We start from the raw sequence: 288,358 nt of genomic DNA, 5'->3' as shown, positions 1-288,358 counted from the left end.
AAATCGACTAGTTTTAAAGTCTAAAATTATAAAAATATAATGAAAATTACGGTAATTCCTTAAAAAAAAAAAAAAAAAAAAAAAAAAAAAATATATATATATATATATATTATATATATATATATATATATATATATATATATATATTTTTTTTTTTTTTTGATGTAATTTTGTAATGTTTGCGTTTTAAAACTGAGAATCTTTGGATTAAATCATCTTTTCAATTTTGTGTGCAAAAAAAAAAACAGTTAAATGTTCATCATGGATCAGTTTAACGCAAATTTTTTCCAAGTGCTTCGTTTAGTGAATAATTATTTCATTTTGTACGACTTATTCAACGCTTCATATGAGGGTGGAATCTCACATCGAATCATACATTTTTGTACGGTAGAAGTTATAAAAGTACTCGTCATATCGTTTCTCATTACAATTTTATTTTCCATACTTCCTTGGGGACTTCAAGCGAAAATCGGTTTCGAACCTGCTACCGAATAACTAGTCAAAATTTGAACCGAAATCAAGACTCGAGAGAAATTAATTATATTATATGGTAATGGCAGGATCTTTGCGTTTTTTAGATACCGTACCCGGGATAGTCGCGATCGGTGAAGGATATACCATCACCAACGGTTCCGCGTACATTTCGAGGGATCATTTCATCGATTGGATTGTTTTTGCTGAAGATTTATCGAGATTGAGAATCAAAATTATTTACGCAGTCAATTCGTACACTTACGATACCCTCTGTTCCAATTCGTTTATTATTATCTCCGTCCGAGAAATGATTCGATGGTTTTTATCTGCCGATGATTTTCTCAACATCCCTTGCGAATTGTGTCGGAAATCCAACTGTCATCGGTTTTTGGCGATTACGGGATTACGCGCGCTCGTACGGTATAACGTCAGTCCCATTCCTCATTTCAGTACCGCCGTTTTGCGAAAAAGTAAAAATGAAACATGCGACATGACGAATCTCATGGAACGAATGAATATCGAATAAATTCTTTTTTTTTTCCAATATTGGCTCTCGAAAACATTTAAAAAAAAAATTTTTTTATTGTAATAATAAAAAAGTTTACATGATGATACAAATTTGATTATAGATGACAAAAACAAAACACATTTCAAAATTCTGGAAACAAATCGTCAAAATCAAAGTCATATTTTTTTCCAATTCAAAATCAGTCATTAAAAAATATGGTTCGTCGGTGGGTTCCCATCGTGACGACGATAACCAAAAAATGCATGGCCGCGATATATTCATTGGAACAGAAATGGATGGAGAATTCTTCGCCTTCTTCGTGAAAATCACAAGACGATGGAATGTTATTTATTTCCGCATGACGACGGACGGGTGAACGTCGAACGATATCGAGAATCGAACTCGGAAAACCATAAATATTCAAATTGATCAACGGAATGTTTAAACGTTTTAAAATCACTTCGATGCCCGACGAAGCCCGACACGCCACCATTATCCCGGCGGGTGGTGATAGGAACGGAAAAGCGTCGAAAATCTGCCACCATTTGGAGATGATATCTTCCACGTCTTCAAAGAGAACTGTTTTTTTGTTTTCTTGTTTGGAAGGTAATAGTGAGAGTCCTTCTATAGTGAAATTAGTCAAGTCTCCAGTATACTGTGTAAAAACAGATGTCAAGTCCACCAAATAATGTATGAAATCAAACAATAATCCATCACATCTCATAATGGAAAACTCACGGGGATAGAAATTGAGTTTTGAATCGTATACTCCATGAGCGTCGATAATTCCTACAACGTTAGTCAAAGCGTGCATCGTGTGACGGTAGAGCTGCAAGATACAGAGAGAGAATGACGCTCGCGAAAGCTTGACCAAGTCGCGAGTCAAGGAAGAAGGAAGAAAAAAAAAACAGGACGTGAAATAATGATAGTGAAACATGTGATTGCGAGCGCGCGAGCGCGTGACAGGATGAATGGAGGAAACAGGACGTGAGATAATGATAGTGAAACATGTGATTGCACGCGCGCGTGACAGGACGAATGAGGTGAGGTTGATTAGATAGGAAAAAAAAAACGAGGTCGAATCGGAGTATAAAAAGGGGAGCACGAAACATGATTTTTCATTCCAATCTCTCTCGCTCTCGAGTCTAGTTGTTGGTGCTCTCTCTCTCTCTCTCTGGTTGAGAAATGGAAGATTCGAGGATATTTGCATTGATCGATGGTAAAGGATTCCGTATTGGTGGAAAACTTTACTTTAGAGAGATAGCAATGACCAAAATTGACGATATCGAGTACGACTATGACCATTTCACATTGGATTTGACAACGGCGTTGAAGACCACTCGACTGCTGAGAAAGGACTGCGCCTCCATTTTTTATTTACAAAATTACAGGGATGGCTTGTCACTCTACCCGCCAAAAATAAAACCGGAAGAAAATGACCTCATGTTGCCAGAGTGGATTAATTACCGCTTAGCGTGCTTTCAGAGGAACGCCAAAGGAGTCAAGACTGTGTGGGGGTACAAAGGCCATAACAACGCCGTAAAAGACCTGTTGGATGCGATGGGATTTGAAAGTGTGAATATCGAAATGGTGGGGATGCCTCGAATCGACACTATCCACCAAATTTTTACAAAAAAATTAAGTGTGGAAAACGAACGAAAAAAATTGTGCATCAAAAAATGTGAGCTGCACAAGACTGTGTGTGGGTCGTACCGCTGTGCACTGGAGGATGTTTTAGCGTACCGCTTTTTTTTAAAATCTGTCATTTTGAAAAAAGGTAACTGTAATGGAGAAAGTGTGAATATCGAACAATGTGCGTCAAAGACTTGTAAGCTGCACAAGATTGTTTGTGTGTGTGGATCAAACTACTGCCTATCCCGCTTTCGGAGGAAAAAAGACTATGTGTGCGGTATAAAGGACAGAACTTTGCCGTCAAAAAAAAGACCTGTTGGATGTGCAAAATGGGATTTGATAAAAAGTGTGAATATCGAACAATGTGCGTCAAAGACTTGTAAGCTGCACAAGATTGTTTGTGTGTGTGGATCAAACTACTGCCTATCCCGCTTTCGGAGAAGAAAAGACTATGTGTGCGGTATAAAGGACAGAACTTTGCCGTCAAAACAAAGACCTGTTGGATGTGCAAAATGGGATTTGATAAAAAGTGTGAATATCGAACAATGTGCGTCAAAGACTTGTAAGGTGCACAAGATTGTTTGTGTGTGTGGATCAAACTACTGCCTATCCCGCTTTCGGAGAAGAAAAGACTATGTGTGCGGTATAAAGGACAGAACTTTGCCGTCAAAACAAAGACCTGTTGGATGTGCAAAATGGGATTTGATAAAAAGTGTGAATATCGAACAATGTGCGTCAAAGACTTGTAAGCTGCACAAGATTGTTTGTGTGGTTCATACCGTTGTGCACCTAGAACGTATTAGCATATCCCGCTTTCGGAGGAAAAAAAAACTTAAAAGACTATGTGTGCGGTATAAAGGACAGAACTTTGCCGTCAAAAAGAAGACCTGTTGGATGTGCAAAATGGGATTTGATAAAAAGTGTGAATATCGCACATCAAAGACTTGTAAGCTGCACAAGATTGTTTGTGTGTGTGTGGTTCATACCGTTGCCAGAGTGGATCAAACTACTACCTATCCCGCTTTCGGAGAAGAAAAGACTATGTGTGCGGTATAAAGGACAGAACTTTGCCGTCAAAACAAAGACCTGTTGGATGTGCAAAATGGGATTTGATAAAAAGTGTGAACATCGCACATCAAAGACTTGTAAGCTGCACAAGATTGTTTGTGTGTGTGTGGTTCATACCGTTGCCAGAGTGGATCAAGCTACTGCCTATCCCGCTTTCGGAGAAGAAAAGACTATGTGTGCGGTATAAAGGACAGAACTTTGCCGTCAAAACAAAGACCTGTTGGATGTGCAAAATGGGATTTGATAAAAAGTGTGAATATCGCACATCAAAGACTTGTAAGCTGCACAAGATTGTTTGTGTGTGTGTGGTTCATACCGTTGCCAGAGTGGATCAAACTACTGCCTATCCCGCTTTCGGAGAAGAAAAGACTATGTGTGCGGTATAAAGGACAGAACTTTGCCGTCAAAACAAAGACCTGTTGGATGTGCAAAATGGGATTTGATAAAAAGTGTGAATATCGAACAATGTGCGTCAAAGACTTGTAAGCTGCACAAGATTGTTTGTGTGGTTCATACCGTTGTGCACCTAGAACGTATTAGCATATCCGCTTTTTTTTAAAACTCTGTATTTTTAGAAAATTGAATTGTATTCATGATTGTGTAATCATAATATGTAAATATTTCATATACATATGTATATATTTTTTTTGTTTGCAAATATGTATTGTTAAAAAATAAATGCCAAAAAAAAAAAAACGAAACGAGGAGATTGAGAGAAACAATCTCTCAATCTCCTCGTTTTGTAAAAAAAAAAACCTAGCCATTATTGGACGTAGTAAAATTTATAATTGCGAAAAGATTTAATTTTTAATCAAAAATTTTCAATGATTTGTTTTTTTTTTATTCAATTTGTTGTAATAAGCAAATACATTGATGAACCACCACAAATTCATTTTGATTTTGTTGACGCCATAAAGGTAACGGGATATGTCATAAAGGTAACGTGATATGTCATAAAGGTCACGTGATATGTCATAAAGGTCACGTGATATGTATGATGTCATAAAGGTCACGTGATATGTATGACGTCATAAAGGTCACGTGATACACCACTTGGGGAGTTTGGAAATAAATTTTGAAATTCGTTCTTTGAAAATTGATCGTTCGAGCTAGCTTGGAAAAAACGATTTTGGGCTAGCTTGCAACTCCATAGTATCCCTGGCTTTTTCCCCTCGACATTTTCCCCTTTGCACGACACATGAAAAATACTTTGCGCAACGGTAATTTGTAGGAATATTTGCGTTATTTTCTAAAGAGGACGCGTATCGTTATGTTTTTTAACGTAAAAAACCAAAAAATAACGAAATATTTCATAAAAAGTTTGGATTTCGAATGAAAAAACGAGTTTGTAAATGAATTTTTTTGCAACGAGATCGCTTCGAATCTAGGTCACTCAAAAAAAAAATTATATTTGCATTGCGCATGCGCGAACGTTTTGGCAATTTGTCACTTTTTCGAGAGCGTCATTTGTGTTTGTGCGGCGAGGCCGTTCGCCACGTTTTTTTTCGCTCCCTCTCTCTTTTTTCGATTTTCTGAAATGTTCGACATTTTTACGAAATCTACCCGTTCTGAATGCAACCGTTTACGAAAAGGATGCTGCGTTTCGCCGACTTTTGTTTTTCAAACGGGTACGTTCTGAAGGACATACTGTAATCAATCGATTTGAAACGTAAAGGTTTACAAACGTAACGTAATGTATTGATTTTGAAAGGAAACCTTTTACGAACGTACCGTAATGTATTGATTTTGAAATGTAAAGTTTTACGAACGTACCGTAATGTATTGATTTTGAAAGGAAACCTTTTACGCGAGCGCATAAAAAAGGTTAAATTTCAAACTCGATACATTACAAAATATGGTTGAAACGTTAAATTTTCAAAAAAATAATAGGATAGATTTCAAAAAAAATAAGGATAAAAAAACAACTCTGAATTGCAAACTCAACTAAAAAGTTAACCTTGAGAAAAAAAAAAATGCATTGCGCATGCGCGATTGTTTTGGCAATTTCTCACTTTTTCGAAAGCGTCATTTGTGTTTGTGCGACGAGCCCGTTCGTCACGTTTTTTTCGCTCTCTCGCATTATTTGATTTTTTTTTTTTGAAATGCGTGACATTTTTACGAAATCTACCCGTTCTGAATGCGACCGTTTACAAAAAAAACTTCAGCTTTCCTTCGATTTTCGTTTTTCGGACCGGTACGTTTTGAACGACATAATGCAATATATTGATTTGAAATGTAAATTTTTACGAACGTACCGTAATGTATTGATTTTGAAAGGAAAACTTTTACTAACGTACCGTAATGTATTGATTTTGAAAGGAAACCTTTTACGCGAATGTATAAAAAAAGAATCGGTCAGAAGAAGATATTTTGCAAATAGTCGAATTTAAAAAAAATATGATCGTTTACTATGTGGTAAACATCGTTGAATTTCAAACTCGATAGATTTGCGAAATATGGTTGAAACGTTAAATTTCAAACTCGATACATTACAAAATGAAAAAACTTCTGCGTTCCTTCGCTTTTTATTTTTCAAACCGGTACACTTTGAACGACATGCCGCAATCTATCGATTTGAAATGTAAAGTTTTACGCACGTACCGTAATGTATTGATTTTGAAATGTAACGTTTTACAAACGTACCGTAATCCATTGATTTTGTAAAATGAAACCTTTTACGCGAGCGTATAAAAGGATCGGTCGAAAGAAGATCGTTTGCAAAATGTTTGAATTTTAAACTCGATAGATTGCAAAATGTGGTTGAAACGTTAAATTTCATATTCGATACATTACAAAATGTGGTTGAAACGTTAAATTTCAAAAATATGATAGATTGCAAAAATATAATCTATTGATTTCGAAAAGAAACCTTTTACGCCGAACGTATAAAAAAAAAAGGATCGGTCGAAATAAGATCGTTTGCAAAACGTTGAGAGTTTAACCAGAGAACATAACAATTCTTAAAAATTTACAACTCTCTCTTCTTAGTTCAAATATATATATATATATATATATATATATATATATATATATATATATATATATATATATATATATATTTTTTTTTTTTTTTTTTTTTTCAAATAATTATAAATTTCATTGACGATTAAATTTGGACTTGGATAAGGGGAAAAAAATAAATATTTTATATAATCGAAAGAGTATGAAGGATTTAAAACGTCAGCTCGGACGTAAGGGTTATTGTTTTCGTATAAAAAAATATAGTGACTTTTTATTGTCTTGTTATAAATGTCGCAAAGAAATCTCGGTGGGTAACATGTCGAAACACGTGCAAAAAGAACATTGCATCTTTGGCGAAAGGGTATCCTGTCTATGGTGTGGCAAAACGTTTTCGGTTCCGGGTTTAAAAAATAACGCGAATCACTCTTCGGAATGTTTGTTGCAAAGAATCGAAAAGAAAATAAACTCGCAAAAACGAAAACTCGAACCTTCTTTAAAAAAGAAGAAGGATTTGTCGTTTTGCGAGTCTTGTTACGATTCTCGAACGGGTGAAATTAAATTGACGTGTCGAGCCAAACAAATGAAGAACGAGGATGAGAAAAAAAGACCCGGTTACGAATCGTTTTACGAAATCGATGGTTTATTGAAAAGGTTTCGCGATTGGACGGTGACGAGTGGTAGTAGTAGTAGTAGTAGTGAACAACCCCGTGGTATTTTCAGCGAGGAATCGGGATTGGGTTCCGATTTGGAATTTGTGATGGATAAATATATTTGTCTAGATGATCCTACTTGGTACCACGTGATGATCAAAGCGACGCTTTTCGATACGTTTTCTTCGGAAATGATGAAAAACGAGCAGCGATTGATCGTCTTGCCTTGGAGTTGTTTATGCGACGGATTTAAAACAACGTCCAAAGTTTATCGCACGTGTGGTGGCGACGACGACGAGAAGAATTGGGAAAATATCCATCATCGCCACATGATAATCGTTTCGTTGAACGGTCCGCTAGCTTTCAAGCAAATGTACGATCGCGTGCAGTCTAAAACGAAACGCATCGCGAAAGGCGAAAAATTAAAATTGTGTAAACCGATCAAAACCGCGATACATTTGGCGAGGACTATCGCTTACGTTTCCGTGCCGAAATCTTCGTGCGATGGAACTTTGGAAAGAGATAAAACGCTTCGTGGCGGCGGAAATGATGATGTTGATGATGATGATCGAAAACATTACTATATCCAGCGACCCGGCATGTATCACGCCGCGTTATTTATGAGTTTGTGTTTTCCCGGGGGATTACAATCTTATTTGCTCCAATCCAACGGTAACAAGCGAATCGACGGGTGGCATTTGAGGAAGAAAATGAATTATTCGACCGGTAAGAGAGAATGGGTTGCACCGATATTGGAAGCGTGTGCTTCGATTCGATGTGTAGTTCCCTTGAGAAAGACGTTGGAACCCAACGGTTTCGTGAAAAGTTTCAAACGAAAAAATGGTACAAAATTATTATCGTCGTTGTATTTGTCGAACGATTATTCGATGCTCTTGAATGAAAACGTTTCGAACGAGACGTTATTATTATCGCCGCGGGAATGGATGGCGAGACAAATATCGCTCGGTAATTTTTTCTACGAGGCGTTGGACGGTAAAGTGTTTTATGAATTAAGTCAGAGTCAAAAACGATTCGCAGATTTGATGGAACAATTCAAATCGGACTACAGAGCGAAAACGAAACGCGAAATCGAAATGTTGAAACGCGAAAACGAGGCATTGAAAGAAGAATTGAGAAAGTACGAATTGAAAATGGTTCACGCGGAATGCGACATGAAACTGATACGAAAAGACGTGGAAATTGAAAAGGTTCGAGCGGAATGCCAACGTGAGTTGAAAGAAAATCAGAGAAAAATGAAACAAATGTATCGCAATTTCATGAATATGGTGACGAAATGGAACGACGAGTTGAGGGTTGGATTAGACAAAACGTCGCAAACTCTGAACGCGATCGTCGAATTTGTTTGCAAAAACATGGATTGGACGAAATCCTCTCAGCGGGACCACTTGAAAAAATTGGAGTAAGGAAAAAAAAAAAAAAAAAAAAAAAAAATATATATATATATATATATATATATATATATATATATATATATATATATATATATATATATATATATATATATTTTTTTTTTTATGACAAGAATAACGATACACAACCTCTTTATAAAAACTAAATTTCAAATCCTTTATTTTTTTCATTTTTGTGTATCGGTAACCATGTCTACATTGATTGCTGAAAAACATCTCGCAACAACAAAAGTAACGGAACATGTTTCAAACTTTCCGAAAAACATAAAAAAATGTCCTCATTTTATCGAAATGGCTCGCGAATGGAAAGCCATTTACGATATCGTCAATATTCAGTTTAATTTTGCCGTCATGAAATTGGAACGTTTTCTGGAAAGCTGGAATGACTCTGCGATCGACGATGATCTACGTAAAAAACAAATCTTTTCGATTCTCGAAGCTTATTTGGATCCGGTTTTTGAAACTGCCGAAAAATATCTGAATATTCTCGTGACTTTTAACCCCATGATTAAAAATGGATATTTTTTTCTCAAAGAAGCTCAAAATTTACACAAATTCGTCTATTGCTGTGATCCGCAATGTATCGTCACCACGGAAAAGGAAAAAATTAAAGACGACAACGACGTTTGCATTCGCTATAAATCGAGCAAAGATGAATTGAAAGCTCAAAAATACGAATGGCAATTATTGATGGAAAGAATGAAAGCGTTCCGAAAACGAGCGCACGAATGTACCGATATTTCTAACGGCATTTCTATAAACGATTTAAAGGAATGTGCATTTGGATATGGTTTTATGAATACGATTGGCGATTGATTAACACACATGAAAAAAAAAAAATATATATATATATATATATATATATATATATATATATATTTTCATGTGTGTATGTGTTTCGTATCTCTTTGTCGGAGTTGTATAAATTGAAAAACATTTTTTACACTTTGAATAATCTATTTTTCTAACAAAGACAACGAATTGTAACGAAGAATAATAATATGGTAGATACCGTCCGCCCCATGTCATCATCCTCGAGGGTCGATATAAATTTGAAATATGTCCTGGAACGTTTATTATTACAAGAATATCGTCATCGACATGATGATGACGATAATAATACTAATAATAATGAAAATAGAGTCGGAAAAAACGAATATGTTTCTCTCCATACGATTCATTTACGAATTTTGGAAAAAATTGCCCATATTTTAAACGGACCTCATTTTTGGAACGGATTGACAGAGTTTTTTATTTTGCAACAACAAAATAACGGTCAAAGTTTCATCAAAGTTCATCGGGAATGTCAATTGCGATTGTACGAGATTTATAAATTGAACGCGATACTTTTCACAAATGAGGAAAAGAGTATCATCGAATCGGCGCTGAGTAAAGATTACGTGCCGAAAATCGAATTGACGAAATGTGCGGGTATCATGAATAAAAAATATAAATTCGTCAATCGTTCGGCATTAGAAATTCTTTTCGCATCGGATCGCCAACAACAAAAACCGGCGAAACGAAAATATCGTCGTGGTCAGAATCAATTCGAAACCAAAAACGATGAAGAAGAAGCAACAACAACAACAACAGAAGAGCAAAAAGACGACAAAATAGAAGAAGGAAAAAAAACGGTCGTCGACTTTAGAAAATATATTGAAAATTTACGTTATCCTCTGACACCCGACGAATCGTGTGTACACGATCCCATGGCGTGTCAAGTATTTTACGTCAGATATTTACACGAGCAAATACGGGATCCGAATCGCGTTTATAAAATTATCGATCGAGCATTGACGGTAACGAACGAAAGCGATGACAATCGACGAAAAGTCTTGCGTCAAGAAGATCAAGATTGGTCTGAACATTATTTATTTAATATCAGTGCACATCTGGAGTTTATTAAAAAGAAATGGAACGAGAATAACGAACAACCACAACAAAAACAACGCAAGAGACAACACAAAGAAACGCAAAAAAAACCCAAAGATGGAAAAAAAATGAAACTCGACGAAGAAAAAAATGAACGAAAAGATGTCGTCGTCGAACCAGAAGAAGAAGAAGAAGAAAATGGCGATGAAAATGTTGATCTTGTTTCGGAAAAGGCCGTGGTAGCCTGATCGGTAAGGCATTGGACTCGGGGCCGGAGGGCCTCGGGTTCGATCCTTGCTGGTCGAAGACCCACCGTCGTCATTAAAGGGGACTGGGCGACGTTAAATATGCTCGTGGTCTCAATGTCCTCCAAGTGAAACGATACCTCTGGGGGTGCTAGTACCAGGTAGCTATTAGCTCTTGGACTAGTTCTAAATTCTCATTAACTGCTCGATCCGGTGATGGTGCTGCCATCTATCGGTATATAAAAACAATGGAGGCAAGGCACTTAGTATGCAGTCCTCGACATAAATGCAGCTGAAGTCAGTTGTGACTCTTGAATAGAATTGTTTCGGAACAACAACAACAACAACAACAAGAAAATGAAGAGGAAGAGATGAATGATAACGATTCTGATTATGAATCTGACACCTAAAAAATTTTCAACGTGGCAAAAAGTTTGACAACTCACAAAAAACACATCTTGAGAAAAAAAAAAAAAAAAAAAAAATATATATATATATATATATATATATATATATATATATGTATATATATATATATATATATATATATATATTTGTGAGTTGTCAAACTTTTTGACACGTTGAATTGTAAAAGCATACTACTAATATTTCAAACGACATACTGCGATCTATTGATTTCGAAATGAAACCTTTTTCCAAACAGCATAAGCAATATTTTTCAAATCACAATCTTGAAATTCGGAGAGGCTTACGTTGACGCTGCTGTCTAATGATTTACAAAAAAAAAAATCGGACGATTGTAACTCGGGAGGTGAAAAAATAAATAGAACGAATTTATAGATTTTGTTAGATCTAATAAATCACTCGTATCCTTGCTCAGTAAGCTAATATGATTACAACATACTGCGATCTATTGATTTCGAAATGAAACCTTTTTTTTTTTCAAACAGCATAAGCTTCTCCGAATTTCAAATCACAATCTTGAAATTCGGAGAGGCTTACGTTGATGCTGCTGTCTAACAAGAATCGGACGATTGTTGTAGCTCGGGAGGTGAGAAGTTTAACGAACTTAATATAGATTTTGTTAGATCTGATACACTATCCGATATTGAATCTTTTAATAAATCACTCGTATCAGATCTAACAAAACCTATAACGTATGCCTCTCCGAATTTCAAATCACAGTCTTGAAATTCGGAGAGGCATACGTTATAGGTTTTGTTAGATCTGATACACTATCCGATATTGAATCTTCTAATAAATCATTCGTGCTCGCTAATATGATTACAACATTGCTGTAACCGAAGAAGCATTACCAATATTTTTTTTTCAAAGTCACAATCTTGAAAAAAAATTCGGAGAGGCTTACGTTGACGCTTGCTGTCTCACAAGAATCGTACGATTGTTGTAGCTCGGGAGGTGAGAATTGTAACGAACTTGATATAGATTTTGTTAGATCTGATACACTATCCGATATTGAATCTTCTAATAAATTACTCGTATCCTTGGTCAGTAAGCTAATATGATTGCAACATTGCTGTAACCGAAGAAGCGTTACCTCTAGTTCCTTTGCTGGAGTTTTTTTTTTGAAACTGTTTGTTCACTTTTTCGTTCAATTTCTCATATACCCTTTTTTCTTCAGCGGTATTTATTATACTATAGAATCTCTCCTTGTTGAATTTGTCAAGAATGCATTAAATTGTCAAATTTATCGTAATGATTTATATTGGCATCGTACAACTGATGGAACATTCTTTCTCCACTGTGAGCATAAAAAAATTTAATACCCGTTAAAACACAAACTAATCTTTTTTAATCCATTCAGTCAATTTTTCGATATGTACAAATTCACCCGAGATAGTGGTATTTACTATATTATAGGATCTCTCCTTGTTGAATTATTCAAGAATGCATTAAATTGTCAAATTTATCCTAATGATTTATAATTCAAAATAAATCAAGCAAAATTTCGTCCCCGTTAAAAAACACAAACTAATCTTTTTTAATCCATTTAGTCAATGTGCAAATTCACCCAGTATTTTCTATACTATAGAATATCCCCCCCCCCTTGTCAAAAAATTTTTAATCCATTTAGTCAAATTTTTTTAGATATGAAAAAAAAAAAAAAGTATTCCTAAACAAATGTAACTGCGCATGCGTAAACAAGATTATCGCGCGAGATAGGTTGTTTTCTGATTATAAAAGCGCGGTATTTCGACGTTTTCATTCATTGTAACTCGTGTCTCTCGAGAGATTTGCAAAGAACAACAACAACAACACCAAAAAAAAATATATATAAAATGGATTTTATTGAACTCAACCCGACAGACGATGAACATGACCAATTTTTCGTGGAGCAACAAAATGATGAAAATGATGGACGACAATCTACCACCACCACCAACCCTACAGACGACCAATTTTTCGTGGAGCAACAAAATGATGAAAATGATGGACGACAATCTACTAGTACCGAAAAAAGGCAATTTATTGACGGGAAAAAAAATTACAAGAAACGAAAAGTGGAAAAAAAAGTTTGTACACCGAGTCGATCGGTATGCGTTTCCGAAACGGCACAAGAATCTAGAAGAATTTTATTTGCCGACGAATTGAAATCGGAGAAAAAAAATAGACCCATTTCGTTTTTTTCACACGTTCCGGCTATCGTGGCAGCTCATCCTCAAAAAGGATACTCTGTGAGTAACGGAATAGCTTTCCTGAGTCGCGATGGACCGTTCGAAATGAAATATTTAGTGTTTGACTTGGGAAGATTGCATTGTTCCGAAATGTTATTTGCCGCGAATGGTCCGACTTATAATTTATTAAAGAAATACGCGATGGAAAATGGTATACCCATGACTCAAATGTATATGGAAGGTATGATTGAAAAGAGAAATGAATACTATCGCGATAATGTATGTCCCAGTTGCTTTGATCCGGATTTCCATCGTTTCGAAATGATGTTGGCATCACGACTCTTGGTGGATGTTTGGAGAATGCCGATTGTTCATTGATTTTTTTTATTTGTCGTAGCCTCGATGCCACAATCGATAACAGAAACTTACATAACGTGTCGACGTCATCAATTGATAACGTTTATGGACGTCATCGCTGCTGCTGTGTATATAAAAGCTCGTTCTCTGGAGCAAAAAAGACTCATTCTATACCACCGTAAAAGGTTAGACATGGAAAAAAATTTGGATGTGTTTCCCGACGTATCTGTCGTGGACAATGTTTTGGACTTGAACGAATTGGATCTCGAGATGCTATGTAAAAAGACGCATCCATCTGAATTTATTCAACGGTTTCGCTCGCTATCGATTCCGTTCATTTTTTACATAGAAATGGATTCGCACAGAGTTCGATTTGCGAGGATAGACAAAAAGACTGCTCTGGTCGAAGAAAATTTCCAGCGGAGTTTATTCGAGGGATTGTCGTCCAACGAATTGCGTGCGTTGGAATGGTTCAAAGTAAACAGAAAATTAAAAAGACCGATTCTTTTCGATGACTGCTGCGAACAACAACAAAAAAAGACTACTACAAAAATCAAAAAACAAAACACGGATCGGCGGTTGAGTTTTTTGTACAGAAACATTTTTCTGGTGAAATATGGTTTTACGTTTGGATACAGGAGCGTGGCGGCTGAAGAACATCACGTGATCCAAACGAAAAATGTGCCGATATTCTATTACGAATTAAAAAGAACCTATTCGGTGCGAGAACGAAATTTCTCGGACGTGGATTTTGGTCATTTTAGGGGTTACGTGTTGCGTCCGGACAGAATTTTTGCGATAGCTCCGGAAACGACGTATGTGATCGTGACCCCTCAAAAATGTTTGTTTTCCTTTTTTAGAATTAAATCGTCGAGTTTATCCGATTTGAAACTGAAATTTAAAATTGCAAGGTTCAACGATGACAGAAAATGTTCCGTGAAAAGTCTTTATCATTGTGCCACATATTGTCCTCAGCAGCAGCAGCAACAACAACAACAACAAATGATATTCGTCGAATTTGTCGTACAACCACCACCAGAACAAGGAGAGCAAATCGAATCTTTGAGTGCTACCAATGACGTTCTTTCATCATCATCATCATCATCTTTCACCATGTATGATCAGATATCTCCTGTCACGAATGACGTTCCTTTAACATCAACATCGGTCACCATGTACGAACCGATATTTCCTGCTAACATCACGGAAGACGTTCCTTCAACATCATCTTCGATCTCCATGTACGAACCGATATCACCTGCTAATAATAATAATACTAATAATGCTACGGAATACGGATCAAGTCTAGAATTTCAACCCAAAACACCACTAATAGATTTGTCTATATTTTCGGAAGACTGGTTGAATGGTGATGACATCGATTTTAACAATCTTGATATTATTAATTTTTGAATGTACAAATTGAATGTTTTTATCTTTGTATTGTATGATATGTAAATAAATATGATTTGTTTTTAAAAAAAAAAAAAATATATGTGTTGTGTATCTTTTGTGTTTATCATTTTTTTGTTGGAAATGGAAACCTTGAAAAAAGATTTACATGTCAAACCTTGAACAAGATTATCTATAAAAAAAAATTAGAAACATTGAGGTATAATTTTGGGAAGAAAATGAAAGTTAAATATATCTAAATGATGATTAATTGTAAAAAATAATAGCTGTTTTATATTAACAAGATTATATGTTTTGCGAAAGTCAATTATTATAATTGGTATTCTTTTGAACGCAGTCCTAATTGGAAAATAATAGCTGTTTTCGCGCAATGGGTTACAAGTTTCGCGCAAGTCAATTAATATAATTGGTAGCTGTTTTATATCAACAAGATTACATGTTTTGCGCGAGTCAATTATTATAATTGGTATTCTGTTGAACGCTGTCTTAATTGGAAAATAATAGCTGTTTTCGCTATGGGTTACATGTTTTACACACGTCAATTATTATAATTGGTAGCTGTTATCAGGTTGTTCTCACTAAATCGTACATGACCCGTTTCTGAAAATAGTTTTTGATTTATTTTATATGTTTTTTTTTTTTTTTTTTTTTTTTTTTTTGCCTTTTTACAATCCAATATTGGCTTGAAATATAAGGAGAAAAAAAAATTATTTTTATATAAATTGAATGATCAAATAATTGCAAATCCAATATTTAATCATCAAATTTATATATATATATATAATTTTTTTCCTTATATTTCGAGCCAATATTGGTTTTTCAACTGCTTCATCATCGATACCCTAAAAAATCGATACCGTATAGTGTAAATCGATGAAAATTTAATTTTAACCATCATCCACACGAATCCATTATCGATTTTTTCTCTGGGGTCCCGTCGCTCTAAAAATTTTTTGAGCGACTGTACATATTAATTAAAGTATTCGATGGTTTTTAATATTAAAATATCAAAAACCAAAACTAGCGTTAAGTCAAACTTTCGATAAGTCGAAGTTTTCCGTCGGTCTTTTTACATTCGAGTTATCGCAAATCGAATTTTTATTTATTTTTTGATTATGCTATGAATTTCCTTTCGTAAGGAAAAAAAATCTGCACTTTTTCGAAATAGCTCTTGTGCACTAAACTTTTGTGCATTTCTATGCGTATTGTGCACTAATATACTACTAAAATCTACACTAAAGTTATTATAACATGAAATGTGCTAAAAATGGAAGGGGAAAAAGATAAATGACATTATTTTCGTGTCCGTAAAATATTGGTGCGAGAACCACGGACCCGTCGTAGAACCATGTATTAGGCACATTCTGATTTTAAATGTTTTTAAAATTTTGTTAATGGTTCATTTTCTTAAATTGCCATCATATTTTAAACTTTTCTATTGTTCTTCATTTGAAACCCCTAAATTTTACAAACACACTAAAATTAGGCATTTTGCTCATATTTTGTTGTTTTTTTCCCGAACACAAAACCTTTGCCCCCCCCCCCTCGGAAATTTTTAAATGTCGGACCTGTTTCCAAGTGTACATTTTTAATTAAATTCTATTCGTTGTAAAATATACACTAAATTACGAGCGAAAAGAATGGCAATTGTTAACGTAAATTCCTCTTATACCTCCCCCCCCCCTCTAATCCCCATCAGGGTCAAAAGGGGCGATGAATGACCCTCTCAAGTTTTGAGAAATGAATGTATTTACAGATTGCGGAGCGTGTTTTTTTTTTTTTCGGCGTAATTTATTGAGCAGAAAAAATTCGCATGTAAATGAGCATGTGAGGGCTGCCTGCCATATATCATCAATCTTAGAACTGTTGTATCCAAAAAGGAAACCTCAGGGAATTTTCAATAAAAAATTTGAAAATTATTTGCAAAGCTTTCAAAAAAAAAAAAAAAAAAAAGCGTTTGAAAAAATACATTAAGAATTACGCATTAATGTTAAAAAAAATCATATGTTTTCTTTATTTAGTTTAAATTTTTTATTACGCGTAATTTTTGATATGATATTAAAATAACAATAAGAAATGCTCTTCACCTTTGTAATACAATGTTTATTCAGCACTTTATCTCTTCATTCCTTCTTTTAAAATTAAAATTTTCTTCAAATGACGTACGCCCGATAATAAGTCGAGAAATCACGTATTCACAGATGCCAAAGCGCCAACGCTCGCAATCACGCCAAGTGGAAACAAAAACAGGGGTAGCCAGTGGCGCCCTCTTTGTTGCCATGAGTTTCAGCGATTGCCACGGCCTTTAAGTATTCAGTGGGGCCATGCTTGAAGAAAAACTTTCGGCGATCCGCTAGAGTGCAGTGCGGTTGGAGAGCACGCTAATTTTGACAGAGTTTACATTGGTTGATGCGGGATTTAGTAATAATTCGGTTATGCGTTAAAGTTGTTTTTCCGCATTTCATAAAAAAAATTATGAAAGCGTTTTAAAATATTTTAATGGATACATCAAAGTTGATTATTAAGAAAAAAAAACTAATCTTGTTTAATACCAGCGTGCAAAAGTGGGTTACGGATCAGGCAAAAAATACCTATTGCTTTTCAAAGTTCCCGAAGATGAGGTGAAACTTAAGAAATGGAACTCTTTAATTTCTTTTAAAAATTTCAATAGTATAGTCTGCACCTTAATCCGCACCCCTGCGTAGCTAAGGGTAAATTGCTTGAATCGCTGCTTTTTGAGATGACAGATAGCTTTTCTTATTGCAGATCTAGATATGCAGATTTAGCTTTGGTGTGCCCCCCCCCCCCCATCTATCGGTTACCATTTTCAGCTGTTGATTGGAGAACGTGATCATTAGCTGTCACGTGATTAACTAACCGGTCGAGCTCGTCGAACGCAACCTTAAATAGTTTTTAAACCCCTGTAAAAGTTTTGAATCTGCATCCCCCCCCCCACCTTGGCATCCCTGTTTTATCTTTAGCTTCAGTTACTTAAATTAATTACTGGAACAGTTACTTCCCGAGATGGCCAATGGATTTTGAAAATTGCAAATGGTTTCGCTATGAGTGCCCCCCCCCCCCCCGAGCAAACGCGCAACTCATCCCCATCTCAAAATTTTACGAAGCACCCCACCCCTCATAAGTGTTACCGCCCCCCCCCCCCCAAATGAGATTTTCATCTTTCTAAAGCACTCGATGTAATAATTTAAATGGTATAAACAGAGCCATACCACCCCCTCCACCGCTTTAGTTCAATGATAAGAATTAAATTGCTGAAATCTTTACTTTCCGAGATGGCCGACTGATTTTCTACACAACAGAAACAAATATGCTGGTATTTGCTCTATGGATGTTTCCCCAAGAGTGATGGCGCAAAGTTACCCCTCCCCCCATTTTATTGGCGTCCCCACCAGAAGTACTTTTTCCTGATAATGAGACTAAAATAATTTTGAAACATCTGCTACAAAAAATTGAATAGTGTAGGCTCCACCATGGGCCATCAACCCCCCCCCCCCCCCCCCGGGGTTACCTTTGCTTTAGCTATAATTATTAGGAAAAAATACTGAAAGATTTAATTAACAAAATGACCGCTGGTTGTTCTATGCAAAAACTTTAGTGAAGAAAGCTTGCCTCAAGGGGGGCGATAGCATCCACTCTCACAATTTTACAGAGCCCTCCATCACTCCCCCGAAAATGGTTTCCCTAAAATTGAGACTGAAATCCTTTTAAAATGCCTTCTTTTGAAATTTTCGCTAGTGTAGTAAATTTTCGCATCATGAGCAATCCCCCCACTTCCTCTTCCCCCGACGGCACCCCTGCTTTAGCTATTATTATTATTTGAATAAAGTATCGCAATATTTATTCACCGAGTAGAATGCAGAAACTTTAGCAACAGGTACCCACCCCCAACAATCATTCTCCCCCCCCCCCCCTGAAATTTTAGCAAACACCCCGCAAAATGCAAATCTCACAATGAGACAAAATCCTTTAAAAACAACTTCTAAATTTTTTTTTTAATCGTAAAATAAATTCTAAATTTACTTCTCTATTTGATATGAAATTTTCAAATTCAGACTGCATATTTTAGCAAATGATATTTTAATTCGCTGAAAAAAATTTAGAAGCAGTTTTAAAAAAGGAAATAAGATCTCCAAAAATCTTCTTTTGGCAAATTTTACTATCCAGTTTCTGTTTTCTTTCCATCGATAAAAGGTCACGCCATTTGCTGTAATGATATATCTGACGAAATAAAGTAAAATACGAAACCATTATTACTAATAGCGCTAAAGTTTCAATCGAATATTTTTAAAAAATTGCTTTAAAAGCTTATAGTGTACTATATTCATTAAGTTTATTAAGAAGTCATGTAATATTTGTGCAGCTTCGAAAAATAAACACCCCTGCCACATATTGGACTTGTTCGAGAATCTCTCTTTTACGTTGAAATAAGTTCGATCCGAAAAACGGGGCTTTAAGCAGTGAAATTAGCATGTAATCGCCCATTTAAAACGGGTCTGATTGAGAAACATAGTGTGCTCCCTGGGCGCAGCCCCGTCTGCATTTTCCGCAGATCAGACCTCACTTTTCGTCCGTCGATCGACACACTAATCTTTCCAGGCACACAGGTAAGGCTCTATTCACAGGAAGGCTTCATAGTGGAGCCGCTATATAAATAGATGCCTATTCATAGGAGAAGAGACGAAATAGCAAGATTGGGCGCCGGAAACATTGGGCGCACGCAATGTGCTCGGCGCCCTATGTTCCCGGCGGGAAGAGAGGAGCATTGACTAGTAAAACGAGTAGATCGAGCTTTTCCTTACTTTTCTGACGAGGAAAACGGTTTAAACACATTGGGAACGGAAAGCAGCTGACGCTGTAAATAGTAAAGAAACCAAAACGTACTCGTCTGCTGCTATCTTCTGCTTGGTGTTCCTATAGGGATCCTCCATATACTCTCAAGCATCTTTTAGACACATAGCGTACACCCTCAAGCATCAAAAATTTTCATATTATGTATATAATTGCATACACATGCTGTGCATAACTGATTACTGGGAATATACCCTCCGAAAATTTGATGGGAACACCACTGAAACGCTGCATTCGGCTATTATAAAAAAATTACTAATCTTATTGTTTTCAGAGATATTCTTGACTTTTTTTTTTCATTTTTTAAGCTTGGTTTGTTAGGAGTTTTGTTATTCATGCATTAATGATTTATAAACTGTAGAATTATCGATTTTCTTTTAATATTTTGATTTCTTTTACTGCTATATGCTTATACGTCCATTCAGAGACAGTTTCCCGAGTGGCTTAAGTAGCAAAATATTTTCGTGTCCCACATTGTCACACTCAGTTCGTGAGTAGGATGAGTGACAAAATTAGTTTTCTTAAGATGCCTTTTTCAGATTTATCTGGAAGATTAATTGTGGAACAGTAGTTTCTGTAAATATAATAACAGCTTAAGAGCTTTTTTTTTTTTCGCTCAATAAGCTAAAATACACGCATGACACCCCCCCCCCCTTGCTTAAAAGTTAACACACAGCGAACAACGGGCAATCTTAGCCTATTAGATTCTCTCGCTAGATAACGTCTTGGTTATTCTCAGTTCCCAATATCATGTGACTTGTGGACAGGCCAGGGTCTATAAATTCTCTCCCCCTCTGAAAAATTTCAGCCCCCCTTGCTGTAATTGTCTTCGGGTACGTAGGTTATTTGATGAAAGTAACAGATGCATTGTTACTAGATGGTGGTTTTATTTATAGTTTGGCACTCAAGACAGACGGGATGGATTGCCATTAGTTTATTTTTTCCCTAGTGAAGTGATTAAACTGTTTTTCCTTTAGTTATGAGAAGTAAACTCCCTATTACCACAAACGGCTTATTCACGGGGCGGATTATCCGTGACCTTTTACTTTAATTTTTTTTTTTTTTTTTTTTTTTTTTTTCCCGCGATGATTGACTGAACGTAGATAAATGCACACATCTTTACTGAACATGTGCGTTATAAATTTTAGACATTCCTACTTCTTTCTTCCCCTCCTTCCCAATGACATAGCATAACGTTTCATGGTCACCGAAAACCGACTAAGTTTAAAACTGGTTTTTAGATCTACACCACTTAGAGCTGTTTATAGATCTGCACTACTTACTGATTTTTAGATCTACACCATTTAGTGCTTTTTATGGATCTGCACTACTTACTGATTTTTATATCTACACTTCCTTACGTGTGTAAACAAGTCACCGGATCAGTCTTGAAATCCCCCTCCCCTCCGCCACGTTTTAAATCTAGCTTGATCTGTTGGAATTATAATGCTTGCACGATTTAATTGCGTATGTGTGAAATTCGTTTGCAATAGGGAGCTATCCGTTTCAAATTATCCATGCAATTTTTTTACATTATAATGTTATCGTTTTAGCTATTGTTCAAATATATGCAAGATTATTGATCCTTCCAAGATACTAAGCACTATACTTGCTTGCAACCAGGGAGGTTAAAGGGGAGGAGATAAATCTTTAGTATGTAGAAGTGGCAACGTTAGTTCACTTTTCCCAGAGGGCGCTGTATGTGCACCGCTCCCATCATTTGTAAACAAATCAATGTAAATGATGCTAAATCTGTCATTCTTTTAGAGGCTGCTATGAGAAAGAAATAAAATATTTTTCAACTGAAATTTGGTGTAAACCATCGACTAACATAACGAACTAAATATGATCTTCATCCCACGGAAATCGTTGCAGTATTTTTTATGAAAAATGTTTAATTTACTGCGCTTGCCAATTCGCCGAATTTGACAGATGAACTGTATGCATGCTACATTTTTTGCGTCGTATGATGTTATTTTATTAAGAACTAGTGGAACCCGCACGGCTTTGCCCGTAGTAGAAAAATTAAAAAGTCTTTTGGTTCGCCTGTATATTTACAAATAATGTATGGTGAATTTTCTCGCCAATTGGCTTGTACCCGCGTTACAGTTCCACGTTATGATAATTTCGTATTTTATCATAGTTTTTTTCTTAAAATTGGAATAGAAAAAGAACCACATCGAATTTTCGAAAAATCGCTTCGAGGTGCACATCCCCATGCTACAAACTAACTTTGTGCCAAATTTCATGAAAATCGGTCCAACGGTCTAGGCGCTATGCGCGTCACAGACATCCTACAGACATCCTACAGCAGGGTTGGCCGGATTGGACCCAATTGGGTTGGACCCAATGGGTTTTTTTGAAAAAACCCATTTAAAAAAACCCATTATTTAGCCCACTTTTGGGTTTTTTTAAATTTTCTGAGAACTTTTTTTTTTAAATAATTAATTTAAATACTTTTACAATTTAAACTTCTTTTTTATTTCTTCTTCACAATAGGCAATGGACATAAAAAATGAATTTTGAACTTTAATAGTATTTCTTAACTCTTAAGGGCATTAAAAAATGCTTCAATGATTTTAAATAAATATATTTAATTATTTTCCTTCAACTGGTCAATAACGAACTCAAATTATCTTGACTAAGTTCTGTCATGTCAGATTTTCTCAATATTTGTAGATTGTATACAGAGGATACTACTTTAGCTAAAAGGCTCTCATGTGAATTATTTTCTGCAAACCAACACGTCACAAAACTTGAATAAACAAGGTATATTTTTTAGAAATTAACAGGTTTTACAAATGGTCGGACAGAAAACGGAATAGGATGTACAGTATTTTCATTATCTTACGAAAAAGTTTAATATTTCTTACTCTGTACACAGAAATAGAAAACAGGCAACATAAAATTCAAAGAAATGTCTTGATTAAGATGGAATTCAGTAAAAAGGGATTTAAACTACTTGAGGTTCTACAGTAGTTTTGCATAACAAAATGAAATACAATAAAGTAAAATACAAAAAGAAAAAAAAAATGTCGAAATTAAAAACGAACAAATATACAATAGATTTTATCACTCAAGAAGTAACTTTGCCTTAACTGTTGGCAATCATGGAAACTAAAAAAATCTGAAACTTCACCATTCTTGAATTTTGTGTTCTTTTATACCTTTCTTCAGAAAACGCTGAATTTTCCAGCTTTTTTTATCAAGATAATTTTTGTGCTTTGTCCATATACTTATGTTACAATATGCTACGAGTACCCCACCTTTCCCCTAAAAAAAGACAAAAAAACCCACATTTCTTTTAAAAAAACCCAGCTTTAGTTGGTTTTTTTGGGTTTTATTTAAAAAAACACAAAAAACCCTGGGTCCATGGGCTTTTTTAAAAAAACCCGGGTTTTTGCCAACCCTGTCCTACAGACATCCAGACATCCTCCGGACAGAGAGACTTTCAGCTTTATTATTAGTAAAGAAGAAGATAAAGAATAATGTATGGTGAATTTTCTCGCCAATTGGCTTGTACCGACGTTAAAGTTCCACGTTATGATAATTTCGTATCTCGCCAATTGGCTTGTGCCCATGTTACGGTTCCACGTTACGATAATTTCGTAATTTATGATAGTTTTTTTTTCTTAAAATTGGAATAAAAAAAGAACCACATCGAATTTTCGAAAAATCGCTTCGAGGTGCACACCCCCATGCTACATACTAACTTTGTGCCAAATTTCATAAAAATCGGCCGAACGGTTTAGGCGCTATGCGCGTCACAGACATCCTACAGACATCCAGAGAGACATCCTACAGACATCCTCCGGACAGAGAGACTTTCTGCTTTATTATTAGTAAAGATAAGTTCTCAAAGTCATTTATAGCTTCAGCATGTTGTACAAATTAATGATATAAGTACTTAATTTTGTTATTTATTATGAATATATTATGTAGACTGTTAAAAAGATTGAACTATATTTTATTTTATGTGTTTATATATTTTTTAATTACCAGCTGTAATTTTTACATCGGAGATTGCAAAATAAACTTTATTTATTTTTTGCTCAAACCTAATAAAATGAAATTTTGTGTTTGAATGATTTTTTATATGTAAAAATGGAATAGGTAATGGTAAAAATAGGTCATCATATTCATTAGCTTCATTTCCCAATTTTCCTTCCTACGGCCTGTGGCCCACATACGTCCTGCGAACTTTTGCCGCGAAGAGAGCAGGAACCTTTTTCCCTTCCGCTTTCATCTGCCGGCGATGGCCCGTATATCCAGTGCGACAGCCAGGTATGAAGCATTTTGGGACCCCCATTTGTGAAAAGAAAGAAAAATTGTATGTAAAACATGAATCAACAAATTTAACGATCAAACATAATCAAGGGATTATTAGCAAAACTTAATCTCAAGAAAAAAGTTTTCAAAGCATAATTAAGGCAAACAAATTCTATAAAATATCAAAATAAGATACACCTGGAGCGTTTTTGGCATGTTGTTTTGAAACTTAGAACTCCTTACGACGAGGAGCTGGCGAAATTTTTACTTTTTTACTACATTATATGCAAACTTTTCAATGGAATCCAATTGGAATCTAACTAAAACACATGGGAGCGGTGCACCTACAGAGCCCTCTGGTGTCAGTGGAAAATCGTTGCCACTTTTAAACTAGCCGTCCCGTAAAACATTTCTCTCCTTCCTTCTACTCCGTGCTTGCAACTTAAGTTGACAATGACGTCACGACGCGTAAAGAAAAACCGAGTTAACAGACAAAACGTCATACTTACTAGATACACCTACCCTACCTACTTCGCGAAAAAAGATCGTCACCTGTCTATGATCTGCTATCGGCTGGCTCGTTTCATTCAAATGGATGAAATGCTCTGCGGGTTAATTTACTAAGAGTGTCAAACAAACTGGTAGCTAATATAGAATTAGCACCGAGGAGTGGCCGAAGCAATGGTTTGGTTCAACTCAAAGATTCAGTAAGTTACACCCATAGCCAGGGCTAAGGCATAAATACATGAAATACACCACCAGCTCAGTCACTCCAGCCGAGGACTGCAGTTTCGAGCTTATTAGCACTCATCAGCCCAGCTTCGGAAGTGACTGAGCTGGAGGAGGAAAACCTCTTCAGGAAGCCAAGAGTGCCAAACAAACTGTTAGCTAATATAGAATTAGCACTGACCAGACAAGTGACAAGTGACCCAGCTGTCACTTCCTAAGCTGGGCTGATGAGTGCTAATAAGCACAAAACTGCAGTCCTCGGCTGGAATGACTGAGCTGGCGGTGTATTTCATGTATTTAAAACTTTATCTTGTTTGACTTAAAATTAAATATATAATGTGCATAAATTCCACATTAAAACAATTTTTTTCTCTTTATTGAATTAGAACTTTTGAAGCAAACATGATTCATATTAGGGGCGGTTACTGTAGTTATTTAACAAAAACTAGACAATCTCTTGAAATAAATATTGTGAATTACGTCATACAGAAAATTGTATCAAAAATTCATATGTGATGAGGTTTTTTTATTTACAGTTGTCGCTTTTCATGTTTTTTAACAAGATGGATTGTCATTAGAGCTTTTTTTTTTTGTTCTCTATTGAACAAAATTAAATAACGTTTTGCAGTGGCATATTTTTTTTGACGCTAATCTCTAGTTTTGTAAAAGGTTTTCAGTTACTTTATTTTACTTACAAAGAATTACTTTAACCAAAAGGAAATGCTAGTCACAAAAAAAAAAGGCTTTTCTACTGTACTTACATATTTTTTCCCTTTTTCTTTGAATGTCTTTTGACAACTTGGGTTTTTTGTGTCACAAGAATAAGGGTAAAAAATTTAAAGACCGGATCCGTATCTGCGGAATTAGATACAATTATCTGTATCCGTAACCGCGGATCTATTTTTAACGATCCGGCACATCAAAACTAAGTGTCTTTTTAGAAGTGATTCCTTAAACCGTCACACCGTTTTTTTGAGTGAGTTCCAAATGCCTTTGTAAACGTGTCTTCTGACGGCATTTCTCCTGCATGAGTTTTTATATGTAGTTTTAAGTCACTAGGATAAGTAAATCCTCTTCCACGAGTCACAGGAAGGAGGCTTTTCTCCTGTATGAATTCTTAAATGCTTTTTTAAGCATCCTGTTTCTTTAAATGTTATTAGGCAATAGTTGCAGGTATATGGCGTTTCTTCCGACTGAGTTTTAAGATGTCGACGTAAACATGAAGTCCGGTTGCAGGCTTCAGGACAATGGTTGCAAGAAACTTTTTTCTCCTGTATGAGTTTTTAAATGCAGCTTTAAATCACCAGGATAACTAAATCCTCTTCCACAATAGTCACAAGAATAAGGCTTTTCTCCTGTATGAATTCTTAAATGTCTCTTTAAATTTCCTTTTTCTTTAAATGTCTTTTGACAACAATCGCAAGCATACGGCCTTTCTCCTGTGTGAGTTCTGATATGCCGGCGTAAACATGCCATCCGATCGAACGCTTTGGGACAATGGTAGCAAGAAAACGGATTTTCTCTAGTATGAGTCCTTAAATGTGCCCTCCAAGCCGAAGGGTCACTAAATGCTTTTTGACAATGGTCACAAGAATATGGCTTTTCTCCCGTGTGAGTTCTGACATGAATCTTTAAAGGTGTGATTTTGCTAAACTTCTTTTCACAGAACGGGCAAGAAAGCAACCCATCTTCGCTCTCCCCGTTTCCATGAGTGCTTAAATGTGACTTCAGAGCGGAACCGTAACTAAATGTTTTTTGACAAACGTCACATGAATATGGCTTTTCTCCAGTATGATTTCTTAAATGTCTCATCAAACTGCTGGAGTCACAAAATGCTTTTTGACAAAGGTCGCAAGAATGTGGTCTTTCCTCCGTGTGAGTTTTAATATGCTTGCTTAAATCTCCCATTTGAATGAATGCTTTTTGACAATAGTCGTAAGAGAATGGTTTCTATCCGGGGGGGGGGGGGATGAGTTCTTAAATGTGTCTGTAAATGATTGAATTCAGGTATGTCTTTTGACATACGTCGCAGGAATATGGCTTTTCTCCAGTATGAGTTCTTAAATGTACCTTCAGAGAGCCAAGTAGCTGAAAAACTTTTTGACAAAAGTTACAGGAATGGTGATTTTTTCTTGTGTGAGTTTTCAAATGTATCTTTAAAGGGTTTAAGCCACTAAATTTCTTTAGACAACGCTTGCAAAAATATGACTTTTCTTCTATATTGAATTTTATAGTGCTCTTTTAAAGATCTAAAGTGATTAAATGCCGCTTGACAGTAGCTACAAACATGTGGTTTTTCTCTCCCGTGAACGAGTTTTAAATGATTTTTTAAAAATACTAAACTTGACTAAATGTCTTTTGACAGTAGCTGCATGAATGTGGCGTTTCTCCTGTATGAATTCCTAGATGTCTCTTTAAGTAGCGGATCTCACTAAACGTCTTTTGACAAATGTCGCAAGAATAACACTTTTCTTCCATAGGTGTTCGATTCGTCTCGCACTCATCCAATGCGAAAATATCATATATAAGATTTTCCTCTTAGAAATAAGTTAACGATCAATTTCTGACACTTCGTCTTAGCACTTGCTTAAAATTCAGTTCATAGTTTGCAGTGTTGCTATACATCTTTCCATATTGTGATTACTAAAGTATTTAGAAAGTGGTAACAAGTGCTGAAATTGTTGTATTTTCATGGTCTTCTTTTATTGTGCAGCTTCATAATGTGTATTTAAAAATTGATGAGGTTTCATAGCCAGAAGTTTCACTAAAAAAAAAATTATTATTTCAGGGGAGGAAAAAACAAACAGTAATTGCAAAAATAAAAATTTCAGGCTTAGAAGGTGGATGCTATTAGGGAATTCAGAGAGAAGTGATAGCGGAAGTTAAAACAAAAAAGGTTGCTGTTTGGGGCAAACCTTTGCCACTTTCATGAATTACTCATTGGATTGGCCATTCTACTTATGAGCATTTCGCTCGTCTAATTGATGCTGTGTTCAACATTACATTGTCAAGCAGACAACGGTATCGCCAAGTGTCACGTTGTTTTGTTAACTTTCCTCATCACTTCTTGCTGAAAGCACTATAGTTTCACTGGCATCATGGCGTCTTGAAAGATTTTACCTCACCTAACTGCCGCAGAAAACCAGGACACAAGAAATTAGAAATGTTGAAACAATCTATGCGGTCCGCTCACGGAAAAGGAGAAATGCTTGAATAATAATAATAAAACAAAACTTCCTTTTTTTTAGAAAATGCTTCTTATTTCAATATATGAATGAAATTAAGAAATTATTTTTTATACATAAGCACATGGTTCTCAATGCGCTTTGGGTAATTAAGCAGCTCTCTTCTATTACTATACAGCGAAACTTCGACAAGTCGAGGTTGCAGGGAATGCGAAAGAAATTCGAGCGGTAGAAAATTTGGCTTATTGAATACGATAAAAAAACTACAGAATAAAAAAAATACCACCACTGAAACTCATTAATATTATAATATGAGTAAAAAATTCGATAGAAAAATGTATCAAAGATGTATTTGACATAATTAATGCATAGTATAATTCTATAAATTCAAGGATTTTTATTAGGCTGAAAATAAAATTTTTAATTGTACAGTAATACGTAACAATTTTTTCTGAGTAAAAAATTCCCCCTATTGTTAAAAGAAAAAAAAAAGACATTTTTAAAAAGATCTGTTTTCAAACTTCGCAAGGTCATGCAACCAGAGGTCGGACTGTTAATTTCAAAAATTTAGGACACAATTTTGGTAAAATTTTAGGACAACAAATATCAAATTTTGATAACTTGAATGTAATTTATAAGTTCGATTTTTGTAATGGATGATCAAACGTTTCAAATTCAATCTTGAAAACTGCAATAGAATGCAATTCATGTTTCATTCTTTAACACAGAGATATATTACGAAGTAGAAATATTTTATCTTATGATTTGAATCTTGGTTAATCTAAACAGGCAATTTAAAGGAAAATCTTCTAATGAATTTGACTTTGTAATAACAGCACGAAAACCTTTTATCACAGAAATAGACTTTTTTTGTCATCCATTACTTTAGAGTTCATGAATTTTAAAAACATACTGCTAATTTGTTCGTTCAATTTTATGTACAAAAAATGCAAATGGATCTTTTAATGAATTTGCAGTTCTATTTTATCTATCTAAATTGCCACCTTCATACTACTAAACAGATATAGCTTTGAAGAAATAACGTTCAGTAACTAAATACTGCTCAATCAGTCTATCATATGCAAACCAGAGAGTCAGAGCCGGACTTAGGCTGATTAGAGCAACAAAGTTCCTTTGGGCCCCGCAACCAAAAGAAGAAAAAAAAAACGTTTTTTCCTTTAGATTAACAAGAAAAAAAATAGTTCAAATTCATTATTTAATACATGTTTAATTTATGTGTGGGGAGCTGCTTTTAGTTCATTTAACAGGGTAACTGAGGTTCCTGAAGCATTTAGCTAATTTTAAATTCAATAAAAGCAAATTTAATTTCGCAAACTACTTGTGTCAAATAAATTTCCAGAAAAATAGTTAAACTGTCAGTCCAGTTGAACATCTGAAATCAATGGCCACCAGTACTTTATTGTGAAAGAACCCCTTTCCTTCAGCTACAGTATGATAGATGTTTTAAACATCTTCAAAGTAATTCTACAGAAATCAAATTGCCAATAGCTACTTGTGAAAACAGAGTAATAAATGCTGTCCCACAATCAGTTGTGGGTTAAAACCTTCGGTTTAAGCCTAAACCCTTACTCCCCCCCCCCCTTTTTTAGAAAAAAAAGTGCGTGTGGGATAGGAAAAGACCATTTTCATCTAGGTCTTGTCTGCAGCTACTGGTTGTCTTTTTTCTGGTTTTGAATTTTATTTAACTGAATAAAAAATTTCCAAAGAAATCAATTTCAATTGACATTCAAATATTAACACTTATTATTTATACTGCTGAGGGAGGGAAGATGAAGTGCAGTATCAGCTAATTTTTCCTTTTTTGCCCCACCCCCGTCCCCCTATTGTTAATAGGGAATTCAAAACGCATTTCTTCAAATACAGTCGATTCCGGTTAAAAGGACGGGACCGTTTTGGTTTTAATAACCGGCTGGTCCGATTGAGCGAACTGGACCTGTGTAGCTTGGCCGAACATGATGTGCACAAAACATTAAAATGCAATTTTGATTATTGTGCCACATGCATTGCTCACATGTATGGTAAGCATCCAAAGAAAAATTGCTGTTCACAAAAAATTTCAGTTAAAAATAAACTGAAATATTACATTGAAGTATCCTTTTAAACGCGTTCAATGTGTTCGAACCGATAGGGTTTTAGTTACGTATGTACTTGGTATGGTGAACGTACTAACAAGAAGAAACGATGTTTACAAAATTTTTTCAGTTATAAATAAATAAAAGAGGCAAAGAATCTTTTTACACCCGTTCAACAACGAGTTCTAGCCGAAGTGGTTTTAGCTCCATTCCTCCCAGTCAGTCAGTAAGTACGATTCAATTTAATACCAGAAGTAGCTAAAAATGTGGGAGTGAAAAAATAAGTGCTAAAAAATACTAATCAGCCATTAAAAATTTCAATAAAATAAAACTTACAAAATTTTGTTTTTGAATTAACATATTACATTGAATGAGCTAACTGAACTGGAGAAATTTGAAATTTCATTGAGTTGTTTTTTAGTCTGCTGGACAAGTGCCGCCATGCAGTGGGAGTTTCATTAACCATTTTTTCCCCTGTATAGCTGGGTTTAATTGAAAGGTTACAAGGAACCAATATTAATTTTTATTGCATTAACTATTAAATTCTTTGATCTACTTGAAACTCGCTTCAAGCAGGCAATTTCTAGATTTTTTTTTTCCAAATTTGTTCTTATGTTCCTTGGTTCGATTAAGCAAATTTTTGATCCCAAAAAGCGAATAATATTAGGCTCGTGGATTGAGATGTGCTCCAGTCCTTTAAGATTTGGTTCGAATAAGCGGCTGGTCCGATTAACCGGTGGTCCAATTAAGCGGATTCCACTGAATCTCGAAAACTCATTTTTGCAGATACTGCTTTATACCTTCCGACGGCAGTATTCCATACATTGAACGATGCAATAAATGAGAATTGTGTGGTGAGTACTCTTTTATTGCTTCATTTTCAGAATAAGACTTACAATATTTTCAGTAGAGTGTATTATTGCCATGAGTCTAAATAATATGATAGCAGTGAAATTTTTGGGAGACCAATGTAAGAGTTAAATTTTTTAGCTGAGCATTAATCTAACAAGTGTCTGAGTGACTCGAAAGTTCGTTAGTCCTGGGGCACCATAAACAGCCCTACTTGGAACATAAGTTGTTACATCATAATAAATCAGTTTTTTACTTTACAATGTTTAAAACTTCGAAGCAATAGGGTTTCAAAACATCCATCCCTTGTGAAAAGTCTCAACATATAGTCTAAAATTAAATTTCAAAAAAAGTTAGGGGCAGCTTCTAAACTCTTCTAACGTAGATCGTTAGGCGTTCTCCAAAGATTGCCTCAAATTGAGCATTAAAGATTTCAATTCAAAACATTTCAGTGGGAGAGATTCTTAAATAAACAGGTTCCTACTCCTCTAATATCTCCAAAGGTAGCCTCAATTTCCATTTTAAAAATTCTAACTTGGATATATTTCCAGAGGAGCAACCCCGAACCTTTCCCCCCTTTCCCTGCGATCACCACTGATAGCTTAAAATTCAGCCTTTTGAAAATTTCATGGGATAGGCCCCTTTTCATTCATTAAAATAGACCAGCGTTTCTTAATTACTTTGACAAGTGGAACCCTTCTGCGTGTCAACTTTATTCGTGGAAACCCGGTATTTTCCTCAATAGTATAGTTTTAGTGCAGCATTCTAGGAATGGTTTATTTGCAATAAAAGTTCTTTTTTTTTATAAGGTCTTTAAAACTTAACAGAAATTTTATTTAAACATCAGAAAACCAACACGTTTCAAACAAGTTATAATGTTTCAATTTTAATGATACGATTGGCACTTATTTTTATTATTGCCAGCAACATCCTTAATACCAGGCTTTATGCTTCTTGGATGAAAGTTGCACCATCATTTTTTTTTTTTTTTTTTGCTTACTAATACGTTGAGAACATATAAGTACCTTGTACGTCAAGGGATCAATACTTTGTCAACATGCACTATCGGGACAATTGCGAATGTTCATCTTTTGAATTGCGCCATTATTTCAATGAATGACATCAATTTAAGCTTCTGGTGCAAGGAAAGATCAAAAAAATATTTTTCTGGCGCAATTGGTTCGGGCTCTGAGGGGTAAAAAGAGCTAAAAATCACATAAAACATTAAATAACTTTTTTCGAATAAAAATATCAAAAATCGAAGCCTGAGGTGCACTTTCTGCAAGAATTGCATCTGTACACCAAATTTCATCTTTCTAGGCCTTACTGTTTTCCCGGGATGCACGCCACAAATATCTTATTTTACAATTGAAATAAATAAATAACTTTTTGTGCTGCAAAGTAACCATAACAAACAATGAAATAAATACAAATACTACAAGAAGTTGTTAACACTTGTTTCGCGGTTTCAAGGAACCCTTTTTTTAGCCTACTTTCCCAGTAAAAGTCAGAAAAAGAAGAAAAAAGCATGAAAGAAGGCTTAATGCATCTTAAAAATATCCCGAAAAACAAAAAAAAACTCAAAAATAAATAAAGTAATTAAATAAATATCGAAAAATTAAAAATTGGAAAGTAGGGTATTGAGATGGGGAAAAATGTCTGTCGGTCTGTCTGTCTGTCTGTCTGTCCCCCCTAATAACTTTTGAATGAATAGTCAGATTCGAACAAACTTTTTTTTTGTTCGAAAGACCTCGGCAAGGACACCTCATTCCCATATTTCACTTTTTGATTTGAACTATTTTTTGTTCAATTTTGAACAGTTCAAAAAAACTTAACATTAGCGCCTACGGGGAAATTCAAGGCAATTCCGAACTGTGAGGCGAATTTGCTTCAAACAAACTTTGTAGGAAAAAGCTTTTGATGAAAAACTTGTATATAAAATATCTTTTTGATTTGAACAATTTTCCGTTCAATTTTGAACTGTTCAAATCCCTTAACATTAGCGCCTACGGGGAAACTGAAAGTCAATGTAGATTCCGTACTTGAAGGCGGATTTACTTCAAACAAATTTTGTTAGAAATAGCTCTTGACGCCAAATTTCAGACTCCGACTCCGAGAATTTAGAGGCACCTGACTCCGACTCCGATTCCTGTGCCCGACAATTAATTGGACTCCGACTCCCCGACTTCAACTCTGACTTCGTAGCTTTGGCAAAAATTTATGGACAAATGACTAACTCCGATTCTTGGATATCCGACTCCTACTCCTTTATCTCAAAATGAGATTGACTCCGACTCCGCAGCTATGGTTTTAACTGTGAAATGCTTATTGTTGATATGACTTGTTTTTATTTTCACGCTAAAGTTTAAATTTAGGTATTCAGTTACTGGCGAATAAACTGAAAGTCATTTATGTTTCTACATAAGATATGCGCAGACGATTTTTTTTTTTTTTTTTTGACAAAGAAAATTATTTCTTTAAGTTGACATTTTATTGTTTTTTTTTTTTTTTTAGTAATTGCATTAATTAATTTTAAAAAATGTTTTTGGCAACAGGGCAAAAAGAAACGATTTTTTTTTTGATGTGATGTATTTATTTTAATGAGCTTATTAATTTTACTTATTAATTTTTCATTTTAAAAGCTATTAAAGATTTTTTTTAATCTAAAAAATTGTATTAGCTGCTTTGTTTAAAAGTTGCTGCTATTTTATTTGTTCGTTTTTTTTTTGTTTTTTTTTTTTGATGAGTGAGGAATATTTTATTCCTAGAAATCAGCTTAAAGTATTTTAAAAGTATGTTTGAAAAAATTTGCAATTTTAGCTATTTTTGAGAATATTGATCAGGTACTAGAAAGTAGTATGGGTATACGGGAAAGTAGGCTCGTCTAGTTCTAGACAGAACTTCTTGTTTCAATTCAGAAAAGTATGAGCTTTGGACCTAAACTTTGTTAATTTGCTATTTTTACTACCTAAGGTGTCTACGATTCACTCAGGTTGATTTTATCAGATGACTTCTCATCCAAAACTCACTTTTCCGCATTGAAAAAGGGTGTTTTGAAACCCTGAATCATATGTCTGCAACTACTTGCAATATTTGTGCATTAATAACGTTGTTTCCTACGGTTATTTAATTATCGTCTTTTACATTACATTTGTTACTTAATCTTGTACACGAAAAAGCTTGGTATCAGTGTTAATAAAAGTGAGGTCTAAAAGAGCCCCGAACATAATTTTTTAAGAGGAGGGAAATTCTTAATTTACCGAATGAAACTCTGAGTTTTACCGAATTGTCAGCAAAATTTGCTGTAAAATGAAATGAGGGGGGGGGGAGATCATGACTTTCCATCAGGGAGGTCCAGGGGCGGTATTTGAGCATTTCATTTGGGGGGTCGAGTTTCTTAAATATGAATTACCACACTATGGAACCAAAACAAATATTGGATAACAGCAAGTGATCATGATATGGGTTTAGAATTAATAAAAATAAGTGTTAAAAAAATCTTTAGATTTTTATGACAAAATTTGTCGTTTGCTTTAGAATATGTTATCATACCAAGTGTTTTGGTCCTACAGTTTTCATTTTTTAATAAAGTTTTGATACTTGATTTTTAAAATACAGAAGAACAGGAAATCTTGTTACTAATCCAGCAATGCCTTTCACATCTTGCTCTTCAAAATCACCCAGGTAACATTAAAAATTGTGATGATCTTCATTTTTCATCATTGAATAGTCTATTCTAGGCTTGTCTCTAAACAATTCTTCTTGCCGCATGCTATAAATTTTACTCATAATTAAAACAATTTATTTTTTGTTTTCAACATCCAATCCAGATAATATAGAGCCAACAATACAGGAAACTATTTATCATCAAATCGTGTGTTAATTTAAGCAGAAACTGAATCTATTATTTTATACACTATGTCAAATCAAGGTTTGACTTTACATCATCACACATGTGCACTTTGGTCACCTCTTCTAAAATTCTCTGAAGTTACAATTTTCTTGAAAAGATCCACGCTTGGTTGAAATATACATCCACGTGAAATTTATTAATAGTTTCAATTGTAGCTTGAACTGAAATTTGTACAGTCCAAAAATTAAGACTAGCTGATTGAAGATATTTTGATAAAGTAAAGCATTGTTCCAAAAACTCAACAAAACGAATAAAAATTCATATGAAGACAGGTTAAAGGACATTAGCTCCTTCATTATTGAAAGAGTTGTTTTCCAAAATCACTGCTTTGAAATTATCGAGAAGTGTTTTTATGGTTTAAAAGGACCATCTTGTGTTGTCTCTTGAAGACCCTCTTGTGTCACCCCGAGATTGCATTGTTAAAGAGCCCATAGAAAAGATATTTGTTGATGTGAGATTTTTTTTTTTAAAAATAGTATGTATTTTTAAGACGTATCTATAAAATTATGCTATGCATTGAGCAGTTGAAATGTATTTCTACCAGAAGTAAGTGATGAACACTCATTACACAGACACACTTCAAATATGAGCGTAACAATCAGTGGCGTAGCTAGACCCGACTTTCGGGGGGGGGGGTTACTTCTTATATATATATATATATATATATATATATATATATATATGTATGTATATATATATATATATGTATGTATATATATATATATATATATATATATATATATATATATATATATATATATATATATATATGTATAATCGCTTGGAATATTTTCCTTTTCTTCTTTTTTTTTCTTTCTCTTCTCTTCTTTTTCTCTTTTTTTTTTTTGAGACTAACTTTTCGGGGGGGGGGGGGGGGTTTGTCCCCGAACCCCCCCCCCCCTTAGCTACGCCCCTGGTAACAATGAATGTCAAATACCAAGGCATTTAGTGAAAATTATGCAGCCACACCGCTGCACGGGCGTCTTATAACCGTTGTTAAACAGAGCACACAAGAATGAAATATTTAGCCCATATTAGGTTTATGTCTTTAGTTAAAATTAACTGTGATTCATCATTTTTTTCTGTTCTGAAAAGGCTAGTAAAGGCTTGATGAATTTCTAATTATTTAAAAAACGGAAAACACTTGCTCATGTCTGAAAATATGTCGAGTTTCTTCAACCATTACGGAGAACCAGGAAGATTCTTTTTTTCATGAACATTGGTTTGCGGTTTACGTAAATTGAATTTGCTCGTTTTTTATCATTCCTCTCAAAAAATTTAGGGCTGCAACTGCCCCCTTTCGACCCCCTATTTGACGCCACTGGGGAGCCCTTCAGTAAGGTTTGTCAACAGCATTATACATTTTATATGCATCTTTAAATTGCCTACCCTGAAGGAAGAGGAAGCACGAATCATTTTGAAACAAAATGTAGGGGAAAGTAGGGTAAAACAGGGACCTTAAGGTTTGCAGTCTTCCAGAAACCACAGTTTTTAGCATAAAGAAACAAAATTTTGCAAAAGTATGCACTACTTATCTATTAATGCAACCACAGTTTCAAAACCATAAGTGTTTTTGTTTTTTAATTTTTATTCATTTTTTGTAAAAAAAAAAAAAAAAGTCATTTACCTGGTTTTGCCCCACTAGTGGGGTAAAACCGGGTAGACATGTTATTGCTGTGGAAAAATCAAAATTTTTAAAAATTTCCAAAAAATTCTAGTTTTATTTAGTGACATATATGTTAACTATTGTCATAACATACTAGAATAAGTATAAACGGACGCATATTGATGAGTTGACAGTAAATTTAATTGTCTTTACCTTTAATTTTTTGCTGTAATGTAAGGCCTATTGACACCAGTCGCAAGTAAAATAGTTATCTTCCTCTTCGGTCCCAGATCAGCTTTCATGGGCCCAACGACGACATTGGAAGCTTTGGATCCACCCCTTACCACCCTTGGAGTCCGAATATAGCTCACTGCAGTAAATGCAGGCAGTACTATCATCCTCTTCACTGGACTCATCGTTCAGTTGCTCCTTCGGTCTTTCTTTTTTTGGAAGCTTATTTTCTGTCTGTTCTATTTTGGCATCTTTATAATGTTGCCCTTTCTTTGATTTGTTTATCTTTCCTTCAGGTTTTTTTTTCTTCCGTACATCTTTGGTCTTCTTTCCATCATTTTTTTTCTTTTCTGCTAATGCTGCCTAAAGATGAAGCTTGTATGGGGAGCCCCTCGAAATGAGTTTTTTCTTTTATCTTGTCCTCCTTCGGTTGCGTCTTTCTCTCAATGTATGGGGATAGTACCCGATTTTGCCCCTCGGTTAGTACCCGGTTTTGCTCCGCGCGTACAGTTTTCATAAAAATGCTGTCATACGACTATACAGAACGCTACAGACAATTACTTAGAATGATAATGAAGGTAATTAAATGTTGTACAAGGAGAGCTACATACCTTTAGTGTTGCATAAACAGGAACGTAGTACAATCCGTCTACTTTGGTTCAAAAATTTTAAGCAAAAACCACTCAAACAGAATTTTTTTCACAGGAATGAAAGAAGCGAGTCTATTGCAATCAAATTTAATGGCTGCTGCTTTTTCATCATGATGGAAGGTAGTTCCTCTCTTGTCCACACCATTACAGCGCTTACAGGGGCTAGAAGGGAGTACCTGGTTTGCTCCCAACTTCCCGGTTTTACGCTACTTTCTCCTACTTAAATAAAATGCCTTTTGAAATTATTTATTTTAAGAGTAATCGTGTCACTGGTCACTGAGATGTGGCTATACTCTAATATATGTTGTTAAATGTTTCGTTAATAAACAATCTCACTGTTTCTTCAGAAGTGATTCCATAAAATGTCAAACTTATTGAATGGCTTTTTATTCTACGTGAGTTTTAAGAAGCCTTTATAAATGTGTCTTCCGACGGCATTTCTCCTGTATGAGTTTTTAGATGTAGCTTTAGGTTACTAGTATTAGTAAATGCTCTTCCACAAGAGTCACAAGAATGAGGCTTTTCTCCTGTATGAATTCTTAAGTGTCTCTTCAAATTTCCGGGTTCTTTAAATGTCTTTTGACAACAGTCACAAGCATACGGCCTTTCTCCTGTGTGAGTTCTAAGATGCCTGCGCAGACATGCCATTCGACTGAACGCTTTGGGACAATGGCTGCAAGAAAACGGATTTTCTCCATCAGTATGAATGCTTAAATGCTTTTTTAAGTATCCTCTTAGTTTAAATGTTTTTAGGCAATAGTCACAAGAATATGGCGTTTCTTCCCTGTGAGTCCTAAGATGCTTTTCTAAATAAGTCTTCAGACTAAACGATTTTTGACAATGATTGCAAGAAAACGGCCTTTCTTCTGTATGAGTTTTTACATGCAGTTTCAAGGTACCAGGGAGAGTAAATGCTTTTCCACAATAGTCACAAGAATGAGGCTTTTCTCCTGTATGAATACTTAAATGTCTTTTTAAGTTGTCTGTTTCTTTAAATGTCTTTAGGCAATAGTCACAAGAATATGGTGCTTCTTCCGTGTGAGTTCTAAGATGACGGCGCAAACATGCCATCCGATTGAACGCTTTGGGACAATGGTTGCAAGAAAACGGATTTTCTCCAGTATGAGTTCTTAAATGTGCCCTCCAAGCCGAAGGGTCACTAAATGCTTTTTGACAATGGTCACAAGAATATGGCTTTTCTCCCGTGTGAGTTCTGATATGAATCTTTAAATGTGCGATAAACTTAAACTTCTTTTCACAGAACTGGCAAGAAAGCAACCCATCTTCGCTCTCCCCGTTTCCATGAGTGCTTAAATGTTTCTTCAAAATACTAGGGTTACTAAATGCTTTTTGACAAAGGTCACATGAATACGGCTTTTCTCCTGTGTGAGTTTTGATATGCCTGCTTAAGTGTCCAATATGGAAAAACGTCTTTTCACACGACTCGCAAGAGAACGGCCCTTCTTCTCTCATCTTGTTTCCATGAGTTCCTAAATGCTTCTTTAAATGTCCAGATTCACGAAATGCTTTTTGACACACATCACAAGAATATGGCCTTTCTCCAGTATGAGTTCTCAAATGTTTCTTTAAACCGCTAATGTTCTTAAAAGTTTTTTGACAAAAGTTACAAGAATGTGGCTTTTCTCTTGTATGAGTTTTTAAACGTAGCTTCAAAGAGTCTAACCCGTTAAATGTCTTTTGACAATGTTTGCGAGAATATGGCTTTTCTCCTGTGTGAATTTTACAGTGTTCTTTTAAAGATCTAAAGCGATTAAATGCCGCTTGACAGTAGCTACAAACATGTGGTTTTTCTCCCGTATGAACTCTCAAATGTGGTATTAAGTCACTCATCCGAAGAAATTTCTTTTGACAATGCACACAAAAAAATCGTTTTTCTTCACATCCCTTTTCTCCTGTATGAATTTTTAAGTGCACTTTTAAACTACTAAGTCTTCCAAATGCGGATTGACAGTAGCTACAAACGTGCGGTTTGTTTCCAAAATGAACGAGTTTTAAGTGTCTTTTTAAATATTCAAACCGACTAAATATCTTTTGACAGTAGTTGCATGAATATGGCTTTTCTCCTGTATGAATGTTTAAATGTCTCTTTAAAAAGCAAACCTCACGAAATGTCTTCTGACAAATGTTGCATGAATATGGCTTTTCTCCTGTATGAATTTTCAGATGTCTCTTTAAATATCGAACCTCATGAAACGTCTTCTGACAAATGTTGCAAGAATAGTACTTTTCTTCTGTAGGAGTACTATTTGTTCCGTCCTCATCCATTTTGAAAATATCAAAGATAAGATTTTCCTCAAGGAAATAAGTTAAATATCAATTTCTAACACTTCGTCTCAGCACTTGCTTAAAATTCAGTTCTCAGTTTGCAGTATTTTTATACATCTTTCCATACTCTGATAAGTAAAATACTTAGAAAGTGGCGACAAATGCTAAAATTGTTGTACTTTCATGGTCTTCTCTTATTGTGCTGCTTCATAATGTATATTAAAAAATTGACAAGGTTTCATAGCCAGCAATTTCACTAAAAAAAACATAAAATTCATTATTAAAAAAAAAAAACAGTAATCGCAAAAATAGTGTGTCAGTCTTTATGGACAACTAGCGGTACCCGCACGACTTTGCCCGTAATAGAAAAATTAAAAGGTCTTTTGGTTCGCCTGTATATTTACAAATAATGTATGGTGAATTTTCTCGCCAGTTGGCTTGTACCCATGTTCCATGTTATGATAATTTCGTATCTCACCAATTGGCTTGCGCCCATGTTACGGTTCCACGTTATGATCATTTCGTAATTTACTCATCCATCTTATGATATTTTTGTTCTTAAAATTGGAATAGAAAAAGAATCACATCGAATTTTCAAAAAATCGCTTCAAGGTGCACACCCCCATGCTACAAACTAACTCTGTGCCAAATTTCATGAAAATTGCCTGAACGGTCTAGGCGCGTCACAGAGATTCAGACATCCTACAGACATCCTCCGGACAGAGAGACTTTCAGCTTTATTATTAGTAAAGATAAAGAAGGTGCAAGGCTTAGAAGAGGGATGCTATCAGTGAATTTAGAGAGAAGTGATAGCGGAAGTTTACAAAAAATGTTGCTGTTTGGAGCTAACCTTTGCCGTAGGCTCCAGACCTTCAATGCCCAGAATTGCTTTGCATAAGGATTGTATTTCCGATTGCACCCCTCCCCCATACACCAATTTAATTATCTAATTGCTATGCCTCTGAGAAGAATAATAAGATGGAATAAATTAAGCTAATTTTAAAGGATATGGTAAACACTATTTTTGTTATAATTCTTAATAATTCAAGAGCAAAAGATAAAGTGCCTTCCCCCCCCCCCCATATTCTGCTTATGATTTAAAACACTAGCGGGCACACTGAAATTTTCCATATTGCTGTACATTTGCTTTTAAATACTTAAGTGTGCTTGTGGACGAAATTTACATGCTTGTAGATAATGCGTGAACCATTGTATTGGACAAAATGCGCTGCCAGTTTAATCTTAGTCATTATGAGTCTTGTTGTAAATTAGTATTAAAAACAGGGTTGGGTTTTGGACAGGTGGTTTTTACCGTCCAAAAGTGTCGGAAACTATCTTTAGCTGTCCAAAAGTATGCTAAAGCTAAAGGGGTGGAATCTAATCAATTCGTAATTACTGCAATATTTGTAATGCATAAATATACAAATACAAATGTGACGACCAGCAACAGGCTCTGGGCCAAGTTAGACTGGTCCTAGTCAATTAACAATTCCCAGTGAAGATCAATGGCCCTCTTAAAACTATCCACTCCCTTGCTCATTACCACCTCTTCCGGTAAATTGTTCCAAGGTTCCACTACCCTGATAAAATAATAATTTTTCCTAATATCCATGTTAGCCTAAAATTTAAATAGTTTAAAATAATGACCCCTTGTCCTGTTTTCAGTGCTAAACTTTAGCCCCGTAACGTCTTTCATTTTAATAAATTTAAACAACTGAATCATGTCCCCTCGATCTCTTCTTTGCTCAAGACTATATTTTTAGCATTCTAAGCCTGGAATCGTAGCCTAAATGAGAAAGTCCATTAATTAGCCTTGTAGATCAGGGATGTGAGTGGTTGGAGAGCAAAAAGGAGGAAATCCAAAAAAAAAAAAAAAAAATTGAAAAGGGATGATATCCAAAATAATTTTGTGAAAATGATTATATCCAAAATCGTACCCAAAATAGAACCTGGAAGCCATGATATTCAAAAATTTAACGAAAAATTGCTAATTTACCAGTTTTAAAGGTAATATGTATGTAATTAAGTATAAGTAATAATTTTGTACAATTTGCTGCATTGTACCATTTCTTGCAAGAGTGTTTATTCCTAAATAAATCTAAATTTTGAAAAAGAGGCAACAATTTCTAACCCCTGAGTCCTTGAACAAAGGGTTGCGGGAGCCAGAGGTCAATCTTGGCTGCATCACACAATAGTATCAACTTTTCACATTTTTTAGAGAAAAATACATTTTTTCACTAAAAACATTTGAGTTTATAGTGTCAAACGAGTGAGAACATAAATTTTAAAATTAGGTCTGTTTGTAAAGTAAAAATTTACAACAGAGAGAAAAATCTAAAATTTTTTAAGTGGTAGAACATGCTTTTCACAGTAAGAATTGAAAATACATAAATATATATGTATATAAACGATTGGTTATTTTTTTCCTTGCATTGAAACCCAAAATTTGTTTTTAAAAATTTCCTAATACGATTTCGGAATTAAAAGAACAACTTGCAGCTGCCTCATTTAATCATGAAATCTCAAAACTTTTAACACATTAAAGCCTAAACCATTTGAGATTCACCATAAATACTTTTTACACTTTCTTAAATACACAAAAAAAAAAAAAAAAAAACCAACCATGCCAAGTTTCAATAAAATTCGAGAGTGGGTGCTAGCCACATTTTTTGATTTGACTTTTGCTCTTTTTCTAAAATAAATTTAAGAAATAAAAATATTATTGAAATGATAAATAAAATAAGCAGATATAAGGTAGCATATAGTAAAAAATCACTCAACATTAAAAGTAATTGAAATACTAGCAGGATGCAAAAAGATTGAAATCTCAAACGAGGCATGCAACTTTCGGTGCAGCACGTGTTTGACATCGTTCACATGATTCCAAAACATACGTTTTCGGCAGATATCTTGGAGGATGAAGATTTGAGGGAAAAAATAGAAAGAATAAGAAATCGGGGGGTCGAAAATATTTAAAAAAAAAACGTATTTTTTTCCGATTTTTGAGAAAAATAAGGCTTGAAAGAGGCAAAAAAAGGAGGAAAGGTTTTAAAAACCAACAGAAAAGGCCGGAATTCCGGCAAAAGCCGGAAAAATCTCATCCCTGAGGTATAGATATGAGGTTAAATTAATGAGTATTTGATAATATTTTTTTTTCAAAATGTTCATTTAAAAAATATTTTACTTAAAAAAATTGCTAATTACTCTAGAACATCAGAACTGCCTTTCATATCAGTTGGTAGAGTTATGAAAGGAAATTCACAACACTAGCAAAACTGTGGCGGTAATTCGGGGGGGGGGGGGGGTCAAGGGGAGGCAACTGCCACAGCACTTTTTCCATCATTTAAGATATCCTAAATGCTAAGATTTTCATTTCAAAACATTCTGGGTGAGATTACCCAAACATTAACATTACAAAATATTGTTTCAAATTTTAGTTTTAAGGCTTAAATTTTGAAAATTTTCGTGGAGAAAATCCTAGAGAGCACTTTCTCCTTCCTTTAAATTTAAAGATGACCTAAATTTAAGTTATCAAGACTCCAGTTTGAGGGGAAAAAAATCAGGAAGAGAATCCCCCTAGATAGCGTAAAACTGCGTTTTTTTTATTTTGAAAAAAAAAAAAAAAAAAATCCGGAGATCATTTTCTAAAGTCTTCAAAGACTGAATTCTCAGGATTTCATCAGTTCAAAAAAAAAAAAAAAAAATACTGAGAGAACCTCTGAACACTTTCGTTCCTCCTTAAGTCAACAAAAGAGAAGTCTGAAATAACTTTTTAAGACATTTAAAAAATGATTTAAACATTGTAAAATTGGTGGGAGAGAACCCTTTGCTCTAAGATTGCTAAAGATGGCTTTAATTTGCGTATTTGAGACATCAGTTTAAGATTTTTTCCTGGGAAGAGCCTTCCTTACCCTTACATTTAAAAAAAAACAGTACAAACTTCTTAGCCTACTTTCCAGGGTTCATGACTTTTTTATATTTTTTTTTTTAAATAAAAAAATTGGATTTTTTAAAATTTAAATGGGATTTTTTTTTATTTAAATAAGATTTTTTTTAATGTTCAAAAATTTGTACATATTAATTACTTAACATTTATAAACATAATATATTTCATACAATAGATGAATCCATTCAACTTACTTTTAAAATTAAGATAAGTTCTCTAATTATTAAATAATATTTTAAGATTTATAAAATACGTTATAATGTTCAGATAATATGTGATTTTGTTTGCTACTTTCCCAGTGAAAGTCAGAGAAAGAAGAAAAAAGCACGAAAAAAGCCTTAATGCATCTTGAAAATATTACAAAACACATAAAAAATTCAAAAATGAAAAAAATAATTAAATAAATATCGAAAAATTAAAAATTGGAAAGGAAGGTATTGAGATGGGAGAAAATGTCTGTCGGTCTATCTGTCTGTCAGTCCCCTCAAATAACTTTTGAGTGAACAGTCCCGATTCAAACAATTTTTTTTTTGTTCAAAACATCTCGGCGAGGACACCTTATTCGTATATTTCACTTTTTGATTTGAATTTTTTTTTGTTCAATTTTGAACAATTCAAAAAAACTTAACATTAGCGCCTATGGGAAGTTCAAGGCAATTCTGAACTGTGAGGCGAATTGGCTTCACACAAAATATGTAGGAAAAAGCTTTTGATGAAAAACTTGTATATAAAATATCTTTTGGATTTGAACAATTTTTCATTCAATTTTGAACAGTTCAAATCTTTTAACATTAGCATCTACAGGGAAACTGAAAGTCATGTAGATTCCGTACTTGAAGGCGGATTTACTTCAAAAATTTTGTTGGAAATAGATCTTGACGCCAAACTCCGAGAATTTAGGGACACCTGACTCCGACTCCTGTGCATGACAATTAGTCGGACTCCGACTCCCCAACTTTGACTCTGACTTCGTAGCTTTGACTAAAATTTATACACAGAGGAAAAATGACTGACTACGACTCTTGGATATTCGACTCCGACTCCTTTATCCCAAAATGAGATTGACTCCGACTCCTACTCTGCAGCTATGGTTTTGACTGTGAAATAATTATTGTTAATATGACTTGTTTTTATTTTCACTCTAAAGTTTTAATTTACGTATTCGGTTTTCGGCGGATAAATTCGAAGTCATTTATGTTTCTACATAAAGATGTAAAGATATGCGCGGACTTTTTTTTTTTGATAATGAAGATTGTTTCTTTAAGTTAACATATTATTGTTTTTATTTATTTTGGTAAGTGCATTAATTCATTTAAAGATTATTTTTGGCATCAGGGGAAAAAGAAACAATATTTTTTTTATACGATGTATTTATTTTAATAAGCTTATTAATTTTACTTAATTTTTGGTTTTGAAAGCGGTTAAAGAATTTTTTTTAATGGAAAAAGTGTATTAGCTGCTTTGTTTAAAAGGTGCTGGTATTTTATTTGTTTATTTATTTATTTATTTATTTTTTTAAGCATCTAATTTTTTAGATGAGTAAGGCATATTTTATTCCTAAAAATCAGCTTAAAATATTAAAAAATTATGTTTGAAACAATTTGCGACTTCAGCTATTTTTGAGAATATTGATCAGTTACTAGAAAGTAGTATGGGTATACAGGAAAGTAGGCTCGTTTAGTTATAGACGGAACTTCATGTTATTATTACTAGCGTTACCCACATGGCTTTGTCCGCAGTAGAAAATTAACTGGTCATTTGGTTCGCCTGTATATTTACAAATAATGGATGATGAATTTCTTGTCAATATGCGATGGAGTGATGTTTTAAGCGTGGTTCCTGAAAGATTAGTTTTAGGGTCTTTTTTGTTTATTATCTTTATGAATGACATCAATGATAATATTTCTGGAAGCATGAATTGTTTTGCTGATGATGTAAAAGTTATGAGGATCGTCGAAAGAACAAGTAAAACAGCTTGAAGAGGATTTAGATCATATTACTTAGTGGGCGGCTAAATGGGGTATGGCAGTTAACGTAGGGAAATGTCAAGTGCTACACTTAGGTCATGGAAATAAGCATACAAGTTATCGTTTACAGGGTTCAGTCATTAGTCAGGCAGAAAATGTTATGGATCTGGGTATCTTAATAAATCAGGACTTCTTTAGTTGACAGTGCAGCATTGCAAGTAACAAAGCCAACAAAATGCTTGGGTTTATCAATAGATCTATTTCTAACAAATTTAAGAAGATTTTTCTGCCTTTATATAGGAGTTTAGTAGACTTCATTTTGAGTATGCAAATCAGTTTTGGTCGCCTTATCTGTTGAAAGATATTTCTGTATTGGAAAGGGTTCAAAGAAGGGTAACTAGACTAGTAAGAGGACTTTCAGATTTTGATTATGATACCAGACTTAATAGGCTTAATATGTATAGCCTGGAGCAAAGGAGAGTCACAAAGGAGTTCAGTTATTTAAATTTATCAAAATGAAAGATGTTAATGGATTAAATTTTCTCATGGAAAGCAGGACGAGGGGTCATTGTTTTAAGCTATTTAAATCTCAGGCTAACTTGGAAATCAGGAAAAACTACTACTTTAGTAGGGTCGTGGGCACTTGGAACAGCTTACCAGAAGAGGCGGTAATGAGCAAGGGTTTGGATTAGAGGTGCGAAATCGATGGCAAAACATCGATGTTAGAAATCAAAACATCGATGGTATTGATACATCGACCAAAAAACATCGATGTTTTAAAGCATTGATCATCAATGCATAATGTACATTTTTGAATACTCTACACTAATCTAAGCAATACAAAAGAATACGTACCTGACGAATATATTGAAAATACTGAACGTCAAATCATGAATATAATTTAATAAGAATAATTTCGCAACATCTTGGTATCATAGTAGGACAAAAATTGATAACAAGACAAGCACCGATTAATACAAACTAGTTACAGTAATAAGGAAATATTTTCAAACTTAATGAAACTAAAAGTAAATCACATTCTGAGAAGATTTTCCGACCTGCAAGGCAGGGTGCATTTTTTCACTTATAAAGAGGGCAGGGTGTATCATATTTTTAAAAAATGCCATGGCGCCATGTCTTTTGAAAAATGCATAACAGGAACATAAGGTAAAAACATGAATGTTTTGAAAACATCGACATTGATGTTGCAATTCTAGTGTCTCAATCATGTATTAATGAGACGTTAATTTTTGAGGCCTCATGAAGAAAGAAAGATAATTGAGTGAAGCACCATTTAAATATGATTTTGAAAGGACTGTATAAAGAAAGTGTAATTTTTAATGAAAAAACATACACTAATAGGTACACGTTAATGTATATTTAGACTCTGCAGGGACTAACAATAAAAAACATATATTTGATAGAAACATATAAAAGAGAAACGCATAAACGGTGCTTCACTGTGTTTCATGATTTATTGTCACTACATAATTGTTATCCTTTGTGTTTCACACATATAACAAGAATAGAGTTTGTATGTGGAAAAAACTTACATTTTCTGAATTTCTGTCAAAATCTTTATAGCAGTTGGTACTTAACCAAGAACATCAGGTTTCAAACATTTTTGGGTGGAAGATCCATACGAGAACTTGAAGAAATGTTTGTCACCAACATTACAGGCATTCTCAATGTTGTCTCTTTACAGCTGAAATTTATTAAATAATTAATACCAAGATCACTGAATAAGATCTGCAAAGTAAATTTCATTCACACTGACTTTTAAACAAAATATCACATTTATAACTACAGTACGTGCCACTTAATGTGATCACTTTGGGACAAATACAATTTGATAACAGTAACCGACTGATAACAATAACCGAAAAGAATACAGCAGACACAAAATAATATTTTTTTTCCAATTAAGGTGCATTTATTTTGTGAACCACAAATTAAAATCACAATGACTCAACTGAATGCAGTTTAAAATTATTAAATTAACAGAATGGAAATATCTGAATTATTAAAAAAATAAAGCTAAATTATGCAATTTTTAATCACATAGTAATAGGTGAAGTAAAATATGACCGTTTTCCCTGGCATTCGTAAACCAGTTTCAAAGTAAATTCAGCTTTTCTATCTTTTCCAGCATGGTTTTGCTTGTTGTTTAAATTTTAATTTAACTTCACTTCATTTTTAATCTCGACACAATTCTTTAATAGTTTACAAAGTAATGGCAACAATGGAGGTCCTACATCAATGTCTGCAACATGTCCAGCGACTGAATTTTTTTAGGTACAAAAGAGTTTTCTTAGGGGGAGTCTGTGGTCCCTGGGGGCGAACTTTCTGTAGCTTCATTCCTAGAAAAATTTCGAACTGCTATTGAAAACCACAAAATGCTACACAGAAAGTTAGTCTCGTCAGGATTTGCCTATGTATTTCTGTTAATTGAGGAACAAAAATGAGGAAAAAATTGAAAGCTCATGAAAAAGTGATAACAATAAACGAAGACGCTGATTACAATATCAGACTTTAACGTGTGTTAACATACAAGTGTTCCGGGACTTTGTGATTCTGATAACATTAAGCGAATGATAACATTAACCGTGATCACACTAAGCGGCGTCTACTGTACTAGCATAGTCAAAATAGATAATTACCATTGACCAGGGAACCATTTTTAGATCTCCAAAACAGTATTCACAGTTAGAAACAAGGATTCTTTACCAAGTTCACAATCAGAAAAATTTGTAAGAGCGCATAGATCTTCGATGGCATGAGAAAGTTTTTGTATTTTAGAGGGGGTTCAAATTCTGGGTAAGGTGGCCCGATTCTCACCAACATTTCCCAAATTCCCTTCTTATGACACTTCACGAATTTCTCTAGTCCAATCTTAGTAATTGAAAACTTTAGTCTTACGCAACCTCAAACATCGGTCAAAACCTCAAACTATTTAACCAACACTTGTAGCCCAGTTCTGAAACTTAGGCGATGCCCACAAATGATGCCACGCATTGAGATAGGAACAAGGTTTGTGAAATTGAGAGTTTGTGACACGAGCAGACACATAGATGACCATGTGAACGCTAACTGCTTAAAATTTTCAAAGCTTACAGTTTTTTCAAAATTTACTTATTTTCCCAGTTTTTTAACTGTTATCCGCCTTGACTTTGTTGTGATTATATAGCAGTTATTTGTATTGCTGGGCGATGCATCACCGAAAACTGCCGTGCATCCTACATCGTTAAACTGGTTAAGAATTTTAGTTAGATGCATCGATACTGCTCCGATATCAGTTACGTCCAGGTCGTACGTTGCTGCCGTTTTAATCTCTACTTTTTTCATTATTATGTTTCTTAGCTGTGTGTCAATCAAATCTGGTTTAACAATGAAGGTGCAAAGAATTAGACCTTCATTTCTCTCAAAACATGTAAGATTTTTACGGAAGATATGTTGATTAACTAGTAAGTTTATCATATAGTCACTTGCCAGAAAAAAGACAAAATTTAGAAAGTAAAATAGCAACAAAAAATGCTGCCATGTATTTTGGTGTTACAAGAAGTAGAATTCCTAGCACAGATGTCACACGGGTCAGTAACTCGTAGTGTCACCGACCGCCCCCTCAAAAAAACTTCATAAAGATTTTACGTAAATGTGAAATTTATACAATTTTCAAAAACAACTCAGTTTTTTTTTTTGTAGCATCACAAAAAATTGGAAGACAAAATATAAACTGTGAATCCATTTTATGCAAAACCTATCCTAGATGATAAATGTAACCTCCCTCTCCCCCTGCATTTTAGGCCCTCTATTTTTATTAAATTTGTTAGAATAAATATAATTTAAAATATATTAGCGGAAATTTTCAGAATTAAAGTATTTAAATTTTTTATAAACTACGAAATCCTCTTTGAGTGTCACCAGATCTGGCTCGCCTCTCCCGCTACCGATTACAAGGAACCTTTTTTTGATGCAAGAATATGTGAGCTTCTGAATGGAACACATGACTTTGCATCCATTTACTTTTATTTTTGCAATGAAAAAACAGGTTCATTGTAATCTCAAAACTTTTCGTCTATATTTTTCACTAACTTGCGCTTTTAGCACCGCTTTATAATATAATATCACTTTATAATAATATAATGGGTTTCTTTCTGGTGCTGAAAAAAAACTTACATTCTGATGCTTTTCTACATCACAATGTAAGGTTGGTGATGCATCACGATCAGCAGCGGCTCTTGGGAGGGGCCAGAGGGGGCCTGGGCCCTCTCATTTTTTTCAGACAATAATTTATAATTTTTAATTTCTTACCCTTTTTTTGTGTATGTGCTTGAAATTAAAAAAATGGATTGTACAGTATTTTACTGCGTATCATCCGTGGATTATCTGTTAAAAAAGTAAGATTAATGAGGTGCGGTTTATACGCTGCCATGGATTATCTCTGTGTGTATGTTTTTCTCTCTACACCAAGGCATTGAACCTCAATATTTACTGAAGGATTCGCCGAGATCGTTACCAAAGAATCCGTTACCCAGCCTGAATGTTGTTTATTTTACATAGCTTGAATGTTATTAATATCTTTCGTGATTTACTAATTATATTAATTATTTTGTAGCTCGTCCCGTGTTTAAAAGCCTGTGTTAAAAGTCGGGGGGGGGGGGGGGCGTGCGAGGGCACCAATGATCTGGCTCCCTCATTTTTTTAAGGCACGAGCTGCTACTGATCACAATGTAGAAATTCCTACATCGCCCAGCCCTAGTAACTTGTTACATCCATGAAGCTGCCATATTTAATAATGGTGATATATTAGCAACCACGCTAATCTCATGGTAGTGGCTGTATACTTGCATATAACTTTATATTACTGCTGTTGGCTACAATATAAAACTCAGGAGGTCCTCTTTTTTGCAAAAAATTTTTAGGAAAAATTTGAGTTCTCAGACAGTTTTACATTTTATCTTTTGGATAAGTGGGAGGGAGGCAAGAAGTGTGACATTGTGCATTTTTAATGAGAATATTCCAGTGAAAAAGAGTGAAATGCCACATGGACGCCCATATGCAAAATTGTAAAGGGCTCAGATATTTTAACCATGGTTTAGCAGGATATTTTCACCATTGAAACCGATTTCTGGACAGATTAGCCATTAAAATTTGACATTTTTAATCACTTATTCATTAATGGCTGGAGAAGAAATGTTTTTACATTTTTGCAATGAAGAAAGAACTAAAAACAAGGAAGTTCTAATTTTAAAGGGGGGGGGGGGGCTCAAGCCCCCCCTATATGGGTGCCCTTGAAATGCCACAAGGGTGACATATGAAGCGTGACACTTTGTGAAAAAGGGGAGAGGCGGTTAAAAATATTGGGGGAAAAAAGTGACAGCACTTATGCACAGTTCCTTATCAGTTATAAATTTATTTATCCTTTTTAAAAACACTTAGTTTCCTAAAAATAATTGAGCATGAGCTAAAATGTTGTAACCTTGCAAGATTCTCGACCGCAAAAAACATTAAGTTCTCCACAAATATGAATGTAAAGTGAATAAATTAGATTTTGAACATTTCGTTACCTTTTTCTTCAAAACAGAAAGCACTTTAACACAAAAATTAATATATAAATACAAATACAAATGTGACGACCAGCAACAGGCTCTGGGCCCAGCTAGGCTGGTCCTAGTCAATTAATTAGTCCCCAATGAAGATCAATAGCCCTCTTAAAGCTATCCACTCCCTTGCTCATTACCGCCTCTTCCGGTAAGCTATTCCAAGTGCCCACGACCCTGCTAAAGTAGTAGTTTTTCCTGATTTCCAAGTTAGCCTGAGATTTAAATAGCTTAAAATAATGACCCCTTGTCCTGCTTTCCCCGCAAAAATTTAATCCATTTACATCTTTCATTTTGATAAATTTAAATAACTGAATCATGTCCCCTCTGACTCTCCTTTGCTCCAGGCTATACATGTTAAGCCTATTAAGTCTGGGATCATAATCTAAATCTGAGAGTCCCCTTACTAATTTAGTTACCCTTCTTTGAACCCTTTCCAATACGAAAATATCTTTCTTCAGATAAGGCGACCAAAACTGAACAGCATACTCCAAATGAGGTCTTACTAAACTCCTATATAAAGGCAGAAGAACCTTCTTAGATTTGTTTGAAATAGATCTCTTGATGAACTCAAGCATTTTGTTGGCTTTGTTACTAGCAATACTGCACTGTTGACTAAACTTGAAGTCCTGATTTATAAAGACACCCAGATCCATAACATTTTCTGCCTGATTTATGACTGAACCCTGTAAATGATATCTCATACGCTTATTTCCATGACCTAAGTGTAGCACTTGACATTTCCCTACATTAACTGCCATACCCCATTTATCTGCCCACTTAGTAATATGATCTAAATCCTCTTGCAGCTGTTTTACTTGTTCTTCATTTTCGACAATCCCCATAACTTTTACATCGTCAGCAAAACAATTCATGCTTCCAGAAATATTTTCATTGATGTCATTCATAAATATAATAAACAAAAGAGGCCCTAAAACTGATCCCTGAGGAACCCCACTTAAAACATCACTCCAATTAGAATGATTAATTCCTCTCACAACTACTCTTTGCTTCCTACCAGTAAGCCAATTTCTCACCCAAAGTAAAGTTTTTCCTCCTATTCCTATGTCAGCTAACTTGCTGAGAAGAGCAACATGCGGTACCTTGTCAAAAGCTTTTTTAAAATCAATATAAACAACATCCACACATTTTTTGTTATCTAAAGCTGAGGTAACCTTGTCGTAGAAATGCAATAAATTAGTAGTACAGGATTTACCTTTCCTGAAACCATACTGCAAACTAGTCAACAGACTATTAGTCTCTAAGAACATCATGATCTTAATTTTGATCAAAGTACGAGATGAAGAGTATGATACAAACCAAAGTATGATACAAACAAAAGAGACTTTGAAAAAATTATGTGAATTAAACTGTAAAATATCTTTCACACTAAAAATAGAAAGTTTCCCATCTCAGAAAATGCTTGAAGTATTAAAAATGTTAAATTATACTTATAGCTTTGTCTTAAAACAGACGTTATCATCCAAAAAGTTGTCAAGTCAGTTGGCTTACTATATAAAACAGTCTTAAAGAAGGTTTGACTCCTATTTTTGATGTGTCAATAATCAGCAATCTGAAAGTTGATTTCTTTTTCAGAAGCTTCATTAGGGTGCCCAGATGAGGGTCCAACCAGGGGATCGTCCAACTTTTAAAAACCTTTTCTTAATTCTAAAAATGTCCTGATTCTGAAAATGACATTAAATTTGAGTTTTTATCCTAGCATGTCTTGAACTTTTGTATAATTTTAGGGTAACATGTCATCAATGGCTGTGATTAAAAATAAGTTTTTTTTTTTTCAGTATTTATTTTTTTAGGCTCCTTAAAGAAGAAAAAATCATTAGGTCAGTTTCAGTTATATGTTTGTATTGACTGTCCCTTTTTAATACTAGTACTTGAAGTTTTATACTTTTTACTTCAAAATATGCTTACTTTTACTTTTTCGACTTGTTTCTTGAATGAAAAATAAAGAGTATATACTAAAAAATCGTTTGGCGCAGTATAGCCCTCAAGAGGGCTCTTGTGCATAAAAATCAAATAAACAAACCAACCAGTTTCAGATTTTTCTAATTTATTAAATTATTGACTAAATTATACGATCAAGCTATGAATTGTTTAGCATTGAATGCCTATTGTTCAAGTCAGCAACTGAATGCAATTTGATCCCAGTGAAAGACATTTAAAATGAAGTGGTCTACCTACTACCCGCGAACCTGTAAACTCGAAAGGAACCAGTGGCGCACCCACGGAGGGGGCTAAGGGGCTTAAGCCATTCCCATAGATCAGATGAAATTCAGAAATGGCCATAACCTCTTTGACCAGACCAAAGAGAAGGCCTAAAATTGTGTCTTTTGGCCATCAATTTTGGGAAGTTTGCAAAATATTTGGAAATTACTCTTCTTAAAATAGTACGGCTGCGGTGTGTTTTCTTAATTTGAGCAAAATTAAGTTGGCGTGCGTCTTTTATGATTTACAAATTTAAACTGATTTTGTGGTTCGATAGATAGAGAGAGGTACTGAGAACAGGAGCACAATTTTATTCTTCCCTGAAATTTTGTAAAGTTGGTATACAGTCGGATCTCGATAACTCGAAGCTTATGACACGAATTTTCCTTTATCTCGAAGTTTTTATTGGGTCCCAAATTCTTGAGACTGTTGGGTATACTTTTCATAACTCGAACTTCCAATAACTCGAACGTTTAAGTCGGTCCCTTGGGACTTCAAGTTATCGAGAGGTGACTGTAACTAAAAAAAAACTCTGTAATAAAACTTTACTGGAACGCAAATTTAAAAAACAAAATCTACATAAATCTGGGAATGGTTGAAAAAACTGAATTTTGCCTCTCTATTCACGTATCAGAGTTCCTTAAAAAATTCTAGCCCCTCCCTGGAAAAAATCCTGAGTGCGCAACTGAAAGGAACTAATTTTACACGCAATATGTAACAACAAAACAGTTGACATTTACTTACTTACAACAAATTGTATGCAATTCACTGCTCTATCACTCGTTTCTTGAATTTTAACAAGTATGATCATGCTATAAATTTGTTTTTCATTATTCCATTCCCGTCGTCATTTTTTTATTTTTTAGTACGTAAAAGGGAAAAACAAAGTCCGCCTGCTCCTCCCTGGCATGATTCATGCTGCCATCTAGTGTCTTGCTGTTCAACTAAATTTTAAAAAATATTACAATTTTCTTGGAATATACACTTAGGTTTTTACGTCAGGGGGGGGGGGGGGGACCAGGGCCGTTCGAAGCTGACGGTGTCAGGTGCGAATGTTTCCTGGCACGCCACTCCCTCATGCACACCAAAAAATTCGAGTTAGTTATAAATTTAATGTGCCATACATGAATATTTATTTAATATAAAATGTTTTTTTTAATCTTGTGCCTAATTAGGCACAAAATTTTAAAAAAAACAAAAAACAATTAAAAGTAAAATAATAACATAAACAATAATAGAAAAAAATTTAAACAATAAAAATAATTCAAGCTTAACAATAATAATTTTTAAAAAGTTTAAACAATAAAATAATTCAAGCTTAATAATAATAATAATAAAAAATAAAATAAAATGAACATAAAGAAAACTAACAAATGTACAACATTTTTGCAGAAACGTAATCAATGTCAATAATAATGAACTGACAGAAAAAGTTCTTAATAGAAATTTTCAAAAAAAAAAAAAAAAAATGAGTAAGTTAGAGGAAATTAAGGGAAAAAATTATTATGTGCTTAATTTCATAAAATATTAAATTTAGAAGATCCCCCTTTCCATACATTCTATGTTACAGAGATATCTTCCTTTGGTTTGATTGGCACTAGCAAACTGTTTGATTGTCTTCGTCGTAAATTCAATGTTGATCCTCGCAATTTTTCAATAGCTAAAATTGCGAGGGACGTTAATTTGTTTGGCGACATATAGATGAACGCTAATATGTTTTTGAGTACGACAAACCTTGGAAATTAACAACCATATTTGATACATGAAACTTTCCAATCCCTCCGCTCTAGGGCCGGATTAAGGATTTCGGGGCCCATAGGCATTAGAAGTGTTGGGGCCCCCTCACACATGTATTTTATACATAATCTCATATATTATTTCTCTAGCCTTTATTTCTGTAACCACGCAAAATATTCCTTATTCCTTTATCAAATTTCATAACTTACCCCTCATTTTAAAGCTTATAGTTTTAGGTTCTGACTACAAAATTTTAAGTATTACCAATAATGTTTATTAACAATTAATACAGTAACTAAAATGTGTTTATATTTACTTTTCATTTTAGAGCTAGAAAAAAAGATGTATACAGCATTACTCAGTAAAATATTTCTGAAGCATTTATACCATTATTATTAACTGTAGTGGATTTGAGGGGGGGGGGGTAGGACCGTTTCCCTCCCGAAGAGATGAAAATAACTTAACTACATTATAAAATTTTAACTTACTTCTTCAGAACATATAAGTAAAAACTAAAAAATGAAAAACACACACACATAAAACATATATTTCAATAAAGTCCCTTAGATTTTGTTATGACGGCAATATTTCTGTCAGAAGTCAGTGCAAAAAAATACATAAAGCTCACAAATTTCGAATTCAAAGGCACAAAATGTCACAATTTCTTCATTAATACTTCTTTGGTGGAAAAATTTGATTTTTCTGTTTTAACACCCTCTCGTTTTAATTACGATCTTTCAAAGTAATACAGAGCATTATTATAAAAAATTACGTACTTTAAAGTAGATTAATCGGCTTCAAGACTTCTTTTAAAACATTTTAAAGGAACCTCACAAAAACTGTTTAACAAAACATTATATGGGGGAGGTTACATTTTTGACCTTTTCATGATCCTCCCCAAAACTATTTCTACCCACGTCTGATAGCTAATTAAGTTAATTTCGGTAAAAAATTAATATCTTGTTACAAATAATATGCCTGCAGCAGAAATGAATAATATATAAAACGAATTCTTGCTTGTTTTTATAATTATTTTTTTTTAATCAGTACATAATTGTACGTGAAACAAATCTTTTGAAAGCTAAGATGAAGGTTTCAGTGCTGAGGTCAGATGCTACTTCCAGATGAACAGCTCTAGTAACTCCACAGGTGAAGAGCACAATGTAAGCTTTTTCCGGGCCCGATTTAGTTTTGATAAAAATAGGGCCGGCGAAATCAACAGCACAGGTCTCAAATGGGGTTGATTCAATTATCCTATCCTTCGGTAAAGGAGCAATTTCTTCTTTGCCAGGTCTAACTTTAAATCTTTTGCAAATAATGCAAGATTTCAGCACAGATTTAACATATTTCCTTCCTTTGATGATGTAATATGTTTCTCGAAGATGCGCCAAGGTTGTGGCTACTCCATAATGATAAACTTTTTCATAGGCCTGAAGAATTAGCAGTTTGGTGAATTGTTCCCCGCCCGGGAGTATCCAAGGATTTTTTTCCCTTAGAGGCAGATCAGATAAGCGAAGTCTTCCCGATAAATATAATAAATCTTCATCCAATTTAGGGTTTAAATTGTATAAAGGAGAATTTTTATTGATAGGTTCTTCCCGTTTTAGGTCTTCAATCTGAAGAGTGAACACAGTTTGTTGAGTTAACTTTAACCAATATTTTTCCGATTTTGTAATTTCTGCAGTAGTAAGCTCACCTGACAGCTTAGTCTTTTTCTTATTAATGTTATTAAGGAATCTGAAAATCCAAGCGGTGATGTTGTATACACGATTAAGTTTACTAAATTTTCCTAAATCCAGCAATGGTTCTGTAAGTAATTTAACATTGCAGGAAAGCTGAATAGAATTTAATTTGGACCTCTTTTCAATCAAATAATCATTATTGCTGGGAAGAATGTCATGCTTCGGCCACCTTTCTTTAGGCATTGATAACCAATCTGGACCTTCAAACCATAATGTATTATCTACAAGACTAGTTAAACTTTCCCCTCTGGTCAACAAATCTCCAGGATTGGCTTTCCCTGGAATAAAATTCCAAATTCTGAGGTTAGTCAAAGACTGTATTTCTTCTACCCTATTTGCCACAAATGGCTCCCAGTTTATCGGTGAACCCTTTATCCAATGTAGCGCGACAATGCAATCTGACCAAATATGGACATCTAAAACATGAGAACTAAAAACAGTTTTTAAATATTTGCACATCCTAGCAGCTATTATCGCACCCATAAGTTCGAGGCGAGGGATTGTCAAACGTTTTATAGGGGAAACCCTACATTTTGCCCAAACAAGACTGGTCCGAATTTCATTATCAATTTTGGCACATCGAAAATATGCAACAGCACCATAAGCCTTAGGACTTGCATCAGAAAAAATGTGAAGTTCTATGGTATCAAAATTTTCTAAACCCCCCGGAAAATATTTACGAGGTATCTCAAACTTGGGTAAATGATCAATTTCTGAACACCAACTTTCCCTTCGTATTTTAGATCATTAGGTAAGTTTTCGTTCCATCCTATACCTCGCTGCCAAGTTTCTTGCAACAAACTTTTCATCCTAACAGTAAATGGTAAAAGAATTCCAAGAGGATCAAATATCTTTAGAACAGTTTTCAAAACAACGCGTTTTGAAGGATTGATTTTACAATCCTCGCGAAAGTCTGGAACGTCAAAATGCAAGCTATCAGAATTGGTATTCCATAGTAAACCCAAGATCTTTAAGGTATCATTACGAAGTTCAGCTGTTTCACACATTCCCTTTTCTTCCCACAATTTTCGAAGTTTTACGGAATTAGTATTAAATTTCCGCAAATTCATTCCAGCTTCTTTAAAAATATCTGAAGCTGTCGATGATATGTAATACACTTCTTTATCAGATTTCGCACCAGATATCAAATCATCTACATAAATGGATGAATCCAAAATATTAACTACTTGGGGATGATTTTCATATTTTTTAATATGATGCTTGATCGTAGAAGCCAAAATAAAGGGGGAACAGCTTACCACAAAAGCCGCCCTCGAAAATCTCATAAATTTTAATTCACCCCTTTCGTTACTAAACCATATAAATTTCAGGTAATTCCTGTCCTCTTCCGCAATTCCAATTTGCAAAAAAGCTTTTTCTAAATCGGCGCAAAATGCAACATTATGTTTCCTAAAACTAAGTATTGTTACAAATCCTGTAAATAGTAATTATTGTAGGAACGTAACCTGTAAATAGTTTCCCGTAATGAATATACAACCCCTTTTTCATTCGGCTAAAGTATACGACCCCTATTTTCTTTCTTTTCGTTGATAACGGTCTACGCATTTCGCGAAGAGGTAAGAATGTTGTGGAAAATTCTTTTCGGTGTATAAAAGCCGTTAGCGATGGATAAACAGTTAGTTTGGATTGATATTTCGAGCTGAGGGCATTTTGCTCTGTTTATAGCGAGGCATTTCGCTGTGTTGTTTTCGTATTTGGAAGTAAATACGTGTGTAAACGTTGAGTTCACGGTGTTGTGTGATAATTGCTTAATTGCTGATGAATAATTTAGCAGTTGTTGACGATCTTTCCTGTACATAGTGTAAATAAATTTCCTGTGTTTTTATCAAGAACTGTGTTTTCATTTCAAGAAAGTGGAAGTCGCACCGAATCCGTTACAATTGGCGCCCAACGTGGGGCTTCTTCTGGACTTTCTTGGAGTAAGTGTGACTTTGGACATTTTTTCATAAAGACTGTTTGAATTTATAGACTTTGTTTTTATGGTGATTACTCGCGCAATGGATGACCAATTAAAACAACTTCTGGAAGCAATTAATGCTGCGAAAAGTGACTTGGCTGAAAGTTTGGCGGCTAATCAAGAGCAATTAAAAAATGATATGGCGGCTAATCAAGAACAATTAAAAAATGATATGGCGGCTAATCAAGAACAATTAAAAAGTGATTTGACTGCAAGTTTTACTGCAAATCAAGAACAATTAAAAAATGACATTGCGGCTAATCAAGAACAATTGAAAAGTGATTTAATGGTACTGAAAAATGATTTAGCTTCTAACCAAGAGGAAATTAAAAACGACCTTACTTCGGTAAAGACTGTGATGGAAAACAAATTTAATGAGATAGAGCATCGAGTTGATGCTTTTGATGAAAAATTTGAAACAGTAGAAAACCGTATCGCAACAGTTGAAAATCATGTGGATGAGAAAATTAAAAACATGGAAAGGAGATTGGCGATCGCGGAAAGCAGCTCTGTACAGTTTGGCGCTCCCACATCGGTTGCTCGACCGTCCATTAAACTTGCCACATTTGATGGGAAAACTTCGTGGCTGGTTTACAAAACTCAGTTCATGATAGTGGCGGAAGCGAACGGATGGGACTCTGCTACCAAGGCCTGCCATCTTGCAGCATCCCTGAGAGGTGACGCAGCGGACATTCTTCAGACCCTTCCGGACAGCCAGCGCCTGGATTTCGCCGCCCTCACATCTGCGTTGGAGCTTCGCTTCGGTGAGAAATGCCAGAAAGAGTTCAGCCGACTCCAGTTGAAGTCCCGTTTCCAGAAAACCGGGGAAACCCTGCAAGAGCTAGCGGCGGACGTCGAGAGACTGTCTCATCTTGCTTTTTGCGACTGTCCTGCGGATGTTCGGGACAACCTGGCACTCAACTACTTCATCGACGGAGTTCGGAATCCTGAGATCCAGAAGGCCCTCCGGATGGCGAATGTAAACGACTTGAAATCCGCTTTGATGTATGCGATGAGATACGAGGCCGCCCAAGAAGCAACCCGTGTGGATCGCCATCTAATCCGGACTCAGGAAGCTGATGAGTCTGATTCCAGGTCGTCCCACCTCGCTGAACTTGAGAGACAACTCGGTGACTTGACAAGACATTTGAGCAGCATAACAGCCCAAAAGAAACAAGAGCAGAAGCGCTGGAAATGCGGTAGTGAAGGACACCTGCGAAGGAGTTGTCCGGCTCGCCAAATTACGCGAGGGAAGGAAATCAACACCACTAAAGCTCTGCAGATTTCCTCTTCTAGTAGTGGCAGTGATGGACTTTTCATTTACGCACATGTAAATGGGAACCCCTGCAGACTGATTGTTGACACTGGAGCCAATGTGACAATCATTAGGACAGATGTGGCTCGTGAATTTGGATTGAAACTGCTGTGGACATCGCCACGCGTAAGTCTCCAGACTGTGACAGGTGACAAAATTGAGATTGACGGTAAAGTGGACTTGGAAATAGTGTTTGGGAATGCCACCTACCATCATACGGCATTCGTCGCTAATATCACGGACCCCTTCATTCTCGGATTGGACTTTTTGAAGAAATATGACTTCACTCTCGACTTCAAGACTAATGAGCTGCACTCGATGAGAGAAGACATAGCCGTTTTCCCTGCAGAAAGTGATGTCAAATCCGCTCATCAAATAATAGCCCAAACAGATTTGTCAATTCCCTCAAGGTCAGAATCATTAATACCCGGCTCCATTGAAGAAAGCAATAGTTTTCGATTTGGACTCATTGAATCCCCCAACTTAAGCAATAGCCTAAAAGGAGTTCTGGTAGCATCTACGCTTGTGGACCTTTCTAAGGATGTAATTCCTGTAAGAGTCGCCAACGTGAGTGAAAGGCCAAGGAATATTCGGAAAGGTGAAGTGTTAGCAACTTGTACTCCAGTAAACTGCATCATTAGAAGAATCAATTCCCCCGAGACTGTGTCTTCTGAGTCCTTGACATCGAGGTTAATTGGGAGTGCACCCTTATCGAAAGATCAAAGAACTGCTGCGGAACAATTGGTGGATGACTTTAAGAATCTGTTTTCATCTACATCGGAGGATGTTGGCCGTACGAATTTAACGCAGCATAGGATCTACACTGGAGAACACCCACCTATTAAACAGCATCCAAGACGACTACCGTTCGCCAAGAAGGAAGAGGTTGAGACCCTCCTGAAAGAGATGAAGGAGAATGATGTAATCGAACCCTCATCCAGTCCCTGGGCCTCTCCCATCGTCTTGGTCCGAAAGAAAGATGGCTCCACCAGATTTTGTGTCGATTACCGACGACTGAATGAAATCACCAAGAAAGACAGTTACCCTCTTCCACGGATAGACGATACCTTGGACACTCTTTCCGGACACAAGTGGTTTTCGACCCTGGACTTGAAGAGCGGCTACTGGCAGGTTGAAATACACCCTGACGACCGAGAGAAGACAGCGTTTACAACTGGACAAGGCTTGTGGCAGTTTAAAGTGATGCCCTTCGGCCTCTGCAATGCACCAGCTACGTTCGAGCGTCTTATGGAGACAGTGTTAAGAGGACTTTCCTACGAATCCTGTCTGGTCTATTTAGACGATATCATCATCGTGGGACGCAGTTTCGAAGAACATCTGGAAAATCTTAGGAAGGTGCTGCAAAAGCTTAAGGAAGCCAATCTGAAGTTAAGCCCGTCCAAATGTAATTTGTTCCGCCGGGAAGTGAACTACCTTGGTCATATCATCTCTTCTGAGGGTGTACAAACCGATCCGGAAAAGGTATCCGCGGTCAAGAGTTGGAGTCGTCCCGAAAACATCCATCAGCTGCGAAGTTTCCTGGGGCTCTGCACGTACTACAGGAAGTTTGTGAAGGGTTTTTCCAACATTGCACGACCTTTGCATAAGCTGACGGAGAGCAAGCAAAAGTTTGAATGGTCCAAAGAATGCGAAGATGCATTTCTACGACTGAAGGAGGCTTTAACATCAACGCCTATCCTCGCCTATCCTCAGCCTGAAAAATCCTTCATCCTGGACACTGATGCGAGCAACGAGGGAATTGGAGCTGTTTTATCCCAAGAAATTGACGGAAATGAACATGTCATCGCTTACTGGAGCAAATGCTTATCAAAGTCGGAGCGAAATTACTGCGTCACCAGAAAGGAGTTACTGGCCATAGTGAAAGCTGTAGAACACTTCCATCATTACCTCTACGGCCGAAAATTTCTGCTTCGGACAGATCATGCCTCGTTAACTTGGCTTCTGAACTTCAAGAATCCAGAAGGCCAGATAGCCAGATGGATACAGCGGCTCCAGGAATATGACATGGAGATCAAGCATCGAAAAGGGTTATCTCACGGGAATGCTGACGCTTTATCAAGGAGACCCTGTCCTGAGAACTGCCACTATTGTTCCCGAATCGAGAAACAGTATGGAACGACTAGCCCTACCGCCTATCAGGTGACAGTGACTCCAACATTATCAGAACCTGATCCATGGAGTGATGACCAAGTTCGAAAAGATCAACTTGAAGACCCCGACATAAAACCAATTTTAGAGTTCATGGAAAGTGACAGTCGACGCCCTAGCTGGCAGGACGTTTCCATCTTCAGTCCTGCAACAAAAAGATACTGGGCTTTATGGAACTCGCTCCATTTACGGAACGGCGTGCTACACCGAAAATGGGAATCTGACGACGGCAAAACATCTAGGTGGCAGTTACTACTTCCCCGATCAAGGATTTCAGATGTTCTGAAAGAAATACATAGTAGTGCGACTGGAGGACATTTTGGTGTCTTGAAAACCCTCAATAAAGTTCGGGAACGCTTCTTCTGGAGCAAGGCAAAGGATGACGTGGAGAAGTGGTGCCATTCTTGTGACGCCTGTGCTGCTCGTAAAGGACCGAAGAAAAGAAGCAGAGGGAAGCTACATCTGTACAACGTTGGAGCTCCTTTCGAACGAATTGGGATCGACATCCTGGGTCCTCTACCAAGAACTGCTGATGGGAACAAATACATTCTCGTTTCCATCGACTACTTCACCAAATGGCCGGAAGCATATCCCATTCCAGATCAAGAGGCTACTACCGTAGCAGAGACTCTAGTCCAACATTGGATCTCGAGATACGGAACACCTTTGCAGATTCATTCCGATCAAGGGAGGAATTTCATCTCTGCTGTGTTTAAGGGCCTATGTCAAATTTTCGGAATTGAGAAAACTAGGACAACACCACTACACCCACAATCGGACGGCATGGTGGAGAGATTTAACCGCACAATCCTGAATAATCTCTCGCTTATGGTATCCAGAAATCAACAGGATTGGGACAAGAAGCTACCTTTGTTCCTGCTGGCCTACCGCAGTGCTGTCCACGAGACAACTGGATTTACCCCATCTCAGATGCTCTTCGGACGAGAGCTTCGGCTACCTTGTGATCTCGTCTTCGGTCGTCCTCCGGATGCGCCTGCATCGCCTGAGGAGTACATCCAGGATCTCCAGGACCGATTGGAAGACGTTCATAACTTCGCACGAGAGCGAATCAACATCGCGGCGGAGAAGATGAAGACCAGATACGACACAAGGTCTACTGGACATGAATTCAACGAAGGCGACAAGGTTTGGTTATGGAATCCCATCCGACGGAAAGGTCTGTCACCCAAATTGCAGTCGCATTGGGATGGACCCTACAAAGTCCTTAACCGACTAAATGACGTCGTAGTGAGGATCCAAAAATCACCTAATGCAAAACCTAGGGTTGTACATTATGATCGGTTAGCCCCATACTATGGCCATAGTTCATGAGTATTACGTAAACAACCATGGTTGATAACATAAAAGTTGTAGATAATTTTTGCTTTTAATGTTTAGTAATATTTCTTGTTATTATTGTGTTTTCTGGATCTGTTAGTTATTAATTAATGTGTATATTTGTAAACTTGTGATAGAAGTTTGGCACCCTTTCTGGGGATTGTACTGCCCGGGACGTGCAGTCCTTAGGAAGGGGGCAATGTTACAAATCCTGTAAATAGTAATTATTGTAGGAACGTAACCTGTAAATAGTTTCCCGTAATGAATATACAACCCCTTTTTCATTCGGCTAAAGTATACGACCCCTATTTTCTTTCTTTTCGTTGATAACGGTCTACGCATTTCGCGAAGAGGTAAGAATGTTGTGGAAAATTCTTTTCGGTGTATAAAAGCCGTTAGCGATGGATAAACAGTTAGTTTGGATTGATATTTCGAGCTGAGGGCATTTTGCTCTGTTTATAGCGAGGCATTTCGCTGTGTTGTTTTCGTATTTGGAAGTAAATACGTGTGTAAACGTTGAGTTCACGGTGTTGTGTGATAATTGCTTAATTGCTGATGAATAATTTAGCAGTTGTTGACGATCTTTCCTGTACATAGTGTAAATAAATTTCCTGTGTTTTTATCAAGAACTGTGTTTTCATTTCAAGAAAGTGGAAGTCGCACCGAATCCGTTACAGTATTATATCAAGAACGTTTGGATTAAGATTAGGTCCGGGGAATAAACAATCATTCAAAGAATTTAAATGTTTCTCCTTTGAAGAAGCATCAAACACCATTCTAACTTTAGAGGTTACCTTATCCTCTCTTAGTATTGGTCTATGAGGCATAAAATAACTATTTTCGATTTTTGAATCAGAACGTGGTTCTATAACCCTATTACGTTTCTGTTCCAAAACAATAGCTTTATAACTTTCAAATAAATTAATGTCCTTTTCAAGTTTTCTACTTAAATCGTCAAAGCGATTTCTTGCAATTCTGAAATTATTCGCAACTTTAGACTTATCTTCCTTCCATAATAAAGAAGTTTCGTATCTGTTATTTACAAACTTTAAGTTAGATTCCAATTTATCAATTATTGCCTTTTCTACTTCTGAAACATTTTCCCTAGATTGCATAATCCCGAGTGATTCCAATTCCCACAAAAATCTTAAGCTTTCGATCTCATTATCAGGGCTTAGCTTGCTACTTACGACTGAGAAACTACAAACAGATTTTCTTTCCCCTTTCATTGACCCATCTTCTACAAAACCGCAAAGCGAGTACCCCAACAAACTATCACACAGAAAGAGTGATTTTGTTAACTTTTCAACCGGTCCATAACAGATTTGGTAAAAATAATCCGCACCAATTAATAACTCGATTTGAGAACCACCTACGTTATCACAACTCGAAAACTTGTATGACACTAGCTTAGTCATAACTTCTTTACTAAGTGGTGGGGAGTGAATACTAAGGTCGAAAAAATAGGCTTTTATCTCGAACGGAAAAAAAAGTTGCAAGCTTTTTAAATCAAGTTTAAGAAATCTCGATTCCATTCAAATTGTGAACCATTTTCTTTCGCATTTTAATTTCTTAAACTTATTTTATTTTGTGTTTCCATGGTTACGCATTTTAAATCCATCTTCCTGGATTTAATTTCTTAAAAGCATTTTAATATATGTCGTCAATGTTTGGAAGGGAAATCATGATGTTTTTTTTTTAATTTATTTTTTATGCCTGATTGTTGAATATACATCACTTGACACAATTTTTATTTTCAAGGTGGACCGGGCAACGCATCTAGTAGTAATATATACTTAAAAAATGATCTAAAACAGGGTGCTTATTCCAAGCTCGAAATTCACCTTGCGAGATTAGTTCTGATCGTCTCACTAGATGGCGCTTTAGGGAAAATCGCAGTCTCGCAGTATAAATCTCGCAAGTTCAAGCTCCAAAAGAAGGGGAAAAAGTGACTTTTCGCGCCTTTACTTGCGAGCGAAATCTCGACTGCCGCGAAGTAGGTGAGATTGTGCGATTTTTGTGATACAATTATGGGAGTTTGTTTTTCTGAAAGGTATTGGATCGAGGAAAACGAATTTGGATGATGCCAATTTTGGAAATGGTTCAGGAAGGGGGAGGGGGAGGGGTTAAAACGGCCCCGGGGGGGGGGGGCAAGTGGTTTTCTATTCAATTTGTGATACAATTGCGGGAATAAGTTTTCTGACTGGTATTTATTGGCAGGAGGATAACAAATAAGGAATTAGGATTTTGCCGGCGCCGAAAATGGTGAAGGGGGCAAGGGGGGTCGTAACTGTACAGGGGGAGTGGTTTTCCGTTCCATTTTCGTGCTGCAAAAACGGGAGTTAGTTTTCCGCTTGCCAATACATTTCAGAAAAACTAATTTGAATATTGCGAACACCGAACATGGTGCAGAGGGCGGGGGGGGGGGGGGGTGCAAATGGTTTTTAGTGGAATTTTTTTGATAAAATTACGGGAGTTGGTTTTTCTGAAAGGTATTGGCACGAGGAAAACGAATTAGGATATTGCCAACCCTGAAAATGGTGCAGGGAAAAGGGGGGGGTCATATAATTGCACTGAGGGGCAAGTGGTTTTCCGTTCAATTTTTGTGACACTAAAACGGGAGTTTTGCAAAAACATTTTGCAGGGAAGAAGGGGTAGGGGGGGGGCAAAGTGGTTTTCGGCGAAATTTTCGTAATAAAACTACGGGAGTTGGTTTTTCTAAAAGGAATGGTATTGGTACGAAGAAAACGAATTAGGATGGGGCCAACCCCAAAAATGGTGCAGGGGGTAGAGAGGGGGGGGGGGAGAGTTATAACTGCAAACATAAAATAGGTATATATGCAACATTTCTCGCTTTACAACAAATTTTCAATGCTTAAAAGACTTAAACCCACTTTCACAACATTATAATACACAAATATCCGAATTAAATTGCAGACACGTGTTTTGGAGACATTAAGAGCTCCTTTTTCAATGCAAAAGATGTCAGTTTATGAATAAAAATGCATTCTCGGCTAAGGTTGTTTATTTCCCTGGATTTCATTTTCTTTTAACCAAATCCATCACTTAGGAAATACGTTGGGCGGGGGGGGGGGGATCGGGGACTTCCATTTTCAAGAAATAATGCATTTGAAAAAATTAAGGAGCGATGAATTTTCTACTCCCCTTTATTGGTTTTTATTGGTTTTGACCGCTTGACGGCCTGCACAAATGCGTCTAGGGCAAATTATATAAAAAGCGTTCATAATTTTTATTTGTCTTTTGTACATTATCCCACTTAAAATTTAGTTGTTTCACAAAAGTACTATTTGTTTCTGAAAATTGTATGAATTTGAAGTTTACACAGAATATACAATCCCCCTTTTTTTGCGTTTAAGGGGGGGGGGGCGGTGACATTACAAATTACCGCCCCGTCTGTCACCCATGCTAGGTACACCACTGACGAATGTAATTTTTTTTCTGTCTTCTTTTGCTGTAAAATCCTCCTCCCCCTTTTTTCCCCTAAATTCTTTATTTGTTACCTACTGTCATTATTCAATTTCAATTGAATTTAATTTGTAAGAATTTTTTTTTTCTTTATTGAAATTTGATATTGATTAACTAATTACAAAAAAGTACAAAGCCTGGTAATTTCTGGGAAATTGTTTCCAAAATTTGATTTTCCATTTCGCCCCGATTGCTCCTTTTTTCATTTCTTCTTCAATTTAGAATCTTTCCTTTGGGTTGAACGTTTAAAGTTCTTTATCAGCTGAAGTGAAACGATGATTAAAAAATATTACTCCCTTTATGAATATTTTTCAATATACATTTACAGAAGCAGAGTATTTATTCATTTTAAACTGCTCTTATAACCAAGATTGCTGTTTTGACTTTTTAATCTTGAAGATAAAGATGAAATTATGTAATCATAGTTACAAGTTGCTTGTTTTGAAAAGGAAATCTAAAAAAGTACTGTTTTGAAGATATCTTAAGATTGGGTCTTGGAAAACAATACCTAGAAAAAATGGATAAATAAATAAGGAATAATGAAGAAATAAAACTTTTTATTTAAGCATATGCTTATTAAATTATAATTTTAAAGAAAAAGAGAAAAAAACTGGAATATGTCTTTGATACTGAGATTGTTGCTATAATTACAAGTTACAACTGAGCGGGGGGAAAGGTTGGTTTTTACGTTACCAATCCTAATATGGAAGATTGTATACTCTGTTATGACTGCTCTCATCCCCAAAAGCTCAATTAGCCCAACAAACCTTTTACATGTTGCAGGGGTGCCCCTCCCCCCAAATATCGCAAAGACTCCCCCCTACAAAAGCAAGAGCCCCCCCCCCAATAACAAATACCCCTCAAAACACCACCACCATCCCCTAAAAATTTCAATAGCGCAGTCAGCGCCATAACCTAGCCCCCCCCCCCCCTGCATTTTAGTGTTTTATATTCAATTTGAATTACCAGATTTTTTCATCAAGACTTTTGGATGCAGCTAAACCTTTCGCATTCGACACGAGACACGACAACAACATAATATACAATCCCCGATTACGGACTCTTAATATTTCTTCGTCTGCATTTATGACAGTTAGGATTTTTTTTTTTTTTTTTTTTGATATCATGATTTTTTCTTAAGTTATTATTATTATCATTATTTGGATTATAGTTTCTCGGGAAAAATATATTTCATACAAGACGTTCTTACTATTATAGATGATTTTATATTATAAATCAACAAAATGTACGGTTATTTTTTTTTCTCATACATGTATTGGCTTTTTTCCCCTCTTCAATTTTGTTTTAGACACTTTAATACTAAAATACTCGTATGCATAAAATATGACTTACTTTTAGCCCTCGGCTCATTTTTCCTTTGTGTACTATTTTGTAAAATTTTCGGTGAATTTATTTTTATGAATTCTGGATTTGCTTCTAGAAAATGTAAAATTATTTCGATGTGATTCTTTGCAACGTAAAACGTATTCTTTGAAGTATGAGCCATTAGCGTGCCAATCGTCAAAATTCGCGCCTTATCTTGCACGGATGGAGCAAAACAAAAAGTATCTGCGCCTAAAGACCATTGGTTGGAAGAAATCACGTGCCTCCTTCCCTCCCCCCGCGCCGCTAAAACCAGCGAAAAACTCTTCCTCCCCCATCGCGGCTGGAACTTGGACTCGTCGCCACATCGTGATAAGAATTTTTTTATCTCAGAATTCCACTTTGCGAGATTTCTCGTCACGTGATCGGCTCTGACGTATCGTTTCGAACTCGAAGGTAGAAAATGCTTGGAATGACCTCCCAGTTTAAAAGTGTCAAAAGTGATTGGGTACGTTAATTAAAAATCATGTACACAACAAATTCAATGAAGCGAAATTTCGATATTCGCGAGGAGGCTTGGAGCGCATCCAATCGCGGAGGTCGGGATCCGACTGTATTGGGTTTTACTGCTCCGCTTCTTAGCAAGCAGATAGGTCTGGGACATAGTAGAGGAAGATTCCTAAGCGCAGGAACGGAGTGTAGCGTAGCGTTCTTTTCTATTTATCCTATACGTGTAGTATAAACTTACTGGGAGTTTTGTACATTTTTGTCACTCTACCGTAACTCACTGAATATTTGGAATAAAAAGGATCTTTTATTGTATAAAATATTCCATTTTGCTAAAATAGAAACAGAGAAGCAATAAAAAAGTGATAAACACTTAATGTGCTAGAATGTTACCGTATTTCCCCCAGCTCTTATCAAGTAAAGGTCATACGATTATCAGAGTGGTAAACAGATGGCAGCATGCAAATCTCTTTTCTGTGTGTATGTGCTGCCATCTACAGAACATTTTGCCAATAAAATACCAAAACGGTTCCCATGGAGGTAATATCTACTCCCTTTGTCGCGTTTGAAGTAACTGTGAGAGAACGGTGGCCATGTTGGGTGGTGAAAAGGGGGAGGAGGGGGGGGGGGGAGATTCGTATTACTCGGGCTGAAAATTTCACCTGTTTTACTTTTCTCGCTCAAATTGATATGAAAGTATTTTTTGCCTACCTAAGAAATAAAAAAATAATGCACATTAAGCTTTAAATTTTCCAAACAATAAACTAATTGTATAATTAATGTCTTTGGTTAATTAAAATTAATTTAGTGAAAAATGAATGATCAACTGATTTTAAAATACTGTTTAAAAAAACACACACTGACTTTCCCCATTGATATAATACAGAATTACCCAAAGTTTTTGCAGCCCATGTCCAGATTATAAAATTAGAATACAGCACAATGAAAAACAGTAGCTAGAAATCAACAAAACCAAATAAAGGAATAACATAAATGAAAAAATATTTTTTAATAAATTTGCCAGAATAAGGATAAAACTGAAAAGAAACTAACAAAATTTAGATGGTTTTTTTAAAAAAAAGAAATCACACTTAAATAAATGCTAAATGGCATAAAAATTCTAAAGGAACTTCTGAAAACCTACCCTTTCAGTTCTTTGAATTATGATGATTCATTCTTTCTTTATTTATGTTTTAGAGATGCACGGAATACTTGATTGGTATTCGGTTGTACTGCATATCGGCAGACAAACAAAATATTTGGTTTGGCATAAAAAGGAAGTACTTCAATATTCAGCAACCGAATAATAAACGAATTTAAAACTGCAAAAATTCCCGAAAGAACATTTTTTTTTCATGCAGATGAATGAAAGTATCAGTATAATTGTACCATGTCACAATATACATCCATACATATGTCACATTCCGTACATCCATGTCGGTTCCCAAACGGTGGTTCGCGAGTTTTTGAAAGGGTTCGCGAAATAATATTGCAATGGCAGAATTTTAATTCAAGCGTTTTTTTGTTCATCATTTACATTTGTCTTTTTGCAAGGCATGGGTTTCATCGCGTATTATAGAATTGAAGCAATGCCGAAGTTCAATTTTTTGAACACAATGTATCCCGGTGAAGATGAAAACACACGAATGCTTTGATTTTCTTCGGAAAATTCGATCAAACTTGATAAAACATTGCATGAAGCATGTGAGAACGCCTGCTTGTCATTTAAGTCCGACAGAAAGGTGTGTATCGCTTCTTGTGCTGAAAATTCGTATAAGTGCTAGGGATGCATCCCCCTATAATAGGAAGGCCGCCTCCTTAAATATCGCGAAAACCTCCTCAAAAGCAAGAGCCTTCCAAAAAAGTGAAAAATACCCTTCAACCCCCCCCCCCCCCCCCAAATAATTTCAATGACACAGCCTGCGCCACCCCCTTAGGTGGGCACCTCTAAGTACAATCTCGCTGCCGTTTGTTGCAATATTTTTCTATAGTACCCAGACTACAATTTACTTCGAACTTTTATTGATGAGAAAGAGAAGGAATGGTTATCATCATTGAAAAAAAAATAAGAGACTAAGGCTCCGGGGCCAGATAATATTTATCCGAAAATTTTAGTTGAATGTGCAGAGGAATTAGCAGATGTACCGCAAACATTTTCAATGCTTCTTATAATTCGGGGACAGTGCCAGAGGACTGGAAGCTGGCTAACATTAACTAACCGCTCTTCAAGAAAGGGTCTAAAGGGAGTGGGAGAAATTATAGACCTGTGAGTCTAACTTCGGTGGTTTGCAAAATTTTTGAAACATTGATGAAAATTAAGATAGTAAATTTTCTAGAGACTAATATCTATTGACTAGTTTTCAGTACGGTTTTAGGAAAGGCAAATCTTGTGCAACTAATTTATTACATTTCTATGACAAAGTTACCATGGCTTTGGACAATAAGAAGCCTGTAGATGTCCGTGAAATTCACCGCCAGCTCAGTCATTTCCAGCCGAGGACTGCAATTTCGTGCTTATTAGCACTCATCAGCCCGGCATAGGAAAGTGACTGAGCTGGAGATGGAAAACCTCTTAAGGAAGCCAAGAGTGCGAAACAAACTGGTAGCCAATATAGAATTAGCAGACTAGACGAGTGATCAAAGCAATGGTTCGGTTCAACTCGTAGATTGAACGCAAGGCATGGTATATTCAGTAAATTACCTGGATAATTTCTATATTGGCTACCAGTTTGTTTCGCACTCTTGGCTTCCTTAAGAGGTTTTCGATCTCCAGTTCAGTCACTTTCCTATGCCGGGCTGATGAGTGCTAAATAAGCACGAAACTGCAGTCCTCGCTGGAAATGACTGAGCTGGCGGTATTTTTCACGTATTTCTGCTTTAGCCCTGGCTAAGGGGTGGTAATTTACTGAATATACCTGTAGATGTTGTTTACATTGATTTTCAAAAAGCTTTCGATAAGGTACCGCATGTTGCTCTACTGAGCAAATTAGCAGATATAGGAATAGGAGGGGAAACATTCATTTGGGTAAAAAATTGGCTGACCGGAAGGAAACAAAGAGTAGTTGTTAGGGGAAATTATTCTAATTGGAGTGAGGTCTTAAGCGGGGTTCCTCAAGGATCAGTGTTAGGGCCTGTTTTGTTCATTGTCTTTATGAACGATATTCACAAAAATATTTCTGGGAACATGAATGTTTTGCTGATGATGTCAAAGTTATGGGGACTGTAGAAAATGAAGAACATGCAAATCAGCTGCAAGAGGATCTAGATCATATTTACGGAGTGGGCTGATAAATGGGGTATGGCTGTTAATGTTGGGAAATGTCAAGTGCTACATTTAGGGCATGGAAATAAGTGTACAAGTTATTATTTACAAGGTTCAGCGATTAGTCAGGCAGACAAAGTTACTGATCTGGGGGTCCTAATAAGTCAGGATTTAAAGTTTAGCCAACAGTGCAGCATTGCTAGCAACAAAGCCTATTAGATGCTTGGGTTTATCAATAGATCTATTTCAAAATAAATCTAAAGAAGTTCTTCTGCCCTTATATAGAAGTTTGGTAAGACCCCATTTGGAGTATGCTGTTCAGTTTTGGTCTCTTTATCTTAAGAAAGACAATCTATTGGAAAGGGTTCAAAGGCGGGCTACAAGGCTAATAAGTGGACTTTTCCACTTAGATTATGATTCCAGGCTTAGAAGGCTAAAAGTGTACAGTCTTGAGCAAAGAAGAGACCGAGGGGATATGATTCAGCTGTTTAAATTTTATTAAAACGAAAGATGTTACGGGGCTAAAGTTTAGCACAGAAAACAGGACAAGGGGTCATTGCTTTAAGCTATTTAAATCTCAGGCTAACATGGATATTAGGAAAAATTATTATTTTAGCAGGGTAAGTGGAACCTTGGAACAGCTTACCGGAAGAGGTGGTAATGAGCAAAGGAGTAGACAGTTTTAAGAGTGCCATTGATCTTCACTGGGGATTGTAAATTGACCTAGGTCCAGTCTAGTTGGGCCCAGAGCCTGTTGCTGGTCGTCACTTATGTATTTGTATTTGTTAATATCCCAAAAATAATATTACAGGAAATATGAAAAAGATTTTTGCTTCAGAAAAATTTACTGGGTGAAGCTTGCCAGTGTGAGGTACGCAGTAGAACATTTTAAAGGAATCAAACCATGCAACTTGATTAGCGCTGTATGTAAAAAAGGATTCCGTGAAATACTTTCAGAAAGAGTTTTTTTAATAACAAGTGGGCATAAAAATATTTTTGTTGTGTAAAAAATACCTTTTATGTAATAATAAGAGCAAAAGATATAAATTTAAAAAAAAAAAAAAAAACTTCACATGTTATGCGCAGTTTTAGCATAAGAACAATTAAAATTTTTTCAGCCCTCAAACTTGAAATCGCAGTATGATTATTAGAAATCGCAGTTTCATGATTAACGTGCGTAGTATATCCGTACCAAACAGCTAGACTCGTAGTCCAGTTCAAAAAGTTCTGAATTTAAAGACTAATAATTGAATTCAATGGCTATCAATATAAATTCCAACTAATGCAAATATTACATACATTTACTGCATATTCTATATCATAATGATTACTCATATAAATTATGCAGGTAATGTATCACACCCATTTAAGTATAAAAGCTTGTAATATTTTTCAGATCTGTAACTTTCGCATCGATTCTGAACAGTCAAATATAAACCCCTCCTAAAATTGAGGTAAATATTCACCTTGATCTTTCCCCTTGTTAAAAAATAAAATAAAATAAATAAATTATGTTACTAATGAAAATGTGTAGTTAAACTGCCCTATTAATTTTAATTCCTGGGTATCTTTAAAAGTCGAAAAATTCCATGATCAAATTGGCACTTTTTCTAATATTCATCCATTTAAGTTTCATTGAAGTAATTAGAAACTTTTTCTTTTTTTCAAATTTCAAACATTTTTTTATTTTGTTCGTAAAGTCACAATGCATTTTCACACCATACTCTCTGTTTCCAATAGGTTTTGCGGAGAAAATCATCTTGGTTTCCTTCCTTTTCAATCGTGAAAGATCCCTTGAGGGCTATACTGCGCCAAAACGATTTTTTATCATATAATATTTATTTTTTATTTAAGAATTAAGTAAGGAAAAAAGAGAAGCAGAAGTACGCATATTTTGAAGTAAAAGGCATAAAACTTCAAGCATCGGTATTAAAATTAAAAAAAACAAAGGAAAAAAAACATGTAAACTTTAAAAACATTTGAACAAACTGTAGATTAAGAAAAAATGGATGAAACAACATCTTGAAAATATGGAAAGAACGAAATCACATAATGACGAGACAAACACTAAATTAAAAAGGAGAAACCAATGTCCTGGAGAAAGGAGTATAAGTTGCGATGGGGTGTGTCCCCAACAAGTCCTTCAAAGACGGATTAAAATCATTAAAATATTTAAAACGTATATGATTAAAATTTGAAACAGTTACTTAAAATATGTTGCACAGTCTGATTTACATTACACGTTATACCCGTTGGAGCTGGTTCGCGGCATAAAAGATATTTATGGGTGAATCTAGTATGGCCAATGCGAAGTAGAGACAATAAAATCTGTTTCCTCCTGTGGTAAGCTGCAATGATCCGAAACCTTTCGTCGAAGGCTGGATCGAGTGCAATTTATTTTGTGTTTCTGAATTCCAAGTCCACAGCTAATGCATGCTAAGAGAATCAGAAATGGCTTTTTTAACGTCAGCAAGAGACACTATCGTCTACCAGAACACTTGCAGCTCTGCAGCTCTAGCAGCTGAGTCAGCTGCCTCATTGTCTGTAATTCTCACGTGACCAGGAATCCAACAAAAAAGAATTTGAAAATTATTTTGCTTTAGACTTTTGTATTCACAACTCCAACAAACTATAGAGGACGCTGCAGCCACTGTCTAATGGCGGATGAAAAAGGTAAAACAAACCCACGCCTTAACGTATAAATTGCTTCTAAGCTTAGTAAATGACGAAATTTTTGTTCGTATGTATGATTTTTTTGTTCTTCATTCTTCTGAAAAGATTTTTCAAAGTCATTTGGTTATTCTGAATCATGTAGAAAGGGATGAGAAATCAAAAAGTATTACGAAAGTGTAAAATTAAAGCAAAACACAGAGTAAGTTGTTCTGAAGCAGCCATTCTCGCGAAGTTGAATTTGATATTCATAAATTTTTGGTTCACTTCGAGCAACGTTTTATCATTTTGTACTTCATTTTTTTTTTGTATATATTAGTACTTATTATGTCCAGTTTCGTGACATTTCTGGCATTCGATGACATTTTTGTTACATAGTGCCAATACGTGACCGTAAGACTGTCAAGAGCAACATTTAATACTTAATGACTATATGATTGAACATCAAAAGAAAGAAGATGATATTTTTTTGTTTTATTTAATTGGCGCAAATTGTTTTATTTCTGTAATTTTATTTCTTCGAATCAGTTTATTTTAATTCATATATTTCTATTTATCAACTAAATGATAAAATTCTGCCATGCTATATGCTGTGTAAATCATGTAAAAAATGCTCACGGATATGAAGTACAGTGAAACCTGTGTAAGTTGACCACTCGCGGTGCAGCACTTTGGCGGTCAACTTAGACAGGAGGTCAACTTATAAAGGGAGGTTTTTTTTTTTTTTTTTTTTTGTCATTTCTTGCACTATGTATTTATTTTTTGAGGAATTCACCCTTACTCTTTCTGTTCAACTCACTTTCAGTGTTTAACATTATTGAAAGTGAAACAATAATTAAAAATACTATTCAAATAATTTTGTTATTTTTTTCTTGTTTTTAACTATATTAGACACTAGGTTTAGAAATCCCATATATACCAGCTAATTTTCTCTGGTTTTCTCCATTTTCAATTAATTTTAATATTTCATACTTTTTATTAATCTCAAGTTCAACTAACTTTCTTTTTGAAGCCTTTTTATGTATAGCACAAAGAGTAACAAGCTCGACTCTCCCAGTTTATTAGGAAAAATTAAAATGTCCTATCTCTTAATCCCTTGGACCAGAAACATGTAACTTTACTCATTAGCAGGCCTAGACCTGTGTACCCGCAGTGCGAGGGGCCCGCGTCCTTAAAGGGGCTAACGAGCCTAGAAAATGAAGAAAAAAATAGAAAAAAAACTAGCACTAAGACTTATGCACTTTACAAATAGACACTGCTGGCCAGGAGAGAGGGGCCTACATATTTTGTAGGGGGACCCAAAATATATAGATCCAGGCCAGCTCTTTTTGCACAATTCCTGTGTTGCCACAGCATATTGCAACTGAAAGAAAAGATTTTGAACTTTACTACTGACACCTATTTTCATTGAACAGAGTACAAAAAGCTATATCAAGTAGAACAACAAATGAAAAACAAGTTTTGAGAATAAAGAGCAGCATAAGCTTTAAGCTGCTGTTTAGTTAGTAAAATGCTTGTCTGTTATCAAAGCATTAAAAACATACTTAGAAAGCTATCAAAAATAATAATAATAATAATAAATAAATAAATAATAAAATAAAATAATATGCTGAAGAAAGTTGAAAAAAATAAACCAAGTAGTCAACTTACAAAGGGTTTTTTACAATACTCCAAACCAAATTTGGCGTACATTAGTGGTCAAGATAGGCAGGTGGTCAAGATAGGCAGGTGGTCAAGATAGAGAGGTGGTCAAGTTACAGAAGTTTTCCTTCGCTATATGAGATAAGAAAAATTCCGTTCCCGACAAAAGTGGTCAACATATAGAGAGGTGGTCAACTTACAAGGGTGGTCAACTTTACAGGTTTTACTGTAGCAGTTCTGTTTTAAATCTTTTCATACATTTAATTCATTCGTCATAAAATAATTTAACTCTGATAAGTGAAATGTCGTCACGATACGTTATTCTTTCACACAATACTAAATTAATAACCATAAAGTTCCAAGCTTTTATTTTTTATTGTTGAAATTTTTAACGTTCTTTCTGGATTTTTCAATCCGTTCTGCGATAAATATTTCAAGAATATTTATTTGCATGCTGTCCATTTTATTTAGATGCTATGTAGTAATAAGGCTATTTAAATCAATTACTTAGAATTAGGTTAAGGAAAAAGCAGTAATTTTTCAGCATGCTCCAGTGTCTGCGTCTTTCCAAAATGCGGGCATCTGAGTAACGCGCGGTCGCCAACTGGCTACATTGTAAAGGAGAAACGCGTTTGGCGAAAAAAGTTATTGACGTACTGAAGCATGCGCAGTGCGAGAGCAGAATACGCACTTCATAGTTTTTCTTTCCGAAAGTGCGTGTAGTTGCTAATAAAACGTGACTATGGATGCGCAATGTTTCAATGAGAAAACTATTTCGAAACTAAAAGAAATTGATGAAGAGTTTGTGTTCGTGTCAGGAGGTCCAGAAATTTGTTTATGATCATCGATAAATTGTGAAAAAAAAAAAAAAAACCATTCTTGAAAAAATTTCAAAACATAACACAGAAGCAAGACTACAAATCCCACAAGGTGAGTTATATTATGAATATGTATTAATATTTGTATGCATTTCACAAAATAAATGTGCTATATTTTTTCTTTATTATTGCAGTCTTAAATTTCAGTGTTTAAAATCTCCACTTTCCTAACCAGGGTTTTTTGGCCAAAATGTTTTCAAAAATTTTACAAATTGTTGGAAAATGTAAAACTGAATTAATGCAAACTAATCTGCAAAAGCTTTAGAGATTAGTAAGATCAATAAATTTCCAAATTCATCACTATATTTAATGCAATTTAGGTTTGTTACGTAGTTTTTTCTTTCTCTTTTTCAAAATCAATGCAGCTTATTCTACTGAGTACTTAAGTGTACAAGGCTGACCAACTAAGTTCCTTTGAATTACATGGGCCAAGTACTTCTTACAATTCAATACCCCAAAAAGTATATGTCAAACAAAACGTAATTCAATACCAAACTTGCTTGATTTGTGATATTACTTATATGATGATCTTTGGAATTTTAAAGCTATGTGATGTTCATTTGACTTGTGCTCCATTTATCCATACTTCAAATTGCTCTCTGTACTTGAGAATGAATGATTTAAATTTTATTTTTTTTCACAAAAAAACTATTATCAGGAAATTAATTTTCAAGATTTATTCTTGATTATATATAATTATGTTTTAAATATCATAATAAATTATTGCTCTGATTAATTATTTATGCCAAAGCCTATTTAAGTATAGTTTTTCAAAAGTTAAAAGATTTTCAAAAAATATTTTTGCTATAGAAAGCTCTACTTATGGAGAAATTAAATTACAAGTTTTTGCTCTTATTATTTAATTAATAATCATGAAATTAGGTACAACTACGAATATTTAACATTAATTGACAATTAAAAAACAAAGTCTTTGGGAATCTCAGAAAATAAAGCTGTTCTTCTAACAAATAGTGTTTCAACCAAATAAACCCATTTTGAACCAAAAAAACCTAGTTTAAGCTAAAAACCCAGTTTTTTTTCCAACCCTGACACTAACCTTATTTTACTCACTCATTTAAAAAGAAAACGAAAAATAAACCCTTACAATGTTACAAATACACAAAGACAATCAAAACTTCAACTTATTATAATACATACAGTTATTTAAAATTAAAGATATGAGAGATTAAAAAAATGTAATCATTTCATAAATCTTGAAAAAAGTAATTTATCTTAGTCGGGCGTAGCGGTAAAGTTGAAAACAAATTTCGGAAGGGGACATGATTAGTTTTTAAACTTGCATTATTTATGTGTATCAATGATATACTATTTTAATTTCTGAAGCTTTTATGTAAGGTAAATGCAGGATTCTTTACTTAACATTTCGTGTATGTTACCATGACTCTCAGTTATCAATATCGAGTTGGATTGACAGAGTTTTTCCAAGATGGAGAAAACCCCTCTCAGTAAAAATACTTCTTTGCCGTAGTGGTAAAAATGACTAGTTTTATTTACAAGGAAGTAATTTAATTTTCACTTCAAAGCAGGGTTGACAGGTTTCTGCCAAAGCGGTAAAAACCACTGGTAGAAACCGGTTAAAACCGGCATGGCAAAAACCCCTTTCTGCCACATTTATGGCAGAAACTGGCAGAAACTCAAAAAATGACATAAATGCAATTCTTGCAATACAATAGAAAATGTATAAGAAAAATAATCAAATATTAACCCAAATACAATTTATTTACAACACTCACTATCACCATTCAAAATCAAATTTTACATTGTTTTCACACTGCAGCAGCCTGTAACAAAATAAAAGTTTTGACGCTGTTTCTAAACCTAAACAATTTCTCAATTTGTTGTGCACAAAGGAGAAATTTGAGAAGATTCTTTCAATCCCAGCAGAACTAGCTGGCATTATCCTCAAAGAACAAGCAAGATTCACAAAACTTTCATCTATAGCACATTTTAACAAACTGGACCACTATTTGGTAGCTGGAGTAGTTGTTACAACTTGATTGGAAAAATAGGTTTCGGGAAAAGGGGCCGATTTGTTTTGTAAAGCTATGGTATAAGGTATATAATCTGGGTTAATATTTGTGAGTAAAGTTCGGGCACTTTCTTCTTGATTACATGATAAATCTACTCCCAAATACTTTGGATGGAGCATATAGGCGAGTAAATGATTATCAGTAACTGCTTGATTAAGCTCTTTGAGAATAGCTTTATTCAGTTATATTAAGTGTAAAATGACAAGTTCCTGAATTTTAGAGTTTAATGAAATAAAACAAATCTGTATTTATTTAAATATTTGATATATTACACTTTATATTAAATGCAAACAAAATAATTATAAACAACAAACTGAAAAATTTGTTACTTACAGCATTACAAGGCTAAAACTTCTAACACATAGCAATTTCAACTATGATAAATTTTACTTTGCTTTCGAAATGTCAGTCTTGTTATTTAACATATTTTTAAACTAATTATTAAATAACTATTATATTAAGTTTTTGCAATGACGAAATGGAGTTATATTTTTTATTTTACTTACCTAATTGCCTGTTATTAAGTAATTGCTAAAGCTATTACAAACGTTTTGTAGTTTTTGCCAGTTTCTACCAGTTTCTGCCGGTTTTTACCGGTTATAACCAGTTTCTGCCACTGGCAGGGCAAAAACCAGTTTCTGCCGGCAAAAAGCCAACCCTGCTTCAAAGTGTTTTTTATAAAGTTTGTAGTATATTTCATTTTTCTATAATTGCTTTGAAACATAATTCCCAATATATTTAGTTTTATTTCAATAATCATTTTTAAAATTTAAATTATCAGAAAGAATGATTTATTATTAAGGAAATTTCTAATTAATTTCTGATCTTAGTCGCAATTGTAGTATGTACAAAATCATATTAGTTTTAGTATCCTTTTTGAAATCCTGCCAATTTTCCTAGTTGTCATTTTTTACCTGGTTTTTTCCAGTGTTTGCCACTATCTCGGCAAAATGCCAAACTCAACTTTGGAGAAAGAAATTATCAATGTATATAGAATCGTAAATAAACATCAATTCAGCTTACTCACCACATACTGTTTTGCTTTTGGAAAATTTTTTTGAGCAATCACGATTGCTAATTGATTTCATTTGACCATCCTTGATGTCCGGTTCCTTTTTCAACCCCACCGTCCTCTGCAGGCGCAGCTAATCCGGTCCTGAGCACTGCCCCCCCCCCCCCCCCGGGTAGCCGCTTCTCGTGGTCGGTGGCATCCATATCCTACACATACGCACGCTCATACACACATGCGCCTTTACACACATACATGCCAACGTGCATTCACGCAGGTCTACACACACACAAGCATACACATACACAACTAAACACACGTAACCGTCTCAGGCTTGGGGGGACAGGAGCCTTTTCTAGACACAATAACTCCAATCACTAGGGTCCTGTCGTAGCTCGTGAGTTGGAAAAACTTTATTTGAATTCAAAATTTCAGAATTCAAATAATTTTTTTTCCCCATTTGTCTTAAATTTAGCTCTTAATTATCCGACTGCTCGTGCGTGACGCAAAGGAGGGTAATGTGTTTATCAGTCTATATATGTATGTCTGTTCCTATGTGACGTTCTAGGGGCTAGATGCCTTGGTCAATTTTGGTAATTCCTACATCAAACGATTTGTCTTAACATTGGGAGTGTCACTAAGCACATGACAGTAATCAAAATTCACCATATCAGCAACCAGTTGCCATATTTTGTCATTTCCGGAACTACCTACATACTGTCGCAGGCTACCTGCGTGCGACAAATGCAGGTAGTTTTCGCTGCCTGAATTTTTTTGTTTACCAAGTCTACTAATTGGGATCTCAGTGGCCGAGTGATCTAAGCCATTGCTTCTCCCACTTCAGGCGGTGGGCTAAGACACCCTCACTCTGGATGTACTTTCCCCTCTTTCTGATGAAAATTCTTTCATGTGTTCTTTATTTGTATTCTGTACTGTAATAAAAAGTATATTATGTGTAATGAAGGCAAGACACTCAGATTGTATTCCTCATCAAAATAAACCCATGCAATAAGCACCAAAAGAAAGAAAGTCTACTAATTCGATTTTCATCTCTAAGATGTTGCATTTGTTTTTGTCGTGATTCAGGGGACTGAGTTTCAGGACAAATACTTACTCAACAGGCTTTTTTAGTTTTGCGAGAAAGATTTGATTGACGACATTTCCGATTTTGGGTCATCATGAGTTATACAGGCAGTTTATATAGCTGTGCTGTGGTTGACTTAAGTTAGCGTATTTTTGCCGAAAGACAAGCACATGCAGCTTTAAGCGTAGTTAAGTCCCTAGAGGGACTAATTATCAGTAGTTTAACCACCGCAATTTATTTAATAGACCTCACGATACAAACAAACTCTCTCAATGAAATGACAAGATTGCGAAATGTACCGTATCATAATAACTAAGTCAATGAAAATTAACTAAAAAGGGTCAAAAAATAAATAAATAAATAAATAAAAATAAATAAAAACAAAAAACCCGACTGTGTAAAAACCGAAAAAACTAGAAAGAAAAATGTATAAGGCCAGTAGTTTAGAATATTATTAAGTACTACTGAATAACTACACCATTTAAATAGTTTAATAACCGTACATAGATAAGACAAATCATAAATACAAAAGCAGAGTAGAAGGATCAAGAGTCTGGGCCCATTCCTTTCTGATTCAAGGAAGCCCGTAAAATTCGAATAAGCCCCGACTGTTGATCCTTCTATTCTGCTTTCAAATTTATGATTTGTCTCATTTGTGTACGGTTATAAAACTATTTCAACGGTGTAGTTATTCAGTAATACTTAATAACATTCGAAACTACTGGGCTTATACATTTTTCTTTTTAGTTTTTTCGGTTTTTATGCAGTCAGGTTTTTTGTTTTAATTTAATAATTTTTTATTGTTAATTTTATCTTAAGAAGATAAACCTAGCATATTATACGACTATGTATTTACATTTCACAAAATAGGTTTTTTTTTTGAATGACACATAGCAGGACCCTAAGCAGTTGCCTGCATTGCCTAGCCTGATGCCGCTCTTGATTAACAGCGTATTTTAGACGTTTTGAAAAAGAAAGTTCGCATCACCATATAAAAGAAAGTACAATAATTGGAAATAATTGTTTGCAGTCCAATGTTGACCGGAATTAGGATCATTGTCAACAGACGTGCGGCTATTTAAAACACTTTTACTTGCATGTACTAGGTCTCACAAGGCGGTTTATGAACTCATGCCCTTCAAGAGAGATACATTCTGTTTTTGATGCACTGTGAAGGACAATTTACAGCACCGGGAAGGAAGTTGCATCCAGGACGGGGAATCAATCTCACTGCCTGGGTATCCAAATTTTTAATTTTGCCTCTTGTTACTTTTGCTTCTCACTGTTTCAATTGGTGTTCTGGTATTTGCAGGGGCCCGACTGGGTTCCTTGAGGGTGTCAACCTTGACTCTCAAGGGTGTACTGGTTCGAAGGCGTAAAACAAAGTGGGAGCACACAAGTTTTGAGGTCGGGGAAACAAAAGGTGCACAGGTTTAAGGGCGCAAAAAAAAGGGGGGGGGGTGCACAGGTCAATAAACCACTTAGTTTTCTTTTTTTTTTCATTATAAAAATTGAAAAGACTAATGATGGTATGCTTTTAAAGATTAATTGTAGTTTAAGTTGCATTGCTCTTAAAAGTATTTGCAGCAATAAATTGGAGGAAGAATTATGAAAATATAGAATTTTAACATTTACCTAGGAATGTGTACCTCCAGTGTCAGCATTAATGTATTTTCTTAAACATTTTGCCGCATCGGCTGGTTTTGGAGACGTATAAATTAAACTGACTTTCAATATAATGTAACTTGGATTCGTGTGCAGGAAATAATTGAAACAGTTGTCAAAGTAGAATAATGACCCGAAAACAATGCTCCGAAACAGCCTATTGACCAGGGTACCCCTAGACAAACTCGAAGCAGAGTGTTGAACGCCAAAACTACAACTAGAAATAATCTACCACACCTGGATGACCCTAACATGTTTGATGATAGTCCGGCCCCTGAGATAGACGATTCAACAGAAGTGAACAGTACACCAGAAATGGACAATTCACCTGAGTGAATACTTTTTTCTTTTCAGATGACATTGTTACATGTAAGTCAAGGGGCATCTGAATCCAGAAATGATCTACAGCTCCCTCAGATGCACTATGCAAAGTAAAGACAGACAAGTATTCGAATTTTATCGCAGAACCCAAGTAAAAACAGCACCTGCATTATATCTTTTTGATCGCAAATGGACACAGCTCCGGCATGAACTAAATGCTGAACACCTTGTAAGAAACAATTTCAAATTACAGAAATCATTAAAGGATCAAGAAGTGTTTTCCTGGAAATTTAATTTTTTTAACTTCAATGTTCCAAAATAAACGCAGCGGCTTACCGCAAAGCAAATGTATACATACCTTGTCTTATTTCTTATCTTCTTTCAAAATAACGAATTGTTGATTGTAAAGAGCTTGTAGATAGTTAGGAGACCTGAAAACTGACAGAAAAGAAAGCTAGATAAATATCTAGGCAATCTACATTCCACCGGTCATCGGGATATCTCCCTTTATTTCGCATTCACAAAGCATTGTATACACTGGTCCACAGGACTTTATACTATAAAAACATAAGTATAAACGAAGACGACGAAAAAACAACATTCTGAAAGATCAACGACATAAGTATAAACATATAAACAGTTAAATGTTCCAGAAAACCCAACATAACGAAAGATAAGCATAAACATATAAACAGTTAAATATGCCAGAAAACCCAACATTCCGAAAGATAAGTATAAACATATAAACAGTTAAATGTTCCAGAAAACCCAAAAAAAACTCCATCAGATAGGATACCAGTCCCAGTCATCACCACACTGTCCTCCGTACATCGAGTATCCATCTAAAAGATCAGATTCATTTTTACAAATGAATGAGTAGATATTCTTGGTCATGTGGTTAGTGCATCAGAAATAAATCCCTAGAACATCTTTTGTTGGACTCGGGTTCGATTCCCGGGAATGACATATTTATATTTACCTCTTGTACTGACACTACTTGCCTAAGGCTAGGTGAGGTGAGGCTTTTACAGTGATAAGCTTGAGGTAGGTAAGCCTTTTACTGGCGATTTTGTTCGGTTAAATTTTTTCGGATCTTTTTTTTTTTTTGTCTCTTATGTATGTTTAATTATCACTATTATAACAATTAATTAATATTATTAGTTGTTTCATTACAAATATTTAATATTTACTTTTAATATGTTAATATATAAATCTTTCAAAATTTACTTTGTGACCCCCCGCCCTGTCAAATTTTTATCGATGATCCGCCACTGTATATATTAAATATACATGTTCAAATATACTATATTTGAACACCAAGAGATTTACTCTTACAAGTAAACCCCTGAATAATTACTTCATTACAAATAGGTAACTTTTATGCAGGTAGCGATTTCAATCTCCATTTAGAGATAGGCATTTTTTGGCATGATTCTCAAACAATTAATACGATTTTGCATGAGATTAAGATAAGAAAACTGCCCTTTAAAAGAAGCTGAAACCTTATCTTTGGTGTATACGTAAAAAATTTTATATAAATATACATAATTATATAAATAAAAATAGTATATGTAAGTTCTGTTGAATAAAGAAACAAAATATACCACGAATTTACTTCCAACTTCGTCGACAGAGTCAACATTTCTTGATTTCTTCACGTTTTCGTTCACGGGAAACGAATGCAATATTAAGAGTCGCGAATATTCTCACTTGGCAGAGTTACAGAGCAACCCCTTGAACGGGTTTTCCAGCTGCCGGGAAAAGCACTACAGGCGTAGCCCAAATGCTGTTTGGCGACCGCGCGTTACTCAGATGCCCGCATTTTGGAAAGACGCCCAGTGTCCAGCCGATGTTATTAAGTCCTTTTTTTTTCATCGAAATGAAAAACTAATATTTATTCAAATTCGCTCATAACAAGATAAAAAAAAATGTGTACTCACAGTATTTTAGCAGATATTTTTGATATTACGCTGTTGCAGATGCCGATTTCAAATGGTGAATCACGCTAAAAAAAAATAAATAAATAAATAAATAAATAAAAAAATAATTTGAACTTTGACATCTTGAATTCAAATTATGTTTTTCGCAATCACCATGGAGACTATACGCTAAGGAGATAAATCTCCGCTTCCGAATTGTGGCAACAAAATTTCACTTTTCTAGAGGGCGCTGCTGCCACATTTTAGACTATTTCTAAGAGAACGTAGGTGATTTTAGTGTAAATTTGAAAATTTAATTTCCGCCAGGAAAAATTGAAAACGGTGAAAATAAAAATTAAGCTTTGGCATATGAAAACTATGCATACTGAAGATTAATATATCATGCCTGAGAAAGCCGTTAAAAGCTTATATATTTAGAGAGAAATGTTTCTTTAATGCATCAACGGACCTGTGTCGTCTGCTACGCATTTGCATATCGTACGGCTTCGTCAGAGCACCTTTAAAAGAACCTTTCGCGTGATTTCTTTTTTTGTTGAGACACTAGAAAAAAAAACTACTGCTTATTTATTTGCAGGAATTAAAACATAATCGTCTTCTGGGGCTGTTATGAATTTTAAGAGGAAAACCGAGAAAAATAAGCAATGAGCAGCGATTAAAGTGGACAGTTGATTCCTCGCAAAACTAAGCATAACTCGCTGATATGTTTTACCCCCCTTTCATTTATGAATGACGTCGCCGAGATTTTAATCTATTAATTTATGTTTTGACTCTATTTATTTTCCGTTCAATCTTTTTTTTTCTTTTCGTTTTATTTTGATGAAATAAAGGCTGTGATATTAATATCACACATAAAAACCATGATAAAATCTAACAAAGTAAATGCATAATTTATACTTATTGAATAATAAGGATCGAGCTCCCCCCCCCCCCCCTCCTCCTGTTTTTAAGTATAGCTTTCTGCAGTTTTAAAATTGTTTGAAAAATAATAATCTGGCTACTAAAATAAAATTCATATTTCTAGTTTTCAATCCTCTAGTTTTGATTCAATTTCATTTCACGTCAGTTGCGAATCCGGGGGGGGGGGGAGGGGAGGAGATGCATTCTCCTTTAAGTGACTAAGGTTAACCTAATAAAGGGAGTTATGTTTTGAAATATTTTTTCTACACCTCCTAGTTCTCAAAATTGACACCTTTGACCAAGGGCTATCCCAGGGTAACATATGGAAGGGGGTCATGTCTTTCATTTACGCAATCAGGGGGCATTTTGATTGTCCCTCTTTCCCAGAAATTAGAAACAATTTAATTATGCATTTGTGTATGAATTTTGCTGTTATTCTCTATGATAGTCTCCCCCCCCCCCCTTGAAGTATTCTGTAAGACTGGCCTAAAGGAGGCATTTTTCTAAATTTCAATCTTCTAATTATGTTTGGTGGACGGGGTTCTGTGTAATACCAAACTTATGCGAAAGAAATATTTTTCTTGTGTGAAGTCGGTGAAAAAGGGAGAGGTGGACACAAGGGGCGGGGGGTGCTGCCATTGAAGTATTTACAGTGGGTTTCTGATCTCTTTTTTTGGGGGCGGGGGCTCTCGTTTTGGGATGGGGGATGATGCTCGGTAACATTTGAGGGAGATGCAGCATCACCATTAGGAGGAATGTGGATCCCGGTCTCTGTGAGCTCTAATTTTCATTCCAGGGTCCCCCATACCGAACACTATTTGTGGCTTAACCAGTTGGGTGGGACCCTGAAGACAGCTTTGATTTTCAGATCCAGACCCCCCAGAGCTATCATTTCGCTCGGAGGACTTGGTGACTACAAGCATATCCCCGTCTTAAAAATACACACACACACCATTGCCCAGGAGGAGGGACCTGCTCGAGGCCCCTGAACCATAGGATATTGATGCCGCCGTTCAAAAAGAGGGACGGCAGAGTTTTGATCTGTGCTGGATGCCACTTGCGTCTTAAAAAGGTAGAGAAAAGGCGAGAATGTCCGCTATGAAGAAAGTCGAATCACACAGGGCGAACCCGGATATTCAAATTTTGGACCTCCTGCAAAAAATTACCAAAGATTCTTACCACCCACTGGATTGGGCCGCGGGCCCTTCAGTGCTATGGGGCCCGCTGCAGGGACAAGAGCTATCTGTAGAAACAAGAAACCCTACGAGTAGGGTACTATTGCAACTCATGATTGCAAAAAACATGATTTGAATTCAAGATGTCAGAAGGCAAATTATAATTTTATTGTTATTCACTTAACTCGTGAACAGGGCCGATCCTAGGGTGTCGGCCACCCGTGTGCAAAGATCAAATGTGTCACCCGTCTAGAGCATCTTGCAATTTTTGACTATTTTTTAACATGCTTATCCATCTTCCTTCAAGTTTTTGTGTCGAGTTTAAAGGAAAATACCAGAAAAAGGATGAATTTATGAGAAGTAAGAAAAGTTAATTCTAACAAGGTACTCTTTTGGTATAGTCAAGTCTAGTGGTTGGAAGTAGTGCGCTACAAGTAGCGACGCTACTGTAGTAGCTACATTTTTTAGTAGTTTGTAGTGTAGCGCACTACTTTTGAAAAAAAGTAGTGTAGCGAGTAGTTCAAAAAAAAAAAAAAAAAGACTTAGTAGCAATTTCAAGAAACTACTTTTAAATAAGTTTCGAAAAAAAAAATTAGGTTTCAAACAAATCTGACTGATGCAAGTCTTAAGCGAGTAAAAGTTGCACCAATCAGATTCGTAACACTCTGAAAAATACGAGCTGACCTCAGACATATTATTTTGACGCTGTAAGTTTTTTCTGTTTGACGCCATTAGATTGTTTGGCATTGAAATGTTCCCATTTTCTCACTATTCGCCTTGAATAGAGCATTCATAGAAAGAAAAGAATAAGCGATAATTGCCAATTTAGTACAGCGTTTGTGCTTTCTGGCAGCAGAAAATGTCCCGTGGATGAACATTTTAAAATGTTTTAGGCCCTGACCGGTTAGCAATAAATATTACAGTCTTATAGAAATGTATGATAACGGATTTTTTCCCGTTTCATGCATATTTTGCCAGTCAAGCAAAAAGCTTTCGGTATCGAAGTCATCCCCATATACGGTCGAATATCAACTTATGCGAAGGTATAAAATAAAATAATACGGTACGTATAGTATGTAGCAATAATTAAGTGCAGCATTACAATAGTACTGTACAATAGATGCAGTAATTATTAGATGAAATTAGATAAAATGCAGTAATTATATTCGATGCATTTTTAGTTGTTCAAGCATTTCAAAGATCTTTAAATTTCTATAGTTGTCAGAAACATTCTATTTTTCCTTTCATTTTCAAACTTTAGATAAACAGTCCACTTATGTGAAATTATATTTCATCAACGTCATATTTAGAATGAAAAATATACGAAATATTCTCTCATGGGAGAAACTTGTTGTGACCACCTATCACTAAATGTAGCTATGGTCTTTCTCTTCTCGTGCTGTTTTCCTCATTCAGTATTGCAATCCACCTGCTTTGAATTCCTTTCTACTGTCTCTCTTGTCAAAGTCTGAAATGCGTACTTTTCAGAACTTATCTACTCGCCCCCTCTATTCTCCAGGTGTCATGCCTGGTCAAATCTCTACTCAGAGTCCGAAGTTCCTATGACAAACATTTCCAGATGTCTTCATTATTTTACTGAACATTTTTCAATTGCAAAGAAATATTTGATCCAGTCTGCGCAGCTCGAAGAGTCGTCATAATCAGAGTTGCACAAAAAAACTGTCGTAAAATCTAGAGTCACTTAACATTGAAATTATATGGCATAAGTTTGAAACTTTGAAAAAGTGATGTGAAATCCGGGTGTCGCGATAATGAGGTTTTACATTTGATACATTCAAAAATTATTACTAGCCGTAAAAAGGCATTTTAATCTGTCTTCGGTGACATGAGAGGAAGAACAAGAGGAGAGGAGGCTGTTTTCCCTCAAAAAAATTTAGAAGTAAGTTGACGCATGATAAAGGATTTTAATTAATCTTCGGTTGTGCTAGGTTGCAAGGAGAAAAGAGTGGGGAATATTCAAGCAAACTTGTGCACTTACTTTTTATTTTTCTAAAACAATGCTATGCTATTGGAAATTCGTGAATTACTTTGCTTGGACAAAACATTTAAAAATCAGCATACTTATTCGACTTCTAAAAAGTTATATCGTTAAGAATTCTTGAGGAATTTTGCTTAACTCATAGAGCTATGTGTGGCCGCCCCTTGCTCTCGGCCGGCCCGCGTGCAGTGCATGAGCTGCACATCTGCTAGGATTAACCCTGCTCGTCAATGTAAAACATAATTTAAATTCAAAATGTCAAAATTCAAATTACCGTATTACAGTAGCAGGCATGCTGGAAAAATAAAGTGTGGTTGTCAAACATGCAAGGAATTTCAGATTTTCTTGCATGCCGGATAATCCGTGGAGTCTTACAATACTTGCGATCTTTTAAGTGAGCAATATTATACAACCTTTGACCAGTGGCGCAGCCAGAAAATTTTTCTGGGAGGGGTTTTTAAAATCAAAAATTGTTGCTTTCTTTATCATTCATTTACAATGCGTAATCAAGGGCGCCCATATAGGAGGGTAGGGGGGGCTCAAGCCCCCCCTTAGAAATGAGAACTTCCTTGCTTTTAGTGCTTTTTTTCTTTGCAAAAATATAAAAATTTCTTTTCCAGCCATTAATGACTAATATGAGCCAATCATGAATAAGTTATAAAAAAATGTCAAATTTTAACATCTTTAATCTGTACTAAAATCAGTTTCCATGGGGAAAATATTCTGCTAAATCATGGGGAAAATTTTTGAGCCCTCCCTTAAAATTTTGCATATGGGTGCCCTTGTGCGTAATTATTCAATATCAAAGAATTTCCACAGATTAGTAATTATTCATTCTAAGTAACTTCTTAAAAACAATTAATAATTCGTATTGATGGTACTATGAAACGAAGAAAGTGGGAAAAGCACAGAATATTTATTATTAGTTTTACTTTAATCTTATATTCATTTTTTGCGTGTTTTTCGCGAGATCACTTAAAAGCTCCTCCTAAAATACATTCATGTATTTTTGAATGTCAAATGCTAGCTAATAACGGTTTCGATCTTTCGATGAGAATTGGTTAAGAGCCTCAGAAAATCGGTTGCGGTAGGCTTCCTCTCACTAGATGTCCCTAAAAAGGAGTTGTGCAGAGATGGAAGTAAGAGGGACCATGATACCCTGTAGAGCTTTATTGACACCATTTTAGCTATCTTATACCAAGGGGGACATGGGGTGCTTATCATGAAATACAATTTTTATAATTAAGAATTGAAAAGTAATTTCTGACTGCTTCCCGATTATTAAAAACAGTAAAATATTTTGTTGAAACCTATTCCGCTTGGAAAAGCTCAAATACTCTGCTTTTTCCCTTGATCTTAATGGAGGAAATGAATGTGCTTGTGTTCTGGGAGGGGTTTTAACCCCAAAACCCCTCCCGTGACTGCGCCACTGCCTTTGACAGGAACTTACGACTAATAACGTTAATTAATTGAAAGTGCTGTTAGTTTCTTATAGTTAATGTAATTATATTTTTCAACACATTAAAACACTGTCTCAGTTGCCATTTTTTCATATTGTCTCTCCCCCTTCCCCCCTACAGTAAATTGGTCATTTGCTTGCATGCTTCACCTCATAAGAACTTGTCGTAATGAATTTTTATGAAAAACAAATTTACTTGAAGAGCACCAGATATAATGATTTCTATTGAAGTGCTGAATACAGGAACAATGTGCTATAAGTTCACATTGAATATAACCATATGATGCCCTAATTTTGGCCCTTGGTGTGGTTAAAAGAGGAATTTGATAAAATTAGGGACCAATGGATACCGGTATAAACAGCAGGTTTATTATACATGTGTCTATTTTTATATGTATATTTTAATAAATAAATGGAACATAAGCATATACATAGTGTACCAGATTTACGTGTTAACTGATTTTTCTTTCGTTGAGATAAAAAGAAAATATAGAAAGAACATATTAAAGGTTTGCATATGAAATTTCAGTTTATTTAAAAAAATCCTAAGCAAAAGTTTGTGGCGATTCACTTAGGAGTTGGACAGAATTTTTATAACAGGGCAAGTTAAATTATTTTCTTTGATTTTACAATTAAAAAAAAAGAAAATAGTAGCATTTAGGTCAGATGTTTTATATGCTTTTTTAATTACTCACTCTGGGTCTCAATAAATATGGGTAAATTTTCCCTTTTAATTTGAGCTACTTTCAGCTTAATTTCTCATAGTGCAATCCGACACGAAGCAATAATCATGAACCATATTATAAAATGAAATGCAATCGGAATGCAACTAGAAACAGATGCAGTGAAAAAACTAAATTTCTTTTCATCATGAAGGTAAAAAAATGTTCCTAAGTCCTGAATACAATCGATAAAAGAACCATTAATCTTTGCATGAAGAAAGGTCTGAAATCAGATTTGTTTACACTGTAATATGGAAACCGGAAATGTTGCCATTAAAGCCGGAAACCCAATCTCTTTATAAATCGACGACAGCGCTCATGGTGAGAAAGTGAAATTTTTGAGCCGTTTTCAGGTGTTGCCATTCGTAGGAGATTTCTCTCCTTCTTATATCTCCATGATTATCTGTATCTGCCGCGTGATATTTTAAAAAAGTAAACATTAAACGATCAGTACGAAAGTGTTGTACTGGTTTGCTGATGAAAGAATTTATAAAACCAATCAAGTTTGTCAAATAACGCCAAAATTTATTTAAAATTATCCATATATGTATGAGTATTTCGCCTTTTATTTTAGTTTCTATAAGGTATGATTTTATCAGTGATCGCTGATCAGAATGTTGTAGTGTTATCTGCTATCTTAGCTGTGATCTACTGGGCTGCTGTCTACTGTTTTCTATGAAGTTTAAATTCGTCTCATTGAAGAAAATGTTTCCTTTCCGAAATTCAAACATTCACATAGGCCCTAAAACTCTGAAAGCAGTTCATTATTTACAGAAAGTCTTATACTGCAATCATGCTGAATATGTTGATGCCAGCTGTGCCAAGCCTGAATGGATTGCATATAGTCATGCGAAACAAGGAAACTTTTTACAGGCACCTCCAAAGCTTCAAAATCCATATGTTTCTGATCAGCCCTTACGTAGTTATTTGAGACATCATGTGCCAGAAGAGGTAACGAAAAAAGCACTTGTAACAAAATTAATTATGCACATACACAGGGATTTGCACAGAAATTTTGGTGCCCATCACAAATGATTTTTAAAGGGTTCCGTATATATTGTTTCCCCTACGTCTCTACATATATTTCACTCCTCCTTTTAAAAATCGTATGCCCCCTTCAGGCCTGGGGCCAACCCCCGGGGGAAAATTTTCCGCATCCGTCTCTATCCCACCCCACATCATGGAGTGAATAATATACTCAGGATTAGGTTCATATTGTAGACCTTACCCTTAGACCTAGTAGGGTAATTCTCCAGAAAACGTAACTTTTAAACACACATATTTTTCAATTTCGAAACCTTTCGTTTTTTTTTTTCATTCTTACATAAAAGTGGTACCTGCTGGAAGTAACTATAAACAATGGCCCAGTTAAGTTCCAATTATTTTACTCATAAACAAAAAAAAAAGAGAAACTTTTAATATTTAAAAATCAAAGCCAATTGAATATCAAAGTAGTAATTTTGTTAATTGTGCAAACAATCAGCTATTTTAATGATTAGTGAGAACACAATATTAAGTCCTCTTAATTTAAGTACGGCTTAATTAGTAGTTATGTTAAAAAATAGTATTTAGTAAATTCAGGACCGATCCTAGGGTGTCGGCCGCCCCTGTGCAAAGACCTAATGTGCCGCCCCTCAAGAATGATTTGCATATTTTGACTAATCTTTAATGTCTATAGAAATCGTTCTTTAAATTTCTATGCCAGGTTCGAATTTAAAAAGGGGGAGGGGGGACAGAAGAATGATCTTATAATAAAAAAATTTTGAAAAAAAATAGAACCGACTTCAAAATTGCTCTAAAAAGTGAAAAATAATTTTATTCTTTAAACACCATCGATAATGCTTTTAAACATAATTTTTGAAGTTGGCGCAAAAACAAAACGTAAAATCCAGTGTAACCATGCTTCGTTCATATTTTTTTTTTCAGAAAAGCATCCAAAGTTACGAACGAAACATTTATATCGCTATTCAAATATGCTGTCATCAATGCATAATGTATGTGATAGTGAAGAAACTGGTCCTGGTTAAATTTATGGTTGTATTTGAGTTATGGCAGCGAATGATTTTATCTATCGTTTTTGCGCCAACTTCAAAAATTATGTTTAAAAGCATTATCGATGGTGTTTAAAGAATAAAATTATTTTTCACTTTTTAGAGCAATTTTGAAGTCGGTTCTATTTTTTTTCAAAATTTTTTTATTTCATTCTTTTTAGTGTAAATGTACGTATTTCAGAAATAATAAGAAGTTACCATCACGAAACTTCACATTTTTTTCTTAAAAATGCTCCATACTATAAAAAAAACTATTGTCACGCGTTAAACTTTAAGCGATTGGCACTAAAAACTTATCTTTGTTCCTCTCTGGAAATCATGCGTAGTTAATTTAATTATAACCATTTAAGTATTACGTTTTTCCTAACTAATTTACATTCCACAGCATCTAAGTTGCTCATGATGCAATCCTGTATTTTCTTACTTAGCCTCGATCATCTGTTATCGGCATAGATGATAACGATAAAAATACTACAGAGTAGTTGAGTCAAACCTAATGGTAGCTTGTGAAGGCTAAACAGATCCTAATCACTGCATCACCTCGCTTCCAGGTTAGGTTTACCCCTACTATGCAGCAATAGCACTGAAGAAAGGAAGATTTTGATAATTCACATAGGGTTACTATAAATCAGCAGTATTACTAAAATAAAATTATTTACGCCAAAAATGAGACGACAGCGCCAGATTCCCCATTATCGAAATATCCCTTGAAGAAATTTGATGCTTGCTTCAGCGAAGCCTTCATTCAAAATTATCATTACAATTACTATTAATGTTACTGTTATATGGCACCAAACTTTTATAACAATGAGTTTCCTATTGTCACGTAGATGAAGATAGCGAAGACAATGTGAAAGTCAAATGAAGCGAATACTCGTTAGTCTCAACTAGAGATCTTTATTCAGAACCACAAATGAACGTTACATCTCCTTATATACAACTTGATAAATTGCTGGAACTTTCCAGACTTGGAAAGATACAGAAATTAATAGAAGATTCGAGAAAATACGGGAAACAGTAGAAACGAAATTTTAGTAAAATTAACTTTGTCCTAGGCCGGAGGGACTCGGGTTCGATCCTCGCTGGTCGAAGACCCACCGTCGTCATTAAAGGGGACTGGGCGACGTTAAATATGCTCGTGGTCTCAATGTCCTCCAAGTGAAACGATACCTCTGGGGGTGCTAGTACCAGGTAGCTATTAGCTCTTGGACTAGTTCTAAATTCTCATTAACTGTTCGATCCGGTGATGGTGCTGCCATCTATCGGTATATAAAATTAATAGAGGCAAGGCACTTAGTATGCAGTCCTCGACATAAATACAGTTGAAGTCAGTTGTGACTCTAGAATAGAATAGAATAGAACTTTGTCCTAGACGGGATTTGAACCCGGGTCGCTCGTGTGGGAGGCGAGAATTCTACCACTGAGCCACCGTTATCCACAGATGACAATTGCGAACTTCGCTACAAAATCATTTAATAGGGAAATTGCATAAAATTTACTGTTTTTTGCCCATAACTTTTTTTCTAAAGAACAAATATGGTCAAACAAAGTAATGGGACCTAAGTTGAGCCATCCCCTATACATTAAAAAAAGAATCATCAAAATCGGTTCACTAGGTGAGACGCTATGAGTGGACAAAAAAAAAAAAAAAAAAAAACATACATACGGTATGAATTGATAACTGCCTCCTTTTTGAAGTCGGTTAAAAAGGAAGAATTTTTTTATAATAAGAAACTCCTTATGTACAATTTATATCTTTGAAGAAAGTAATAGATACCAAAATTTACAAGTCGTAAACACGCATTTTATAGTCTTTCTTCGGTGACATCAGAGAAGGGACGGAGGAAAGTTAAGCATGGGGGGAGGTGTCAGGGGTTCAGGGGAGGAGGATTGCTCCAAGAAAATTATCGAAATTGGCGCATGAAAAATATTTTTAGTTAATCTTTAATTGTGTTTGGTTGCAAGGACAAAAGAGTCAAGTATATTCAAGGTGCATGGAGAAATTTTCGAAATTGACGTCAAATATCGCAATTTTAGGAACTTTTTCGAGACTTATGGTGAAAGTAATGTTGCAGTTCTTTCCTAAAATTCTTTCAAAATTGAAATCAAACTGAAGCCATTTTTTAAGACAGTTAGGAAGGATCGGCGTTCTTCCCGAAAAATCTCCGAAACTGAAATTTTAAACCCGCAATTTTAGGTGACCTTTGCTAACGTTGCAAGAGGGAGGGTGATTCAATCGTCTCCCGTCGAAAGGTTTCGAAATATAAGTTTAAAACGCAAATTTAGAAATCAGCATATTTATTCCACTTATTATGAGTTATCTTGTGAGAAATTCTTGAAGAATTTTACTTGATTATAAGAAATATATGATGTGACCTGCGGCCGCCCCTTGCTTTGGCCGCCCTTGTGCGGCGCACAGTCTGCACACCTGCTAGGATCGGCCCTGAGTAAATTTGAGGCTATACTGGCAATTTATAATTTTGATAGAATGCCTATCATTGTTGTATTTCCCCTCCATCAGTTATTTTCACCTCAGAAATAATGACAGTGATAAGGTCTGTCACGGAGGTGAGGATCTTTCCGTTAATTTAAGCCGAACTAATAGATATATTTTTCATGGAATTTTTTTTTGTTACTACAATCTGCACATGTTAAGCATATGAAAACATGTTCACTTCTTTTTTTACATAAATTTACATCCCTGAAATTCAAGTTCATAGAGGTGAGCAGTCAGAATAACCACACTAAAATTTTAAAGCAAAATCTATCTTCCTTGTTTTTCGGCAAAAATCTCACAACTTCAACTATGACTGAAAATAAACAAGGGGACTTCCTTGTATGATGGAAAATAAAATTTGATGTCATTACTGCCACGTGTTAATAAGGAATAGCATTTCCTGTTTAGGTATCAAAGGTGAGAGTTTTTCGTATGACATGAATACTTATCCTAAAAACACGAGCTAGAACACAATATTAAAAAATTAAATGTACTTCAACAATTAGTATTTGAGACACTTGTGAAAAGAATAATAAATAAATAAACATATACTTTTAATTAAATAAGTTATTAAGCAACATAAACAGTTACACAAGGTGTGTGACATGCCACGGAGGTGAGAATTCACATGTTGTGAAACAAAAATATACTAAAATAAAAATTATTTTTAAAAAAATTGTTGACAGGTTTAAATAGATATATTTTTGATGAAATTAAAAAGCATTGTTAAATGAATTGCTCCTTAAAAATTTTTCTGTGAAAGGCATATGACAGAAAAGTTACACTTTTTGAAGAATGACCCAATAGTGACTTTTTCTTATACCAAAAGAACTAAACTCCATTATCTTTCCCAATGTTTGAAATAATTAATTGACCATCCACTTCATAAACCCCCTTACTTTTTGACTCTCAATGGCATGCACACAAGTGTTTAGAAAACTCAATTTCATGTTCGCATAGAATACTGAAACCTTTTTTCTCTTATATTTGTAGGGAGGGGAACAGGCAGGTACAGATCCACCGGAAAGAAACTGGGGGGAGGGAAGGGAATGTCTCCCAAATCCCAAGTGTATCAAAAAAAACTTCAGAACAGAATAGAGCAAAATTCTTCCGATTTTTTTAACTTGAACTTAAAGAAAAGCACCAGGAAAAGCGAGGAGAAAATTGCAAAAGCAGGTCCAAAGAGGAACTGTAGGAATGTCCCCACCCCCTCACAAAAAATCCCAAGTATGCCTAAAACTCTTCAGAAAACAGGAGTACAAGGAAATTTTACCGTTTTTTAGAACGTGAACTAAGGCATCAAGAAAAGCAATTAGACAACAGCAGAAGCAGATCTACGGATTGGAACTAAGGGAATGCCCCCCCCCCCGCCCAATCCCGAAGTTATTCAGCTTCTGGTTTGGTTCTAAATCCTTGAACTGTCCATAGATGGTGCTGTCTGAGCCCAATCGAACTTCCACCTAAGATTAGGCTCTTGATTAAACGAAAGCCGTACCTCTCTGCCTTAAAATCATGTAGCATAATCTGTTATCAATTGAAAATTACATATTCCATTTCTTCAGGAACGATGTAAACACCACTGACTACAAAAAGATTTTTATGCTTTGAAAAATAAATATTTTGTTTTTGTGCATAAACTTTAGTGACATAAAAAATGTATTTTGTACTTTCTGATTTTCATTTCAATTATTTTTTTCAAAACTTCAGATACGCAGGATCTGGTTGTTGAATAGGCCATGGTTAGGGCCTCCACTCTTTAGACGATACCATAATTGCAGTCCATTTCCGTGACAAATAATCGTGCTGCCATCTAGTAATAGAACAACAAGTTAACTTCTAATTTATTATAGTTGACAAGAAATTCTGCGCGATCCCGCTGTAGAACCGAAGTATGAGGAACATTTATACTTTGCCCATCCCCAGTAAAATTATTGCCGCTAAACCCACCACCTTTTTTTCCCCCCTCCAGCAGATCATTTTTCATTCTTTTATTAAGAATCTTTCCAAGTGTTAAAAGCGCATGATCATTTTGTGTTTTCTGTTCGATATCATAACCAATCTCAACATGTGATGTTATACAAAAAAAAAAGAGGAAAGAAATCGAACACGTGTTTTAGAGATACAAAGCAGCCGTTTTTTTCATTGCAAGAAAGATGGGAACTTGAAGCTATTTTGCAAGGATAAAGGGGTTCCTCGTAACCCCGAAACACGTGTCCGAGAGTTTTAGTAGATTTATGTTTTCTTTTTTTTTACTTTGCTTAATTACTTTTCTTTTCAGAAAAATTTCAAACTTTGCTTCGTTATGATACTTGCATATCCAAAAGTAATGCTTTTTAGCAAAACTTATTTGTTTAATTTTATTTCAGGCATTTTTTCTTTTCAGTGTGTTATTATTTCTCTTACTTATTTTCGATACTGTGGCACTCCTTCATTCTCTTTGAGCTCACTAATAGTTTAGTGGAAAATAAATACTTAAAAGTACCAAGTTTTTTTTTCCAAGTATAAATTTTCAAAATCATGCTGACACTTGTTTTGGAGTCATAGGGAGCCCTTTTTTCAATGCAGAAAAGATGTTAGCTTGTTTATGTACAGGCAATCGACTGGGGCGAAGTTTTTAAATCTGCAAGCTCACATCTGTTTTAAAAGGAAAAACGAGTTCCTTGTAACTCCGAAACACGTGCCAACGAGTTTTTGCAATGTTTTGTCATTTTGTATTTATTTATTCATTTGTTTTCGTTTTTGCTTCAAGGCTAATTTTGAAACTTTTTATTTTTCATGACACATTACTAAAAGTTATACTTTTTAGCAAAATTTATTTGTTTAGTTACATTTCAGGTATTTTTCTTCTTTTCAATGCATTATTATTTCTATTATTTATTTTGATACTGAGACATTTTCATTCACTTTCAGCTCACTAATAGTTAAGTGGAAAATAAGGACTAAGTGTATATGTAAAAGTTTGTGTCTTTTTTTTTTTTCAAGAATAAATTTGCAAAAACTCGCTGACACGCGTTTCAAACTCACGGGGAATACTTTTTTTTATTATTTCATTGCAGAAAAGATGTGAGTTGAGACAATCGACTGATGTAGAGTTTTAAAATCCGCATGCTCTCATGGGGTTCCTTGTAACCCCGAAATACGTCCATACAAGCTTTTGCAAATTTATATCCTTTTATATTTATTTATTTATTCATTTTCGCTTTCAGGAAAAAATGTCAAACTTCTTATTTTTCATGATAAAATCATAACATTACTAAAAGTCATGCTTTTTAGTAAAACCGATTTATTCATTTATATTTCCACCGTCTTTTCCTAAAAAAAAGAGGGGGTGTTACTAATGTCAATTTTTGAGTAGTGTAGTAAGAAATGTTTGAATTATCAAGAAATAAATTCTTATTGTGTTATGGGTTTTTGTTGATCATTTACAACGTTTGATATTTTTCATTGCAGAGTCATTATTTTTTTTCTAGCTTATGAACAATCTAAAATATGATTATTTTCATTTAATGTATAAGGTGTTTTCTTCGCGGACAATTTATTTCTATAATTGTTAAATATAAAAATTAGTAAAAAGGCAAAAAAAAAAAGTGAAAATTTTGCATTCATTTTTATTTTCTATTTTTATCACTTTTCAATATCGTTAATCCCCCCACCCCCTCCCGCTGAACACAACACAATTTGGATCAAAAGCTTTATTTCATCTATTACACCAATTTCGGGTTAGAAAAATGATCTTTATAACTGTATTTTATGTCATATTTTTTAGTGATTTTTGGATAACTTGTACAGCTAGCAAATTGTATTGCTTTAAACAAAATTCCTCCTCCCTTCTTTGAAAAAAAAAAAAAAAGCCTCAATTTTTGTGTTCAAAAAACAAATATAGCAAAATTTCGGTCAATAATTTTTCGTTAATTTCGCAATCAACTGTAACAAAGTAGAAGTTAACTTGTTAACGTATCCCTAAATGGCAGCACTTAACATGCGGAAAAGGACTTTATTTATGGTCTCGTCTCTTTAGGGGCTCCCAAAGGGCTAAAAATGTTTTAGCTAATGGCTAAAACTGTAAGGCTTTACTACAGGGAAAAAACTACTCTGAAAAAGTATTTGCCCTAGAGCCTTTTGATATCTTAATCTGGCCCTGCAGATACATATTTATGATCATACTATCCACCTATAGTAGAAATTTGAAAGCATTCCTTTGAATAGTTTTCATTTTATTAAAATATTTGCATTGTGGTTAAACTTTTCCTACAAACTGTACATTAGAAATGATCACTTCTTGCAGGTTTGTGACTAGTTTGTCATTCTTTTCAGCATTTTGAAAGGCATTGTGCATATTTAAAGAACAAATATGTTTTCTCTAGGTTTCTAAAGAAATTGAAAGTGACTTAAAACCTTTTGGAGACAGGATAGTAAATGAAATTGATGCTCTTGGTTGGGAATGTGAATGTAATTTACCAGTTTTGCATCATCAGAATGCTTGGGGTCAAAGAGTAGATGAGTTAATCACCTGTAGTGCTTGGAAAAAACAACATGACATCAGCGCTGAAGAGGGACTTGTTGCAATCGGCTACGAACGGAAACTTCATCAATGGAGGTAATAATTACATTTTCATTCCAAAAGTAAAAATATTATATATTTCTATGTAAAAGTGAAGAATTCCGGGACTTATTTTTGAGATGAATTGTTGCGCACTCCAAACTTTTCAACTTTTCACAAAAGGTGCACTTTTATATTTTTTAGATAGGCAATACAGTAGAGTCTCCAAATTTCGAGTCTCAAAAGTCCGAGGTTCCGCTTAATTCGAGGTGCTTTGTTGATATTTTTAAGATATAATTTTTATAGACAAAAAATATTTTAATTCAAAAATCGAAATATTTTGCTATGCTTAGAACTTTCCAGACATTAAAAGGTTTATGTCAATAAGATGACATGAAAAATTCGTTGACTGCTTGAAGTGGATTAAAATATGGCTTGGAGAAAGTAGGTAGTAGGTTGATACAAAAAATAACTTGAAATTAAAACATTGTTTTGCCTCAATGAACGAACAAACACATCTTTTTCTTCAAACCTATAGCAGTTAAAAAAGGGAGTGCAAAACGTGACGTTGTACGAATTGTATAGTATACGAAATTTTCTCCTTCTATGAATAACATTTTTGTATTATGTGAGGTAATACATAAGCTCACAAATAGCCACAATGGTCACAGCGAAACTCAAATTTCATCATTTATTGGAGGATTATCAAAGGGTATTTTTTGGTTGCCCAAAAATCTACACACGAGTATGAGTAGATATCAAGAAAAAACTAATCAAAACTCGTTTAGGGTTAATTAAAACATTTATGTTGAAATTTGAGTGACAAATATTTTGAGGAGACAATTTCTTTTCATAGCCTCAGGAAATAAACGGTGCATGTTTTTATGTAGTTGAAAGAATTTTTCGGATAATCCGAGTTTTCAGTAATCCGAGGTGGCGCAATCCCCAATTACCTCGGATTTTCGAGACTCTACTGTATATGTATTTTTGTCAAATTGTAAAAGTTCATAAAACATTTTCATTTACTTTAGAGATATAAGATATTTAGGGTAAAATTTGTAAACTTAATACATTTTATAAATACATTTTTTTTTATTTTTAGTTTTCTTTGACTTTGGTTCATGAATCAATTGATTAAGTAATACTTCATTAAATTTATTAATTAAAATCATAACAAATATGCGAAAAATGATGAAGTATTGAAACATTTTAAAAATACTCATCAACTAATTTTTTTCAAATGAGTTTCAGTTAAACGTATAGAATAAAAGATCCATAGTTTAAAATTAACTTCCAAAAAAAAAAGTCTTAAATATCAGAAAAAATACATTTACCATTATTTTATCATCAGTCAATTCGTTCAGTCAAATAAGAGAAGGGGGGGTACAGATGTGATATACCCCCCCATTTGGCAACATCCGATTTTTTGTACAAAATTGAAATATTTTTCTCGCCAATGAGGCGATAATTTTGTAAGCATGGCATCCCTGGCGAAATGTGTACCTGTGTTTGGTAACCCGAAGGCAAGCTAGTTAGGTCTGTTCAAACTTGTTTACTTGGTTTTACGCAGGAGAGATACATGTTGTTTCGTGCAATTTACCTTACAGGAAAGCTTATTTTGTGTTAGTTTAAATTCAGTAGTTGTGTTTTGAAGTAAAAACATTAGAAAATGACAGTTTCTTCAAACTTGAACGTTAATCAAAAGTTAACTCCAACGTGGTGTGTATCTGTAACGTGCCATTGTCATACGATGTATTGTTTTAGACTGAGTGTGAGGATTTATATCGTAAAAAGGTAAGTTCTTCATTTTAGAATTAAAAAAAAAACCTCTCACTTCTGAAATTCTTTGGTTTTACAAATCCTTGAGGGGTTCTTGTAGTTTTTAACTTTATTTTTACTGTTTGTAAATTAATTTTTCAAAAATAGTACGGTTATTTTGTTCTAAAAGTTAATTCTTTTCGATGCCACGAATTATTTAGACTTTCTATTAACGTGCTTCCTTTAGGTACTGAATTCCTGAAAATAAGTTGACTCCAGCATTTTATAAAAATATGAAGGTGTTATTTTATGTAAAATATAATAGGTATTTTGAAAGCATGTCTGGATAGCAAGTAAATGTATGGTACTTTTGTACTGTTTATGTTTAGGATGTTTTGTTAAAACATTTCTACTTTTCATGCATCGAAATTTGAGTAACTAAGCACTTTTTTCGCTTAAATAGTCATTGATTTTGGGGGTGTTTTCCGCTTTAAACATCGCAATTTGAATCGCTTTGCTATTTTTTAGCTGAGTATGAGAAAAGTTTTTGTTCGATGAGATGCATGATGGAAAATAGCTTTTATTTCTATTGGTACATATTTCATTGGTGAGCTGTTAGAGTAATTTGTCAATTTAAGCATTTTAAATACTTTCTAGTAATTGTTCTTTGTGTACAAAAACTTTCTAGTTTCTGGTATTTTTGAAGCATATATTCGTGATGTTTTTTGTTGTGGTTTTATGTTGTTTTTATATATATTGTGTTCTGAAGTGCTTTGATCATATTTTTTATCTGATTTTTTCCTGTTGGCGCTAAAAAACATCGCTAAGAACGATGTATGACATATGTCGTCATACATCGTTTTCTTGGCGACGCTTTCTTGGCGCTAACAGGAAAAAGTCGCCAAGGGTGGGGTATATCACATCAATTCCGAAGGGGGGTTGTTCGCAGGGGTGACCACAGGGGGGGGGGATTATGGTGCAAGTTGCACCATCAAAATTTTTGGGGGCATTTTTTTCCCAGATTTTTTTTTTTTTTTTAGAACATGAAATTTTCGATTTTTGAAAGGGAAAAAGTATTTAAACTTATTCAACAAAAATACATGTATAAATAATACCTTTCTGATGTACTTATTCCAAAATTTACTAGCAGTGTCTCTTTTTCAATAAAGGGATCATCAAAGATCGGATGGAGTCATATCCATTGCAAATCAGGATCAGTCGATTTGATTTCTTTTTAATTTATTATACTAGGAGGCTCTACCCCTGCTCGCTGACGCTTACCATCCTTCAAAGATTGCTTCGCAATCCTATTTGATTCACAAAGATTTAAACCGTCAATTAAAAAGGAACCGATTAAAAACGCCTTATGAGCTCTCTTTGGAACAAAAAGCACCCCTTCTCAGGGTTTCAAAATAATTTGTACCAACTTGCAGAGTAATAAGGGCTTAGAGGCTCCTGAGCATTGCACAACTTCAGTTGTGTACGTTCGAAAAGTCGCTTTCATATTCATGGTCTCTAGTACTATATTTTGCTCTTTAGCTTGGGGCTTGAATTGAGTTGAGCCTAAGACTTTCCGTTAATATCAAAACCCTTACAATTTGCGAATAAGAAAGAATAAACAAACGAATCGAAAAGACATAGCTATGGCAACGTCAAATAAAACATCAATAATTTAAATAGAAATGAGATTTTTCAAAATTGATTAAAACTGTTCGTAACTTTTTTTTTTGGAGATAGAAGCTATGTTTTTCAACCAAAGGTTGAGTTAGATCTCCAGTAAAAAAGCCGCTCTTTCCAGTGGTGTCAAAAAGAAAACTGTGGGACAATTCCTTAAATTTTTACCGATAGAATTAATGAAGAAAGTAGTGCCTAAATTTTAGCTAAGCCTAAAAGTGTTCGAGCTAAAAACGCAAATAACTCCCGCTGTATTTAAGTTAGAGCACTGAAACAAACTGCGTGGAAGGCAGAAAATTCAAACCTTTCCATCGATATATAATATTAATATGTGCAATTAATGTTTCACCCCTTTAATAGGCAATAATAGGCAATTTACACAAAATTTGAGCTTAAAAAATTAATTACAAAAAAAAAAAAAAAAATTCTAATTTTAAAAAACAAAACCCCAGGTAGGTGCAAACCACCGGGACTCAAAGTAATTTTGTACAAAATTTCAAGGTTGTAGGCGCTGTGGGGTCTCCTGGACACAAGTCCGCCAGAGACTTCCTTCCAGAATTCCTTTGAAACCTTACATTTTTTTAATATAAAGAGAAAATGGGGGGGAATTTGCGCCATTGAGCTTGGGGGGGGATGGGCACCCCTGGTCGTAGAAGAAATTTTTTGAATGTAAGATTAGGTTTTTGTGCATGACCCCCCTTATGAAAGGGGTAATTATCACACTATAATGACAACATCCTACACTGATAAACATTTAATAATTGACAGCACAAGTCGAATACAGGAGCATAGAACATTAATGAATCTACACATCAATACTTCATCCACCACACATCACGACATTCCTTCTCCTTCCAACACTGGAGGTATTGCGCACAATCTGTCTACGCTCCTAGGAATTTTAAAAACATACACTGGTGTGCAAAAATCAAGGACGAGACGGTTTTTTCAATATAACTTTGTACAAAAGCTTTCCAAATCAACACATTTAATACCGTAAGATCCCCAATACGTAAGGACATGTGCAATGTAAGCAACACTTACTAAAAGAGAAATCAGAGGGATAAAAAGAAGCTTTATTGAAAAAGTAGCATGGAGCGCAATGCGACTGAAGGCCGAAACATCCCTGTGATGGGGTCCAGCAAGAAACATCCGGTCTTTAGTAGGGGATATGATCTCCCCCGACTGCTAGGCAGGTTTCACAGCGTCTGCCCATGCTGAGAATGAGGGTGTCAATGAGTTGTTGAGGCATTGCTGCCCATTCGTCTTGCAGCGCCAATCGAAGCTCCCGAATCGTTACTGGTGATAAGGTACGAGCTGCCAAGCGTCTGCCTAGAAAATCCCATACATGCTCGATGGGATTGAGATCCGGGAATCATGCCGGCTAATCTATACGTTCAATATCCTCACTCTCTAAGAGCTGTTCGGCAGCTACTGTGCGATGACATGGTGCATTGTCGTCCATAAAAAGGAACTACGGACCCATAGCGCCTCTAAAAAGACGCACATATGGAAGAAGAATCTCGTTACAATAACGGGTCCCGTTGACTGAACCTGCGTCGAAGATGTGAAGGTCTGTATGACTACCAAGCATGATGCCTCCAGAAACGAGAACACTGCGACCTCCATACCTGTCCCTTTCAATGATGTTCGAGGGATGATTGCGGCCTTCCCGCTCTCTCCAGATGAGTATGCGATGAGAATCGCTACTCAGACTGAATCTGCTCTCATCTGTTAAGAGTACTCGTCTCCATTCATTGTCTCTCCAATTCCGGTGTTCCCGGCACCACAGAGAACGCCTTTTCCGATGGGCAGGCGTTAGAGGTACATAATGAGCAAGAGAATGCTCAAGACTAATAACCTCCAAATGCAATAACCTAATTAAATGTATGACTAGAAATGCATGATTAAAAAATAGTTGAAGACAACTTAAAAATAAAAACCAAATTTATTTGGTAATTTAGTGAAGTTAGTTAAATAAAATTAAAAACATTTGAAACAACGCGAATTAGAGCTGAGCTATATCAATCTATTATCTATCTATTAAAGAAATAACCCCGCATCGTTGCTTAAAAGCAAACGGGCGCTCGAGTCAACTAGCCAGAGAGAAAACACCGAAGAAGTCAATTTTCTACTCGAAACATTTCCTTTTATCCTAAGTGAACTCATTTGCATGCGGACGCCAAATAACCTTCTGATACACGCCAGCATAGTACCTGGCCAATGAGCATCGGGCACGTGCCGATCTGTTACGATGCTTCGTCGATTACGTAAAGGTCGTGACGTCATAGATCGGCGACTGCACGTGCGAGATACGTCTTCAGGCATCCGCATTAGAAGGTATAAAAACATCGTTGAAAATTTCTCCCATACTAGGATTAGGCAAGTGACTGATATTATGGTGAGATAAGTGGTGAGATGAATTAGTTAAGACTTGTTAATTATTATATAAGGGGCGCTAGGCCAACAATGCCCCCCCCCTCACCATCTTATGAACATTATTTTCTTATACATTTAAAGATAATTCATTTCCTAACAAATATCAATACTAGCTCTAGTTTTACAAAAAGATTTTGAATATAAACATGATTAGTAGATTAGTTAAATACAACAACAAGCAACTTCTTTTATAACAAAATATCACTCATTCCGATTCCAGTCCGTTCAAACTGTTCCATTTACCAAGTCAGTAAAAAGTCCGAAAAAATCAGTCCAATGTCATATAAACACATTCAATCTGCAAAAATTGAAAAACCTTGGCGAGTATACAAATACTTGGTATGAACACATTTGAACAGTACAAATATAAACTGTAAAACCCAAAAAATATATATATAAATTTAACCCGTTCCCAATAGTTAAAATAGTTTACTTTTCCCACATTACTACATTTTCAAAAAATTAAATTACTAAAAATATCACAAAAGCAATTACATTACAAAAACATTTTCATTGAACTTTATTAGTTCAGATCGAGACAAAGGCTTAGTAAATACATCAGACATGTTATTTTTACTTCTAACAAATTCAACATCAAATATATCTTTATAAATTAAATCGCGTATAAAAAAAAGCTTTACATCAATATGTTTTGTCCTATAATTTTCGATCGGTGATCTCACAAAATCTATTGTAGCTTGATTATCAACTTTTAACACAGATTTAATTTTGTGCTCCTTATTAATTACCCCCTTATTAACACAGTCATCAATGATTCTATCAAACCAAAGAAGTTCTTTGCCGGCGTCTGTCATTGCAATAAACTCTGATTCCATCGTTGATAAACTAATGCACTTTTGTTTAAATCGATTTGTTAATGAAAACAATCTGACCTCCGAGTGAAGTTCTATCGTCTCTGTTAGATGCGAAATCTGCATCAGAATATGTTACAACTTGAATTTCATTGCATTGTAATTTAAGTTTGTAATTTCTAGTTTTAGAAACATAGCCTAGTAGTTTTAATAAACCATCCCAATGCTTTATACCGGGGTTATTTTGGAATTGGCTAAAAATGTTTGCAGCGTAACTAATGTCTGGTCATTAGTTACGCATCTTTGTTCTGTTTGCTAGAAACGAAAGACAACCTAACAAATTCCTGTACGGTATTTTTGACATATCTTTTACATCTTGATCGTTATTTGGACAATCTAGTTTAGTGTATATAATACCTTTACTTATCGGCAATGAGGAGATAGGGATATTGAATTTCTCAAAACGTTCATAAATTTCTTCAATATATCCTATTTGACTTAATGAAAAACAATTCAAATCCTCCTCAAATTCTACGCCTAATAATTTTTTAGTTTTACCTAAAATTTTTAGATCAAAGTATCTTTGTAACAAATCTAAAACAGTTTGTATATCATTTTGACTCTTTCCAAATAAAACAATGTCATCTACATACAAAAGTAAAATTACAGAAGATTTATAAATATAGACACAGTTACACCATTCAAATTTACAAAAACCTATTGAAATCAATTTTTCTTCAATTTCGTAAAATCACAATCGTCCACTTTGGTGGAGTCCATAAATTGCTTTATTTAGTTTACAATATAAATTTTCCATCCCCTTTTCTACAAAACCAGGTGGCTGTTTCATATATATAGGTTCTGAAATAGGTGCATAAAGGTAAGCATTTTTCACATAACATTGGATGTTTACCCAGTTTAATTTTACCACCAAAAGAGAAAAGAAAAATCTTATAATGCTGAAATTTACAACTGGCGAGTACGTAAGATCATAACTCTCATATTTCAATTGAGAACTCCCTAAAGCTACTAGGCGACTTTTGTATCTCAAAATTTCCCCATTTTCATTTCTTTTGACTGTAGAAACCCAGCGAGAACCAATTGGAGTAGAATCAGGCGGTAATTCGACAACATTCCACACTTTGCGATCTTGCATCACTTTTAATTCTTCCCGCATTGAACTTATCCAATTGTCTTTTTCCCGCGATTTAAGGGCTTGTTTGTAAGTGTTAGGAATAATGATTTGATGTCCTAGTCATGCTTGAGAAAATTCATTAATTACATTACTGTTTACAGAGTTATCAATCTCTCCTTCAGTAGTATTTTTACCTTTAAAGCAAAATATGTCTGGTTGATAAACAATATTATTTTTTCTGCAATATTTCTTTATATCATAAATTGATCTCAATCGTTTGTTGCTTCCTTTTTCAAAATAATAGATATCGTTACGAGACCCATCGTGTCTTGGTACGACTTTTCTTTCCCATTTTGTTAATTTTAAACATTTATCACTTTCATCATCTGATGATTCAGTTTCCCCCCGATCTGATTCTTCTGTTTCTGAATGAACTGGTGGTAGTTCGGGAATTTTTAATATTTCCTCATCAGGAATTTCATCTTCATCTGATTTTGGTACATTTAACCATTCTATGGTGCCCATCACGACTCCACTGCGTTTAGACTCAAATTCGTCTTTGAAAAAATTTCCCTCATTAAATCTGACATTTATGGTCTCTATAATTTTATCATTTTCTGGAATCCAGATTCGATACCCTTTTGTTCGAAATGCATACCAAATTAAAATTCCTTTTTGGGCTTTAGGATCAAGCTTTTGCCGACGTTGCTTCGGCACACCAACGTAGGCTACGCATCCAAATGGTTTCAAATGTCTGATTGAGGGTAATTTTCCCCCATATAGCTCAAAAGGAGTTAGTTTTTGATCTCTATGACACACGCGGTTCCAGGTGTACGTGAAATACAACATGGCTTCAGGCCAAAAGTTTTTACATATACCACTCTCTTCTAAAATTACCCTAGTACCATCTGCCACAGTTCTGTTAAATACTTCAGCCGCCCCGTTTTGCTCAGGGGTATAACTATTATTGAATTCATGTTTAATGCCTTCATTTTGACAAAATTTACTAAACATTGTATTTGAAAATTCCCCTCCATTGTCAGTTCTTATTGCTTTCAGCTTTGTTCCCAGAAATCTCTCTGCCCTTTTAATATGATTAATGAGAATTTCTGCTGCCTGATTTTTATTTTTCAATGGGTACAATGACGTTCTACGGGAATAATCGTCAACAACTGAAAGAAAGTATCGTTCACCTCTTCTACCTTCAATACTCGATGGCCCCCAAATGTCACTATAAATTAATTCTAAAGGTTTCTTTGATCTAATTTCGTCCATTGGTTTGAAAGATACGCGTCTGAACTTTCCTAATTTACAATCTTCACAATTTACTTTATCATTTTTAAAAACTGGTAGACCCCTAGTACATTTATGTTCAGCAGTTTTCTTTATATTATCGACATTTACATGATCAAATCTTTTGTGCCATAATTCTAAGCTTTCAGTACTACTAGCTTCATAATTAGCATTTTTATGTACATTTTCTGAAATTACCTTTGGGTTAACAAAATAAATGCCATTAGATAGTTTAGCTTTAAAAATTGTTTCACCATTATCTGATACAGTTACCAAACCTTTTCCCCCTTTAAAGCATGCTCCCGCTTGGTCAAATCTGGGACCAGACAGTAAATTTCTTCGCAAATGCGGCGAATACATTACATTTACCAAATTAATGGTCTTAGGACCGAACTTTAACTTTATCTCTCCAACCCCCGCAATTGGAAAAACATGATTTTGGACTGCTACGGCCATCTTTCGATCATTTACAGGTTCATATTTATGGAAAAAGTTCTTATTATTTGCTAAGTGATGGCTGGCCGCCGAATCAAATGCCCATGATGAAGGATTACAGTCTATCTCGTTAAAGTTCGCTTCCGAAATAAAAAATGTTTTGGAAGGGTACTCACACTTTTTTGGCGATGAGGAGCTGCCTCTTCTGGTATACTGGTTCCTGTTTCTTCCTCTTGACCTCCTCTGGCCATAACTTGACTTCTTGGAGCTTGTGGATGGACTTCCTTCGCGGTTCCTCTCTGGAAAACTACAATCTTTGCGGATGTGGCCTGTACGTCCGCAATTATAACACGATCTTTTTTCTTTTGGAGCAACGTAGTTGGCGCTAATATTATCCTCGTCCTTCAGCTTTAATCTGCTCTCTTCAGAAATTAAGTCCTGTACTATCGCATCAAAAGAAAAATCCTCGGGTTTCTTTCTCAAAATTGATTGGCAAATGCTGTCATATTCCGATGGAAGATATCTCAGAACTTGAAAATTTAAGTATGACTCCGAAAAATTCTTGTCGATTCCTTTTATTCTGTCATAAATTCGACGAATTCTTGATGCGAACAGATTTATGGATTCGCCTTGCTCAATTCGACAGTTAGTTAACTCAGTGAAAGTTCTCATATGCACACATCTGTTATCAGGATAAAAGTGTGCTTTTAGACATTCCCACGATTTTTCTGGCGACTCACAATGCTCTATTGTTCTTTTGAATTCGTTGTCTACAAACAAATATATTAAAGATAATGCCGCTCGTTCTCTGGCCAAAAACTCACGAACGTCTCTCTCAGTAAATCCTGAATCTTTAGAGACTACTGGCACTGTTTCCTTACCAGTTACAATGTCCCAGGCGTTTTTCTCCATCAGGACAAATTTCATGTCTGCTGCCCATGACACATAATTTGTGCCATTTAATTTCTCAATAGTTATCTGGGGATTCGCCATTATTTCGACAGAAAGTCGGAAGACAATATCAATGAGCACTAATAATCTAATATTTATCATCAGTATGCTCTTGCCCAGCTAGCACACGAACATTGGCCCAACGTTATCATATTACATCGGACCAGCGTCGGCATCTTACGTCGGAACATACCTTAAAACGGTACGTCGGAAAACGGTTATCCAACCGTTGGTTATTGGTTAGTTTCAAACGTTATTCTAATGTAAAATATAACTGTAAACTAACCATTTACAAACGTAATTTCGATGTAAAATACAACGTTCAACCAATGTCATTCCAATGTAAAATACAACAGTAAACTAACTATTTAGAAACGTAATTTCGATGTAAAAAGCAACGCTTAACCAACATTTTCTAATGTTGTTCCAATGTAAAACACAACAGTAAACTAACATTTTCCAAACGTAATTTCGATGTAAAAAAACAATGCTTAATCTACATTTTCTAACGTTATTCCACTATGAATTTCAACGCTAACCAACTATCTTCCAATGTTATCTACTTTAACTGTAGGATTTCATTAATAAAATAAGTATTACGAGGTGCTCTTAGAAGAGCGAGTGTAAAAAATAATTTTTCAGTCATATTAACATAAAATGATAAAGTGGCTGAATTTGACATACAATTTATCATTTCCCTATCATTTACAAACGTTTCAATAAAATATGAACAAAAATTTAAGATATTGATAATTCTTACCTTTTATTTTTCGGAATAATTGCTCGAAAATTATCTTCATAAGCATACATTAGTTTCTTTTTTTCTTTTTCAGGAAATATTAATTACCAGCAAGATTATTCTTAAGACAGAATATTGACTTTAAAATTCTGCCGTGAAAAATAACCCAGCTTGTTTGAAGGTTCAATTTTGCTTTGACCTGAAATAAGAATTAAAAAATAAATAAAACATACGCATACACATTCAGTTAGAAAATCTTCATAACAATTAAAATGACGTGGGTTAAACTTGAATATCATGAAAAGTACTTATTTTATTGTTTTGCCGAACTATTATACTCTCCCATTTCATTAAAAAGTTCATGTTCATTGATTTTTTTTTTTTTTCATTTTATTTTTAGGGAAGGAATTTTAATGTATTTTATCCGTCAAAGAGAAAAGTTCATTCAGAGACACAATTTTATTTCTATGGTAAATTGCACGTGTAATTTGTATGATTAGCAAACTATTTTTTATTATTGGACGTTTAAAATTACCGAAGTTGAACTAAGGAACAACACGAAATTCTGAAACAAATTCTAAGCATTCACGAAAATTCTCTAGAAAACTAGTTAAAGCATCTATCAAAAAAAAAAAAAAAAAAAAAAATCAGTTCGAATACGCAAAAATTTTAAGAATTTCAATTCATCGGAGACCCCCCCCTCCCAAATCGGGAGACCCCCCAAAAAGGGAAAATACCTCTAGAAACAGCCCCTTCCTAAAAACCCCTGCCAAAACAAATTTGTAGAAAAAATTCAAGCAGTTTAAAACGAAAAAATCTGGGCTTGCACAGCTGCAATGATTTGTCAAGCTTGAAAAACGAATAAAAGTAGAATGCATTTAATAATCACACACACACACACAAAAAAAAAAAGCTTTTATCTTAGTTTTAAATTTTTTGAAAGAAAAATAGTTGGAAAAATGAATTAATTTACTTTGGAAGACTTGAGTACATGCAAGGATTGAATACTCGCTGTGAGCAAGTACGACACGTGTGAATGTGTATGTGACCCTGGAATGAAAATGAAAATGGCTATGCCCCCCGGCGCACTCCTCTCTCACCCCTTTCAAATCCTGGGTCTCAACAAGACTGCAGAGGCAGGAGGGGGGGGGGGGGCTTATGGGACGCATTACGCACGCTTCGCAGAACGCGCAAATCAGCAACGAGCTTGCAATAAATGGGCGTAAATGTGAAACAGGTTTGAAGGTTAGAAATAAGTTGGGAATGCGTTTAGTCGGATATAGGTTAGTTTTAAACCATCCTCCGATGCTTCGAATGATCGGATGAGCGTATGAAAAAAACCAATATCTAACCAAAACATATTTCCAACCATTGCGATGCATTTTCAACCTTTCTCCGACGTAAATCCGATGGTTTGTGCTACCTGGGTGGCGAAAAAAATCTTCTATACGGCCCCCCCATCGAAAATTATCACCGACGTCAAAAACATCATTTCCATCTCAAGTCCTACTGAAAATATAGGCTATCGAAAACAGAGTCCAGGTTGCCCATAACCTTTTAATGAGCAAAAGAATGCTCAAGACTAATAACCTCCAAATGCAATAACCTAATTAAATGTATGACTAGAAATGCATGATTAAAAAATAGTTGAAGACAACTTAAAAATAAAAACCAAATTTATTTGGTAATTTAGTGAAGTTAGTTAAATAAAATTAAAAACATTTGAAACAACGCGAATTAGAGCTGAGCTATATCAATCTATTATCTATCTATTAAAGAAATAACCCCGCATCGTTGCTTAAAAGCAAACGGGCGCTCGAGTCAACTAGCCAGAGAGAAAACACCGAAGAAGTCAATTTTCTACTCGAAACATTTCCTTTTATCCTAAGTGAACTCATTTGCATGCGGACGCCAAATCACCATCTGATACACGCCAGCATAGCACCTGGCCAATGAGCATCGGGCACGTGCCGGTCTGTTACGATGCTTCATCGATTATGTAAAGGTCGTGACGTCATAGATCGGCGACTGCACGTGCGAGATACGTCTTCAGGCATCCGCATTAGAAGGTAGAAAAACATCGTTGAAAATTTCTCCCATACTAGGATTAGGCAAGTGACTGATATTATGGTGAGATAAGTGGTGAGATGAATTAGTTAAGACTTGTTAATTATTATATAAGGGGCGCTAGGCCAACAGTACACACCATATAGGGCGTCGTGCAAACAGACCACTACCATGCAGTCTTCTGGCCACGGTAAAACGCGATATCGGTCGTCCAGTCGCCTGTGTCGTGTGTCTAGTGATTTCTACCGCTGTCTGCCGCCTGTTTTTTCTGGCCCTCAAGACAATATACCGGTCATCTGCGGGTGTGGTTCCTTGTGGACGACCACTAATGAACCCCCGGATAGCTGTTCCTGTAGTTTGAAATTGTCTCCAAAGTCAAGAAACAATGCTGTGAGCAATTTCGAACTCTGAAGCCACACTTGTCACACTGCGGCCTTCCTCCAACTTCCCAATGATTCGACCTCGGGTAAAAGCATCCAGATGTCATCTAACAGATTGATTATTCGCCATTTCTCGCTGAGGCAGCAACTCGGTGTGATTTTAACTGCTATACGGCGTGCAATCTCTTTGCCAGAAATACTGATCTTACACCGACAACATGCTTTATACTACTCAGACACTCCCCCATTACGTCTGCCTGCATATCTGCGCATGTGCTACCGTACATCACCTTACTTAATCTCCTGATTGGTCTTTCTGTCCGCTCTGCCTCTTCGTTCAGCTGATATGCTAATTTTTCGACTTCGACCTTAATTTTTGCACACCAGTGTAGTTCACAAGAGTTCGAGTTCTTAATAAAATGTCTTAGAAAATACTACATGAATTGTTTTGCTAATGATGTAAAAGTTATGGGGATTGTAGAAAAAGAAGAACAAGTAAAACAGGTTCAAGAGAATTTAGATCATATTTCTAAGTGGGCTGATAAGTGGGGCATGGCAGTCAATGTAGGAAAATGTCAATTGTTACTCTTAGGTCATGGAAATAAGTGTACATGTTGTTATTTGCAGGGTTCGCGCAGAAAATGTTATTTCTTTAGGTATCTGAATAAATCAGGATTTCAAGTTTAGTTAACAGTGCTGCATTGCAAATAACAAAGCCAACAGAATGCTTCGGTTTGTCAATATATCTATTTCAAATATATATGTGAAAAGGTTCTTCTGCCTTTATATAGGAGTTGAGTAAGACCTCATTTGGAGTATGCTGTTCAGTTTTAATTACCTTATCTAAGGAAAGGTATTTCTGGATTGGAAAGGGTTCAAAAAAGGGTAACTAGACTAGTAAGGGGACTTCCAGATTTTGATTATGATACCAACTTAATAGGCTGAATATGTATAGTCTGGATCAAAGGAGAGTCAGAGGAGACATGATTCAGTTGTTTAAATTTATCAAAATGAAAGATGTTAATGGGTTAAATTTTTATTCAAAAAACAGAACGAGGGGTCATTGTTTTAAGCTATTCAAATCTAAGGCTAACCTGAAAATTAGGAAAAATTACTATAGTAGGATCGTGGGCACTTGGAACAGCTCAGCGGAAGAGTCGGTAATGAACAAGGGGTTGGATAGCTTTAAGAGGGCCATTGATCTTTATTGGGGACTAATAAACTGACTAGGACCAGTCCAGCTGGGCCCAGCACCTGTTGCCGATCATCACATTTGTATTTGTTAAATCTTCATTGATTGGCCTCATAATTTAAATTATGGGAATTTTATGTTTGTAACAAAAGTGTATTCAGTGCATCCTTTTTTTTTCAAATTTCATTTCATGTTTTGTAATTTCTGCCATTTTGACTCATTTTTCTTTTTCCATCATTAGAGTCATAAATTTGGTCCAAAATTTGTTCAGACCATGGATTTGTGTACCTCAATGCAACTTTTTTAACTATTTGATTTCGTTCTTTTATTTCATTTGGAAGCAAAACTTTCACAGAAATTCCTTAATTTGGAGATAAAGTCTTCACATCCTTTAAATTTGTATATTAATAGAAATGTAAGTTCAAAAGTAAACACCTACATTTTTCCTAGAAATAAACAAAATATATTTGTGATCCACCTCCAAGAAGACTGGAATCAGGTTGGATTGAAATTTAAAGAGATTGGGAGAAATGTTAAACTCAATTTGTTGAATTTTGACCACAAGCATTGATTATTCTGCGTCACTCAATGATCGCTTGTCTGAAATACTGAAAGATTATGAATGGTAACAATTAAAAATGTTGAACAAAAATAGTGTAATGAGTTTCAGTAAATGCTCAAATTTAGGTATCGAAAATTGATAGAGCTACTTTTACAACTGTTACAGCACTGCCAATGACATACTTTAATTACTATGTTGACCACTGTAGAGGGAGGGTGAGAGGTGTGAATATAATCTTTGCACTTGCACAAAAAAGAAAAAAAAAAAATCAGAGATTCTTTGTCATTTCTATTTTTAAATGAGGATATAATATTGGTATTATTTAACTTAAACCTTTTCAGAAACATAACATTTTATAAATTTGGAAGCAAAATTCTTAGTTTTTACTTTTCAAAATGTTCCAAGTTCCAAGAAAAGAAGTGATTCAAACTTACAAAATGCCAAAAATTAAGCTCGAAATCCAAAGCAAACATTGTTTTAATGAGCTCTTTTTGAGGGGGAAATCTGCAAAATGAGAAAAAACATAAAATATTTTTATAGACGACCATTAAGCAGCGCCTGATTGATTGCAGGGCACCTCTGAGAAGTTTATGGAAGCTCCGTCTCAGGGCCTCCCAAATTTTGTTTAGGGAAATTTTTCTAAAAATTCAACGCCCATTTAAGTAAAACTCACTGATGGTAAAGGTGTTGTTTTTAAAAGTGACCCTGTAAAATTCAGATCAATGTGAATCCCCTCCTCCTACCCGACATATTGAATTTTTGTGTATTGCTTACGTTTGCACTGGGGGTAATTCTCAACTATGATGGATGGTTAGTTGTTGAAACAGATTTAACATGTCATAAAACTAATTGTTATAGAAGTGCATTTTAATACATTTGGGAAAAATTTTGATTGAACTAGTTCTGTTGTTTGCAAGCTCTTTAAAAGCTGAATCTGGAATTTTTAAGCAGTTTTTCAGTAAATTTTCGGCTTTCTGAAAATGTGAAGGGGGAGCTCTAGCTTCCCGGGTCTTATAGGTAATCAAACTCTGCCATTAAGGTGCAACATCCTACCTTTAAGATGAATTACCTGTTTGTCAAAGTTCCTTAGTGGAAACTCTATACATTCAACATTTATCTGGACCTCAGACTCACACCAAGACCCAAACACAGACGTACAGAGCATTTTATAAAAGTAGAGGTACAATGTATGAACTGCAATCTTTTGATCATATTTTCTTTGTGCTTTTTTTTCTATATTTTCAAACAACTTTGAGGACATTTAATGCTTATTTCTGTACATAAAATATATATTTTTTCTATTGAAAATTTTTTTTTTGAAATTCACAATTTTGCCACTCCTGTTAAGCTACTTCTATTAATTAAGATTCTCTAATGTTCTTGTATGTGTTGAGATTCTATTGTTCCTCAAATTTTTGATAAAAGATAACAAAAACATTTTCAGCTTTCAAATTTTGAGCACTGGATTTTCATTCAGTACTTAAAAGTTTTTTTGGTTTCTTAGGCCTTGGACCTCTTATAGACGTGCCCTCTCCCCCCCCCCCCCCCCATTGCAAAGGTAGCGGTTTGGTAGATCCGGGTAGGCATACAAGATAAATAATTTCTCAATATCATTTGAATTTATGACAAAAAAAAAAAAAACCCCACATCAAATATAGACTTGCTATTAAGTTTCTTAATATTCTGTAACCTTTGACAAAAAAAAAAAAAAAAAACCTATGAAGTTTTATTCTTTAGCACAGCTCAAAAAAAAGTCCCAAAAAGTTTGCACTAAGGAATATATTTCTAGTTCGATGAACTAAAGAAAAGTTGAGGTTTTTTTGTATTGAGATACAAATAATTGGGCCTGTCATCTCATTTACTTGAGGGGGGGGGGAGGCAAAGGGAATACACTCAAATTTGTTATATACAAACAATAAAATACCTGCATTAGGGGCAAAGGGAATACATTCAAAAATGTTGTATAAGGGTCATTCTTCAAAAAGTAACTTTTCTGTCACATGCCTTTTCCAGAAATACTTTAAGGAACAATTCAATTAACAATGTTTTTTAATTTTGTCAAAAATATATCTATTTAAACCTGCTAACAATTTTTTAATAATAATATTTATTTTAATATATTTTTTGGTTCACAGTATGTGAATTCTCACCTATGTGGCATGTCACACACCTTGTGTGACTGTTTACGTTGCTTAATAACTTGTTTAATTAAAAGCATATATTTATTTATTTATTTATTATTCCTTTTATAAGTGTCTTAAATATTAATTGTTTAAGTATATTTAATTTTTTGATATTGTGTTTTAGTGTGTCTTTTTAGGATAAGTAGTCATGTCACACAAAAAATTCTCACCTTTGTTTCCTGAACACAAAATACCATTCCTCACTAACCGTGGCAGTAATGACATCAAATTTTATTTTCCATAATACAAGGGAGCCCCCTTGTTTATTTTCAGTCCTAAAGTAGTTCTTTGTCGAAAAACGAGAAAACAGATTTTGTTTTAAAAATTAAGTGTGGTTATTGTGACTTCTCACCTCCATGAACTTGAATTTCAGAGATGTAAATTAATGTAAAAAAAGAAGTGAACATGTTTTCATATGTTTAACATGTGCAGATTGTAGTGACGAAGAAAAAACATATTTCTCTGAAAAGTGTATCCATTAGGCCTATATTAATGGAAAATTCCTCACCTTTGTGAATCTCACCTCCTCGACAGACTATATGAATGTCATTATTTGTGGGGTGAAAATAAATGACGGAGGGTCAATACATCAATCTTATGCATTCTACCACAATTATAAATTGCCAGTATATTCTCAAATTTACTAAATACTATTTTTTAACACACATTTGAACTAAAGGGATAGCTACTAATTAAGCTGTACTTTAATTAAGAGAGCTTCAGGGACGTAGTCCCAGCCCCCCCCCCCCTTCCTGATAGGTCACTGTCCCCCCTGCACTTACATAAACAGGATTTTCCAAAAAAAAAAACTAAATAAATTAAATAAAAAATTATTTTGTCCTAAATATTCTCATTATTCGATAACTTTCTCACGTTCAGTTTAGTTCAGAACAATAGAACCTCTGGGAGTGGTAGGCGACAGAAGTCTTCAACCCGTGGTACGCGTTGCAGACCTGCCCAAAGGAGACATTATCTTAGTCCCCTGCCCCGCAAGAAAACCGCCAGCAGCTATCTGAAAAGGAGACATTATCTTAGCTCCACCCCTCAAGGAAATCGCCAGCAGCTCGTAAACAAACATTTATTGTCAACAAAAGATTGATGAGAGTCATCAATGATGAAAATGTTGGAGACAGGAAATTTGTAGGAATGTTTTTGCGGGAAGGTCATACAAAGAGGAAAGCGACACTTTAAATGTTTTTCTGAGTTTAATCAGAAACAGATCCCCTTCTCTTCTTTTTGTTGGACATTTGTGGGGTCAGCCGCCCATGTAATATAGCGCCGTCTCTTTAGAAGGTGCTTAAGGCTCCTAGAGTGGTGGATAGTGCAGAACTCTGTTAGGTCGCACATTCACTTTCTTTATTACTGCCATTGGTATGGGTCGGTTGCACGAATGTTTTCCTCCAAAGTTAAAGGGAAAAATCAGGAGCAAAACCATAAACACATAAGAAAAAATTAGCCAACACCCACTGGGCAAGTTGTATTGCAGTTTTTTTAATGTGTTTTTTTTCTTTTTTTTAAAGAATAGGAGAAATTTTATGCATTGTTTTCTCATTTATTTCAAATTTTCTTCAGAGGAAACTAGCATCGAATATCATTTCATTTTTTAACCAATCAATTCAATTTATTTCACTTATAATTTTTTTTTAACAATGATGGATTACTCATATCATTGTGTCCCAGAAGCTCGCAACTTTTAGCATTCATCAAATGCCTTTCTACAACCATGAAACTAATGTCTGGAAATTCGTTCTGAATATTTGTTAATTTTCATCGCAAGGTAACAGAGATTTTTTTTTCTTTCACTCTTTCTGAGCAAAAATGTACTGAAAAGAACTAGAATTTTTGCGAATGTTGTTGCGAATCTCTTGTGTTTTTATATATTATTTATAAAAAAGGGGGAAAAAAACATGTATCTGGAGGTAGTAAAAAAAGAGATGAATAAATAAAGGTTAATACTAAAGTAACAAAATTGATTTCAGTGATATCAAAGTTTAAAAAAAAATTTGAATGTGTTTGGTTTTTTTAATTTTAAGTTTGGAATGATTAATGCATGTGTAAAATAAAGATACATACATGTTTCACAATGAAATGATTTTAAATCATTATTTTAAAATACTAACTGAATTGTGTTCACGAGGTCAAAAGGAAAAGTTATTAATTAGTTTAACTGAAAATATATATTTTCTTGTATCTTCTAGTTCCATTTTTCGAATAAAATACTATATAATATTCGTGCATATGCTTCATTTAGCAAATTTTTTGATAGCTATTTACTGACTTCTTTGTATTCAAGAATTATTTAATAAGTATCTGTACATTCATAGTTAAAAAGCACAGTAGACTCCGAATGCAAAAATAATAGTTGTTGTTCTTATCCTCATATATATATAATAGCCAATGATCGAGTAACGCTCTTGACCTCATCAACAATGAAACTCGCGCCATGCCATAATAATTTGATAACATGTTTTGCAGGGAAACATGTTATCAACATGCAGGGAAAGGCTTTATTGTAACAAGGCTGAACTGGATCCAGTAACGTATCTGTTTTACTGGTAAGACTGTCATTTCAGGGGAATGAAGAAACGAAAAAGGGGTCAACAATGAACACTATCTACTGAAACTTAGCATTTATCCACTGGAGTTAGGGTTTAAAATGTCAACTATCAAAATGTCACCAAATAGGAAATTGCTTCGTTCAAATGTGGAATTAATTTTCATCCATCATATCTTAACGGGCGATTTTCTAGTTGTTATATAATTTCAAAATATCAATTTAAATCGTATCTAGATTTTTAATTTACAACTTTTCTTAGAGTTTTTACAAAAGATTTGTCTTCTTTTAAACCTTTAGATTATAACATCTGATGATTTTGAGCAAATTGTTTGCTTTTTGATGCCTCAAACTACCTATAAACCTCTTATATTTGTCACCGAAAGATGATTAGCTTTTTACAGTAATATCTAATTTTGGTGCTGCTGTATTATCACAAATAAGGCAAAGATTACCTATTAAAGGATCAAAATCGGATGACTACCGCCAAATGTAGAAATTTAAAATTTTTATATTTCCATATTGTTAGTAAAATAACTAGATTTAGAGCGTCAAATTTTGTTGTGTTAATTCATTACTGTTACTATCGGTCATTTCCCCTACAGTTGTTTAAATTGAAATTTTAAATTTAGAATGGAACATTTTGCACAGAAGTTGTTTTGAATCAGCATAATGAACAGAACTACGGATTTGATTTAGTTTATTTGTTTTCCTGAAGACTATACATAAAAACACTATGTATATACCAGGGGTCTGGCCAGAGGATATTTGGGTCCGTTAATGGACCCTTCACAAAAATCCGATCAACCAAAACGGACCTTTCACAAAATTCCTATCAAACAAAACGGACCCTTCACAAAATTCTGATAAACAAGATCGGATCTCTCAAATTGTTTATTGAAAGAGCAAATCTGAAAGCAAAATAACGCATATTTCTGTGTATAAACCGATAATTTTTGGAACCTTTTTTTAAGTCAAATTAGAGGGATCAGCTTATACAAAATCGGCCAATTTTGAAAAAAAAAAAAAATCGGGACTCTTGCGATGCTCCTGCAAGCGATAAATAATTGCTACTGCCAAATAAATATAATGGTTGTTTGTTTTATCACAGCTAATTAGCAGCGGTGTTGTTGTAAACTTTTCTGAAAAGGCATTGGTAAGCACTTTTCTTCCGCTCATGATTTAATAAACAATAATAATATACATCTGCGAAATGAACTTAGAACTGCAAAGGGATAGTAAGGGTGAGGAAAAAATATGATCGCTTCAGATAGGGTTACCAACTTCAAAATTATCACCACTTAGCGTCTGGAGTTGAACCTTTATAATAACTTGATTAGAAAATATTCTCATCATTTTGCCAGCTTGTCAATATTTACGTTTTTACGGTTCGGTGCGATGTTTAATTGTTATTTTGGGAGAAAATTATATGTGTTTTGATTTTTCGATGCTAACAAGGATGATTAACTTTAAATAAACTCTTTTAATTACCTTTTTTTTTCTTTAGAAGTCTACATTTTGAAAAATCTTTTAACATACGATATGATAATCATATTTTGTTCTTTTTTCAAGCTAACTACGCTTTATTAGGATTCAAATAAATGAAAAGTATCTTTATTTCTGTTAGAACTCTTATTTCAAGTTGTTAAAGCAAAATTCCATTTTTTGTTATGAGTCAAAAATTAAAATGCTGAATAGATGGTTTATTTTATTTATTTATTTATTTATTTATTTTTGGATCAACGGTGTCCACAGATATCAATGATATGTTTATCATGGGACTCTAAAATGCAATTTTAAAATAATTTTATCAAAAATATTTCTTTTACAAGCCGTTTTTATACTTTTGATGCCTTCACTTTGAGCATTGCGATCTCTTTGCATCCGCTGTAGGAATCCGATTTTTCGAATTTTTGATGATTATTACGCTTTGTTAAGAGGTAAACAATTGAAATATCTTTTTATTTTTGTTAAAATCACGGAATGTATAAGTTTTAAACGAAATTCTGTGCTTTTTAAGAGTGTCTTGGGTCAAAAAGTTGAATACTGAACCCTATTCTGAATTTTATTTTATTTATTTATATTTTTGTTACAATTATTTTAAATACTGCACAGAAATATTTCTAGTATAATTTAACGTAATGTACAATGGTAGATAAATATTGATACTTGAGAGAGCGATGCCCCCCCCCCCCCCGCCAAATATCAGAAAAAAACACTCCAGAATGATTTTTACTTTCTTCTATATCTAATACATAGAAGAAAGTATTGGATTCGTGCAAATTTTCAAATTTCGAATTTTGACGGATTCGAACGTTTTGAGGTGTGCTGAGTTCATTTCGACTATTTTTGGAAAATGTCTGTCTGTCTGTGTGTGTGTATGTGTGTGTCATGTCTGTGTGTGACCAGTTTTTTGTGGCCGCTCTACAGCAAAAACTACCGCATGAAATCGAACGAAATTTGGTACACATATGTGCCCCTGTGTGAACTTGTGCCCATTGGTTTTTGGCGCGAATTCCTCCAAGGGGGGTGGAGCAATGGGACGTTTTTTGAGTTACGCGTGCTTGCTATTCCTCAGGAAGTAACTGGCGGAATCAAACAAAATTTGGTCCATATGTTGCCATTAACAGGAACAGGTGCTGATTCAATTTTGGTGTCAATAACTCAAACGGGGGTTGTGCTATAGAACGTTTTTTGTCGTCAATTGTGACTGCTGTATCTCAAGAAATAATGAACAGAATGAAAGAAAAATTTATCGGCAAGTAGTCCTTAGTGGGTATAAGAGCTAATTTTATTTTGGTGTCAACAGCTAAAAAGGGGGGTAGCGCAATCGCCCGTTCTTTTTTTCCATTGTGAGTGTCCTATCTCAAGAAGTAATGCTACGTTGTGGTTGAAATTTGGAATATATGTGAATCCATATGTAAACAGGCTTTGGTTCAATTTTGACGCCAATCGCTCCAAGAGGTGTTGATTTTTTTTTTTTAAATAAAAATAGCTTTATTAATGCAACAATAAGAAAGATAAATCATAATAGATTGTCGTCTGCGTATTTCTCGTGATTTTAATTGAATGGAAATGATCGGAAATATTATCTCAATGATTTAAAATTTTTAACTGTTGCCATCTTATGTTTGTTAACAAATAAAATATTTGTAATTAATTCAAGCAAGGCTTTAAAAATAACTTTCAATTTTCGCTCTTTGCTTTGCTTTTGCAATAATTCAGACATTGGGATGGTAGTCAAGTTTTTGCATGTGTAATTTCGTTTTTGTTGGGAATATTGCTTCCTCGTCAAGCATGGGGAGGGATCAGAAAAAAAAAGAAGAAAAATATAGAAGAAAGTTTCGTGATGGCCACAACATACTAGTTTCGACATAGAAGAGGAAAACACTCAACTTTAAGTTTAATTGATGCAGTTTGTGCCATCTCTGAATTCTAAAATTTCGTTTTAACAAAAAAAAATTTTTTTTTTTTTTGACTTTTTCACAAAATTAACTTTTTTTTCACAAAATTATTTGATTTTTCACAAAAAACGGACCCTGTGAAAAATCCTGGACAGACCCCTGTATACAATGTGTTCGTAAGTGTATTTATTCATTTTCCTAAGTTCTAAAAGTAATACTTCCTCTTATCACCCTTAAATGACCCTGCATGCGAAACTCCTTAAACAGAAAATGTCCAAGAAAAATGTTTAATATCTTTGATAGCCTAAAAAATAGTATTTATGAACAAATTACCATTCAAATTTTCTTCAAAATTTTGACAAAAAAATTTTATTGTTTAACTTAATTCATCATAAATACCATAACTGATCCTTAGATATCTACACTGCTCAAAACAATTAATGGATATTGTAAGTCTTTGTACAAAAAAAAGGTATTAGCAAATATTTTTTGGCATAGAATCGAGGAAGGGGGTTACAAATGCAAGTTTTTCTTAATTTCAAACATCGCAGTATGCAAATTTTGAGTTTGATGTCAAAGACGACGTTTTATTGGCGGCGAATTTGATCTTGCTCTTAACTTATTGTAAGACAAAGCAGAAAAAAATTATCAACATTCAGTAAGCTCATTGTTTTGATGAGTGCGATGCCTCAACGAACTCATTAAACGGAATCAAAAGCTTCTAAAGTTAGGTTGGCAGGCTATAGGGGAGCCAAACACAAGCCAAGGCAGCAGAACCTATTGGAGTTTTGCAAAGTGTGATTTCTAGGATATGGTAACGTTTTTTAGAGACTGGTTATACTGGCCGAACATCAGGGCAAGGTCGCAGATGGTCAACAACGCTCAATGAAGACCGTTATTTAGCTTTAACGGCTCTGAGGCTCTGAAGTATGAATGCCACTCCCTTACAACGACACCTTCGCTCAAGTACTGGCTGCCCAATTTTTACCCAAACTGTCCGAAATCGCCTTCACGCTGTAAGTCTGTAAGCTCGTCGACCAATGGTATGTGTCACATTAGCTGCGAGGCATCTTCTCGCTACAGGGAGTGAATAACAGAGCATGTGAATTGGAGAAGAAATGAATGGAGCAATATTCTTTTCTCTGACAAGTCCCATTCTTGTCTTTATCCTGATAATGGCATATTTCCATCTGGAGGGAGCGTGGCACTAGAAACAATCCAGCGTTTGTGCCCGAAAGTGTCAGATTTGGTGGTGGTGATGTGATTGTGCATACTGGCATCTCCATTGATAGGCGCACCAATCTGCATGTCATTCCGAATTCAACTCTACCCGGTCGTCAAAGTAGGGATGAGATCCTCAGACCTATTGTACTCCCTTAACCTGCAGCAATTGGAGGTGACTTCATGTTAATGGACAATAATTGCACACCACATTGTTCTAACTTGATGAATGATTTTCTTTTGGAGGAAGAAATCATACAAATGGAATGGCCAGCGTGTTCTCCAGATATGAACAGAATAGAACATGTTTGGGACATTCTAGGCAACGAATTTCTGGACGCCTACCACCTCCACAAACTCTCCAAGAACTAGAAAGAGCTTGTCAGGAGGACTGGGACAGAATACCCTAGCCCCTAATAACAGCCTCATTGATTCCATGCCTCAGAGGTGTTTTACATTGCTGGCCATCGGGGGTTACCATACCCCCTACTAGAAGCGATTTTCTTTTAAGGAAACCCCAATTTTTATTCGCTTTTCTCATATGCACAAAGTGCATTTTTTCCCTTTTGGACCCAAAAGTTTTTAAAAAAATATTTTTTTCTGCCATACAAATGTAATTTTTGTCTCACATAGTTTACTATGTCTGTTGATAATGCATCAATCATCCAAAAAGTTTTCCAGGTTCAAGATCAACCAAAAACCTCAATATCCTTCAATTGTTTTGAGCAGTATTTTAGCAATACATCACAAGAAAATACTCATTAATGAACAATGACATTCATCTATGTATTTTAGTTGTTTGAACAGCTTTAGCAATGTTTTCCTAAGCTTTTATATGAAAAAATACTACGATTAAAAAAGATGAAGATTAGAAGTATCATTCCATTTCTTATCGTTGAATGAATTCTAAAAATTTAAATGAATTAAGAAACATTTCGAGCATCTCTTTAATGAGCCTTGGCGATATTTTCGTCCATAGAAGCATTAAATGCAGTCCAAAATCCAATTTGAAACAGTCAGGAGTGGGGAATTGTGGAGCATTTATTGAGTTAGACAGTTGATAATGTAGTTAAAATAAATATGAGCGGTTTTTTTTAAATTTTTTTTAAAAAGCAAATATATTGCAAAGCTTTAATTATCATACTTATATTGTATCATTACTTAATTAAGCTAATTATCATACTTATTAATTGTAGTTTTGATTCTAATAGTATTACTTTATACAATTAACAGTTAATGCTTCTGATTTAGCATGTTTCCATTTTTAAAGTTCGTGCAACCATGGACCAAACCCCCCATTAACAAAATCCTAGCTACGTGCCTGAGAGCTTAATATTAGATTCCCACTAATAATTAAAATAGCTCATTGTTTGCACAATTAGCAAAATTACTAATCTGATATTAAATTGGCCTCGATTTTTAAACATTAAAATTTTTGTATTTTTTTTTTTTTTAATTTCCGTGAACAACTCATATTTTATTTTATTTTTTATTTAGTAGTAAAATAATGGGAACTTAGCTAGGCCATTGTTTATGGTTACTTTTAGTATGTAACACATTCATGTAAGAATGAAAAGAAAAGAAAAAAGGTTTTGAAATTGAAAAGTATTCGCGTTTAAAAGTTATATTTTCTGGAGAATGTCCCATAAAAATAATAAAATACCTGCATTAGGGGCCAAGGGCACTCAAAAATGTCGTATATAAACAATAAAATACCTGCATTGAAACTTTTGCATTTGTACAATGCGTATATTGGGGGAGGGGGAATCCCCCTTCCACCCTCAAATGACCAATATGTGTAAAAATATTACTTGCAATACAGTCAAATCCCGACTGACGCGAGGGACGCGTTCCAAGAACACTCGCATAAGTCGAAATTTCGTGTTGAAGCGAAGGGTGTGTGTAAAAGCTTTTACAAATATACCCAATTATTTTAAACACTTGTAAACATCACCTAAAACTGTTTAAAATCATTTCTCAACTATACATTATTGTTCCTTACATAAAAAAAACTGAATTTTTCTTTGTATTTTTTTAAAAAAAAACCCATTTTATTCAACCCAAAATACTGCTACGATGCACAAAATCAGTGATCAATGGGAAAAAATAAACCAGTATGGTGTACGTACTGTATGTAGTAAGAAAAACAAATGCACTATAGTTTTAATGTAAATTAGATTAAGTAATGATATTTGTAACTTAATCAAGTGAAGATGATGATGATGATTTATGCTGCGTGATCAAACCGTTATTCTTATATAATTTTTAAATGGACAATACAATTGCCTCACTATTTTTTTATAACGTTTCCATTTATGGTAACACCCCTCTTTCCGGTTTCTTCAATTCACAAGACAAGAGCAGTTTCCATTTTCATAATTTTTGCATTTTCCTTAGATACTACTCAGTGAACTTTTAAGGATTTTCTTTTCTTGACTTTCAATTGTACATATGGAAGATTCACTCATACCCAAGTGTAGTGCTACCTTCAACGCATTTTATAGTTGTTCATGCACATAACCTTTAGGTTTTCTTTATAATTGTCAAAACCTTTCTCTTTTTCTTTCATCTAGATTAGATCATCTTATTAGATGAAACGGTGCTCTTAGGTGTCATTATATTTCATTAACATTCACATTTAGAATGAAATAAATGAATGGAAATTGTGGAGTATTTGTATAAGCGATGTTCAGACTAGTACGATGTTGGAACTTCCGCTCTCAGTAATGCTAAAGGGATGAAGGCCCATTCAGGAAAAAAATTTTTGTAGAAAATAACAAAGTCAATACTTACACACCATAATTCCCTTCCGAAAATTTCCGTGTTGCGGGCGAGGAATTCGCGTTAGATCTAAAATTCTTTACTTGGGAAAAAATCGCGTTATAGCCATTCCGCGTAAGTCGGATTGCATTGTAGCGGGAATCGACTGTATTGGTTATTTGTACTATCTTTATTCAATTACACTTTCATTAAACTAATACTGTTGGAAATACAGCTGAAACAAAGCAGTTTGAGTCCCTTCTTTGCACCCCCTTAACTTCCAGACTCAATGCTCAAACTCTTGGGACATTTTGTTAAGTCATCTCCTCATGATACTGAACAACTTGGTATAGGTGCCAATTCTTTTCCTTTTTTGACTGTTGGGTTTTGGCCCTTTTACAGTCTAGTTTGACTGGACTTTATTTTTATCATCCACATATTTATAACTTTTGTGCTGGATGGTAATAACATTCTAACATATTTTACCTTACTTTAAAAATCCAAGAAGGTTCTTCTGCCTCTGCATAGAAGTTTGTTGGGAGCATGCTGTTCAGTTTTGGTCTCCTTATCTTAAAAAAGATATTCCTTTATTGTAAAGATTTCAAAGAAAGGCTACTAGGCTTGTAAGGGGACTTTCGTTTTTAGATTGTCATACCAGACTTCAAAAGCTTAATATGTATAGCCTGGAGCAAAGAAGAGTCAGAGGGGACATTATTCAGTTGTTTAAATTTATCAAAATGAATGATGTTAATGAATTAAATTTTTGCATAGAAAGCAGGACAAGGAGTCATTGTTTCAAGCTATTCAAATCTCAGGCTAACCGGGAAATTAAGAAAAATTACTATAGTAGGGTTGTGGGCACTTGGAACGGCTTAGCAGAAGAGGTGGTAATGAACAAGGGGGTGGATAGCTTTAAGAGGGCCATTGATCTTCATTGGGGACTAATAAACTGACTAGGACCAGCCTAGCTGAGCCGAGAGCCTGTTGCTGGTCGTCACATTTGTATTTACTTGCATTTGTATTTAACATTTACAGAGACATGATCCCCTTCATGAATGTAAGAACACTCGTCGATATTGAAATCGAAAATCCAGGTTTGATACTGTTTTTGGTTTTTAATAAGTGATACTTGAAGTGAATGTACAAACTGGTCACTGTTTAGGTGAAGTATTACATATTTTTTTAATTAATCTTACCCCACATCAACAGAAAAGTATAAGTCAATTTCAAAACTTTAGCAGCTTAGAACTAAACAATATTTCGATTATTTTATTTATTATAGTTACAAATTATTGCGCTTAAAGATATTTAGTATTTTAGTTATTTGTTATATAAAAACAATTTATTAGACCAAAATATTGTATTGTTTAGTTATTGATTAAGTTAAAAAAAATCAGCACTTCATAATCACAATATTAGATTCTAATATTGCTTGAATTAAAAAAAAAAAAAAAGTCATTAGGTCTAAATTGAGCAAGGGGGTACATAGCTTTAAGTGGGTCATTGATTTTCATGGGGGATTCATAAATTGACTAGGACCAGTCTAGCTGAACAAAGAGCCTGTTGCTGGTCCTCACATTTGTATTTGTATAAGACATATACTTTGTGTAAGACATGTACTTTGGTTAAAATGTTACATATTTTGAACAAAGGTGTACAACCATAAATAGTACAAAATTGCCCAATAATATTACAAGTAGCTCATTATAAGTAAGAATGGTAATGATTATAAATATTTTTTCCTAATTTACTGTGATATTAAATGCACCTAATCAGGAAACTGAGAAATTTCTACATGCAAAATTCTTATTTTACTGACAAAGTTATGATGGCTGTTACTGCAGATTTTCCATAGAACGCAGTTTTATTCTAAAAAAATACTATCAATTCATTTTTTAGACCACACAAATAAAAAAAAATTAGGATTCATTGTTTCTAAACTTTGTACAAGAGATGTAGCAAAACTTCTTTTGTGATAGTGTTTCAATTTTCCTGGGCTTCAGTAGTTCGTAGGATCAAGTCATATGGCCATGTACATGTAAAACCCTTAAATTGCATAATTAGAAATAAAAAAATTTTGATTAAAAATAAAATGATGTAAATCGCGTTTTATCATCCAGAAGGAATCAGACGATATCAGGCCAGTGACCGCAGTTCATCTTATCGTAGAGAACTAGTAGTGCACACAAGGGAGGGGTCCAGGAGGTCCAGGCCCCTCCCTTGCACCTTCCCTCTCGGCGATTGATTACAATTCTATGTATTTTGTACGTTGAAGAATTTCAAACAAAGGTAACAATAATTTCAGTTCTAATATGTGAAAATTTAAAATTCTCATGTTAAAAGATTTTCAAAAATATACTAATGCACTTTTCCTATAATGAATTGCCCATAAGAAACAGAATGGTGATTATAAATGAATGCCATATTTTTAGTTTTGTAGTTACAGATTAAAATGAGATTCTATGAACTTCTATAACCATATGGTGCTTCTATAACGATGAATATGCTTTACTGTTTCCATTTTTGAATTATGAGAGAAGTAAATGTTCTTTTGCTTTATGTTAATATCAATACTTTTTCATTAAATAATGCTAATTATTTATTCAATAGTTTATTTTTTACTGTTTTTTGTTCTCGGGAATCCGTAAAATCAAGTCAATATGTTTGACGCCATATTGAGGTGTGATATGAGAGTGAGACTTTCAACCTTAAACCCTACCATTGCAAAATTTCTATGTGCACCGCTGCATACATTTGACCATTTTGACCAATGAGTAGGGTATTTAAGGCTAGAGCAGTTACAGAATCTGATTGACTCAAAGCTCTTGAGCGGAGATAAGCAGAATAGATTCACCACCAATGTTTTGCATATGTTTACCTTCACCTCATTTTGTACTCAAAAAATGGCAACAAGGCATCAAATAATATGGGAAAAGTGATGGTTTTTCAACTACAGTCAAATCTCAATAACTCAAAATTCCAAGAGACTGGCAAAAAAAGTTTGAGTTATTAATAGTTCGAATTATGGGAAGTTTTCGCAACAGTCTTAAGATTTTGGGACCCAATAAAAACTTTGAGATAAAGGAATATTCAAATTATAAGCTTCAAGTTATTCAGATACGACAGTATTCTTTTGGGGGGAGGGGAATGTAAAACATTATAAATAAAATTCTGCTAGTGATAGACAAGACTTATACTTTTCTTTGTGGTTATCAGCACATCTAAAGATGACTGGACGCCTCTCCACTGATAAAGTAAAAAAAAATAGTTTTTTGTAATATGGGAGTTATTAATTGAAAAGAAAAAAACTATGAGATTGTAACTGGTTTGCAATGGATGAGTCTCAAGCAAAAGTGAGTTCCAAGGTTTATTTCTCTACAAATAACAAAAAAGATATTTCTAAATGTACTGAGTATCTAAATTGCAAAGGAAGAAGCAAACAAAAAGATAATCATCTATTTTTTGTTATGCCAAAAGGGAAAGACCACAAAAAATTCCATGTTAACCTTTATTGCTATTATTACTGCTTTTTTTCATATTTTGTTTCTTTGAAAATTTTTAATTGATTTTAATGAATTTTTTATTTGTTTATTTATTTTGCAAAGGTAGATTTCAAAAAATATGAAGTTTTAAAAAATATCGTTTTGTTTTAGTGTAGTGTCTTGGAACTAAATTTTTTCTCTTTGTATTTAGATCAAATTTTTCAAGAAGTAATTTTATGTTCATTTATCAATTAATTTATGTTTTACTGGTGAAAGTTCTTATTATTGCTTTTTTTGTTTTTAAATTTTTTTTTCAGTCGCTTACATCAAGCTTGTAAACTATACTTGTATTCTCCATCTGCTGGCTTGTACACTTGTCCTCTTGCAATGACTGATGGAGCTGCTAAAACAATTGAAGTAATGTTATAAAAATCCATTTAAAAAAGGTTTTGTTTTAAATAAATGCATGTGCAGTCGACGTTTGTTCTGGTGACCCCTGTTGTCCAAACAAAAATGATCACTATAACGTTAATGTAAAATATATTGCATGTTATTTCGTTATATTTTGATACAGGCTTAACGTTTTTTACAAATTGTCCTTCATTTTAAAATATAATCAGGAAACTAATAATAAATGATTGCAATTTTTTAACAATGCTACTTTGTACCTAAACTGTATGTAACTTTAAAATAATATATTTAACCATAAAATACATTGAAAATACCTGACATAAATCAGTTATTTCTTAAATTAGAAATCACGTTATGGTTCCGCTTTATTTCAGATATTTTTAAAAATATTAGTTTTACCTCTTATTTAAATTTGCAATATATTTCCACATTGTTGAATTAAAAGAGCAGGAAAAAATCACAATATTTATCATCCATATTCAGATAACTCCTTTCAGTGAACATACTTTTTCACATTGAACAGTTAACTATTAATTTTCAAATCGATTGTTTTGAGAATTACAGTAAAAAGACTCAATTTTGTTTGTTATAGTGGAATGAATGGTTCAGTTTGGATGTTCTAACAAATACCAAAATAACAATGCTTTAATGAACAGAAAGCGAGATTTCATACATTGGTCACTTTAATGGAAAGATTGCAGCAATAGAAGGTTATTTTAAAGAGTTTTTACTGTGTATAAGTAATTTGATAGAAAAAGACGAAAGGTTGAATCCAGAGCTCATCAGCCATGGAGGATTCAATAAGTATGGTCAAAAGACCAAAAAATTGAACTACAAGGTAAAAAGAGAGTGTTCAAGCTCCAGTGTATGCAATAGAGTAACATTGGGCTAAACGTACCACATGTTAAACTATAAACAAATAAACAGGAACTTAAACTTAAAATTAAAAGCAGGGGGTTTTGCCTCGACTAATTAGGAAAAACGAGTTCTGATACTTAGCCTTGCACTGGACAGTACCTGCCAATAACTTAAATTGTCTTACCTTAAGATCCGTTGAGATCTCATCGGATCAACCAGTGGAGTTCCTAGCATGGGTGACACCCGGGACGATAAGTTGTTGTGCAACCCTTCCCGCCCTAGCAAAAAAAAAAAAAAAACCCTAGAAGAATATGTTTTAATTTATTGAAGAAATTTTTTGAAATTGAAGTTTGAAAAATGCGATTGTTGGCCACATTTGATGAGGTTAAGGGCCTAGTAATTTTTCGAAATTGAAGCTCCAAAATTGCAAGTTTTGATCTTCAGTGTTGTTAGGTGGTGAGGTGTTCTGGGACTCTTCGTCCCAAAGTATTTACAAAATTGAAACCCAGAAAATAAAATTTGGGACTCGCTGTGATGGTTTTGGAGGGGGGGGGGCAGCATTCTTACGTTCAGAGGAGAGGCAGAATAAATTTGCGAACTAATAACCTGCAACCCCTAAAGGTTTTTTAATTTAAACATTTCTCTTAAAAATAAGTAAGATTTTCCCCTATTTTTTTTTTTTAAATCTTGGTAAAATAACTTTGCTTTCCCCAAGACATGTTCTTTTCTTCGTTTTAGCAAGAAAGAATACATTTGAAAAAAGATCTAGTACTTGGCATTCCAGGGTAGACACGGACCCTGTGCCTCCCCCTCCCTCCCTGGTTGCACATCTGAAGAAGAGTATAATTTAAGACTCTCTTTTGTGACGTTAGGGAGAGGAGTTGTTCGGTAGCCTACTTCTGGATATTTTTCAAAACTGAAATTTTAGAAACGTTATTGTAAACTATCTTTTGAAATGTTAAGGCCAGGAAAGGGGGCTCATGGCTGTTTCTTTAAAAAGTTTCACAAATGTAATTTCAGACGATCTACATTGATACTTTGCAAAGAGAGATTAAGGGGATCTCCCTTAGATTTTTTTTTTGTAATTAGAATCTTAAAAACATAATTGTAGGATCTCGATTTTAGGGAATGAGATTGGATCTGGAACTAAGTTTCAAAAACACAATTTTCAGGAATGCCCATTCCCCCAAGAGCAAGGGTGCACCCCTCATAAATACCACAAAGCCCCCCCCCCCCCAAAAAAAAGAGAAAAATACCCCCTTAAAACCCTCAAAGTGTCAATGTCTCAATCTGCGCCACGACACTCTTCTCGCTATGTGGTCACCCCTGCAACTTTAAGCAATCTTTGGTGATGGTAGGGAGGGGAGAGGTTCAGTCCTCCTCCTGGACATTTAAAAAAAATAAAGTCATAAATAAAACGCAATTATTGACCAGCTTTAGCAATAGAAGAAGGGATGGAATTTGGAAACTCTCTCTTAAAAATTTTTCAAAATGGAAGTCCTAAAAAGAATTTTAGACAATCCTTCCTGATGTTAGGAGAATAAAGGGTTCCCTTCCTCGCAGTTTCTCGATACTGAAGGTTAAAACAGTTGCAGATGATCATCGATAATATTAGGGGAAGGGGTTGTGTCAGGGTCTTCCCTCAGAAATGTTTCAGAATTGAAGACCACACACACACACAAAACATTTGTAATTAATGTGTGTAACCAGGACGTCGTCGCTAAAAAGATGAATGGGCGTATCTCAAAAAAATTGAAAAAAGGGTTATGACCACCACAGTCTTTTATAATATGACCAACGGGCATATCTCTACAATAAATAGTAAAAAAGTTACAGTCCATCACACTAGTGGCGGTTCTCAAGCAATGCAGTAAGCTGAAAATCTTTACATCAGTTTTCTACAAAATGCTTAGAAGTGAGATTTGCCCATTGGTCTTTTGAGTGACGATGTGTAGTAGAGGGTAACTAATTCAAATCAATCCCCTTTGAAAAATTTCTGGTTGAGAATGGGCAATTCATAATCGGAAGTATGCTAACTTTTCTCTATGAAAATTTTAAAAAGTATTAGTCCATATTTGCATGTATATCTTCATGATATTTTGTATATTTAATCCATGCATAATTATCCGGGCAATAATCTGTTATGCAAAGTGAAATACAGCAAAAACAAAGAATGAAAAGTGCTTACCAATTATTTTCAGTTTACCAACGCACACCGAAATGGAGTGGATTAGTCACAAAGTATTGTTTTCAAACTGATTTTACACCAGTCACTGATTTACCCCCTCGCAACTGTTGCAATCATAAGAAGCTCCATTACCATAAGGGCCTTGAAGGGGGCTCAAAAATGCACATGACAATGTTTCATATAGTATTGTGATAGGCAAAGGGGCCTCTAAAAATGCAATGTGACTGGCCCCCCAAACTTGTAAGTCGGCCAGTGTCTTTATTGTAAAACATATTTGTTACTTTTCCTATTCTTTTTCTCATCTTAAACGAAAGAAAAGCTTTTTATGCCACCTATGAATACATAAATATATTTATAAGTATGCCTGACAATTTTGAATGTTTAAAAGGGTTATAAAAATAACAAAAAATAATTTCAGTACAGTAGAATTTCTAAAATCCAAGGTAATTGGGGCTCATGCCACCTTGGATTACTAAAAACTTAGATTATCCAGAAAATTCTTGGCGACTAATATTTTACATACCTTTTTACTTCTTTGTTGAAAAGTATGTATTATTGACAATTTGTCCTTCAAATTTCAACCTAAGTTTCCATTTTAACTACCCCTAAACGAATTTTAATTAATAAACTTTAAAATTAAAAGTTTATTTTTGTTGTGTTTAAGTGCCTTTTTGTGTACACACTTTTAGGCACCCGAAAAATGCATTTTGACTGTCCCTGAATTCATTTTGATAAGTTTAATTGTGACATTTGCATAAAGGTGCACTCCGTATAACATAAAAAGCTGGTCGTAGGTTGTTGAAATTTTTCGAGATATCTTTTCATCTATCTTTTGTAGTCAATGAATATTTTGTTATACTTGGCGAGTGTTATTAGCACAGCCAAAACCGTTTTGTCACTTTATTGTATATAGTTAAGGACGTTTTACATTTGACCCATATTTGGATTTTCTGATTTAAACGCAAATCATTTTAACTATTAAAATATTACCTTAAAATATGAGTAAAGCACCTCAAATTAAGCGGAAGCTCGGACTTTTGAGACTCAGATTTTCGCGACTCTACTGTAGTTAGAAAATCTGATGACATTTGAAGGTCACTGTATTCTGTCTGAATGGAGAAGAAATTTAACAAAAAAATTGCCAGAAATTGAATTTCGGAGTAGTTGTTTGAAGAACCTACTTTTAAAAATACAATAAATAATGTTTCATGTACTAAATATAATTAAAATATTTGTTGAAAATTTTCAGAATTGAAGTACTGATATTTTTTATAAACTCTTAAATCCACTTGGGTGTAAAACCTCTGAAAGATGTCACCCTGCACAAGTTCCCCCCTCGTCAATCCAAGTGATAGTAATGGATTTAATGTAAATTGAAATATAAGGGGGAAATTCAGAAAGAAAATATGTTTTTTCATGCACTCTTAAGTCCATTTGGATGCCACCCCATGTAAGGGTTTCACTCTGCAAAATGCCCCCCCCCCCCCCTCACTGCAGTGATGCTACTGGGTTTGATAGATTAAACGTAAGTTAAAATGTGGGGAAAATTTCAGAAAGGAATTATTCATGTTTTCCACAAACTCTTAAATACATTTTGAGTGTCAACCCCAAGTGACATTTGAGGCAGACAACTCCCTCCTTCCTCTCCCATAGTGACTCTAGTCAGTTTTATGTTCTGAATTCTGTATTCGTTTTACAACCGCTTTTCCTACGAATTGATTTTAACACCATTTCCTGGTATAAGAACAAATATTTGAAAGTGCATCTATTGTTTCAGCTGAAAACCTTTCACACAAATCAGTGAGAACAAAGTTTAGTATAGGTGCATAAATAGATCCCTGGTGGAATTTGCATCTTAATTAGCACAATAAATTTACCTTCTTTCTTTATTTCGTCAAAAAGGCAATTTTAGACGATATTTAGCGACGTTCGGAGGAGGTGTTTGGAGGCTTCCCCCCGGCTTTTCTCAAAGTTTAAGTCCCAAAGATGCAATTGTAGACACAAATACAAATACAAATGTGACAACCAGCAACAGGCTCTTGGCCCAGCTAGGCTTATCCTAGTCAATTTATTAGTCCTCAATGAAGATCAATGAAGATCCCTCTTAAAGCTACCCACCCCCTTGCTTGTTATCACCTCTTCTGGTAAGCTGTTTCAAGTGCCCAAAACCCTACTAAAACAGTAGTTTTTCCTTATTTCCAGGTTAGCCTGAGATTTGAATAGCTTAAAACAATGACTCCTTGTCCTGCTTTTCTGTGCGAAAATTTAACCCAGTAACATCTTTCATTTTAATAAATTTAAACAGCTGAAATATGTCCTCTCTGACTCTTCTTGGCTCCAGGCTATACATATTAAGCCATTTAAGTCTGGTATCATAATATAAATCTGAAAGTCTCTTTACTAGTTTAATAGCCATTCTTTGAACCTTTTCCAGTAAAGAAATATCTTTCCCGAGATAAAGAGACCAAAACTGAACAGATTTACCAAATCTTTATGTATAAAGGGCTATTTCTGTCCGGATGTTCAGGGTAAACTTCAAAACTACTGGATGGATTTTAACCATTGTTTCACAATAGATAGCTACATTATCAGGGAACAACTTAAGCTATAATTTATTGCTAAAAGCTTAGTTTAAAAACGTCGTGATGGAAAACAGTAAATGTCATGTAATTTCCACATCAAATGGTTAAAGATTAAACCCATTGTTTTGAAACTTTGTTGCCAAACAACAGCAACATTAAAAGTAATCATAATGTAAATTTTTAATCAAGGCCTCTCTGGAGCAAGCCATGATATTTATTGCTTTCTTAGGAGTTGCATCCTTATCTTTATACATAAAGGGCTACTTCTGTCCGGACATCCGGGGTAAACTTCAAAACTATTGGACGGATTTTAACCATTGTTTCACCATAGATAGCTACATTATCAGGGAACAATTTAGGCTATAATTTATTGCTAAAAGCTTTGTTTGAAAACGTCGTGATGGAAAACAGTAAATGTTATTTAATTTCCACATCAAATGATTAAAGATTGAACCCATTGTTTCGAAACTCCGTTGCCTAACAACAGCAACATTAAAAGTAATCATAATGTAAATTTTTAGTCAAGGCCTCTCTGGAGCAAGCATGATATTTATTGCTTTCTTAGGAGTTGCATCCTTATCTTTATAAAAAAAGGGCTACTTCTGGCCGGATGTCCGGGGTTAACTTCAAAACTACTGGACGGATTTTAATCATTGTTTCACCATAGATAGCTACATTATCAGGGAAAAACTTAGGCTATAATTTATTGTTAAAAGCTTAGTTTGAAAACGTCATGATGGAAAACAGTAAATGTCATGTAATTTCCACATCAATGATTAAAGATTAAATCCATTGTTTCGAAACTTCATTGCCTAACTTTGCAACATTAAAAGTAATCATAATGTAAATTTTTAATCGAGGCCTTCTGGAGCAAGCATGATATTTATTGCTTTCTTAGGAGTTGCATCCTTATCTTTATACATAAAGGGCTACTTCTGTCCGGATGTCCGGGGTAAACTTCAAAACTACTGGACGGATTTTAACCATTGTTTCACCATAGAGAGCTACATTATCAGGGAAACACTTAGGCTATAATTTATTAATTAAAGACTTAGTTTTAAAAAGTTATGTTGGGAAAACAGTAAATTTCATGAAATTTCCCCATGTTATGATTAAACATAGAGTAAAGAAATTTGCATAGAGAGTTAGTCTATGGTAAAAAGGAGATGAAATTGAAACCGGAATTCTGGGATACAGCGGTGCAATGATTGGCGGGGTTATGATAACGTGGTTGCTTTGCGAGTATAGTTTTCACCAATCTCGCAAAGAGACCGTATAAAGTAGCTGGCTGATTGGTTTGCATTTTAATTTATGTTTTAATGCAATTTCAAAAACGTGCTTCATAAACTTGCAACAATATCTTAGTTTAAATTAACAAACAATTGAGATTCATTAATCAAATGTTTTGAATCAAGAAGAGTCTTAAAATACTTAACAAGAAGTTGAGGATCTTGGGATACAGCGGTGCAATTTCCAGCTCCAATTTTTTAGTATAGTAGGGCCTCTCTATGTAATTTCTTTACTCGATGTGATTAAATATAAAACCCATTGTTACAAAAATTCGTTGCCTAACAACAGCAATATTAAAAGTAATCATAATGAAAATTTTGAATCAAGGCTTCTCCAGAGCAAACATGAGTTTAAAGTTATTTAAACATTTGGAAACTCTGCTTTTCGCACCCTGAGGGAAACATACTAGAGAGTTTTTTTTCTTTGTGTGTGTGTGTGTGTATTATTTAATTGAATGAAGCAAGCGCACGGTTTTTTTAGTGATCTTTGTTTTTGTTAGTTCATATTTTGGAAATTCTTCAAATTTTTATATGCTTAAATTCGTGCTTTCGTTTCTAAATGAATATTCATTGGTTCTTTATACTTATTGCTATTTTACTTTTATGAGTAAGGAAGAAACTTGATTTTTAATCACGTCAAAGCGGTGTGTTTTGAGTTCTTTCAGTTAAAACAGAAAACGAAAGAAAGTAGCGATTGTTTCTTACAATTATTACTGACCCAGGCAACGCTGGGTATTTTTGCTAGTTTATATATAAAGGCAGAAGACCCTTCTTAGATTTGTTTGAAATAGATGCATTGATAGATGCACCCAAGGCATTCCGTTGACTTTATTACTTGCATTGCTGCACTGTAGACTTAACTTGTAATGAGTTATCTTTATGACATGGATATTGTTCAATCAATGTTAATGGCTCTTAAGATTTCAAGGTAACAGTGTATAACAAACATTTACTCATGACTAACATAATTTTGAAACTTATATGAGGGTGCACCCAGGGCCCAATTAACATCTGAAGTTAGGTGAAGCTAAGTCTCATTTTAAGAATCTTCATTTAATTAAGCCCCCATCTTTTGTTTTCAGTATGTATTTTCTTAAAATTTTATGCAAATTGAAACAAAACTCACTAATGCTATATGTATTATTTCCAAAAACGGCCAAGCAGACTTCCAAATAAATCCCCCCCCCCTGATGTATTGAACTTTTGTACACTACTTATTTTTGCCCCCATTCACAGCAGATAAGTTGGTTTTTCAGATTTATCACTTCATAAAATTTATCAAGTGTTATAAAAGTATATTGTAGCACAATGGGGCAATTTCCACGGATGAAAATAGCTTACTACCTTAGTTTATGAATTGTGTCCTCACTTTTTAAAATTCTTCCAAAACTTTTATTCAACAAGTTCCAGGATTTGAATACATTAACAAATACATTCAAAAGCAGAAACTGAGAATTTTAAATCATATTTGGGCCCCTGTTAATTCTAAGGGGAAGCTCAAGCTTCCCGAGCCTTTTGGGTAATCAGGCCCTAGGTGCACCTACTTTCGTACCACTCTGTACAGCTTGTACAGGTGAAAATTGTATCTGCATATGCCGTGAAATACCATCGACTTTTATTAGGCCGAAAATCTTTCTCAAAACTTTTCTCTCAAACATCGCTAGCCAATCTTCATGTGATTATGTTATAACTCTGATTTTATAAAATGAGTTTTGTTTTTGTTTTAACAAATTTTTATTGTAAAAACTCCTCAGTCCATTAAGACAATGATTATCAGCTCAGGGCAGGGGGACAACCCCACACTGTAAAACAACTCATGTTACAAAATGTAATAAATGTTTACTTTGCTATAAACTTGTAATTATTATTTCCCTAAAGACACTCACAAATCTCTCATTGGCATAATTAGTACTTTCTCTTTGAATGTTGTTTCAATTGTTATTGTTAATTTTTCTTCTTATTTGCCAACATGAGTTAGTTGTTTTATAATTTAATGTAATTGTTTTTTTTTTTATAAATATGATCGCTGAATAAATCTATAATGTGATTTTTAAACATTTTTCTTTGGTACGCTATCAAGTATTCTGCATTTAGTTCAACATGTAGTACTTGCTGAGCTTGATACAGTGTCAAAGTAATTTTTAACCAATTGTTACTTTGTTCTAAAGTTTGACTGCATTAATTATTTCCAGTGATGGGTAATGCTTGCTAATTTTTTACACCACCTCCGGTGCGTTACAACTCCACTATTCTTGGTTGTAGGTAATTGACACTAAACAGCGTTTTCGGAATTCATTTGAAAATCTTACTAGTAGGGATCCAGCGAAATTTTGGACCTCTGGACAATGGATGACAGAAAAAAGAGGGGGATCTGATGTTGGTAAAGATCTTTTTCATTCCCAAGTTTTGTGTATTTAATAAAGCTTTGAAAAATTATAAATATTTAAAATCACTTTTTTGCATGTTTTATTTCATAATGTCTAGAAATCATTCTCACAAAATGGTGCAAATCATGTGTGACACTATTGAACTTTGTTTATCAATTTTAATAACTTCCGCTAACTGATGATTTTTTTTAATACCGATTCTCCATTTATTTTTGTATAATAAAGAATTAATGTTTTGTACAAGAGAAAATTATGGAGTGATTTTAAATATTTTGACCCCATGCTTTGTAATTGTTTTTGTGATGTTTTATTCCAGGATGGACAAATAATCATTTAAAGAAATTGCCCTGATCCTGAAGAAAAGTTACAATTATGAACAAGCATAAAATGAAATAATGATTTCACGTCTTATTCTGTCTGCATTTTTGAAACAAAAAACCTTTTTTCCAATCATTAATATATAAATAATTGAGTGGGCATTCAATAATTCAAATTATCTGTCAGGAAAAAAACAACTTCACCTTGTATTTTGACTGGATGACAAAGTGGCTAACTAAGCACTCAAGTTAAACTACTTAGACTTCTTCAAAATATTACCAGATTATATGTAGTTATTTTTTTTCTTTTCAAGTGACTAACAGAGGGGATAACATGAATCATAGAAATGTTCGCGGACATAAATGAAAAAAAAAAAAAAATTCTCGTCTAGAGGAATTTTTTCAAGGTGTATTTGCTATAATTATTTTACATGAAATATATAATTTACTTGAAATTTTGTATAGTTGTTGCATTTCAGCATGATTTGAAATCTCATTTGAAGTCTTAATGACTGGGGCACCTAATATTCACATTTGTGTTCCAAAACAAAGATAACAGAGAATTAAAAAATGATAAATTGGTGGTAACAATTAAAATTGGTAAAAATAATCCAAAAATATCAGACATGTTTTGCACTATTTTCATGAGCATTCACCACTCTCATGAAAATAGTACAAATGTGTCTGTGATAGAAATGCAGCAGTATATTCAAACTGTAGCAATGCCTACCTTGTCTCTGGCCAAAATTGCTTTCTTAGCATTTCAGGTACATTTGAGTTAAATATAGAGATGGGCAATGTTGTTCTTTTCAATGATCCATTTATCAGAGGATTGTTCAATTTTTTACCTGTTCATTGGTCTCGTTCATTTGAAAAAGTTGCAAGTGATAACTCAGCAAAAGTTACTCCCATAAATTGTTCATTCTATGTTTCGTTCTATCATTAATATTCTTGATTTTCTTCTTTACATGTATCTTAAAGACAGTCAGCGAAAATTAGCTAAGACTAAGAAAGTATGCCGATTAAAATTTAATCAAAAATTATTTTATTTCCGTTTAGATGTATAAAGCATTCATAGTTCATTTTTTAGATATTTCTATGTGACTAAATGGTAAGATATCTATTTTCCATTCCAGAAGTCATAGTTTGATTCCTGCTTGGTACAAATTTAAGTAAATACATTTTATTTCATAAAAAGAAAAATAAATAAATATAACTGATGTAACAGCAGAAAATTAGTAAAATTTATCTTTGAAAAAAAAAAAAAAAAAAACTACTGGATACCATCCTCAAAAAATGTTTCAATGCTTCAAAAATAGAAAAACAAATAAAAACAAAATATGAGCTTATGCAAAATAGTGCAATAATTTTAAATTGAAATATCCTAGCAAGATCCAAATATCCTCCAAGAAATTAGTCTAGAGTAAACAAAGGCCAAGATAAGAGTGAAAAGAAACAAAAAAAAACTTGTAGTTATATAGAAAAATTTTATTTGTTAAGAATATACCACAAGTTCTAAAAGTAGTGTGGGGAGATCAGTTCCACCTAATCTCTTTTCAGGCTTGGATCTGTGTATCCACAGACGCCGTAGTGGGGGGGGGGAGGTTCTTAAGGGACCCAATGGTCCAAGAAATTGAAAAAAAAATTGAAAAATCTAGCACGAAGACTTAGTAATGTTGCAAATATACACTGCTGGTCTCTCCCTACAGATTCTGTTGCAGGGAAGCCCAAAATGTATAGATCCTGGCCTGTATCTGCGGATGGAAAATACACTCATGTTTGTGAAAATTGCAACAACAGGAGGGACTTGTTGGAAAGGAATAAAATTTATTGCACATACTACTCATAGTACTACAAATAAACGATCAAAATTACAGATCAATGAAATGAAAGTAACAGCCATTAATTAATATCAAATGTAACTACCCTGCGCAGGTGTGAGAGCCTGTGCACGTTTTGGCATTGAATCATAGAAGTGCTAAATGTCACAATTGGAAGTAGTATCCCATATGGCTTCAATCTAAAGTTAAAGTTCATCAGTACCCACTGCCGGACGAGACATATGGGCGAGTCTCCGACCAACGCAATCTGAAACATACTCAGTGGGCGTCACATCCAAAGAATGGGCCAGCCAAGGAAGTGGCGTAACCTGTGGTGCACCTAAGAACACTCGTACGTTACGTGGGACATGTGAACGTGCATTTTCCTGCTGGAAAACTGTACCAGGAATTCTCTGAAGAAAGGGTAGTACCTCCGGTGCCACAGCGTCCCTGAAGTAGAGCTCGCTATTGAGGTTACCCGTAACTCACAGTAGATGGGATTGCTCTTGATATTCATTAGCGCTCCAGCCCATGACGCCTGCCCTTATGCCGGTATAACGTCAGATTACACACACTGGGAGGTGACATTTTCATGTGTAACGTCTGACACATACACGTCCATCGTTATAGTGCAGATTAAATCTAGACTCATTCGTGAAGACGATCTGTTGCTAGTCCGCACGCCATTGGGCTTGCTGGTGGGCATGTTGAAGCCGAAAGCAATGATAGTTGAGGGTGAAGGGAATCCTCCATGGGATAATCCTTGCATGCAAGACCTGGCACAGCAGACGTCTACGAACTGTGAATGCAGCAAATGTGACACCTGTAACCATACTCCAACGTTATGCTAGCTTACTAGAGAACACTATACAATCCATCACAGCTGAGCGGGTGACGTGTCGATAATCCCGTGGTGTCGTAAGCTCACCCTCATGCATGCAGATCATGCGGCCCCATTTGAATTCCATTGCTCATTCGTATGACGCACTGCGATTTGGACGAGGGATATTGAGTGCTAGAGAAACACGTACCCACCTTAATTCCAAGACCGTGGTGGGAGCTCTCCACTTACCACTGGTGACTTTTAGTATGTTCCTTTTCGGGGAGACCTTTTTGTATGTGTGTGCCAATTTTCAAATCGTTTTTTTTCATCCTCATTTTTTGGCCTTTGTTTGCTTTACTATTGTGGGTGAAAAAAGAATAAAAAGAATATCTGCACATTTTTTTTCTTTCTTCATTTCTCCCCTCCCCCCCTCCTCCACCTCCTGCATTCAGTTTCAAGAACTCAAATCACCGTAATGACTCGTACTACTTCACATTGAAAAGAAGAAAGAATTATGTAAAAATAATCTTTGAGAAGTCTTCAGAAATAGAAAAGAGGAGAAAAATGGTCAGTTTTTAAAAAGTTAACAAACTTTGAAAATCACGATCTCTTGACCTATTATAGAAACAATAAAAATAATTAAAGCTTCCAAAAAGAATTTTATGCTCTCTATTAATTGACGCCTTCCCTCACAAGTAAATAGTTTTTTGGATGTAAGATGAAAACTGAAAAAATGAACCTGAAATCTAAGATGGCAGTGCTAGTCCTTCCCCCCCCCCTACCACTAGAGAATTATAGTATGTTCATCATGAACCCTTCTTGTATGTGTGTACCGATTTTCAGAACTGCATCCTTTTTTTTTTTTCAAATTGTTTATCAACTAGATTAAATAAATTGAGAGAGAGAAAGAACTATAAAGTAAATTTCATTGTTCAAAAGAACGGTCGTTCATTTTTTAGAAGATCCTTTTGCACCATTCATTTTAAGGAGTCAATCATTTAGATCTGTTTGTTCATGAGCGACACACCCCCAGATAAATGCAACAAATCATTTGCTGTTTCTATTTTCTATTCCACATTGTTTCAAAGTTCATAAAGTCTCAATGGCTTTGATTTATAAGATTCTAGTAATAGTTTTTAAAGCTGTTGATTGATCTGGCCTCATCATTATTTTCCTGCTTAATTTCAAGTTATATCAATTAACTGAATTATTTTTGAGTGTTTGATGCATTCTTTCAAGTATTTTATTTATATCATTTTCCCTTCTAATTTTTTTCTTAAATTACAAAAAGTCTGACATAGTTATCCTACTAGCTGGAGGCACTGAAACAGTTGCGATTGCTGATGCTGATTTTTATCGTCTGTATGGTTATAAGTGGTTTACTTCTGCAACTGACTCGAATATGGCTCTTACTTTGGCTCAAGTGAAAGAAAGCGATGAGGTAAAAGAGATTTTTAGTCATGAAAGTTTTGATGTCATAACATTTTTTTTATCACTATTTATTTCGTTACCATTATTTATTTCATAAATGCAAAATTTCTAATTGAAATTATACAGTATAGCGGAAATAGCCAACTTGATCCTTCTTTGAAGCCTATTTATAATTCATTGTTTGTCTTCCGCCTATTTTAAATTTTCATTTAGTTAAAATTTTTACATCTTACATTTTTAAAATTCATCTAATTGTATGAATTTTGATTTTATATTTAAGTAATCAATTTAATATATATGATAGAATCCATGTCAATTCAACAAGCGGTGTAACATGATGGTCTTGGATTTTTTTTGGAATTTAATATATGTTAAAATTCATAAAAAGTTATGAAATACTTTTTTTTTGTTTCACCCAAAAAAGTTCCTGTGCCAAGATACAGGTAGCCAAAGATGGCGGTCCTGTCATGATTTCTCACTTGGGATTTTTGTCAAAATTTTTAAAGTTCATTATCTCAAGAACAGTAGAACATATTTTGTTGCGGTTTGTTTTATTTAAAAGGATATTTCTTCTTGTTTAAAAACATATGCAATGTTTTGAAATATGTGCTTTAGTTTTTTTTTCAATAGTCTTTTGAAAAAAAAAAATGTTTAAAATAATTTTTTTAATTTTTCTCAAAAATGCAAATTTTAAAATTTTTAATTTTTTTTCAGTTTATTAGTACCACTGAGAACTCCGTTCCCTGAAACGGAGAGCTTCCACTTTTTCGTTTAAGAGATTTAGAGAGGCGTTTGAAAAAATGAGGGGTTTTAAGGAACTCGGAACTCTTTATGTAATGGCAGACCTGCAAATTCCAGAAAAAATTTCGCAACAAGTGGCCAGAAAACACTTTTAACTCAGTCATATAGCGGATCTTGCCTTTTGAGTTGCCATTTTATCCTGGATATTGAATTTAGTGAGAACAAGATAGCATTGTGCTTAACGATTCTTTTGGGACTACGCTGGAGGCCCCTTTCTTGTTTTCATAAAAAGTAAAACTTCTGGATAAAGTGAAGACTCAAAATGAAAATTTTGCTATGTAACTTAATTAAAAGTGTTATCTGGCCACTAGTTGCAATTTTTTTTTTTTTTGAATTTTCAGGTCTGCCAATACGTAAAGAGTTCCTTTAAAACCCTCATTTTTTCAAATGCCTCTCTAAAATCTGTGACACAAAAAAGTGGAAGCTCTTCTTTTCAGGGAACATAGTTCTCAGTGGTACTAATAAACGGTAAAAAAATTAAAAATTTTAAAATTGGCATTTTTGAGAAAAATCCAAAATTTTTTTTTAACTTTAAAAAAAAAAATATTGTGTAAAAAAAAACTAAAGCACACATTTCAAAATGTTGCATATGTTTTTAAACAAGAAGAAATCATCTTTTAAATAAAGCAAACTGCAACAAAATATGTTCTACCATTCCTGAGAAAATGGACTTTAAAACTTTTGATAAAAATCACAAGTGAGAAATCATGACAGGACCGCCATGTTTGGTGGCTTGTATCTCGGCATAGGAATTTTTTTGGGCAAAAAAAAAAAAGTATTTCATAATTTTTTATGAATTTTAACATATGTTAAATTCAAAAAAATCCAAGATCATCATATTACACCCCTTGTTGAACTGACATGGATTCTACCATATATATATTTTTTTACTGTCAAAATCTGTTTGATCTGTGTTTTACACAGTAATGTTCCCATCAATTTATCTGAGGGTATACTCCCAGTAATCTATTACGCACAATATGTGTATGCGATCATATACATAATATCTCATAATATGAAAATTTTTGAAGCTTGAGGGTATATGCTATATGTCTAAAAAATGTTTGAGGGTATATGGCATATATGGAGGAGCCCCTATGGTGACACCTCTGACGTTGCTGCATAAAAAGGATGGTTCTCCTGTGCTATAATTCATTTTTTTTTTTTTTCAAATTTAATATCACTGTAGAGCATTTTACTTTAACTAAATCCTGCTATTGACCTATATCTTTTAAAACTTTTTTTCAATCATGCAAAGCAAGAACAAAATTTGTGTCCTCACTAGATAGTGATCTTTCATTTATACTCTCTTTGCAAAAAATTTCATTTGTGCATATGTACTCTTCTTTAACCTACATTTTAAAAAGGTTACAGACAGAAAGTGAAAATAATTTTATTCTTTGATCACCATCTCTGAAGTTGGCGCAGAAACAAAAAGTAAAATCATGTGCATCCATACTTTGTTTTCATTTTCAGAAAAACCATCCAAAGTTAGAAACGAACCATTTATACCATTACTCAAATATGTTGTCAATCAATGTACAATGTATGCCAGTAGAAGCAACTGGACCCGTTTAAATTTATGTAGTTGAATTATGGCTATGAATGATTTTATCTATTGTTTTTTGGGCCAACTTCAAAATATACACTCCTGTTTGTGAAAATTGCAACACCACCTAGGACTTACGCGAGTGTGCTGAAAATTGCAGGAAATGTAAAGTAGGGCATGAGATGCAAATGATTAGAATTGCAGACCGGTAGCACATGCGTATGCTGAGCAGCGCCCTTTGAACGGCAGATCGAACCGAATATAATTAGACGGCTGTAGCGAGGCGTGTATGATTATTGGTGTTTATAATGCTAGAGTAAACGTTAACTGAATCTTTACTATGCTTCTTCACCGAAAAAAAGCGAAATTTGAGCAAATTTCGGAGTTTGAATGGGGCAGAATCGTCAGCCTTCGTGAAGCTGGATTGTCTTATCGTGCAGTAGTCGCTTGTGTGCAGCATAACAGCAGCACAATCATGCGTGTTTGAAAGCAGTGGACGGACGAGGGTCGGACAGCTCGGAAATCCGGGAGTGGACTCCGAAATGTGTAGGGCTGAAGGAAGCATTTCAGACCTCCGAAATATTTAGCAGAGTAGCAGTCGAAATAAACACATGATGAACAAAGTCCCGAAGAAAAATATCTTTTTATTCTAGCATGTTGAATAAGCTAATACTTAGACAATGTATTTGACTTACATTGAATCCAGTTCAACAGGAGCATAAAAAATATAGCATTATACTGAGACGAACAACATCTCGTCAAAAATGGCTAAGAACTTATTTTGAATTACTTTAGGAAAAAATGCATCTTCACGAAATAACATTCAATATAATTACGCCATTTTTGTTTGAACTGGATAGGACGACACAAACGTGCAAGCATCACACACAACAAAAATAAGGAAGAGAGAGCGAGCTCTCAAACCTGCAGCATTAAATACCGTGAAAACACATGGTGGAACAACCAACATTCAAAATTTAATCGCTTATGCAAAATAACAAGCACTGTTGCCACTCACGAAAACTTTAGAAAACATTTCTCGATTATCACATGCAGGAACTAACCAAAACCCAATCCAGTTCAAATGAGTGAATCGCCCGAATGACGTCACTACCGATTCAATGTTGTTTACATCGGAGCAATTTGTCCGAACACTATCTGCATGGGACAAAAACGTATTTTAGAAGAAATAACAGTTGGTTATTTCTTTTTTTTTAAATTTTATTTATCTAAATGAAATTGGACTAAAATGTTAACAAAATGTGACGTCAGCTCGCGATGACAGACACCTGGTGCGTATGGCGCTGATGGGCCGCACAGCTTCTTCTAGACAATTGGCAGCACAGTGGTCAACATCTACTGGTGTTTCATTGTGTGCTTCATCAATTCAGAGATGTCTGCTGCAGCGTGGGCTGCACTCAAGGATTCCTTTATACTGGATTCCTCTCACACAAAACCATCACCGCCTGCGGCTACAATGGGCCAATTTGCATTGTAGCTGGTGTGTTGATTGGCAGCAGATTGTCTTTTCTGACGAATCCCACTTCAATTTGTGCCACCATGATGGCCAAATTCGTGTCAGGCACTTTGCCGGTGACTGGCACATTCCAGAGTGCATTATCGATCGCCACAGTGGACCAACACCTGGAGTTATGATCTGGGGTGCCATAGCATATCATGGACGATCACAATTGCTACGAATTGTGGGCAATTTAAACGGCACCCGATACATAAACGAAGTTTTACAGCCCCAAGCTATTCCTTTCCTGCAAGGATTGCCAGGGGCTGTTTTCAAGCAGGACAATGCCCCTCCACATGTCGCTAGGACTGTCAAATCCTACCTTGATTTGCAGCAGGTACAGCTTCTTCCTTGGCCTGCATATTCCCCTGATATGTCACCGAGTGAACATGTATGGGATTTCGTTGGACGGTGTCTTGCTCGTGATCCTCGTCCTGGTGTCAACAGGCGAACTTTGGTTGCGCATACAAACAATATGGAATATTCTTCCGCAGGCAGATATTCAAACTTTGTTTCACTCCTTGCCGAGCCGTGTAGCAGCTCTTATTGCGGTGCGTGGTGGCCACCCAAAATACTAATTTCTTTTTTTTTTTATTGTTTGTTTGGTTTGAAAATGTAATCATTTATTTCTACCATTACCACTCAACTGTGTATAAAATTTCATTCAACTACAATGCTTCCTTCATGGTGTTGCAATTTTCACAAACAATAGTGTATGTTAGGAAGAATTATCGTTGTTGTTCAGAAAATAAAATTATTTTTCATTTTTAGAGTAATTTTGACCTGCAGTTTTGAAGTCGACTCTACTTTTTTTCAAAAATTATAATTTTTGAATTAAATAATTATTTATTTCATCCTTTTAAGTGTAAATGTGTTTCAGAAATAGTACCAGGTTACTATCATGAAATTTCACCTCATTTTTTCATAAAAATGCCCCATACTAAAAAATGAAAAAGAAAACCTATATACCGCCTGAAACTTTAAGCGATTGGCACCAAAAATTTATCTTTGTTCCTCTCTGGGATGTATTTGCGTGCTGACTTAATTAGAACCATTTAAATGTTAATATTTTCCCAAACTAATTTATATTTCACAACATACTAGTTACTCTTGATGCAATCCTACGTCTTCTTACTTAGCCCTGATATCTATTACTGGCATAGGGGATAATAAGGATAATAAATTTCATGCTTGATTCAGAGAAGCCTTCATTCAAAATTCTCATTATTATATACTGTTGTATGACTACAAAATTTTGCAACAATGATTTTTATATTTAATCATATAATACGAAAATTACATGAAATTTACGGTTTTTGCCCATAAACTTTTTTTTAAAGAACAAATATGGTCAATAAAAAGTATGGGACCTAAGCAAGAGGACCCAGTAAAGCGCTGAGTGGAAAGAAAAAAGAAAACCATACATTCAGTATAAACTGATTGAAGTTGGTTAAAATTAAAATTAACCACAATTCACATTGCTGTTCTGGAAAATGAAAAGTATGCTTTTTTTCCCCCTTATGTAATATTTTTAAAACTATGTAATATACACAGACTCTTAAAGACGAAACTAATTTTCAAAAACATTTCCTAAGCTGTGGAAAGTATTTTATGTGTGTACATTTGTAGTAACATATAATACATGTAAAACAATGCAAAATATCTAGTAAATATCTAGAATAAGTTTTAACCAATATATAAAAATATTTTTCTTCATATACTGGAGGGTGAGAAATGTCAACTATTTGCATTTGACTACATTGTAACAATGTTCACAATATCGTTAATAAAGAAAATTCCTTTGCAATACTATTTCTTTTCCAAACACAAATTGAAAAATGCAGATGATTGTTAACAGATAACATATGGGTGGAACCACTTTCGAAAGCACTTCTTCACTAAATTCGTAGAGAAAGAGGGGAGAAGGGAGCCATTGAGGATGTAAAAAATTTTACACCCCATCAGCACAAACAAGGAGGAATTGGTGAAAGGCGGGACTAAGGCAAAAAGTAAAGGTTTTTTGAAAATATTTTCAACAGCTGGAAACCCGTTATTTTCTTTAGAAATGGTGGCATTTTTTCAAACAAAGTCTCAAAAGAGAGCTGAAAATATTTTGCATGTTGGGACGCTTTTAAAATTTTGATCATTGTTTGCAGATTTTCTATAGAGCAAAATGTCCAACAGTACCACAATTTCGACAAAATTGAGTTTTTCTCGAATTAAAAAAAAAAAAAAGGGAAATGGATTTTTCAAAAAATTAAAAAGTACACGACACAGACATAGGCTTGAAAAATACTCAGAAAAAAATTGACCCAAAAACTTCAGCTTTCAGACTCAGTGAAGAGCACCTTTAAGTCTATGGGAATATAGCTCGTTTTTGAAGAGCAAACCCAGCTTAAAACAAGCAAAATTTTTGTAATTCATAAAATTGCTGTTGATTTCCACCTCAATCTTTGGGAGAATTCCATTAACACTTTGAATTTGACCGAAAGTTAGAGATAAAACATAAATCCCGAGAACAATTGATGACCACCCTTTGTTTGAAATTAGTGGAGTAGAGGAGCATTTAAAACTTATATATTTGTTGAAGTGAATGTTATCAGTTCCGAGATATACTTCCGAAGATATTGAAGCTCAAAGTCAAGCTAATGCAGATGAAAAAATAATGAAAGCGACCACGATAATGACAAATGTAAAGAATTTTGAGTTTAACAGCCCTCAACATACCCAATGGCTTGTAAAGTGCAGAAAACTTTAAACTGTGTTTTGAAGCTATAGATGCAATAATGATATTTTTCATGTCACACGTTGTTTGAAAACAATAACATGAGATAGTAAGACAGTTTAAAGCAAATAACCAACTTCTTTGACTCTGTACTGAAAAAAAAAAAAAAGAGCAAGCATGTATGCCTTTTTATGGTTTTTTTCACTAATCCGTTCTTTTACAAGCACTCGGTTATAACGATCAAATATCGGGGTTCCCTCACGCTCGTTATAAGCAAGTTCGACTGTATAAATTTTTTTTTGTGTACAGAAATGAACAATAAACTCAAATTTATTTTGAAGGGATTCCAAAGAATGGGCTAGTTTTCTGTCTGGGATTCGTAATTTCTCTCATGCTTTTTTTTTTTTTTTTTTGTCTGCTTATGCTTGCATTACATTTGAGGTAACCAGCTTTTTACACAAAAGTTGAGAAAATTTTTCAACAACACAATTATATTTTTTACTGATTTTATGATTGCTTGCAACTAACCGAGTATGGGTTCAGTATTAATTTGTAAATTCCAATCTATTTGTTTGTTACACCTGCTCTGCATTATCCTATATTAAATGTTGTGTCAAAAGTATTGTGTATGGTGTTATAAAAGAATGAAAAAAATAACAATTTAAAATTTTATTTTAAGAAGGTAAAGGCTGTTTAAATGCAATTTATTTTATTGCAGAATGAAAAAGGCTTAACAATGTTCTATTTAGAAACTAAAAATTCAGAAGGAAATTTAAACAATTTACAGTTAGTGAGATTGAAGAATAAACTAGGAACACGGCAAGTGCCTACAGCTGAACTGCTTTTGGATGGTTCAATTGCTTACAAGGTAATTTTGTATTTTAGGTGAATGTACTTTAAGTCAGAAAAATTATTAGTGTGTTGTGGGTGAAAGTGATCATACATCAAATAAATGAATGTAGCTAGGAAATAAATACTTGTATGAGGGTAAATGTTTTATTTTTAAGTTTATCAATTAGGAACTACATTCATTGTTCAAAATTTTATTGCTTGACTTGACTTGATTCTCTTAACGCCTAGTGGCGCTTGAGGCCACTAGCATGACATTCCATCCCGACTGCTTTGATGCCACCTCCCTGGCACTCCTCCAGCTTGGCCAACCAAAGGCATTTCTTTCTTGAAAATTTTATGGCTTACAATATTTTATGTAGAGAAAAAAATCATTTTATGTAACATTTGAAACATTTTAAAATCTGAACACCTCTTTCAATTTATCTGGGAAATTTTATTAATTTTGAACTGATTGATGGTGCTGGATGCTTCTTAGATATCTCAAGAACATTTATGCATCAGCAGCTAGCTTAGGGTAGTTCAAAAAAACTTTTGAGCTAGAGTCTAGGGCACATCATTTTTTTTTTTTTTGACTTACTAATAGTATTATGCTGTAAAAGTTTTAGCTTCTTGCTCAAATTTTAAAAGGGTGCACAATGACCCCTTAATTTAACATTATCCGTAGTATAGAAAATGCCATAAGTTTAGAAACTTTTAATTTTCCAAGCTGTTTTTTTTGCAAATAATTATTTTATTGCAGTGTATATGCATATTACTAGTGTATATTATAATATGTAGCATTGTTTTTTCAGTTCAATGTGTTTTTTTAACCCCCCCTCCTCATTGGTATGAAGTTTTGGGTAGGGGTTCGAGCACCTTCTTTCAGTTGAAATAGGAAGCTAAAATTCTTCCAGTATATTACTATCCACAAATCTAAAAATATTATGGGGTGGCCCGTTATCTAGGAGAAACTTTTTTTTTCAGGTGTTTTTGAACCACTTTAAGCTAGCTGTATGTATTCTATAAAACATTTTAGAGCATTTTTAGTAAGATAGGGTGAGTGGTCATAAGATTAGGCTTAATATATATCGTTCATCAACAGTCACTTAATTTTAACTCATAAGACAGATATTTGTTAAATATTAATTTCACTATTCGGGTGAATATCAGGAAAAGTACCAATTTGATCATGGAAATTTTCGATTTTTAAGCATACTCGGAAATTAAAGTGAATTCGGCAATTTAACAACGCATTAGTAACAGATTTTTATTTTAATTAGGGACAAGGTCAAAGTGAACATTTAACCCCATTTTAGGGGGGGTTAAATGTTCACTGCTGCTTATTTTCCCGGCGACCATTTATGACAAAGCAGTAGGTTTCCAGGAGACAAATTGGGATTTTCTAGTCATATCCCTGCAATTTTAGTAATTAGTATAGACTTGGTTTTTTTTGACATATGCTTTTGGAGGACTGAACTACATTTTTTCTTTCATGTTTCTTTCATGCAAGTTAATAAGAGCTAAAAGTAAACATTTGCTAACTTAATGAAACTAGGTTTGTTTCGCAAAAAAGTTTTTCAATGTATTTTTAAATTGTTATTTTTTAAAATGAGGTTTACCTAGGGTTGCCAACTGCTCCTCAAAAACGGGAAACTCTGCGGCTTTGCAAAGAAATTATCTTGCTCCCCATTTTCCCGCTGAGTGTTTTCAAGTGATTGCTCAAATACCCCTTCCCTCCCTTCTGCCTCAATCTTGTCCCATAGATGCCTCGATCCATAGGAGGCCCATGTCCTCCTATGTGTCCCCTCTCAGGAAGTTTGTTTTGCTGGTGGGGATAGAAAAAGGCTTTACTGTGACGGTGCAAGCTTTGGCATTTACGAATTTTGAAATTCGATTGCTTCCGCTTGAACACTCTTTCATTTTTGTCTGCTATGCAATCATCCTTATATATTATTTCTGTAGCCTGTTTTTTGTTTCTACGTGAGATCTTCCTCAATTCTTGATCGATTTCTTTGATTTATACCTTATTTTAAAGCTTATCGTGCAGGCTACTGATGAAAAATAGACCCATAATCTAAAAAAAAATTTTTTCTGTCAAAAAAACCTGTTTTAAAGAATCAGAATGAAGTTTTCGGTTAAATTTATAAATTTAACTTGCACTGTGACCGATAGAGTTGAATAGTTCGATCGACAGAGCTTTCGACTGGTAACCAGCAGAATAAATGTTCGGGCCCATGTCCGGACAATCTGCATCAAAAACTTAGAAAAAATATCGCGCATTACATGAACACTTAATAACAATGAATAACAAATATGAGGGAATAGAGTAGATGAGATGGAAACGCTCCTTGCTGTTATGAAACTTGATGCAACATGGAGCTAAATTGATTCCTAATTGTAAGGCTTTTTTTTTTTAAAGCTTGTTTTTAAAGAAAATTAAAGCATAATGAAAGCGAAAATATAAGTATCAGGTTTAAGATTTCGGTCTACAATGGAATTGTTTTTGTTCAGAAAAAAAATAATAAATTGTGTATTGAAATATAGATTCTTCTACTGAGTTTTTGACTTTTTGTACAAATAAAAAAATTACTACCTCAATTTGAAGGGTAAAATATAAATTTTTTCTTCTTTTTGTAAAAAAACAAATAGCCTATCACATTTCATACATTCAAAAAGCTACGCTTAAAAAAGACCTTAGTTCAAATTATTTTGTATTTTAACCGTGCTGTTACATGATGAACACGTGCTGCCATCTAAGCCATAACGGCTCAAACAGCCTGCAATAACAAATTGTAAAAATTTTCAAAAACAAAAACACTTCTCTTCAATATCTTATCTTATATATTATTTCTGTGGATTATTTTTCTGTCAGTATGCGAGATCTTGCTTATCTCTTGAAGAAATTCCCCCCTCATTTTAAAACTTATCAGGCCGGCTAATGACGAAAAATAGACTTATGGTCTAAAAATCAAGTTTTCGGAAACGCCCTTTGCTGTTGCAAAACTGTAGTTCTTATGCAATTTTTTTTAAAAGTAAAGATCTAATACAATTTTCCAATTTTTTGTGTCGCTTCGGCAAGAAAAAAGTTAAAATTAACCTGTGTTTTTTTTTTTTTTTTTAATAAAGCTTAAAAGCACTAAACTTAGTTGTTCAGTTAAATTGATAAGTTTTTTTTATAAAATAAATGCAGTGGGAATGCTACTTGGTGTTTCGACTCCTTTATGCAGGCTACAGTTATCATTCAGATAAGTTGACTGTGAATCAAAGGGTTTTCTTCCTTTTTTTTAAAAACTTTGACCCCGTCCAGACCACTAAGCATAATGTAAGCATAAAAAAAGCATTAGATTTAAATCAAGGGAATCCTTTTTGTGCAGAAAAACATTTTCATTGTATGCTGAAATGTGGATTTTTCTAATAGCGGTGTTCAACCTTTAGTACAAATGAAAAAATACTACGCCATATTGAAACTACTAGTTTCACCCAGTAAACCTTTAATTATTTATTCGAATACGATATAAAACATTAAAATTACTATCAACTTCATTAGTAAGAAATCATTTTCTACTTCTCTGCTTTTGGCTGAAAAAAAAAAAAAATTTTGTCTACTTTCGAAAAATTACACTTAAAAAACGGACTCAGTTCAACAGGTTTTGGTTTTGAATTTTAAGTGCTCGATTAAAAGAAAAACATGTGTGGGCATTTAAGCCGTAACGGTTAAAGCAGCCTGTTATGGGAAATAGTTCAATATTCAAAAATAAAAACACTTATTTTCAATCAAATTTATTACTTCTCTAGAATGTTTGTTTCAATCGCTACGTGAGATCTTCCTCATTCTTTAATCGAATTCCATGTTTTATGAATAATTTTAAATCATATGCTGGCTATTGACAAAACGTAGATGCATGATCGTATTTCTTTTTCAGCAAAAAGCTTTTTTGCTGCTTTTTATTATGCATTCCTTCAATAAATAGCATTCGAAAAGGAAGGTGCAATTGCTAGTTTTGTTGGAGTGTCATGCTGTTAATCAGAATGGCGCCATTTCGAATCTGTGCCAATAAATATCTCTTTAATGTTTCTTTTTTTTTTCCGTCAGATGCTCACTTGGGCAGGACTGTATTTGCCACAACCTGTTTCACATGCAAAATTACTGCTTTTTCACTAGTCACTCAGCCACACTTTTAATGATATTTATGTTTGCATTGAAAATACATACAACCAAAAGGTGAGCAATGATCAAATTATCACAGCTTTGTATTTAACGAGGTTTTGTTACAGATGTATTCAAATTACATGCATTCTTTTGCACTTACTTTTTTTGGTTCTTCTTCATAATGTTCTTTCTTTGAAATTTTTAAAGAACGAAATGCCTTATGAAACAATTCGAAGCACAGTGTGAAGTTCCGCATGGGTCGACTAGTACCACTCAAACCTTAATAACTTCTCGTAACCCTTCTTACATTTTATTTTCATGCCAGGCTCATTTCCCGGCCGACCGTTTTCAAGCAATTGCGGAAATTCCTATCACTTCCCTTCTTCTGCAAACTTCCCATCCTTGTTTTGCTGAAGTACATGTTCTTTCTTGGTTAGAAAGAAGAAATAAACTTCTTTCTGTCGTTGGTGAGAGTAAAATAGGAATGGAGGGGGGGGGGGATTCTTCATACATGTTGAAATCGCATTGCATCTGCTTCCAAAACGTTCTCTCATTTTTGTCTACTCTGCAACTGTGCAGCTCAGATATTAACCCTTTTTTATTGACTATTATTTTCAACCCTTTTTTGATTTTTAGCTGAAGACTGCCACCCCCATTCAAAAATGTTATCCTGTTCCATCTGAATTGATTTAAGCCAACAGAATTTGTCAAATTTACTCCTAATGCTTACCAGGGGTACCAAAGTTATGGCTCTGGAAGATTTTAACACAATTAAATTTATTTTAATTATATTTTATCATGACAAACATGCAAATATGGGAAATTAAAGTTGCTTATGCCCAAAGATTGAGTTAGTGTTTGAAGCTGTTTTATTAATTTAAAAATAATTATTTTTATACTAGTACTTCAAATGATTATTAAAGTTCAAAAACAATTTTGGGTAAGTGGTTTTAGTTATTTTTCCTGATTTTTATTAAAAAATGTCGAACTGCTCCACAAAAATTTAAATTGCTCCTCAAAATCACCACAGATGCTCCTCAAATTGTTCCTCCAAGTTAGCAGCCCTGGATATACCTATCACATGCAGGACACACTTTTGGACTTCTCAATTCTAACAAAATACCCTCCAAATCTTTTGTTGCAATTTTTTTCAAACAAGCACTTGCTTTTCTGCTTAGTTATTTTTTGTATTAGTTTAAAAAAACACAACAAATAGTTGACCTCCCCCCCCCCAAAATAAACATTTTATTCTGCACATGACATCACTATATTTTATTTAAAAAACAATGTTTAAAAAATGTAATTTAAAAGGTTTTCACATAGAAATTGGGTGTGTAATTTCTATGTGAACATGCATGTGTGATTTCTTAGATGAAAAAATATGTGTTTTAATATGCTGTCCTGCACAGGACAAAATCTCTACTTTTCCATGGAATGGCTCTTTTTATGAAGATGCAAATTTTAGAGATGAATTCAAATTTTTGTTTTTCTATTTTTAACCCATTTGGGATGGCAGTCCGCAGAAGATAGCGCTCCCTCAGGACGGCAGCTGTTACACCCGGACTGTGCGCACGGGCCGGGGCAATTTCTCCCGCTGAGTCTAATACGCAATTTCAGAAAGTATGCATACATAATAATAGATAAAATGTATACTTTAAGCAGAAATTAAACCATTTTTTAATATATGACAAAATATATCACAATTTCTATCATAACAAAAAATTGGATGGAAGTAATTGATATTTAACAATAAAAATGCAAAATATATTGCTTTTTACAATAGTTAAAAGTACCAAAATTAAACAATATATTTTCTACAAAACAGGAAAAATATTTGCGCTTAATATTGTGAAATACTTGAAGAACATTGTAAAAATTAATATTTTAAAGCCGCATGAAAAATTTCAAAGCACAGATAAATGCGCATTGAGCATTTTACACTCATTCGTAGTGTTACATCTTTTATTCTACTTTGAGCAAATTACACATCTTCGTCTAAGTTCTTTGCCTTCTTTTTCAATCGTACGATTTTCGAAACTAACTACTGTATGAAGAACTCCAAAAAAAAAATAATTTATAGTTGTTTCAATGTGACCCAAAAGATCCATAAATGGATTAGTCATGAATTAAGATATTTCCTCCTCGGAAAGATAACGTGTTCATCATGACTACTAAATGAACATAAGAGTAAAACCCCTTGCTAGAATGTCTCCCCTCCAACCCCATTATAAATGGAACCAAAACTAGAAAGAACCACTTCAAAGTGAGTATAAGTTTCCCTTCTCACTTGCGAGCACATGTTTATATTTTCTTTCACAAAATCCAATAAATCACAGACACTTGACAGACCCCATTTTGACGTCAGACAGAGAAATACTAATGCCGGAGCGCAATCATTTGAATGGAACATGGATAAGTAACGCCATCTAATAGTAAACATTTCGTTCCGAATACAAAATGCAGAATAGCGTCGTTAGGCTGGCTGCGTAATACTTACCGTAACACACGGATGCATTTTTCGTCTCTGAAGAACCACCTAGTGCTGACGCAAAGACGCGTCGTTCATCCCGAATGGGTTAAGGAAAAAATATTTTCTTTGTTTTTTTAAATGTAAGATTATATATATTTTTTATAATTATTTATTCATTTTTTCCCAGATGTCGGAAAGAGGAGATGGAATTGCTGCTATTTCTAACATGTTAACTATAACTCGCTTGTACAATGCTATCAGCTCTGTTGCAGCCATGAGAAGGTTGGAAAACCTATTTTGTACTTTAAATGTTTGCAAAAGTTTGAGTCAGTTTTTGTTCTCATATGATATTAATCAGTTGTCTTGCTATTATAGTTAAGTCTCACAAACTCAGCTCTTGATAACTCATACTAATTCAGAAAAATCTACCAAAAAACTCTAAAAAATACCTGTTGCCAGCACATTCCCCCAAACCTGGCATTCTCACAAACTGAGCCCCTTTTCAGTGTACATTAAGCTTAGTTTTTGAGACTCGATGGTATACAGTAATGCCTCCGAATAGAGGACGGAACTGGAAGTTTTGTCCGTTTTTAAGAAGTGTCTGCAATTAGGAATACTTCGAAATTTTTGCTTTCTGAATTTTTACAATTAATTTCACTAAAAACTACATTTTAAAGTACTATCATCATCACGCTCAAAGACTTATCATAGCTGCAATCATATTTTTTACTGAATTTGATTTTTAAAACGTAACTAATCATTTGTTTTGCATAAAATAGAGATACTGCACATAAAGTCGGAACTATGCGTAATTTAACCTTTCTTCAAATAGGTTCTTTAGTTATCGCTAATACAATTTAACCCAATAAAAATGCCTGTTCCACATATTTTATTCTCCCCTAGAACATCTATTAGGCAGGTTATTTCATGTTGTAACTTAGCTTATCTTTTCTGGTTCAGGAAAGAAAACAAATCCCAAGTATTTATCTTGAGTCTATGTTTCTTACAAATTAAATGCTGCTTTTTCTAGTAATCCTTTTCAAACCAATGGTGGGTGGTATAAAAAGAAAAGCATTATCAGCTCATGAAACGTTAGGCATATAAATAACTGGCAATGTCTTATGTTATACATACAAATACATACGTAGTAAATTATACATATGCATATTTTCTTCCCCATTTTACATATCTACGGTTGTTATGAATAACGGCTAATACGAATAAATTCATGGATTTTTGACATTTCATGTTAACCCAGTTTAATTGTATTTGCACCTTCAACATCTACTCACTCTTGTTGAAAGACCCTATATAAGAATATAATGTTATACTTCTGCATTTTATGCATATGTTGAGTGCATCAGCTAAAAAGTTAATTAGTATTAATATTGTGCACTGAAATGTATTTTAATTTTCGAATATGATATTAGTCACTACCAATATAATTTTTTTTTCTTGCAATTAATAAAGATGGATTGCAGAATGATTAAATGGAATATCTTCTGCATTTAAAATGACATTTTTTTTTACATTTTAGTAGCTTTCATTGTGTGTAAAATGAAAAAATGATACTGTCATAAAAACAATAATTTTGTTCTAGAGTTCTGATGCTTGCAAGAGATTATAGTCATCATAGAAAAGCATTTGGAAAGCCTTTATATAAATTTCCTCTGCATGTTCAAATTTTATCTAGAATGGAAGTGAAAGTTCGAGGTTGTTTGCTACTCATGATGAAAGTACATATATTTTTATTTAAATTTTTATCATATACAGTGCACTCTCGATGAACTGTGGGTAGATTTTCTGCAGTGTTTCATGCTTTCAAAAAAACATTTTTTTTTTTTTTTTTGAGTGGCGATGGTTTAATACAAGTAGAAAAATGCACCCATTTCAGTTGAACTTTTGCAAAATCTGTTTTTGACATTCCTATTTCTTTTTTCCCTCATTTACAATGACATCAAATTTTCCAAGATCACCAAAATGTTTTCTGCTTGGGGCTGGGATAGTTTAAAACTGTGCCAATTAAATAAGTGAAGTGTCATAAATGGAATCACCAATCCAATGAGTAATTAATACAAGTGCAAATGTTGGAACCAGACTGCAGCCTATTTACTTATGCTATCACTGCTCCTGAATGCACTACACTTGAAAACTGACTTTTACACCAACACTCCTTAAATGCATAAACAAGTGACCAGACCAACTTTGTTCAAAAAACCTTTTCTCCCGTACTAGTTTTTCACTTAACCTAACTTGATCTGCTTGCACAATTTGCTTGTGTATTGTGCTATCCATTTACAATGAATTATTCTTTGGTAGCTTTCGTATGTGTTTCTTAAATACCATAAATCCCAAAAATACTCCTTCCCCCTATTTTCAAAACAAAACTGATCAATTTCAGAAGAGGTCAAGATTTTTTTGAAAAATTTGCCAAAAAAAGTTGTTTTTAGTAGTATTGATTTAAGAGTACAGAAACGAAACACACAGAAAAGTAAACAATAGTTAGCAGCAGTGTTAAACAAGAATCATAAATGAATTAATTAAAAACCTGGCATAATTTTCTATCAGAAGTAAATTGCATGGGGCACTATATTTTATCAAAGGAAGAATTATGCACTTTTTAGTTGGCAGAAACCATATAATATATCGCTTGAAAACCATGTACTAAATGTAATAAGGTTACAATAAAAGAAGCAAAACCTTAGTCTTCTTCCAGAATAGAAGGAAAATTTACAATCATGACAGCAAATTCTTTATAAAAAAACTTGGAATTTCAAAAACTCCACTTTACAAAACTGACAATTGTAAAAGACAGGAAATTATACATTTCTAATCTTAAAATTATTCAATTACTTTATTTCTCCTTTAAAAATTATTATTTCTAAATTTTGCACTACTTTTTAAATCATGTTTTCAAAATGAGGTCGAGTTGAATGTACAGTGAAACTTCAATAAGTCAAAGTTGCAGAGAATGAGAAAAAAAAATTGAGTTAACGAAAATTCTGCTTATTGAGTACGAAAAGGAAACATAGAACAAAATAAAATACCACCACTGAAACTTATTAAATTCATAATATGAGCAAAAAAAGTGATAGAATAATGTATCAAAGATAATATTGTCGCCTCAAAGCAACAGTAGGATATTTTACCGCTATTCCTGAAATTAGAGGCCTTACTGTTGTTCTAAGGCGGCAATATATACTTGATGTAATTAAAATTGTACATTATTAATGTATGCTATAATTCTATAAATTCAAGGCTTTGTATAGGTTGAAAAACAAATTTATAATTTTATATAGGATATAACAACTTTTGCTTACCAAAAAGGTAGTTAAATAAAGAAATCTTTTAAGAAACATGGTTTTGAGCAAAAATTTGTTCATTCATTTTATAGTCCTAGGATACTTTCAAAGCATCAAGAGGCAGTCGAGAACATTCGGACAGGATTCGGTAAAGATGCGCAGTACATCTGCTGCTTTTCTTGCATCGCTAATGGGAAGTCTTTTTTTCTTTTTTATTGCTTAAAGTTATTGAAAACTTGGAGGTAAACTTCAATGCACTTTCCTTCTTTTCTACACCACAATCGAATCAGTTCAACTTTTTCTTGGAAGCTTAAAATTTTAATTTTTTTCTTTGCTTACATTAAAGTTATATCCCAAATGTTCAGAAATCAATGAAATGGCACCACAAAAATTCGCTTTCTATTGCTACAAAAGAAAAAAGTCAGTCTTGGAAAGAAACCAGCAGCTTCGTAGATCACTGCAAAATCCTAAAATAGCTCTTCCATTCAGTAACCCCCTGTCATCTTCTCCTCCCTTTAAGCAAAAGTGGAATTTTTCCATAATCTCAAATATACGCACAACTCCTGGTAATTTTTTCCATCTCATTTTTGGCTGCACTAAATCAGAGCTTAGGTTTCCCCAATGTGCAAATTTCTTTCCTACTGAAGCAAATGAAGAAGCATTAAAATGAAAGGAGGAAAAAAACCTTACCAAATTCTATGCAAATTATTGATTTCAGAGATTTATTAGATCCACATTGTCTAGACACTTTTTTATGCAACGCAATGCAATGGTGCCGATTTCTTTCTTTTTTTTAAAAAATACTTTTTGAAGATTTAAAAAAAAACCACGATTTTGACTTAAAGAGTTTATTTTAGCGAAAAAATTTTGACAACAGCCATGAAATAAAATTCGACGAATCGAATATTTTGACTCAACGAAATTCGGCTTATCGAAAATAAATAACATTAATTCTCCATTAAGTTTGATGGGAATAAAGATTCACTTTGGCTTATCAAAATTTTCGGCTCAACGAATTTCGACTTGCCAAAATTTCACCGTAGTTCATTTTCACAAGTTAGAACAAAATTGTCTGTTTTTAAATGAATAAAAATTAACACAATCATAATAATTTCTTTTGCAATACATATAAACAAAAAGAAAAAGCACCCTTGCATCAATTTCTATTTGCACATTTTTTGGGAGATTTTTTAAATTTAAATCATATTGTTTGCTTTTCATTTCTTATTTTTAGAAAAGAAAACTTGCACATGGAGGTCAAAACAAAAACAAAAAATGCTTGCCAAGCAGAGCGGAAAATATTCGCCTTTTTTTCTTTTTGAGAAACTGGTAAATGGAGAGGATCAGAAAAATGTCAAGTGGGGTGAAGGTTGGGGTATAATCAATGGAGGGATTCCTTCCAGAATTTTACGGAATACTGATATTGTTAACATTGTACACTGATATTGTTATTATATACACTTATCTTTTTTTACTGGTTTTGTGGATTACTGTACATGCATTTAATTAACTAGTCAAAAAATAAAGTTCAATGTAAATTGACTAATATTTATACTCTTTGAGTTGAAATAGTAAATCTGTCTTCCACATATTGACTGCTTATCTCAGCAATTAAATACATTGCTTGTCAAGGAAGAATACCAAATTGTGTCTACAACTTTTGAGAGGAATCATGTCTTTGTATCATTCATGAATTCATTTTAGTTACACAAATGGCATTTTCATTTTATGTTGTTCTTTTATGATATTGGAGATAGTGTGGTTATTTATTTATTTTGAACATTTAAATATCCAAAATAATGTTTTCGTCATGAGATCTCTAAAATTTTCCCATGTACAGCCCTCATGTACCTCAAAACCGCTAGGAGCTTGTAACGGAAAGTAACTAGAATTATAAGTGAATTCCAGGAAAAAGGGAACATGACCCTTGAATTTTAAAAATTAATATTCTGTCAGTTGCCATATACCATTTTCTTCAGAAACAACTGAATTTCTTGAATCATAACTTGTTTTAACCAAATAGTTTGATGACTTGCAGTAAATATAGGGCAAAATCAATTTTTCTCTTTGTGCTTTTACAGAGCAAAAAATCTCTTTTTTGTTACATACTGTAATTTCAATAAACTTGTTATCAGAATTAGATTGGTAAATTCAAAGATCAACTTTCAAAAAAGATGGAGTAATATCCATTCTTATTTTGACACTCAAAGTACACACTATTTGAACACTGTAACAAGTTATGTTATTGAATATAGTGAGTACTTCAACAAATCGAAGGAGATTTCACTTCAAAGTCTACAGGCTGACAGTTATAAATAATGTTAAAGATGAAGTTACAGCTGAATCAAAAACACCAAATTGTGAAAATATGCCAAAGAATTCATGACTTTGGACATGTTTTGTTAGTTGAATGGAAGCGAGAGAACAAAGAGCAGGACATGGTACTTTATATAGAAGATGAAAGAATATAAATATCTTGTTTGAGAATGCATAATTATGTGAGAATGATCTTTGTGTTTCCTGAGAAAGAAGATAAATGTTTTATGGACTCTTGATAAAATTATTGAGCATTTAAGGAATTCATAATTGTAACAGATGGCTCAGGCATTAGATATCATTGTTTCAGACTGCTGTATTAGCTTAATAAATGTGTATTAGTTGAAATTTGCCAAGCTTAATTGTTTTGGACTTCTTGTAATTCCGTTACTGTCCCTCCATTACCCTTGAGAAATATATAATTTATATGCTTCAAACAATTATTTTTTAAAACTAGAAGTGAAATTGCAATGATTGAACATTCCTGTATGTGCTCTTATTTTTATAGAATTTTCCTCTTTATAGTTTAGCTGAACTTTTGGGGAGAACATGATAGCGTGAAAAGCATGTCCCAAAAATGTCCTTCCATTATTGTTTTTTAAATTTGAATCAAAAAAGTTATTAACAAAAAGTTCCTAGCTAAGGCTTGTTTAGCAACTTACTATGATGTGTATAAAAAATCTATGCATCAGTTTTTGAAAAAATATGTCTTTTCTTATGCTCACAGATATAAATACATCATTTTTTTTGTATGAACTGTCCTTTCTTTACTGCTGGAATCCACCAATGTTTTTAAGTTAAAATATTAAATATTATTATTAATTCCTGGTAAGTTGAATCAATGAAAAAATCCTTTAGTTTTCTCTTTATTTAATTTATTGATTTTGAAAATATTTTGCTTTTCTAAAATTGTGCTATAACACTGTTTCAATGATATTTATTGTATTTTAAACTTCATAAGATAAAATTATATTCTCCTACTTCTTCACAGTTCCTTTCTTACCCTGTTTCAAGGTTCAAGAACCTTGGAACAGGGTAAGAAAGGAATTATATTACTTCCTTTTATTATGAGCAATCAGGAATTGCGTATTGTCTTCGCTTGACTATTGAAAGATGTCCACTGCCATCAGGATCCTTTGATCTTTGCCCACCCCCCACCCCCGGGTCCTCAGAGCGCCACTATCTCCTGGTGCTGCTCCTCTGGCCCTGGGCCTCCACCAGCAGTACTGTTCACCAGAATCCACTCCTCCTGGGCAGGAGCGGACTGGATCCCTCAAGAGGGTGCCAACCTTGGCCTCCAAAAGACGCAAAAAAAAAGTTAAAAAAAAACGTTAAAAAAAAAAAGGAAAAGAAAAGAAAGAAAGAAGGAAAGAAAAAGGGAAAAAAAGGATGATATACACTGGTTTACAGGTTTGAAGAAAAGGAAAAAAAAGCGATGTGAAGTCGCACAGGTTTGTTAGCGCAAGAAAAAAAAATAATAAGGAAGTTGCACCAAAAAGAAAAAAAAATTAATAAAAAACGGTGTTCAGACTTGAGGGCGCATCGGCCCATGGACCAACGGACCAGTCCGTCCCCACTCCTGGGGGGTGGCATACATTTCCTACATACACACACAGGATCCTACAGGGTGATTCTTTTGTTACGTGTGTTACTTTTACACAATGTTTTTCAACTTTAATGCCTTTTATAACAAACTTACTGGCCACTTATCATAGTTTTCTCAGCTAGTTGTTAAATATTCATGTGTTTTTAGCCTGTAAAAAAAAGTTGAAGATTCATATTAGTTTTTTGTTGTAAAAAAATTTTCTGAAATTTCGTTACGCGTGTTTCCCTTCATAAAGCTAGGTATTTGAAACTTTGTACATATACGTTTAATTCTGTGAATTATAAATGAGTAAAATCAAAATTCGTTTTTTACAGAGAGATACATTATCAAAGGTGTGTTTAGGGATTTTTAAAAAAAAAAATTAAGCAGTAAATATTTTTTTTAATTTAGTGATGTTGGTGCGTTAGGTGTGTTAACAGAACGTTACCCTTTGTGAATATTACAACTGAATAGTCACAAATACTGCACAAAAACATTTAATTACTTGAAATTTACTGAAGAAAACCAATTTATTTTAACAATTTAAGCAGATCATGGTTTGGGAAGACAATTTTACCGGACTTTTCCACTGTGATGTGTGTGACTTTCTGACGCTGTTTCTTTGCAAACAACAACAAAAATTTCAATGAAGTTTTTAAAATATCTTTTATTTTCTTTTAGTATGATAACAAGGAATATCAAGGGTTATATTTTAATGGCAATATTTTTATTGTGGATAATTCTAAATTTCCTAATCAGATTTTAACTCAGAAAATGAAAGAAATAGAATGAACTGAAGCCTTGAGAGTGAAATGAACCACATTTTTTACATGTTTATGTGTTACATGGGTTAATATTATTTGTAAATATATTTTTTTGAAGCTCTTATGTTTCCAGTTCAAAATGAATACACTCTGTACAAATGTGCCTGAAGAGTTACAAGTGTGGCCGCATGTGAATTTTTTTTTCATTCAAAAGTCATTTTAGTACAAAAATATGATTTATTTAAGTCAATTTCAAATCACGTGAACTAAAAATCCCCAAGATTGTTGACTAGGGGCGCCCAGGAGGGGAGGGGTTACAGTACGCAATGCACCATTGAGTATTTTAGAGGAATTCGTTTTATGGGGTTTTTTATGCCATTTGGGGGTTGGGGGCAGAGAGTTGCTCTGTAGGATTCCAGGGGGATGGGCCATCTTCTCTGGAGGGATGGTAACCTTTATGGTAAGTTATGTGGCTTGGATTTCTCCTATCCATTTAACATCAATCACCTACTTGTATCTCAGTAACAGCTTTTGTTTTATTTGATCAATCATCAAAAATTTCTATCAAATCTGGTGCAGATCATTTGCATCTGCATGTCATAATTTTGCCCTTCATAGCTGACACAACATTCATTCTTTTGATACCTGGGGGTACATTTTAAGTTTTTGCATAGTTTATCTTCAAGTCACTATCAACTTGATTGAATAAAAATACTTTGGTTGAATGTGTAGGATCTTTTATTATATTAAGGAAATCAGTTGATGACTGAACTTTTATGTTTATCAATTTACTGATACTTTTCAGCCTAAAACAAAGATTTTACCCTTTCTTTCACTCTGTTACTAACCTCTTTGCCATGCATGTCGCATGTGGATAACAAATATTTAATTAAAATTTTTCTTTGAAGTATGGAAATAATTTTACCTTTGGTTCTATTCTCTTTCTTAAAGTACAACGCTTTTTAAGCTCATATTCATACTTTAATAATTATTAGATTTTTTCACTAAGGCGTAGTTTTAAAGTCAGCACAAAATATTCTTAGATGAATCATTTAAAATAACCTCACCTTAACTCTCAATTGTAAAGATCCAACATTTGAAGAAAATCATACAAAAACGTTACGTTTATTACCTCCTTTATGAAGCGCTTATAAAAATTTTCTACCAAATGTAGAATGATGACACTTCAGGTATCTGACTAACATATCAAGTTAATTTATAATATGAGATATTTTTCTTTTAGCCTGCTAATTTAAGTTAGGAGAAAAACTTTACTACTTTACGCGTTACGTGTGTTACCGAAAATAATGGTCTGAGTATTTTCCAGGGTTGAAATTTTATTAAAAGTCTTAAATTTAAGTTTTTAACTCATAGTTATAGTAGAACATTTGTTTTAATGTTATTTCATAGTTTTTTCAAGAAAAAATTAATAATTAAGAAAAGTATAGCTTTTGAATTTATCTTTATAACTATGCATTTTTTTGGTGTTGTCTGTGCACTACCAAATATGGCCAAATATGGCCAAAATCTGACATAAAAAATGTTTTTATCATAAAATTGATGCTGAAATTGAAATCAGTAGATATTTTTTAATCTAAAAAAGAGATTTGTTTTCAACTATGAAAAATATTTCAGTGTGTCAGGACACTTTTCGTGGAGTCCCCCTACATCAGATGCCTACACACACACACACACATGCCTACATACACTCACACAAGCCTACACACACTCACGGCTCACAGAAGCCTACACACACGCACACACACATGATTGCAAAAAGCATAATTTTAATTCAAGGTGCCAAAAATTTAAATTTTCTTTTTATAAAATTGGTTTAAAATAGATTAAAAGACCTTGATCTTCGACTGAAGCCTGGATGTCTGCGTCTACTTGCCTTTTTTTTAAATTTTTTGAATGAGTTTATCTTATTTTTTCTCTGTATGTTTAAAGTACTCGACGAGAAACCACTCTTTTTGCTGTAGATATTGCAAATGTCTGTCTTAACAGCTACTTCATATATTAAAAATGCTCTTTAAAAGACTTATGTTTGATCTTTTACACTTGTTTCCTAGACTGCTGTTTTACTTGGTAAAGTAGAGTCAGATGTAGCCACTGCAGATGAAGTCCTTTTGCTGCGACTGTTGCTACCAGTTTTGAAATTATACACAGCTAAACAGGTAAACCAAAAATTTTAATCTGTTTAGTAGAACATTTAGTTAAAACTTTCATTCAAGTTTTTGAAGTCCATAAGTGCTCCCTGAATGTTCAATGCTTCTTGCTTTCCCTAAGCTATGTTTTATGTGTTACTCATTTACATGTCTTTGTGAAAAAAAAAAAAAAGATTTCTTTACACATTTTACAGGCAGTTTCAGTTGTGTCAGAGGGTATAGAAGCTTTTGGAGGACAAGGATACATGGAGGACACAGGACTCCCAGTTTTACTACGTGACTGCCAAGTAATTATCTTTATTCAATAATTTATATTTAGTTTTGTTGTTAGCTAAGACTATCTAGATCTGAACTTTTATAAAAATGAGAATTCATGAGTATTTCCTTTTCCAAGTTCCTGTTAAATATTGCAAATGTGTACTGTTCGAATCTGATTATAAATTTTTGAGTACTATCCTTCAAGCTGTTGAGTTGTATGCAGTGGAGGTAAGACATAGCAGTAATTTAAAAGCATTAGTTTTATTTATAATTCCAAAATGTTAAAATCAAGTTTAAAAATCTCAATAACATGCAACATGTTGTGAATTGTCATCTTGCCATTTGACTTCAAGCTCTACCTTTTACAAGAAGAGAAATGATAATGCTGCTGTGAAATGTGCGTGACACACATGTATGCAGCATCACACTGACAAATCAGCAAGAAAATGTCATTGCAGATGCAGATTCACTCCTTCATTTGCATGGGAAAATATCCAAAATACCAAATTCAAAACTTCCCAATAGAGAGCAGGACAATCCAGCTCCTTTTTGAAGAAACTGCATTCAAAAAAATTTTCAATGCCGAATTTAGCTCCAACCGTTAAATTGAATCACTATTGGCAAGTAAAAGGTTGAGAGGGAGTGGAAGAAAGAAAAACACATCTATAACAACGTTGAAAAAATTGGAACAGTGATTTTCAAAACCCAGATTTTGCTGAAATTGAAGTCTCTCTGGTCTACTGCATATTTCCTTACTGATTTTCTTCCTTTCTCTGACTTATCCTACAGCTATGTTACCCCCACCTATCTATTTCATCCAAAGTGATTAATTAGTACAATAAAAACTAGATTATCTGGAAAATGCGGGAAATGCTGAATTTTGAAAAAGTGTGAGCTTGAAAGATTTAAGTTGACTTATCAAATATTGTGAGTGCAAAACATACTCATACAGGAGTACAAAAACTATACATTCTTCGGTATTCTTTATTTTTATTTTTTGAGAAAGTCCTCAAAGATGAAAAATTGTGTTTTCTCTCCTTTTTTCTCTCTCTTTTCAATTTCAAAGTTTATTGTTTATTTCTTTTGCTGAAATTTGAAATTTCTGTGAATTACCAAGGAAAACTGCCCATCTTCGTTGATGATCTATACACAAGGTGTTCCGTTTTAACCTGCAAGACCTCTATTTTTGCAACCCTTAGTCCTAGATTGCATACTTTCAATTGCAAAAATATTCAAAATCAGATGCAGAGTTAAGATATTGAAAATTTGAAGTGGAAATAAAAATGAGTAAACAAATACAAAATTTAACTTTTTCTACGTTCCCCAGGTCCCCTAACTTATATTTAGGGAAATAATCACAATTGAAAAACAATTCCAACTCAAAAAGTTTGAAGTGAGTATGACCAATATTCAGCAAGATATGAAACGCAACATTTTGTGACTTACACCACTTTACACTCATCGTCAATAACACCTTTTGGGGAAAAATATAGCAGTTAACAATTGTTTAAAATTATATGTGTGCAGAGTGGTTTTTCAAATTTTTCGAAGTTTTGCAGTGTGTTTTTGTGAATCACGGTATAACATTTGTATGAATTTTTGAATAGCAATGAAAAATATAAATACCTTTTTTTTTCTTTGACAACCTGTCATTCTTCTGAAAGGGCAATAAGTTCCAATCTTATCTTTTGTATATTCCCTTAAAACTTTGAACTGAAATATCTTCTTAAGTTTTGGTCACACAAATGTCAAGTTTTTTGTGTAATTAATAGTTTTCAATGGAGATTATTTCTCTAAATATTAGTTTGGGGACCGGGGGCCCATATAAAAGTTAAAGTTTGTATTTTTTGACTCATTTTAATTTTTGCTTCAAACTTTCAATATCTTAACTCCGCATCTGATTTTGAACATTTTTGCAATTGGAAGTATGCATCTTAGACTAACGGTTGCGAAAACAGAGGTTTTGCAGGTTAAAACGGAACATCCTGTATATCATCTATATATATATATAGCTTATAAAAAAGTCTGAGGTTTAAATAAAATATGTTACAATAACAGAAAAAACCAAAAGGAAGACAAAAAATTAATTAATAAATGGAGCCAGTACTCATCAGCAGTGAAAACTCCATCTATGGTTGAAAAACCAAAATTATTTTAAAATAAACTAAGAGAGGAATGTATAAGTTCTGAATATTTACAGAGCATCACAGCACTAGGCTACATGCACCACCTACTACAATACAAACAAATAAACAGTAGCTTATACCTAAAATTAAGCTGGGGTTTTTGTCTATGCTATTAGAGGCCAGATGGCTACAATAATGGTACTCCACTAGACCCAATACCAGCGCATGCAAAAAATAAACAGTATCTTACCTAATTTTCGGAGTAGACGAATCAAATCCAGACCCACATAAAAAAATGTCATTCCAGTTGTCAAAAAATAACATAAATGCCAAAGAAAGAAAAAAATCAATTAATCCATTCCAAAAGCAAGTCCGAGTGAATACCAGTCATCCAAAAAGTGCTCCAAGTGTTTCATCCATAAGTGTGACCCACATGCGTGGTTCCTTTCCGTTATATCATAGTCTTGAGCATGAGCCGGTTAAAGTGAAGCGTAGTATTGATTAAAGGCGATATTTGAAAAATATTTGTGATTAGATTAGTAGGAAAATTATTATCAATAAGCTTATTTTTAAGCAAAACAATTTCTTGGTTTAATTCAGGGATTCTGTTACAGGTTCTTTTTATTCTTAATGCTTGTGAAACAATTATATCAGTAAAAACTTTTATACTTAGGCATGAAGAAAAATCTTGCAGGCAGTTAACTTTAAACCGCAATTCTTGTCTTTTATCATAAATCCTGGTATCACATGAGTAGCCAATTGTAATATTCGGATCTAAAAAAATAAAGGAACTTGAATTAAAACTAATTTTTTTTTTAGTGTTAAGGGGTCGTGATGCATTTTTTTGCTGAGTTCAGAAAAATTAACAAAATTAATACATACAACTTCTTTTTATGAAACAAGATCTCAGCTTTGAAAAAAATTCTTCGCTGCTTATAAGCTTCTTAAACTGCCTAGTCCTGATTCCATTTGTCTACCATACTTGTATGCTACTTCAAAGTATCACAAAAAACCTGTCAGTTTCAGATTCATCTGTTCTGCCACCAATACAACAGAAAAAAAACTCTATCTAACTTGAATCCATGCTTAAAAAAATTTTACTGCAGCTTGAACTTTTACGGGAAAAATGGTTTCGGATAGTTCATAACAGTACTGAAGAAACCAATCCTTTTAACGTGCTACACATCTACAATTTGGAAACCTTTGATTTTGAAAATTTATTTGCCAATATACCACTTAATGAATTTTTTTCAGTTATTACTGCCCTCTTCAATACAGTTAATGCTTCCATAAATTTGGATGACTATTTATTTTTATTCAACTTCTAATGTTCTGTATCTTCAATATTTTTTTTTTTTAATGGGAATTCTTGTATTCTACAAATTAATGGTATTGCTATACTTATGCTAGTTTTAGCTCTACGTTAGCAAATTTGTTTTTATTACATTATGAAAGAACATTTTCTATTGAAAATCCTACTTCTGCACCTCTATGCTGTGGATACATTGATGATCTGTTATGTATTACTTTTGTTAATTTTTCTGAACCCAACAAAAATATGTATCACAACTTCTTAACACTCAAAAAGCTAGTTTTAATCTACGTTCCTTTAATTTTTTGGATCAGAATACTACAATTGGCTACTCATGTGATACCACGATTTATGATAGGAGATGAAATTTTCGGTGTAAAGCCTGCAAGATTTTTCTTCATGCCTAAGTAAAAAGGATTTTACTTAGGCATGAAGAAAAAAATATTGTTTCACAAGGACTTAGAATTAAAAGAATCTGTTACACAATCCCTGCATTCAACCTAGAAATTTCTTTGCTTAGAAATGAGCTTATTGATAATAATTTTCCTATTAATCTAATCACAAATATTTTTTCAAACATGGCCTTTAATCAACACTACGCTTCACTGTAACCGTCTTAATGCTCAAGACTATAATATAACCGTGAGAAACCACGCATGTGGGTCGCACTTATGGATGGAACACTTGGAGCATTTTTCGGATGACTGGTATTCACCAGGACTTGCTTTTGGAATAGATTAACTGATTTTTTTCTTTCTTTGGCATTTATGTTATTTTTTGAGAACTGGAATGGACATTTTTTTATGGGGGCATGGATTTGATTCGTCAACTCAGAAAATTAGGTAAGATACTGTTTATTTTTTTGCATGCGCTGGTATTGGGTCAAGTGGAGTACCAGTATTGGGACAGTGGAGTACCATTATTGTAGCCATCTAACAGTATAGACGAAACCCCCAGCTTAATTTTAAGTATAAGCTACCATTTATTTGTTTGTATTGTAGTAGGTGGTGCATGTAGCCCAGCGCTATGATGCTCTGTAAATATTTAGAACTTATACATTCCTCTCTTGTTTATTTTGACATATTTTTGGTTTTAGATAGAATTTCCACTGCTGATGAGTACTGGCTCCATTTATTAATTAATTTTTAGACCTTCTTTTCATTTTTTTGTGCTAGCGTAAGGTATTGTATTTAAACCCTTTTATAAGCTATACACGTGGCTTAACTGTTGGCTGCTTTTGTGCATGTTTAAACTTCGGATTTGATATTTTTGTTACTTTGCATGCATTTATATTATATATATATATATATATAATATATATATATATATATATATATATATATATATATACACACACACAGGGTGTTCCGTTTTAACCTGCAAGACCTTTATTTTTGCAACTGTTAATCCTAAATGTAAACTTCAACTTGCTAAAATGTTCAAAATCAGATGCAGAGTTAAGATATTGAATGTTGAAGCAAAAATAAAAATCAGTCAAAAAATGCAAAACTTTTTACATGGGCCTCAGGTCCCCTAACTTATGTTTAGGGAAATAATCTCCATTAAAAAATAATTCCAACCCAAAAATTTTGAAATTAGTACGACCAATATTCACCGAGATATGAAACGCAGCATTTTGTGACTTACACCACTTTACACTCACCGTCAATAATACCTTTTGGGGGAAAATATAGCATTTTTCCAATTTAAAGCTAATTTCCTTCACAATTTTTCCTCATGCCTAAGTAAAAAGGTTTTTTTTTGGTATTGTCTCCCCAGCTACTAGAATTAAAAGAATTGGCAATACTATCCCTGCTTTCAACCAAGAAATTACTTTTCTTAAAAAACAAACTTTTTTTCCAGTTAATCTTGTCAAAAATATTTTTTCAAATATCTTCTTTAGTGAACATTATGCTTCTCTGTAACTGTTTAACTGTTCAAGACTATGATATAAATGCAAGAAACCACGCACATGGATTGCTTTTATGGATGCAACACTTGATCTGTTCTAATGCTGGAGCATGACTTTTTTTTGGACTTGATCTTTGGCTTTTGATTTTTTCATTGATGTCTGTGATTTTTTATTACGACCAGAATGAAATTTTTTTTATGTGGGACATAAATCTGTTTTGTCTACTCAGAATTCAAATTAAAATCTTTCATTCATTTTGCATGTGCTGGATTGGTCTGGTGGAGTGTTATTATTGATAGCCTCTTGGCTTCTAATAACAGAGAAGAAACTCCAGCTTTACTTTTAGTTATATAAGCTTACGTTTATTGATTTGCATTGCAGCAGTGGTGCATTTCCCCAGTGTTTTTCTGTATACGATTTCTTCACTAGTCTGTAGTTTAAAATTTTTTTTGTTTTTCAACCATAAGATAGAGTTTCCATGAATTTGATTATACATGGTTAAGGATTTGACACCTTTATTTTATTTTATGCGGATGAGTTTTGATTTTACGCGGATGAGGCATTTGCAAATAGACAAAATTTTCCAATCTTTCAAAATTTAAACTTCTAAGACTGCAGATGAAACATAATAAACTGCTTTTTGAAGTGATGATAAGCAAGCTTGGGCCGTTTGAGGACATTCTTTGCGATGGGTTCCAGAGCTCTTTCCGGAAGTAAAGTTCTTAAACTCACACAATTCAGATCTCACTGGAATACAAGCTCTTAGAAGTGACAAAGGAGAATGAAAGCAACGAGGATACTGATATTGATGACTCACAATCAAAAGCTTTCTCACTAAAAATTTTGAGTCATTCCTTGACAATGACAACTGATTTTTCTGATTTGTTAGCGAAGGTAGATCCCATCATAGAAATGACACGAGTAATCATGAAAGCGTTAATACCCCACGAAGAACTACAGAGAAAAATAATTAATGACTACCAAAAGAATGTCACTACCATCTCCTTTTCATAAGCACTAAGTTAACTCATGTTTTCTTTCTGCACATTGTGCATATGTATCAGAATAAGTACACATTAAACTCATTATATGTGTTTATCTATCACTAGAATGAAGTATCTTTTTCATCGTGGATGGTTCATTATTCGGAACTTGTTTTCCTAATTAGTTGAGGCGAAACCCCCTGCTTTTATTTTTAGGTTTAAGCTCTTGTTTATTGTTTATAGTTTAACATGTGGTGCGTATTGCCCAATGTTACTCTATATTGTATATACTGGAGCTTAGACACTCTCTTTGAGCTCATAGTTAAATTTTTTGGTCTTTTGACCATATTTATTTAATTCTCCATGGCTGATGAGCTCTGGATTCGTACTTTGTCTTTTCCTGTTAAATAGCTACTTGCAATTTTCCTTTTTCTCATCATTATTTTTTATTAATTGTTTAATATTTGGTATTTGGCTTGCATATTTTTTATATTTTCTTGGCTTTTTAGTTTTGCTGCGTTGCGCATCTATGGGCTTTTGGTGTGGTCTTTTCAATATTTTTCATTTTTATTATAATTATTATATATATATATATATATAATATATATACAGTCAAACTCTGTTAATACTTCCTTGGTTAATACAAAATCACAGTTAAAACAAACATTTTGTTAATTAATTAAGTTTGGTTTACTATTGAACTACATTAAAAATTTAATGGATATTGCGTAGAACAAAAAGAAAGTTTCGGTTAAGACGAATAAAACTTTTGACCTCTCCACGGAAAAATTTCCCGATTGGGAGTACTTTTTTTTCTGATACTTTGTGTCATTGCAGAAAGCTCACCATGCATTCCTAATCCTTTGAGTAACGTCCTACCCATTTTTAGTTATCAAGTGGTGACAGCTATTCTACCTTTTGTACCCCGGTGGCACTGAAAATTTAAACTGACAAATGACTGCAATCAATGCAGCCCCCTAGGTATTACTTTCACATTTTTCAAGCTTGTTAGCTCTCAAGGGCATGGGAGGTGCTCTGTACAGCATTAGGCTGGGCTACTGTTAGAGCCAAGGTATTTCTCCCACTATTGCTATTCTGAGAATGAAACAGTTGAAATTCAACAGGGAAACTCATGCTGTTGCTGTTTACCTTTGAACAGGTAGGTAGGTCTACTTAGGAATAAAAGTATCTTTTCGTTTGGGTACTGCCACTTGTCCCTTTCCCCCACTTCATTATCACTTTTCTTCAAATAGGTTCTTCAGTTTATCACTAATACCATTTAACACAATAAAAATGCTTGTTCCACATATTTTAATCTCCCCTAGAACATCAATAAGGCAGGTTATTTCATGTTGTAACTTAGCTTACCTTTTCTGGTTCATGAAAGCAAAAAATCCCTAGTATTTATCCTGAAAGTCTATGTTTCTTATATAATTAAATGCTGCTTTTTCTGGTAATCGTTTTCAAACCAATGATGGGTGACATAAAAAGAAAAGCACTATCAGCTCGTCATAGGCAGATTTACAGGGGTGCGCCACACCCCTAACACTTTCGATGGATTTTGGAAACAAAATGCATATATATATATATATATATATATATATATATATATATATATATATATATATATATATATATATATATATATATATATTTCATCAAAAAAACTTAGTTTGGAAAACAACATATTTTCACAGCTGCAATGCAACTTAATTTACTTAAAAGCAACTCTCCATCACTCCCCTCAATATTATGCAGTTGGTTGTGTAATACATGTGTGTCCCCACATCGTCAGTGGGAGTAAAAGTGATGCAGCCAGGAGAAAGACTCAGCCCCCCCCCCCCCTCCCGAAACGTTCGACCAATTCCAGTTTGACAACCAATTGTCGTGCCAAAAGGATGCATGACCCTTTGACAAGAGCAAAAAGAGCCTTAAGAGGCGTTTTTAGGACTTTAATTTCAGGAAATTACTGAGGCTATGCCCCGATTTCCAAGCTCTGTCCCTGGTGGGGGACCCCTAAAGGGCCGTTTTCGAGACTTCAATTTCAAACACTTTTTGATAGGAAAACTTCCTTTCTCTCCCTCATCTAACTTAGCTAAATATGACTTTCAAATGTTTTTATCAAGGAGAACTCCCGCATATCCTACACCTCCCCTAAAAAAATCCCAAAGATGGCTTGAAATTGAATTTTTAGAGCCTCCATGCTGAAAAATTTCTTGGGAGCCCCATGGAACCCTCTCTCTTCCTCAAATTATGTCACCAAATATAGCCTAAAAGCCTTTTTAAGGCCTTCAATTTTGAACAATGCCCCCTCCCTCCTCCATTAACGTCTCTACATATATCCTGAAATTGTGTATTTGAAAACTTAATGTCAAAGAGTTTTTAAAATCATCCTCCAAGCCCTAACTCTTTTCCTAAAGGCATCAAAATTAGCCTGAGGACTTTTTCCCTCTTCCCACAATCCTAGGTACACTACGGGCAAGAGAAGTATGACTGTACATCAAAGAAAAAAAAGTCAAATTATTTATTATTCTGCTCTGTTCTATAGAATAACTGTATACTCTTCAATTGAGTATTTAATGACATATCATTAGAATTATTTTACTGCATAACAACAACAACCATAGTTAATAAATCCCCCCCCCCCCCAAAAAAAAAACAACTTACTATTGCACTAATAAGGTCAATGTGCCAAATTAGGGCACGTAAACCAATGAAGCCAACCCTCCATTTTTCTATATAGCATAGCAACAGTTCACTAGATCGGGATTTAATTGTCATCAGAAAGCATAACTGATGATAAAGTGTTATAAGTAAGTAGTTTGTTATCAACAAGCTAAAGTAGCAACAGTTATAACAAAAGTCTTGTCGAAATTGCCTGATATATTTTACAGAAAATTTTGTTTGTCTGTGGCTCACTGTAGTTTACTTAGTATAAAAAAGTTATTTGCTCTAGAAAGTATAATTTATGTAGTTTACGAATTCAAAAAACAAATTGTCGCTGTGTATCACTATTTTTTCCCTGTGGTTTGATAGTCCTAGCAAAATAGACTGCTGTCCAATGATCGGCATTATTATGACTCCAGTGTCCTTATTAAGAATCTTAAGTACCATGAGGCAGATATGATCCTGTCTTGCATATTCTGCACATTCATATGTGCGCGAACTGTGACCAAAAAACAGAAAATAACGACTCATCAGTGCCTCGAATGTGACGATTAAACTTTCTACTTTCCATTGTAGTAAATATGGAGCTTTTTGATAATGATATTGAGCTTGTCAAATGTAGTTTATGTAGTATGTTTTTGTATTAACAATAAAGATTTTTTTCAATTTTTTTTTTGTTTAAAAGTACTTTTTATCATTTTATCAGAGTCAGTCTTATTAAGGACCTGTGTTTCGACTTTGGCCAATTAGACATTTTTTGTTAAACTACCAACAAACATAATTTAAACTTATAGTTTTGTGTGGAATGATTTTTTTTCCTAATTCTGTCCTGAGTCATTTGATGAATTCACAAACATTGGAGCCAACGGAATCATAAAATAGTGAAATATCAGGTCCTACCTTAGGTTGGCCTTATTTGGCACACTTACTTTTTCAAAAACCATATAAACCAATTTCAAGTTCTTGCACATCATTCCAGTAAACAGTGCTATAAAATCTGCTCTGAAATCAAGTAAAACCAGCATTTTTAAGGTAAAATTTCAAAATGTTCCAAAAGAGGATCCCCGGACCTCCTATTTGGCCTGGGGACCGCCCCCAAAGACACCCAGTATTGTTGCACAGCCTAAATCCGCCTATGCAGCTCGTGAAACGTTAAACATATAAATGATTGGCAGTGTATTATGTTTTTTAAAAAATACACACATAATAAATTGTACATATGAAGGGCTACGGGGAAGAAAGATCAAAGTCCATTTTTCTAAAAAAACTCTGGTTAACCAATGGGAACACGTAGATTATTACAGACAGTATTCAGGAAAAATATTATTCTGGCAAGAATCATCATAGTGAGTGAGTTTTAACAGTGAAGAATGAGGCTAACTTGGAAACGATTCGAGATTTCAATTTCACAAACGTAATGAGGAAAATTTGAGCATGGTGCACTATGATCGTTCTTCCTCGTGGCCCTTCATATACATTTTTTCTTCCCCATTTAACATAGTCACGGTTGTTATGAATAATGGCTAATACAAACAAATTCGTAGATTTTTGACTTTTCATATTAACCGAGTTCAACTGTATATATACACTGCTCGACATTGAAAATGCAACATCAAGAAGGAGTGTTCAGAAATTTATGCAAATTTTAGAGTAGACGTACATCGATGAGTTATGTAAATGATGTGAAATGCGCAGCTCTCCGACGCACGTGAAATAAGATGTAAGGAAAGGAACTTGCAGAATGGGCAATATTCGTATAGTTATTTCTGACTGGAGAATTATCGAAGAAATTTTGTTTTTGTCTTGGAAGATACGTGTAACACGAAAGAATGCCAGGCCGACGTCAACGAAGGCACTTCCAGCAGATAGATGATTTTAATAGGGGTATAGTGATCTGACTGAGAAGGGGAGGTTGGTCCTTACATCAAATCGTAGCTGATACCCACATGGATGCGAGTACAGTGCATCGGCTGTGCCGAAGATGGTTGGAACAACGAAATGTGGCAAGATTAAGGGGGTTCATGGGCAGCCAGAGTGATGTCAGAACGTGTGGATCGACACATCCACCAAGCTGTAGCAGACCCGCAAGTCACTTGTTCCTCGGTTCTGCAGCAGGTGCAAGATACCCTGAATGTTCCCGTGTCAAACAGAACTATTTCCCATCGTTTGGTCGCACGTAGTCTGCAATCACAGCGTCCGCTAAGAAGACTGCCGTTGACTCCACAACATAGACAGCAACGTTTAGTATGGTGCCGGACTAGAGCGACATGGATGACAGAATGGCAAAATGTCATGTTCTCAGATGAATCCTGCTTCTGTTTATACAGTGATAGTCACCGAATACGTGTGTGGCGTCGACGTGGAGACAGATCTAGTCCGGCAGTAACTGTGGAACGTCCCACCGCACGACAACATGGCATAATGGTTTGAGGCGCAATTGCGTACAATTCCATATCACCTCTAGTTCGTATTCAGGGCACTATGACGGCCCAACAATACTTGGATAATGTACTGCGGCCGGTGGCAATCCCTTACCTTCAAGGGCTACCTAATGCAATTTTTCAGCAGGATAACGCCCGACCACACAGTGCTCGCATCTGCCAACATGCTCTCCAAACCACACAAATGCTTCCCTGGCCACCATACTCTCCTGACCTGTCACCAATCGAACATGTATGGGATGTGATTGGACGCCGTTTGCAGACTCTGTCACTGCCTCGTTCAGAAGACGAACTGTGGCAAATGGTTGAAAGAGAATGGAGAGCCATCCCTCTGGACACCATCCGCACCCTTATTGACTCTATGCCTAGACGTGTTTCTTCATTTATCGCTGTCCGCGGTGGTCCTACATCCTACTGAGCCGACGCCGTTCTCGCTCTGTATTCTGCCTATCATTTTGAAATTACGATCATTTATTATTCCTTGCTGTCCCTGTCTTTTCTCCGAATTTCATCACTTTCTGACCACTCCTTCTTGGTGTTGCATTTTCAATGTCAAGCAGTGTGTATATCTATCTATCTATCTATCTATATATATATATATATATATATATATATATATATATATATATTAGGGTGGTCCTTATTTATATGGGGAGAAAAAAATTTCGGAATTCAACAAGTGACGCCCCCTAGTTTTGTGACACTATAATAAAAAGTAACGTGTGCAAAATTTGAACTTGATCCGTCAATAATAACACGTGCCCCTAGGCCGTTGAACTTTAACACTTTTGATCATTTTCCCACAAATCTTCGAAATTTTTTTTCACACTCAGTACATCGTTTCTCCTATGTTTGCAAAATGTTTTTACAGTGAGGTAGCACTAAAATTAATCTTTATAATTAATTTATATCATCTAAAGATTTTACGTTGAATAAGAATGAAATAAGGCTTTAGAAACTTTCCTTAATCGTACGCCTTTCTCAACGTATCTCGATAGTGTGTATTTTTTCCCGATAGTCTGAAACGGTCTGTGAAATAAATTGTTTTTGTGACTCATGTTCGGTAAATTAGTTGCAAAATTCTTTGATTAATTGTGCTCCTCTTTCAGTTGTATCATTCACAATTTTCAATATTTTAACGATCTTTCTTCCCTTTAAAGAGTTTTCTTCATTTTGCCGTAAATCAGAATCAAATAGAAAAAAATCTTCTAGTATTTGTAACTTATCAAACAGTTTTATTGACTCGTAATCGATTCTATGAAGAGGAAGATCTTTACCAAGAAAGTATTCCAAATCATCTACAGTTATCTGAAATTTGTTAAACAGTCATCAGACACGTCTTCCATATCACAAGCATTTTTTGGACTAGTGTGTTCCTATCTTCAAAGTTAATTCCTTCATCCAATATGGATAAAGTTGCTAGTTTATCCCCTGAAACCATAAGTGATTTATAAATTTTCCAATCACTGCTTCTGCTGCATGTTTGTCATCATTTTGTACGCTGCTAGTTTTTCAGACATATTATTCAAAGTAGCCTTGATTGGGTTGCTGCGAAAAACCATATCTTCATACAGCATTTAATTGTAAAACAGCTTTGTAGAACAGCATTGAAGGGCTTTGCTTTCTTTTCATGTAAGGTCAATTTAAATTGTTTCCTAAATATAAAAATTTTTGAACAAAAATTCCTTTTGCCACCCATGCGGCTCAGGGATAAGCTCCAGGTTGCCGAAAACATATCCCTGTAGGAGGAAATTTACCAGGAAATATTATTACAAGTTATGAGAGTTATCTGTAATCTTTCTCAATTTTGCTTTTTACGAACAATAAATAATATGTCATCAACTTCGTCTTTTAGAATTTAAGTAGTATGTGTACTTGATTGAAATGTCATAAGTTCTGAATGATGGAGATCTTTCCACAAAATTTTGAAGCGCTTAAATAATCGAATATCTGATCTGGAACTAAGAAAGGCAAGAACTTCTTTAAGGACACACTCTGCAGTACGATTTCAAGTGCATGATGATGGAAATCCTAATGTAATATATCACCGTTCAGTATTTGCTATAAAAAATTGTATGCACAATTCATTAGTATTGCAAGTCGTTGTATCAAACACTACAGCTAGAACAGTTAGTAATAAAAAGCTATCATATAAGATATCATAAGCAACTGAAAAAACATCTAAGGAATTCCGTGTAGCTGTTCAATATTAGGACCTGAAGCTATCACGGTAATCCTGTCGGCGATCTTGTTCCAGTTACATTTGGATGTAGCTTTGTAGCCTAGTGAATAACTACAAAATCTAAATTTGAATTCATGAAATTTAATTTTACGTCTCGAAGATTTTCTCTTGCTCTCTTAAGGAATGTAGCATTGATCACTAGGTCATTTGGATTCAAATTTACTGCATCTATGTAGGCTGTAAATAAAGGAACAACATCTTTATCCCTAATATGGCATTTGTCTAACAGTGATGAAAGGCGAGCAGATATCAATAGTTGTCAAGCTTTTTTGCATTGAGGTAGACCAGCTATAGAAAACAAAAGTTCAACAGTTTAAGATAGATATCCATTTCGATTTCTAAATCTTGTGAATTGCAAGAATTTGATGATAATAAAGGACTATGTACTGAAGTAGAAGAAAATTAATTTAAAGTATAGATTTCTACATTGTTCTGATCTGGATATTTTTTTAAAATTTGTATTTTAGCTATGGAAAATACAGTATATTTTTATGTTAGGAGTAATCAAGGATTTTTTGAAATTTATATTTTAAAAATTAAAAATTGTATAAGCATTTATGTATGTTTATAACTAAAGAACAGCGAATCAAAATATAATTGCAATTACTTACATTTATAGCATTGAAACCTTGAAATTCTATTTGCCACACCTATTACATACACAGGGAATTTTGTAAATCAACACCCTCAAAGCCTGGAGGAGGCAATTTGTTGCTGTCAAAGATCATTCATTAATGGCCTAGGCCATTCATTAATGGCCTATAGAATCCCTTGTGTCCATCTTGGTGGGAAGAAAAGTTCCCCTGCTGCTTGGTTCGAACAAGCGCAGAAGAGCGGTATGCTCGACCCAAGGCCATTGGTGTACATGTACCCTCTGTAACATGTTAAACATTACAGAATGAAGGTGAGAGAATGGTCGGTCTGGAAGTAGCAGCATCTATTGAGGTTCAAAATTACTTTAAATAGAAAACGTTAGAATTATTTTTACGTAAAAATGAGAAAATCCGCAATTTTTCCTTCGAAACTCAAAAAAGGGGGCCCCAGGGGCACGTGTTAATATTCATGGATTGACTTAAAATTTTGCAGGGATCATTTATTTGTATAATGGAACAAATTAAGGGGGCGTCGTGTAAAATAACTGCAACTTCAAAAATAAGGACCACCCTAATATATATATATATATATATATATATATTAGGGTGTACCCAAAAAAACCAACTTTCAAAAGTTGAACGTAACATCTCACCCTCTAAAAAGTTTCCTATGGTGGACATTAAACCACTTGTAAAATTTCATAACTCTACAAAAATATTTAGAGGTCCCCCAAGAGCCTAGAATTTTGCCAAAATGTTCCAAATTTAGTAAAATTTCACTAAAGCAAGGTTTTACGTCCAAAAGCGCCCCCTACATTATTTCAAAATGTTTGAGCTCTAGTTTATTGTTTTTAGCTTAGCAAGTGGTGCGTTTGCCCATTGTTACTCTATATTACATGTACTGGAGCTTAAACATTCTCTTCTAGTTCATAGTTAAAATTTTGGTCTTTTGACCATAATTAATGAATCCTCCACGGCTGATGAGCTCTGGATTCACTCTTATCTATTCCTACTTAATAGCTGTTTGCATTTTTCCTTTTTATCATCATTTGTTATTTATAATTTGTTTAATATTTGTAATTCTGTTTGCTTAATTTTATATATATATATATATATATATATATATATATATATATATTAGGATGGTTCTTATTTATATGTGAAAAAAAAATCGAAATTCCAGCAGCAAGGCCCCCTAGTTTTGTGACCTTATGCTAAAAAGTAACTTGCACAAAATTTGAACTCATTCGATCAATAACAACACATTTCCCAAGCACATTGAAGTTTAACTTTTCTGAGATTTTTTCCACAAATCTTCAAGTTTTTACTTCATACCCTATTCATCTTTTATCGTAGGTTTAAAAAAGTTTTACAGTGAGGTAGCAATAAAATTAAACTTTTTAATTACTTTATGTCAATTAAAGATTTTACATCGAATAGGAATGGAATAATGCTTTAAAAATTTAATCTTAATGGTACGTTTTTCTCAGTATATCGCGATCGTGTTTAGGATATTTTCCCCAATATTGTTGGACTGACTGTAAAATGAGTTATTTTTATGTTTGGTAAACTGGTTGTTAACTTTGTCGATTAATTTGACTTCTTTTTCAGCCGTATCATTCACAACTTTCAGCAATTTAGCTATATTTCTTCTTTTCAAATAGCTTCCTTTATTTTGCCCTGAATTATAATCAAGTTGAAAAAAATCTTTTGGTATTTGTAATCGATCAAACAATTTTATTGACTTGTAATTGATTCTAATAGAGGAAGATCTTTACTAAGAAAGTATTAAAAATAATTTTCTGTTATCAGAAATTTTTTGATTCAGTCATGGGACTCATCTTTCTCATCAGCAAGTATTTTTTGGATTTGTCTCTTCCAAAAACTGCTTAAGTCTTTCACAGCCGGCATCAATATGAGAAGAGAATGTTTTTGGTATTATTGGCTGTGGCCTAAAGGAAAAAGAAGAAAAACCATATATTTCATTGAGCTCTGCAGCTGACATCATGGGTGGTTCGAAGTTACTAATGGGCTGCTCCATTCATTCCACTGGTGGGTGTCAGTTCTTTATTAGACGGCGTTCCCAAATTGCTGGTGCATCTTGGTTCCTCAGTGGATTGCATCCTTCTGTTGGATGGCGGTCTCCTCTGATTGGTGCACTCACTGATGGAAAATGAGAATGGCTTCAAATTTGAAATGGGAGCGGACATCAGTCTGTTTTAAGCTGTCGTGACGAGCAGATCTAGGTGTGGGGTGCCATGTTTTTGGCAAATTGAAGTTCTCTTCTTTTCTATTGAAATTTAACGGAATAATCTGTTGCTTAGACATCAGTATGAGACTCACGCCTAATGATGTGCATCCCCTTTTGCCTTGCTGCAGCTACTGTAAATATGGTAACTTAAATGCTATTTTTTTTAAAGTGGATTCTAAATATGTTTAATACTTTTTTCTTGAAATTATGGTGTTTTAACAGAAAATTGTTTTTACCTGAGTGCTATATGAAAAATATAAATATTGGGGGGAAAAACAGAAAGTTTCTTAATGTACTACATTTCATTGCAGGTTCTACCTATTTGGGAAGGAACAACAAACATTTTGTCACTTGACGTTCTAAGAAGTTTCTCAAAATCAAATTTTGAAACATTGTATGCACTTCATAGGAGTATTGCGTCTTGTATTGAAAATGCTCAAAATAGGGATTTGTGTATTTCATGTGCAAATGTCAACAAGAGTATCAAGTATATTTTAGATTTTGTACAAACATTTCCAGAACAGTTGAACGTTGCTTGTAGAGATCTGTCCTACAGCATAGCTAAAACTTATATAGGTAAGTTTTAAATAGCTCTCTTTTCAACTCCCAATAAAGTTTTTTTTGTGCATTTTTGTTATCTTCTGTTAATTTAATGCATAAATTAATAGCATAGTTGATTGCACTCTTGTTATTTTTTTTTAATAAAAAACTTAGTTTTCAGCAGAATGTCAGGGTTTGGCACTTATTGGGATACTAGATTTTTTTTCATATAGAGCACAGTGAGAAGCAAAGGGATGTAAGTGGACATTTTCAAGTTTTGAGTAAAACGTGTTTAAAGATAACATCCTAGGTTGGCTTTCATTGAATTTTTTTTCCAAATCATGCTGTATAGCAGCAACTACCAGGGCTACTAGTACCATCTCTTGCCTCAAGACAGAGGAGAGGTTCACCTACCATGTGTACTAGTTATCTCCAAATTTTTAATTTTGCCACTTACATCCCTTTGCTTCTCACTGCCTTATATGTTCAGTTTGCTAATCGTATAAGCTATTTAATGATAAATTAATGCTTACATAAAATTACTTAATTCTAAGTAAAAAGTGAAGGATTTATCATTGGAGAAAGCATATTTTTTGATACAATCTGGATTTAGTAAACATCTGAGTTATAGTTAAAACTTTTGTTGACAAAATTTTTTACTACTTTAAAACTTGGAGTTGACTGAAAACAATGAGGGCATTCCACTCTTTGTGACAATGATTTCCAAGTGTGGGAGTGTGTGCAAAATAAATAAATAACAACAATACTTATAATAATGTAACGGATTCGGTGCGACTTCCACTTTCTTGAAATGAAGACACAGTTCTTGATAAAAACACAGGAAATTTATTTACACTATGTACAGGAAAGATCGTCAACAACTGCTAAATTATTCATCAGCAATTAAGCAATTATCACACAACACCGCAAACTCAACGTTTACACACGTATTTACTTCCAAATACGAAAACAACACAGCGAAATGCCTCGCTATAAACAGAGCAAAATGCCCTCAGCTCGAAATATCAATCCAAACTAACTGTTTATCGATCGCTAACGGCTTAAATACACCGAAAAGAATTTTCTCAAATATTCCACACGCTTCTCGAAATGCGTTGACCGTTATCAATGAAAAGAAAGAAAATAGGGGTCGTATACTTTAGCCGAATGAAAAAGGGGTTGTATATTCATTACGGGAAACTATTTACAGGTTACGTTCCTACAATATTTACTATTTACAGGATTTGTAACATTGCCCCCTTCCTAAGGACTGCACGTCCCGGGCAGTACAATCCCCAGAAAGGGTGCCAAACTTCTATCACAAGTTTACAAATATACACATTAATTAATAACTAACAGATACAGAAAACACAATAATAACAAGAAATATTACTAAACATTAAAAGCAAAAATTATCTACAACTTTTATGTTATCAACCATGGTTGTTTACGTAATACTCATGAACTATGGCCATAGTATGGGGCTAACCGATCATAATGTACAACCCTAGGTTTTGCATTAGGTGATTTTTGGATCCTCACTACGACGTCATTTAGTCGGTTAACGACTTTGTAGGGTCCATCCCAATGCGACTGCAATTTGGGTGAAAGACCTTTCCGTCGGATGGGATTCCATAACCAAACCTTGTCGCCTTCGTTGAATTCATGTCCAGTAGACCTTGTGTCGTATCGGGTCTTCATCTTCTCCGCCGCGATGTTGATTCGCTCTCGTGCGAAGTTATGAACGTCTTCCAACCGGGCCTGGAGATCCTGGATGTACTCCTCAGGCGATGAAGGCGCATCCGGAGGACGACCGAAGACGAGATCACAAGGTAGCCGAAGCTCTCGTCCGAAGAGCATCTGAGATGGGGCATATCCGGTAGTCTCGTGGACAGCACTGCGGTAGGCCAGCAGGAACAAAGGTAGCTTCTTGTCCCAATCCTGTTGATTTCTGGATACCATAAGTGAGAGATTGTTCAGGATTGTGCGGTTAAATCTCTCCACCATGCCGTCCGATTGTGGGTGTAGTGGTGTTGTCCTAGTTTTCTCAATTCCGAGAATTTGACATAGGCCCTTAAACACAGCAGAGATGAAATTCCTCCCTTGATCGGAATGAATCTGCAAAGGTGTTCCGTATCTCGAGATCCAATGTTGGACTAGAGTCTCTGCTACGGTGGTAGCCTCTTGATCTGGAATGGGATATGCTTCCGGCCATTTGGTGAAGTAGTCGATGGAAACAAGAATGTATTTGTTCCCATCAGCAGTTCTTGGTAGAGGACCCAGGATGTCGATCCCAATTCGTTCGAAAGGAGCTCCAACGTTGTACAGATGTAACTTCCCTCTGCTTCTCTTCTTCGGTCCTTTACGAGCAGCACAGGCGTCACAAGAATGGCACCACTTCTCCACGTCATCCTTCGCCTTGCTCCAGAATAAGCGCTCCCGAACTTTATTAAGGGTTTTCAAGACACCAAAATGTCCTCCAGTCGCACTACTATGTATTTCTTTCAGAACATCTGAAATCCTTGATCGGGGAAGTAGTAACTGCCACCTAGACGTTTTGCCGTCATCAGATTCCCATTTTCGGTACAGTACGCCGTTCCGTAAATGGAGTGAATTCCATAAAGCCCAGTATCTTTTTGTTGCAGGACTAAAGATGGAAACGTCCTGCCAGCTAGGTCGCCGACTGTCACTTTCCATGAACTCTAAAATTGGTTTTATGTCGGGGTCTTCAAGTTGATCTTTTCGAACTTGGTCATCACTCCATGGATCAGGTTCTGATAATGTTGGAGTCACTGTCACCTGATAGGCGGTAGGGCTAGTCGTTCCATACTGTTTCTCGATTCGGGAACAATAGTGGCAGTTCTCAGGACAGGGTCTCCTTGATAAAGCGTCAGCATTCCCGTGAGATAACCCTTTTCGATGCTTGATCTCCATGTCATATTCCTGGAGCCGCTGTATCCATCTGGCTATCTGGCCTTCTGGATTCTTGAAGTTCAAAAGCCAAGTTAACGAGGCATGATCTGTCCGAAGCAGAAATTTTCGGCCGTAGAGGTAATGATGGAAGTGTTCTACAGCTTTCACTATGGCCAGTAACTCCTTTCTGGTGACGCAGTAATTTCGCTCCGACTTTGATAAGCATTTGCTCCAGTAAGCGATGACATGTTCATTTCCGTCAATTTCTTGGGATAAAACAGCTCCAATTCCCTCGTTGCTCGCATCAGTGTCCAGGATGAAGGATTTTTCAGGCTGAGGATAGGCGAGGATAGGCGTTGATGTTAAAGCCTCCTTCAGTCGTAGAAATGCATCTTCGCATTCTTTGGACCATTCAAACTTTTGCTTGCTCTCCGTCAGCTTATGCAAAGGTCGTGCAATGTTGGAAAAACCCTTCACAAACTTCCTGTAGTACGTGCAGAGCCCCAGGAAACTTCGCAACTGATGGATGTTTTCGGGACGACTCCAACTCCTGACCGCAGATACCTTCTCTGGATCGGTTTGCACACCTTCAGAAGAGATGATGTGACCAAGGTAGTTCACTTCCCGGCGGAACAAATTACATTTGGACGGGCTTAACTTCAGATTGGCTTCCTTAAGCTTTTGCAGCACCTTCCTAAGATTTGCCAGATGTTCTTCGAAGCTGCGTCCCACGATGATGATATCGTCTAAGTAGACCAGACAGGATTCGTAAGAGAGTCCTCTTAACACTGTCTCCATAAGACGCTCGAACGTAGCTGGTGCATTGCAGAGGCCGAAGGGCATCACTTTAAACTGCCATAAGCCTTGTCCAGTTGTAAACGCTGTCTTCTCTCGATCCTCAGGGTGTATCTCAACCTGCCAGTAGCCGCTCTTCAAGTCCAGGGTCGAAAACCACTTGTGTCCGGAAAGAGTGTCCAAGGTATCGTCTATCCGTGGAAGAGGGTAACTGTCTTTCTTGGTGATTTCATTCAGTCGTCGGTAATCGACACAAAATCTGGTGGAGCCATCTTTCTTTCGGACCAAGACGATGGGAGAGGCCCAGGGACTGGATGAGGGTTCGATTACATCATTCTCCTTCATCTCTTTCAGGAGGGTCTCAACCTCTTCCTTCTTGGCGAACGGTAGTCGTCTTGGATGCTGTTTAATAGGTGGGTGTTCTCCAGTGTAGATCCTATGCTGCGTTAAATTCGTACGGCCAACATCCTCCGATGTAGATGAAAACAGATTCTTAAAGTCATCCACCAATTGTTCCGCAGCAGTTCTTTGATCTTTCGATAAGGGTGCACTCCCAATTAACTTCGATGTCAAGGACTCAGAAGACACAGTCTCGGGGGAATTGATTCTTCTAATGATGCAGTTTACTGGAGTACAAGTTGCTAACACTTCACCTTTCCGAATATTCCTTGGCCTTTCACTCACGTTGGCGACTCTTACAGGAATTACATCCTTAGAAAGGTCCACAAGCGTAGATGCTACCAGCAGTCCTTTTAGGCTATTGCTTAAGTTGGGGGATTCAATGAGTCCAAATCGAAAACTATTGCTTTCTTCAATGGAGCCGGGTATTAATGATTCTGACCTTGAGGGAATTGACAAATCTGTTTGGGCTATTATTTGATGAGCGGATTTGACATCACTTTCTGCAGGGAAAACGGCTATGTCTTCTCTCATCGAGTGCAGCTCATTAGTCTTGAAGTCGAGAGTGAAGTCATATTTCTTCAAAAAGTCCAATCCGAGAATGAAGGGGTCCGTGATATTAGCAACGAATGCCGTATGATGGTAGGTGGCATTCCCAAACACTATTTCCAAGTCCACTTTACCGTCAATCTCAATTTTGTCACCTGTCACAGTCTGGAGACTTACGCGTGGCGATGTCCACAGCAGTTTCAATCCAAATTCACGAGCCACATCTGTCCTAATGATTGTCACATTGGCTCCAGTGTCAACAATCAGTCTGCAGGGGTTCCCATTTACATGTGCGTAAATGAAAAGTCCATCACTGCCACTACTAGAAGAGGAAATCTGCAGAGCTTTAGTGGTGTTGATTTCCTTCCCTCGCGTAATTTGGCGAGCCGGACAACTCCTTCGCAGGTGTCCTTCACTACCGCATTTCCAGCACTTCTGCTCTTGTTTCTTTTGGGCTGTTATGCTGCTCAAATGTCTTGTCAAGTCACCGAGTTGTCTCTCAAGTTCAGCGAGGTGGGACGACCTGGAATCAGACTCATCAGCTTCCTGAGTCCGGATTAGATGGCGATCCACACGGGTTGCTTCTTGGGCGGCCTCGTATCTCATCGCATACATCAAAGCGGATTTCAAGTCGTTTACATTCGCCATCCGGAGGGCCTTCTGGATCTCAGGATTCCGAACTCCGTCGATGAAGTAGTTGAGTGCCAGGTTGTCCCGAACATCCGCAGGACAGTCGCAAAAAGCAAGATGAGACAGTCTCTCGACGTCCGCCGCTAGCTCTTGCAGGGTTTCCCCGGTTTTCTGGAAACGGGACTTCAACTGGAGTCGGCTGAACTCTTTCTGGCATTTCTCACCGAAGCGAAGCTCCAACGCAGATGTGAGGGCGGCGAAATCCAGGCGCTGGCTGTCCGGAAGGGTCTGAAGAATGTCCGCTGCGTCACCTCTCAGGGATGCTGCAAGATGGCAGGCCTTGGTAGCAGAGTCCCATCCGTTCGCTTCCGCCACTATCATGAACTGAGTTTTGTAAACCTGCCACGAAGTTTTCCCATCAAATGTGGCAAGTTTAATGGGCGGTCGAGCAACCAATGTGGGAGCGCCAAACTGTACAGAGCTGCTTTCCGCGGTCGCCAATCTCCTTTCCACGTCCTTAAAGATCTCTTCTTTAAGTAGATGAAATCTTCTATCTTCTTCTTCAAATTTATTTTCTACAGCATTGAATCGGCTTTCAACGGTATCAAATTTTTCTTCAATAGCATCAACTCGATGCTCTATGTCATTAAATTTATTTTCCATCACAGTCTTTACCGAAATAAGGTCGTTTTTAATTTCTTCTTGGTTAGACGTTAAGTCCTTTTTCAGCACCGTTAAATCGCTTTTTAACTGGTCTTGATTTGCCAACATACTTGCAGTCAGATCACTTTTTAATTGGTCTTGATTAGCCGCCAAACTTTCGGTCAAGTCACTTTTCACAGCATTAATTGCTTCCAGAAGTTGTTTTAATTGGTCATCCATTGCGCGAGTAATCACCATAAAAACAAAGTCTATAAATTCAAACAGTCTTTATGAAAAAAATGTCCAAAGTCACACTTACTCCAAGAAAGTCCAGAAGAAGCCCCACATTGGGCGCCAAATTGTAAGGGATTCGGTGTGACTTCCACTTTCTTGAAATGAAGACACAGTTCTTGATAAAAACACAGGAAATTTATTTACACTATGTACAGGAAAGATCGTCAACAACTGCTAAATTATTCATCAGCAATTAAGCAATTATCACACAACACCGCAAACTCAACGTTTACACACGTATTTACTTCCAAATACGAAAACAACACAGCGAAATGCCTCGCTATAAACAGAGCAAAATGCCCTCAGCTCGAAATATCAATCCAAACTAACTGTTTATCGATCGCTAACGGCTTAAATACACCGAAAAGAATTTTCTCAAATATTCCACACGCTTCTCGAAATGCGTTGACCGTTATCAATGAAAAGAAAGAAAATAGGGGTCGTATACTTTAGCCGAATGAAAAAGGGGTTGTATATTCATTACGGGAAACTATTTACAGGTTACGTTCCTACAATATTTACTATTTACAGGATTTGTAACAATAATAACTACAGCAAAACTATCTCTTCAGAAGTTTCAGGTATGCTTAGACAGGGTTCGCCGATATATATCATAATATATATCACAATATATATCCGATATTTATTTTGAAAATATCATGATATATATCATGATAAATCATGATATTTTGATATTTTCAATATTTATTATTTCAACTATGGTTTTTTTAATATAAAAATTATATTAATCATAGTAATATTGTTAATTTATTATTAAAAATAACCAAAAAGTTATGTACTATATTTTTATGATGTGTTAATACATCATTAATATATAACTAAGCATTATAATATTCCTTTTTAATTTACATTCAATTTAAAAGTGAATCATTTAATATTAAACGTTGGTAAAAAAAATAAAACAAAATGTCCCATGAATGTGCACCGACTAATGCACAGTTGATAAGTCTAGTTTCATCATTTTCTGTATTTATTTATGATATATATCTATCATAAATAATATATGATTAAATATAAATAATATTTCATAGATATAAATAATATATGCTGATATATATCTATCATAAATCATAAATAATATATTATGATATATATCTTTTTCGTGCTTGTTTTATCACTGTGAATTGTTTTCTTATCAATATTTATTTGGCTTATTAGTTTAGTTGCTTGTGCACATCTATGGGTTTTCGGTTTGGCCTTTTTTTTTTTTTTTCATTTTTATTCTTTATATATACATAACTATCATTAATATTTAATAAACTGGAATTTCTGTAACAGTGTTTTATGTGTGAAATTAATAACTATATTTTTGAAATTGCATATTCCAATGAAAGTATTAAAATTTGCCGTGTTTTTCTTTGTTAATTAGGAGCTCTTTTGATTGAAAACGCAAATACTACCAACTCACCTACAGATATAATTTCAGCAAAGAGGTAAAACTTTTTGAAAAATCAAAATTCTATGTCCTTTTTTCGAAAAGGCCTTCGACTATGACAGGAATAGAAATGCTAGAAGGTTAAAAGCATTTATCACTTTAAAAAAGCTCTAGTACTTTTTTTGACGTAAGATTTCTTTCCTTCTATCTGTAAACAATGAATATATTTATTACACGATGCAATGTACAAGTAATAATTTGCCCACTTCCACTCTTGTTTTTCTGCCATTTTTATTTATCACTGGTAGCTTTCTGTGTGCAGGGCTTTAGTACAGTAAAACCCCTCCTAACGGACACCCCTCAAAGGCGGACACCCCTCTTATGCGGACAATTTTTAATTCTCCTGTTCCAATGCAAATAACATTATTAAACCCCTATCCTGCGGACACCTCTCTATTGCAGACAAAAAAAATTGTCCCGTTAGTGTCCACATTAGAGGGATTTTACTGTATAAGGCTTTTATTGGTTTAAAACAAATAGGGTATAACAGAAGCAGAACACAGATTTTTTTACAGGTCAAAATATACTGCCTTTTTCTACATGACCCAGAAATAAAATCAAGCAATTCATGCATGTTTTATCCGTAGTTATTCAAATGAAGTTTAAAATTTATAACATGCTCTAGTCAGAAAACTAAACAATTTATGCATATTTCATTTTTAGTTATTTAAATGGGATTTTAAAGTAATATTTTAAGTTTTTCAATGTTACTAGGAAAATGGTATTTAAATCTCAGCCAGTTTAGCATTAAGACCCTAAATTCTGCTTTGGGTGCACAATGCAAAAAAGGATCTAAATTGCAAAAGGGAAACAAGTTGTTATGCATTTTTTTCCACTGCATTTGTTTATATATTATTATAAAATCAATAAGTAAATAAATAAAAATAGAATCACATAAAGACTGATAAGAATTACTACATGAGATCAATGGAGTTTGAGTTGCTTCGCTGTGTCTCAAAAAATCCGTGCAGATTGTAATGAGCATTGATGTAGTAAGACCACATCAAAAACATGTTACATTGGGTTTCTAATGACTTATAAATATACTTTTGTTCTCTCATGTAAATACAATTGTTAATTAGTTTTTCATTTCAGATGCTTCTACTAGCTGATGTGTATTTAAATTCTTTTAAGATGTCACAGCTTGATTTTGCCACTTAGATTAAAAATCAAAATGAGAAACATAAAAACATCTACAAAAGCATACAAACTCAATTGTCATAAACCTAATGCTATTTTGCTAAAGCTTGTTTTCTAATGTTAGCTTTTTTGCTAAAGAACTTTTTTCCGTAGGCAAAAAGGCCCAAAACAAAATTTAAGATAAGGTTTCTTTGAAAAACTAATTTCAAACAGTAAATTTAACTGATTTTTGATCTGAATGCTTGCAAAAGGATTCAAGTTTTGTTTTACATCATTTATCTTTCTGTCATGCATAGGTATTGATATTTCAAAAATGGAGTTGAAAAGGATATTGCTTAATAGGAATATTGAACCCAATGTTGCTTTATATTTCTTATTAGAAATTCCCAGCTTGCTTTCCATTTTGTTATCTAAAATAGAAAAACTACCAGTTTGTTGAATCACGAAATGTTGTAGAATTTCAGTATTAAGTCAGAGTACAATCTCCTTTGAACTAGGCATTTTATTACTAAATAGGAAATATTAATATAAATTTGTTAGGCAGCTAATCCTTGAAGAAACTGCTTGAAATTGAAGTGCCAATTAGAGATATATGCAGAGCTGCCAACTTTTAAAAAATCGGAAGTAGTAGCAGCAATTTGCGCACTCACGGGGGGTGGGGTAAGACGACAAATTCAATAACAAATGTAACAGAGGCAATAAATAATTTTAAAAATTACACTACCGGTCTGCCACTGGCAACTATCTTGCAATCAGTTGTAAAAAGCAGCGACAGTGAAAACACGACTAAAATACATAAAAACTCTTCTATTTTTCCCTTACAACAAAAAAGTTGAAAATTCTCTTACAAATTCAACTCTTACTTTCCAGGGGAAAAAAAGAAAAGAAAAAACAGGAACACACACATTTTACCGCTTTTATTTTTTAAAAATAAGTGCTTTAAAAACATGAAAAAGGAAAGATAATAAACAGGTTCACAATCAAAAATTTTTGATTTTCTCATTTTTGAACAAAGTTTTGTTTTTCGACCGTGATTTTTGTAAAAAGTTTGTTTCTGCTGCTACTATTGTTATTAAGTACTGTTTGCATTCTGAATGAATGTCAGTAAACTTTTGCTTTAGCGTTATTAGATTCATTTTTGAAAACGAGAGCGATTTTAACGCAATTAGAAATAATCACAAATGCTGCATTTCTTTTTATGGTGTTAGTCTAATGTTTTTAATTTACAGTAACACTGCAAGAAATCATACCAGAAAGTGTTTCTTTAAAAAGGATTTGACCCAAGTCTGGAAAAAAATTTTTAAATTTTGGGCACAATTTCGTAGCGTTGTAGTTCAAAGTTGTAAGTTTATAGGAAATACTATTTTTTTGTAGCAGTTCAGAGCTCTGAATATATGACAGATAGTTACAAAATGTATTTTTTGGAAATCTTGAAAGTGTATAAAAAAAGAATATGGGGTCATTTCATATCAAATCGATCAAAAGAGTAAGATTTTCAAGCTGACCCCTTCCGATTTTTCTAAAAAATTTTAGAGATAGTGTTTGGTAATAAAAGTAAAAACCCAAATTTTTAGATTTTTAATAAATATTGTATAATTGGGAATCATTACAAAAAATCGCATTTTGGTAAACGGAGTAGTTTTTGAACACACATAACTTTTGTTCTAATTGCACTACATGCAAAAACTTGATACCATTTTAAAGCTTTTAAAACACGCTTTAAGATGACATATTACATGATACAAAAATGCAATCTTAAATTTTGAAGGTCGTTCAAAATTATCTTCGACCTTGAATATTTCTGAGAGTTATTATTTTAAAAATCTGAAAAAAATATACATTATACACATTATTTGTTCTTTATTTGTGCCAAGTATCATGTTGGGACAATTAGGGGATCAGCTATAATTTAATATTTCATGCAATGGATATTTGACGTTAAATTGAAAAATAATGACATAGCAACGTTTGGCAGACGATAAATTAGAAATGTATGACAATTTAAAAATTATAATTGCTCCTTTTTAAATATCGTCTGTAGATTGACTTACAGATGCTATTTTCCCTGCCTGCGAAGGGGGGGGGGGGGGGCGGGTTTGAATCCCGGCTCGGGCATGGATGTACTTTCTCTCTCCTGTCCTTGTCCTTCCTTTGTGTGAATGTGTTGTTATGCTGTGAATGGTTGCCTACCCTATCAACGAGTCCCTATGGCATGTGTGTATTGTGGAAGTCGGACTTTACACCAAATTACGGTACTGTTGGAAAAGTGAAGCAGCGCACCCCAAAGTGCCAGCCTTGCTGGCACAGGACAACAACAACAAGGTTCTCATACTGATGAGTGGAATCCACTTTTTAGGTGATTCAACTCTTCGAGACATTGCCAAGCGTTCTCTCTATACAAGAGTAAATTTGTTAAGTCAACTCGGAACAGTTTTAACAGCGTTGTGGGTAGTGATGTGCCGGATTGTTAAATAAGTTGATCCACGGATACGGATACGGATCCAAATCATTAGTGTCAAGATCCGCGGATACGGATCTCAAAAATTTTTTTACCCAATTCAACTATCCAAGTGTAAAATTTGTTACGGAAGGTATTCCCGTCAGAATAATGGCAGTTTTTTCAAAAAATGTCAACTGCGGAAAAAATATAATCAAGACTATGATTTACTCTCTAAAGAAATCTCCGTTAAAATTGAGGGAGAGTTGAAAGTAATGGGCCAGGGCTGCATTAATGCTTAGATGGAATGTGAAAAATTATTTCTAGCTTACTCGGTAGATGTTGGATACAGGAGCAAGAGTGTAAAGCTGCTACTGGACAGGCTAGAAATAATTTTTCGCATTTTATTTCAGCATAAATGCAGCGCTGACCCATTCCACCAAACTTACTCCAGCCGACAAAATATAGAGCAAGGAACACCTTTACAAACAGTAAATAGAGAATTTAGTCTCACTTTTTTTGAAGGATGCCGAGAGAAACAAAAATGAAGAATAATAGAAACCCCAAATCAATAACAAAAACTAATATTAAATTAAAAATTAAAAAAACATGCCCCAGAGAGCCGACCTCATATTAAGATGAATTTCGTGAGTTAGAACACACATTTGTTAACAAATATGAACTGACAGTAGGTAAAAATGTTAAACATAACTGAGCTTTTTCTCCTCATCGTCCGACTATGAAATCGCCACCATCACGCGTATAAATGCTTAGGATTACATTTAAAAAATTTTTAACAAGATTATAGCTCCTACTGTACATAAGTTGGAAGTTTCAAATAAATGTCAAACGCAGAAAACTTCGTTTTTCAATTAGGGCCAACATTTTTAATGTACGGGTAAATTTTTACTACCATAATTGTGAAAAACATCAATTCGGTTTTTAATTAATATCTCCGGTAATCATCTGTTTAGGAGCTACAATGCCACAAAAAGACAACCTGATACACACTTTTAAAACTTATTTCCCCTTCCTTTTTGCAACAGAAAGGGGGGGGGTACAAATTGGCTTCTGAAATGATACCTTATAATTTAAATAGGGAACAAAACCTAATTTAGACGGAGTTTAAGAGTCTTTAATTCAAATATTTAAAATTTTTAAGAATGATCCGTTTAAGATCCGTCAAAAAAGTAACGGATACGTATCTTTATTTTCCCTTGGATATCCGGAACATCATTAGTTGTGGGGTATTTTTAGAAGCAAAATTGAATCTACGAAGTTGCCTCATGTGAAGACAATGCCAATGTCAAGTTTGACTGCATGGATAACTTGTATAATAATTTTATGTAATGTACTCATTGTACATTACATAAATTGAATGATTTGAAAATAATTGAATAAATTGAATAAATTGAATGATGTACATTACATTAAATGAATTTTTCATTTTTCTAATGTTGTATTATCAGCATGATTATGACACATTTGGGCACACATATTTGACTTTCAATTGATGGCAATTGATTTTTGGCCACTCGGAGTAACATTAAAGTTTAAATTATGCATGATCCCAGTGTTGTCCCAACATGAAACTTGGCACAAATAAAGAAAATAATAGTGTATACAAAAAAAAATTTCAGATTTTTAAAATTATAATTTTTAAAAATATTCAAGATCAAAGGTCAATTCAAATGACCTTAAAAATTGTATTTTTGTATCATGTAATATATCATTTCAAAGCTCTTAATGTAAACTTTCAAAATATATAAAGTTCAAGTTTCTAACTTTATTTGTTTCCGAGTTATGGTCAGGCAAGTATGAGCCGGTGGAGCCCTTTAAAATTTTGACCCCTTATATCTAAAAAAACTACAACAGCTGGAGGGTCTTTTTTTTTATATACCACTTAGTAATTAGGTATGAACCTGCAAAATATTGTTATAATCTGTGAGCACTCACTTTTTAGGTGTGTGAGTTGACATTGAATGACCCATATGCTGAACTTTATTTTAAAAAAATATTTTGTTTCAGGTGGTGTGAATTGCAAGATTTATGTCTTCTGAGCAATCATCACAATTTTTTGAGTTATACTGAAGGTGTGCATGGCGATACTGAACTGGTGATGGAAGGTTACATTCCATAACTGATGAACATGTTTGTATAAAACATTTTTATTACAAAATATGCAGACATAAAACTCACTATAAAATTCAATGTTGAAAGCTTTTATGTACATTTGAATTCAGGCACTTGAGGTATAAAAATTTAGAAAAGAAATTATAATATTTAAGCATTATATTTGATAGGAAAACACAGATGACTTCAATCCTTCATCAGCTACTATAGAGGTGATATTTGACTTTCAAAGTAAACTTAACAGTTGAAAGAGTTCTCCTGAAAAGATAATTATAATACATCACTAACTACTAGTAATCCATAGTTCAATTGTCAAAAACTCAACTGAGAAATGTGTAATATGCTCTAACCTTCAACACTTATTGTAACATGTTTATGTTAGAATATTAAAAAATAAGATGTGTATGTTCAAAGTCCTTGAATTTTTGACTGAAAATGCTCTTTTAAAATTAGGTCCATTTTTAGGGTCAAACAAGCTATCTCAACTTGAAGCTGCAATAAAAACGAGTTGATGTGTGCATCACATGATTCCCTTCTACTCCAATTTAATGATAATACTGCCTTGGAGTACGCAAAGAAACAATTTAAATATTTTCACCCCAAGTTTTGTTGCGAACCAAAGCAAAAAAATGCTTTATATAGATAATTTTTCAATATTAGCAATTTTACTGAAATTCAGTGGTTAACTTTCATATATCACAAATAGGGGCCAAATTGAAACCAGATTTAAAAAAAAAAAACTGGCAAATTTGTCACTACGTTGGCGACAGAACTTGGCAATTTTTTTCGTGAATACAATAACAATGCTTTCTTTACTATGTAAAAGGAAGTAAAAAGGCTAATCAACCTGCAAAAGATGCTAAATTCGTTTCAGCTACCAGTTTGTTGGTAATCTTGGTTTCATTGAAAGAACATTTGCCTCCAGCTCAATTATTGACTATTCCAAACTGATGAGTTCATGTCAAGGTCAACACTGCAATCTCTGGATGTCATAACCAGGCTATTGGAATTTTGCATGTAGTTCTGCCTTAGCCCTGGCTAAGGGCAGTAACTTTCTGCTTACTAATAATGTTTTTCTCATGAGTTAGTTTCTGAAGAAAGAGAACAATTTTTTAGTTCTGTTCGACAATTTTACATAAAAGTATGATTATTTGATGCTGAAAGTCCCACTGAATAATGAGGTTTTAATTCAGGATGGAATATGCAATATTTAGAAGATTAAAAAAACTTTTAATTATTATTATTATTATTAGTATTTCATTTTTACATTTTTCCTTGATAAATTTTCAATATCTCTTAAAGATGAAAGTAGCAGCTCTAAAGTTGAAGCACGTCAGACTGCCTTCACAAATCTCCTATTTGCTCCAACTCCCAGAAGATATTCCGGAAGAATAGATGCAAAGTAGGTTCTAATAGGTGAAGAAAGAATCAATTGGGGAAGTATCAATTTTTATAATTTGCAGATGTAATGTAAGAATATGTCAAGCTAAGCAGCATAGAGCTGAATTTCGATTGATGCTATCTAGTGAAAGTCTTAAGAACTCACTTTTGATAAATGTAATTTTCCAAGTCATTGTTTTGTTTAAACATTTGATGATAAATTTTTGAAGAAAAGCCAAACCGGCAACTTCTTCAATAAAAAAAATGACAATTTGTATCTAAAGAATGAATATTAAATTGCATTTAAATTTGTCTCAATCTTTCTTTTTTCCCCCCTTTCTCCTGAGTAGAATATCTTGTTTCCCCCCCCCCCTTTGAATAGTGGTAAGTATGGAAAATATATAAAAGGAAATGTTCTACTGTGATGGGAAGGGTGGTATAAACCAGGTAGGATGATCACGAGTGTAAAGTGGTACAGTTCACAAATCGCTGCATTTCCTGAGTGTTGGTCGTACTAATGTCAAAAATTTTGTGTTCGATAGATCTAGGGGGCGACAAAAGAAAAAAATTTGGATGAGGACTGATCACTAAAGATAATCAAAAATTAATAAAAACTAAGATCAATAATACTCCAAATGTTGATCTTTTTCAAAAAAGTCCCCTTGACGATATTTTTGTTTGATTGATCTAGGACCATATAAAAAATTTTTGTATGAAGACTGATCATTAATAAAATAAACTGAGTAATAATCTTCTAAATGTTGGTCTTTTTGAAAATAGTCCCCTTTTCATGCAATACACTTGTTGCATACTTTTTTAGGTTGTCAAAGACATTCTAGAAACCATTTTAAGGCATCTCTTTCAAAATCACCTCCAAAGCTTCAACCACTGCTTCTGAAGGTGAGAAATGCTGCCTTCGGAGGTCTTTCAGGTCCGGATCTGCAGACCCGGCAGTGTGTGTGTGTGGGGAGTCATCTTTAAGGCACCCAATGTCTGAAGAAATTGAGAAAAAAAACCTAGCACTGAGATTAATAAACATTGCAAATATACACTGCTAGCCTCTGGGGAGGGGCCCTTCAAATTTTGTTGCAGGGGAGCCCAATATTTATGTATCCGGGCCTGAGGTCTTTTTTTTTTAATTTGGAAGCAAAGAAATCACAGGAATTAAATCTACTACCTTAGAGGAAGGCATACAACAAACAAACCTACATACGCAAATGTTTTTCATAGCGAATGGCAGTTTTTCTATGAACAAAGTTTGAGTGGAACAAAATAAAACGTTTATGGGTGATTTCCAAAATGATTGACAGTTTGGTGTACTAGTTTTATCCGTTCATTTTTTTATGTTTATAAAATTAAATTTTTGGCATTTAACTGTAAAGGGTAGAAGAAATAACTTGGGACACACATGATACATTACATTATAATTTTAATTTTAATGAAACAATTATAACAACTTCAAAACAAATATGAAAATACATTATTTCGTCAATATATTTACAAATTTTCAAAGTGGCCATCTTTAGGTACATTAACAAGGTTCGAAAACATCTTCCAAAATGAGTTCGTGATATGTTTCTTGATTACTTTTATCCCTTGATCAACAAAAACAAGTGTTGTTTTCCCAGTAGGACATATCCCACCCCAAAGCAGTACAGATTGGGGTCGTTGGTGCTGTTCAATAATGCAAGAAGGTCTTGAAGACAAGGGTGTGTGCTAAACCTCATAAAACTTAGGCATACCTAAAGAAATCCTTATGCAAGGAAAGGGACAAAATATTAGTAAGTGAGTAGCGGCAAAGAGCTGAAAATTTTGTGAATCGTTTTAAGCTCTGTATTAAGGCTAAAGGTAGCTACTTTGAAAGTTTGTAAATACATTAAATTAAATAATGTATTCACACTTATTTTGAAGTTTGGTCGTAGTATTTTCATTGGGTATTAAAATTATAATGCATCGTGTGTGTATAAGTTATTTTTTGTCACCTTGTAAGATCATATGGGGGAATGTGGAGCAAAGTGAAATAGTTAAGATGACTGAGCTTTTTCAAAATGAACAAATTGAAAATTTGTTCTGAAAGTTACAGTACATAAACAAAGAACTTTTTACTTTGAAATGAAACTGGATTTGAAGTAGTACTTTTTATTTTTGGCAGTAAATTTTCGCTTTAAAAAAAGTGGAAAATTTTCCCTTTTATTTTTTATGGGGCAAAGTGAAAAATGAAATATTTTTGTAGTGAAATATCTTCTATTCAATCATTAAAAAAACATACTTTTGATCAAATGAATCAGTGAATAATAGTTTAAATGAATAAATGAAAAAATACTTAAAAAACATAAACAGATAATTAAATAAACAAATTAATGTATGAGGACAAATAAATGAAAGAGTAAAAGAATGAATAAATAAGAAAATAAGTGAATGAATGAATAAATATAAGTGAATTACTAAATTAAGGTATGTTAATAAAGAATATGTAAGGGATCAAATAAATGCTTGAATGATTAAACAAAATTAACTACTTCACTTTGGCCCATATTTACTGGTCTAATTGTACAAATATGCTTAATACAGGAATCATAGTCCTCCTATATTTCCTTTATTTTCACAATTTGTCAGATATTTTCCTATATAGCCTATACTTTCTAACCTATCCAACAAACTCCTACATTTTTTCATTGGATGTTAAATGCTACCCAAAAATGCAAAAACCTTTGAACCATTTTTTTTTTCTTTTCTGCACTGTGCACTCTTACATCATTAAATGTTGGCATATGTACTAAACTTCTATTTTTTTTTTTTTTTTTTTTACTTTTATGAAATATACAAAGGATAGATGATTTTACTTGCAACTTTTAACTTGTTTTCAATTTATAAATTGATACTAATTTCTTTTAATGAATTTTTGTGTAATTTTAATAGTATAACATTTAAACTTTAAGAGTACTGCTGTAATGATTTTGAAAGCTTTTAATTTTGTCTCATATAATCTTACACGTAGTTTAAATACTCTGTTTTTTGGCTACATGTGACAAATTTAGAATATGAGATCATACTCATTTTCTGATTGCTGATTTCACTAAAGATGTAAAATTTCCAGAAATTTTGTGCTAGTGGGAAAAAAGAAAAATCTGGGAAAAATTTAAAAATTGATTTTTTACACATTAAAGTGCATATAACAGCTATGTTTTCTCAGAAAACATAAAAAAGTGTTCAATATTTAAGGATATATGCAATCCATGTTATTTTTTCTTTTTAACAATAAAATTGTGCATTTATATACATGTGTATACACAGACACACGTTAACTGTAAGTTATGAATGTTGATTTGAAAATGCCATTACAGTGAGCACCAGGTAATTGAATCAGCCGCTTTAATGAATTAATTAATCAAAAACAGAGTAAAATCCAGTTTTAACTTTTAAAATTTGCTAAATATTTGAATCTAACACGCCTTTTAAATGAATCGAGCATTTGTGATTGACCATTTCCCACAAACATGTGATGCATTAGCACACTTTTTTTTTGTCTTTGTTTTAGGAAAAAGGTTTCTTCTTTTTTTTCCCTTCGTTTTAGGAAAAAGTTTTTTTTTCAAATCTGTAAGTAGTGAAACAAGGGGGAGGCAGTGTTTCACACATTTAGTGACAATTTTCTCAGGAAAAGCCTAACAAAACCGGTGATATGGAGAGAGACATGCAGTCTACGGGACTACTGTGCTCTCGGCTTTTTCATCGTTAGTGTTAGCATTGAAGCAATGCTGAAGACTACAGATAGATTTATGACATTGAAAAAAGAATGCCTAAATTATTACTTATTTTTAGCAATCAATAAGAGATGCATTTTTCGAAGAGCATAAGTAAAATAGGAATTTTGTATTGGCTTTTTTATACTGTTTTATGATAAAATTCTTTAAATACTCAGCGAATGAATATTTTGAGAGAAAAGTACACTTCTGACGATATCTCATTTGACTAAAAATTGAATCACGTTATCTTAAATTTTTAAAAGAATTCCACGTAAAAAAAAAACTTTTGCTTCATTGAATCAAATTTTTTTAATGCAAACATGATTCATACAAGCGGCGGTCACTGTAATAGGATTCTGATAATTTTCAAAATATGCTCCAACCGCTTATTTTCTTGTTTGACTAATTCCTTAGGGTACGAAAATTTATTTGCTTTCACATTTGTTACTCTTTGCATTGCTATAAATTCATGTATTGTAAAATAGTATTGATAATAAAGCTTTTTTCTTTTTTAATTTTTGTATGTGTGTTCCAAACATACAAGATCCTGTATTTTTTCGAAACTCCTATAAATATTTCAACCAAACTTATATATATATATATATATTTTCTCTTTTAAACTCCTATATAATTTTCCCCACTTACTATGAGCCCTGTTAATATTAACTAAACAAATACTGCACTTGGAAAGTCTCAATTGATATTTCAAATGTTAATTGGAAGAACTTTTTCACTTAATAATACCAAAAATAATTTTCGACTTACAACAAAATATTACAATATGAGTATCAATTTTTGAACATTGCTTGAATTATCATATTCTATGATCTTCAGAGGTAATTTTTTTCTTGACTGGAATAGACTTCATGTGTTACTACATAGTTAAAATATTACTAGATAGGTGGCACTAAAAGCAAAGTAAATATTTCACCATTTCACTTTGCCCCACATTCCCCTTCTATGCTTCAGCTGCTGATTTTTTAAGGGGAAAACTAGATTTTAATGCAGCATTTGGTTTGTTTGTCGTATATAACTTTTGTTTTTTTCTTACACCAAAACGAAACTACATGCATTTAGATAGTGTTGAGACCATGTTACTAATGTCCTGACAAATAAGCTTTTAGAATTCATTCTTCATATTTCTACGCATCTATAATAATTTTCCTGCAACTTGATTTTTTAATTTAATTATTTAAAAAAAATGATCAGTCTCTATTGATCAATCACGTGTTTTATCATTACATATGTTTCGCATCAAACATTTACTATCCTAACTCTGCCCCTTATTTTGACCGTTTTTGCAATCAGAAGTATATACTTTGACTAATGGTTGCAAAAATAGAGATAATGCATGGTTAAACACAAACATGCTGTACATTAACAACACAATGGGAGAAATAAGTATGTGGCCGGACATATGATTTGTATGGCATACAAAAACTAAACCAAGGTCCCATCTTTATAACTATAACTTGTCTCACAATCATCAACAACAACAAAAGAAAAAAAATACTACCTTTGTCTGTTGTCAATCACAAAAGAATAAGTGCCAGGAATAGGAAGTATTACTTTGTCATCACTCTTTTGCTTAGAATGATAGTAAATTGTACTTTCTCCATTGCAATCTCCATTATTCATAGATATAGTTACTGGGATTACCTATAAGTATGAATATTACATTTAAAACCATAATAATGCTAAATTTATTTGCATAAAAATTTTACTTTGCATTATTAAATTTTAAAAAAGAAAAAAACATACCTCAGGGTTAAAAGAAAGAGACCATAGAAGTTCTGTTTGTGATTTTTCACATAATATATTCATAACATGCTCAGCTCCCTGATCCACTTGAAATTCACCACTTAAACCATTTTTAGACTGTTCTATAATGTCTGCTGAGATGCTACTCATTGGAAGATCACATCTAAAAAGTACATAATAAAATTTATAGATAACACTTAATTTTTTCCCCACATGATGAAAATTTAGCTTAAGGGGATTAGATAAATTGGTTTGTTAACAAAAACAAAGAGATTTCTTATACAATTTTACTTTTCAAAAAGCAATTTTATCATAAAAATCTTTCACAAATTTGGTTCTGCCTGTAAAACCAAAATACATTTTTTTTTCTCAAGCAAGCTCAGAAATACAAGTTTGAAAAGTACAAAAGCACAAAAATTTAAGTTTGGAGTCTATTAACACAATACAGTAATAATTGTTTTATGCACTAGCGACCTGAAATATTCAAATTTATCAAAATAACTGTGGGCAATTCCTTTTCTGATCTTATTAATTTGATAAAGAAAATAATTTTATAAAACGATTCCTGTTTTTGTGACATTTCAAAAAATCAAGCATAAGACAATCCGGATCTTTATCATATCTTTAAAACAAAAATTTATTTATTCATAACAATTCACAAGGAGCACTTGAAATCAAAAAACATTTCAAGAAGATGTTGGAAAATAACCCATTTTAAAATATAGGGGGAACAAACATTACAGATGCAAAAAAAAAAACAGGGAAATATATTTTAGAAGACAACATTCGCAATAAAAAACAGCACCGAGATACAAAAATGTAGTAACAGTTAAAATGCCTAAAAGTTAGCTCTGATGACTGAGATTCCTCCATTAAATACAAGATTCAAACATAACTTACATGTTTTTCTTTTGATTATATCCTTTTACTTCAACACTCTTTTCAAGAACTAGATCAGATGGTTGATAAATAAGCTTATCTTCATCTAATTCATCCGCCCTTTCTTTTATATCTTGCAAAGAACTTTTATTTATTGTTCTGGAATTAGAGTTAACACAATGTGTAAAGTAATGATAGTAATAAGTATACAAAGATTTATTGAACTAAATGATGTACTTAATTGTTATTCTTAAGAAATAAAAATTGATCACAACTGCTTGTGCATACACTTCTCTTTCAAATGTCATTAATATATTTAGTATTACATTCTTAAAGCTAAGGATATGAAATTTATTCCACAAATATTTATGTCAGCAAAAGCTGTATTGATTTTTTTTTCAACTAACTAATGCATTATTAAAAATTTTAGCTCATAGTACTTTTTAAAATCAAAACTGCGCATAACCCAGAAATTCATACCTTATACAGTCAACTCTCAATAACTCAAAAGTCCGTAGACACTGGCTAAAACGTTCGAGTTATTGGTAGTTTGAGCTATGGGAAGTTTCCACAACAGTCTCAAGAGTTTGGGTCAGGATGAAAACTTCGAGATAAAGAAATATTTGAATTATAAGCTTTGAGTTATCGAGATTCGACTGTATATTACTTCTCTAGCCTGTTTTTCTGTCGCTAGGTGAGAACTTCCTTAATTCTTAATCAAATTCCATGATTTACCCCTCATTTTAAAGCTTATTATGCTGGCTAATGACAAAAAATAAACCCACTGTCTAAACATTGCTTTTTCTGGCAAAAAAAATCTGTTTAAAAGCACTGGACTGCATTGCTCAGTTAAATTAATAAGCTTATCTAATGTGGTGACCGTCAGATCTGAATAGCTCAGTCAGTAGGGCATTCGGCACTTAACCAGCTGGACGAGCATTCGGGTCCAGCCCGGACGATCTGCAGGTACCGAAAAACTAGACAAATATCATGCATTACATGTACTCTTAACATACAATAAAAAACACACGGGAGGTATTAAAATAAATGAGACGGGAACGCTCCTTCCTGTTGTGAAACCTTGAAGTAACCTGTAGTTCTTATGCAGTTAAATTGACTCTTGATCAAAAGGTTTCTTTTATTTTTATTTATTTTTTTTTTTTACTTTGGCTCCGTGCAGAAAACTAAGCACAATGTAAGCATAAATGGAAGTATCAGGTTTAAAATGTAACATTTTTTGGCAGAAAAAATATTTTTCTTTGTATGCTGAAAAACAGATTCTTTTAATGACAGTTTTGGAACTTTTGAAAAATAAAACATTTCTACCATAAATTGAAATTATGCTTTTCATTCAGTTAACCTATATATATTTATTAAAATATGAAGGAAAGCATAAAAAATACCATCAACTTCTTGAGTAAGATATAATTTTTTTTTTCTTCTGCTTTCAGCAAAAAATAAATAGCCAGTCACATTTTGGCTACATTAGAAAAACTACGCTTTAAAAAGTTTCTTTGTTCAACAGTATTTATATTTTACTATTTCGTTACTTTTCCACTTCTTATTGTGTGCTGCCCCATTGTATACCTTTTCAAAAATTAAAACACTTCTCTTCAATATCTTATCTTATATATTGTTGCTGTAGCCTTTTTTTCTGTCAATATGCAAGATTTTCCTTATTTCTTGATCAAATTGCATGATTTATAACTCGTTTTGAAGTTCATCGTGGTGGCTAATGACGAAAAATAGACCCACGAACTAAAAATTAATTTTACTGTTAAAAACGTTTTTTTGTTTTTTATTCCACATAAGTTCAATGAATAGCATTCGAAAGTTTAGGCACATTTGCTAGGTAGAATGGAGTGTTGTCGTCTAAACGGGAAGGTGACAAGTTTGTATCTGAAGAGATAGTGTCAAGACTAATCACCACCAATTCATGTTGGGGTGTACACTGTACATGTGTACCTACCAAGTTTCGTTCAATTCTATGTTTTACATTGCGAGTTAGAATGAACGTAAAAAATATTGATCAAATACATACAAATACAAACAGTCAGACAGATGTTTTCTAAAAGTGGCCAGAAAAAAGTTCAACACACCTTAAAACATGTTAATCTGTCAAAAAACAAAAATTTTCACGTAACTAGTAGTTTTTTTTTTACATTGAAGAACATAATCAAATGATGGTAATTTTTCATCTTCATTGTATTTGACTCAGATTGTTAACTTTTTTTTCCTAAACAATAAAGCGGCAGGGGGGCTCTTTGAAGTAAAAGTAAAGCACTAATGTTTCTGTGACCTAAAAAGTTTGGGAACTGCTGTACTAAGATGCTCTCTATACATTATTTATGTTTGCATGCTTGTCATAAATTACAAAAGGATGTAAAGCAGCCAATCTATTAACCCAATGATAACTTGGTGTTTGATTTTTCTTGACAAAAATGAAATTTTCAGAAGAACTCCAAGTTATTAAAATTTGTTGGTTTGAAGGTAGTTTTTTTTTCCATAGTTATAAAATCATATATATACACTGGCGGACAATTGCTAAGGACAGATGGCAATAGCAGCGTTAGCAACCACAAAATGAAAGGCAAGGAAATTTGGAAATTAGCATACGTTCGGGACACAGTAAGACGTGTTGTGAGTATGCAAATTTTAGACTCACAACATTGCTGGTGACATGATAGCGCTGATAAGCGATTGAAAGGATTGGGCGTGTGATGATCATTGTTGTTCAAAAGCAAAGTTTGAGAGGGAAAGAATTAATTGATGAACTTGCTTTTTTGGTATGTCTTCCCGACATCCCTTAGATGATTTTATAGATGGCTGTGTGGTTGGCAACATCGAAGAAGGGCAGAAAAATTTAGATGCTGCCAGGGAGTTCGACCTCAGCCACAGGGTTGTTTCTAGAGCTTGGAAATCATTTCAAACAAATGCAATGTGTAGCAAATGTCAAGAGGGAGGTCCTGTACACAATATGACGTCAGCAGAAGATAGGTACTAAGTGCTAGCAATGAAAAGGAACCAACACAACACAGCTACTGAGGTAGCAAAGCAGTTTCCTGCTGCTACTAGCAAGCAAATATCCCAAAAAACTGTAGCCAGACGTTTGACTGCAGTAAGACTATACGCCCATCAGCATGTTTTGTACATCCCATTGTCTACAAGTCAGTGTTTTGCTCTTTTGTAATGATGTCTTCAGCATTGCATTTGGAGAGAAATCGACTTGGCTTGTGTACTATTCTCAGATGAAAGCAGGTTCAGGCGGTTGTCTAATTGTGGACGACAACTAACCTGGCATGAAAGTGGTACAGCATGCATGCTGGCAAACATAAAAGAAAAGGACTAGTATCCTACAAGTTGTGTCATGATATGGGTAGGATTAAGATCGATGGCCATACATTGCTCGTGTACTTCCAAACACTACTATGACGGCTAGTGATACATTAATGTTGTTCAACTGTCTCTTGTTCACGTGTTCTGTGGTTCTGTGGGCGATAAATTCGTTTTTATGGATGGCAACGTAACGTCATTAACAATTGCCATCTAGGAGTGTCTAGCTTACTCAAAATATTCAACTCATCAGATGACCAGCACGTTCAATAGATCTGAATCATATCGAAAATGTTTAGGATGCTGTGAGGAGAAGTCTTGCTGGTCCACAACGCCCTCCAATAAGCAAGGACATCCTTATCCGCAACTGACAGAAGAATGGGATAAATTACCCCAAGAGCTGCTGTATAATGTTGTGTAAAGCATCACATGACGTGTGGAAGCTTGCATCGCTCTCCATGGTAGCCATATCCCATATTGACATCTTACACCGGAATGCCTGGGGGCGATAATTACATTTATTCACTTTTACGTATTCAGCCCAAAATGACCGTTTCGTCCTTTAAACACTTTTCAACTCCTTCTGGATTTCAGAGTGCAGTAAATTATCATCATTGCAATGTTCTAGATCTCTGGCATTATTTTATTTCACTTAGCATCGAATTACACTTACTTTTTTACGCGCTACATAGCCCATTGGGATCTATCCTTAGCAATTGTCCACCAGTGTATATTTAAACAAACAACTTTTTTACTTAAGAAACAATAAAGTTATGATCATAGCTCAATAGTGATTTAAGTATGCAAATGTTCTCACTGAGAGGACATATGCATAAAATGTATATATGTTATGTTAGGAAGGGGGTGTGGTGGATTCCTGGAATGCTAATAAAAGATGAATTTTGAAAAAAATCTTACTAAACATTAAAACATAATGTCAATAAGAATAGTCTGTTAAATACAGAACTGAAAACTCAATCATCAAATGATATAGATTCAAAATTACATATTTCAGATAAAGCATGTCAGAAAGCTAAATTGTTTGAATTTAATATTAAGTTCACATTTAATATTATTATATTTTCCTGATTTTTGGAAGATTTGTTGATTATTTGCAGATATTTGAAAGATTTTTTTTTTCTGTCAGTGAGTTTAGATATAGACTGCACCGTTTCTATACTTTTTTTTATTTAAAAAACAAACTCAATAACACAAAATAAGAAAAATTGATTTTCTCCATGTAAAAACATACCCATTTTGTGTTGTTGCCGCATCCTGTGTTAATACATATTGCAAATCAGGAGCACTTGCAAATATTGGAGTTCTTTTTTGAGGGTTGATGATTTCCCTTACAGGTAATGACACAATGCTTTCAGCAATGCTCAATTGCTCATCTAAAAGATTAAATAAATCATTTTTAAATCCAAATTAAAGAAACCGAGTGGTTTTAAAGTTTCTATAATAAATAGATTTAAGAGTATAAAAAGTATTTAAAAAAATACATATCCAATAATTAACGAAATAAAAAAAAATTTTACTTTGTGTTATAGTTTAATCTAGGGATGCACTGGATAGTGATTTAGCCAGATATTGGTTATCTGGTGTCTCTTTTCCTGCCGGATTTGGATATCCTGACCTGATATTCCTGGATATCTGGCTGTATATTTGGTTTGAGTTATATTTTTGTTTATTTTTTCATATAATATTAATATTGCTTTGAATATTAATATATTCAAAAGAATACATCAAATGTGTTTCATGCAATATTTATTTAAAATTACTGTATTAAATACATTTAAAGATAATTTTAAAAATCTGGACATTTATTGGGTACTTTAATGATTCTACATTCATTTATACAGAATTTTTTTGGCAAAGGTAAAGTTTTACACAAAATATTTCTTCATATACCCATGGCTTACATGTATATTAGTATTTTTAACTTAAATTTTTGATTTTACGGACCATTGAAACAAATTTTTAAGTGTGTAATACTTGCAAAATATATATTCATTACTAATTGCTTATTTATGCTTATAGCCTTTAATTATGATTTATTTGCCTAAACGTTTAGCAAACATGATAATGTGAGAAAGAAGAAAAAAATTCCAGCTTGTCTAGTTTTAAGAGGAGTTGTTTTCATTAATAAGTGGCTAATTTGAACGTTATGAAAAGAATAAAGGAAAATTTTATTGAACTCTGGGGCAGAAAAAAAGTCATTAAAATTCATCTGTAAAGTTTTTCTTCTTGCCTCAGTAAAAAAGTTTTTATTGGTATCATTGTTTCACAAGCCATCAGAATCAAAAGAATTTGCTTTCTACAGAAAAGAATTTCAAAACACTATTGCAGCATTCAACCAAGAAATAAATCTACTTAAAAATAAACTACTTGAAAACAATTTCCCAAATAATCTCATAAATAATATTTTCTCTAGCATAGCCTTTAATCAACACTTAGCTTCACTGTAACTGTCTAACTGTTCACTAGTATGAATTTCCTGGAGGAAACCATGTGATTGGACTTCAGTTGATGATGTTTTTTGCAGTTTGTTTTTCGGTCGACCTGGAATGTTTTTGACCTTACTTTAATGGATGATCCTTTTATTTATTTTTTATTCATTTGATTGGTTTTGTTTCAATTTTATTTTTGTCGAAAATTTAATTGAGGAATACGAATTTGAATTTGCATCTGGACACATAGGTAAGACAAAAGAAGTTGCCCAATCCCATTCAAATCAGTGAAATATTCAATAGTTAAAGTTCAAATTAACTTCAAAGGCAGTCATTGTATTGCACTATTATGACTTTTATTTCAATGCTGAAAAAACTATCGCTTGAAATCTTTCTTTCTCTCTGTGAGGACTCTCCTCTTCTCTATTCAGCGGCGCTAGTGTCGCGCCTTCTCTATGTACTTTAACTTCTATCTTGTGCTTCCGGAACACAGAGCAGCGCCATGTTTAATACTGTAAATACGTGTATATTCGAATAAAGTAAATTAAGTGTTTCTATCATATTTGTGCTATCCAGTAACATTGCCTCTTCAATTATATGACGGTCACCACAGTTAGTTGGCGACGATGGAAGAAAATAAGGATGAAATGACCAAATAAAGGTAAAAGTTACAATTCGGCGAAATCGAAAACAGCCGTCAATTCGTTTCAACATTGAAGATTCTCCAGGTACTCTTATTTGTTTTTTCTTTTCAAACTGTGACTTATTTTCAAAATATGGATGCTGAACAGTTCAATACATTCATGGCTGCATTTACCCAGCAGCAACAGGCAATGTTAGCACAAATCGAAAAGCACTTGTCGAAAGAACATTCGAATGAAACTTCAATAAATTTAGTCAATGTATCTCCGTTTGAGAATTTTGATTCCAAACGCGAAAAATTTTCATGCTATTTAGAACGTTTTGATAATTACTGCACTATGAAAGGCGTTACTGACAATGAAAAAATTTCTCAACTTTTATGCGTGTCCATAGGTTCGACACACTACAACAACTTAGCAGCTTTCCTTGGACCGGAAAAGCCTGTCAAGCAGCTAGAATACGAGAATTTAGTCAAAGCATTTAAACAAATGTTGATACCAAAAAGAAATGTTGTTGTTTCGCAGCATTATTTTCTAAATATTTACCAAGAAGATCGTCAATCGATTGCAGAATTTATCGCCGCTTTACAGCGCGATGTAGCCGACTGTGAATTCTCAGTAAAATGTGAATGTGAAAAATCTGTCCAGATTGCAGATGTGTTCCTACGTGCACAATTCATTCGTGGCCTACGTGACGATTGGTTGCGTGAACAAATACTACAGTCGGATAAAACAACCTTCGATGATATTCTGTCAAAAGCAATTGCTCTCGAAGCTTCAAAAATCGAAAGTAAAGAACTTACACAAAAAAATTCTTCACGTCAAACGCCATTTGATACTAATAAAATTTCCAGTTCTTCTACACGTCCACGTCAAAAAAATCGTTCCAGTTCTTTATCTAATTATCGAAGGCAAAAACCGGATTATAAAGCTCTAGGCATAGAAAATCTTTGCATAAGATGTGGCAGGAATAACCATAAAGTGAAAGAATGTAAAATCAATAAACAGAAATTGAAATGCGGATCCTGTAAAAAAATAGGACACGTCAGCAAAGTCTGTATTACAACTCTACTAAAGATGCCACGCCAGCCAGGTAATTCCAGTTCCATGAATTCTCTTCACACTGTTACGCCTGAAGCATACAATCAAGAAATGACATACGGGATTAATTCTATAGACTGCTCTTCTACACAATTTAAAGTCATTGATTTATTCGAAGTTTCTCAGGATACTGACAAGTACATAGTTCCTGTTCATCTCAACGGGAAGTTACAAAATTTTGAAGTCGATTCCGGAGCCAAATTTTCACTATTGTCAGAGACTGATTTCAATCGCCTAAATTTAAATTTACCCTTAGAAAATTCTAATATTGCATTTCGCACATATTCTGGGGATATCATTCAATCTAAAGGAAAAGTACATGTTAATGTTGCATTCCGAGGCAAGAAAATTTTTGGAGAACTTCACATCGTTCCAGCAGGATGTGCGGCTCTTCTTGGTCGTCAGTGGATTCGAGGATTAGGAATTGATCTTCAACAAATAGACGCAGATACATCAAATACTTCAGTTCAAAGATCACCTGTTCACCAGGTTAATCCTATCAATGCACTCATGGATAAATTTTCACCACTTTTCGAAGAACGAGTCGGATGTGTTCCCAATTTCAAAGTTTCACTTCAACTTCGAGACGGCGTAAAACCCGTTTTTACAAGGGAACGCGACGTTCCTTATGCTCTCCGGGAACGTGTCAACAAGGAGTTGGACTCTCTGGAAGCAGACGGAGTAATATCCTTAGTTCCTGCAAGTGACTGGGGGTCGCCATTGGTAGTAATTCCCAAACCAAATGGTGGTGTCCGGTTATGTGTGGATTACAAATGTGGTGTAAATGAACGTCTAATTCAATCAAATCACCCAGTAAGAAGAATAGACGATGTATTTCATAGCCTCCGTAATTCCAGATATTTTTGTAAATTAGACCTTTTCAAAGCTTACCTTCATCTAAATGTTGACGAGGACAGCAGCATGATCCAAACCATTTCAACACATCGTGGTACCTATCGCATGCATAGGCTTAGTTTCGGAATCAAGACGGCTCCATCCGAATTCAATCGCATTCTTTCTCAAATTCTTAAAGGTCTACCGAAAACAGAATCATATTTCGACGATATCATTGTACACGGAGAAACACTAGAAGAATGTACGAAGAATTTAGAATTTTGTTTACAAAGATTGTATGATTATGACCTACACTTAAATAAACAAAAATGTTCTTTTTTTCAAGAGAAAATCGAATATCTCGGACATGTCATTGAATACAACAAGATAAGCAAATCTCCAGAGAAGGTCCGTGCTGTTCAAGAAATGCCAAGGCCATCAAATGCCGATGAAATCAGACGATTTTTGGGACTTGTAACTTATTATTCCCGTTTCATTCCAGACTTTTCAACTATTTCATATCCACTTCGATGTCTACTTAGGAAAAATGCACCTTGGTTTTGGAGCGCCAGTTGCGAATCAGCATTTATAAAACTGAAATGTGAACTTTGCTGTGATCGGGTACTAATTCCATTTGATCCCAGTTTACCAGTTAATCTGACTACTGATGCAAGCCCTACTGGAATTGCTGCAGTACTGAGTCACTCTACAGAAGGCGTAGAACGACCTATTGCCTATGCTTCTCGTGCACTCACCAGTTCTGAACAAAATTACAGCCAGTTAGATCGAGAGGCCTTAGCTATCATTTTCGGTGTGACGCAGTTCTTCAACTACGTATTTGGCAAACCTTTCAAGCTGGTTACCGACAATGAAGCACTTACAAGAATTTTTCACCCGCACAAGGCTCTTCCTCGGATGACTTCAGCAAGATTGCTTCGATATGCTTCCTACTTATCAAGTTTTGATTACTCTGTACAATTCAAAAAGGGATCTGAAAATCAAAATGTTGATTGCTTGTCCAGGGCACCAGTTCAAAAGCCCGAAATGTCAGTTGATGAATTCATAGGCGAAGAAGCAAATCAAGTATACGCCGAAAATATATTCCAGATTTCAAGTCAACAAATAACATCGCTGACCATCCAGACTGAAACAGGACAAGATACAGAACTGAAGGAAATAATAAAGAAGCTAAACAACACTTGCGAAGATTCAGAATTTACATTGTTTGATGGCATTCTTTTCCGAGGGGACAGAGTCGTAATTCCAAAAGGTTTACGTTCTACAATACTAGAGGAACTTCACGAAACTCATTTGGGAATAACGAAAATGAAGCAACTCGCAAGAAAATATGTTTATTGGCCAGGAATTGACTCCGACATAGAAAAATTAGTCAAAGGGTGCAAAGGATGTGCACTAACAAAGTCAAATCCACCAAAGGTGTCTATCCATCCATGGGAACTTCCAGCAAATAATTGGGACAGAATTCACATCGACTATGCTGGCCCGTTTGAAAATTACTACTTCTTGGTGTGTGTCGATGCCAAGTCTAAATGGGCAGAAGTTGAAGTTATCAGAGATGCCCCAACAAGTTCTAAAACTATCCATCTACTTGAAAAAATTTTCTCTTCTTATGGATATCCATATGTTATTGTATCCGATAATGCTCAAATTTTTCAAAGTGACGAATTTCACACCTACAGTTCCAATCATGGAATTTTCCAAAAGTTTATAACTCCAGGACACCCTGCAACAAATGGTCTTGCAGAAAGAAATGTACAAACCTTAAAGAGGAAATTAAAAGCTTCATTCCTCGAACAAATTTCAATACCATTCAAGGTTCAAAACATATTGTTTCGCTATAGAGCAACCCCTCTAGCTTGTGGCAAGTCTCCAGCTGAATTATATCTAAACAGAGAATTTCGTATTCGCTTGAACTCTATCTTCCCATATCATCCAACAACATCAAAAATTTCCAGTGGTCCTGTGAGATCTTTTAAAGTGGAGGAGAGAGTCCAGGTTCGAGTCTTCATAAACAACCGAAACGTCTGGCAGTTTGGAAAAGTAATAAAAAAGTTTGGTTCACGCCATTATTTGATTAGGCTAGACTCAGGACGACAACTAAAGCGACATATTAACCAACTGCATTCGACCGGTGTGCCAATGCACCTTGAGGAGGACCCTTCTCGAGAGTGCCGTTCTAATGTTTCCAGTGATTCAAGACAACGAACTGTGGTTTTTGATGTTCCACGGATTCCAGAGAAAGCTCCTGCAATCTCCTGTGACAACCAGAATGTTCCCGAGGCATCCCAGAATACCAGCCAACCTGATGTGCCACTGCCTCGCCGTTCTCAAAGGAGTATAAGACTTCCTTCATACCTAAGGGACTATCAATTGTCTTAAGGGGGTTTCTTAATTAAGTGGGGGAGACTGTGAGGACTCTCCTCTTCTCTATTCAGCGGCGCTAGTGTCGCGCCTTCTCTATGTACTTTAACTTCTATCTTGTGCTTCCGGAACACAGAGCAGCGCCATGTTTAATACTGTAAATACGTGTATATTCGAATAAAGTAAATTAAGTGTTTCTATCATATTTGTGCTATCCAGTAACATTGCCTCTTCAATTATATGACGGTCACCACACTCTCCATGCAAATAATTTTTTATAATGACCTGATTGAAACTGCTATTAATTCTTTTATGCAAATCCTTTTTTGTGGAAAATTTTATTATTTATGTACTGTTGTATCACAAAGTTTTAAATCTGCAAAAAATATATAATTTTACAATGTCTTTTCTTGTTAATGCTGCCATAAAAGCCTTGCAAAATCCACTCTAGTTAATAAGTCACTTCATCGAGTGACTTTGAGTGGGATGAAACAATAAAACTGCACTATATCAAAGCCACCCCTGAGTTGAAATGTGTACAAAGTTAAAATATAAGTTGCATACTAACCAGAATTAAAACTACTGCTGCATACTGGATTAAAGAACACGTCCTGAATCCTAGCTTCATCTTCACTATCATCTTCGATCTGAGGTACATCACTACCTCTCCGTGCATCATTTTTCATTTCTAAGTACAGCTTATAGCATTCATTACATACTCTAACTTGTTTACTATTTAAAAAATACATATACTTAGAATTCAAATGAGTTGTGCATCTAATGAACAAAGCAAAACATAAAATGCAAGTACCTGCTTGATGCAGAAAACAGCCAATTATTTGAACAGGAATAACAAAAAATTCTTCCACAATGCCGACAGTGATGCTGAAAAGGGAATAAGTTGAAACCATATATCAACACCAGCGTTCAAAATAATTTTATCGGCAATAGTTGCATAGGTTAAGTTCAATACATTTTTAAAGTAATAGTTATATCTACATTCTGACACGCTATATTTTTTTTTTCTGTGAATCCAGGCTAGTTGTTGTTTTGTGCCAGCTAGGCTGGAAATTTGGGGTGTGCTGCTTCACTTTTCCAGCTCTACCGTAATTTGATGTGAAGTTCGACTTTCAGAGTACACACATGCAATAAGGACCCGTTTATAGGATAGGCAATCATTCACAGCATAACAACACACTCACACAAGGAAGGACAGGAGAAGGAGAGGTATGTTCATGCCTGAGCAGGGATTTGAACCGAGACCTCCCCATCGCAGTCAGACTTCTGAAGGATTCAAATAATGTCATGTAGGTGATTTTTTTAAGTTTGAAACTTTTGCACATCACATATAAAAAATTCCCTTTCATATATCACCAATAAAGTTATAGTTTACATTGCATATAAGTGCATAAAATTAGAAATCAATTCAAATAAAAAACAAAGTGTTTTCCTTGACAAACCAATAATGAAAGAGTTGACATAGAAACCAATAATGAAAGAGTTGACATAGGAAAGCATCAGAAAAATTACTGAATAAAAATAAATAAATAATACTGTTTTGGAAAATTGGATTATGCTCAGAATTTTAAAGAAATACTGTAGACAAAAACTACAAACAAACAGTTTTGGCCCAACATATGAAAAACTCTTTACTTTTCTCCTTCTTTACTACTACTATTCATAATTTTTAAATGTATATTTAAAATAGAACAGCCTAAGTATTATACTTTTAATTTGCTAAAACCAAAATGATTTCTTTGATGTGCAGGAAGATAACTGGTGAGAATTAATATCACAATTAATAAAGTAACACATTGAGTTTTAATAATGAATATGTTCACAATCACTAGAAAAATGATGCAACAATCTTGCTACACTGGGGTGTTTTTCAATCATTAGAAGTTATTTTCATAGATATCCATGTCATTTATGATTTTTACAGACCCATCTTGCATCTGGGGTTGTAATGAAACAGAAGCTAGAGATGGCTGAGTCTCTAGCATTTATCATTCTCAAAAAATTGATAAAATTTGATCATTTCATACATAGATTGGATATTGAATATGCATTGGATACAGTAGAGTCTCAAAAACTAGGCCTAAAGTGAACTAACTGAAAAGAGGACAAGTTTGAAAATAGTTATTGAGAATGTGTGCGCATCAGGTTTTTCTGCAGTGGCCCCCACATAAGGGGAGCTAGAGGCACCACAGCAATGTAACCTGAGCTGAACAAAATAATGGTTAAAAGTATCTCTGTACACCTATTTCTAGGCTTAGTAAAACTGTAAGGGGCCCTAAGAATGAATGTGTGGCCCATGTTTTCTTCCCTGCCAGAGCATTGCCGGGTTTTCAATTACCGCCGGGTTTTTTTTTTACCAGCGGGGTTACCGCTGAGCCTCAAGACTCTACTGTATATCTTAGTTTCAACTACTTTTAGATAATTTTAGCTAAAAACCAATTTTCAATAGTAAAAACATTGATTGTGTGCTTCATGTATAATATTACAGGGTGGCGACAGATCAGGGAAAAGTCAGGGAACTTTATTAATCAGGGAAATATCAGGGAATTTTGAAAAAATAACAAAAAATCAGAGAAAATTGATTTTATGAAGAAAAAAAAAATTTTGCTTTACAAAAATAAGTAGTCTAATTCCCTACGCATTTTCCGCCAATTATCTGTTCAAAAAAAGTGAAATTAATGAGGTGCGATTATACACTGCCGCATATTTGTGCGACTTTTTTCCTCAACGTCAAAGTATTGAATCTTACTTATTAACCACAGGATGAACTTCCTAAGATTGCTTCTGTGTCTGTTAGGTTGTTTATTTTAACTAGCTTGAAATTTCCTTTTACACTTTCAATGCTACGTAAAATAAACAACCATACAGGCAAAGAGGAAGCCTTCATTAATGCCTTAGCTCCTTTGCCTTTATTCCATTTTCTCGAAGTAATTAGCGTACTGTAATCACGATTTCAGGAAGAAATCTTTGGTTTTTGAATTAATACTATAAAAGCTTAAATGTTATTACTTCTTCGCGTTTTTAATTTAATTGCTAAAATTGAACTTTCAGTTAAAAAAACTTTGTTTTTTGCCGTTATACTATTTGTTGATATAATGCCATTATACTATTTGTTGCAGATTATAAAGGTTTTCTTTTCTTCAGACTTAAGTGATTCATTAATTTTATAACCAAGTTGTATTCTTTTTTATATTTTGAAATTAACTAGTTGCTTTTTTTTCTTTGCATTTCAAAGTTGTTTGTTACAAAAGCAATCTAAGATTTTTTTTGTTACATACTGAAATCATTTGAAATAGAGTTAACTTGTGTACTTAAGTAAATATCTTTATTTTTTTATTGTTAAAATGCTGTATTCATTCATTAAAACCTATGTTCTTGATTAGAGAAAAGCTCCCTATGAATGGATATCGAATGGTTTCATCTGTTTTGCATAAATGTGTCAATTAGTTATATAAGAATAACTACATTACTTCTATTCTTTCACTATTACTTGTTATTTTTGCAACAATTATTTTACTGTTTGAAAACTTAGTTCAAAATAATTTCAATTACTTTTTAGTTCTATCATAAATACACATACCTTTTTAAGAGTAATTTTAATAGTTTCTTAAAATTCTTATGCTAAATGATTTCTGGAAGTAAAGTATTTTTTTTTTTTTTAATTTTCTATAATCTTTCCATGTAGAAAAATTTAATATACTGTTTTGTAGGTTCCCCCCCCCCCCCCACAAAATGACTTGTCATGTATTTTTTTTAAACCATTTTATTAAAAAAGTAGCATCTTTTTAAAATATATCTTTCGTTCAACAACTTTACACAACTTAAAACATTTAAAATACTACATTTTATGCAAACATGCAATGGATTTCAGGTAGAGCAAAGAAAGAAAAACATTATCATTGGCAACGTAAATCAGGGAAATTTGGTGAACTTAATCAGGGAAATGTCAGGGAACTTTTTTTCACAGTGCCTGTCGCCACCCTGTATTATTTTTGTTATGCTAAGATAATTCAGGATATGTATGACATGAATAGAAGGCACTAGGGTAGGCTTTGCCATTCACACCTTCTCAGCTCCTGCGTGAATATATTACTGAAGAAAAATATGACAAATGCATCATGTTATTTGATATGAAAACTTGTAAAGTTTATACAGTAGCTCATTTCTTTTTAATAAACAGTACAGGCACCTATAATTTGCATTGTTGTCAATTATTGGCATGTGTAACTCTTGCGCATCACTTCAAAATTTTCCAAGGGAAAGGTTTGTATTCAATGCATTATGCAGGGGAAAAACAACAAAATACGTACAAAAATGCCAAATTTCATAATGTTTCTAAAATCCAGGGTGGTGGAGTGCGGTCTGATTGCTCAAATGATGGGCTTGATGTAACTTCAAATATGCAAAATTTGACACTTTCTAAGCAAATTCTATAGCCACGAACTTATCTGAAGTGACTGATTTGGCTTTGATATGATATTCTTTGAAATCCTAAATGACTCCAAATACTTATTTTATGAAATTAAATTTAAATTCTCAAACACTGGATATATGTATGTAATACCCACCTTTACCCTAAATTAAACTAAACTCTGCTGTGCTCTAAGCCCATGGGGGTCAAGACCTACTGTGCCCATCTCAGTCAGCAAAACTGAGGGCTCTGGGGTGCAAGAGCAGAAGTTCCGATCAGATGGTGAGCCGCATGTGGAACACCCAGTGTTTAGTTTCCAAGCATACTTGGTCTTTTTTCATCAATCCACAGAAGGAATGAAAGGCTGAGTCGACTGTGCCGAACCTGGGAATTGAACATGGGTCTGCTGCGTGGTAGCGCGACTGAGCCATTGGGTCCCTTACCATACTTGGGGAGTTTTATGATTTTTATAACTGGCATATAACAAAGTTTGATACTATTTTTTACAACAAAAGGGTGTGTATAAATCGAAAAAATGTATTTATTCCTATTGCACATTCATGATGCTACAGTAAATTTGTTGAGCGATGCCTGTTGGAAACAGTGGATAGAATGATATTTCACCTACATTCATTTAATTTTTTAATATAATTTGATTAAAATATATAATTTATAATTGGCTAAAAAATGTTCACCGTTCTTAAGAGTTCTTATTAAAAAGAAAACGCTATTTACCCTACATTTACAGCAGTAAAAAAGTAGTCTTTCAATTATAAAAATTTAGAGAGAAAAAAATATTTTGAAGATCATAAATTTGAAGTACTTCTAACTAAGAGGCCATTCATCAATTACAAAAAGATGCTTTTGGCAATTTTTGACCCCCCTCCCCTCATGTAAAGGTGTGTAAGATTTTTCACCCCCCCCCCCCCCCATTACGTAAGATTCCATTTCGTTTTTTCAAAATAATAAAATAATGAATCTTACATCAATGGAATCGTTATTAAATTCACACTTATTTATTTCTCCTTTTTGTGTAAACAAATATTTACTAAAAAGTTGGAATTTAGACTGAATGTTTTTTTTGGCATTTTTTTGCATATGATGCGATACTAATTAAAAATAAAACATGCCATACATAGTGCAATTCTTTTATTATATTTCACACTATTCATTCTTTATGAAACGAATTTTAAAAAATCTCGTCCTAGTATGTTTTTTACCTTCCAGATGCAAATGAAATATGATTCCTACCAAACCAATTGACCATGCAATTTCTGATATGAAATATCGACTTGGAACATTTTTCGTAAGAGTGTGTTTGACCCCCCTCCCCAAAGTAAGTGTATGTAGAGATTTTTCTAACCCTCCTCCCCCTCAGGACCCTTACATAATTAATGAATGGCCCCTAAAACATTCAGACTTAAGTATTGTCCATTTTTCACTAGAAGGCACTTCGCCCTGCCTCCTCGAACGCAGAGTTCCATTTTACGCGAGGGTGATCCACGTGCTTCTAAATGAGAGAACCAGACAGCATTAACTTGTGCATGAATTTAATGTGCAAAATTGTCTTAGTGTCCTTTACATCACTTGCTTCGCTTGTCTGTTGTCATTTTAATTATTCTGACATTTTAAAAACTGCTGCTTTTTGCAGCAAAATGCTGTGATCCGAATATACCTTCTGTCTAAAACAGTGAAATAGAATCATTGCATATCATGTGACGATGGAGAAGTCAAGTGCTTTCTCATGGAAAACAGACAATATAACATTCTTAAAATATGCATAAGAAAATGAAACTTGGCTTAAAGATAACAGTATTTGCTAGGTTTTTTGAATTAAACTCAGATGACAAGAAATGTTACTTAACAAAATAATGTAAACAAATACTATACCTTTCTAAGCATGAATGAGAAATAGCTTTTACAGCCTAAGCAACTATTTGTTTCATGGTTATTCATCCATCGATCTGATATCTTTGCCTTTTGCATAAAAGCCAATTGATCACTTTTTTTCCACAACATATCTTTTTCTCTAATTAAAACAAGGTTAGAGATAAGAATCTGGCAACTTGCATGCAATATATATGAGCATAAGTTCTTTTTCAAAATATTTCAAGCAAGTAATAAGCTATAAAATTTGTACATGATAAATGAAAATTTACTTAAGACATATTTAAGTCAATTATCAACTAGCAGCAAAGAAAATGTCATATGAATCAAAAGCTAATTAAATGTACTAACATTAATGCAAATGAAAAGGTCATTTAATTAGAAGCTCAAATACTTCTTCTTTTAAACTAGACTTTTTTGGGGGGGGGGGGGAGAAAAAGACTGTTTATTAGCAAATTTGAAAGGCAAGAAATAATTCAGTAAAAAATCAATTGATACTACGGATGATAGTCACTTTAAATTACTAGTAAATACTTAGTCAATTCTTTGTAAATTACTTGTTGTGGGTGCAATTGGCCACAAACATGAGAACATATGAAGAACACTTGAATATAAAATAAAATTCTTTTATTTACAATTTCAAAATATAGATGTCGTACATCCTGCCACCAGCAGGCATGCAAGTGGGAGATCGAATCTAGCAAATAAGCGACTCGCTTTATAATTTTTTTTTTTTTTTTTTTTTTTTGCGGTTGCCACGCACTCGGTGGCTAAACTTTTCAGTTTAAAGTAAAATTACATGCAAATTCAACTGAATATGCAAAAATAAATCCTCTACATACTAAATACTATTTTGTTTTATAAATGCCAAACATTAACACTTAAGCCATTAGTTCAAAAGCTCTCTAGTACTTTTTAACAATGTTCTCATACTGAGATAGCACTATTTAACTAAACCTTACATGCATATTTTAACTTAACATCATAAAAGATAATATTTTTAGATTGAAAAATAGCATGTAATTTCTTTATTTATTGAATTCAGAGTTGCACTTAGGAAATATGTGACGAAAAAGAAATTTTATACTAAGGGGAGTATTTTTTAATAAGTTATATATTTTACTAACCAGAGTGCAGTATGAACTTGTTTTCTCAGAAAAAAAGTTTAGACATTTTTTTATATATATTAAGGCTGCTGATTCTTATGGGGGGTCTAATTTTTTTGTATCTTTTAAGTTTTTGAGATGAGACATACATGATTGAAATATAGTATATAATGACGTGAGTCTCTTGGTGTATGTGTATCCGACAGGATCCAGAAAGTTTTCATGCACCTTTTAAATATTAGCACTAAATTGGGACTATTTCATACTATGGACACCGAATTTAATAAAGGATATGAAAACTAATACGCTATTTAAGATACATTACCAATGACTACCAGAAAGTCTAATAAGTGCTGTATAGCTAACTACTGAGACTATTGAAATATACCATTATATGCTGAATTTCAACAGCGTTTATCTTGAAATCTGAAAAGCTACAAAAAATTAGGCACCCCCCCCCCCTGCCCCACCGAATTCAATATGCTCAAACCCTCGATATATATAAGAACCATGTTCAAAAAAAATTTCCTGCAAAAACAAGTTCATGCCATTTCCAAGATAAATACTGTAAAAAAACCACTAAAATATAATTTCTCATTACTCTACATGTTCTATCTACCTTTCTACATGATTTTTGCTGTGAAGTTTCTTTGACTGAAGAATCGAATAGCAACTCAAATATTGCAGTTGCTGGATGACTCAATGTTCTTAAACACAATGAACTTGTTCAACTTATCGCACAGACCGATAATATATTGCAAAAAAAGAATTGGGGTTCCAAACACATTAAGTATGCCGAAAAGCAGATGCTAATTTTGAAATAAATTCTACAGCAGTAAGAGCACTGCTGTAGTCCCTATTTAAAAAATGATTCTTGTATACAATTATATTTTTTAATCTTACTAAAACCTATATGCATCAGCTTTCTGAATCAAAGTTTCCTAATTAAACACATATTAACAAATGCTTAAATATTTTAATGTTGCTTTATACACTGATTTAAAAGGAGTCAACACTTGAATAGTTTAACTCTGAAACAATCAATGCTTTATGATATAATATTTCTGTAAACAACTGAAAAAAACAACAAGTAAAAATACATTTTTTTTTTTTGAAGAAAATTTTCTGAAATAATTTCAGTTATAGTAAATTTTTTTGCCTCAGAATGATTTAAATCTGATACAGTCAATGCTTTATGCTATAATATTTCTGTAAACAACCCAAAAAGTAATTATAAGTAAAAATTAAAAAAGAAACTAAATTTTCTAAAATAATTTCATTTATGGTAAATTATTTCTATTATAAACTTCCTAGTGCAAGAAAATTGTACTTCACAGTGAAAAAAAACATTTTAAAAAATTATTTTTGAAAAGAAAAAGCTTCTATTGAAAACAAAAAGACTATATATGCTTGCAGTACTCACACTTGCTGGAAGGAGGGAATCAAACTGAAATACTATGAAAAGTTTAATGATAACTCTTTTTTTTTTCAAATTCATTCTTAAAATTAAGATAATTCCTGCAATTTAAATTTCTAATTTTTAATGTTCTTTGGAAAAATATGTATTTAATATGATAACAAGTATGTCATTGTCTCATAGCAACAGTAGGAAATCTTAGAGTGATTCTGAGGCTTAGACATCTTGCCGCTGCTTTGAGGCGACGATATGTGTTTAACATCTCACCTTAATATAATCTCTAAATAAGTACACATTATAAAAGGAAAATCCTTACTTTAACAGCTTCACTACTCTTTTTTGAAGTTGCCTTGAATCATTTTGCAAATGAATAATTTCAGATTCCAAAGTGATTTTATCTCTTTCATTATATGATTTCAAATCTTCCAACTGAGCTAATAGAAGATCATTCTTAGAACGTTCTTCTTCAATATGTGCAATGGACTACAATTAAACAAATACACTTATGTACACATTAAGCTATGAATTTTACAATGTAAGCATTTTTTTTTAAAATTAAGAACAAATGTAAGAATGAAGCAAAGAGAGAAAAAAATAGTTCGAAATATTTTAATGGGTCAAAGATTCAGTTTTCAATGTCATTTTAACAACATTAATAAACAATATATTATTAAAGATTATACCTTTTCAAGATCTTCACATAAAGCTGTACATTCTTCATCTCGTGATTCAAGAGATGTCTGAAGATCCTGAAGCTAAAATAAAATGATTAAGTTTTCTTTAAAAGGGTATTTTCTCTCTTTTTTAATAGTTAAGTTCATTTACAAGAATGGAAAGCATATGAAAATATGGCAAAAAATAAATAAAATATCGATAACCAGATACTGTTTGAGCAAACAGCTGGGGCAAACTTTAGGTATCCCATAAACTGTATGGGCAAACTGGTTAAGGATTAAGCTTTCTAAAACCGGTAATAGCTTATAAAAAAGTGGTAATTACATATCTTTAATTTAGAAAATGCTTAGCTATAATTAACATTTGGTTATTTTTATGATAATATGGCAAAAGTAAAACAAAATAAAAAAAAGGGTGGGCATTGTGATAGGATGAAAAATATATGTAAGACATTACAGTAAAGAACCTTTTATCCGGAAAACCAGAAAACCGGCAACTTTTTCCCGATTTTTCCTGCCATTTTTTAAAAATAAGCATTTTTGTCAATTTTCGAAAAAATAAGCATTTTTTTTAATACAAAAAAGAAGATGAATAATTTCTTAATAAACACCATATTACCCAAGTTAAGTATAACTCAGGAAAATGTTTGCAAACAACAACTTCAAGTGGTTATCCTTTATGCTGAGCAAAATTTCAGAAATATTTTCTTGATAAAATGTACATTAGTAAATCTGAAATTTTCGTCTTTTATTTTAACTGAAAGCTAAGGAAATGAATATTGTCGCATTAATTTCTAAACAATTTCTTAGAAATTCTAATCTAATGCAGTATTTTATTGAATGGCTTATAATTTAAGGCGTTTAGCGTAAGTGACGTCGCAAAAGTGCGGGAAAAGCCGAAACCCAGGTCCGCGAATTTTCTGGATAGTTAGTTGATATTAATGAAATGCAAAAGCATTAGTTATCAATAACTACCGTAATCGCAAACACAAAACCTTTATATATATATATATATATATATATATATATATAAAATATTTAAAAAACGCGATCATGAAAGCGAATTCTTTTTTACACTATAGTAGAAAAATCACACATTTAGGTTTAAAAACTTATTTTTTGATCTTCCCTCCATTTTCTTTTGTTTTAAAACATCGAAAAGTGGTGGATTTTTTTTTCTCCAAACAGTATTATGAATAACTTAAGTTTTTTGGTGTTTAAATTATTCTCTCACAATTAGATTTTTAATATTTCAATATTTAAAGGCATTTCTGAACTGTTTTCTTCTTATTTTAATATGCATAACTATTTATTAAAGATTTACAAAGAATCGGCCAATAGCGTGTTTTAGTGATCCAGAAAACTGGGAAATTCAGATATCCGGGATAGCGATGGTCCCGAACTTCCCAGATAATTGGTTCTCTACTGGTTGGAGGAATTTTATAGATGTATATTTTGTCTACTGTCACAGAACTTTTATAGTAGTTATTCAACCAATTTTTTTAGTCCCCGTCCGTTCTGCTGCTTCGAAATATTTGAAACACACCTTTAAAAGCTTCCCAGGTGTTTTTCTCTTTTCTTCCAAAATGTTTATGAAACACACTGATCTTCATAATTGTGCATATTTGAGATTATGATTTGCGATTTGAGATTGTGAGAAATTGAGATTTGTGCATAAGGCCGTTAAAAATTCTCTCCTTAATCTTAACTTCAAAAAACTTAGAAATTCTCCACTAAAGTATTAGAAAACTATCTCTGTTCACAGCTTTCACAAAGTTCTTCATTATTTCCAGCAGAATGAACATGGGTAGGTCTCCTAGAGGCTCATTTTGGACACACTTCTCTCCTCAGAAATTAAACTTCTTGAAGTCCATTTGTATATTGTGCATTGAGATTTATTATCCCAACCAAGAGTCAAAGTTTAAAAGATAGTAAGTTCCACGGGAGATGCTTCTGTCTGTCAGAAAACAAAGAGCATTAGTGAGATTTCACTACCCCAGTTAGCTCTGTATGTATAAAACTAGAGATATTCTCAACTTTTTATGGTGATTTTTATGTTTAGCAAGACAAAATACTTCAAAAGAACAGTTGGAACCCAGTTTAACAAATTTCTATTTAACGAATTTCACGATTCAGCGAATTTTTCTTTTCCCCCCGACAAAAACGAAGGCAAAACCCCCTATTTACTGAATAATAAACCCCGAAATAACGAATTATTTTAACAATTGAAATTTTTTCTGCTAATTTGAAGCAGTAAATATTGGATTGTGTTCTACATGATACATCTATCTTGTCCGAAGCAGAAAAAGACTTTTCTGGGAATTAGCTATTTCTGACAGGCGACTGGGCAACCAATGAATAGCGATTCTGATGAAAAAAGCGTTAATGAAACTTCCATCAAAACTGTTGATTTTTCTAATGCCTTTACATGGCCTGGAAACTAAAAACATATCTCATACAGCAGGCTGTACATGACACAGTATTTTCTTTTCTCCCTGAAGTCGAAAGAAAACTATTTCGAGTCACATATCAAGGAAATTGTCAAACATCTACTACTCAATACTTTAAAATTTCAAATTAACTAGTGTGTAATAAGTCGTGAAATTCTGAACAGAAAGTGTAGACTTTCTTCTTTTGAATAATTAAGCACAGTTGCTTATTAGGGCTTTTAGATAAATTAAGTTATTTTTTTCCTCACCGATATTATGAATAACCCCGATTTAACATATAAAAGTTTTGGTCCCAATGAATTCATTATATCGGGGTCCGACTGTAACTGTTTTTGAGCGGGATGCATTTCTAGTGCCTGATAGTGTTATTTAACAAGCTTACTTTAAAATTTTAAAAAGCAAGAATTTTTTTTCTTGAATAAAATTTTTAGTTAAAGATTAGGCATTATGTTTAAAATATTTAAGTAATATCACTTTTTTATGTTTTATAACGTACTTCTTCCCATTGGTGCTCCCTTTCATTCTCACGCTCTGTGCGGATTTCTGTCAATGCTTCCTCTAGGGCAAGAATCAGTTGCTCTTGATCAGTAACTTTTTGCTTCATATTTTCTAATCCAGCATTTTGTTCACGAAACTCCTAGAAAAATAATAATAAATATAATTATTGTTAAGGGTAATTCACTGATAGGTTTTTTTTTTATTTTTCAAAACTAAAAACAATTAAAAAGTCAAATTTATTGAATAATCTTAGATACAATACAAAAAATACCATACTTGACAATTATTTTTTGAACATAATTTCTTTCAATCGTTGGCCATAACTGCGGTTAACATTATCTATTCTGAAGTTTAAGTTTTCAATGAAGCCTTTGAATGTTTCGAGTGGCATTTGGTCAATGCCTTGAGTAATAGTGGTCTTCAATGCCTCAATTGCAGCCTTCTTATTCTTATAGACTTTTGATTTCAGGTAACCCGAAATAAAAAAATACCTTGCCTTACATTCAGTGAAATCGTGGCAAAATTGCGAGAATAATTCAGTGACAGCTCATTTTACGATTCGTACCAGTGAATTTGCCACCTTGGTCATATGACAGGACACCTATATGCTTTTCCTTCTAGGTTGCTCAAAATCAAATGTGCACAAGAATAAGCGGGCTACAATTGACACTTTGGAGACCAACATTACTCGAGTCATTGGCCGAACACCACTTGAAATGCTGCAACTTGTCATTGAAAATTGGAAATTCAGAATAGATCCTATTAACTGCAGTTACAGGAAACTATTTGAAAGGAATTATATTCAAAACATAAATGTCAGGAATGGATCTTTTGTATTTTAATCTTCAACTAGCAGTACCCGCATGGGGATACCTGTGCTAAGAAGTCAAAGGAAATCTGTTGAACAAAAAAACTCCATGCCCCTGCCCCCTTCTGATGTGAAATGATCATTTTTCTTTAACAACAATGCGTACACACCATTTCAAAAGACCTATTAAAGTATCTTTGGAATTTAAAACTATTCGCCAAAACACATAAAAGTATTAACAGTAGCTTAAAACTCAAAATTATCCTTCAACTACATAGTTCATTGCTTAACGCGCCAAGCAAGCACGCTACCGTAACCCTGCCCTTTAGCGAGTGAAGCAGTTTTTTTCCTGTAATTTAAAGTGTTTCGCCAAATAAACAATGCTATAATAAAAACGTTATAAAGAACAATCACAATTGAATAATACGACAGATCAAATTATTTACTTAGATAAGTAATTATCTTCAACTATAAGAACAAAAACAAATGTTGAAGAAATAAATAAAACAAAACCCAATAGAAAAATTCTACAAAATCAAATTATGTATACCTCTTTCTCTCTCTCTCTGAACATCAAAAAAAAACGCATTCAAAAATCTGTATACTGATCACAACAGCGAAGCATGGGCATGGTTCCTAGCAGCTATCAACACTATCGGCTAGCACCCTCTCTAAGAGTTAACTTACCTCTTAGATTTATTGAATATATTACATACCTTTCAAAAACCAAACTAGCCCAAACAGCAGTTACAATGATCACATACTACTTTAAAAAAAACTACGGATATCTTGCTGAACAGCCTGTTTTATAGAATGTTCATCAAAAAAATGTTCACATTTATTTAGTCCACTAAACACTTCATGAGGAACATTTTCCACAAATTGCAGGCCACGACGTATTGTTTCAAATGCTTCTCGCATTTCATTTTTTGATGGTTTGGTTATGTTTGCATACTCAATTTCTTCTATTTCTTCGATTTCCTTTTCAGTGCCAGTAATTGAACTTAATATATCTTCGTCTGTAGGATAGTCAGCAACAATCAACGTATCATTAACGGTCAGGAATTAATTAAGATGAATGCCATCTGTGATATGCCCTTGGGAGTGCAAAGTTTCCCATGATTGTTGGATGTGCGGGAACACGTCTTGCTCTTCAATTTCTGGCAAAATATCGAACCCAGCTTTGCGAAACAGTTTCTTATTGCGAAACAGTTGACATTTGATTCTAAAACGTCATTTTCCCACACTTTGGCTAACTCTGCCACACATATCCTCAGATCAATCGCCTTAAGTAAATTTGTCTCTTCATTTTCCAATGTCCAGATGAGTCGTCGAAGAATGCATTTTTGGTAATGAAGTTTCAGGTTTTTTATGACACCCTGGTCCATTGGTTGTAATTTTGAAGTGGTGTTCGCGGGAAGAAAAAGCAAATTCACATTTGACAGTTTTGAAGGGGATGGGCAGGGCAATTGTCTACAAGCAAAGCAATTTTTCTGTTTTGATCGCGCATTTTTCTGTCCAATTTTGAAATCCACTCTTCAAAAATGTCACTGGTCATCCATGACCTCTTATTGGATCGGTAGTCAACCTCTAAAGATGTTACATTTTTGAACACTCTTGGATTCTTACTCTTGCCTTTGACTGATAAACGAAGTTTCTCTTTGCCACTCATGTTAGCACCAACAAGTACAGTTATTCTGTCTTTGCTGTTTTTGCCACCGTGACAGTCATTTTCTTTTAAAGTTAAAGTTTTGTTAGGTAAACACTTGTAAAACAGTCCCATTTCATCAACGTTGAAAATATTATCGGGCTGATAATCTTTCAGGATTTTTTTCAACTCATTGTTTCTCCAGCCATCACAAACTGCGTCATCCACACTTCTGCTTTCTCCAGAAAGAATCTTTTCTTTGATTGCATGCCTTTTCTTAAATTTGTCGAGCCACCCAGAACTGGCTTGAAATTCATCACATCCAAAATGCTTTGCATATTCCAACGCCTTTTCTTTGATGAGTGGACCAGATATTGGCAAATTTTGGTCTCGAACAACCTTGATCCACTTCAAGACGGCCTCATTCACAGTTTCATAGCTGCATGTTTTTGAACCTTTTCTATTGGGCTCAATATTTTCATATGATTTCATTACAACATTTCGGTTTCTTATGATAGTTGATACAGTGCTTGGGGGAATACCAAATTTAACAGAAATGTCTTTTTTTTTCATACACAATCTACGTCCTTCAACAAATCCACTTTATCTACAACACTAAGAGATTTTCTTTTCAACATTGTAATTGAGAAGGAAAACAAAATCAAATTGAATTGGCAAAGCACTAGTTAGAACAATTTTCACTGAAACTAAGCAATAAACATGGAGAGAGGAATCACCATCAGACAAAAGGGATAGCAATAAACTGGTTTTTCAATAGGAGAGTTCACAACCAAAATTCAAAAACAAGTAGGGGTGGGTGGGAGTCCGGTGCAATTTCACAATGGAGAAACATCGTGTTTGTCCACCCCAGGGGTCCACCTTTCAACTCCAGCTGATTGTGGGGTTTTCAGTGACCTTTTCTGACCTTCTCTTTTCCCCAGACTTTCATTTTTCACCAGGTAAATTTCTAAAATGAGGAAAAATCTCCATTAGGCCTCAAAAAAAAATTTCGATGTATGGAGATTTTTTCGATATATAGAAACAATTTTTCTATGTAATGAACATGCAGATTGCCAAAATTTCGATATATAGAAAATTTCGATATATGGAAGTTCGATATATGGAGGTCCGACTGTAATTAAAATAAAAAACAAATTAATACAAAAATTTAAATAAATGAACTTAAAAAATCCCCTCCCCAAAAATTTGGATGGCGACAACTTGGGCCAACCCCCCCCCCCCCTGTGGGCACCCCTGGTCCAGAGTATGTCCCTAACATTTGCATCTCTAGCTCAATATACCAACCTGCAAAACTTATTTTTTAGACAGATAAAGAGATTGAAGTTCAAAGTATTACTTTTAAAGCTCTTTCATATTTCAGTGCTTCAGTGTTGAGTTGAAATTGAAGAGCTGCTACTTCATTTTCTCTAGAAGCTTTAATTAATAATAATTGCTGAGAGGTATTATCTAATTCAGTAGAAATTATAAGAACTTTCTTTTCTAATTCTTCAACTTTCTGTTGTAAAATGCTTTTTTCTTGTTCTAAACTGATAATATGTTCTTGAAAGTCAGGTGAAGCCAATGAGACACTAAACGAATGAAAAAAAAACGATAATGAGCATTCTTATGTCACATTGAAAAAAAATCAACTACATCCACACCAGTACTAGAAATGAATAATAGATAATACAAATAAACATAAAAAGTGATTCAAATGTACCTGAAAACTCAAAATTGGTTCAAAGCATCAAGGAGATGCATCTCTAGTTGACAAGAATGGTCAATTATACTAATGGTTAGACACAATTTTAATAAGAAATCTTAATAAAAATCCAATTAATATATATGGATATTTTAGAATTTGTCATTCTGAAGCATCTTAGATCAATAATTGGTTTTCCACACAAAAAACAGGAAAATAAACAAGAATGGCTAGTGGAATGAATGCTTACTTAAAATGATTCTACAACTCAGCTTCATCTCAAATTCATAATTAAATGTTTAAAATAATAATAATAAAAAAAAGTCATAGGAGATGTGAATTCACTTATAATATACATCAAGATACACAGATATACCTATGTATAATTAATTCTGTTTTCAGGGGGTCACTTTTTGTGTGCTAATCTGATTCTTTCATTAAGTCAGTGTCAAAAATTTAAGACAAATTTTTTTTAAAAAAACACTAAAATAAAGATTAATTTTAATAAAAATTGATATTAAAATTATTCCTTTGAGTTCCTTGATGAGACAAAAACATACATTGTTAAAAGTACACAAATTTCACTAAAGTAGTTTGTAGCCACATCATCTTCATTAGATCATAATTCATTTCCATATAAAAATTATTTAAAACAAATTAAATAATAAAAATTAATTCCACAGCATTTTCTTCAGAATTCTAGTTTAAACAAAATAGTAAATATATCAGCTTTATTGTCGCAGCTTGCATGTACTAGAAATATCTAAAAAATTCAAATAATTATCAAATACTACAAATGGCATTTTGCTTTTAAGCTATAAGGTTGGGTATTTCATATTTTATCTATTTTGTAATTGAATGCATATAGGCTAAACTGATTTTAAAGGAAAAGCATCATTTAAATATAATTTATAATTTACTGAAGTTCCCAAGTAGCATTGAATCTTGGCGCAATATTGTACTTGGTTGGCTGAATGTTGGCGTACGATTTACACCCAATATTGGCTGAAGCTCGTAGGGGATACATTTTAACAATATCGGCCAATATTGCTATTGCAATCTTGAGCCATTATTGCATGCCGATCTAATGCCAATATTGGCGTTACGTTGGCTAAATAGTGGCTCACAATATTGGCTGAAGCACGGAGGGGATACATTTTGACAATATCGGCCAATATTGCTATTGCAATCTTGAGCCATTATTGCATGCCGATCTAAGGCCAATATTGGCGTTACGTTGGCTAAATAGTGGCTCACAATATTGGCTGAAGCACGGAGGGAACATTTAGGAACATCACGGAGGGCACATTTTGACAATATTGGCCAATATTGCATTTCGATTTTAAGCCAATATTGGTTAAATAGTGGCTTCCATTATTGTTATTGTTATATACACTGCTGTCTACATAAAATGCGACATCAAGAAGGTGCAATCAGAATGATACAAAATTTTACACTTGATACCAACATTGATTACAAAATGAAAATAAAATGAACATTTATTACTGGAAAAATCCCAAATGAATGGAGGTTTAAGTACCTGTTGAATCAACTCTAGCTTGAATGTACAACACAATACAGTCGAACATTGAGCTATACTAGTCTCATATGATGTAATAGGTCAATTCCTATCAGTTAATGTAAAGCACTACTAATTCAATCAAACTCATAGATTGTTCAATTTACCGTCAAATCATTCCAGATATGCTCAATTTGTGACAAATCATGACATTACGCAGGTCAGAAAAGGTGATAATGTGGGAGAGGAACCCCCCCCCCCTGCTGTGTGTGACGGTGCATTGCCCCATTGAACACGAGTCTCAACACACGACAAAAATATACCATTAGGTTGTGATAGTGCAGCGAATCAATGTTAGAGGTGATCCTGTCCCACACACAATATAGCACCCCATAGCATCACTACAGCTGTCGATGTGGTGTGCTCCTAAAAAGCAGGCTTTATTAGGGTCGCACACACTTGGAGTAGGTTCGAGTTCAAATCGATTTGTTAGCAACCGAATGGTTCCTGATTGCTCTCATAGCGATGAATCCAGATCGAATTTGGCAAAAATAACATTTTTGTAAGGTTATGGAGAACACGTTGTGAACTACCAAATAATGCTTTTGCTTTTCAGCAGCATACCCCACCCACAGCTGGGATGCCTTTATGGGTTGCAATCATGTACAAAACATAGTCACTTCTAATATTGATCCACAGCACCACGACAGGTCACCCTGCGGTCCCCATGACACCAAACTGCGTTAATATCATTATTCAGTCACATGTGTTGGCACTCATGGCGGGGCTCCCAGGAAGACACTGCTTGATCACACACAGCAAGGGTGTGAGGGGACTTCCTTTTCCACTTTCTATGTCCAGTGAGTCACCCTGCTTTGTCACAAATTGAGCATATCTGGGATCACTTGAGATGGTAAATTGCGTAGGCTATGAGCTTGATGGAATTAGGTGCACATTTCTAGTACCTGTGTAGTAGGATATCCTACAAGACTGATATGCTTCAATGTTTGACTGTATTACCTCATACATTCACGCAATAGGTAGCTTGACAGGAGACTTAAGCCTCCATTCATTTGGGATTTTTCCAGTAATAAATGATCAATTTGTTCTCATTTTGTAATCACTTTCTGATAGTAAGGTTGCCATCACATGTATAAAATTTCATTTAACTCTGACTACTTCCTTCAGTCCTTCTTGGTGTTGCATTTCGTGTGGCCAGCAGTGTAGGTAGCTGTTACTAACCAGGACTGAAATTGTTAGGATTCCAACAATTTCAACGAAAAGGAAGAAGGAATTAAAAGTCGCTTTCCTGGAAGCTTCGACCACGTAAACACTGAAGATGACTGCCGCAGATGCAGTTGAAACGTTTGTGGTAACAACACTCAGACCACAGCAGAACAGCCCAGAATCTCACAACATCAACAATTTAATTCATATTAAAAGTGCCTAGTTATTAAATGTTGGTCAGAAAAAAAGAGAATTTCTTATGACTGTGCACCAATTAATGTATATTTTATTTTTGAATCATATAACTGTAAAAGTAGCTAACAGAAGAAAAATGAAACAGTCAATGCTAACTCCATAAAAATTGATGAAAATGTAAAATGAAATATAATAAAAAGAAAACTTAATTTTAATTCTACATATTGTAATACAGTCAAACCCCGCTATAGTGAACCCGGGATATAGCGATCCCCCGGTTGTAGCGATCCTTTTGAATGGTCCGAACTGAAGTCCTATGTCATTAATGCAATTTCAAACGCTTGTAACGATCCCCAATTGTTTGAAAATCGGCTATAGTGAACCAAAATTTTCAAAAATTTCAAGCTTTTCAACATTTGGTGCAAAAAGTAAGAAAGAAATCCTTTCATTCGTAAACGTTCCTGACCTAAAAAGTGGATACACTTCAAAAAAATTTTATTGGACAAATTTTATGACTTTAAAAATGTGCAAAGAAGTTTTCTGGTTTCATGTGCTTCAGTATTTTCTGATCTATGCAAAAACCTTTCACAAGAACAATTTCACTGTGAACTCATCTTCTGATATTGATGAAGAAATAGGAGATCCCGAACCTCCAATTTCAGCTCCGAAGGCAATTGTCAATGTTTTTAACTTTTTTTTTTTTTTTTGCAACTGAAACATGTTGCGGATTTGTTTCCAACAGCTGACGAAAAAAGTGGTGAAATGCGTTTAAAATCAAAATGCTTGCAACTTAAAATAACATCCTTCGTCCATGCTGTAGAATTTTTTTTTCATAGAAAAAGTAAATTTTTATAGTTTGCTTTTTTTTGAGTACAATGTAAATAATACATTTCACTTTTTGTGAACCTAAGTACTGATAGAAACATTGTGTAATTAGGATGTCCATTATGGAAGTAATTGAGTGAATTTAGACTTTTTTTAAAAATCGGATGTAGCGAACCCTCGGCTATAGCGATCTCTCAAGTCGGTCAGTTGAGGGTTCGTTATAGCGGGGTTTAACTGTAATAACATAAGAAAATAAAGAGTGATTTGAGGAAACATTTACTATTTTAAAGACTTTAATTTGTGCTAATTGAAAATATCGGATATTTTCGAATTCTGCTCAAAACTTACTAACATTGCTAAATATTAGTTACAAAAGTTCCTGAGCAGAATTCAGATTAGAGTTAATTCTCCCTCGACAAACAAATAGAAAATTTGCACACATTTGGTTTCATTGCAATTCTACGGTTGCACAGAAAGTAAATGTAATTGAAGTACAGTGCAAAAGTTGCTCAAAATCTTTGCTTGATTGTTTTCATTGTCATTCAAATTAATAATAAACTTTTAAATTTGAAATAACTGATTAGTAAAGTTATTTTACAATATTGAACAATTAATGGTAGGAATTTTTATTCCTATTTAAAAAAATTAAATATGAACATCATTTTTAAGTACCTTTTTCTTTGACCCGGATAGTTCAGAATTAGCAACTTAATTTTGCAAGAATTAACTCCTTCAGTAAAATGTTTGACCATGTTTATGTAAATAAAGTAAGTAGATCTTTAAAATTTCTTTACCAAATACTCCAGCATAAGTCTAATATTTTCACATAAACAAAAAGTATTCAATAATGAACTAACAATTATTGTCAAAGAAAAATAATAAGATCTATTTCACAAAATTGGCAATCATTATAATAAATGTGGAAACAAACTACACTCAAACCTAGTTTTGTGTGATGGATGGGGACCGCATAAAAAAATTCACTCAAAACTTTACTATTAGCTACAAAAAAATGCTTTCGTAACAGTCTCACTTAAAAATAACCCAAAACTTACGAAACAACTGTAGGAATTTCTTCTTTAAACAAATTCAAGACACTTTTCAATCCAGAGTTCCCTGTACCTACCACTTTTTGTGGCTTAACCAGTTAGATGGGATCCTGAAGACAGCTCTGCTTTTGCAACTACTTTGAATCTCGCCAACCATTTAAATCCGCTTTTAAAATATACATCAGAGAACGATTCATCACTTAAAAATACTACCGAGCACTTGTTTTATAGACAAGTTAGTCAATTGAGTCACAATTTGATTGAAATTTTCATGTACCACAAAGAAAAAGGATCCCACACAAACAGGTTTGAGTGTACTACAAACAAAGTTGTTAAGTTTTTCTTTTTTAAAATGGATGTAATGTAGGTGACAATGAACACTGAATAATCTGAAAATCATTTATTATTGATGCAAATATAGGTTGCACTTATTGCAGTGAAATTATGGACAAGCAGTCAGTCTAGTACATATGTTTGAAAACTAAAACACATTAAAAAAAAAAAACTTCCACTTACCATAATGAAAGGAAAATTTAAAAAGTTGAAAATGATTATTAAACCCTTTGCATTTTTGGCTTAACTTCTGACATCACTTTTTAGCTCTGTCTTGTCTTAGTTTTTATAAAAAATAAAAACATTTATTTTTATTTCTAAACAAATAAAAAATATTCCATACATAATGCAAAAGAACTTACAGCTTACTTTACATGTTTTTCCCCTCACCTTTAAATTTCCAAAATCTTCAACATTATTAAATTTTAATCTACTTTTAATAGACGAAAGAGTATGAACACTTAATTTTTTTGTGCAAAAGAGGTGAAGTGAAACAATTTATAAGGTTGAAAAGGAACATTCACTAGAACAGTTTGTTACGGGCAACGGTATAAATAGAATTATTTGCAAAGCAAATGGACAATTCCACGGTATTGGACGTAGAATTTGCACAACATTTATCAATAAAAGTTCAGATTTTCTAGATGACTGAGCCATTTTTTTTTGCTCAATACTTATGCATGTAGAAACAATTAAAAAAACCTACGAAATTTCTAGAAAAAGTTCTAACTTGAAATATGAAAAACGTCATGGTGTTGAACGTATATTCAAGAGATTCTTGACATGTCATTAGAAAATAAGGGTTTGGCACAAAAAATTCAACACTGGTGTAAAATCATAGTTAATCAAAGCATCTTGGTTTTATTCGATTTCGGATACATTTCTTGAACTACTTTATCAAATAGAACTTCAATTATTTCCGTAACAATGGTTGACGCTAAATAGTTTACACTACCTTTACTGCCATTTAATCGTACATGCTCAGCTGAAAATAGACCATGGAACTTAATTCTCATTCCGTAATGAGCCAAAAGTCTTATGATCATCAAAACGCAAATCCGTGTAGAGAAATGAACTTGGTAGCATAAAACTAGTCCGTAAAATCTTCTTTCAGATTTTGCATTCAGACTTCTAAAAGTTTACTAGATTATTGTCAATAAGTTTAGGTGTTATAGAGCACTGTGAAAAGGAATGCAGTTTTCCAGTAGAAATTTGAATTTTCACGGAAAGTTTGTCTCATGATACATTCTCACTTTAGAATCATGAAAATAAAACTCCTGGAATCTTTATATATTGATCCAGTGTTTTCAAAGTCAAATATGATCCAGAATTTACTCCAGTTTCAAATGTTAGTTCAGAATTCTCAATGTTTGACGCAATTTAGAATGTCACTGTTCGATTATGATTTCGAGTTTTGAAAACACAATGTCGATCCAAAATTTTCACTGCTTCACATCGTTTCAGCAATTTCTTCAATGTTGGATATCTATCCAGAATTTTATTCAGTATTTAATATTTCTTCAAAAAAATTTTTGCCTTATTTCATTACTTTTATTTTGGAAGACAAAGTTCATCACTGCAAAAGACAGCTTTCTCATTGAGTTGCTCCAATAACGCTTTTCTCTTTCGCTTTTTAAAATTTTAGAGTGGATTAGACATAGTTAAAAAAATTCACTGATGAAAATGATAAAATATCATTTAAGAAATGAAGGCAACAATAAAATTTTGAGGAAAATATCTCCGATATTCGGACAAAAGCATTTACCATGTGCAGCGGCGAGGAAGAGCAACAAAACACAAAATGTGCAGAGCAGACAAAGTTGAAGTTTCTTTTTCGCCGGGTTTTAAAAAATTACAAAAGCGTTTAAAGTGAACTCAAATAGCTCCAACTTTTGAGGACTCTCTCTACGTTCAAAATTTGTCTTAGCATTTTAAAACAGTTTGTGGAGTTTCAGGTAATCAGACTCACTTAGGAAAATGAATCATTTTTCAGATTTGTTTCAAAATCGGTTGAACATCAAAGAGCCATCTTCCGCCCAATATTGGTTTTCCATAATTCGACCAATTTTTCGCCAATATTGTCTCACAGCCTAAATACAATAATGGTTGCGCATTGTTGAGCCAATATTGGGACAAGATTGTGTGCCAATCTAAGTACAATATTGTTAATGCAATGAGACGCCAATATTGGCACAAGATTATCTGCCAATCTAAGAACAATATTGTTAATACAATGGGAAGCCAGTATTGGCTTAATATTGCAAAAATCGTGCCAATATTGGCCAAGACATTGCCAACGTGAACAATCTCACGCCAATATTGAGCCAAGATAAAATGCTACTTGGGTTGGGCCTATTGGCTGCCAATTTAATATAATCTAATAATGATATTTAAGTACGAAGCAAATGAATAAATTAAAATAAAAAAACTTAAGGAAAAAAATAAAAAGGTGTTTTTGTTTAATTGCAACTAATTAATTGAGGTATATATACTTTTCACCCATACACCTTAACTTCTAGGATGTAGTCTTATGATTACCATGGAATGCACCATGGCCCATATGGAAAGTTAGTCAAGTGATCATAATAATCATCAAAAATCTATACTTTGAACTGAAAATTGAGTCAAGTGAAATAACTTTGTTACCTATTATTGACTGTTTTTTAATAAGTGGTTTGCATTTAAATCAATTGGAAACTTATTTAAGAGTAATAATCCATTCAATAATACTCAAGTGCCAATAATCAATTTATGTATAAGAATTTTAAACTTCATTTATTTTACAAATGAAAATTTCAACCGTTACTTTTTGAAAATTCAAAGACTAAATAAAAATTTATTAAATGAAATATTTTCAATGAAAGACATTTATCTGACACATTTGTTATTGGTACAAAAATTTGTTAAAATAAAAATTACCAGTTTAAGTTTTCCAAAATAATATATTAGAAATCCTTCAGTCAGTTTACATAATGGGATTAAATTATTAAACTCACCTATTTTCATCAGAATTCAAGTCTCTATCTTGTATTTTGAGATGCTTGATACTTTTTTCCAAATCTTTCTTTCGAATTATCAATGAATCTACTTCAGTCAAGGACTTAGACAAATCTTCTAGGTTGTTATTCTCAGTATCAGACAACAATAAGTTAGTGGAACTATATGCAGCTTCTGAAAGAGGAATGTAACTCTCCTGATCAAATGCACACAAAACTTCATTATCGGTATCAGATTCCAAATTAATTTCCTCAGGTGATGGATGTTTACTTTTGTATCCTTCTATGCAATCCAATGCAGAAGAACATTTATCAATTGGAAAGTCTTCACTTTTTTCTATTCCTCTCACAGAAACAGAAGCTATAAATGAACTAGAATCTGAATTTAAACTTCCAATGTTGGAAGAAAAAACAGGGCTGTTCGTAAAATTATCAGAATCAATAATATCTTCACTTATTTCTTCACCTGAACTATCTACTAAAGCCTCATCTACATCCTCACAATGGTTCAGACTTGAAAAGCAATTAGAATCACATGTAGTTTCAGTTTTGCCAATAGTTTTACACATGGCTTCTAATCGATTATCAATATCTTCTCTTTTTTTAGAGCCTTGTAAAAGATTTGAGTATAAAAGTTGGCACTGTTCCTCTAAAATTTCTAAACGACTTTTCTTAGTGGGAGGATCAAATAAGTTTTTACTGTCACAGTCTGGCAAAAGTACCTTGTCATTCTCTTCAACAGAACTAATTTCAATTAGTGAATTTGTCCGCAAATTATTTTGCTCATCAATGCTTTTGTCATCATCAAATCCACTTTCTTCACTTGTTTGCTTATGTCTAAGAACAAACTCTTTTCTTAAATTTTTCCATTCAACTTCAGATTTAGAATTCTTTATTCTAACAAGATTCCAGTCTTCTCTAGTAGTTTCAAGCTGCTTTTTTAACACCGTTAACAATTTCCTTTTTTCTTGTAAATCATACTTCAAAATACCTTCTGTTGACTGAAGCTTTTTATGCTGCTCTTTTAGGACTGAAACAAGATGCTGAGCTTCTTCAATTTCTCTTGTTATACCTCTCAAATGCAGTCCATGAGCTTGAACTTTAGATATTAAATTATTATTTAACTCTGTTGTTGAGTCCAAACCAATTTGTAGCTCATTAATTTTTGCATTAAGATCACTTAACTTGCTTAGAGAGTCTTTAAATGTATTTAAAATGGAACAAGATGAATCGTTTGAACTTGTCTCAGGGTACAAAGAATTGCAAAAATTTTCAAATGATAAGTCAATATCTGGAAGAGATGAAATAACATTAGATTTTCTCTCGTCATACATTTTGAGAAAACCATAAGACCGAAGCAAATTATATAATTTGAGCATGTTTGCATGTAAATTTTTATTTGAATCTAATGATGAATTTATCTTTTCTAACAAACGAGATATTATCATACATTGGTGAGATGCAAAAGTTTCTAAACTGATATATTTTTTTTCAGAAGAGCTCTTATTTTCATTAAAATGATAAAAGTCACACAAAAGAGCATTTTCTAATGAATTCCTAACAGTTTTTAAATGAGAAAAATATGAACTTAAATTTGATTCTTTCAAAAAACTCGGTACAGAATCAATAAGTTTCTTCATTTCAAGTAAAGCATTATATGTAGTTTCAGGAAAAAGACTTCTAGCAGCAACAATGTTAGATTCATCACAGTTACTCGCAATGAAACTTTGATTTGTAGAAGCATGTTTTGAACTCACACAACTTTCAGACATAAAATGAACATCATTTGATATTTCTCTTCGCTTATTTTCTTCATGATCTGCAAAACATAATGTAGAAACACATACATTTGGAGAAACAAAACTAACATCTGAAAGACTAGAATATTTACGAACTTTTTCTTTAGAATATTCATTACCAACACCAAATAAACAACAGTCAGAAGCTGATCGTCTCAAGTGCTTGCGTTTTTTCCACGATAACTTATTTTCAAACAGTATATTACAACTAGACTTCAGTTTAGCAATTGATTCCACTCCTGCATTTAATTTTTCTGTTTCCGTTTGAAATTCATTAATATTATTTAAACTTGCGATACAATTTTCTTGCATAACTGTACAACTCTTTTCAGGATAGGAATGAGGCATAATTCTATTCAAAGATACCTAAGAACACAAAAGGAAACATTTTAGCAAAAAAAGTTTGAAATTAATTTCCAGTGAAAAACATGCGCCTAAAATGTAAGCAAACTTACACATGCATAAATTAACATACAATAAAGACAAGAATACCAATAAAGAAAAAAAAAAAACCTTAATTTTTTTTAGTAACATTCAGTACATATATAAAATACAATTTATGCTACACATTTTAATACCAATATAGACAGTGTCTGCAATGCAGATAAGTTTGAAAAGGAAAGTTGATTGATTACAACTCTGAAACAGTGAGGGTAAACACAAAATCAATAGTGTAGCACATATTTGATGAAACTTATATTAAAAAAACATCCTAGACTATAACTTTTGGGATAATTCTTGAACGCAAATCTCTTTTATGTTAACAAAGCTTTTAAACAGAAGGAAAAATCCAAGATTTATCCTAAATTACCTTTTTTAATTTGTTGCTCAATTATAAGTTTACCAATAATCTACCTACCCCCTCTGCCCCCCCCCCCCAAAAAAAATTTAAAAAAAAATCTTTTTGAGATTAATTGTTCCAACTTCGGTACAATAAAATTGGGATTGGTTATAATATCTTTTAGAAAGTTTGCGCCTACAACTCAAGTTTTTATTGCGATTTTTCAATGCTCTGAATTGGTTCAAGTTGGATTTGTTTTCATGATAAAATATAAGAATTGATTGCCCTGATACATATGATATAATATATTTGACCCTGAGCAGTTCATGGACAATTATTTAAGCATTTAAATTTACAAGTACATCAGCAGAAAGGTATTTTTTTAAAGACAACAAAATGTGATTATCTAATGCCAAAACTGCCTTAAGAGGATCTAGTAAATATGAGGGACGCTTGGAAAGTAAGTTCCGTTTTGAAATAAAAAAGAATAAGTACAAATAAAACAAAGAAGTTTATTGCACAGTAACCTATCCCCTTCCACTAATCCAGCTATAGGGTGAGTGAGGTTTTGGGTGACCAAACTCGTATTTACACCGGTCCCAGCCCGGGTATAGGGAGAGGGTTTTGTAATGGTATAGCATCCATATATGGGTCATTCTCCAGAAAACGCAACTTTTGATCTCAAATATTTTTCAATTTCGAAACCTTTTGTTTTTTTTTTTTCACTCTCACAAGACAGTGTTACCTACTAGAAATAACCATAAACAATGGCCCAGCTGAGTTCCAACTATTTTACTCATAAATTAAAAAAAATAAAAAATGCCGTGTTCAAGAAAATAAAAAAAGAAAAAGAAAAAACTTTTAATATTTAAAAATCAAGACCAATTTAATATCAAAGTAGTAATTTTGTTAATTGTGCAACAATCAGCTATTTTAATGATTAGTGGGAACATAATATTAAGCTCTCTTAATTAACGTACGGCTTAATTAGTAGTTCCAAAAGTATGTTAAAAAATAGTAAATTTGAGGATATACTGGCAATTTATAACTTCGGTAGAACGTCTATTATTGATGTATTTCCCCTCCATCATTTATTTTCAGCTCAGAAATAATGACATTGACAAGGTCTGTCACAGAGGTGAGATTCATGGAGGTGAGGAATTTTCCTTTAATATAGGCCTAATAGATACATTTTTCAGGGAAAATTTTTTTTTCTTTGTTGCTACAATCTGCACATGTTAAGCATATGAAAACATGTTCACTTCTTTTTATACATTAATTTACATTTCTGAAATTCAAGTTCACGGAGGTGAGAAGTCAGAGTAACCACACTAAGTTTTTAAAGTAAAAACAATATATCTTCTTGTTTTTCAACAAAAAAATTCACAACTTTTTTAATAGCTGAAAACAAGCAAGCGGGCCCCTTGTATCATAGGAAATAAAATGTGATGCCATTACTGCCACCTGCTGATGAGAAATGGCATTTTGTGTTTGAGTAACGGAGGTGAGAATTTATTGTGTGATGCAATTCCTTGTCCAATGAAAACGAACTAAAACACAATATTGAAAAATTAAATATACTTAAACAATTAGTATTTGAGACACTTGTGAAAGGAATCATAAATAAATAAGTAAATACTTTTAATTAAACAAGTTATTAAGCAACCAAACACTCACATAAGGTGTGTGACATGCCACAGAGGTGAGAATTCACATGCTGTGAACCAAAAATATACTAAAATAAAAATTATTATTAAAGAATTGTTTGTAGGTATAAATAGAAATCTTTTTCATTAAATGAAAAATCATTGTTGAATGAATTGTTCCCTAACGTTTTTACTGTAAAAGGTGTGTGACAGAAAAGTTAAACTTTTTGAAGAATGACCCATACGTAAAACGTCCACCCTTTATGCAGGGCCGCTGAGAGGAGGAGCAGCAGGGGTAAAATCCCTGGGGACTGGGCACCTTCTCGAAAAGGAAAAAAAAAAATTTCAGAGTATATGCTGCCAACTAAACTTCTTTTCAGTGTTAGAAAAGCAAAAAATCTCTCATTCAACATTTTGGCCCATAATTCAACATCTGCATGTTCACAGAATCAAGTGCTTGCAGACCAGTTCCTTAGGGGGCTATCTTGCAGAGACGTTTCCATTGGGAAGGAAAACGACCAATAGTGGGACCACCATTACAAACAGCATGCACTCCTTTCGTCGTGTGCTTTCCTCCTTTTACCCGGGCCCGGAACACGGTTGGGTGAGGTCATGCTGGTAGGGGTTCCCAACCTATGGGTTGCGACCCCCAAGCATTTATTTTGAGATTGCGACATTATCCCTACATTTAAAAATATATCACTGCATAGTTTTAAAATTAAAATACACAGGGGAAAACAGCATTTTTGAATAGTATCAATACTTGAGCACAGTGGCAAATCCAGGAGTTTAGCTATAGGATTGCAGCAACCCAGCCCCCCTATACTAGAGTATCTGATCCCGCAACATCCTCTAAGATTTTCTTTCATTTTGGTTTACAGACTTCATTCCCTTCAAATTTCCACGAAAGAGTCCCGAATTCACCTCCCTTTAACATTATTTAAAATCGTCAAAAATTCCGTTTTAGGAAAATCAATATCGAATAATTTCTGTGAGAGATTCTCTAAATACCAGCCCTTATCCTGAAATTGCATTTTTAAGAATTAATTTTGAGGCTATTTGGGAAAGCGTCCTGAACCTCATTCCATCTCCTAACTTCATCAAAAAATAGCCAAGAAATGGGTTTCTAGGATTTTAAAATCCAAAAACAATTTCAGAGGAGTGCCAACTGTCCTCTTCACATAATTACAGATCATATAAATCATTTTAGGACTTAAATTTCAAAAGAAATTCTGGGTGAAGGTTCTCCAAACATTTCTTGTCATCAAAGATAATTTACTATTCTGTTTTTGGGACTTAAATTTCCAAAAAATTCCTTGAGAGTACCCCCAATCCTCTCTCCCTCCACATCAAAAACACTCATTTAAAATTTTGTTTTTAGATTTTCAATTCTAAAAGAGTTCCGGCAGAGAGGCTCCAAATCCAAACCTCCCTCCTAGCGTTTACAACGAGGGCTAATAATTGCATTTTTAGGACCTCACATTCAAAAAATTTTCGGGGAAATTATGCCTGAACCTCTTCTGTTTCCAAAACTTTAACAAAGGTGGTTTACCACGTAGCATTTTTATGATATTTCATTTCCATTTTTGAAAAATTAGAGAGCATCCAACGATTTTTCTCCCCCCCCCCCCCGCCCCTTTGCTCTCATTAAAAATAATCAAAAACTTCATTTTTAAAACTATTTTTTCGAGAAATTTCAAAGGAAGAGTACGAGCTTTAACCCTTCACAAAAGTCCCTGAAACTCTCCTCCTCCTAACAATATCAGTGTTTGTGTTAACTGCAATTTTAGAACTAACATTTTCAGGGGGAGTAGGATCTTTGCAAATGTTACACTTATGACTGTAAAATCATATTGTTATTTCTCTTTCCTCGCTCAACACAATTCAATAAATTTGATTGTGCAATACTAGTTAATGACATTCCCCCCTCCAAATAAAAATCTAGACCCTCTCTCTGTCTTGCTATACACATTTAAAACAAAAATTGAATGACTTCAAGAGTTTTGAAAGTGGTGAGCAGAGCTTCCCCTATGGTTGCATTTTTCGCAAAATGCAAAAATACTATCTTGATTAAGCAAATAATGCAAAGAATTTTCGCTTTTTAGCTGAAATAAAAATATTTAATTCATTAAAAAAAGAAACTGCATGATCCGAGAGAAGAAGCAAGCAGAACGATAGTCAACTTAAATATTTTTTAAATCTCAGCTAAGATGTTTAAATTACTGTCAAGTTTAACAATACCTAGTCTTAATGAACATTATGTCCCACCAATAAATGCATTATTGGGAGAAGGGGACTTGCAACATTTTAAAACCAAACATGTGTTTTTATAATTGTATGCATACAATCCAAGATTCTTTATTTTATATTTTAAAAAAAACAGCTATTGTATGTATTTCGTTAAAGATGTCATAAAGGAAATTTGAATTGAATTTTCAACAGGAGGTGAAGTACACTAAGGCCTTTTGAAAGATGGGAACGTGTCCGCCACATTTACGCATTTTGCTAAACCTTTTCCCTCAATTTTATCTGCTATGCTATAGAACTTTTGAACTCAGCTTAAATCCTGGTGGCGAGATGTTTTTTTAACAATAGAGTGGTTCGGTTTGTTTTTTGTTTTTTTTTTTAATTATTTAACCAGCTTTTTCATATTTTTTACAAAGAAAAACTACCAAATATATTTCCATTTCTCCACTGCACACTGACTGATGGTATGACGCCTAGGATTACCATGAAGCAGATGCTGTGGTATAGAAGGCGCACTGGAGATTAAATGTAAATAAGAGGTAAGGGCAGTGAACAGGATTTTTTTTAGTGGTTGAAGGGGGGCCTGCAAGTCAGTATTTTGCCCCAGGCCCAGTTGAGCTCTCAGTGGCCCTGACTTTACGGATGCTTGGTCAGATCTGTATCTGTTCAGTGGCTGTTGGGGTGCAACACTGAGTAGGCGATGGGTGCCACAGGACCAAATTGATATCTGAATCCCCAACGTCTAGAGTCCTCCCGCCCTCCCCCGTAAGTGGTTTTGCGCTGTTTCCGAAGGGAGAGAGGTACCTCCGGCTTAACAGTCAGACCATGAGATGCCCTAAATGGTGGTGCAGGGCAGGGGTTCCTCATTGTGCATTCTCCTTCAACAGTTTTTCCTCATACCTCTTGTGATTTTCCAGGCACTTTTAATAGCGTGGTACAAGTATCTATGGACTCCCTTCATAGAATGTTGAGCCCCTGTGTAATCAACCATGAGACAACATGTTATTTCTGCTTATTTTTGCTGTTGTACTAATGACTGCCAAGGGAAGACTTCAGATGGCAAAACAAATGGAAGTCGCTAGGAGCAAGGATAGGGTTGCGTGGAGGATGGTCAAAAATGTCACAGTCAAACGACTTCTACTGTGCTTTGTAGGATTATATCGTCGCCTCAGAGGCGAGTAAGATATCTTAGTGTTATTTCAGGATTAGATATCTTACTGTTGCTCTGAGGCAACGATATGCAGGTATGGATATCTGTGCTATTTTTTTTTTTTTCACTTCAGTGTCCATGTATCAAACCTCAATTTACAGCAGGATTTACCAATAGAGACTGCTTCTTGGCCTGTAGGGTTGTTCATTTTACGCAACCTGAATTTTTCTATTATGTATTTCAGAATAAGCAAAATAAACAACCCTAGAGGCAAAGAGGAAACGGTCTCCATTTGTTTTCACCATTTGTACTGACCACTGACCTAGCACCTTTATTTTTGCTCTTTCTCTTAATGTAATTAGTGTACTATAATCATAATTTCAAGAAAAAATCTTTATTTTTCAAATTAGTTTTGGTTATACATCTAAAAATTATTACTTCAAGTTTTAATTTAGTCACTAAAATTATATTATAAATGGAAGCTAACTTTGTTTTTTTTTTTTTTTTTTTTTGCCTCTGTTCATCCGCAGATTGAACAAAGATTACACTACCCAACACCAAAAATGCATCAGGCACAAACACAGCTGTATCCGAAGTATTTTGTGTTACTCAACGTGAAAATCACCATACAAAACTGAGATTTGCTCGTTTTCAAATGCAGAGCCAACAGAGGCAGTGAAATCACACTAATGTTCTTTTTTTCCCTGGTAGAAAGAAGCACCTTTCATGGGACTGACCATCTTTTAAACTTTGACTCATGTGTGAGATAGAAAATCTCACTACATAACCCACAAATAAACAGCAAGAAATTTGAACTCCGGGAAGAGAAATGGCCAAAGTGAGCCTCTAGAAGTTCCACCAATATCTGCTTCCACCCATGCTTCTTCTGCTGGGAATAATGAAGGACTTCATGAAAGCTCTGAATAGAGATGGTTTTTCAATACTTTAGAGAGAAATTAGTAAGATATTTTTATTAAGCAAATTTTATGTAAAAAGCGTTTATAAATTTTATTTTTCTTTTGTACATTATCACACTTAAAATTGAGTTTTTTCACAAAAGTACTAGTTGTTTCTGAAAATTGTATGAATTTCAAATTTACACAGAATATACAATCCCCCTTTTTTTTGCGTTTTAGTGGGGGGGGGGGTGACATCACAAATTACCGCCCCGGGTGTCACCCATGCTAGGTACGCCACTGACGTAGGTATTTTTTTTTCCTTTTTTTTTTCTTTTTGTCTTCTTTTGCTATAAAATCCTCCTCCCCCCTTTTTTCCTAAATTCTTTATTTATTACCTACTGTCAATATTCAATTTCAATTGAATTCAATTTGTAAGAAAATTTATTTTCCTTTATTGAAATTTGATAATGATTAACTAATTACAAAACAGTAGAAAAGCTGGTAATTTCTGGGGAGTTGTTTCTAAAATTTGATTTTCCATTTCGCCAACATCAAAATTAGCAGTATTATATAAATACTGTATTCGATTATACTGTAAGCATTTGTAAATTGGCTGCTATATAATATGATGCATTTCAAGGAAAAGAGAATGCTTCAAAATGCTCCTTTTTTCTTTTCTTCTTCAATTTAGGATCTTTCCTTTGGGTTGAACTTTAAAGTTCTTTATCAGCTGAAGAGAAATAATGATTGAAAAATTTATTCCTTTTACGAATATTTTTCAATATACATTTACAGAAGCAGAGTATTTATTTATTTTAAACTGCTCTTGTAACCAAGATTGCTGTTTTGACTTTTTAATCTTGAAAATAAAGATAGAATTGTGTAATCATAGGTACAAGTTGCTTGTTTTGAAAAAAAAAAAAAAAAAAATCTAGAAAAGTACTGTTTTGAGGATATCTTAAGATTGGGTCTTGGAAAACAATACCTAGAAAAAATGGAATTTGAAAACCGGAATATTGAAGAAGTAATACTTTTTATTTAGCATATGCTTATTTAATTATAATTTTAAAGGAGAAGAGAAAAAAAAATCTGGAACATGTCTTTGAAACTGAGATTGTTGTTATAATTGCAACTGGAGCGGGGGGAGAGTTGGTTTTCACATTACTAATCCTAATATGGAAGATTATATATTCTGTTATGTCTGCTCCCATCCCCAAAAGCTCAATTAGCACAACAAACCTTTTACATTTTGTAGGGGTGCCCCTCCCCCCGAATATCCGGAAGACTCCCCCTCCAAAAGCAAGAGCCCCCCAAATAAAAAAATACCCCTCAAGCCCCTTTAAAAATTTCAATGGCGCAGTCAGCGCCATTCCCTAACCCCCCCCCCCTACATTTTAGTGTTTTTTTTATTCAATTTGAATTAGCAGATTTTTTCATCAAGACTTTTGGATGCCTCTAAACGTTTCGCACCCTGCACTTCATTAGACACGGCAACAACATAATATTCAATCCACGATTACGAACTATTTATATTTTTTCATCTGCATTTATGACGGTTAAGATTTTTTTTTTAGTATCATTATTTTTTTTAAGTTATTATTATTATTTCGATTATAGTTTCTTGGGAAAAATATATTTCATATAAGACATTCTTACTAATATAGATGGTGTTATATAGTAAATCAACAAAATTTACGGATAATTTTTATCAAATTTATGTATTGGCTGTTTTAACCTCTTCGATTTTTGTTTTAGACACTGTAATATTGAAATATGCAAAAAATACGACTTACTTTTTGCCATTCGACTAAGCTTTTTGCACTGGAGCCCTCTGCCATTTTTCCTTTGTGTACTATTTTTTAAAATTCTCGGAGAATTAATTTTTAAGAACATCTGGATTTGCTTCAAGAAAATCTAAAATTATTTCGGTGTGATTCTTTGTAACGTAAAATGTATTCTTTGAAGAATAGCCATTAGCGTGCCAGTCGTCAAAGTTCGCGCTTTTCCGTGCAAGGATTAAACAAAACAAAACTAGCTGCACTGAAAGGACATTGGTTGGAGAAGTCACGTGTACCTCCTGGCCGACCAAACTAATCGAGAAAATCGGCGCCTCTTCGAGAGACAGCTGCGAGCTGTTCAGAATTCAACGTTGCGAGATTTTTTCGACAACATTGATCACGTGACGGGAAATCTCGAAGTCGAAACGTAAGTAGTTTGGAATGACCACCCTGGTCCTCCCTTCATGCTTGGATGGTTTTACCTATGCCATCTAATTGAATTGCACCTTATAATTGAAAGAGAGAAATTTTGACTCATTACAGGAGCTAAGTAACAGGGAATGCATAGCTTTGAAGACAAAATAAATTAATATAGAGACAAAAAAAAAAAAAGATTTGATCTCTTTGAGCTTTTTACAGAGAATCAAAGTAAACATTAAGTACCTTAAATTAAGAAGAAATGATACAAAATTATACTAATGCAGTAGAATAATTTCGTAACGCTGGATTATAAAGCACAATTTTCTATAAAATGCACAACTTTTCAGAAGTAAACAATAAGTCAAAAAACATGTACTCTATTTTGCCTTTTCAACATTTTTTTTTGCAAAATTAAAATTTTGAAAGCTTTTAATTTCACAATATTATTTCAAAGCTTTTAAATGATAGTTAGTATTCACAAGAAATAAGTGCCAGATTGTTGTTGTCATGCAGCTGTTATGCAAGCCATGAAGCTGGTGAAAGTGCATGATGATTCACTTTCTTTTAATTATGAAACATATTATTTGTGAATGATACTACATGCTAAATTGCAGTTTGTGCTTTAATACTAATTGCAGTAAAAAACTTTTTCTAGTGCCCAAACATATTCATGTATTTCAAATATTATTTTTTAAAGTTTGAAATTATCTATATAACGCCAAAACCTGTATAATGCACATGCTCTGGTTCAAAAATGTGTGTTATTAGGATCTTCTTGTGTATTAGACAATACTGAAAGACTTAAAAATTAATGAAGTATTATAATAATTTACATGCACAATATGTTTTAAAATCATGGGACACACAGGGGAAAAATGAAAGAAAAAAAGCGAAGTTAAAGCTTCAATAAAAAAGACATACCAGGTCTGCAGAATCTTTACAGTTGTTAATGGTCAATTTACTTAATTGTGACTGCAAAGATTCATTTTCTATCACCAAGTTATCAAACGTTTTCTTCAACTCTGAATTTTCCTTTGCAAGAAAATCGTTCTTCTTCATCAAAGATTTATTTTGATCAGAGAGTTCTTGATTTGTTTCATGTAATTTGCTATTTTCTTCTTTAATCTAAAAAAAGGTACACATTTGCACTCATTAAATACCTATGCCCAAAATAATTTTTTAATATAAAAGCATTCAATTAAAAAGTTACACACCAAAAAGTATGGCACTAAATTAAAAGCATTTATAAAAACTTCCAAAACTTTCCTAAACAAACAGAAAAAAAAATTCAAAAATGTAGCAATAAGCTAAATAAATAAATTACATTTTTTCATGTCAAATTTATTTGCAAATAACTTTTTAAATATAAATTTTAGAGATACCAATTTTTAAAAAATACTATTTCTTCTAACTTAGATACTATTTCTTCTAACACTCCTAAAAACAGATTAATTTAGCAAAATATCATTAAATTTTTAGGCAATTTCTATTTGATTATTTAATACCTTTGATTTCTTCACTTTCTCAAGACATATTTGAAAAATGAAAATATTTTTCAACAATAATGCATAAAATATACACAAATAAAATCTAAGAATGGCATTGACCAACATAAATGTCATTAATGATTCATTTTAGAGTTTAAATAATCAATGTTTGCTCAATTACTAGAAAGAGTTCAAATTACATTAGTCATGCTTAAAAAGTCTGCACTTTCCACAGAAATATTAGTTTTAAAAAAATCAAATAATAAAAGGCCTTTCAAACTAAAAAAATCTAAACCCTTCTAAACTTAAAGAATAGAGTACTGTATTTATTTCAAAATCTTTGATCTTGATCTTTGGCTTTGAAATAAAATAAATAAGAACTATGTAGTTAGCACAATAAGAAAAATTCTAAAGTATGCATTTGGCAGTTAGCATAGTAAGAAACGAGCTGATGTGTGCATCACATGACTTCCTATTACCCCAATTTAATGTCATTTCCCCATTACTGGCAATTTTAATGTGATTCAATAGTTTACTCTCTAAATATCACCAACAGTGGCTAAATTGAAATCAGATTTTTAAAAAAAAAATCCACCAAATTTGTTGCCAATTTGGTGACAAAACTTGGCGAACAAAAGACTGGCGATATATCGCCAAGTGTCCGCCAAATTATAACAACACTTGAGTTTACATCGAAATTAACAATGATTTCTCCCCAAAAAAGGGCAAAAGACCCCTTAGGAGCATCCGGATGCAACCAAAAAGAGAGGTGCACAACTAGACCCCACTAGGAGTCTAAGTACCAAATTTCAACTTTCTAGGACATTCCGCTCTTGAGTTATGCGACATACATACACATATACACACATACATACGTACATACAGACATCACGACAAAACTTGTTGTAATTAACTCGGGGATCGTCAAAATGGATATTTCGGGAGTCTGTATGTTCCTAGGCATATATCCACGTGTGGTCGGGTTGAAAAATAAATTCAACATTCATTCGGGGGTGAGCAAAATGGAAATTAAGGCCGATTTTTAGGGAACATTTTTTTTGCAAATACAATACTCCCTTTTTTGTAAAAGGAAGTAAAAATTAAAAGTAAGCATTGGGCAGATAGCCACAATGCATGTTTAGGGCAGATTTAAAAACTCCTTTGTATAGGCATATTTGTGCCAAAAAAACATTAAATGTGTCAGTGTACAACATTATTTAACGATGTATTTTTATATTTAGAGTGAATGAACATGAATAATTACTACATGCAGCTTTACTACATGTTGCTAAAACTACAGCAGTTTCATTACATGCTACTAAAAATTATCCACACAGTTTTACAGGTAACTAAGTTTGGTGAATTTAAAGCTGATTACACAAAATATTTTTTTTTTTTTGATGATTATGAGTAGATCCTCATTTTATGCAAGGGTTACGTTTTACAAAAATGCCGTGTAAACCAAAACCACACAAATTAAGACTCAATAGAGTTTAATAATAGAGTTTAAATAGGAGTTAGGTTCCACAGATAAAAAAAGCATCATTCTAGTGATAAATAAATAATTCGTTTAATATGTACTTATTTTGATACATATGTACAACGTGTATAAAGAAAACACGAATTATAAAGAAAACACGAATTAACTGTTTTTTTTAAAAAGACCTGATTGTAATATTCTTTTGGGAGTCATTAGTTATTTTTCTCTCTAGTTCTTTGTAGGGCATGAACACATTCATGATCACTTGCGGCACTTCCATGACAAGATTTTCCTTCACTAACATATTAAAAAGACATTTGCCATTGTCAAGGAATGTCCATAAATTTCCAATGTGAAAGGTTTTGTTTGTGCGTCATTGATATCCTTATTCTCATTGGTTTTGGCCTCCTTTGTCACCTTTAAAAGCACTTCTTCAAGCGAGTTCAGAATTTTCTGAGTTCAATAACTTTACTTCTGAAAAGAACCAAGGAACCAATCGCAAAAATATGTCTTTAGTGGCCCAAGATTGCTTATTAGCAAGCAAAAATGATGCTTGTTAGTACATGTTATCTGCAATCCCAAAAGCGTTGATTTTGAAGGAAGGGAAAACTTTTATCTGTTTACAATGCTGCATTCGTGTAAAATTAAAACTCATTCATGTAAAACAAAATAAAGAGATCAAATCTTATGCTGTGTAAAATAAACCTGCACAAAATGAATACTATATATTTATAAACCTACACAGATATTACACTAAAAGTTTTTCAAAAAACAAGATTTGTGAAAGGTCATGAGTTTTATATTGTATTCTTTTTGGATACCAGATACATTTAGGGGGGGAAAAAACTTTCTAACTAAAAAATGGGGGATTTTTTTTTTTTTTTTTTTTTTAATGAAGCAAAAATATTCCTGTTTTAAAAAAGTTAAAAGCAAAATTAAAATAACTTGCTTTGGCTCTTGAAGCAGTGCCATGTTAGCTATAATTTCTTCTGAGCACTGCTTCTTTTAATAAGCAAATTTAAGATCATCATACCTTCTTAAAATCAAAAATAATTCAAATTCTTAAAACCAAAATTATTGTAGCTTCAAATAATAATAGCAGTTAGCTCGCAAATACTTGCCACTGAAACTGACAGAGTATCATCATCTTTCTCTTGAAGTGATGCAGCATCAGATCCGTCACCATAAAGTATACTCTCATTCTGCACAGATAACATATTTACATGTAGTAATGAAAATATCAATCAATTTTAATAAGTATTTTTAAATATGTAAAGATAAATAAACAAACCTGTGATGAAAAACTAAACAGACTAGATGAACTGTGTTTTCTATCAAGCAATGTATTATTTTCATGAGCAACAAAATGTTTCCTGAAAACAGTAAGAGCAATTACTATTTTCAAAAAATATGTACTTCTACAGTCAATTATTCCAAATTCTGTTAAAAACTCAGGACACTTAATATTAAAAAGAACAAAATTCTTCAGTTATTTTATTAAAAATTTGTTTTCTAATGGATTTATAGGAAAAAAAATTCTTTATTTAACAGAAAATTGATCATATTTAAATCAATTAACATGCATCAACTTATTTTGTAGTACGTTACCGCCCTAAAGCCAGGGCTAAGGGCAGAAATACCTAAAATACACCACCAGCTCAGTTATTCCATCCGAGGACTGCAGTTTCGCGCTTTTTAGCACTCATCAGCCCGGAATAGGAATTACATGAGCTGGAGGCGAAAAACCTCTTAAGGGAGCCAAGACAGCCAAACAAACTAGTAGCTAATGCAGAATTAGCAAACCAGATAAGTGACTGCAGCAATGGTGCAGTTCAACTCAAAGATTGATGGCAAAGCAATGGTATTTTGTAGTAAGTTACCGCCCTAAAGCCAGGGCTAAGGCAAAAATACTTAAAATACACCAGCAGCTCAGTTATTAAATCCGAGGACTGCAGTTTCGTGCTTTTTAGCACTCATCAGCCCGGAATAAGAATCACATGAGGTGGAGGCGAAAAACCTCTTAAGGGAGCCAAGAGAGTCAAACAAACTGGTACCTAATGCAGAATATTTTTTTGCTAATCCTGGCTCTCTTGGCTCCCTTAAGAGGTTTTTCGCCTTCAGCTCATGTGATTCCTAATTCCGGGCTGATGAGTACTAAAAAGCACGAAACTGTAGTCCTCAGATGGAACAAATGAGCTGGTGGTGTATTTTAAGTATTTCTGCCTTAGCCCTGGCTTTAGGGCGGTAACTTACTACAAAATACCATTACTTTGCCATCAATCTTTGAGTTGAACCACACCATTGCTGCGGTCGCTCATCTGGTTTGCTAATTCTGCATTACCTACTAGTTTGTTTGGCTCTCTTGGCTCCCTTAAGAGGTTTTTCGCCTCCAGCTCATGTGATTCCTATTCTTTGCTGATGAGTGCTAAAAAGCACAAAACTGCAGTCCTCGGATGGAATAACTGAGCTGGTGGTGTATTTTAAGTATTTCTGCTTTAGCCCTGGCTTTAAGGCGGTAATTTACTACAAAATACCATTGCTTTGCCATCAATCCTTGAGTTGAACCGCACCATTACTGCGGTCGCTCATCTGGTTTGCTAATTCTGCATTAGCTACTAGTTTGTTTGGCTCTCTTGGCTCCCTTAAGAGATTTTTCGCCTCCAGCTCATGTGATTTCTATTCCGGGTTGATGAGTGCTAAATAGCACGAAACTGCAGTCCTTGGATGGAATAACTGAGCTGGTGGTGTATTTTAAGTATGCATCAACTTAGTTTGATATAAAAGTTAACTAGAAGACTAGAAACTCCCCAGACACAAATTGGACTAAAAACTTATCACATATTCTTGAGGATTGTTCTAGTAAAATTTAGAGCACAATAAAGAAGCATATGCTTAAGATTGTAACAAAAAGGTGGTTTGATAAAAAAAAGGGTACAGATCAAGTTCAATTCAGAATAAGATACTTAAATGCATTCTAGACATCATTTCTGCTAAAAACGGACATATTTTCCATTAATTTTATGATTATCAATGTATTTGAAGGTTTGTACATAAAATTTTTGAACTTTGTATCAATTAATTTGCTCAGTTCTGTGTATTTAATCTACACCACTTTGTTTAGCTACTTTAGATTTAAAATGCATAGAGCCATGATCTTCTTTGAGCAGCTTTTGTGGCCTTATTCATGAATCCATCTAAGATCAACAGCATACTTAAGGTTATATAAAAGAGAAAAAATTATGCATAACATACAAATATTATTTTTTCTCAAACTATATGAGCCATTTTCTTTGGAAGTGTTGTGAGCCTATTTCATATTACACAGAGATAAACAAAAGGTTTGCACTGAAATGGTTTGAAAAATATTGGTGTACATTAATATAGTACTCGATGCTTTTAAATATGAAATTGATTTAGGTTTATAATGGATCATTCATATAATGTTAGTAAAAGGAACTGCACTTTGGAAAACCTCAAATGGATTTACTTTTACCATAGTGTTTACTTTTACTATATAAAAAAAAACACTTTACTTTTACCATAAATGTGAAAGTCATATATTTATGAAACATTAAATATGGGATTATCATTGAATCAAAGCATCATAAAAATGAAGCGTTTGCTAAATATATGTAAAAAGACATGTTTTAATTATATTTATAAAAAATTTTTATTTAAGCATTTCTTCAGATAATGTCTCATCTAAAGTACTTTTATAACTTTACATTGCTGTATGTTATTTTCAATTTTTATCATTATGACAAAGCTTTTCAAACAAAATATTTATGTCATTAACAAGTTGCAAAATATATAAAAAATGAACAAGAGAAATTATGTAGTATAATTTTTAAAATATATATGTCTTTTGCAGAAAGTCGACTTACATCACTTTAAAAAAAAAAGAAAAAAAAAATCTGTAATTTTTTTCAAATAAGAAAATTTATGTAGACAGAATAAGGAAAATTTGAGCTTTCTTTTTTTTTCTGGCTAACCATTATTTGATATAAGATTCGTAACAAAGTGCTTTCATTATTATAAGTACCTAACCTTTTGTCAGAAATGAACTAACTCCACTTTCAAAGAAAATGGCTCATTTGTTACTGAAATAGCCTGTATAAATTTACATACCTGAACTTGTTGGTTTTATGACTAAATGAATTAAATTGAATACCAATAAAAAAAAAAGTATATCATTTAGCTGAACATACTTTGCCAAGTTGCCAAGTTTAAAGACACAATCAATTGTAAAGACTTTTATGTAAATAAAAAAGGAATGTCATTCCACAGTATTCAATGTTATTTACAGGACATTTCACAGTCAAATTTCAAAACATTTGTATTTTTTTCACTGTGAAAATACAAAAAACAAAAGTTTTCAATGTTTCAAAACTTTGCTTTCAGAGAAAAAATACAAATATTTTAAAATTCTGCTGTGACATGTCCCATACATGACAATGAATACTCTGGAATGTCACAACACAAGAAAAATGTTCCTGAGAATAAATTGTCCAAAGTAAGATACAGAAATTTAATAAGAGAAAAGCATTGTTAAAATTTCAAAACGTAAGAGCATACCTTGCAAATGAAGGCCAAGAAACATCTAGCTCCATGTGCCGAGCTGTAAGGTCGAAGTTCAAATCATTCAGATCATACACAGATGTTAAAAATGGAGACCATAGCTTCTTTTGAGCATGAAAAGATTTTTCTGGATAGTAGTCTCTGAAAAAGAACAAAAGTGAATTTTGAAGAACAAAAACTATTTCAAATACTAACGAAAACATTTTATTTATTTCTTTTTTTTACAGGTGAGAAATAAGTAAGAAAAAAATAAAGGTAAAAAAACATAAATTATGTTATGAGGTACCCCCCTCCCCAAGCCTTTTTAAGGGAACCCCATACATGGCCACTTTTGAAAATTCAGTCTGACGAAATGGAATTCCGAATATTTTTGTCAGTGTCTAGTGGGGCCATAAATTTATCCCTTTTCAGCTTTATTAAACTACAGCTCTAAAATAATTTAAAATATTTGCAATTTTTATTGAAAGTAGCTACAGTTGGTTATAAGCTTCATTTTGAACAAAAAAGGGTACCTAATAATTACTTCTTTAGTTTTGTTATTATGATCATTTTCTTCCATGGTGTGGCATAAAATGAATGTAGATTGAGGAAATGAAATAAATTTTAAAAGTTAATAAAATTTGATGAATTGAGAAACAAAAACAAACACATTATTAAACATTTTTATGCATAATTTCATAATTTAAATCGAGTACAATCAATTTTTTTTATTTCTCTACGACTGAATACTGACTCATCCAGAATTTAGATAGATAATTTTACTTTAATGTGCGGGGTGTGTTGAGTGTAGCGGTATCCATTAGCAGCAGACAAATGATCAAGGCTTGCAAGTATATTACGACACATTTATTAACACGTACACACACACATGCGGCCGTAGCGGTTCAAGCTTTCCTAAGAACTGACTATATAGAGTGACCAAGTTACGGTTACAGTTACACATACAAATACGATTGCGATTAACAAATATAAATACATAACATTCCTCCCTCCTAAGTTTTATAGTCTTTAAACCATTCTGGTGGACACCTGTTTTTAACAGGCCTCTGAGACTGTGGGCCAGGACCGGGGCTGCTTACAGTCACTGTGCCAGGAAGATAATCAGCCAAAGACTGCACTGGGCTGTTGTCAACATCATCTACTAAAGGAGGAGAGTCCTGAGAAGAACCTGAAGATTGAGCTCGCACTGGTGATTTCTGTAGAATTTCTGAGTCGATTTCATCGGAATTATCAGAAATATCTGACTGAGAAGTCGGAACAACTCGGCTCTTTAGTTGATCAACGTGTCTTCACTAGACCATGCCCTCATCCATTTGTACTAGGTATGTAGTCATACCAACAACTTCAGTAATTGTAGCTGGAACCCACTCCCCATGCGGCAGGAATCCTAGTGTATAAACAGTTTTAAAGGGAGCAAACATTCTTACCCTTGTGTGATTATTTAAGCTGTCACGTTCTTGTTTAGTGTTAATGGCTTCTGTTAAGTCAGGATGCAAATTTGTCAAGACAAGTTTTTACTCTTCGATTCATCAGCAGCTCTGCAAGACAGAGACATGCCTGTTGTAGAATTTGGTGTCGTGTGTTGAGACAATAAGAATGCTGCAAGTCTCTATTCCCATTTCCCGGAAATAATTCTCTTTAAGGCATTCTTAATCGCCTGCACCACGCGTTCTGCCTGTCCATTTAAAGATTGAATAAAATCTTGCATTGATAAATAAAAAAAAATTTTCAACTATTTCAGAACTAGGAATAATTATCTCTTCATTTTGATTTGCATCTAAAAGTGTTTGCCACAGCCTTAATATACTTCTACGTGTAAAACTTTCATAGTTCTAAGAAGATTAAGAATTAATTCTACTTCATACCAGGCACTGGTGCAGTTAGAATTTAACTTCTGTTGGTGAAGGTTTGGCCAAAACAGTCATTAGATTGATATAAACTGCAGTATTAGGATAAACAATGTGTTATATCCTAGGGTTCTGGGTGGTTTACCCTAAAAACTCCACTTGTCATGCCCCTGGCACCAGCCTGGTGAGGCATGGCAAAGGGAGAATATAATTGATCACAACCGACATGCTCACTAATGTCTGGTGTCACCAGGCATTAGTTAGCATGTCTGTTGTGACCAGTTATATTGCATACATTATTATTTATGTTTGATGTGTCAATATTTGTTATCAGCGTACAAACACTTTGTCATTGAAAATCCCCCACAAGTAAAGGAATATACTGAGCTTTTTCTTTCATAGACGCCATTTTCAGTTTCTGACTAAGCGATCCCCTACATCACTTTGATAACTACCGAATTTAGCAAGGAAGAAATCTTTTCGGATTAAGCATCAAAATGAAAACTAGAAATATTTATGAATCTGAAATATTTTTTTTAAATAAATTTTCTTTACTTGTGCAAGACCCTATAAACAATCTGCGTTTAGAATTTATCCACCAATGGATAAACAATGGTACATTTAAAGGTAAAAAAGTCATTTTCTGTGAACGAAATTTGGCAGCCAAAAGTTTCAAGCAACTTCCTCTTATCATGCTTTATTAATACCCAAATACCAGCCAACACTTCGTCTGGAAGAGTGGTTATGGTGTGTTTCCACTTTGAACCTAATTTTTGATAATTCTTTCCTAAAGCATTTTCTGATTTGCAGCATTTCTTTCTTGCCACAGTCATCAAAGGATAGCAAGCTTTTCTCTTTTCCTGTATTTCAAACTCTTCTTTAAGACTTGCAGTAAACATAATTTTCAGCACTACTCATGCTTTCCTGTACACATTTTTGTATTACTTTCAAATTTCTGAAGGCAATTTTTGTTTCACTAGAGGTTAGTGAAAAAATTGTTGAAAAATTGCCAAAAATAAATAACTTTTTTTGAAACAGCAGAAAGTAATTTCTTTAAAATGTAATAGAGTTTCTACAAGTTTTTAAGTCTCAAAGAAAGTCTTTCAAAATTTGCAATAGTTTGTTTTTATACTTCAACAGCTGTAAGAAGTTAAAGAAGCAGATAAAATAGTCTAGATGTTCAAGATAAAACATATGAATAAGATAAAACATATGATTGTGTTGAAATATCGTCAGCTGTCAATTTAAATTCCAGATACAAGGTAGAGCAATATGCAATTACTTTCAAGTTAGAAACTAAAGCAAATAATCCACTAAATTGTCATTGAATCATAAATTATTGTACACACTCTTTAACAAAAAAAACCGACGCACCAAGAAGGAGTGATCCGATTGAGACGAAACTTGGTGGGTAGGAAGACAATGCACAGAATAGAAAATGATTAAATTCTCAGAACAATTAAATAATTTATATCAGAGTTACAGTAACAAGTTCAATAAGGTATTAACCCGCCTCTAGCCTGGATACAAGCTGAAACACAGCGTGGCAAACACCGATAAAGCTTTCGGAGGGTGTCCTGCAGTATTTCCAGCCAAATTCGCTCCAATTGTCGGACAAGGTTATCAACATTCCTTGCCACATGCAATTGCCATCCATCACATCCCAGACATGCTCGATGGGAGAGAGATCTGGCAGGTCACGGAAGTGTTTAACAAGCTTGCAGACAGTTCATAGCAACACGTGCCGTATGTTATCTGTTCTGTATGTTATCATTGTCCTGCTGAAAACCAGCCGAGGGTACTGCAAAAGGAACAGCAGCAAAACAGGTCTTAGGATGTCGTCGATGTACCACTGTGCAGTAAGTGTACCTCTAATTACGACCAAAGGGGTCCAGTTATCAAAGGAAATGGCACCCCAGACCATAATGCCTTGTTGAGGGCCAGTGTGGCGTGCAAAAGTGAAACCAGGATCCCCTTTCTGCCCTGGGTGTCTCCAAACACGTCTTCGATGATCGTTATGACACAGTTGGAAGCGGGATTTGCCGCTAAAGACTATACGTCCCCAGTCGGCACCATTCCAACCTGATCAAGCCATGCACCACTGTAATCTGGCTCGGCAGTGTATAGGCGTCAGTGGTAGGTGGCATAACGGTCGGCACGACCGTAGATTTCGTTGTCCCAACTGTCTGTAAATGGTCATGATCGACACTGGTGGTTGGGTTGAACGTCTGATGGTTCATAGAGGTGAAGAAAGCGCTGTAACAGCTGATCGGACAATCACTCTGTCATCACGATCTGTCGTGATCCTAGGTCCACCGCTACCATCCTGACGGTGAACTCTGCCATTTTCCACTCATCCTTGCCAGCATCTTCGAATCACTGCATCTCTTCAACTCAAATGACGAGCGCTTCTTTGATTTGACCAACCGGCCTCTTTCAATCCAATGATATGACCTCTTTTAAACTCTGACAGTTGCACGTAATGAGCACGAACCATGCGGCGATTCCTTTTTAAGTTGTTGAAAGTTAATCTGAGTCACAATCAAACTGAAAGTTTTAACAACTGTTGAAGAACTGCTCTTTATATACATCTGCTGGATGCGCAGTTTCGATGTGCTGAAGATCAAACTATTCATTCATTAAACACCAAATTTTAATCATTTGTATATCTGGTCTAAACACTCATGCATACAAAATTTCAAAGCAATCGGATGATTACTTCTTGGTGCGTCGATTTTTTTGTTATAGAGTGTATATCCCTGCTATATGTTTGTCTTTTACAACAATAATTATTTCTCTAATTATTTTTCTGAAAATGTTATTAAAAATATGTTGAAGAAAATATTTTAAATAGTTTTTGGTTTGTTGCTTTCATTTGAAATGGTGTTTAAATCTGTAGTTGTTTATTAAAAAAATGTAACGAGTTATTATTTTTTTATTTGTATAAATACAAAATATTTTTTAATTGAAGATTCTTTGTTAAATAACAAATAAACAGTTTCATGGGTTTTTTAAATTAGTAATATAATTTCTATCATGTAACGCAATAAAATGATAAACCTATATAAAAACTGACCATTATATGGAAGATGCATATACAGGTTTATTAACTTTATGTGGCACTCTTTACTACTAGCTAATTTAAATGAGGCCTCTAATTGTAAAAAGGCTTCCCACCACGGTTATAGATTAATATTATTTCCAACAGTTCCTTTCATTTTTTACATCTCAATAAACAGTTGTGGTTATCAAGTTAGTAAATTTGAAAGTTGACTCTACACATGAATACATGCACACACATATTGGATGATCAATAGATGAGTACTTAGAGAAATTTACCTAGTAATCTTTTCAGACATAAGACATGCTTGCAAAGTATCAGCAAGACACTTCTGCATCAAACAAAATCTGATAAAAGCTCTTCCTTTCCCAAGAGAAGTTTTTAACTGAAAATTTCAAATGCAATTGGTTAGGATACAGTTTTCATTATTTTAGCTGAGATATAAACATTATGATATAATATCAAAACACAGAACTATGTTTACCTATGTTATGCAGCAGTCATAAGCAGGGCTGGTTATAGTAGCTCTGCTGCCCGAGGCGATATTGACAAGTGCCCCCCCTCCCCCCGGAAATTATTATGGGAATGGATAATAATAATAATAATAATGAAAGTAATATAATACTATATTAATAAAATAAAAATAATAGTAAAGTGCTTGAAATTAAAGTGAGTTTCTAGTTAAATTCCAAACTGAGTTTAGCATATTCACAAGCACTGGTACACACTTTAAATTATCCTTTTTAACATTAAAGTACGGTAAACACGGGCTACTTTGGCTCTAGGGTCCTTCTTTGGGCCCAAATTGAGAAAAAGATACAACGTTCTTTGTCAACCTCCAAGAAGCAATTTTTGAACATATTTTGACATAACCCGCTAGAGAGCATTCCCAGGCACTCAGTTATGTATACCAAGCAGTTCAATAGCTCAAGAAGCAACACTAGTGGTTCTGTGTTTCTTGTGCTAACATCAGTCTTCATAATCTCTCAAACTTTTACAAGTAGAAACAGTTCTACACCAGTAAAGAGTTTGTTAAGTGCCTATTTATGAACACTAGTCAATACTTTATGTAGTAGTATAGTTGTACTTATCATTTCTGTTAAGGTTTTTTCTTTAAAACTTCACAATAGCAACATATCTCCTAACCTAAAAATTACAACCTATTTCGGCCTAGCATAAAAACTTGAAAAAATCCGTCCGAGAGATTTGGAAAAGAAAAGAAAAGCTAAAAGTAAACCGTTAAACAGGAAAAACCTGGAATTCTCATCAACAGAAAAAGAGAGCGATTACAGACTCTATTCATCAGGGCTCAGTTACATGGCGTTAATTATGGAAGGTGAAGAGGAACTGAAAGCTGTAGCAGGTTTAGAAAAGGTTGACCCAGTTGCATCTACTTCTTACAAATTTCTTTAAATGTGTTGGAAAGTTGACGGAATTTTGTTATTGTAGAATGGAATGGGCTCAGGTTTCCAGAGATGGCTGTTGATGTTAGAGAAGAAAGAGCTATTGTTGAGAGAGAAAATGGAATGCACCAGCAAGTTTTGAATTTGTTTGAAGGTTCAAACAATTTTTTGCTGCTAAATTTCAAATATTCATATTTTGGGGCTTGATTCCTTCTTCAAACTACCAAATCAATTAATGATCCATTGTTTTATGAATGTGTTCTGTTTATAAAATTATTCAATCTCCAAAACTAAGGAAAAGATGATTGTTCTCTGTCGGTAATTTCCGAAACAATAAGTAGATATGTACACACATTAAAAAAATAAATAAATAATTTTCCTTAAAACAAATATGTGTGACTCAAACTTCTTTCAAAATGTATTTTTCTTTCAAACAGATAGTTTTTTGTGCGAACACACGTCTTTCTTTGACTCTAGTTAATTCTACAATGATTTTAAATATGGAAAACCACTTTTGGCCAAAGTAACCCAATCGCAAGGGTAACATTGGCCCAAATAAAAAACAATTATAAAGGGTAATAATATAAATAGTTATATAAAATTGTTGAGAAAAGATGAGAAAAGTTTCAAAATATGTGCCAAAGTAGCCCGCATTTACGGTAGTGCATCTTATTTCACTGAAGCAGATATTAATATTTTCAAAAGACTTTTAAATCACGCAATTTGCCGCCTCTAAAATTCAACTGAATTTCTAGTTAAATTCCGAACTATCATTTGCATATCCAAGCACTGGTACACACTCTAAATTATTTTTTTTAGCATTGAAGCAATGAAACTGATGGCGCTGAAACAGATATTCATAATTTTTAAAAAATGTTTCAATTTCGAAATTTGCCACCCCTAAAATCTGCCGAACTAGGCGGCCGCCTAGGTTGCCTACCCCAGGAGCCGGGCGTCGTCATAAGAAGCTCAGAATATTTTCTTCATTGAAAAAGGCTTACTATTTTCCTCTGAATCATATGTATGCAATATTTTGCAGTTTCATGTCTTTATAAAGTTATTTTATTTTACACGAAGACATTTAATAAAAGATTCAATATATTTGAATCATACATATATTTTTTTATATGTTAATTAGCATCAGAAAAGTATGGGTGCGTGCGGTCACACCTTTTATTTCGGATTTTTCCAGAGGGCAAAGAGTATGTTCTCTATGCAAATCATATGACAAAATTTAAAACAATGGTTCCCTTATGCATAAAATACATTATGTTCCCAAAGCCTTGGGGGAGAGGGGGAGGGGAGATTGCCAATCCAGGCCCCTCTAAATGACAGACAGGCTTGCATGAAGTCCTTCACTGCTTCTCTGCAACACGAGTGACCCTTCACTGAAAAAGGTTGTGCACCTCTAGTTTAAAGCATTCTAAGTTTAAAACATAACTAACCCAGGTTCTCCTAGACTTAGGTTACCTTGTTCTACTTTCTGAGGTTCTGTTTAAATTTAAATATAATTTTAAAAGATGATGAACAAAAAATTGTAATAATTGTGAAATGATGATAAATATATAATTAATTTTGTAGTAAAAATCAAACTTTATAAATAAATTTTAAATGAGATAAAAAATAAAAGTTAAAAAAGTTGACCAACATGCCTCCCCCCCCCCCAAATAGCGAACATATTTCATTGCTATAAACTGAAATATGAAGCAAAATTTAAAAATTACTTACTTCAGATAAGGATTTTACAAATTTAATTCCTTCGTGACTTCGTTTTGAATGAGAAAAACAAGCACAAATATAATCCCAATATGATTTTTTCGCTCCAAGTAGACCAGGTTTATCTTAAATAAGAAAAAACAAATCAATATTTTAGCTTTTAAATGCGCAATCTATTAATGCTCACAGCACATATAATTCTCTAAAATGCATGTGAAAATTTTATAGAAAAATTAACAAAATTACCTTTCAAACCTAATAGTAATAATGATTCTATTTTTTCTTCAAAGCGATGAAGAGTCACATTGTCATCATCAATCGGCACTTTGGTCTCATAAAAATGTCTTTTCAATTCAGCGATACAATCTGCAAACCATATTACGTTACTCAAAAATATATATATATATATATATATTTTTTTTTTAATATAAAACTTCTTAAGTTTACTTTCAACAGAGGAAATACAATGACGGACAAAAAAATACTGCATCGCTTGCAAATTCATTTGACAGAATTTCTCCAGAAATAAGAGAACAATTGTTCTGTGACTTTTGCCACATTAAAAGGTATGCTTCAGCTAACATGTTTCAATAAAAACTAAATCACTCATACATGTAGGGGACCAATAATGAATTTGAAGAAAACAAAAAAAAGTGTTTTTTTGGTAGTTCTTCCAAATGCTGGGAATAAGCTGTATGTTTCAGCAATTTGTTTACTTACTACGTACAATAATTTCATAGATTTTCAAGAAAGTATTACTTATATATTCAAGAAGATACAAGCATTTTCTTTTAAAAATGTCCATTTTGTTAGCATGTTTTTCACTTACAACACGCAGAGGTTTCTGTCAAACTTGACCAAACTTCAGAACACTTCACTTGGCAGCATACAAGAAAATCATTCTACTACATTTTAAAATTTATTTTGAAAAGTTGATAAAATATGAACATTTAAAGCAATTAACTTCTCATGTGCATGTACGAAAGATATCAATTAAATAATTTGCAAAATTTCGCGGCCAAATAGATTTGGTGAATCATTAAAAAAATTTCTGTTGAATACCATAAAAACTTAAAACTATATCGGCGACCTAAGGAGTCACATTTCAATAATTCTCGGATAGGCGACGAACTGTAAGGGGTCGTCACAAATTTGCAACATTTTTGACAAGAACATATTTCTGAACGACCGCTTATACGATTCGTCGCCTATATCTGTTGAAGTTTTTATGATATTCAACTGGATTTTTTTCATAAGTTGTCAAATCTATTTGGCTACGAAATTTTGAAAGTGATAAGTTGCTATCTTTCGCCCATACGCAGTAAGAAATTAATTGCTTTAATTGTTCATATTTTATCAATTTTTTATTTCAAATTTTAGCATAGGCATAGACTATGTCAATTCAGGATAAAAAAGAAAACGAGCTGATGTGTGCATCGCATGACTTCCTTTTACTCCATGTCATTTCCCCATTATTGTCAATTTTAATGTGATTCAACAGTTTACTCTCTAAATATCACCAACAGTGGCAAAATTTGAAACTAAATTTTTTTTAAAAATCGCCAAATTTACGCCAAGTTGGCGAAAAAACTTGGCGACCAAAAGACTGGCGATATATCGCCAAGTGTCCGACTAATTATAACACCACTTGAGTTTACATCAAAACTAACAATGATTTTCCCCAAAAAAGGGGCAAAAGACCCTTTTAGAAACAACCGACTGTAACCAAAAGGGGAGGTGAACAACTAGATCCCACTAGGAGCCTACGTACCAAATTTCAACTTTCTAGGACATACTGTTCTTGAGTTATGCATACGCACATACACATATACATACATACGTACATATGGACGTCACGAGAAAAGTCGTTGTAATTAACTCGGGGAATGTCAAAATGGATATTTCGGGTGCTTATACGTTCTTAGGCACTTATCCGCGTGTGGCTGGTTTGAAAAACAATATATTTTGCAATGGAGATTATTTCCCTAGATATAAGATAGGGGACCTACGGCCAGTATAAGAAGTTAAATTTTGTATTTTTTTACTCATTTCATTTTTGCCTCTAACTTTCAATTTCTTAACTCGGTGTCTGATTTTGAACTTTGGAAGTGTGCATCAAGGACCAACGGTTTGCGAAAACAGAGGTATCGCAGGTTAAACCGGAACACCCTGAATACCACCCATTAAATATTTACCTATCCACTGGGTATTTACCCGATACACATCACTAATTAGAAGTATTCTTAGGCATCTTTGAAGTATTGCCAAAAAAGGTTTTACAATGTATGTACTTATAACTTACCATTCAAGTCTTGTATAGTTTTACCAGATTGAGCAATAAATGCCATTGTGTCTTGCTGTCTGAAATAAAAGAAAAATATATAACTCCTACTTTTTTTAAAAAACAATCTAATGTTCAAACCAGTTTAAAATTAAACTAAGAAATGGCTTTAGTACAAATATCACCCCCTCCTCCCTCCCGTCCCTCTGCTTCGAGTTTCCACACAAGTTATTTAAAAAATGGTCAACTTTCAACGAACGTCTTCACATGCTGAGCAAAGCAAGGAATCATAGTGACTCCTTGACACAAAATAGAGGATTTTATTTTTGAAATCAAATTGCAAAAATAGAGAAAAAATTAATAAAATATACAAGGGAAATCCTGCGAATGCAGTTTTTTTTTTTTTTTTTTTATTTAATGAAAAAACATCACTCTCCCGAGTGGGCATGTATCACCAACCTTTCAGTTAAAAAGCCGATTGTACCACGGAGCTTTCACTTTAGATGAATTGTTAAAGGGGTTAGTATAAACAAAGCTCTAAGCATGCGTTTTGAAAGTAGCAGGTGGAACACTTTTTTTTACCCAGCTCACGCCCGCCTCCAACGTGCGATAAGAAACATAACATTGCTTTATTTCAGCTGTATTTCCAACATTATTCCTTGTCATGAAAGTATAATTGAATAACAGTTACAAATACCTTGAAAGAAATATTTTTACACAGATCTGTTACTTAAGAGGGCAGGTCGGATTACCCTCTCCTCGATTTTGAGATATGCATTGTACAAATGCAAAAGTATCAATGCAGGTATTTTATTGTTTTTATATGATATTTTTGAGTGTATTATCTTTGCCGCCCTCCCCACACTTAAGTGAAATAAAGGGTCTAATCGAGTCCAAAGCGAAAGTTTTTGCTACATTTTTATTTCTACCAAATATTACCCCAGATAAAGTTGAATGAAGTAAAGCTCTTAAAAAACATGATCCAGATTTGCGTGCTGTGTGGTTTTTAGTAGGACTCGACCGATGCATCGGCGCCGATGGTTCAACAATTTAGCCATCGGCATCGGCATCGACTGCCGATGCTAACTTGCAGGAAACATCGGCCCATCGGCCTTAAAAACATCGAAAAGCCGATGGAATTGGCCGATGTTTTTGAAAAAAAAGGACCTTTGCTGTTTTACTTTTTAATGCAAAGTAAAGGGAGTTATTGTTTTCATATAAAATTGTTTACTTAAACTTCGGTATGAATTCTATTTTAGCCACCCCTGAAAGAGTTTTTAATACTGCATTCAGGTATCAAACAAGTTAATTATTGCGTTGTTTCTTGCGGCTGGATAAACGCATGTATCTCTCATAAGTCGTAACTCAAAAATGGTAAACTGAAGAAGGTTAAAATTTCGCATGTGGTGTTGCGTACGTTCCAGTTATGCACTTCCCTTTTTGTTTTCGATCAGGTGTTCTAAAAACCTTATTTACTCATTTTTTATGGCTATTAACTACTTATTTCAATACAAAACTAATATAGCGTCTCAGACTGACGATCATTTGGTGATACACTCTATAACAAAAAAATCGAAGCACCAAGAAGGAGTGATTTGAGATGAAAATTTGTGGATAGGAAGACAATGCATAGAATAGTAAATGATTAAATTCTTAGAATAATTGAATAATTTATGTCAGAGTTACAGTAACAAGTTCAATAAGGTATTAACCCGCCTCTAGCCTATACATACAAGCTTAAGCACGACGTGGGAAACACCGATAAAGCTCCCGGAGTTGTCCTGCAGTATTTCCGGCCAAATTCGCTCCAATTGTCGAACGAGGTTTTCAACATTCCTTGCCAGATGCAATCGCCATCCCAACATATCTCAGAGATGCTCGATGGGAGAGAGATCTGACGATCTGGCAGACCACGGAAAAATTTGACAAGCTTGCAGACAGTTCATAGCAACACATGCCGTATGTTATCTGGCATAGTCCTGCTGAAAACCAGCCGAGGGTACTGCAGAAGGAACGGCAACAAAACTTAGGATGTTGTCGACGTAAAACTGTGCAGTAAGTGTACCTCTAATAAGTGTACCCCTACGAAAGGGGTCCAGTTATCAAAGGAAATGGCACCCCAGACCATAATGCCTTGTTGAGGGCCAGTGTGGCGTGCAAAAGTGAAACCAGGATTCCTCCTCTGCCCTGGGTGTCTCCAAACACGTCTTCGATGATCGTCATGAGACAGTTGGAAGCGGGATTCGTCGCTAAAGACTATACATCCCCAGTCGGCACCATTCCAATCTGATCGAGCCATGCACCACTGTAATCTGGCTCGACAGTTTGTAGGCGTCAGTGGCATAACGGTCGGCGTGAGCGTAAATTTCGATGTCGCAACCGTCTGTAAATGGTCATGATGGACACTGGTGTTTGAGTTGAATGTCTGATGGTTCATAGAGATGAAGAAAGCGCTGTGACAGCTAATCGGACAATCACTCTGTCATCACGATTTTGTTGTGACTCCAGGTCGACCGCTAACATCCTGACGCTGAACTCTGCCATTTTCCACCCATCCTTGCCAGCATCTTCGAATCGCCGCATCCCTTCGACTCAAATGACGAGCGATTCTCCGATTTCACCAACCGGCCTCTTTTTCAATTCAATGATATGACCTCGTTTAAACTTTAACAATTTGCTCGTAATGAGCACGAACCATGCGGCGAGGCATTTTTAAGTTGTTGAAAGGTAATCTGAATCGCAATCAAACCGAAAGTTTTAACAACAGTTGAAGAACTGCTCGTTATATACATCTGCTGGATGCGCAGTTTCGATTTGCTGGAGATCAAACTGTTCATTCATTGGACACCAAATTTTAATCATTTGCACATCTGGTCAAAACAATCATGCATACAAAATTTCAAAGCAATCGGATGATTGCTTCTTGATGTGTCGATTTTTTTGGTTATAGAGTGTATACTGCCGAATTGGAGACCGTGGAAATAAATATGAAAAGGCGAAACCGGTTTTTCTGTCATTTTGTTAGATTCCCGTTGAACCGACGGTAATTTTTAGAACACTTACGTGCCTCTCCCCTCCCCCTCCCTGTATTTCTGAAATTAAACTCCAAATGCACTTCCGAGTTGTTTAAAACTAACACCATTCATAAAATTCGAGATTTTGTTATTCAAACTTACTCTATTGTTTAGGAGGAATTTAGAGCATTAATGTAAGAAATTGATTAAAGACGTTTTGAATGGTGACATAATTCGGAAATCAAAGGGACTTTTGAATTTTTTCTTTGAAAGTGCTGAAGTCGACTCAGAAACTCTTCGAGGCGTTGGTGGTAGCGGTTCTGTACTGAACAAATGAGGCCGAAGTTTAATGTTGTGAGTTACTCCAAAATCAGCGGGTGACCCCCCCCCCCCCCGCCCCTCCCTCCTCGTTTCAAGCATTTCTTAAATATTTAGCGATTATTTATTTTGCTCAAGAAATGTCATTTTGCGTATTTCTCATTCTTGTTTCATCTTTATTTCGTGATGCGCCATCTTTTTTGCATCATTTATAGCGATCAATTATTTTCTATAGTTAGTAACTATTTTCACGTATTTTTATAAAATCAATGAACGAGTTATTTTCGTTTTCATCATATTTTTAATAATATGTTATAGAAAAGTTTCAAGGATTTCCTATTAAGCAATTTTTTAAATTTCAGCAAATTATTGTTAAATTGAAAAAATTAATTTGAACTTGTTTGTAGTACTTCATAAAAGATTTTAAACAATCAAATTGTTCAATATTATGTGTGCGAACATAAGATCAAGTCGTATATGTATTTACTTATTATTAACTTAAAGTAAATATCGAGTTTGTTTATTGTAGCTGCGTTTTAAGAAACTCACTCTTTTAATGGCTATATCTTTTTTCAGAAAAAATTATATCACTGTTATAGCTTTTATGAAAAATGCAAATTTTTCCATTCATAAATTTTAAATAAGTACAAAAATATTCTTATTATGATTTAATATTGTAATTTATCTCTTACCTTTATCGTTTAATTTCATGACTAAAAAATGTCTACGTGCAATCTTTCCACTTTAATTGCGTAATTTGTTGACTGTTTCATATTTTTATTCTTAAATTTTTTTTGAATGATTAGACAACATAATTTAAAGTTTTTTAACTATGTATAGTGTACATAATTCATACATTATTACAATATTGCTGAAATCTTAGTTATGTGTTCAATAAAAAAAAACAAATCAGTTGGTTATTAAACAGTCTTTGTTTTTCTTCCTTTCTTTCCTTTCTTTTTTTTTTTTTTTTTTTTTGGCTGTTGTTCTTTCTCTACCATTATACAACAGTCAAAAAAAAAAAGAAGCATAACTACATCCTATATAGATTGTATGTAGTACGATCCAAAATTTCGGGGACAAGCTGTATAAAACTTTACCCAGAATAGTTCACATTACCGAAGCACATCCACCTTCAAAGGGTCACCTTGAGGTACTATGTACTTCTGCCAGTGTTCATATAACTTTTGGAAACACTCCTGGAAGCCTTTTTCGCAACCTACTATGATGCAGCTTTCTGTTCTCCTGACGGAAGAAAGCGGCGTGCATGCAAATGTTTTTTTTTTGCTGGGAACAGGTAAGAGTCACACGGAGCTAAATCCGACAAAACGTTATGTTATTTGTTTGTCATATCAGAGCATTGATCAATCAAACCGTGCATCCTCGACATGAAAGTCGCCTTCTTCCCCACGACGAAGAAAGTGGCAGCGCAAGAGGCCTTACAGGAGGTTGCGAAAATGGCTGCCAGGAGTGCTTCTAAAAGCTATACGAACGTTGGCAAAAGTGCATCGTCTTTCAAGGTGATTATTTTGTAGATAGATGTTCTTCGGTAATGTGAACTATTCAGGGTAAGGCTTTATACTGCTTGTCCTCGAACCTTTTGATCACACTACGTACGTATTAGTTTTCAACTAACTATTTCATAACGTTTCTGAGTGACGCACGTTTGCGTGTATGAAGACATGACAAGAGAACTTGCGATAATTAACTAAGGAGATGTTCAAAATGGATATTTTGGTCATCTATATGTTCTTAGGTACATACGCGTGTACAGATGTGCCGAAAAAACTTGTGAAGTTTAAATTGAGTGATCGTAAAATAGAAATTAGGTAGGAATTTGATTTTTTTTTTTTTGATCACAAGTCCTTATTCGTAGAAAGGAAGTAAAGTGAAATGAATAATTGATCCTTTAAATCCCTGACAATCTTATCAATTTATTTCCGTCAGATTTTTTTTTTTTTTTTTGCCATCGGCCAACGGCATCGGCCATCGGCCATTTGGAGGAAAACAATCGGCAATCGGCCATCGGCCATCTTTGAACAATCGGCCAACAATCAGCATCGGCCAAAAAGTGCCATCGGTCGAGCCCTAGTTTTTAGCCTTGTCTTGTTCTTTAGTATTCTGTTCTGCAATTTGAGCGACTTGATTAAAACTTTTTACTTTTGATAATTAAAATACTTTACAGCCTTATTATTCAGTTTTCGAAATTGCATAAGAGGTTTTAATACCCTCGTTCTGAAATGGTTAAACCACATCGTTAACTCTTCCATAGGCGTCGGAACCGGGGGAGCTGAGGGAGCTTGAGCTCCCCCTGGAATATTTCAGACCGGCTTAGCTCCCCCCGGAAAATTCTTGCGCTGCTGCTTTTTGCCGTGCATTGTTTACCTCAAACCTGATTTCAAAAATGTGATCTGCCTTTTTTGGGAATTTCTACCCAATGAGCAACAAAAGCAGTGAGCAGACGGAGTGGTCAGTGCACTTGAATTCACCTTCACCTTTTTTTCACTGTTTAAACACTCATGATTGCTGAAATGCGGGGAAAAGTGGACTCTACTCCGCGGCCTGCGAAAATCAGTACCAGTCACAGTCAGAAGCGTAGCATAACCAAGCTTTTTTTTGGGTAAAACCGAACATTTTTTAACGAAAAGAAAGTATTCAGTGTTTAGTACAAATCTATGACAAGCGTCAGTCAAGTAAAAAATGAATACGTAAATAAACATAACTTCATAGGGGCTGCCGGCATTTTTAAATTTCTTTTTTTCTTTTTCTTTTCTTTTCTTTTTTTTTTTTTTTTTTTTTTTTTTGTAAAAATATCATCATGAAAATAGTGATTAAGTAGAGAAAAATATATGTGCCACCAAAATACATTTTAATTAGAGAAAAAGTTGAAATAGAGTAAGGCGAGATTAAAAAATGTCATGACTAGTCACACCACTACTAGTGTGCTAGTTCTAAGTGTTTAAACGCAAAAGGCGAAATCAAACGCAAATTTTATAGCGATGTTCTGGAGACATGACATCCAAAACAAAAGAAAGTGTAAAAACTAAGATAAGTCTAAACTACCAAAAAACTCAAAATGTTAAAAGTTTTTTTTTTTTTTTTTTGACGGGGGCCGCAAACACTTGTATTTCAAACAAATAAAAATATAAGGCTAGAAATTGAAAATTTCATTATGGAAAAATCAAAACACTCAAATAATTTTGGATATGAATAGCAGCTGAAAGCGAAGACACATTGACTTGGTTGGATAAAGCAGCGTGCTAATGAGGGAAAGGGTGGGAGTTCAAATCTGGGCCGAAAAATATCGTTTTAATGGGTTTTTGTTTTTCAGCAGAATTTTAATCCAAGTTTCCACTAATATGCAAAATTCTAAGCTGTATATCTGTTGTTGTTAAAATCAGGAAACAAAACATTGATTTTAAGAGGGTAAATCGAAGTTTGACTTTGCAGAAGGATAAATTTCAATTTATTTTGCTGCTTTACTACGCATTGCTTTGGTCTATAGCATCTCGAGGTTGCATTGAAATCAGAAAATTCTTCCTCTGAACTCGAATGCTTCGCGTGGGTCAACTAGTCATCTAAAATTGCGTTTCTGGAATTTCATTATCGGAAAATTGCTGAAGACGGATCCCGAACCTCTCCTCCCAGTAACATAGCCAACTATCATCTAAAACTGCGTTTTGACAACTAACTTCGAAAATTTTATTAATGAGCTTCAGCCTCCCCCCCCCCTCCACCTCCGCCAATATAATTTAAAATAATCTTAAATTTCGTTCAAGGTCTTACCTTTCAAATAATTACTGGGGTAAAGCACTCGAAAACTCACCCCTAACATCATTAAAAGTCAAATAAAATTGTTTTTGGAGCTCCAATTTGGAAAATTTTCCAGTCTTCATAACGATATCAAAGATGGCACACAGCTGCGTTTCTTAGATTGTTCATTTTCGACAAATTTCTGGGAGGGGGGCCCCGGATTTCTCCTCTAATTAACATCTCCGAATAATGTCTAAAACTGCGTTTTCAGAACAACAATTTTGAAAAATTTGCAGGAAGAATCCTAAAATACCAACCTCCTTAACGTAATTAGAGAAAAAATATAAAATTTTTCAAGTTTCAATTTCGAAAAATGCCGAGGAAAACGCTACCAGGCCACTTTTCAACCCTAGCATTAACAAAGATCATCTAGAATACATTTTTAAGACCACACAAATTAGAAAAAACATCCTATTCTTTATTTTGGGGCTAATTTCTTTATAATTCTGGAACAAAAGATTAAGTGTCTAGCAAGCTCGGAGTGATGAGTCAGTTTGGCATTTAAATATGAATAGCATGGGTGCTCCAGACATAACTAAAAAAGATTGCTAAGATTGTTTATACTTGTTCAAATAATTTCAACTTTCCAAAAACTTATCTCATTTTAAGTTATCTGACCCCTCAGATTATACTTTACGAAGTTACAATTATTCTTGTTTTTTTGCTTTCTAAATTACGGTTTTTTCGTCACTTACAGATACATTTTCATGACAAAATTGTTACTTTTCATCTGCTATTGCATAAAAAAACCCCAACAATATTATTATACTAATATTTTATAGTTTCTATCTAAGACTATTACAAAAACTTATCTGAACAATATAATATATAACGAACACTTCATTTTAACACATTTTCAACGTTCTGTTTCTCCGCCCTCCTGTTTCATCTATTCGCCTTTTTCTAGTTCTCAGAAAATAAGAAATTCTTCTAAATGCTACGCTGTCGAAGCCTCCCCTTTCCTCCAAAATTATTACAGAGCACCTCAAATTTTGTTTTCAAGGCTCCGATTCCTTCAAAATTATCGGAAGAGAGTCCCTGCATACCTTGCCATCCAACAACATGGGAGATTATGTAATGTTCCGTTTTTGGGACTTCAATTTAAAAAAATTGCTGGGCCCTTAAGAGCCATTAATTTGAAATTCAGACAAAAAACGGAAATTTTGTCAGTGACCATTTTTGATTTTCCTAATTTTTTTATATCTCAAAGTAGGCCATAAGAAGTAAACATTCTGAAATTTTTACCTTTCCAAAAAATTTTTTTCGCTCGTTAAAAATTCCCAAAGTTTGACGTTTTGCAGCGCTTTTTAGAAAAATTCTAAAAGTCGCAATTCAGTGCGCTTTAGCTCTTTACAGAAACACCACCCCACGGTTATGTTTATATTTATTGGTTGTACTGTATCTAGTAATGACGACTTCATAGTTATTTTGGTTGGGGGTTGTTGCTTTCTTCAGATAAGGGGTCGCAAAGTATGGATTTTATCCGTTTTCGCGCAAGTTGAACCTGCGTTATTTCCCCCAAAAAGCCACTCCCCGAAAAAAATGTAACATATACTGAAAATTTATACTATGAAGAGAGTAAATGACACAAAATTTGTTTGAGGTTAAATTTTTTTTAGGAGAAAAATGCCCTGATGTATTTCAAATTATCAAAAATTGTGCTTTTTTGATCACAATTAACTCAAAATAGCATCACTAAGAAAAAAAACCTTTTATATATTATGGTACCTGGCTATGTGTAAAACATCATGAAAAAGAAAGCAGCATGGGATCTCTTCTTGTTTTCCAGAAAATAACTTTTTTTGTAGCTCATTTTATGCGTTTTCTCGTACGTAAAACGTGTGTCCAGTATGCAGATTAGATCTTCTAAAACTTTAAGGATGTAGTAAGAATGTATATATGTGTGTACAGAGAACGAAAAAGACTAGTAATACTTTATTTTTCTGATTTTTACAAATTGATGTTATTTTAATTGCAGGTAATTCAGAAAACGATAAATCGATATCATATATATATATATATATATATATATATATATATATATATATATATATATATATATATATATATATATATATATATATAGTACATGTATATATTTATATATATATATATATATATATATATATATATATATATATATATATAGTACATGTATATATTTATATATGCATATATATATATATATATATATATATATATATATATATATATATATATATATATATATATATATATATATAGATTTATCGTATCAATCCCAAAATAATTCTTTCTTATTTATGTCCGTAGCAATGGAAGAAATATCATGAACAATATCTGTTTCACTTTCCTCTAAATGCCTTTTTTCTATGTCATCTTCAAATACGTACCTCTAAAAGGCTGTCGGTTCTTGATAAATCAGTATTATCCGCTTTTTTTTTTTTCCTTTGTACATCGGTTAAAAGCAGCTTCAATTTGACTTTTTGTCAGATATTCGTTCGGTTGGAATATTTTTATGTCTTCAATCATCTCTATTCTCATATTGCATGTACTGCAACAAAAGAGAAAACAAAGAAGAAAACATTTTGGAAATCTCATGTGAGGGGTGGGCTCTCCCAACTCGTAAAAGTACACAATTTTCATTGAAACAAATAGAATTTCTTTATGAAAAGTTCCTTTATGGTAAAAAACCGGCAGAAAACAGACGTCCGACCAAGTAGAACATGCAATGAGAACAGAGATGATTGAAGACATAAAAATATCCCAACCGAACGAATATCTGACAAAAAGTCAAATTCAAACTGTTTTTAGCTGATATCCCAAGCAAGAAAAAGCGAATAATACTGATTTATCAAGAACTGACAGCCTTTTAGAGGTATTTGAAGATGACATAGAAAATAGACATTTAGAGGAAAGTGAAGCAGATATTGTTCATGATATATATATATATATATATATATATATATATATATATATATATATATATATATATATATATATATATATATATATATATATGATATGGATTTATCGTTTTCTGAATTACCTGCAATTAAAATACCATCAATTTGTAAAAATCAGAAAAATAAAGTATTACTAGTCTTTTTCTTTCTCTATACACACATATATACATTCTTACTACATCCTTAAAGTTTTAGAAGATCTAATCTGCATACTGGACACATGTTTTACGTACGAGAAAACGCATAAAATGAGCTACAAAAAAAAAAATATTTTCTGGAAAACAAGAAGAGATCCCATGCTGCTTTCTTTTTCATGATGTTTTACACATAGCCAGGTACCATAATATATAAAAGGTTTTTTTTCCTAGTGATGCTGTTTTGAGTTAATTGCGATCAAAAAAGCACAATTTTTGATAATTTGAAAAATATCAGGGCATTTTTTCTCCTAAAAAAAATTAAACCTCAAAACAAATTTTGTGCCATTTACTCTCTTCACAGTATAAACTTTCAGTATATGTTACATTTTTTTTCGGGGGGGGGGTGGCTTTTTGGGGGAAATAAGGCAGGTTCAACTTGCGCGAAAACGGATAAAATCCATACTTTGCGACCCCTTATCTGAAGAAAGCAACAACCCCCCAACCAAAATAGCTATGAAGTCATCATCACTAGATACAGTACAACCAATAAATATAAACATTACCGTGGGGTGGTGTTTCTGAAAGAGCTAAAGCGCACTGAAAACGCGACTTTTAGAATTTTTCTAAAAAGCGCTGCAAAACGTCAAACTTTGGGAATTTTTAACGAGCGAAAAAAATTTTTTGGAAGGCTAAAAATTTCAGAATGTTCACTTCTCATGACCTACTTTGACATATAAAAAAATTATAAAAATCAAAAATGGTCACTGTTACACCTTGCCTGAACTTCAAAATAATGGCTCTTAACGCCAACAAATATGATCCACAGTCGCGTGTTTTAGCGATTACAATTTCGAAAAAAATAACGAGAAGGAACCTCTGAACCTTTTCTGATAACACCATTGGAAAACGCTCTCTAGTAGTACTTCAAGTTTAAAAGTTTCCAAAGTAGAGCCCTAGTACAGTCTTTTCCTCTGACATCATTGAAGGTTGTCTACAATTACGTTTAAGACTTCAAAATCGAAATATTGGGCGGGAGATGTAAATCGATTCGAAAAATCGATCGAGGACAATCCTTCGAGTCATATTTTCACTGAAGTCAACAAATATGGTATACAATCGCGTTTTTAAGGCATTAATTTCGAAAAATTTTCAGGGAAGATATTCAAAAACTTTTCTCCCCTTAACATTACCGAAGATCGCCTAAAAATTCATTTTTAGAACAAGAATTCGGAAAAATTTCCGGGGGAGGATCCCCGAAAACTCCTCTATTTCTACGTGCTCATCATCGAGTACTGACTGATCTTCTTACAAAACCAGAAGTTTTATCACCTCATTCTCTCCACAAACAATTGATACAAGATAAAAAAAAAAAAGAGATGGAAGCTTCGAAGCTAATTTCATACGTAGAAAAAAAAATTAAAGTCCCCCCCCCCCCACCAATTATTTTAAGGGGCCACTGCTTCTGCCCCTTACATACCAGACACATAATGTGTCCCAGCTCCCCCTACTTCTACAAAGTTCCTACGCCTCTGAACTCTTCCTTGGCCGGTTTCATAAGACGTTGAATTTTGTATGAATGACATTTAACTTCTTAGTTAGACTTTAATAATTTCAATAATGAGGGCTTTATGTTTGTAACAAAACTCATTTAGTGTATCAAGTTTTTTTAAACGTTGTTTCACGATTTATATTTTCTGCCGTTGTGACTCATTTTTATTTTTCTATCATTAGAGTTATAATTTAGACTTTGGAGTAACGAACAACTATTTTTACCGCTATTTTTGAATCTCACTAAATGTTTTCTAATGTTTGGACTTAAATTTTGAGCTTCAAATCTGAATTGTTGGGAGTGATTAGGTAGCAAAAACTGAAGTCTTCCAAGGTTGAAATACACTTTCACACAAAAAAATGAGTGCATCAAGAATAAATTGAGCTGCAATCAACAAACTAGGCAGGAATGTAGTTTAGTAAGAAATGACTCAAATTTCGTCGCCAGTGAGGAAAGGGTAAGCGAGCTATGCGCATGCAAGATGCGCAGATAGGTATGATTGAAAGTGGAAAAGTTTGCGTCAAAAAGCACTTCAAACGAAACTGTCGAGTTGTAAGGACGCTAATGTGACTATTACGATCTTTTAGAGGTATGCGAACAATTGTTGAATATTTAAAGGGACGTAGAATTGGTCTCAGAGAAGCAGGTAGGTTGTACGGGCGTATCTGCCTCCACCTTTGTCGGAGAGACATGATAGTAGCTTAGTGTAGGCGAAAATAAATGAATCACTCCATTGCGGTCAGTGAAGGCATTCTAGGAACCGAAATGAGCACGAAGATCGCACATCATAAGAGCGACCACCGCCGCACTAACAAGGTTGCTAAAATTAGTTCTATGCCGTTTAACACCTTTTAAGATGCTGATGGTAACAAAAGAAAAACAATCCGGAGTAGACTGGAAGACGCTGGTATCTCAAACTGGCATCTATTGCGATGGTTTCGATTTTCGTCAGTTAGATTTTTGCTGCACTTGATTAGCTGGGCTGTGACAGGCAGGAATCGTGTCTTCTTCAACGATGAATCCCGATTTAGTCCCAGTGGTTATCGGTTACCTATTTCACTTCATACCACACCGTGTTTGGTCCTGTACAGCTGCTAGAGGCATTTATTGTATCATAACTTCTTAATAAAACAATCTTTTGTTCTAAATCTGTAATCATTTCATTATTTTCTCATAGACTACATGCATTTTAAGTTTCGTGAAGATCGCTCGTTTCCTTCTGGATTAATGTTTTTTTTTTTTTTTTTTGGTGACAGAGTGTATTTCAACTTCTGAGTTCAGTTTGCGCGACTTAATCATTCCCAATGATTCTGATTTTGAGCTGAAAATTTAAGTTTAAGTTCAAGCATTAGAAAACATTTAATAAAATTCAAAAATAGCGGTAAAAAATAGTTGTTTACTTTACTTCAAAGTCTAAAGCGCCTTCTATCGGCATTTTTATAAACTACATCTTCAAAATTTATTTTCAAAAAAAGCACTGATAAAAGAATAATTTTAGCGAAAACCGCAAACGAATCGACTAATTTTTCCGTTTTTTATGATCATTTGAAATTTTGGACCCTAACTTCAATGGCGCCTATCTCCTTTGAAAGACGTTTGGGACCCTAATTTTTGGCATTATATTGATTGTCATGATGTGTACTATCACACCTTAAAAGTTTGCCTAAGAGTTTAGAAATGCCCTGTATGGTACTAAATATATAATCGCTTTGCTCCAAAAACGACGAGTGACCCATGCCGTTGTTTTTTAATGTGGATACTACCTGATACTAGGTACGTGCTAGCATAAATAATTTTGTGGCTCACTCTTGGCTTTAGGGGCAAAGGTCAATTGAAAATGCTATTTTCGTAACTACTTTAACCTTGTTTGTGTCCGGATGTCTGCTAAAGCCGTGAGTAACCATCGGGCATAAGTATAGGATGAATTAATCACCGTAGTATAGAACTCAGAAAACCAGAAAATAATATAGGGTACTCCTTGCTTTATTTGTTAAACGGTCTCAAAGTTGATGATTTTCCAAAAAAAGGTCAAGCTTCAAGGTCAATAATTCTGTGCGCCAATTGTAGAAAAATTCGAAACACAACTGTAAGGAAAAAAAATCAGTAAATTATTCTGTATGCCACGAGTCAGTAGCGTTGAACAACAGCTGTAATTATACTCAACGTGTCATATATTTAAGACTTAAGTCAGAAACCCATGGGATCTAATCAAACTGCTTAATTAAATGGTTTCAAAGATGATAATTTCAATATAAAAGGTCTAGTTTCAAGATCAACTAACTCTGTAAATCATGAATTAAAACATTGAAAAACAGCTTTAGTTGTACTCCAAGCAGTGGCGCACACAAGGAGAGGTTCCAGGGGGTCCGGACCACTCCCTTCGCCCTTGCGTTTTATTGATTGACTACAATCCTATGTGGGTCATTCCATACGAAATGATCTAAATTCGCAAAAAGTGGTGGCCGCATGGTAACAATTTTTTATGAAATTTGGAATACAGGTTCCTTTTATGCCTATATAAAAATATCTAAAATATTTTTGCTTAAAATTTTTTATTTGAATAGTTACATGCGATTGAAAATTGGTCAAATTGAACAGCATTCTCATAAATGCTAAATGTTGCATTTTTGAAGGCTTGTATCTTATTAACTATTTAATGAAAACATAAAAATTATATTTTGTTGCAATCTATGGAGTAGGGTAATTAATCTGATATCAGTAAAATTTTGAAAGTTATTATAGTTAACTCTTAACCGAGTTTCAAAAACTGAAAATATTTCAATTTTCTCATAATTAAGCATTTTATTTTTTAATCTCAATCTTTAAGAAATGCATTAGCTTTGATGAAATTAATACCCTAGAATGTGCTAAAGTATCATAAAAGAAATACCTTACTTTTGAAGTTGTATTTTTACTCCTTTGTCTTCAAAATCAGTTTTAAACTTAGTGCCATTTTGTAAAATGATGATTTTCCCCTTCACATACACACAAAAATTCAAATGAGGGAAAATTCAGACAACTTCAAAATTTTACAAGAATATAGAGCTGTGTTTCTACTATTTGCTTGAAGAAACTCGAAATTGGTTTTTGATTTCCAAACGTAAAATAAAATTCAGAAAAATAGCAATTTCTTTGTGTTTTATGGGTCAATCCATTTAGGTTCGATGGATTTGTGCGCTCAACTATTTTTAATTTTTTTGAAATTCATATCCCTAAAAGCTGGATATAAAAAATGTTTAAAACCACTTTTATTTTTTCCCTCAACTGGACCTTTGATTTTTTAGAGGTCATCAAAAGTGATTTGTCGTTGTCAAAAATGGTACTTTTAGATCTTTGCATTTTGTCCAAAATATATTTGAATTACATTTATGACAATTACTTTAACGCTTTGATGTTAAAGTGCATAAATTGATAGTCTTACATGCTGAGTTACGTAGCTGTAAATTAATAATTAAAATAACGGTAACAGGTTAAAGTTCAGGGTCTAATGTAAAAATTTTACTCATTTCAAAGGGAGATAACTCGCGTAGGGGACGGAAACACAAAATGAAATACGGCAAAAACTAATCACTGGAACCATGCTAAAAAGAATATGTAACTGTTGCTGTGTGTTTGTGCACCCT

At 34.0% G+C, this 288,358-nt stretch overlaps 4 protein-coding genes and 1 long non-coding RNA gene across 6 annotated transcripts; 1 reads left to right on the top strand and 4 right to left on the bottom strand.

Annotated features, from left to right (window-relative positions):
* Positions 1-25,450: 25,450 nt before the first annotated feature.
* On the bottom strand, positions 25,451-54,486 carry LOC129231416 (uncharacterized). The gene is made up of 3 exons (XR_008581253.1): positions 54,368-54,486; positions 47,354-47,505; positions 25,451-27,838 (listed from the first exon to the last, which is right to left on the bottom strand). It is a non-coding gene; the product is annotated as an uncharacterized LOC129231416 (long non-coding RNA).
* LOC129231415 (zinc finger protein 782-like) lies at positions 36,051-39,125 on the bottom strand. The gene has a single exon (XM_054865725.1). The coding sequence runs from the start codon at positions 39,072-39,074 to the stop codon at positions 38,004-38,006; it is 1,071 nt and encodes a 356-aa protein (XP_054721700.1). The 5' UTR covers positions 39,075-39,125; the 3' UTR covers positions 36,051-38,003.
* Positions 54,487-92,423: 37,937 nt separating the features above from the next.
* On the top strand, positions 92,424-203,023 carry LOC129231571 (acyl-CoA dehydrogenase family member 11-like). 2 transcript variants are annotated; one of them, XM_054865928.1, is made up of 14 exons: positions 92,424-92,942; positions 100,904-101,136; positions 132,438-132,537; positions 141,711-141,828; positions 146,109-146,236; positions 153,539-153,688; positions 160,459-160,553; positions 161,872-162,007; positions 170,311-170,415; positions 170,601-170,693; positions 187,503-187,767; positions 195,344-195,407; positions 201,015-201,137; positions 202,422-203,023. In XM_054865928.1, the coding sequence occupies exons 1-13, from the start codon at positions 92,667-92,669 to the stop codon at positions 201,124-201,126; spliced, it is 1,875 nt and encodes a 624-aa protein (XP_054721903.1). In that variant the 5' UTR covers positions 92,424-92,666; the 3' UTR covers positions 201,127-201,137; positions 202,422-203,023. The 2 variants fall into 2 exon arrangements, with proteins under 2 accessions (XP_054721903.1, XP_054721904.1); XM_054865929.1 differs by lacking the exon at positions 153,539-153,688.
* Positions 201,193-256,225, bottom strand: LOC129231570 (FYVE and coiled-coil domain-containing protein 1-like). The gene is made up of 14 exons (XM_054865927.1): positions 256,028-256,225; positions 244,387-246,551; positions 235,898-236,129; positions 232,083-232,223; positions 229,146-229,217; positions 228,779-228,945; positions 225,943-226,081; positions 220,435-220,508; positions 220,192-220,355; positions 213,468-213,609; positions 208,904-209,041; positions 208,004-208,166; positions 207,759-207,901; positions 201,193-201,377 (listed from the first exon to the last, which is right to left on the bottom strand). The coding sequence occupies exons 1-14, from the start codon at positions 256,163-256,165 to the stop codon at positions 201,317-201,319; spliced, it is 3,939 nt and encodes a 1,312-aa protein (XP_054721902.1). The 5' UTR covers positions 256,166-256,225; the 3' UTR covers positions 201,193-201,316.
* A 2,856-nt stretch (positions 256,226-259,081) lies between these two features.
* LOC129231569 (FYVE and coiled-coil domain-containing protein 1-like) lies at positions 259,082-273,078 on the bottom strand. Its single transcript, XM_054865926.1, has 7 exons — positions 272,981-273,078; positions 270,925-271,044; positions 270,691-270,803; positions 267,838-267,944; positions 262,649-262,792; positions 259,365-259,446; positions 259,082-259,275 (listed from the first exon to the last, which is right to left on the bottom strand). Exons 1-7 carry the CDS (start codon positions 273,024-273,026, stop codon positions 259,159-259,161), a joined length of 729 nt encoding a protein of 242 aa, XP_054721901.1. The 5' UTR covers positions 273,027-273,078; the 3' UTR covers positions 259,082-259,158.
* Between the last annotated feature and the right edge of the window lie 15,280 nt (positions 273,079-288,358).

Source organism: Uloborus diversus, chromosome 10, assembly GCF_026930045.1.
Source record: "Uloborus diversus isolate 005 chromosome 10, Udiv.v.3.1, whole genome shotgun sequence".
NCBI classification, from domain to species: Eukaryota; Metazoa; Arthropoda; class Arachnida; order Araneae; family Uloboridae; genus Uloborus; species Uloborus diversus.
This window is presented reverse-complemented; position numbering and strand designations above follow the sequence as displayed.

Excerpts from the sequence above, each read along its gene's own strand:
- LOC129231415 (XM_054865725.1), bottom strand. The coding sequence starts at position 39,074 with ATGAGAGAAGAAGGGCCGTTCTCTTGCGAGTCGTGTGAAAAGACGTTT.
- LOC129231571 (XM_054865928.1), top strand. The coding sequence starts at position 92,667 with ATGAAGTTTAAATTCGTCTCATTGAAGAAAATGTTTCCTTTCCGAAAT. Across the intron at positions 101,137-132,437 it reads CGGAAACTTCATCAATGGAG|TCGCTTACATCAAGCTTGTA; the intron begins GTAATAATTACA and ends TTTTTTTTTCAG. Across the intron at positions 132,538-141,710 it reads GAGCTGCTAAAACAATTGAA|GTAATTGACACTAAACAGCG; the intron begins GTAATGTTATAA and ends TCTTGGTTGTAG.
- LOC129231570 (XM_054865927.1), bottom strand. The coding sequence starts at position 256,165 with ATGAAGAAGAACGATTTTCTTGCAAAGGAAAATTCAGAGTTGAAGAAA. Across the intron at positions 213,610-220,191 it reads CAGCAGTAGTTTTAATTCTG|ATGAGCAATTGAGCATTGCT; the intron begins GTTAGTATGCAA and ends TTAATCTTTTAG. Across the intron at positions 208,167-208,903 it reads TATAATCAAAAGAAAAACAT|ATGTGATCTTCCAATGAGTA; the intron begins GTAAGTTATGTT and ends TGTACTTTTTAG.
- LOC129231569 (XM_054865926.1), bottom strand. The coding sequence starts at position 273,026 with ATGGCATTTATTGCTCAATCTGGTAAAACTATACAAGACTTGAATG. Across the intron at positions 267,945-270,690 it reads TTGTAAAATCCTTATCTGAA|TTAAAAACTTCTCTTGGGAA; the intron begins GTAAGTAATTTT and ends TGAAATTTTCAG. Across the intron at positions 259,276-259,364 it reads TGTTTAGTTTTTCATCACAG|AATGAGAGTATACTTTATGG; the intron begins GTTTGTTTATTT and ends TTATCTGTGCAG.